Raw genomic sequence first — 288358 nt, 5'->3', positions numbered from 1 at the left:
ATGGTCTCGTCCCGATCGTGGAGCCTGAAATCCTTCTCGACGGCGATCACGGGATCGAGCGGACCTTCGAGGTGGCGCAGAAAGTCTGGGGTGAGGTCTTCTTCTACCTCGCGGAGAACAATGTGATGTTCGAAGGGATCCTCCTCAAGCCCAGCATGGTGACTCCAGGAGCCGAGTGCAAGGAGAAGGCCACACCGGAGCAGGTGGCAGAGTACACCCTCAAGCTCCTTCACAGGAGGATTCCTCCCGCCGTCCCTGGAATCATGGCAAGTCCCATCACCGGTTCGAACAATGATTGGTTGCAAACAGGGTATTAGTACTTCTCAACTCATGGTTGTAATGCATGGCAGTTCCTGTCCGGCGGGCAATCGGAGGTGGAGGCGACCTTGAACCTGAACGCCATGAACCAGGGGCCGAACCCGTGGCACGTCTCGTTCTCGTACGCGAGAGCCCTGCAGAACACCTGCCTGAAGACCTGGGGAGGACGGCCGGAGAAGGTGAAGGAAGCACAGGAGGCTCTGCTGGTGCGCGCCAAGGCTAACTCCCTCGCTCAGCTGGGGAAGTACACCGGCGAAGGCGAGTCGGAGGAATCCAAGCAAGGAATGTTCGTCAAAGGCTATACCTACTGAGCTCCGCACCATTCCCATTTCCCTACACACACACATGCAGGAATAATAGACTCCCTCTCCCTCTCTCATGCCATCTTCCTCTATATAAGCATTGACGACTTACGCTTTCCTCCTCTATAGCTATTAATAATGGCGACGACTTCCATTACGTGTATGTCTGACTAATTTGACTCAAACCCAATCTATGATCTTAATTCAAGGTTCCAGGTAATGTTCTGGGTTTGACCCATGATCTAATCAGTTTAAGCTTATTAATATTGATCAATTTAACTCAAACTCATCGTGAATTCAAAATGTCAACGGAAGGACAGAGTAAAACATTTGATGAGAAAATTAGTATTCCAACTTATATAGCTTCTTCCACTGAGCAACATCAGATCATAGTTTCCCAATCGGACAACCTAATTGGTTGACTCAGATGGTGGGTTGACTTTGCATCTGGAAAATTGGATGGGTCAAACATGTGAACAGTATTGTAACGCAAGAACTCCGAGTCCAAATTGCTCATCGATGGAGTGCTAGTAATGCATTTGAATTCGCATCGTCTGTGACATCTTCCGTGCTCATGGAATAACGGATCGACATACATCCGTTCTATATTCTGCCCACGTATACGATCGTGAAAGTTCAATGATATTCTATGATACCTACCACAAGATAATATTCTCCATGGCACACGCGATTCTGATTCTGTTGCCCGCTAAGTGGATTCTATATCATCAATGCTGATTCTAATGACAAGTTTACGCCTAAAGAGCGAGCCTATTGGAATAATTGTCTCAGCAAATTGGAGAATCGAGGAATCTCATGATGGCATGTCTCCTTTGTGGATTGGTGACCTAATGGCATTACTGACCTTTGTGTCCAAAGATTCTTGCGGGAATGCATATTGCAAAGTCTTCAGCTGTCCTTCGACTTTCGCCTATTAAACGCCACCACTAAACAAAAAATAATGAGAAATCAACACTAATTAAGTAGCTCCTGATGAAGATACGACCCAACATATATCATAGGCACTGAGAAATTGCTATCAACTCCTTCCCGTGTTAATCTCAACAGTCATCATCATCGTCGGGTATGAAAACGACAAGATTTGATGGTTAGAAGCACGTGTTCCTTTCCCTTCACAATCCCAAGATGACGACAGAGGAGTTACGCTCAAGTGTCCTTAACGCCATTTGAGCAACGGGGATCCGATTGATGCGTCATGGTGGCGACTTTCGACGGTGCAGAGCAGATGAGGCAATGCGTTCTCCCACCACCAAAAGCTCATGTTTTCTGGCCAGACAAGTGAGTCCGTTGGCCACTTAACTGCGCCTCGGTTTCGTATACGAAGAAGTCGCCCCTCGTCGCATGGCGGCCATACGCAACTCCACTTACGTGACGCTCCATGGCCACCTTTCCTCTCTCTGCCGTAGTAAAAAGGTGTTTAGCCACTTTACCTATAAATTGGAGCTCAATGGCGTGTGCCCAACGCGCTTCCCCATCCCTCCCTCGTCTCCGTCGAACACTTCGGAACTCCGACGATGTCGTCCCGTCTTAGCTCTCAAGTTCATGCAAACGCCTCGCCGGAAGTTTCCAATGACCCATGCGTGCGGATCAGCATCCCGTTGCAACCCCAGGAGCCGGAATCGACGCGAGGCGCCGATGGATCCGTGGACTACATGGCCCGGACGCAGTGGCTCCGCGCCGCCGTGCTCGGCGCCAACGACGGCCTCGTGTCGATCGCTTCCTTGATGATCGGCGTGGGCGCGGTGAACCAGAGCGCCAAGGCCATGCTCGTGTCCGGCCTCGCCGGCCTCGTCGCGGGCGCGTGCAGCATGGCCATCGGCGAGTTCGTCTCGGTGCACGCGCAGTACGACATCGAGGTGGCCGAGATGGAGAGACGACGCCAGGTGAGCGGGAGCGGGAGCGAGGAGGGGGTCCGGGGAGAGGAGAGCCTGCCGAGTCCGATGCTGGCGGCGGGGGCGTCGGCGCTGGCGTTCGCGCTGGGGGCGGTGCTGCCGCTGTTGGCGGGCGGATTCATCAGGTCATGGGGCGTCAGAGTGGGGGCGGTCTGTGCCGTGAGCAGCCTGGGCTTAGCTGGGTTTGGTGCAGCAGGAGCAGTCTTGGGTGGTGCTGTTATCTGGAAGCCTGCTCTTAGGGTTTTGGGGGGAGGATGGCTGGCCATGTTGGTCACTTACTGTGTGCTTAGAATCTTTGGGCTTCTCTTCAACATGCAGGTCTCCTCAGCTTAGAGTGGCAAGGAAAACAAGGAATGAATAATGTCTTTTGGAGAGTGAAAGCTATCCATGAAATATGACCTATAGATCTCTCTTCTCTTCATCTTCTTCTTCCCGATTAGTAATGTTTTGGTGGGGTTTAATTAGCATCATGCAGCTGCTGTCCCTTCTCTAGTGGAAGTTTGGATTTACACTGCAGAAGCTTATCTTTCCTGGCTTTGTTTAAAGATTTATATGCGCTTATGTTTCGATCAATAGTTGGCATCAAAGTTTCTTCAATAAAACTTCTTATCTTTTTATCTTCTATTCTTTCTAATATGGTATCAAAGCAGGGGGGAACTCTTTCCCGCCGGACTCACTTCTCCATCGGACTCCTCTCTCTGTTCGCTGTATAGTCGTCCGTCGTTGCCTCACTGTCAACTGTCGATCCTCAACTCCTGCTAAGAGCAAATCGCTGCAGGTTTCTCCACCAAATCACTATAGTTTCCTCCTCTACTACAGCTTTCTTTCTATTGTAGCATCACTGTAGTTACCTCCTTTGCTACAGCTTTCTCCTCTGCTGCACCTCTATTGTAACTTTCTCCTCAACTATAGCATCGCTGTAGCTTTCCCCTCTATTGTACCTCTGCTATAGCTTCCTCCTCTACTGCAGCTTACACCTCTAATGTAGCTTTCACCTCTAATGCAGTTTTCACCTCTACTGTAGCTTTCTCCTCTGCTGCACCTCTGATACAGCTTCATCCTCTACTGTAGCTACCTCCTCTATTATAGCTACATCCTCTGCTGCACCTCTACTGTAGCTTCCTCCTCTACTGTATCATCACTGTAACATCGCTGCAGCTTTCTCCTCTACTGTAGCTTCTTCCTTTACTGTAGCATTGCTATAGCTTTCTCCATTGTAGCTTTTTCCTCTGCTGCAACCACCGTCGTCACCGTCACAGTCGCCGTTGTCGTAATCGCAGCAACAACAGCGATATGCTCTTGCTTTACTCATGAAGCCTCTCGCTTATAAACTGTTTGTTTTTCATCGATCCAAATTTGAGCACCGGGGGCATGATAGTATATAAGATTTTCCTAACTATATGAGGAAATCTCTCTACTCTGTTGAGAAAAATCCTCTACTATGTTGAGGGAAATCCTCCCTCATAATCTGTATAAATAGGAGAGATTAATCACAAAGAACTTTTACAAAAAGGGAAAAAAATAAATGCAATTAGTTATATGAACATACAAATTTAAGTTGCAGATATATACTATATTCTTGTGATGAAAAACTAGGATATTATTGATGGTATTATGTTGGAGTACGAAATCTTAATTTTTTTTTTTATCAATATCATCATATCTAAGAGCTTAAGTCGTTATATAATTTTATATTCTTAATATTTTGGAGCTTAAGAGTAGAATTCTAGCACTTGATTATAGTAATTTTTTAATGTTACCAATTTATAAATGGTCATAATATAAAAACTTATTTTTTTATTTTAAGGCAGGAAAATAATTGAAAAACTGAAATGATTTTCTGTCCATGTGGGAACATAATGATTGACTAAAACATTTTCATTGTTGAACAAAGAAGTTTAATAAGATAACTGAATTAAACTATATATTGATGATCTTTTTTAAAAAAAATAAAATATATTTTTATTACATTAAATGATGCTCACATGTAGAATCAAACGTCAAACCTATCACTTTGTGCGATAATATACTAACTAATCCAAATATCTCAAACAGAGGTTATATATTTATGAGTTAAAACAATTGAAATGTGATTTCCTAACTAGATAATTCAGTGAGTAAAAAAATAATCAGTTGATCAAAATAAAAATCAGTTGACTTTTGTCTAGTCTATAGAAATCATGAATCACGTACTACTGGCTTACACTTTTAGATGCAATAATATTAATAAAAATAAATTAAGATGATATATGATAGACATAAAATAGATATATTTATGATTATTATCTGTTCACCTGATCCTTCTTCAAGGACCATAATTTCGTTTCACAAAGTCAAACGATATATTATGACACGTCTTTCTAGAAAACCACACGTTCAATGAATGTAACCCTTGATCTTCATATTCCAAAACTATCATTTCGTTTCGTGAACCATTTTGCACCGTTGACCACGAACGTATAAGCTTCCGTCTCTCCAAACAAATGGAGGCATCGAGCAAACAGATGATGGAAGTGTAAGATTATATATATATATATATACATATATATACATATATATACATATATATATGTATATATACCATTGTTTAGAAGCTTATTTAAGGTCATAAATGGATTTCTTAAATTTACATATCAAAATTCTATATATCTTTTATTTTCTTTACGAATTATTTAGGTTCACACATATAAATCTAGATCCCAAATCAGAAAACTTATTTTTACATCCTTATGATATAACTCAAAATGAGTCAATAATATCATGACAATTCTTAACGAGTTTATTTAAAAATATAAAGAAAATATCTCATTATACTTGATGTATTTTTTATTAGTAAAATATTTGATCACAAGTCTGACTTTATATTATACGATGTTTATGTAATAAACTCTTATATAGTAATTGGACAATTTGATGAATTCTCAAATACCTTTCTGGCTCATTGATTTTAATTTTTTTTTATTATATTATACTACTTTTTAGAATTATTATTTTATGAAAATAATAAGGGATCATTTTGATTCCTATATTATAATCTAATTTTTATAAATATATCACATAATAATTAGAAATGACAAATCTCCTTTTCTTTTGAGATTTTCTTAAAATTATAGATTGTGATTGTTTAAAAAATCATTAGCAGAGTTTACTATTGTTATTTTATTATTTGTATTTATCAAATTATTTAATTATTTGAGTAACAACAATATCTCAAATGATAAATGAGTAAGTAGATGAGATTTCCTAACTGTTTGAGAAAATCTCTTTGAGGGAAATCCTCTAATCTGTTGAGGAAAATTCTCCCTTCTAACCTGTATAAAAGGAAGGAGGATATGTTAATAACAATCAACTACTTCTACAACTTGTTTATCTATTTATTTTCTAACATGGTATCAGAGCTGCTCCTCCTTGGCGACAACAGTATCGTCGTGTCTTAGCCAAGAGGCCAAGCGGCCACAGTAACATGCTGCCTCAAGCGGAGTCACTGAAGAAGCACAAGATAGGGATTCAGAGCCAGTAACGAGCATCGTCTTCTCTGCTCGTCCACTTCTTCTCTTTCTTCATCGCTAGTCTTGCTTTTCTTCGCCGGTCTTGCTCCCTCTCCTATTTGTTGCCTACAGCAGACACTCTCCGTCGTCGTCACGCAAGGAGGAAAACATTCTCTCACTACCTCCTCAATAGCGGTGAACGGCGAACAACGGTGTCTTCCTCGCTTCCCGGCTAGCAGCAGTCGCAACTGCTGCATCTTTCTCTACCGCAGCAGCCTTCATTGCCGCTTCCCTCTACACAACGGCGCCTCCTTAACGGTGGTGTCCTCCTCCTCAATAGCTACGAACGACGAACGATGGTGTCTTCCTCGCTCAGTCTTCCTTGCTTAACGACGGCTGCTGCGTCTTCCTCCTTCGCTGTCGCAGTCGCTTCTCAGCCAGCAACAACCGCAACTGCTGCATCTTCCTTCCCCTACCACAACAGCTTTCGCTGTTGCTTTTCTCTATACATCTAATTGCTGCAGATTTCTCTCACTGCAGTTTCCTTGAGTAACACTGCAGATTTTCGTGGCCATTTCCCGGCGAACTGCAGTCTTGAGTACAGTTGCAGTTTTCGCAGCTATCTTCCGGCGAATTGCAGCCTCTCCAATTCGCTGCAGCAAGCAGCAATCCACAGCAGCGAACCATAGTCTACATCTAATTGCTGTAGATTTCTCTCACTGTAGTTTCCTTGAGTAACACTACAAATTTTCGCGGCCATTCCCCGGCGATCCCAGTCCAGTACCCAATCTAGCTCACAAACTGTGGTTACGTCAAGATCGTCTCATCCTCCAAGCCATTCAAGCTTCAGTTGCTGGATCTGTTGCTCCCTTGATATCTTCATATGTGACAGCTGCTGATGCATGGTCTACACTGCAAACCACCCTGGCAAATCATTCGCGTACTCGCAAGCTCAGTCTTCTATCCAAGCTTATGGTGACAAAACAAGAGGGAAGTAGTATATCTGATTATCTACAACACATCAAGGTTATCATTGATGACTTGGCCTTAATAGGTCATTCCCTATGTGACGAAGAGGTTGTCATTCATACTCTCAATGGTCTCGACACCGACTACAAGGAATTGGCTGCTGTAATTCGGGCACGCGACTCGCCAGTCTCTTTTGAAGATCTCTATGATAAGCTGATTGACTACGAGATGTACTTGAAGCGTGCGGACAAACTACCTGGATCAACTGTCACTGCTCAAGTCAGTCATAAGTCTAAATGGAAGAGCACTCGGTACTCGCCGAACATCACCCAAGGTTTGGCTAATGCGCCTCTTGATTCTGTGAGTTCCATGCAACACCCCTCTTATCCTCCTAGTCATCACTTCTCGCAAAGTGGCAACTCCAGCCATCATCCGTCTTGGCGTCCTGCCCTACCGAGCCATCAAAGACGGGTCGTTTGCCAACTGTGTGACAAAGTCGGCCACTCCGCTAAAGTTTGCCGGTCTCGTCCCCGCCTCCCTGCTCCGTCACACTGGCCTCAAGCAAATCTCCTAACTTCTCCGACACCTAGCCAGTCCAACTGGATCGTCGACTCTGGTGCCTCTTATCATCACATCACCGCTGATCTTCAGAATTTGTCTCTTCACAATCCCTATGGCGGCGATGAAGATATCATCATCGGTGATGGTAAAGGACTTCCTATAACTCATAATGGTTCCACAACGCTTAATTTTGACTCTAATACGTTTACACTCGATGATGTTTTATGTGCTCCTCATATTAAACGCAACCTCATTTCTGTTTCTCAATTTTGCAAACATAACAATACTTCCATCGAATTCTTTCCTGATTCTTTTCTTGTTAAGGACTTGAGCACGGGGGCATCATTGGTCCAAGGCCCGAATAAAGACAACATTTACGAATGGCCGTCAACCTCTCGAATAACCCAGCCCACTGTTCATTCTTCTATTGCGGCTCCAATTGATGTGTGGCATCGTCGGCTTGGTCATCCCTCGTCCTTTATTCAGCAGAAATTATTATCTCGTCACTCTCTTCCTCTTTTTAATTCCACTAATTCTATGATGCATTGTGATGCTTGTCTTAGTAATAAGAGTCATCGGTAGCCTTTTGGCTCATCTTCCATTTCCTCTTCTAAACCTTTTGAAATTATATATACTGATGTTTGGGGTCCTGCTCCAATCTTATCTTTTGATAAGTTCCGATTTTATGTTATTTTTGTAGATCACTTCTCTAAGTACACATGGATATATCATCTTTCCCATAAATCTGACGTTTCTCGCATTTTTTCTACTTTCCAGAAGTTGGTCGAAAACTATTTTCAGTCTACCATTAAGATAGTCTACTCTGATGGTGGTGGTGAATATCAAGCCCTGGCATCTCATCTCTCAGCTTGTGGCATTCAACATCTCAAGTCTCCCCCACATACTCCTCAACTAGTTGGTTCTGCCGAACGCAAACATCGGCATATAGTAGAAACTGGACTCACACTTCTACATCAAGCTTCCATGCCTTCAACTTTTTGGACAGCAGCCTTTCAAACTGCTGTCTACCTAATTAATCGAATGCCTACACCAGTTCTACAATACCGGTCCCCCTTTGACACACTATTTCACAAACCCCCTAACCTTCGTGAACTTCGAGTGTTCGGTTGTTTATGTTATCCTTGGTTACGTCCCTATGCCTCTCATAAGTTAACATCCTGATCTACTCCTTGTGTCTTTATTGGTTACTCACTTGAACATAATGCTTTCCGCTGCTATAATCTTCATACTCACAAAATCTTCATATCACGTCACGTTGTCTTTGTTGAGTCTAACTTTCCTTTCCAAACCCTTCCATATCCTGCCATACAGACCACTTCACTATCTCACTGGGGTATACCTTCGGTCTAATCGGACGAGCCTCCCATGACTTCGCCTACTTCCTCTCCTCCTGATCCACACTATATCACTCCAGTTCAACACTTGCCCGTTCCTACTCCACTCCACTCTTCCCCAATTGATGGGGCAATATGTTCCGAGATACAACCATCCTCTTTATCTCCTTCTTGCCCAAGTGCCCCTGACGTGTCTCCACTTGACCCGACTTATGCCACAGATCCTCACCCAACATCACCTCCCAATCCTGTCGTCTCTAATCATCCTATGACCACTTGCTCTAAGCATGGTATTTTTAAACCTCGTCAGGTACTTAACCTTCAAGCTATCATGAATTCCTCATCTCCCAACGTTGAACCCACCACCTTTACTCAAGCCCAAAAATCTCCACATTGGCATACTGCCATGAGTGAGGAATATAATGCCCTCCATAATTCAACGTGGGATCTCATTCCTTTCCATCCTTCACAAAACATCATCGGGTGTAAGTGGGTCTTTAGAATTAAGCGGAACCCAGATGGCTCTGTTGCCCGATATAAGGCACGCTTGGTCGCCAAAGGGTTTCATCAACGACCTGGGGTTGATTTCACTGAGACGTTTAGTCCTGTTGTTAAACCCACTACAATCCGACTCATCTTGAGTCTGGCTACCACTAAAGGCTGGCAATTATGACAATTGGATATTAATAATGCATTTCTACAGGGATCTCTATCCGAAGATGTTTTTATGCAACAACCCCCCGGTTTTACTCATCCTCAGTATCCACAGCATGTTTGCAAACTTCGGAAAGCCATTTATGGACTTCGTAAGGCTCCGAGAGCTTGGTACACTGAACTTAGCACATTTTTTATTTCTGTCGGCTTTCTTAACTCCAAATCTGACACTTCGTTATTTCTGCGACATTATCATGGAAACACAATGTATATTCTGGTATATGTGGATGATATTATTGTCACAGGCAACAATCCCATCAGCATCCAAGCGTTCATCAAACAGCTGGCAGCTCGATTCTCGCTTAAGGATCTCGGACCCTTGAGCTACTTTCTGGGCGTCGAAGCTACCTTCACATCTTCCGGTCTCCTTTTATCACAACGCAAGTACATTCAAGATTTGTTATTAAAGACAAACATGCAGGATGCAAATGCAGTTACAACCCCCATCTCTACTAGTGGTTCTCTTAAATTATCGGATGGAGGTCCTGCTACAGAACCCACTCAATACCGCCAAGTTGTTGGCTCTTTACAATACTTAGCTCTCACGCGTCCAGACATCTCATTTGCTGTCAACAAATTATCACAGTTTATGCATCAACCATCTACTCTACACTAGTCTGCGATCAAGAGACTTCTACGATATCTTAAAGGGACCTTAAATCATGGACTCTTTTTTCGTAAGCACTCTCCACTTTGTCTTCGTGCCTTTGCCGATGGTGATTGGGCAGGTAACCTTGATGATAGAACATCCACATCAGGGTATATTATCTTCCTTGGTGCTCATCCAATCAGCTGGAGTTCTAAGAAGCAAAAGACAGTTGCTCGGTCTACAACTGAAGCTAAATACCGTGCCATTGCCGCTACCACTGCAGAACTCAATTGGATCACGAATCTACTCCAGGAACTCAACATCGATTCCACCCCTACAATATATTGTGATAACATTGGAGCTACCTATCTGTGCACTAATCCGGTATTCCACTCCCGCATGAAACATATTGCTATCGATTTCCACTTTGTACGCGATCAAGTTATCCGCCGTCAACTTCGTGTTTCTCATGTTCATACGGCTGATCAATTGGCCGACTCATTTACGAAGCCTCTAGCTCGTAAACTTTTTGCATTCCATCAGTCCAAGATTGGCCTCCTTGATCGGAGCACCATCTTGCGGGGGCATGATAAGTAGATGAGATTTCCTAACTGTTTGAGGAAATGTCTCTACTCTGTTGAGGGAAATCCTCTAATCTGTTGAGGAAAATTCTCCCTTCTAACCTGTATAAAAGGAAGGAGGATATGTTAATAACAATCAACTACTTCTACAACTTGTTTATCTATTTATTTTCTAACATATATATCCCCTCAATGTCAAGATTAAATTTTGAGATTTTTACTCTTATTGATTCACTATTTTTTAGGAATCTTATATTACCAGATTCAACTATGATTATCGCAATAAGATATATATTTTTTAAAACTTTTTTGGACAAATAATAAAATATCTAGAAATAATTTTTGAATCTAATTTCTATTCATATGAATTAAAGATCCTTAACTCTATAGAACAATCCTAAATATATAAATATTTTAAGTTATATTTCCTATCAGTCCATAACTCAAAAGAAGTTAATAGAATTGACTTACTAGAAACTCTAATCAAGATATATATAATCATTCTTAGAGCTTCTCCTCACATTAATTCAGGTATAAAAGAAATGCTCCTAACAATATCCATAAGATTACGATTTCATCTTTTAGCAATCTTATTTTACCATGACAATCTAGTAAATCATACTGAAAATATATACCTTACTTTTTTAGGAATTTAACAAAAGAACTAGAATTATGATCGAGTTCATCGTAACTATCATAAGATTTATCACCCCTATAATATTTGATAATTTTGATTTTTCTTATCTAATTGTCTTTCAATTTCATTTATATACACCTAAATATGTCAATAGTTTGAGACTTTACATAAATTAATTAATTAATTAATTATATATATATATATATATATATATATATATATATATATCTCAACATATTATCTATAAAGGTGATAAAATATCTCTCAGAAATATGAAGTGACATGTAGATATAAGCATATATAATCTCAATGAATTTATAAATCTATATTTCATCCTAATATTTGATTACATGATTATTGTAAACTTAATATTCACATTAATTCCGCATAGATTATCATACATAATTCAAAGGTTATGAATCATACTAAGTTTACAACTACCAAGGGAGAAATAATATTCTAACAATTTTAGGTAAAGAACCCAAATTTTTAGAGTTGTAAGAATATAGCTTATATCATTAAGATCTATCAAATGAATCATCTATAGGCATTGGCGATAAATACTAACTATTATCACTTTTTCTTTAAGATGATTCCTTGTAACGATGAATATTTCATTATTTTTTTTAATTTTCATCTTAAAATGAATCTATATTATTGGTAACATATGTTGAAGTATCAAAATTAATCCATTAAGTATTGGAAAAGAATTTCTATAACGTTTGATTTAAAACATGCAAATATCAAATTTATACCTTTTACTTTCAAACCAAACCTTATAGTTCCTTTTCTCATCTTACTTGCCACAAAAGTAGCATTTTACTATGAAGATTTTTCTTTTATGAGTTTATACAGTATAAACTCAAGTGATGTACACTTTAACTTTCTTATATTGTTACTCATTTTTTTAGTAGTATCCAAAATATTTATGAGTTTTGTTAGGATCAAGAGCACTAAGAAGGGGGGGGGGTGAATTATTATAACAGAAAACTTTCAACGTTTAAAACTGCGTTCGTACGACAAAGCCGATTTCAGTAGAAAAGCCAATTCATAAATCACTTTAACTTGTGATTAGGCAAGAAGCAATTAAAACGAATATGTTAAAGCAGTTTGCTGTTGTGATGGAAATTAGAATGTAAGCGCAAACTAAAATACGATGTTCGTACGAGAAAAGCGATTTACGTCTAAACACGATTCGGAAAATATTGAGCTTGGAAACGCAATCATAAAAGCACAGAAGGCAGTAAGCTATGAAGGAGGTTTGCAGTAAGGATAATAAGCTCAAAGTAAATGCAAACCAGAGAGGACGAGAGTTTACAGTGGTTCGGTCAATCGTGACCTACATCCGCTCCTCCGATTCCTCTTCCGTCGAGGCCACCGGCATCCACTGATGATCTTCCTTTACTAGGCGAAGATTAACCTCCTTCTTACACCCCTCTTCTCCTTTTACTGGGTTTAGGAGACAACCCTTACAAGCACTCACTCTCCTCTCTTAAACAGAATTCTAACACTTTAAGCTAGAGGAGGAAAATTCTAGATATTGCAGTAGTGTTTTCTCTCTTTTAATCTCTCTGTGCTTGTGTATATTACCCAGGGATTGGAGGGGCATTTATAGGCTCCAAACTAGTTTGAATTTGGAGCTCAAATCTGTCATCTCTTGGAATTCCTGGGTCTGGCGGTTGCACCGCCTGGCAGAGCTCGAAGACTGAGCCTCTGGGCGGTGCCACCGCTTGTCAGGGGCGGTTGCACCGCCTGGCAGAGCTTGGAGACCAAGCTCAGGCAGTTGCACCGTTGTCAGAGGCGGTTGCACCGCCCAGTCTCGCTCGGAGACTGAGCCCTAGCGGTGCCACCGCCTGCCTGGGGCGGTTGCACCGCCCAGCTTCGCTGGGAGATCCTCTCCTGGGCGGTGCCACCTCCTACACTATTTCACCTCACTTGGTTGGGTTCCAAACTTGGCCCAAACCGGTCCGAACTTGGGCCCAATTGGTCCCTACTTGGGTTATAGGATTAACACCTAATCCTAACCCTAATTAATGTGCTAACTATGAATTTAAAGACATTTTCTAAGATATTACAAAGTCCGCAAGTCAAGACTTCTTCTAGCAAGCTTCCGACAAACTTCCGGCGGTCTTCCGATTAACTCTCGGAAACCATTCTGCGGACTCCCGGTAAGCTCCTAGACTTCACGATTTGATCTTAGCGAGTTCCAACGAGCTTCTTCGGCAAGCTCCGATCTTTCTCGACGAGCTCCGCGAACTTCCAATGAACCTTCCGGCAAGCTTCCGAAAAACCCTTCGGCAAGCTCCCAACTCATTCTCGGCTAGTTCCGGTAGCATTCCCGACGAACCTTCAGACTTCCGTCGAACTCTCGAACTCACAACGAATCCTTCACGCTTGACTCCGACACTTTGTTTCGCTTTATGTCTTCATCGTTATCATAGTTAATCCTGCACAATTAAAATAAAACTTCGATCGAGATAATTAATCCTAAGCAATTAAATAAGTTGTCCGGCATGTCATTGGTCCCTCGACGCTTTGTCCGATTCTTCGGCGCATTGTCCTCTCCTGCGGCCTATTGCCCAATCGTCTAGTTGACTCCGCAACTCCGATATCCTTGGCGCAATACTCGCTCTTCTTGGCCCGATGCCCAAGTCCATGGCCTGAAGCCTTCTGTCGATACGTCGACCGATCCATCGGACCGACGTCCAATCTTCTGACATGTTTCTCCGGCACAACATGATTTTTCCTGCTTTAATTGTCTCATCCTGATCGAAGCATCCTGTGTCACTCAAAACGTAGATTAAAACATAAACACAATTATCAATTGGTTTCATCATCAAAATACGAGATTCAATAAGTTTTTCCTACTTTATTCTTAATTCTTTCTAAATACATATACTAGTTAGCTCATTTAAATTTTACTTATCCTTAATTTTATTATAGAAAATTTTAAATGAGTCAAATTAAAAAATAATTAAGAATAAATTATATGAGAAAGTACTAAATTACATTCATGCTCAATGTTTTTTAGTTTACAACTTTATATGCTATATTGAGGATATAATCTTGAATTTCTCAAACACCGTCATTCTAAATTTTAACCAGTTCTTTCATCAAGGTGTTAGCCAATGATTTATCTGTAAATTTAAATTGATCTTTAAATATTCCAATGTGTTGATTATAGACTGTAATGAAGTCTAAATATTATTAGTAATTATTATAAAACTAAGTCTTTTAGACCTTTCTTGATCAATATCTTAATTATTTATTCTATAAAATTTTCAGTAGTTAAGTCTGGGATCATTTCAACTAATCTGGTCAAGATCTAACATGCATAATGTAAATTACATATGCTCAAGCCATTTAATCTATAAAATATAGAGACATTTATAAGAATATAATAAAAGAAGTACCATTGTGATAATATAATATTAATATTTTAAGTTCTTCAATAAATGTTGAACTATTAATATCATCTTTATTTAGGTGAAATATTGATATATCTAATATTCACAAAAAAAATTATAAAGTACTAATATCATCCTCATAGAATAGTATTGCTATCTTTGGGTATACAATCCTAGATTATAAGGATATCCAAAACACCATCATTGTACCCTATCACATAATTATTCGAAATGGATTCTTTTTTAGTATTATATAAATATATTAATCATATATGTCATTTTGAATATTATTTTTCTTAATATCATTAAAAACTAATTTTTTAATATAATTTTATAAGTTAATAATCTAGGCCAATGATTACAAAACTAATACAATAATATAAAATATAATTTAAAATATTCTATAAATAATAAAAAAAAATTTATTATAAATTATATCCCATAAGTCTACTATCGTTGGTCACTTTTATAGCTATCGATTAGATAAAACTTAGAGATATAAGTTATAAATAATATTTATAAAAAACTTTTAATCTAATTTATGTCAAAATAATTCAATAATAAAGTAATAGCTGTAATAATTATTGATTATTGATCAGCAGAAAGAAAAACTTATATGATAATTGTAATTATGATGAAAAATAAATATTATTTCATATTTTCAAATATGTATATATGAATAACCAAATAAATATCCAAGAATAATAATTAAATTTTAATTTATCACATACAAAATTTAATCAATAAGTCATATAAGAAAACTATAAAATAAAATCATAATTTATATTTTATTTATTTATTTAAATTTCACTTAGAACCCTTATACTAGTCAATCTTATTTAATTGGGCAAATCTAGAAGTGATCTAAATATCTACGTAATCAAAAATTAAAATTAATCAAATCAAAAATTAAATTTTCTTAAATTTGATTCATATTTGATTGATCGAATCTAAATCTAATTAGATAATAAAAATACTGTTATAATCAAGTTCATTCAAAGTATATGATTAAAATAAATTAAATATGTTAATTTTATAATTAGAACATAAATCAAAATTTTAAACTTCATAAAGGTAAAATTGTAATTTTGTTATAGGATATATAATGAAAATTTATAATTTCTAAAGAGCATGAATGGAAGATAAAAAAATTATGGATAAATAAAAATTTCTCCATATATGAAGGGTAAAAATATCTATTTTAAGACAAAACCCTCATTCTTTATCTTGTGATCACTGTGTGAGATGTAATCGCTGCTTGGCAGGGTGCAATTGCCACCTAGAACGTGATGCAACTACCGTGGTGCACAACCACCACCTATGCAAGGTACCATAGTTGTTGTGCGAGGCACCTCATACACGTAGCCTCTGGCATCCAATTAACGTTGACGGTTGGTAGCGGTGTTATTGCAACCATCGTTGGCAGCGGTGCTATACTGCTATAGCCCATGATTAGGCAAGTGACCAGCGGAGGCCGTTACTCTCAATAATACTGTCGCTTATAGTAAGTTATCGATAGTAGCCCATCGATCAAATACAAGAAACCTTACATTACTTGCAAGCAAGCAATATGATATACTACATAGAAAGGCATATCGACAATACCAACAAATTGTTCATGTAATGTAAATAAAAATGATTAATACATTTTCATGAGTCAAGGGTACTAATAAATAGATTTAAAGTATTTGATTTTAAAATCATAGATACCAATTATTAACATGAAAACCATAATATGCTATATTAAGCAAAAGACTTTAAGGCCAAAAATCTGAAATCAAATAATAATATATTGAAGATTACGATAAGTACTATCACGAACGGTCGTCACGCACTCGTAACAACTCCATTCAACGAACCGTTCGTCGCTCACACCTACATGTATAGCTGCTTGACAGCATGTTTTCTCTTGGTTTTGGGTCATTTTGCTTGTAAAAATGTAAGTTCGAACAAGCTGTAGTGTTACAAAGCGACCGCTCACCGAACCGAGCAAAACAGCCCAAAACAATTCCATTTTCACGTGCCGCGGGCTGATTTCTGGAATTTTTCTCCGCTCACCAAAACGTCAGCCATCTCAGCCTCTTTGAACCCCCCGGGTGGCATAGGGCTGGATGGGGCTTCGGATATATACCGGGCGTTGAACACTCTTTCGCAAGTTCGCAAGTTGCCTTGACGGGAACTTGTTGTCGCGCTCGGGACCAGGTGAGCGGCTGTTTGTGGGCTTTTAGCTATTCGTTCAACCTTCTAAAGCCCTTATTTTCCCCCTCTCCCTCTTTTCTCTTATGCTCGCAAGATGCTCGCTGAATTGCTTGTAAAGCTTCCCCTTTTCGCGAGACGTCGGGACTTGTCCGCCACTCGTTCTTTCAAACTAATCAACTTTCTCTTTTTATAGGTCCTTCGGGACCTACGAGAGGTTACAATTGGGCTGATCCTTGCGGAGCAATATCGCAAGGGTGAAGCGCAACTTAGGCAATGCAAGCTAAGTTCGCGTCTTTGGCCATAAGGGTGCCTCGCGCCTTAGGCAATTCCAGCTAAGGCTGTGACAGTACATTGTTCAAAAAATCTTTTCTCCGATTTGTGAGCGCACCATCGTCGGATCCAAGATCCATAGTGATATCGATCTGTATGGAAAACTAGACTCATCTTCTTTCTCTTCATATCATTCACAGGACTAGTATGATAGATGAATTTAGGGATAAAAAGAATATGGGAGAAGATATAGAATCTCTCATTAACTAGTTCACATGACCGGGGGATGTAAAAGAAGTTCTATAATATCTCAATCATAATTCACACATTCACATACCCGCATATCCTATATATTTATAGGCAATAACAAAGAGTTTAGAATAAGTAATTATAAGAGTTCTCTCATCAAAGTCATAACCTAATAAATCATATCATAATTGAAGTTTTTTATTAATTATTAATCATAATCAGAATTTAATCATATTCATAATATATCTTATCTAATTAGATATGATCATATAATTGAATACAATAAAAGAGTGGATAATTGTGAAAAAAATCAACTAGATTAACTAGTGGAGAATGATAAAAAGCAAGGGTGATACTTACGAAGATTGGTTAAGGAAACCTCTAAAATTACTTGAATGCTTTTATTTTTCTTTTATTATGTCTCGAGATAAGTATGACTTAATTTTCCCTTGCTACTCGGCAAACTTATAGAAAAATTATATTTATCTTCCATAAAAGACTCCACATGTAACATCTTAGTTTGTAGAAGAAGACAAAGTTGACCCAACTATATCTACATCAGTTAAACATAAAATATTTTTAAAAATATGTTTTATTATATAAAATATTCCTTCTAATCAAATTAAGGGGATCATATATATAAAGTTAATTATGATTATCGAGGTTTAATCAATTCTCACCCATCTTTAGACATTGATCTTAATACAAATCAATTCGGCATCCGATATCCAAAGACACATCGAGCAAATTCTAAAACTCGTAATGCAAGTTGGATTAGGATAACGAGGCCAAGTCAAATACTCCTAGTCTACTATTAATATATTTTTCTATCACTAACAAGTATACTTTATACAATATTTATACGAGTTCATATTATATTTTCGTGAACTCATATTTAAATTTATAATATTTTTACTTAATTATATTTTAATATGATGTTAGATTTTTAACTCATGTTTTAAGCACAAAAATGAGTAGTATAAACGGTTAGATGTGTAGATTACATCCAATAGCAAAAATATCTTTGTCCAACCTTTAAATTTACAAAAAAAAACATCTTGTATATTATTTAATATATTTTTTTATAAAAAAATTATTTATAAGCCCCAAGTATATAATTGGATTTAACCCAACAATAATTATGTAGTGGACTCTCATGTCATCTCTGTCTTTTTTTTTTCTTTTAATTTTTTGAAGATTTTTTTTTTTCTAAAAGCGATTTCTATAGAAAACCCGACATTTTGGTGATCTCTAAAATAACACCTCCCTTTTAATATGTTATATAGACTGGTCTTAATTATAGAGGCAAATGCTGTTGAAAAGCATCCTATATTTGTTTTCCAGAATGAGACCGATTCATGAGCAAATAAAAGTTTGGGTCTATTTTTCAATAAAATTATATAGTGTAATCTTATTCCAAACTATATTATCTGACAATTATCCAAAGTTACTAATAAGTATTCCTATGATAATAATAAAAAAAACGTTATGAATAGGTAAAATCAAGTTTCTTATTTTGGATAATTAAATAAGAATAGGTATGACTTCCAACAAAAATCAACATGATTAGCGTCCTGGGATTTCAGATCTCAGATATCTATATATGAACGAACCCATTCTAATTATAACAATTTTTTTATATTTATTGTCATAGGAGTACTTTTTTTTAATAACTATTTGTAGTTATTAAAATGTTTTGAATTCATATAAAGTTAAGTCATACATGAAGAAACTAATAAATAAATAAGAATAGAATAACCCCATTTAACATAGTATTATTAGATATTAAAGACTTCAAATCCTGAAATCTACCTGAACCCTAATTGTTTTGTAGATTACATTAGTGTTTTATTCTGATATCTTTTATGGTTTTTCATGGATTCAATGTAATTTTATAGCATAGTATTTGCAGCTTACTTTTTTTATAAATTCACACTTATATTATCTTGAATAATTGAACAAAAATAATCTAAGTTCAAGGATTTAATATTACCCCTACCATACTTACATGGGCTGATTTAGTGTTATTTTTCTAGATTTTATGAACATTTTATTTTGGTAATTTTTAACTTTATTTATTTATTATTATATAAAATAGTTCACATAGTTATTGAATTCATAAAAGTTCAAGTCATATACTATTACATTATTTTTTAAAAAATAAGATTAAATTATCTTGATTTCAAATCCTAATATCGATCGAGAAAATATGTAAGCAATCGATAGATTTTATAATTTTGTTATTGATATTAGAATAGATAAGAACAATTGAAGAAGCTTTATTAAAGTAGCTTTAGCTTGAATATATTAACATGTCCTTATTTCCCTCGATAGAGTAGAGAGATTTCCTCGTATAATTGAGAAAATCATATATTATTTTGATTTCGTTATCCAAATCAGTATATGATCATCTAAATGTAATCTATTTCGTAAATATGTTTGTTATTCTGTTCTATTTTCTTTTAAACCTATTGTAACGTGACAAAGGGTTCGATGTACCATCAAATCTCAATATATCAAAAGATTCTTTACAGCTTTGTTATTGTCGTATACGATACTGATTTCGCTATCCCGATCATAAGATTATTGAAATATAATCTCTTTTAGTTGGATTCGGCAATCCGTTCTATTTGCTTTTAGACCCACAGTAATGCGACGAAGGATCGGATGTGACATCAAGTCTTGTGACCCACACGCATGCAAGCACAGAATCCATCGGTCGGCGTCAGCTCCAAGGCCGGGAAGGGAGAAAGGGAAATGGCGACATCGTCGACTGTGCACAAGCAGTAGCCGTGCTTGGACGCATCGATCAAGTGGGACGATGGCCGACCCATATCCGGCAACAAGCCTCCCATTTGTCACGAAGTAAGAGTAAAGCTTTCGATTCTTAGGGAGTGGAATATGGCGAGCCTCCCATTTGTCTTCTTGCCTTCGTCACAAAGTAGGAGAACAGCTTTTGGAAGATGACCAACTTTTAGGGAGTGAAATATGGGAATCCTCCCATTTGTCACCGATAAAGGGTTAAGCCTTTGGCAGACAAAATGATCATTTTTTTTAATGACGATATATCATATCCATCATTGAAAAATAATTATCCAATAACTATTTTAATTTAAAATATTAGTCTAATTATAAACTGATCAAACTGATTATAGTTCGAGGATGGATCCATCAAATTATTAAAACCTCAAACATAGGTTTTATAGTAGTATACCAAATTCACTTACGATAATTTTTTTTTTTGAAAAATATCATCTATCATAGTTAGCAAATGATTTTCGATAGATGTTTTATACCTTTCTTATGCAATAATATATGGAGTAGGGTACCAAACTAAATTATTTTTCCGGCCTAATGCAAATATCATGTAGGGTACCATACAAGTGACTCCATTAGCACTCTAATCCATCATCATTATTATCATCTAATCAGATTGTTATGAGATGAGCAATTTTATATGGACACGAGTGACTTTTCAATCCATCACTCCCCTCTTGCCATTTATCCAATATTATGTGTGCTATAAATATTTACCTACAACCACCCTTCGCAATCAAATTAACATAGTTATTTGCCCACCTGCATGTCGATATATCACCATCACGCATGCATTCTCATCGCAGGTGACTTTGTAGCTTTTCCTCCTCCCTTATTATAAAGCGTGCAGCATGTTTTGGTTTATTTTATGTGAGAATGATTTTTATCTAAATTCGATAAACTTCTCTTTATCTTAATCTTCGTGTAGATGATATATCGGGAGTTCGACATTACGTCGAATTGATCAAGATGTCAATAATATTTTTTCTTATCAAATTAAAATAAATAAAAAATCAACTAAGCAAGATTGAATCGTAAGTAAAATTTAATAAATAAATTTGATGCTAAAACTAACTCATAGAAATATTACATAATCCTAAAATGAAAGCCTGACTTCGGTATTTATCGTTTGCTAAATAAATAGGAAGACAATAAACAAATAGTAATTTTTTTAATTATTTCAGTTGGCAAGTTATGCAAAAGAATTTTCCAGACAGATCTCCTTTTGACAATTACATATTACTATAATATTTTTATTATTTAATAGTTATAAATTTCCCTTGTATTATTCTATTATTTTTATATAAAAAATAGAATGCAATGGGAGATTTAATATTATAGAATGGGAAGATTAAAGATGATCAAAAGTCGTCCCCGTTAGCACAGACGGAACGGTTGGTGCGACGGGTGGACGGATATGCTGATAACCATCGTGCCACTTAAGGCACGATTGGAGTTGCGAACCAGAGGTGTCCATTTAGAAGGTCACCCCCGGTACGTCCAGTCGCTGCTTATTGCGTGACCCAAGCAGCTGCACGGAGCGCTCTGGTTCATTGAATCCGGACGCAACCTCGGCTATAAAGAGGACGGGACCCCAAAATCCTCCCAAAGCATTGGACACCACTCCGGCAGACCACAGCAGCTCGCCCGACGACACCTGCACAGTCGAACTCCACGGCATCCTCCCCTTTTCGGAGGAGACCCACCCCATGGCGGCGCTGGAGGTGGCGGGGCTGAGGCGGCAGAACGAGGAGCTGGAGAGGGCGGCGAGGGAGGGGAGGGAGCGGGAGGAGGCGCTGCGGGGCGAGCTGGAGCGCACCCGGGAGCGGCTGCGGGCGGTCGAGGAAGCCGAGGAGCGACTCTGCGTTGAGCTGGGGGAGCTCGAGGCCGAGGCGGTGGCGCAGGCCCGGGAGGACCTCCTCCGCATCGAGACTCTCTCCCACCAGCTCTCCGCCGCCCGTGCCCTCCTCGCCTCTGCCGGCCTCCGCCTCGATCTCCCGGCGTCCGATTGATACATCCGTCCCTGCTTGATCTCTCTGTATTCTGTATGATTACGTGAAGCTTTCTATGATTCCGATGCAAATAGCGTAACTGATTGCACCTAAGACTCTATTCTTCCTTCCTTTGGTTATTCTCGAGCTTTATCCGTCTATAAAACAAAGGAGAGAAGTTAGCGCTATTGGCACTCAAGCCCTTTGACACTCGTTAATGGTGAACTTGAGGAATAGCTTATCAGTTGTTTTTATGTTGGCAATAAAATGTATAAAGTTTGTCTGTTGAATTACTCTCTTTTTTCTATTTTTCTTTGACGATTGTTGGTCATTAAGAGTCTTGTTTTCTATTTTCATAGACTAATATCATAAGGGTGTCGTAGGATTTTAGATAATGTCATTCGAACCACTAATAATATACAAATTTATAATTAAGAATGAAAGCTAAAAAGTAAATATATAAATTTATAATATACTTGGCTCATTAATTAATTGAGGATCCAAAATCTTATTAGATAAATTTCGAAATAAGTAAATTTATGATAACTTAAAATAATGTAAAGGTGACATGGATTGAAGGAACTTAATCCCAAGTCTAAATCTAGACGCTAAGATAAAATTTCTCTTCCACGAGGCCTTGAGGTAACGTGACGATGAGTATGACTTGTTAATTTGGAGGATTGTCTAAAAGATGCAACTTTGAGAATCGTATATAGACGGTCGCATGGGTTGCATGTCCTTTAACTGACGTAACGATGAGGAAAATTACATCTTGTCGGCCATATTGTAAGACAAACGAGTGGACAAGACACCATGATTTATTATTTAGTCGGGGTTACGTGAATTATTGAACCAAATCTGTAGGTTTGTAGATGGGATCATTTGAACATTTAGATGTAAAGCGGCTTTCTTGTGGTTTCTGACTTTTGACATGTGAGGTAGGGCCTTCACCCAATGGTGAGATTTGGCGATATGATGATTTAGTATTACCATTCTATTTTATTATATGAAATGTAAAGTAATTTTAAATTATATATATATATATATATATATATATATATATATATATAAACCAACTCAAAATAAAATAATGTAATATTTTAGATTATAATAATATCCAACCTTAACAGTGAAGGAAGAAAGTGCAACATCAATCATTTAGTTGGAGAAGAAATAATATCGATGTCTCTATCTCAGCCTTCTCAAAACAGTATCGTTATCTTTTGCACCATGATTTCTTAGTAGAGTGGAGCACATACTCGTATGACCGACTTGGTTCCATCGCCAAGATAACGACGAAACCATGCTCGATGTCAAAAGATGGTGATCATATGTTTGCTCCATTGCTACAACAACCTTAGGCTCAGATGATGCTATGCTATAAGAAGATATCTGATATACCTCTTTCTTTCTTAAGAAAGTCCATTAAGGAGAACCTAAAGGTTTCCTTCTCATCCACGAGGATGAAACGACCCCCAGACGAAGTGAACATGAAGAATTATTGTGTTTGCTTTACTATGAATCTTACTCTTTTGGCTTTTATTTCAAGCTCATGAAGCTCGAACGGCATACAATATCCTTTGACTCAGCATCGAAGGGGAGTTAATAGCATCACAACGGGTCCAGTTGATTTGATCCACAGTCAGGTGCAGGAATCATACGAGTACCAGAAACTCCAAAGATCAATTTTATGAGATTCTAATACTGATCCCTTTTCATAAGAACAAGTGGAGCAACATGTTAAATCATGTTGATCGAATAGTGAAGATGAGAATATGGGAGAAAGAATTAGATCCGAACCCTTAGCGTGCATCTCACAATTGAGTGTTGACACAAGGCAACATTGAGTATTGGTGATGAGATGCAGAACTTTTGGATGGATCCAATAAAATCTTATCTAATACACAGAGTCAGTCAGCTATAGCGGCTGAACCCACTTTTTATTATTTTTAGAATTATATATATATTATATATAATATTTGTGTAAACCTTTGTGGGTTTTTTATTGATCACAAAGGTTTTACCATTTACACAAAGTTCACCAATAATTGACTTTTGGAAATGATCACAAACGCTCTACCACTAATTTAAGGTCACCAAAAGTTGACTTTGGGAAAAGAAAACATCTATAACAAATAGGAACAAAAACACATATGGATGATTTTACTTTTTATAACAAATAGGAACAAAAACACAAACTTTAAAAGTTTATATTCTAACATTTGGAGGGATGTATAATATTAAAATTTATAATGATAAATACGTTGTTTCCACACTTTGCACTCATACGTGCTACCCTAAAAAATCAACGTTTCAGCTCAAAAAAATCAATGTACATAAATATATATTCATCATGTATTTGTACTTTTGTCTATATCTTGCTTTTGACTATACTGTATTTAGATATTTTGTTATTTCACTACGGGAATATACATATAATTAAGTTATCTACATTAATCTAATAATCCTTTTTATTTTAATAAACATATATAATTGCAGAACTCATCGAATATAATCTTTTTTCATGACATCCAATACGTTCTCATGATCCCTGGACATGACAACATTTTGTATATAAACATATATATATATATATAGTCAAACCAAGTCATACTATTTCTTTCTCAGCAAACCATATGTACTCCCTCATTGGCATCAAGGGCGGGAGATGGAGGTGGCAAGGCCATTGACGAGGGCGAGCGCGTTGCTCGACAGCTGCGCCACGTACACGACGTGGCTTCTCACCATGTTCTTGACCTCGCCGTCCATGGCGCCGCCGGCGAACCCGTCGACGCAGGTGTCCTCGTCGGTGAGCGCCGCGCTCACCCACGTCTGGATGCTGTTGATCTGGTACGCCGCATTGCGCCCCGCCACGTGCCCCATGGCCGCCAGCGACTCCCGGAGCTCGTCCACCGAGTCTCCCATGGTCTCCAGGCAGTCCTTCACTGCGGCCGCCACGCGCGGCGCCATGCCCCGGCCGGCGATCGACCTCGACATTGCGGCCGAGGCGGAGCGGGCGCCGGCGAGGCTGACGGAGAGGGCGACGTCAGCGAGCTGCACGGGGCTGGTCCGGATGGTGCTGGCGTAGGACGAGAGGGAGCTGAAGCAGAGGTCCGGGTACATGGTGGCGGCACAAGAGGCTCTTATGAACTCTGTGCTCTTTGAGTCTTGAGGAGCCACTCTTGCTCCATTACAGGCTTTCAAATGGACGCTAAACAGCAGGAGGAGCACACACAGGCAGCTCAAGGAACCAGTTGTGGTGGCAGAGTTTCTGTGGCACTCCATACTTGCCTAGGGAGGAAGAGGTGATGGCGCGTGGACGGGTAGAGACTGCTGCTTTATATAGCTGAAGAGGAGACGACTGGTGCTGTTTATACAGCAGTCTTAACTGAACGAGTCGTTTCGAGAAATTGGCTTGTTCTCAACTTGTTACGGCGATGAATGTGACAGCCAAACGGAGGAGAAAGCCATGAGATGAGACCTCGCGTGCGCGGGCTTCACGCCTGGCCTCGTGCAATCGATTGACCTCGCGCGCGAGACTTGCGCCTGATGCCGGTGGAGCAGGTAGGCGATTCCCAAGCGCCTGGGCCCTGCTCGCGCGGCCTCTCGGTGGACAGCGTGCGCGAGAGCCGCACCCGGATCATGAGCACGTCTCAACTGACTCGTTGTGTAACGCAGTGTGGGTCGGCTTCGTCGACGGCTCGCTGGCTACGTTATCCATTGCCCATCACATATTAATAATTTAGGACGAGGAACCATGATTATTTTTAAAAATAATAATTAGAATAAATATTCTTATTTTATCTGACTAGAGTAAACTCATAGGATGAAGATGTCATACCTCCATACATCTGATCTCGCATTACTCACCCATAAGATGAAAAAAGAAAACTTAATTCACTGACGTATAATGCACTTATCTCTTTTTATAGGTCCAAATATAAGCATAAGATCTGATGCACACAACTGAGCTCTATTTTCTGTGACAGGATTTCCTCTGTCCCATGTTCATCGCGAGTTCCTTGGAGATAGAGGATCTCTGTCTGCCGTGTGTCGATTGCCTCGTCCACTCTAATGAGTAGAATCAGTTAATATTGCTGGTGTGCGAGAGGCCTAATTAGCAGATGGTAGTTCTCGATACTGTCTTGAGTTTTTGAGCCTGTAATTGCAGAAGCAAGATGAACTCTGACAAAATTTCCCAACCATCAAGCACAATAACTAATAGCCAAATGGTATCAGGCGCCATCTCTGAGCAGTTCATCGTTTTCTAACTTGGAAGATTTAGGCAGCAGCTCTCTCTGGAGACAGATTAAAACAACGATCTGCAGCACAACACTTTGGACCATCAACATGTCAGGCAAAAAGAGTTCATCTGGACTTCCAGCTGAGAATCTACTAAAATGGAGTCAACTTACCGATTAAAGTGCATCCCTATATCTGAGATGTTCTGGTAAAACCTATAGAACAAAATACACTTGATGAGGGGATGAATGTGAGCCAAAATGTTTCCATGGATACGCTATATCTTTTAGCGCAAGTCATGGTAGTGAAGGCGAGTTCCAGGAACACAGAGTATAACAACATTTGTCAAAAGCGATAGTGAAGATTGCCTACTAGTTAGATGGATTATAAAATGCAGAAATAAACTAAACCAAGTAACAGAAAATGCAGAAGCAGAATGAATAGGAAGAAATTGAAAGAGACTTTTAATATTACTGGAGTTGAAATTAGTTCAGGTTCCCCTTTCAGAGAATTAGTCAGAAGATGTGGACCCACAGACGTGAAACACATGAAATAGTGAACACAGAGAAAACAACTTCATAAACATTAATATGAAAATAACACAAACATCTTTAAGGCATGTGTTAGTTCAAGGCTAAGTGCCAATTTATCTAATAAAGTCAAGAACAAATTTATTGGCTCGGCAACAATAAATTATTGGAGAAAGCTACAAGATCCAAATAGGGTGTTCATTGATATCAGCCATTTATCGAATAGGTACTTCATGTAACGTGCACAGATATTGATAAGTTAGGTATCAAATTCAGTAACACAAATAATCATGCATAACAATCCAGTTATCAAGATGCAGTTGGGAACTATAATGCCACAAAAGAGGAAGCACTAAGTCGAAGTATCCAAGCAGTTGCAAAAATTATTAAAAATAAGAATGAAACGAAGATATATATATATATATATATATATATATATATATATATATATATATATATATATATATATATATATATATATATATATATATATATATATATATATATATATATATATATGATGTTGTACCCTCTATTTATACACATAACGAGAAAGGATTTTTCTCAACAGAGTAGTGATATTTTCTCATGTAGCTAGAGAAATCTCGATAGCTATCATGGAAATCTTAGCTGCTATCATGCCCCTACAAGATGGTGCTCCTGTCAAAGATGCTGACCTTGGACCGATGTGAGGAAAATAGTTTACAGGTAAGAGGTTTCGTGAGTGAGTCTACTAGTTGATCAGTCGAATATACGTGAGAAACACATAGCTGATGTTTGACAACTTATTCTCGTACGAAGTGAAAGTCGATGGCTATGTGCTTCATTCATGAGTGGAATACTTGATTGATGCATAGGTAAGTAGCTCCAACATTATTACAATATATTGTAGGAGTAGAGGTGGAGGTGATATCAAGTTCTTCGAGTAGATTCATGACCTAATTGAGTTCTACAGCAGCGGTTGCAATAGTAGGGTATTCAGCTTCAGTTGTAGATCGTGTAACTGTTTTTTACTTCTTAGAACTCCAACTGATTGGAGTAGCTCCAAGAAAGATAATATACCCTGACATGAATGTTTTGTTATCAAAGTTCTCTGCCCAATCAGCATCAACAAAGGCATGGAGATAAATGGGTGAGTGTTTACGAAAAAAAAGACCATGATTGAGGGTCCCATGAAGATATCACAATATTCTTTTAATTACAGACCAATGCATAATAGATGGTCGATGCGTGAATTATGATAATTTATTGACTGCAAATGAGATATCAAGGCGGGTGAGAGATAAGTACTGTAAGGAGCCAAGTACTTGTCAATATTGAGTTGGATTGGTGGCAAGGCTTCCATCATATAGTTTGAGTGACTCGTAAAGGAGTTATAACTGCTTTGGCATCTTGCATATTCGTCTTTGATAATAGATCTTGAATATACTTTCTTTGTGATTGGAAGAGTCCCGAAGACATGTATGTTGCTTTCACTCTCAAAAAATAACTCAAGGGTCCTAAATCTTTAAGGGAGAATCGATCTACTAAATGCTTGACGAATATCTTGATTTCCATTGGATTATTGCCCGTGACAATAATATTATCCACATATACCAGAAGATATATTATATTACCACTTTGGTGACGGAGAAATAGCGAGGTATCAGACTTGGAGTTGATGAAGCTAATTGATGTAAAAAAATGAGCCAAGTTCGGTGTACCAAGCTCGTAGAGCTTGATGAAGTCCATAAATAGTTTTTTGTAGTTTACAAACATTATCAGTGGATGAAGCCAAGAGGTTGCTGCTAGTGATATAGTGATAGGTGCCCAGCAAGCCAATCACGTGAGTGATGGCACGTGTGACTTGATACAGAATCTTTTTGCTTATTATATTTTAGCGTATATCACTTTATAATTATTACATATATATATATATATATATATATATATATATATATATATATATATATATATATTGTGATGTCGGTGGATTTGTGCAATGGGAATCGGATCGTGATGAGATCACGATAATGAGATCGATTCACCTTTAAACACATATCCTAAATAATCTCAGTCATAGGTTACTCGAGAGGGACATCGTGATAATCGGACATACTGGTGTGCTGTATACTCGTTCATATGATGGATGCAGCTGGTCTCATAGCTGCTCGTGTAGGGACACTAGGGATACAATACAGGTGCTCATTGGAGAATGAGTGTCGATAGAGGATCATCCACTCTCGGCGTCATGAGAGGAATATCCCATGTGTTCTCGCTCAGACAAATCCTTGGCCAGGGTCATTCAGGTTGAGAGAGAAAGAGTTCTCCGGGAGAATCCGATTAGAGCGAGACTCGAGTAGAAACCGTATGGGTCTGACAGCACCATGCTCGATATACGATCTCTGGGATATTAGAGGGATGAGGGACTATAGGTACACGATAACTGAGGATAGACAGGTCCAATGGATTGGATTCCCCTGTATCGTATGGGGACTACGGCGTAGTGGCCTAGTACGTCCGTAGTCGATGAGTCGAGTGAATTATTACAGAGATAATAATTCACTGAGTTAGAAGGAGTTCTGACAGGTATGACTCACGGCCAGCTCGATATTGGGCCTAGAGGATCACACACATATGGTAGGCATTGCGATGAGTAGAGGTTCGGATATGAGATATCCGACGGAGCCCTTGTCTTATTGGATGCAGATCCAATACCCACTAGGGGAGGACCCATTAGGGTTTGACAGGGGACCTCTATAAATAGGAGGGATTCAGAGCCTCATAGGCTAGAGCCTTTGCTTGCCTCTCCTATTCTCCTCTCCCTCTCCACCTCAGAGCAGGCCTGGAGTTTTGAGGAGCGTCGTCACAACCCTACTGTGTGGATCACCGCTAGAGAGGATGACGCTTGACCTCCTTCACCATCTCCTAAGGATCTGCAAGGAAACAGGGATATACGATCTCCCTAGGTAACATAATCTACTCTATACGCAGTTTTAAGTTTCGTGGATTTTGCGCACCAATTTTCGTACGACGACGAACATCTCTTTGGGAATCGGGGATTTTGTTTTCTTGTTCTTCCGCTGCGCATATGATGTTGCCCCCAAGATTTCCCAACAGTTGCTACATAAAGACATTATCAACGAGGGTTCCCTGTAAAAAAAACATTGTTAACATCGAGTTATCATAAATGCCAACCTTTTGAGATGTCAAACTCATAATAAGTCGGATTGTTGTAGGTTTAACAATGAGACTAAATGTCTTTATAAAGTCAACGCCAAGCCGTTGATGAAATTCTTTGGCCACTAGACATGCTTTATATCTGGCAATGGATCCATCTGGGTTCCGCTTAATTCGAAAAATTCACTTACACCCGATGATATTTTGTGTGGGATAAGAAAGCGACCATGTAGAATTATGGATAAGGGCATCATATTCTTCACACATTGCTTTACGCTAGTATGGAGATTTTTGGGCTTGAGTAATTATGGTAGGTTTAGTGACCTTTGACGAGGATTTTATGATAACATATAGGTCAAGGACTCGTCGTGATTTAAAGATACCACTTTTGGAGCGTGTTGTCATTGGATATCCAAAGGCTATAGGGTATGTTGTAGGTATAGGCGGTAGAGACGCACTGGCATTGGTTAAGGTACGCTGAGGGATGTCAGTGTCATTAGTCCCAAGAGAGGATAAAGATAATGGTTGTGTTTCCGAGAATAAGAGTGAGGAGCTGTTGAACCGGGAGAAGAAGAGAGTGTGGATCCAGAGGAGAAGAACTGGATGGTGTTGTGGGAGACTTGGTTGACGGGATTGACGGTGTACTCCAATGACATATATTTATGGGAGTAGCTCGAACAGCATGAGACTTAGGATTTTGAAATGGAAAGATAGTCTCTATAAAAATAATATGCCAAGATATAAAAACTTTTTGAGATTAGGGTTCATAGCATCGAAATGCATTATGTGTAAAAGAGTAACCAATAAAAATGCAAGCTTAGATTTTGGTGTTATCTTATGTGAGGTAAGGGACGAAGCCATGGATAACATAAACAGCCGAACACTTTGAGTTTATGAAGATTAGGGGATTTATGAAATAGTTTTTCAAATGATGACTCGTATTGGATGACTGAAGTGAGCATACGATTGATGAGATAAATGACAGCTTGAAATGCTATAGTCCAAAAAGTTGATGGCATGAAAGCTTGATGTAAGAGTGTGAGACCAGTTTCAACTATATGGCAATATTTGCGTTCAACAGAACCAACAAGTTGAGGAGTATATGGAGGCAACTTAAGGTGTTGTTGTATACCATAAGCAGAGAGACAGGATATGAGAGCTTGATATTTATCGCCACCATCGGAGTAAACTATTTTAATTGTAGACTGAAAGAAGTTCTCGACCAATCTTTTAAAGTTGGTAAAGATTGTTGAAACATCATATTTATGATAAAGAGATTGGGGCAAGGGCCCAAACATAAGTATAAATTACTTCAAAAGGTTTAGAGTAGGATATAGAGGATATTCCAAAAGAAAGTTTATGACTTTTATTACTTAAACAAGCATCACAATGAGTGATAATGCTATTAGATGTAAGCATAGGAAAAGAATAATGAGAGTTTTTGCTGGATAAAGGATGAAGGATGACCAGACGATGATGCCACAAATCAGTTGGAGCTACGACATACGAGTAGGCAGTGGGCTGGGTGATCTGTGAAACTGATGATCACTCGTAAATGTTATCCTTATTCTGGTCGGACCAAGGATGTCCTCATACTCAAATTCTTGACAAGAAAAAAGTTAGAAAAGAATTCAATAGAAGTATTGTTTGATTTGCATAATTGAAAAACTTTTATATATTATAAATACTCAGTAATAGTAATTCTCTCTTGTTTTGTTTGCATGAGATTTGATAGGAAACTAAACAAATTAGTACGCGAATGATTTTTCAACGTGATTTGCAATTTGCACCGAGCTTCGACAATAGTATCATGTGAAAATATGAGTAGGGCAAGGGATACAACGATTGAAACTTAAATTACTTGAAAGATAGACGATCTTAAATTTATAGTTTGGATTTGATATTAGATGCTCCTAGAATATTAAGCACTACTGATGAAATGGACAGAATTATCGACGTAACCTAATAGATCATAGTTAAAGATTAAAACATTAAACACGTCACGAATGATAGTTACAGCCAATAGATCATAGTCAATGCCGCATGCTGGTCACATCCAAATCAAGTCACTTCTCTCTCAGTGGAGGCCCCTCCTCGTCTTTGCTGCGACTGCTCCACTGTTTGGTGTTGGGAAGGGTTCACTTTCTCAAGCAGTAGATGAGCACGATGCGGTCGTGAAGACTGCAAAGAGATCTGCAGTTCTGTGAGAAGTTCACAATCACATCAATTCACTTCTCTCTCAGTGGAAGCCCCTCCTCATCTTTGCTGCTGCTGCTCCACTGTTTGATGTTAGGAAGAGTTCACTTTCCCAAGCAGTAGATGAGCAGGATACGGTAGTGAGACTGAAAGCAGATCTATGAGAGATCTGCAGTTCTGTGAGAAGGCTGGGCTTCAAGCGACGGTGACAAGGTAGGCGGCGATCACCTCCTGTAGTGCTCCACCGTCGATCTTTAGAGCAGCGATCGGTGGGAGAGGAAATCTGCAGTGTGGTAGAGGCCAGAGATCTGCAGCAATTCTCTACCGAATGGGAGATGGCTGGGCTGTGTCCGCTTGATGGCAGCCTCCTCTTGCAGGGGTGATGAATTGAGAAGAGGCACTACGGAACCAAGGTGCTGATGTTTCTACAGCGATAGCAGCGGATCAGTGATGTCCCTGTGGTCGCTCATGAAAGGGACAGCAGCAGCCGGAGAGAGGCAGCCGGATTATGCTATGCAATCAGGCGAGTGGGCCAACGCTGCGCTTGGTGCAGAGTTTTGGATGCAGAGCAGATCGCCGGAGTTATAGAGGGGTTCTGCACAGGTGATGGGAAGTCGACTCCGATAAGGGAAGTGGACTGTGATGGTGATCCTTGATGAGTCTGACGAGGTAGCGACGGGATGGTCAAGCGGTTGTGGCTGCGACCCAAGGAGAGACGGTGGAAAGTGCTGAACGGCAGCGGAAGAAGTCGCCGAGGAAGTGCCGCAGTAGTCGCAGGGAAGAAAGCGACCTCAGCAACGAGATTGATGTTGCCGGAGTTCGTTGCTTCAGATTGATGTTGCCGGAGGTGCGTCGAAGGGATCGTTTGGCTTGCCCAATTGTGAGCGGAGGCTTGTTGACTAGATCGGGCTTCACCAACGATGCTGAGGTGGAATACGATGCTGATGTTGGTTTAGATAAAACTTCTATATTGGTTATAGTGTATTTGCTAGGCTTATAATGCATTTAAATTTCCACCAAAACACTAAAGTTTATTCATAAATATTATAACTGATAAATTGAACTTATTCGCTTATGGACCAATTCATAGGATGTAACAAAACATTTGATAGAGTTTTCAAAAAATCATCTAAAATAAAATAACAAAAAAACATTTACCTGTGTTATGTAAATGGGGTGTTTTATCTTTCATTTTTAATTTTTTTAGAGAAAATAAGTTAATCACATATGCTAATCACAAATCCAACCACTAGCTAGCTAGTTTAGTACAAAAAGAGAAAAAAAAAAAGCAGTTAAATAATTGGATTTATATGAGTAAAATTAAGTGGCAAAGATAAGATTCAATGCCTTGGTTTAGCTATCAGAAACACTTTTAAAAAATATTAGGATAAAAATTTGAACTCAATTTTAGGATGAGAATTTGAACTCTATAAATTAATCCGATGTACCACTGGGTTACACATTTTTAGAATAAGGATTCAAATCCATAATCTAAAATATAAATTTGGTGGTGTAACTACTTTGCACTCTCACAAAATCAGATAACAAATTAATAATATAATTAGCTTCTCTGTGATCATTTCATTAGATTTGGAGGAAACCATAAGCTAAATATTGGGTCGGGGAAATAGTCTCAGAAATGAGAGTAGCAGCCAAATCCAATTACAAGTGCTTAAGAAACAGTGCATAAATCTAGACACAAAGAATGGTTTTGTCCTCCTCCCAGAACCCAAAACTGAAAACAAATGGGTACAGTCCAGGAACACAGACACACACAACAAAAAGGAGAAAGATAAAAGATCAAATGGATATCAACAACAAACGATTCCCTACTACTACCCACAACAACATGTGAATCAAGCAAGTCTCCCTACACACAGCTGGAATCCTTATGGCAATGTGGCAGCTGCAACCATGAGCACCATCAACACCATTACCCTGTAAACTTGATGTGTAAATGGAGCAGATGAAGTTGCCTTGTGGTGAGGAGTCTGCTCACTGAAACAAGTTCACAACGCATCCAACCATCAGCTTTTTGTAAACCAAAGTTATAAGAAGAGGAAGGAGGAGAAGAAGAAGAAGAAGAATACTTTTGATACTTCTGGAGGAGGCCACAGTAGAGGGCATTGTCAGGAACAGGCAGCTCCGTTTTGTTGGTGTCTTCTGGGTTGACCACTCTAATGTAGGTTTCCTGTCCGAGGTACCATGTATCAAGATTTTGTGCACGCACGTTCCAGATTCCAACATTGTCCAGAGAAACTAAGATTGCAGTCCATGCTCCGGGGAAAACCTGTGCATCATGTCCATTCATTTAACAGCAAACCATGTCAAAATAAGTTCTTAGTCTACAACTTTTCATGTCTTTTTTGTGAGATTGATTCATGTTAGTTATGTTAAGTTAGGGTTGGTAGATGTATTTTTTTTTAATTGAAACCTAATTACTTAGAAAATCGAATTATTAGAAGGACAAAGAATCAAGAATGGATTTTTTTAAAAAATATTGTTTGATTATTTTATAAATATCTCATGGACCTTAAGTTTCTAATGAGAAAAAAATGTTAAAAATATTTCGAGTAATCCTAGAATTATTTTTTATTAGATACAAAGAGGTTTCGGACTTAGATCTTAGTTGATTTAAATGGGATTTTTGGATGTTGTTTTATGCTAAATTCTCTTAATTATTCTTTTGGTGTCTAGATTTTCTTCCGCCGCATAGTATTTAGTACAAGAAGTTCTTTCATTTCCTGCTTATTATGCTTACTGCACTAATCAATTCAATCTATTTCTATTAATTCGAGTAGCATGATTTTTACCAATTTTTCAGTATGTTAATTGAAGATGGTGTATAATCACTGGGCAGAAAAGAAGGTTATGTTAGATTTTCCAGAGTTATTTTTCTAGTTCTCAATTTAGAGTAAAAATCTATGAATGATTGCGAAGCTAATATGATGATGACCAAGAAGAATTAACAACTATTATTAAACAAGAAACTAAATTACCTTCAAAGTGGCTAAAGATATGCAAAGCAAATAGAACAGAAGTAGAGCTTCCCAAAGAGATCCCAGCCATCTTTCTTTTTCTTCATATATATATATATATATATATATATATATATATATATATATATATATATATATATATATACACATATATATACATATAAATACATCATATCATGAAAGATACACACACACACACACATATATATATATATATATATATATATATATATATAATGGTTCGATAACATCATGAAAGATACTGTGCAATTACGTGGATGAGGTGAAGTTGCATGACAAAACCTGAGTGGAGCAGCGGGCAACACCATCGCCTTTATTATATGTTCCTCTGCTTTCCTCTGTCCACTCCCCATAGTCCATCCTGCCACAGAGCACCCTCGTTACCAAAGGAAGAGAGACGCAATACTTGAATGTGTAACCAAAACAATTTTGCTTACCCAACAACAAAAAATGCATATCCATCCACATGATATGTCTGAACTTTAGTGTCATTGTTCTGAAATATGATCTCCATGAATCCTCTGTATGTGCCATTGATCAAGGATCTTCCAACCTTTGGTGCTCCCTTGAGAGGCCTAGTGGGGAAATCAAGCGTGTAAACTCCCTTGAGTTTGTACTCATCAGCGAGCCTCAGTGGCGTTGCAGGAGGAGTGTACGAGATTCCATTAAGTGTAGCTCGGTGTGTTCCCCTGATGACAACTGGTGGCTTGTTTCTCAACACAAACACCTGAGACACATTGATCGAGCCGTATCTGAAGGAACCTTGAGGATTGGGACGCGCAGCACCGGCACTCAGATTCCACCTGGCATGTGTTCGACGAAATTCTTAGCTCGTACGGCATATTGTAAGACAACTTCGCAGTTCAGACTTTAGGCGTGCAGACAAACCTGATGGATCTTGCTTGATTCATTGAGAAGGTCTTGTCGTAGACATCATTAGGTGGATCTGGAAGAGGGCCAGAAGCTTTGCCTTTGGAGTTGGAGTAGTGAAGAATGGCAACACCGGTGACTCTGGCCCAGCGAGACTCGTTGACGAACCGAGCGCTCGCCACCATGTAGTAGTCGCTGCTTGCGTTCTGATCCATGGTGACCAAGAACGAGTAGGACTGCCCTACATGTATGTCCAAGTTGGTGTAGTTTTGTTGGACAGTGTATGAGCCTTCTGTCTCTACCAGCAGCATGTTGTGGTTCTGAATCCGGAAATTTAAGCTGGTAGAGATGCCCACATTGTGTACTCGAAACCGATATGTTTTCCCTGCTCCAGAACAATGGCATGATCATGATTATGATCATTCTTTGACGCTAACCAGAGAAGAAATCTATTACCTGGATGAACATGTACTGTCTCATAGTCAATGCCGTCAGGTACAAGTGTCTTGTTGTATCTATACGGGCCCTTCCCATTCATCAACACGCCATCAGGCATCCCGAGTTGCTTTCCGTTATCAAGGGCCTTCCTTAGATCCTACACAAAATAACAAAGCGGTGTTTCTCATAGGAGATGCTAATGCGAGGGTTATGCTGCATTTGATTCATTGAATGTACCTTGTAGTCCTTGTTGTACCAGTCTCCGATGAAAAGGGTGATGTCTCCATCGGGCTTATCGAAGGGCACTGCGATCACGTCGCGGTTATTGACTGTGAATCCTCCATAGCCGCCGGCGGCGCGTTGGAAGTTGATCGAGGGGAAGTAGAAGAAGCTGCCGATCTGATCCTTCACCTGGAACTGATACGTCCAGTTCCAACCGGAGGGGATGGGGCAGTTTGTGCCTTGCACACCATCTTGCCATGAGTTCTTGCGATGCTGGATGCCATTCCTTCAACCAAACAGCAAGAATAAGCGAACCTAACCTGAAACATGAGTCCCCAAAGTATCAGGATCGAAAACCAAGAAAGGGCTGTACCATGTCAACAGAAGAGGCTCGTCCAAATCGTTGAGAACATTCACCACCACATTCCAATTCGTGGTCACGTTGACAATGGGACCAGGAAACTGGCCATTGATCGCGATTACCTGACACCAACCGGCACAGGGAGAGGCAGACAAGTCAACAGAACTGAAGGAAATCCTAACCAAGAAATAAGCAATTTTTTCATGTGTAATGTGGACAGAGAAGGAAGTCTTGATTCCTGAAATGCTTAGTAGAAAATGGTATTTGTTGGATCACGAGTACTGTCGTCTACCTACCTTTCTTGTTTCGTCAAACAGTAGACTGTGGTCGTGTTGGATCTAAGATTCTTGACTGGGAACGCTCGAAGAGAGAAGCAAAAGAGCAGATATAAGCGGCAAGAAGAGAGAAGAGAAGACCTGCTGCTTGACGCCCAGAGGGGCGGCGGTGATGAAGGACACGTCCCAATCGAAGTAGGCGTAAGGATCTCCGGCGAAGCAGGGAGCCGCCAGTGCCGCCGCCAGTAACGCCAATGCCAGTGCCATAACTGACCGACGCTCCACCATCTTCCAGTCTCGTGAAGAGCTCAGGGAAAACAGAAAGGTGCTGAAAGACCTAGGAAAAGAAGCCTTCAGCTCTCTTTTTCTACATTAGCAGAAGAGATGGCAGAAAGAGTGGGAGTGGGGAAGGAGGAAGAAGATTAAAGCAGGTTAAAAGGTAAAAACCAAGGACCTGAAGAAGAAGAAGAAGAAGAAAGAAGGAAGAGTAGAGTCACAGTGGCAGCCGTGCGACCACCACTGCCTTTGCTCGTCGCCTTTCTCCTGCGATCAAGTTGGCCAACACCGCAGAGCGAGCACAACAGTGATTAGGCCAAGGCAACGGCGTCGAGTTGATGACGTGGCGTTATGTGGTTGGAGAGTTGGAACGGATGGTGTTGTAACTCGTGTATTCGAGCCGCCAGATCCAGCACGCTGGGGACCGGTCGAATAGATTAGCCTCGTCGGAGGACGACGACGCCAGCGAATCGCCAGTCGAAGACAGGAATCGGTGGGGGGCATAGTTGGATCGGCTGCGCCGCTCATCCACGCAACCAAGAAAGAACGTTAACGTTTCGTGCTTTAATTGGTGGATACGGTGTTTTATGCCTTTGTGGAGAGAGCAGAGCTGCGTGTTCCCAGGGAGCCACGTGCTGCTGCGAAGAGAGTCCGGCCCACCAAGTCCGTATCTAAGGGTGGTGAACAGGACGCGGTATGTTCACTGGCGGTGCGCGGACGAGCGGCGCGACGGAAATGATCGACATGCCTTTGCCGTCCATTGTCGATCGAACGGTTAACGTTTCGGAGTCCGAATCACATGTTAAACCGGCGGCTTCACCGTGTGGAGGACAACATTATGGCTTTAATGTATGTGCATGGATAAAGAAGAGACAGAGGAATGATGAAGTATGTGCCAGCATCATGTTTGAGCGATGATGTCGCTATATTTTCCTTGAGCATTAAAGGGAGACTTGTTATGATGGCTCGTGGCTAACTCTGCAGGGATGAAGCCACGAGTTGTTGGTAAAAAAGTGAGACAGATTCAACTCAAATCCAAGGTGAGAAAAAAACAAAAATGATGCACTTTCAATTTTAAGAAAATAGATCTTGAAAATAATTCTTTTTTGTTTATCTTCACCGTAATCTAGATCACCAAAATCTTATATATATATCCGTGTGTGTACTTTGATTGTTGATTATAAGATCACAAGGATAAATATGGTTTCAGTATGTAAAAAAAAGTTTATAATTTCTTTCAGAAATCAATATGGCAGAATACAAAATACAAAAAAAAAACTGATGAGATTACATCCATCTCGAATTGCTAAATATTAATTCATAGGCCAATGTATGGCATACGTACATCTTATTATGCCCAATGAATTAATTTAACTTACTTCAAAAAATATATATAAAGTAAGAATGAAATAAAATTATAGCCCCGCAGTTACGTAGCACCCTCTTCCGCAACAGCAAATTATACACACACACACACCATGCGTTCCCAACCTTCTCCACCGAGCCCATCAATTAATGGAACTGTAGACGATGGAGTTCGATGCAACTTCAGTTGTTTGAAGTGCGAATAGATGAGGCCGAATCACGCTCATAGAATGGCCTGATGAATGCCGAGTTCATCTGCCAGATCTTAACCGACGTGGCGGTGACATCGACACCGGTGGCATTGTTTAAGAGGAAGAGCCGCGCCCTGCTGAATATTGCCTTGGTTGGGTACACTCGCGATGTGATGCATGTTCTTCCTCCTTGAGCAAAGCTCTCCACGATGGAGTGATCCACCTGAAACGATCATATCACCACCATCCCAACTCATGATCATGATAAGCTTTTCAAAATGTTACAGTATTTAAACTTACGATTATCCGCAGTGATAAGATTTCACCATCCAGCACTGGAACTAAGCTTCCAGACACCCTCTTCACAAGGTCGTTTGCCTCCGACGACCTGCGTTATGGGTTTCGCAGACTTAGTGGTTGTGCAGTTCATGAATCAAAGCTAAGATACGAGAAGAGAAAGATGCGTGCATGCCTGAGCTCGTCATGGCAGAAGTGAGTGCTAAGGCTGCCGTCAGTTGCTCTTGCGACGTAGAAATACACAGCAGTCTGCTCCGACAGGTCCTCGTCGGCCAACACAAGCAAGCCGAACGGCCCGATCACCCCTCGTTGCGCGGCGCCTCTGCTGGTGCTGCAATTGTACCCAACGTCGGCGCCGATCGCACCGGCTAACGCCGCCTTGTCCACCGAGAACTCGGCCACGATGTCCAACTGCATCATTTATTAGGTCACAAACAGCACCAGTAAACAACTCCGTGGATCGACCAAGTTTAAGCTGCGTACTTGCGTGGCTTTGCCGATGTCCAGTGGAACGACTGATCCGGCGGTGATGCTGATGTTGCTGAACTCTTGGCTGCTTAACCTCAGGCTCTCCACCTCCTCCACTGGCCATTGGAGAAGGTTGCTTCCTGTTTTCTGGTCAAAGAGCACGGTCCTCGGAACGGTCTACAGAATTAACATCAAACACATGTTGAGCAAAGCACCTTATGAGGATTGATATGTGGAGCTACAGTGGAGCACATACTGCGACTGTTGTTCTCAGCCCAATCCAAGCTTCATTATCACAAAGAAAAAGCAGGTGTTCGCTTTTCTACTTTTGTTTTTTGTAGATGACATGCGACACATGCAAAAGGCTACTGCGTAAGAAGAAGACATGAAAAGTTGGAACAAGAAAAGCATGAGTAGTGATGGGGTCAAATCTAGCATCCACCGGCACGTCATGAACTTGGACTAAGACCGTTAGGTCTCCTTATGGTCGATGTTCACGGCGTCACTTCATTATCATCATATTTTTCATGTGACTTTGTAGGTGGCAGTTGGGGGTTTGTTGCTGTCCATCAATCTAATCATTATTTAAATTGATAAATATATCTTGATTTCTAAAATAATGATTCTTGAAATAAAATTATTTTGTAATAAATATTTAATATATACAGGTTTTTAGAGATAAAAATATAAAAAAAATTAATGCTCCTAGAACTACACCCTAATATTGATAGTGAAACAAAGAGCAAAAATAAACAAAGAGGATATAGAAAGATATATGAGGTTGGATCAAAGTTAATTCAATAAAATTATAATTTAATTTATGATTTTTTATTTTAAAATTTATTACATCGAATAACATATGGATTAAAATTTGAGACATATGTAATAATACATTAATCAATTTTGATGTCTTTATGAAAATTTTGATTCTTAATATAAAAAAAAATCCCTAGGTTAATCTAATTAGATAATCTGTTGTCCTCACTCTTCGTTGATTCACTGGATTGTTGCTATCATCTCCAAATCTATCATATCTGTGTTTTTAATGGGGTAGAGCCCACTTTTCTATCTTCATCTTCTTATTTCCCCACTTGTCTTCATTCAGAACAGGGATTGGGGCCAGTGAAGTAAACTTATGATCCACCGATAAGCACTCCTAGTTAAAACCCCATTTCCATACCCTCAACTTCTCTCTCTCCAAATCCAGACCTGTGGACACCACTGGCGAGGTGGCAGAACATTATCAACTGAGATGGATCTTTCATTTCGCCTGAACTTCGGGACACTGCATTCTCCTTCTATGTCTGCTCTACTGTTACTATTATTTCTCTCTCTCTCTCTCTCTCTCCCCTATGAAAGGACCATCTCATCTGCAATGCTGATTGATGTCATTGTCCTCTAACAATGCGGGCTAAATAAAAAACCACAACATTTTACTGTGTGCCTATATCTTTCAGATGCCTTCTTCTCCTTCCTTATTGTTCCAGGTGACGCAGAGGACCATTACTGTGTTTCATGCTTCAAACAGCATCTCTGTACCATCCTTCCATCCACTATCAGTTGAGATGCTAGATAAGAGAGCGTGAAGGTCGTGCGATGAGGAAAACTGGACAATCCAGTTTTCATCAGGAAAAGACGATACTTGCAAACAAGTGCCGTATGTGCATTCCATTGTTGCATTTAAGATATGTAGAGTTAGGTGATGCGTGTGAGATTATTCAACGTTTTGTAGGAAGGAAGCTATTGACTAACATCTTCCGCATCCAGTGTGGCACAGAGTGTCACATTCAGATCGATGGAACAGGACCTTCAATGCTCTATCTCTATCTGTGTGTTCTAGGATTAAATGAAGAAGGAGAAGTAAAATCTTTGGGGGTTGGGGAAGGGGAAGGGGAAGAGAGTACTGTTTGATTACCTGAAGGGAAGCCCAGCCTTTCCGGAGATCGGTGCGCTCGCTGTCCGTCTCGCCGATCCAACCCCACAGGACCCGCCGTTCCTTCACCGGGTCGTAGAACGTCTTGGAGGCGTAGTACTTGCCGTAATCGTAACGCAGTCCGATCCCCACGTCCTTCTCTGGGTCGTCCGGCACCCACGAGTTGCTTGCCGCCACGTATGTCCCGATGGCGTAGTAGTCGTGCCTGTTGTCATCCATGCTCGCCTTCAGCACGTGCTTCACCCCCGGTCCCGATGCCGCCGTCGTATCCAGCCCCACCGCCGATTCGGTCGACACCGGGTAAAAGTCCACGCACTCCCACATCCCCGTTCCGGTCACCGAGTGGAGCACGCCCGGGAGGAGCTCGTAGCTCACGAAATCCGTCGTCCGGTACACCAGCACGATCCCGGCGTGGTGCTGCGAGTCGTTCTTCGACCCGATGGCGACACGCCAGGCTGAGTCGGCGGGGACATACCAGGCCGTGGTGGGATCTCGGAAGTCCTTGAGGCCGATCCCCGACGGGGGCACGATCACCGGGTTGCACTCGGACTTGACCCAGTGGACCAGCAGCGGGTCGTCCGGATCGGCCGGGAAGGCGAGGTTCTGCACCTGCACCGACTCCATGGTCGCCCCGGTGTAGATCATGACGAGGCGGCCGTCGGGGAGGGTGGTGGCGGAGCCGGTCCAGACGCCGTTCGCGTCGTACCAGCGGTCGGGGACCATGGCAAGGGGGAGGTAGAGCCAGTGCACGAGGTCGCGCGACACGGCGTGGCCCCACGTGATGTTGCCCCACACCGCCGAGTCGGGGTTGTATTGGTAGAACAGATGGTACCATCCCTTGTAGTACGTCGGACCTGACATCACGAATCAACCATTTGGCTTCCGGCCAACACTACTCCCGAAGGATTACAATCAAACAGGTTATTATTAGCTCTCTCTGCTCTCTTACCGTCAGGATCTGATGACGAGTCACGACGAGTTGCCCACAAGAACCAATCACAACAGCAAGAGAAAACACATACGTCAGGAAAAATCTTTATGATCTGAAGAAGAAAACTATTTTGCTGTCAGGTTCATATGCGAGGACATGGCTGACCATTCATCCAATTCTTTTGAGGTTGGAAGTGGAAGGCGGTGCGCTGCCAAAGGAGCATGGAGTTGCTCCAAGGGTAGGACGGAGACGAGCGGAGCATCGCCGCCGAGGATTTCTCCGACACGCCCTCCGCCAGGCCCCTGGAGTCTCCCCGCTTCGTCCCCGAGTCTCGGTTCCCATCCAAACCGGTCCTTGACGCGCTGTTCGATCCATAAGACACGAGCGCGACGACGCACAGGATCAACACGGCCGAGCCGGCCGCAAACGAGAGCAGCTGCAAGCACTTCTTCCTCTTCGGCGAAGGAGTCGTGGCGGAATGGTCAGGGTGGAGAAGAGGGGGGTATGAGCACGGGATGGAGGACGAGGAGGAGGAGGAGAAAGACCACGACTTAAGATTCTTCACACCCATGGCATGGAAGGTGGAGGGAGGGGAAGCAGGAGGAAACGAAGGAACAGATGAATAAAGATGGGTGTAGAACGAAGAGAAGAGCTTGTGTGCACGTATTCATAATGAGAAGCCATGATAGAACCGCATTCCAAAAAATAATGCAAGGCAAGCAGAGATGGAAGGTTGGGTCGAAAGAGATTGGTTTGCAGGGAAACAAATCGAGGTAGGGAGTACGGGCTGTCTGCGTCTTCAACTCTCTACTCTCGTCAACCATTTGTGTGGTGGATGTTCTTCCAAGCGGTGATCGCATCCCACGTTTCAAGTCACGGATGATGCAAACATGGGGATTAGTTTAAGCAAAGCCAACAATAGAAGTAATCTGGTCTGCACCCTCATTTACTTCTCACCTGAATCACTTCTCCAAACCATTAATTCCACCTTCTCCAATTTTGAACTTGTGATTCTTTGCATATAGGTCAACATGTTGTTGTTTGTGCCGTAACACAAAGTTCCGCAGGTGTTGTGTACATAACTGACAACATTTAGAAGTCAAACCAATAGAAGAGTTGCTTCCAAGAAACTCACAAGTAATCATGTTTTGTACATCAAGTTCCAACATTAGGTTATGATATTTGGCTTTGTAATTACATTATCTTGGTCGAGAATTCAATAATAATAACTATAATTTTATGGAAAGAAGTCACGTGAGATCATCAAACCTCATTAAATTTTCTTGTTTGTAGTATGTGTTGTTAACTAAGTTATCTCCAACATGAAATCTTTCCTTACAACAATCTTCAGAAGTACTATAAATACTTCAAACGTAGCATCCTATTTTGAAATCTATAGAACAAATTTACAATACGATTAAATGCCTTTTCGATTCTAATTTATTTGATGTTACTTCAAGATTATCGAAATTGACTCGTATCATGAATAATTTTACGTCAATATTCTATTCTCATCCACATGTTTAGGACATTCTCCGATGCATTCGATGGAAGTTAAAATCAAATCTATCTTAATAATATGAGAGAATCCTTGTTCTTCAACATGATTAGTGTCGGCATCAATGTCATGGTTGTCTCAAGAGTTCTTGACGCGCCGGTGATCACATGATGCAAGTCAACATTAGTAACACCATGTGCTAACATAAACCCCAACACGATTCAATTATTGGCAATAATGCACCAACCAGGAAATGGACTCCGTACTAGAATACAGGGAATAGGTTCTCTCCCATAACTTTCGGCCACAGAGATCTGAGAGACTCCATGAAGAAGAGGAATGACATGACACTGAAGAACTTTGCAGCAAAGTTTCCTTCCTATGTTGTGTTGACAGCGAGAGAGAGGGTCCACGTTGTAACGTGGAGGCATGTCTTCCATGTATGCATTCAGTACAGAAAAGAGGAGAGAGGAGGAATGGGCAAGCAAGACAGGGGATTACTTGCTGCCCTTGCTGCCTCATCTCGGTGAAAGGAACCATCAGGCATTCCCTTCTCGTTGGCCACCAACAAGCCCATCTGACAGTCGTATCTCAACATGGAAAGTTAGCCCAGCGTCTATCATCCGCTGTGAGTGACAATTCATGCGAAAAGTATAAAACAGTAAAAGGGTTTCTGTATATATCTTTCCTCGTAATGCTCAGAAAACAATTTTACTTTCCCTCGCAGAATTAATATAATATATTTTCTTCAACTAGTATTCGTTGAGAAACTCATTCTTTTATCATCATAATTAGATTTTAAAAAGTATCAATGTTTATTAAAGCTTTAACTAATATTTAAATAACTGGATATAGAGTTACATTAAGATGCTTGGTATATTTTAGTTTTACTTACATTAAACTGATATTTTTATCATCATAATTAGTTTCTAGAACATATCAGTGTTAATTAAATTTTTCAATAATATTAAATGATAGCATATAGAGATCAATTAAAAGGACTTGTGGAGCCACACAGCAAATGTGTGAAGTGAATACAGCTAGGGTGGAATGGATAGGCGTATCTCTCTCTCTCTCTCTCTCTCTCTCTCTCTCTCTCTCTCTCTCTCTATATATATATATATATATATATATATATATTGATATTGGTGTTTTTTGGGACAAAGTCTTCAATGTTGCACCGATGAATTATTGAGGTCACCGGGCCCCATGCAAATCCATCTTTCGTTTATCTTGACATGTCTTTTCTAGATGAAATTGCTGACAAAAGAGACAAAACGCTTCTTTCTCCACCTAACAATCTGACGAACAACGGATGATGGCCTGCAGGAACACACATAACGTGTATCCATTGCTATTTCAACTGCTCTGCATCCACCCAAAAGACCTAATACTAATACAAAGAGCATCACATCTTGAAGACGTCTCCTCCACATCTGTCATTCAATGGTCAATGCATATCTAACTTGTCCCTGCAGTAATTTGCATCAAATTCTAGCATCACATGTTCTTCCTGCCATTGGTCGATTACTTACGCAGCCAAGTTGTCTTCTCTTGAATGTAATCAAGTTGTCTTCTCTTGAACGTAATTTTATTGGCACCATGAGTCCCTCCAAGCAGCGACTCCTGTACAATCTTCTTGCCATAAGATCATTCGTTCACGTGACGTTGGACGGAGTCAATTGATTGATCCGATCATAGCCCGTTTCATGTCCAGGAGATACTGTCGTCTTTTCCGACCTAAAAATGAGTGTCATCTTGCTATTGCACTTGTTGTTTGGAAGGAGAAGAGAAGACCCTTAGGTTTTCTGGAATTGACATCCAAATCTTTCTTATTCCAAGAATTAAAACTATCCCCCGATAATTAAGTATCGATAGAGAATTATTCACTCTTAGTGTTATGAGAGAAATATCTTATATATTCTTGCCCAGTCAAATCCATAGTTATGATCATAGATTGAGAGAAAAAGAGTTATATAGGAGAATGCAATTAGAGCAAGACTCGAGTAGAAATCGTATAAGTCTGATGGCACAATGCTTAATAACTCCTTTTCTCCTATATAATTTTAATGGATTGGATTCCCCTTATCGTTTGAGGACTGCGACCTAGTGACTATGACCTAGTAAGGATAAATAAATACATAATAATTAAGGATAGATAAATCTAATGGATTGGATTCCCCTTATCGTTTGGGGACTGCGACCTAGTGACCTAATACAATCACAATCAATGAGTCGAATGAATTATTATGGAGATAATAATTTACTAAGCCAGATTAGGCATAAAGGGTCACATGTATATGGTAGATGTTACAACGAGTAGAGATTCATATGAGATATCCGTTTGAGCCCATATTTTCTTGTATATCCAATAAAACTCATGATCTTGTGAATAAGATTTAATAAAAGTCAATAAGAGAATATTAGGTAGAGATCTACTAATCTAAGAGCTTGGGTAGTTGGATGGAGATCCAATACCTAATATGACATGATCTATTATGATTAAGTTGATAAAGAACCTCTATAAATAAGAGAAAACTAAAAGGGTCATGAACTAGACACTGTCGTCTCCTATTCTCCTCTCCCTTTTTTCTTCTCAGTCAGCAGTCCATATCTGAGACATGTGAATAGTAAGAATAGTCATCGGCCCTTATCGTAGGGATTACTATTAAAGAGAAGCACAATTGACATTCTTCTTCCTGTCTTATGGGTTCAATGTCAAAATATGCTGTCCGAATAAACCCATGCAGGTCGGCCTTCACAAGATTTATCCAAATCTTGAACCAAGGAAACACGTTAGATAAACTATATCATCCAGGACCAGTTGTTCTTGGTCATAGTTTTCTTGGATTTTATTAGGTGGCCAATGAGACATTTCAATCTGTAGGTCTTTGACCAATAGTTCACGGTCAACATCGGGACAAGCACGAAAAGCTAATGCTTTCATCTCTTATACGACGCCAACAGTTCAACGCAGAAGCCTTGGCATCAATCGTTCAATGGTCCAACATATTAGGGGACAAGAAGTAGATCAAGATACAGTAACGTGTTGGTCGATTCTATAAAGTACTATGAGAGTCCCACATCAGCAGATTCTCCAAGCATGGTAGATTTGGGATTAGCATTTGTTTGAAATCTATGGGAGAGGGACAAAGGGAAAGATCAAGATACAATAACGTGTTGGCCAATCCTGCCAAGATTTTTGAAATGTCAAGAAATCTACTCCCTATCAAGGGGATCTCTTGTCCTTAGTATTTTGTTTTTAGTTTCTTTTGTTTGACGTCTATGGGAGAGGGACAAGGAAAAGATTAAGATACAATAACATGTTGGCCAATCCTGCCAAGATTTTTGATATGTCAAGAAATGTACTCGTTGGTATCATGATTCATCGAACTAGAATAAGAAAAAAAATGTAATAATAATCTCAAAAAGGTTTTTGTATTATGACATTTGAGACCACAAGATAACTGGAAATTTTATCTCTTTATTCGTTCTTCATGTATAAAACAAAATAATAGGAAGTTTTATGTTTTTATTTGATAACTGTATTATTATTATTATTATTATTCTTTTTAGTGATAGTATGATAACAGAATTTTTTAGTGACATTATTTTTTTTGTTGGTTGTAAGGAGTAGGTTTCATGATTTATTGAACTAAAATAAGAAATATTGTAATATTAATCTCAAAAAGTTATTTGTATTATGGACACATGATATGACAGATATGTGTATTTAATAATAGTATTTTGTTACCAATGACATTATGTTGTCTTCTTGGTTGTAAGAGTAGGGATCGTATTTATTGAAAAATAAGAAAGAATTTATTGTAATAGTAATCTTAAAAAGTTTTTATATTAAAATAAAATAAGAAAATAATTATAATAATAATCTCAAAAAGTTTTTTATATTATGATATATGATTAGCAAATACATGTTTTTAATAATAATATTTTGTTTCTAGTGGCATTATTTTGTCTTCTTGGTTGTGAGAGTAAAAATATTATAGTTCAAATGACCAGGGATGTCAGAAGTGTTGTATGATCATCGGACTCTCTTAAGATTATAAGAAAAATTTTATAAGACAATCATAAAACTAACAATTTAAGTATTAGATAATTAAGAAAAAAATATATATAAAGTTTATACTATCGAGATGAGAATATTGAGATGAATGTGTGGAGTTTACTAGGAAAGATGAAAAAGAAAATTCATCAATAACTAGATATCACTTTGATAGATGATAAAATGAGAGAAAATAGTTTAAAATGATGTGGACATATGTTGAGGGTACTTCTAGATATTATAGTTAGAAGATATGAAATAATTGATATTAGTAGTAAGAAAAGTGGTTGAGAAGACTTAAATTTTTTAATAGAAACTATAAATAAAAATTTAAGTACTTTGAACTTAAATAAATAAATAACCTTTTATATATCAATGACAAAAGATCTACGTAACTAAGCTCAAATAGTTGGGCTTGTTGTTGTTATTAGTTGTAACAGTAGGGATCATGATTTATTAAAAATAAGAAAAAAAATATAATAATAATCTTAAAAATGCTTTTGTATTATAACAATATAGGTAATCTAGACATGATACTATGAATACATGTTTTTCATAATAGTATTTTATTTCTAGTGACACTATTTTTTTCTTCTTATCGTGTGAAGTAGGTATCACGATTTATTGATATAAAACAATACAAAAAATACTATTGTGAAAATAATATTAAAAAATTTATATTAAGACAGTATTTATAATCTGCATATGATACCATATATACATATATTGTTCCTAGAGTCATTAATTGTTTTTTTCTTGGTCGTAAGAAGCAGGTAAGTATCATGATTTATTGAACTAACATAAGAAAAACATACTATAATAATAATAATAATAATAATAATAATAATAATAATAATAATAATCTTAAAGAGTTTCTATAGTATGGCAGCAATAGTAATCCACATAAGATAAGATAAATACATACTTTAGGTAACAGTAATTTGGTCTTAAGTCACATCATTTTTCTTCTTGGTTATAAAAAGTAGTAGGTATGATGAATAATTGAAATAAAATAAAAATATTTAATTTATTGTAGTAACAAAATATGAAATACCTAAAAGATGGGAGATTGGTAGAGTGATGCAACCAATATTAGACTAAATCCAGCCAAACCTATAATTCCATTTGTGATACAATTGGACAATCCCAAAACAAAATTCCATGCAAAATTGAACTGCAACTTAGTCCAACCCAAAGGAACATCCAATTCCTCCCAATTGAAGGTTAATATTATCCAACTCAAGAATATATGGAATAAAAATGTATCAAGTGGCAAAACATATTTTTAAAATTCTAAATCACTCAATTTTATTCTATTCAGAACATACACTTTTTTTCTTTCTTTTTGCAAATGAAACAATTAGTAGAATGGGTTTTGAATACTGATCTAAGATAAGTGAATTAATATTTTAAATATAAAATTTATTGGATAAAATCTTGTATCCTTAATTAACATAAGTATTGCCACCAGACCATACTACTAATATTCAGGTATAACATTTTTATACTAGAATTTAAGGTATAAAAATATATATAAACATCTAAACCCTTGTAGTAGAAACAGTCACCATCTCCTCCTCTGAAAATAAAATAGAAAACTGTATACAAAGAAGATTGCTATTATATATCCTCTACTAATTTTCAATTTAGTAAAAAAATAATCAACAATAATTATATTCTGCAAGAATTAATGCCAATTTTATAGGCAATTGGATTGTGTACAAGTTGGTTCAATTTTGAGTGTGGTGACCAAACACACTTCACGTATCGCATGTTGACATACAGCTTCATTCAATACTGTTCGTCTGGGCTAATATTTTCTATATTATACGAGAGTCATACTAGAATTACTCTAACTCAATTAACTGCACAGATACTCGAATTTAAATTCAATTCAGTATATGGAACATACAGTGACATGACGATGAAAAATCCATTAACGTGGTCGATGATATGATTCATTACTGCAACAAATTATATTTTTACCTATGACTTTTTACTTATATGTTCCTATAGTTTTAACTATAACGAGATATGTTCCTATGGTTAGAAATCATGACAATAGGTATGATTTTGTAACTACACGTAAATGTTTACATGTTATTATGGTAATTCAACCACAGAAATATATGCTTTTTTCTCTATAAATAAAAATTATAGTAATAATTCATATATCATTGTGGTTCCACAACTATTCGTACCTGTAAAGGACAACCACAATAATAGTCCACATATTTCTACTATTATTCAATTACATAGGCACTTTTATCTCATGAAAGACAACCATAGCAATAGTATCCAAAATACTATGATACTACTAACTGCAATAATAGCTCATAATTCACAAAAGGAAGACAATATTCTTCCATCAGCCTTACCAATTTATATTTAAAATCATAAGACTAGTATTCAAGTACATCCAAGTTGACATACAAATTTAAACAAAGGTCATCCTTTTCTTGGTAAGTTTTAGGTAGCACAATATTAATAAATTTATAAAAATATATTTTTTAGTATTTTTTTGATAGAAATCAATGAAGCCAACTTGCTTTTCTAAATCATTATATTAAAAACACGATAAAAACTGATGTGAAAACGAAATAGTATATCTCCAACTATTATTGTCAAGAATTTTTTCAAAGGTTTCTTCTTGAACTTTGGCACTTCTCGACTATAGATGTTCTCCCAACATTTATCATCACTAACTCATAATGTTCAAGAATTAATTCAAATTTATAACGTTTGAACCATAAAAGAACTTTAATGATATTAAATATTTAATTTAATAATAATAATTTCATGTATAATGAATAAAAAACTGAAATCATTTAAATCATATTAAATAAAAAATTCATGATAATGAATTATGAATGAACGATTATATTATTATTAAATATAATATTTAATAATAATATTTATACTTTTATCAAAATTAAGTATATGCTTTTCACATATGACATATGCAAACTAACCTCTAAATTAATTAAATTTATTTGAATAAGAGATAAATAAGATTGATTTTGCATCACATGTGTAAGTCAAGTGTCACCATTGTATCGACCACGTGTCACCTACGAGTTGATCATGTGGACTGTGTTGGTTGGACTCGAATGTTCATCACACCCTTCATATAAAGATGTGGGAGTGATGATTCAGTATTGATTCATCATCCATGTGAAGTTAATGTATTGGGATAAGACCAACACGTAGCCACATAAGGATGATGTGTTAGCCACGTCATTTTTACCGTTATAGAATCCAACCTTTATTCATAATATTTCATCAACTAAAAAAGAAACAAAAATCATATCATGCGTCTACATAACAAAAAATAAAAGATACTAAAAAGCAGAACTACATAACAACTCCTTTGATGTATGAGAAATTGGCTTCTATTAGAAATATTCAATACAATAATTCCAAATATGACACAATATCAATAAGGAAAAAAAAATATTCTTAAATTGATTTTAAATACAATAGTAGCATATTATGGAAGAGGGGGCAGTTGCCTATATAATAGGGAAGAGGCTTCCTGTTGCGAGCATGCTACTGCCATCGACAGCAACACGAGAAAGAGGTCGCCTATAATAGTAGTTAGTAGAGGAAGAGGGCTTAACATTACAGTATAATATATTATAATTAATATATTATACTGTAATGTTAAGTGTATTTTCTTATAGTGTCAATCACATTTGTGCATTTTTCAATCATTAAAGTGACACAACAATTATTGAGGTGGCATGATGATCATTATCATGATCGGTACTCCAATTGGCAATGCTGTAACCCTACATCATCTTTCTCTCTCCTAATGCGAAAGTGAAGTAGAGAAGAAAAAGGGTCGATGAAATGGAATATTTGTCACTATCATCCATCAAAAAATAAACCCGCGTACTTACCATCATAATCTTGCTGTTTAGTTCCAAACAGCAAACTCCATCTTACACCTCCTCCATCCAGCCTTGAATCAGTCAATCGACGGACGGCCAGATATAAATCATAAAGATTCGTCCCTTCTCCTCACATTCATAGTTTTACCGGTCGGCGCCTCACCAGCAGCTGACACCCCTGTCGCAATACTCCACGACCGATCTGAGTTCATCCGAGGATGGCAAGCCATCAGCGGAGAGACGAGAACGGAGGGGCGGTGGCGGAGGAGGAGGAGGACGGATCGACGCCAGGATCCATCCATGGCTTCGAATCCCTCCATCGCCTGCTGGAGGCTAATCTGAAGCCCCAGATCTTCCAGGTTTGGCTCTTCCTCTGTCCCCTCTAATTGGATTCGATGATCCTTGGACGATGTCACCGAGTTGGGGAGGGCGTGATTTGTTGATCCGTCTCACGATATTTTTTGCTGGTTTAGCCAAAACAATGCAGAAATTATGTGATGTCTACCCTACAAAGTCATACTAGAATAATTTCATGCTGTCTAAATCTCGAGTAGATTCTCGTCTCCACGAAATTCTTGCATGAGATTCTGGTTAGCATTCGCTAGTAGCATCAGGGCGCGAGAGAATCCATCTGTTGAATACGAGACCTTTTCTTGTTGATGAGTTAGGAGAGAGGAACTGATCGCTTTTAACATGCGATGTGGCTGTTGCAATTGTTCTTTACGTAACAGGAAGTGAGCCGCTTGCTGCTGGGACTGAATTGTGGGCGCCATCTCGAGCGGGTTGCTTTGCCTCAGGCTGCCATCTCTCTATCTGCAGAACATGATTTTGATTTGCAGGTACAGAATGCTTTTTGATATGTCGATTTGCATGTCCTGGTTAATATATCTCTTGCTTGTTCTCTCATTTTGCTGTCTTTCTGCTTGGTTATCTTGTAAGCTGCAATTGATTACTGAAGCAAAAACCCTTTGTTTGATCATGCATATGTAGATTTTGTGCTTTGAGATAAACTAGGATTAGGTAACCATTGTGCAAATGATATCACTGGCACTGGATGCTCTGCATGTTATATGAAGTCAAGAAACTGTGACATGCTAATCATCATTACCATGTTGGAGAATAATCTTATCCTGACAGAGTTCCCTATTTCCACCTTTGTTTCTGTTGTATTCCAAGCAGCAATATATGTAACTTGTTGAAGTCTTGATGCATAACAATCGAGTTACTGGATTCTTTGCTTTGACAATATTATAGCTTTTGGGACTGAATTTGACTTGTTAGTAACCTCTGGATATCCCATCTGTTGCATTAATTTGTCAAATTTCAAGAGAACTAGCTTGGCCAAAACTTTATTTACATCTATTCTGCTATTCAATCAAAATGACAATACTCAATAGGCAGGATATACTTGGTCATACAGAAAGAAGTACATTGTTAGCGTTGACAGTAACCATTGGTCATACAGTAATGAAAAAAGGTGTTTTGTGCATTTTCAAGGGTCATATATTGCAAACGTTCCAAACTTATACGTTTACTCCACAATCATAGTATAATATATTATATTCTAGCTGTTTCTCAGTCGAGTGTTTACAAACACTATGTTGAAAGCGTGAAGACTGGTTAACAATACATTTGGTATTGTACAACCTATTATACAATGCAATTTAGATGTTTGCTCCAATTTTTTTGACTTTTAATTCTTGGAATATTTCAGCGATAGTCGGTCATTCAGATGACTGTATCCATGGCATTTACCTATCAAGTTTGTCAATTTTGTTGTATTTCATTGTAAGAGTCCTCATAACTTGTTGCCTTTATATGGTTAATTTTCTTTGTTGTTTCCAGGCCTTTTGTTTTCATGCTGATAAAGAGTTATTGAGGCAACCACGAATTGTTCGTGTTGGCCTTATCCAGAATGCGATTGGTCTTCCTACTACTGCACACTTTGTGGACCAGAAGAATGCTATTAGGCAAAAAGTGGAACCCATGATTGATGCAGCTGGAGCTTCTGGTGTCAATATCTTATGCTTACAAGTAAGTTTTGTACAGAAACTGATTGGATTAGCTTCTCCTGGCATATTTCAGATGCACCAGACCACCTTATATAATTGGACCCTATGAAGTGCCCTTGGTTATCGTCAAAACATCCATTATATCTATTGTTCATTGCATTAAATTTCTGGTTTTTCTTCTTGTTCTTGCCAAATCATAATTTTATTTTTATCTTGTCTTGCATTTTTTGAGTTGTGTCCTTTACTGCAGGAGGCATGGATGATGCCATTTTGTTTCTGCACTCGGGAGAAGAAATGGTGTGAATTTGCAGAGCCTTTTGATGGAGAATCGACTCAATTTCTTCAAGAATTTGCAAGGAAATATAACATGGTCATTGTGAATTCTATTCTTGAAAGGGATATACACCATGGGGAGACCATTTGGAATACTGCTGTTGTGATCGGAAACCATGGCAACATAATTGGCATTCATAGGAAGGTATGCGTGCCTGCTGCTATTTATCCTTGTTTGTACCATCAGCTATAAACACTTCTTTTGTGTACTTATCATTGAAATATTATCTATATTGTCATCTCTTTTGGCAGAATCACATACCGAGAGTTGGGGATTTCAATGAGAGCACATATTATATGGAAGGAAACACTGGACATCCTGTGTTTGAAACAGCTTATGGGAAGATCGCAGTAAACATCTGTTATGGAAGGCACCATCCCTTAAACTGGTTAGCATTTGGGCTAAATGGAGCTGAGATTGTCTTCAACCCTTCTGCAACTGTCGGAGAACTCAGTGAACCAATGTGGCCTATTGAGGTCTGTTCCTTAGCATTCATTTCTAGTGCTCTAATAACATTCTCTGTTGATTCAACTACATTGATGACACATTCTGTTGCAGGCTCGGAATGCTGCCATTGCAAACAGTTACTTTGTTGGGTCGATTAATCGTGTTGGCACAGAAATCTTTCCTAATCCATTTACTTCTGGTGATGGGATGCCTCAACACTCAGACTTTGGTCACTTCTATGGGTCTAGTCATTTCTCAGCACCAGATGCTTCATGCACTCCCTCCCTTTCACGCTACAGGGATGGATTAATGGTTTCAGACATGGATCTCAACCTCTGCAGACAACTGAAAGATAAATGGGGTTTCCGCATGACGGCACGATACGAATTGTATTCTGAAATGCTCGCTAAGTACCTAAAGCCGGACTTTACTCCGCAGGTCATTGTCGATCCCATGTTGCAGAAGAGAAATCCACTTTGATGAAGGAAATGGTGCGTCTGACATACTACACATAAGTTTATCATTCTTATAACCAATTGATTTATTTTCCTCCTTTGCTGTAGATTTAGGTACTTCAGGTCGATTGTTCCTGATGTTTCATTGACATGGGAAGCTGCAACAGGTATCAAATGGCACATGAATAAACATTGGCACTGAGGTTTGTGATCGATGCTGTGATTAAATTGTTTCTTTGGTGATGTTAATGGTGCTTTGTTGACTGTAAACCTGCGATAATGTGAGTAGTTAATGTTCCAACTAAAGTGCTTAGAAGTGGGACTTGACTACATGATCATGGAACAACAGAGAAATAGCATGTTGGTTTTTGAGTGCAGAGATTGGACTGTTGAAGTAGGGAATTGGCTGTTCGATTACATTTCTGTGTGCTCGCAAAGGATAAGTTGTGAAAACTTGATTCCAACATCTTATTATCTTTTTAACAGTAGTCAAACTCTCTACCAACTAGATTAGTTGGTATTTTCTTAGTAGTGAATTTGATAGATCCCTCTAAACTAATATTTTAAATATAAAAAATTATTGAATGAGATTTTTAATCCTAGCATGGTCTGTATAAAAGTTTGTCAGATGAGGTTTCGAAACTTTAACCTTTAATGAAATTATTATCTTAGGAGTAAAAATTCTTAGGATGGGGTTTTAAAACTTTAGCTTTTGATAATATTATTATCATATTAATATTTTATTTTAGGTATAAAAGTTCATTGAATTATGTTTCAAACCAATCTTTATTGAGTTTAGTGGAACTTTGTCGAGTAATGTTATCAACTCTTGTTTTTAGGTAAAAATTTATTGAAAAATAATTTGAACTCGATCTATGATAAGTGAATCTAAATGAATCTGATATATTAGATGTAAAAATTTATTGGATGGGATTTTAAGTCAATATTTGATAAGTAGCTCTGGTACAATACTATCATACTAATATTGTAGAATATTGGATAAAATTTTGAATTTTCAAGCCTTAGTAAGTGGATAAGTAACACCACTATCATAATGATATTTTATGTGTAAAATTTTTTGATAAGATTTTGAACCTTAGATATGAGCAAAAGATGCAACGTTAGCCCAACAAGCATTGACAAATGATGCCTAAATCCTAAATCCTAATGTTTGTTGATGTTCTTCTTCTCTTCTTTCGGGCCAATCTTAAATTTTGTTCCATTATGCTTGAAATCTTGAGCTAACACTAAGCCCTAAAAGTTTTACTAACCCAATCTAAGAGACGCTTCTGAAGTGAAATTTAGAACTCTATATCATGAACTTATCTATGACATTCACAAATACTTATGACATGATCTGCATTTCTCATTTACAGGTAATGGAATTCTTGAAATCCTTGGTGAGATGAAAGGAGTTGGGTGGTTATGTGATTGTTTAAAAGCATGAAGGTCATAATGACATATGGTATCTAGAGGTTATCATGTGTTAGATTCATAGTTCACCCCTTTTTAGGACTCATCATGTATAGGAATCTGTGTCTCTTTTTTCTTACATCTGTAAGTTACAGATGCTATGCTCTATATCTCTAACTTATATATGTATGAAAAATAAATCATATATATATATATATATATATATATATATATATATATATATATAACCGAGTTTTAAAGTAATATAGGTGACTTTGAACTTAAGAACCGATGACTTTGAACTCCTCGTAAGAAAATTTAAAAAATTTATAAAATAAAATTTTAAGAATAAAAACAAGCTTAAAAAGAAGTTACTAGGAAGAAAAGAAAGTATTCAATATGATATGGGATGAATCGAGTATATCCGAAGACGATGAGCAAATTAACGAAGGCGAGATGATGAACTATGCTCTAATGGCACTCAATGACGAGGTAAGTGACTCAAATGAATCCTTTTTACCTGAATTATTTGATGCATTTCATAATTTGTATGATGAGCTTAAAATAAATTTAAAAAATATTAAAAAAGGATCATGTTTCTCTCTTAAATAAATTTAAAAAATTAAAAAATGAGTATGATAATTACATGTTAACTCCTTGCACTAAATGTGAAGAGTTAAACTTAGTTAAGAATGAAAATGTATTACTAACACAAATATTAGAAAATTTTAAAATTGGTAGTAAATCATTAAACATTTGCCAATAAGGGTCATGCTCGTAGAAAGGAAGAAATTAGCTTCGTGAGTAACTACACTCAACAAAAACCAACTACTTTTGTTAAAGGATTCACATTGCATGTTACCCCCAAGGTTAAGTGTAATTTTTACAATAGATATAATCATTTTGCTTATAAATATTTATTTAAAAAGCATGACTCATATAAATTGGTTTGGTTCCTAAATGAATCATGAATGATTTAATACAAAAAATTAAGATAAATAGATCTAACCATGAGAGATCCAAAGCTAAATAAGTACCTAGAACAAACCCACCATTGTAGACATCTCTAAAATTAAAAACTATGAGCAAAAGATTATATTTTGATTGTGGATGCTAGCTTATGATCGAAGATCCGCACTTTTCAAAGCTCACAAACCGAAATAATAAAGAAAAAATCATTGGCATAGGAATTATTTATGACAAATTCAATCTTTTGATTAAAGATGTTTTGTTGTTTAATATGTTATACTATTGATCTTAATGATTTCTTTTGTGATGAAATTTGCTTTTCATTTTTAAATGATATGCATGGATTTGGCATAAAAGAATTGAGTATGCTTGTATGAAATCAATTGTGTAAATTAAAATAAAATAAAACTAAAAGGGAAAATATATTTTTCTTGAAAATTTCTCAATCTCTATCTTATCGAGTTTTGAAAAAGAGATTGATGAATCTATTTGTATCTTTTTTTTATGAATTTCTTGAAGTATAAAAATAATTTTGATGATTTGAATTTAAATGAGTTATTATCATGATCTTGATTTCTTGATATTTATAACTTGATATTTATTCTATATGAATCAAGATCTTTTATCTCCTATGTTTCTTTTTGTTATTCACTATCTAAATGAATCATATCGGTATTATTACTATTTTATCTCCTATGTTTCTTTTGATTTCTCAATTATAACTTGAGATTTTTTTTATGAATCATGATATTGATGACTTGAGAATTTTTATACATGAATCGAGATCTTTTATTATTTGTTCTCCTATGCTATTTACTATAGAGAAGTTATTATTTTTATACATGAATTTTTTTTTTATGAATCCAGTTCTCTTATTATTTGTTCCCATATAATTCTCTCTTTTTACTATAGAGGACACTTATCAAAATGAGTTTTTTTTTATATATTCATAACTTGAGATTTATTTCATAAGACTCCCTTGTATTCATGAATTATATTTCTCATCATAAATTAATTTTTCTTACTATCTTTCATGTGATGGTTTGAATATTGATGTAAAGGAAAAAGAATTACAACATTATATTATTCCCTTCTTTTTTTACCATGACAAAGGGGGAGAAAGTCTTGCTAGTTTATATATCACAAAGAAAAACAAAAATACTAGCTTGTACAATTCAATGAGAGAAAATTTACTAACTTACATATTATAAAGGAAGTAAAAATGTGTTAACTTGCACATTGCAAAGAAAAACAAAGATTGCTAGTTTAAAGAGAGAAAAAAAGGGAGTTTAGTAAAACTTCATATAATTCATGATTGAAATTATGGCATATAGATAGAGAGAGTTTAGTGAAACTTCATCATCAATTGATTATCATCATAAAATAGGGGGAGATTGTGGAATCTCAGATTTTGATGATGAAATCAATTGATGAAGTTGTAATCTAATGTGCATTTGAGTGACGCAGGACTAATCTTGATCGAGGAAAGACAATTCGATTAAAAGTAAGAAGAATCAAACGTTGGGCAGAGTAGAACATGTCATAAGATTGGACGTCGGGCCGAATGAATGCTCAAAGTGCCGGAAGGATTTGGTGCCATGAGTTCGAGCATCGGGCTGAAGGATCGGACATTATGCCAAGGAGATTGTAAGTTGCGGGAGGTCTAAATGCTGATTAGGTAATATGCCAAAGGATCGGACGAAACACCGAAGGATCGAACGAAGCGTCGAATGAACCGATGACATGTCGGACAACATAGAATTCATGCTTGTAATCGATTATGTTTAGATCGAGTTAGTTTAGGCCTAATTGAGTTAGTTTTGGGAATAATCCTACTAACTTAAATAGGAGCCAATTGGCCCTGAATAAGGTCTAAATTTCGTCTACTAGTTGGCCCATTCAGTGACTTGGAGCTAGGTTAGGCGATGGCATCGTTAGTGCTGGTAATGGAACCGCCTGAGGCTCGACCTCCTTGTTAGTGTTTGAGTGGTGGTACCATCCAATGTTAAACTAATATGCGGTGGTACCATCGGTTGTTAGTCTGGTAAGCGATGATACTGCCTAGTACTGGTAGTGGTACCACCAATATCCCGAAAATCCGAGATGAGACTATTTTGGCTCCAAATTGGAATCCATTTGGGACCTATAAATACCATACTCTTTCTTGCTTAGGTAAGTAAGAAAAAAAGAGTAAAAAGAGACTGTTATTCTGAGTTGAAAAAGTGCTAAATATCCTCCTCCTCTTGAAGTTTTGGGCTTAGGTTAAAAGAGGTATGAGGCTTATAAAGGTTATCTCATAAACCTATAAAAAGGAGAAAGAGTTGTAAGAGAATAGTTTATCATTATCTATTAAAAGAATATCGTTAGTGGACGCAAGTGGCCTCAATGGAAAAAGAATCGAGAGTGGCATATGTCGTGATGACTGAACCACTATAAAATTCAGTTTGCATTTTTTTTTTCTACTTTTCATTGTCATTAATATTGCTTTAATTGCTTATTGCACTTATTCTAAGTCAAACACACTTTCAATATTTCTAATTCACTCCTCATGATGGTTTTAATGGAATTAATGGACCATTGATTGGCCCTAAAAGCCAAATCAGGTCATCCGCAAAGAGTAAATAGCCCTCTTGTTAGTGAACTAAGCAAATTGAATGTCATTTATGCAAGAGTAACTGAGAGAACAAATAAAACCCATATCCACTCAATGAATTTTGTGAGGAAGTTCATTTTAGATATAACTTTGGATTTCCTCGTAATATGACCTGACTCATTAACAATAACAATATTGTCATAAATATTACTCCCCCCAATAAAGACAAATTACTTCTAACTAACTAGGTCATTAACAAACACTTTGATTCTATTTGTAAGAATTTTGGTGAGGAATTTATAACTTATGTTACAAAGAATGATCGAACTATGCTCATTGGTTCGGGAAATATTATATTTTTTAAAAATAAAAAATATGGAAGATTTTATTCTATTATAAGGGAAGAGTGAAACTATAATTGAAATCTTCAAAAACTCTCAGCACCGACTCTTTTATCTCCTCTCAGAAGGATTGATAAAACTCTTTGTTAAACCTATCCTGATTTAGATTTTTACCTTTTCTCATCTAACTAAGAGTAAAGGCAATTTCATGAGATGAGAATTTATAGCAAAAAAAATTAAGAGTAAAATAAGGTAAAATTGAAATGACAAGACTATCAGGCTAAAGAACACTAAAGATTAGGTATCCAGAAAGGTTAATATACCAATTTATAAATAGTTGAGGAGAAGACTTTCATTGCTCACATCTAACCTAAATAAGTTTAATAAAGTTCTTTCTATATCTAAAGTTAGCCACTCTATAGAAGAACCTATAATTCTTATTACCCTCCTCAATCCAATTAATCTTAGTTCTAACCCATCATTTTAAATTCAGTTAAAAATTAAGAGGAATTAATTTATTAGTTAGACAATAAAGATTGAAAATATCCTCAATAAAATTATTTCCCCTATCATCCTTCTCCTCAATTTAATTTTTTTTTATAAAAATATCCTTGATTTGAGATTCTATGGGAGGAGTCACTAAAAGGCCTTACACTCCTTAAGGTTATGAAATATGGTCAAAAGGGTTTGGTTAAAAGAATTATTAGGGTTAACTTCTTGAATACTTATGGTCAATTCATGAGAAATCAACCTTCAAAAAAGGGATTATTCAGTCAATATTGCTCAAACTTAAAGGAGCTCCTCCTTTGGATATCTTTTGAGAATGACTCGAACCAATATTCAGTCAACATTGGGTTATTCAGCTAGTATTGCGGAATGATTAGAAGTAATTCTGGAAGGTATTTAATTATAGTATTTTTTAAAACATCAAACTAGTAATCACTCATATACCTTATCCAATCTAGTAAGAATCAAATCTTTACCATAACACATATTACACTAAGTAAAGTAATTGCCAAAGAAATCAAGATTAATAAAACCATAGTTAAAAATAAAATTCTAAAAATCTAAAACAAAATGAGAGAGAAGGGACGGCCACCCTTCTTATCCTCAATAAAAGACACGATGTTCATATTTTAGTAAAGAATCCAAGGAACAGATGAGAAATCTAATGATAAGAGAAGATGCTTGAGTTTACATTTAGATTTTGGAATATTGATTGCATAAATTACATATAAGAGCCAAGAGTGCTTATCTTCATGTTTTATTTAGAATCTAAAGAGACTTATAAATCAAAGCCATACGGATTGTGTACCGCTTCCTTACCATTAGGATTCTCTCGATTTACCTAATGCTACTTGAAAGGTGCTTTCATAGTTTCTCCCCATCTTTCTTAAAAATTTTATCTGATCATGAGTTTTAATCAATATAAATAGATTGATATTATGAATCGAAATCACCTTACATACAAATTTCTTTACAATCCCTTTTAATATATCGTTTATAGTTCCACGTAACATAATTCATAGGGATGAGAGAGATGATGTTACGGATAAACAATCATTATGTAGTAGTTAACTAACCATAATAGAAGATGCAATGGCAGCCTAATAGGTCTTAACAAATCGAAACCCTCAATACATAGGTTATGTAACACCATTATCTTATTGATATTTTGTATATATGATTTTTTTGGATAAAGTTTTGAACCTTTAATTTTTAGTAATGGGATCTAATATGTCATCACCAAATTATTATTTTAATTATAAATTTTATTGAATAAGATTTCAAATTCTAATATTTAGTAAGTAAATTTGGTATATAATCATTAAATAATATTTTAAATATTAAAATTCATATAATGAGATTTTAACCTTTTAATATTAATAAAAAGACTAATATATTATCATCTAATTAATGTTTTAAATTGTAAACATTTATTGGAAAAAAATTTGTAATTGGATTGGGTCTGATAGCCACTCACAAAGCAATTGCTTGCTTGATATGATTTGTTAGGAATTTGATGACAAATAGGCTCATGAAATTACTCGTGTAATAACCTTTAAATGCTTGATCTGATTTCTTAAAAATTTGACGAGAAACAACCCCGTGAGGCAACTTCTGTGATACAACTTTTGCTCGTGGTTTTCGAGGTTGAGTTGCAAGCGTTAGTCCCTAAACAATGGATTCAAAATTATTTTTCATCCACAATTGATACTTCATCTTGCTGCAAGGATCTTCCAAACTATTCTTAGAAGTTTAATTGGTATTTCATCATCGTAGTATACATAAATACAAAATTTGGAGTTAAATAAGTCATTTTTCACTGATTTGTGTCCTACTCATAAGAATTTGTTTCGAAACCATCAATGGTCAATGGGGTCATAGTTGGGTCAACGGGTCAGATTACAAATTTAATAAAAAATATATATAATATAATTATATAGTCTAATTAGTTTCGATTGTGCGTGTGGCAAGAGCACAACTTTTCCCACAAGGTCCAAATAAATCCACTGAAATCTTGAAGGGGGGTTTGGTCATTTATAGATTGAAACTATACTAGTGAATTAAAGAATAATATAGTTGTAATAGAAAAAATAATAGCATCTCGAACTTATAGATATAAGAAAAAGAAGTCACGGTTTACTATAAATGAAAGAGCCTTCAGATAAATCATGAATCTAGCACATAATAACTGCTAGATATCATATGCGATGATGACCTTCATGCTCCTAAACTATCATATAATAAATATATCACATATACATATACATATACATATATCATATTTAAGAAGGTGAGGCTGTATATTTATGCATCACCATCCAACTTCTTCCATCTCACCAGAGACTTCAAGAATTTCATTACCTGTAAAACAATACAGAGCATGTCAATGGAATTTGTGAATATAATTACTGATATCGAGTAATAAATTTGACCTCAGAAGTGTCTCTTAGAGAATAGACAGCATTGGTTTCTTTCGGTATAGATGACACAAGGATACCGTACCCACGATTACTCTCCCTAAGAACCTGGTATTGAAAATTAAGAAACAAAAAATGATTGGAAATCATATTTCGACTCCATCAATTTATCTAATTTTGTTTGTAAAATTATTTCATATATATACCTCAAATGCATCCTCATCGGTTCGATCATCTCCCACATAGATCGAGAGCACATCCTCGCGATTGCTTAGACCAAGGGATTCCAGAAGGAACTCCACAGCTTTCCCCTTGTTCCAATCAATCACAGGACGGATCTCTAAGACCTACACCATAAACGATTGTCATTCTTCAACAGATTTCTAGCACCTACATCTATCTACAAGCTCATGGTTTCATGAATCAGAGTCACCTTTCGCCCATGGGTCACTCGCAAACGAGGGTAGTCCTTGAGAAGGTTGACCACACGCTGAGCAATCTCAGGCCAAACCTGGAATTACAAGGACCAATATTTTGTTAGGTCTCCTGACAAGAGGTCTCCTGACGCAGCATAACTATGATGATTTAGTTATTTACTTCCTTATTTACGAGACGATAATGTACAGAGACACAGAATTTGTTAGACTCTACTCTGGCACCAACAATGTCCTTGGTTATGTCAACGAGGGAGCTAAAAATCTGTCATCATCAGCTTCAATTGTCATTTAATAGGAACGACTCGAAGTAACAGACGATATCGATGACATACCTCATTGATCATAGGTAGAAACTCGCTAGCAGGCTGGAAGAGATGGACCTCCTTTCCCTGATATGTGTAGGTTGAATCAGTAAACAAGCAAATGATACAATTTTAGCTATAATAATTCAGAAATAGTTTAATTGATCAGGGAAAAAAAGTGTCTTATCCACTGGTAAGCCCTTTTTCAGGTGGTCAGTTTACCTTACGGTGTGGTAAAATGAAGCGTGATTGCTAGATGATAAGCAATGACATACAAAATTAGATTACAAGAAATGACTTGACAATGGGATGCCTTGGACGATAGTGTCCTCTCACCTGCTCATCAGTTGTCATAATGCAATTTGGATGGCCGCCGGTGGAATCAAACTTTCTGACTGGGCACATAATATCCATTCCATGACTACCAGAATAACACAGTCCTGTTAGCTTCACAAATTTGTACACCTGAACAAAATGAGAAATATATGGCACAGGGTGATGATTAGCAGGTCATAAACAAGAGTTGAAAGCATAAACTTCTATTATGTGCATATTATTAATCTCAGAATAAAAAAAACTATGTTCAGTATGATCATAAGAAAGATATATTACCTTCTCACGGGACCTGCCACTTATGATTGCAGTTGGGAAGCACTCAGAAGCATGTTTGACAGCAGAACGCATCTGAAACAAAGTAAATCAATCAAAATGCTGCTCATGCCAAAAAATAAAACGTAGCAGAGAAGACAATAATGTTCAATATAATTAGATGTTCCTAGAACAAGATATTCATCAAAATCTCTAATAAAATAACTAATTTACCGCATTGGACATAATAGCAAGGTCAGGGTTGTCCACAATAGGTGAAAGTGTTCCGTCGTAATCCAAAAATAAAGCTATCTTCTTGCATTTAGCAGAGCTTATAATTTGTTCGAATGATGTTAATGCCGATGGATAGCTCATCTGAAATAGAGTGAACATCATAATAGTATGCCACTTTTGTCATCTTATTAACATGAAACTTACCAGCCATGTATGATATGCCATGTCATTTTCATCAATTGCAGGCTCAGAGATGTAGTCCTTGTTCAGCTGCTTGCGAGGAGGTGATGAAGATTTCATGGCATCTAGCCAACCGTTGGCATGGACATCATCAACCTTACCCAGTATCGCTTTTCTTCTGGGTTTTGTTGAGTACAAGCCAGACGAATATGCCTGTGCCGCTGATGAATATGGTTTTATATTTGAAGGCAAGCCCAATCTCGAATTATTAAGGGGTGCAGGATCAGTAAGAACAGGGGATGAACCATTCTTCTTCAAATCCATTGGATCTAGATTAATAACTCTATAATCTAACAACGCTGGTATGCGATTAACTCAGCATTCAGTTTTTCTTTTCCTTTTCCTTTGTGTTTTTATGCATTCAACCGACCATTTTATCAATAAAAAACCACCTTTTCATTGCCTTTTTGTCACTGCAATTGTGCTTGCAGTCCATCAAGCAGATTCCTCTGAAAAACTGACCGCCAATTAGAGTGAAAAAAAGTATATTTTTCCAAGGAAAAAATCAAATCAGTGTACCTTGTCATTGCCAGAATTGAGAATCATTTATATTAGGCAACCACTCATGAGATCGTGTGAGGATAAAAAGGACCAGGCAACTGCACAAATTGGAAAATTTTAGATGAATTAAAAATGATATTGTTGCTGAGGTAAGCAGCTTCAGATATTTCTGGCTAAAAACCTTGAAACGGAACCATCACTAGGAATAGTATCACCACTAAGACACTCAATATGACAGAAAATTAGAACAAGTGGTTTCACTCAATAAAATAAGAGGAAAAAAGAATGAACAGTGTATAAAAGAATGTTGAAAATAAAATTGATAGGTTTCGTTAACTTTTCATAAACAAGCAGCCAACACCATTGTAAAAGAGATTACCCGTTCTGAGAAGGAACTAGAACCTACCAATGATATTAACATACAATATCCAAATGTGTCATCAGTAACATAGATATTCTTTTGGTCCTCGATTCATCGAAAAATAAAAGCTACCAACACGTCCTCCGTTCATCTATAAATTTGGACTAGATACTAGCAGTGTAATTGAAAAATAATGATATTACAAACTCAGCACATATAATTGTCTTAATATGTAGCATAATATCCATGTTTAAAGAAACCACGTTGAAGTAATGGACATTTGCATTAAACAAATTCTGAAACATAATCCCAATACATGAATTGCATAAAGGTGCCTCCTTATTAGATCACAAATTTAGGCCAGCCAAATTTACAGCAACATATAGACATAAATGCGTTGCCACAACTGTTAGATTCCACACCGACGACAAGAAGGCACTATATTAAATCAGTCCATTTGAACTAGTTAGGTTTCTAGAAGACAGAGGATAGCAACCGCCATTCTATGCAGAATTTACAACTGATGCAGAATTTACATGAAGCAAGATCCAAACATATTTAATAGAATGAGACTGAAGACCAGAGTACAGCAAACAAGACAAGAATGTACCGCTGAGGGAATTCATTGGTTCCGGCCAAACAGTCCCGAGCACTGTATGACAAGCTGCAGACCTACCTAGATTGTACCATTAATCAACCATAGTTGACAAACCAAAGTGCCACTATGCTACGACGTGATGCCAAATGACAACCAACAGCAACTGACAGCATCTTAGTTGCTAAGTTATGTACCACCTCATTCTTTGTTTTCATTTCCGATCTACTGAGATAGCCACGAGATTGTGACGGGACAAGTCACATTCCTTCTTTTACAACACCGTCAGAAAAGTATCTATAACTTCATGTGATTAAACATCATTCTTCACACTGGATGCAACATTTCTTACACTTATGCCGTGCAGAAGAAAAAGCCACAGTCTTATCGTACAAAAAGTAAAAGGAAGATGAAATGTGTTTGAAGCTATCTAAGTTCCTATACAGCGTCCAACACAGTAGACCATCGACCTTTGGTGTAACTCAATAGGATCTATATACACCATTGATTTATTTTCCCTTCAAGAAGATGCCATAAAGCAGATCATCCAATCACGGAACCTATGAAGTTACAGCGGAAAAGGCTACATCTTTTCATTTATTTGAAGGTCAGGTTAGATAAAGGAGGCAGCCGGGCCAAAGTGGAGACTGTGGGATCTCCACCTTTTGTTACTTTCTAAATGTTCAACCCCAAGGATACCTTGAAACAACGGGCAGCGAAGAAAATGAAAATAAACCGGAACACATGACATGCTAACTGCCACGAATGAGTCCGACGCTATGAACCTCATGCACAAAGAGAACACTCGATCCCCAAAATGTCCGACTTGAGAAAACAAACGAAATAATCTCTATGCGCCTCCTCCCGATCCGCAAAACGCGTGTAGATGACATACGACGACTTACGAACCACAAAACAAGCGATCGATTCCACGCGAACAAGGGAAGGAATAACTCGAAGATGGGAAATTTTTACCCCATAGAATATAGCTACTACACATTACAACACTTGAATGAAAAATAGAAGAAGGAAACATGACAGCAAAAGAATCAAAGCATGTCTCAGATCCAAATCTATCACGTTCGACACATCCCAACAGATCCATCAATAAACAAAACGTTGAAGGATCGACGAAGAGAAACAATACGAATCACCTGATGAAGGACAGATAACCGGGAAGATGAGCCTTTCTATTCAGTAGCAGATCATTCGACGCGTTCTTCGTAATGACTGAACAAACCCTAAACGAATCGCAGCCGAGAGAGAGAGGCGAGGAGAAGAGAGAAGAGATGCGCCGCCGGAAGCGGCGCTTTATTTATAGAGGGGGAGAGGACGGCGTGCTTAACAAGGTAACCGAACGGTTCCCGAGATGGAAAAGCCGTCTGTTTACGCCACGAGTTAAGCCACGCACGACGACGTGGTGCACATCGAGCGAGCGAGGGTGAGCGTTGGGACGCCGGGCTTCCCACCACCTTCCTGAACAACTCGTGAGATAAGTCGGATAACGGAGCGTTTCTTATTTAGGAAACAACCCAACCTCAGCTAGAATTTTATAATTCATTAAATGCATTAATTCATTACAAAATAGCAGAGAGGTGTTGGTAATTAGTTAACCCGACTTTATTAAGAAAAGTAAATACATCACTCACCTAAATTAGAGGCCTTGTGATTTGACCATCCGACGTGGTTGGTCCTCGTCCTTTTGATTGCTGTGGGCCGTATGGAGATGCCAGTTCTTTTCAGCTTTTCAGTTGTGATAAATTACTTCTTCCTCGCTGAGCCGTACCCGTCGGTATACCCGCGACATGACTAGAAGAAGAAAAGCTCGACCTCATGGCAACACCGACGTGGCCGAAACCGTGTCGCAGAACAGGTTAAAGCTGAGTGGTCGTTGCGGCGAGTGGGGCCAGCGATGAGCTACGCTCCATAACCGTCGACCACCCGCCCGCGGAGGTCCCGCGGGCACGTGGCGAGCCGGCAGGAGCGGGGCCAGGCGACCCCTGTAGCCACGTGGGATGGAAGTTGACGCGGGGCCCGGCACGCAAGGGTGGGGACCGCGGTCTCGCGTCGCTCTCCGCCGCAGCTGTTCCCCTGCCGCTGTTAGCACGTCATACGTGTCGTCCCGCGAAAGGCGCCTCGTGCAGTGGCGGCACGGTTCCCCCAATCCGGCGGGTCCCGCGTCCAGCTGGCACCGGTCCGGACCTCCGCGGTTGAAATCATGGTACAAAATGAGGTGTTAAACAATACGAGCAGGTGATTTGGTTTGACCGCAATGAAATATTGTTTATAATTTTGACCTACTCGTAAAGCGTGGAGCACGACATGGCCCAACATTGGATGCCGAAAGTTGTAGTCTTCTTCGGCTTCAAGAATTGATGCGAGTGCATCTGCACATCTCTGGGTCAAAGATCGGCATCAATTGGGATTTGAAGCTTTAGGTCAAACTATTTGTTTACAAGGCTGCACACTGTTCACGGGCCACCCGTTGTTCATCAATGCACCATACGAACTCAGCGCCGGTAAATAAATCTCTCTCTCTCTCTCTCTCTCTCTCTCTCTAGCATCGACTTGTCCCATGGTGGTTTACGCGACAAGAAACGCATATGAGACGTGAAGTGTGATTCGAGGGTTGATGGTTATACAGAGAACGAGATAGGGATACAAGACATCATACCATACATACATGTGTCTCGACAGCTCATTGTTGGCAGAATCAATTATTATTTTTCTGTTGATTTCTAGTGTTTGGGACACGATCGATAATATATCGTTCGAAATTATATTATTTAAACCAAAATAATTTGATGCTGAATCAGCTAATAACCCTCCCCGATGTTGTTTAATCCTGAATCGAGCACTGCGGGAGTAGTCAACATCGTTGCATTCATTGTAGAGAGAGAAGTGCAAGAAGCATACGTTTGCGTATAATAAGGTCAACGTCAAGGTAATGGACGAGCGGTTCTATGGGTGATGCCACACGTGTGAAATTATATCAATTAGATCAAATATGATAGCACCACTTGGAGACGAAAAAATTAATAGAAGTGGTAGAAAGTTAGGTAGCTCTATGTCCAAGTCGCCACTGTTATTTTAATGTAGCTTCATCAATTTGTGGGCCATCATCACACATGTTGTGCTGCAAAGTGAATCAAAAAATGGTTAGGGTTAATGTCAATAGAAATTGGACAACACCCGACTATTATTGCTATTCTTAATTATACTTTCAAATTTTATATAATATTTTTATAGAATTACAGTACTTTAATTCAGTAACTAAACCAAGTCATAATATTTTTTTTTTCTCTTTTACTTAATTTGAACTTTGTCTATATCTTTTTAAAGAGTTATAACTTTTATATTTGTTCTTTTCTAAGAAAGGGTGAATTATAGTGTTTCTCGTTACTGAACCAAGACGGGATAACTTTGTCCAAAAGTTTGATGAATTAAAAACCTATGATTTCATTCAAAACTATTATCATCTGTCTTCACTGAGCTCGCATTAGCTCATGTGTAGCCCACATTATTTGGATGTCAAGGTGAAACAAGTCCAAAGCAGTATAACTCGTCAATGGATGGGCAAAAAGTCAACATCCATCCCTCTCAATTCTCCAATTAATGTACATATGTATATATTTACATTAGCGATGCATGTTAAGAACCAAAACACGAGGACTAAACAAATGGCTTGTCCTTGTCACCCTCTTCCTTCACTGATACGTTCTGCGGCTGTCTCTATGCTCTCGCTGCTGTCGGTGCTATCTGTATGTCTCTTTCTGGGGAATCATAGAGAAAACTAGGGAGAAAAAGTTGAGGGGTCTCTTTCTGGGGAACTGAGCGGGTACGGGTTGGCTGATCCACGAGGACTTGTTCGGTGGGGCCTGCCTCAATGGCACTCACCGCTCTCGGCGAGTCCCACCGATACTTGCGCCGGGTATTAAAAAAGCAACAACGGACACCAGCTTTTGTACCCGTCCATGCCGCAAGTACGCCGTCGACGCACATGCAAGAATGACACGGCTTGAGTCACGACATCTATGCTTCGCTGCCGTTCCTTTATTCTGGCCTCGGAGCGTCTTCTCCATGGAACCCGCGATGATGGAGGCGAGGTGAGACTGCAAACAAGTAGAGGAGTACTTGTAAATATTTACAGTAATTGGTTGGGAAATGAATCATATATGTAAAGAAATCATGCATATTGGAATAAATAGATTCATCGTAGCTCTTCACCCGAGACAATTTTGATAGCAAAAAGGGTCTCTAAATGAAGAACTTTGCAGACGCATTTCATCGAATGGTTTGCCTAACACGCAAGAGTAAATGGTTTGCCAACCTCTCACGGTCACTGCCAACTCGGGGAGGAGTCAGCCAGCACATGCGAACAAGAAGCGCCACCGATACAAGAGTTTAGCTGTCTCACCGTGTGATATGTAGCACATCGATTAGATTATTGTCTCTGTCTGCCATGTTTACGACGCATAATTTGCATGCCAAGCTGACACAGCTCGGTTCACGGAAGAATCTATTATTATTTTTGTCTCAAGTGTGGTGATTTCTTTTCCTAACAAGGGATTAGGAGTTTAGTTAGCTCAGCTTGTAGCACTAGCAAACAAGATGAGATACAACAATTCTTACAATGAGGAGATGTCAGATCTTGGAAGACGAAAGGCTTTTGTCCTGAGAGAAAAGAAGCTGCAGTAAATCGTTGGCTTCCCTTAGGATTACAACAAACGCTAAGTTCCCATAGATAAGTTAGTAGGGGAGCATTGTATCATTATGGAAGAGGAGTAGCATGTCCTCTTTTTCCTTTTCTTTTAGTTCTGAGGAAAGCATGTCCTTCTATGTCAGCAATGGACAAAAAACGAAGTACTAAGAGCTACGTTAAGATCAGGAGTCCATGAGGCTTGTGATTGCACGTACCACTCATTGAATGTACAAACCATTAACTTTGAATGAAAAGACAAAGCAGTGGATGACATGACCTGAGAGTTACATGTGGAATCCCATCTAATATGACATGCATAACTCAAAGCTTTGTCTCCGAGCAGTACAACTAGACGAACAAATGGAAATATATAGATATGAGATGATCAATCTACTCTAAGCAGTCACCTAAATAATTGTTAGAATCGTTTGTTGTTGCACGATATTCACATAGCAACCTTCAAACTTTTAACGCGATCAACCTGTTCGACCAAATGGAGATTGGTAAAAGCTGGATCATGTGTCAGCAGTGACAACGATAGCTTGATAATTTATGGCAAAGTACAGATACGTAAACATGGTGATGCTGTTAACACTCGTGTGTTTTCACTGTCTGCTTAGAACTTGTGAGAAGCATCGGTAGTATATCTCCCATTATTCAAGCTTCATCAATCAGGTCCAACGAAGATGGCTTGTTACAGTATGAGAAAGCAGTTGTCGTTGTATCTCAACAGTGCTATTTATTTGACTGATAAAAAAAAAATGACTCTTGTATTTTTTTTTTCTCTCAGAAAAAGAGAGACGTGATGATGAAAGTGTAAGCATAAAATTAGAATCATATTATTATATGAAATAAATTTAGTGTTAAAATTTAAAATTAAATAACAATATATCTATATTAGGATGTATATCTTTTCACATCATTGTGAATATCTTTATTTAATTCTTAAAATATGTTTTGTAGTTTCATTCTTAGAAAGCAGCAATAGTGATATCAAAAGAGTATTAGATTCATCTTCTCCGTTCGTCCTATCCTTTAGAATATAGACTAAAATAAAATAAAAATAGATCAATAATCTTGATCGTATCGTACTCCCTAAGAGACTTTATCTATTTATAAATAAGAGCAAAGAGTTTAAGATAAGTGATTATAAGAGTTCTTTTTATTAAGATCATTTTCTAAGAAATCCGATCATAAGTGGACTTCCTTTTTATTAGTTGATAATCATAATCAGAATTTAATAAAAAATATAATATATCTTATCTAATTAAATAGGGCTACATAGTCTAACATTCTTTTACCTAGCCCATTAATTGATAAAATATAAAAAAATTAAAATAAATAAAATAAAATAAAATTTTATTTAAAAATATTTTTTCTTATTATGTTCTAAAATTTTTTAAAAGTATTTTATACATGACCATAAATCTTAAAACAAGTCATAAGTTTAATAAGTATAATAATATTTATTAAGTTCGATTACCAATGTGAGTTATAGCAATTGTATGTCATCGATGACATACTTCATTTCATTTACTATAACACTATTAGTCTTTCCTAATGTAATAGATAATGACCTTTATAATTTATCTTATTAAAATAATCTTATTCTTGTATTCAACTATAATATACATATACATAAATATAATCATAATATAAAAAAAACTTTAATTAAGTAAAAATATATATTAATAATAATATCCGCTTAAATATGTATTATCATATTTTTATGAGTTTCTCACTAGCTATATTCTAAAAACATATTTTTTAAATATTTTGGGCTATAAAGTTTTAGTAAATTTATCAATAAACATCAAAGTGATACTTAGATTCACAAATGATACTTATTATTTATAGACTTTTTCTATAATTACTAAATATTTTATCTCAATATACTTAGAACTACTAGAGCACTTATCATTCTAAAAAAAAAAATTATTATGGTATTATCACAAAATATTTTTAAAAGGGTGACAATTAAGTCGATTATACTAAACCCTGAGATGAAATTTCACAAACATAAAACTTGATTTATGACCTTAAAGTATTTCATAAATTTAGCTTATATTGTTGATGATTTAATAAATAATTAGTTTATACTCTTTTAAAAAAGTTTCTTCTCCAACACACGTAAATATAAATCTTGAAGTGGACTTCCTATCATTGAGGTAATTTACAAAATCAATGGATATCCTATCACTTCTATAATATCCTTCACTTTTGTAATATCCTTTATTTTTAAATTATTTATAATATTTATTATTTATTATTTTTTCAATAAGAATTTTTTTAATAATTTTTTATATTAAATAATTTTATATTAGAAGTTTAGTGCTAAGGACCTAATTATTATTAGGAAATCTGGGATAGCATCACATGCATAGTGGAAAAATAAAAAAAATCTTAGAATTTTTCATAGAAAAAGTTTCTTGTCGTCGTGTGAGGATTGGTGCGCAAAAATCCGCAAAACCGAAAACTACGTGTACGTAAAAGATATATTACCTAGGGAGAATGTATATCCTTGAAAACTTATAGATCTATGGGAGAGGATGAAGGAGGTCAACTGTACTCCTCTCTAGCGATGATCCACACGATAGACGTTGCGAAGACTTCTCAAATTGTTGCACAATCCTCTTTTCCACACGCACAATATGATTAAGAAGGGGTTGACCCTTTTTGCTGTCCACACTCCCCAAACTCGGGCTATTGGCTGAGGAGGAGAGGGAGAGAGGAGTATAGGAGGTGGTAGCCAAAAAGGGTCTAACCTATAGCACTTTTGGTTCCATCTTATTCACAAAGGTCCCTATCAACTAAACCATAATGGATCTTATCTTATTAGGTACTCTATCTCCATCAAACTACCCAAGCCTCTTAGATTAGTGAATCTCTATCCAATAAACTCTTATTAACTCTTTTTGGATCTTATCCTTAAGATCCAATAATTCAAGGGCTTATTATATATTCAATAAGATAAGGGCTCCAACGGATATCTCATATATGAACCTCTACTCGTCGCAACACCTACAATATGTATGTGACCCTCTAGGCCTAATATCAAGTTAGTCATGAGTCATACTTGTCAGAACTCTTTCTTACTTATTGAATTATTATCTGTATAATAATTCATTCAACTCATCGACTATGAACGTACTAAGCCACTATGTCATAGTCCCAAAATGATACATGAGAATCTAATCCATTGGTCTTGTCTATCTTCAGTTACCAAATATATATTCCATTATCCATCTAATATCCCAGAGATCATATACCGAGCATGGTGCTGTCAAACCCATATAGTTTTTATTCGAATCTCGCTCTAATCAGATTCTCCAAGAGAACTTTTTTTCTCTCAATCCGAATGACCCTGGCTAGATATTTATTTAACTAAGAATATATAGGATATTCTCTCATGAAAATAAAAGCGGATGATCCTCTATCGACACACAATTACTCTCGTAAGGTTGGCTGTCACTCTCGATGACCAGTTGTGCTAGATTTGAAACTTCAAAACCTAAAAGTTTGGTATCAAAGAGTGGATTACTCATATAGGACATCCTTGGTGTATCAAGTATAAGGATCAGATACACTACTGGAACGAAAGAATCGCTATCTGACAATGATATATCATCAACCATCCAACGTTATATGAGCGGATCGATTAGTGAACTAATTATCTAATGAGCACCTGTATCTCTAGTACCCCCATACGAGCAACCAGCTGCCTCCATCATATAAATGAGTATACGTCACACCAGTCTATCCAGTTATCTCGATATCCTTCTCGAGTAATCTACGATCAAGATTTTTAGGGTCTATGTTTAAAGGTAAATCGGTCTCATTATTGTGATCTCATCATGATCCGATTTTTATTATATAGATTCATATCCATTACAATATATGCAATATATAATATAAAGTAAGAAAATATCAATAATAATAATAAGCAAAAAAACTACGTAGTATGCCAAATGTGCTATCACTCACGTGATTGGCTTGTAAGGCACATATGACTAGTAATTCTAAAATTTAAAATTTAAATATAATTTATAGAAGATTCACATTAATTTAGTTAAGATTTAGTTAAACAAAAGTGAGAAAGGGGAGGGCATGTGTAGCTAACTAAATTAAGAAGTAGTGTGTCACTCATACTTGTTATATTTTTGAGACTTATGACCTGTTTAAATTGCATGCTTATCATATTTTGTGTTAGCTAAATCTAAATAATTAAAGAAGAAAAATGAGAAAATTTAACAAATTAGAATCTTGTTGTAACCTATCTTAGAAAAGTTATTGATAGAAATAATCTTTTGATTTTTTTATGAATCTATGATGATATCAGATAGTCCTTCTGTTGATTATCAGAATTCTAGAGACTATGTTAAATGTGATGCAATAATAATTTCAACAAATAAGAAATGATAAAGTAAGAACATTAAATCAGAATAGATTGGGAATAAAACAATTTAAGGAGCTAAGTTGTTCCTATTTCAATAATGAAGCTAATCCAATAGTGGTAGAATAATGAATGATAAAATGGATAATGTATTAAATTATTCTAATGATCAGAAGCTTTTTTTACCACCTTTATATTTGAAAGAGAGGTTGAATACTAGTGGAGAATAATTAAGAGAATTTTTAAAGTCATATTGAAGCCTATCACTAGGGTACTCTTAAAAAGGTTTAATAATAATTATTTTCCATATTGCATCAAAGATAAGAAAAAATAGAGTTCTTAAATATTATCTAAAGAAATTTAACATAGCACAATATGAAGCTAAATTCATTAAACTTTTCAGATTTACTACTCATATGACTAATAATGAATCTAGAAATTTAAAAAGATTTGAAAGAAGAATAAGATCAATGATAAGTCAGTCAATATCAACTTTAAAGCTCCAACCATATGTTGATATGATTGATAGAGTTACGATAATCAAAAAAGTTATTGAGGATATTTAGAATATTAGGGACAAATAATAGCAATATCAAGTTCACAAACAACAAAAATAAGAGAGAATGAATCAAAATTTGATAACAATAGGGTTAAGATATCTAAATTTGAAAAGAAAAAGCCACAACAAAAGATTCAATCATGTAGTGCTAGAGTTTTACATATTAAATTATAACTAGCATATCGATAGAAGCACAAATTACATATATATATATATATATATATATATATATATATATATATATATATATATATATATATATATATATATATATATAAGATTAGTCAAAATTAAAATTGACTAAAGCCAAAAATTGGTTAAAATTTGACTTCCCCCAAATTCAATCAAATTGACCATCTTTAAAAACTCAAAATAGATCTTTGACCAAGTTAGCATTGGTCAAGCGATCAAAAATTAAGTTGACCAACTCCAAAAATATCAAAGATCAATCGTTGCCCTAATTTTGGTCAACATAGGATTTTGACCAATCTTAGGTCAAAATTATAGGAATAGCTTGTCAAAACTTAAGGGTGAACGAAAAATAAAAAAGGTACTTGACCAATTAGATCAAAGTGTGCATATGAACAACACGCTCTTGTGCCTCTTCTTTTATAGGTTTTTTCACTATGGCCCATTATCGATTCGTTGACTACCACCATCGGATGATACACTCAATCATAAGGGCACTTGTGAACCTCTTTCTTGGATTGGTGGCATCCTTACAATTGTCGACACCATCGTCTAAGTGCCCAACCACCATCAAGCGTAGCCACTCAATGACACCAAATAGGACTATTGCCCTATTGCACAGTTATCGCACCACCGATCGTTACCTTTGCTGAGGGACCGCTTTGTCATGACATCACAATAGCTTCTCTGCTTGTCGCAGCTATCACCTACACCTACATGGATGTCTTCTACATTATAACAGTCACTTACTGTGCAGCGTTTCCAGTGCTTTCGCCAGCCACTTGCGCCACCCTCCATAGAGTCACTATATGTAGTAGCAACCTTTAACTACCTTGGTCTTGTGCACCTGAGTGCAACCACCTTCAGTCGCAATAGTGCATACGACATCTAGCAACACTACACCCCCTTGTATCTACCTATAGTAGCCACGACTTTTCATCACCACACTAAACATTATGAGACCATCACCCTCGATAATTGCCAAAACCATCATGAATCGACGCTAGCGATCGAGATTCTATGATTGTAACCGCTTACGATGCCATCGATAGTAATCCACGATACCATTTGCATGGGTAAGGAAATCTTCATCGCCCACAAGTGAATGACTAAGATTAACTAGATAAACAACAGATTAAATCATATTTCACAAGTGAAAGGCGATAATACAAATAGATCTAAACTTTTATGATATAAGGTATTTATTTTTAAAACAATATGCTACGATGCTAATTATAAGCATAAAATCATAATCATATTATTATACAAAATAAATTTAATATCATAATCTAAAATCAAATAGTAATAGAACAAGATTAGGATGCATACCTTTTAATGCCGTTTAGAATATCTTTATTTGATTCGTAAAATATACTTCATAGTTTGATATGCAAAGAGAATTAAACTTATATTCTTCTCTTTTTCTATCATTCATACAGTTGCTATGCTATGAACGATGAAATAAGAACTAAAAAAAATTGAGAATAAATAAATAATGTCAATCGTGTCTATGGTAGTCAAAAAAATCTTATTTATTTATAAGTAGAAACAAAGGATTTATGATAAGTAATCTATCGAGGAATCCGATCGTATATAAATTTTTTATTGATCGATAATCGTAATTAAACTTTAATTAAAATTATAATATATTTTTATTTAATTAAATAATCCATATAAGCTAAAAGACGACCTATAAGGATGATAACGAGCAAACGTAGAAATGGCAAGCGATCACCAGGGCATCACAGTTTCTGCTAATAGTTCTGTCCATAAGACGCTTAATTAGGATCTAACCTACAGCTTTGAAGAATTCCCATGCAAACAACATGTCCACTTCAAGTTGTCGACACATAAGTTCCCGTGAACGAGAATAGGCAGCAGTGAAATGACGTGTGGGGAACGTCCTACTTGTCATAAAGCTTTCGTTACAGTATTCTTGATGGATTATGCAGTCTCCAGTTGGAAATAATTCGCATTTAGTAAATGATACAGTACTCTGACTGGGTGATGATCGTCGTTGGAGGTTGTTTGTTACAGTTCATCTGAATGCAGTACTGCTCTGATTGAATGCGAGTCATTTTAAGATCGGAGGAGTCTCCATTATTGGCTTACTGTTCCGCCACATGATCGATGAATTAGAGATTTAATAAAATTAAGAATAAACATGTAATCTTAATAACAGATTAGAATGATAATTAAGAGAGTTATCTTATAATCTTCTAAAAAATTTATTATAATATAATTAAAATTTTATTAAATTTATAATATATTTTATTTAATTAAATACGATCACATAATCTATACACCGCAGACGACAGACTCCCTTTCACTCCCTCTTTCTGAAGCTAATCATTCTGCTAAACACGGAGACAAGATAGACATGCAGTCCTATCAGCTGCTCTATTCAATACCCATTCTGTAGCTCAACAGATGACAGGGAAGCATGGGCCATGAGGTTCCCCATCACTGAACACTGAGCTAGAGATGCCATGCAACATGTGTGTTCTCGACACGCACCATTAGGAGCAAGAAACTGAGCGTTGCATTGGCATGCAACCCAATGCATGCTTGCGCGAGTTGGTTCTTGAAGAAAGATTACATGTTCCAAAGTACTTTATATCACCTTCATGTTTGTTGTCTCATGTTATTTTATTCAGTATTTTGTTGTGCAATAGGCATTACTGATTGCCTACTGTACAGTATATTAGTATAAAATCTTTAATTATACTATATGTAATATAAAAAATATATATAATAAAATTAAAATAAAATAAAATAAGATCTAAATAATATTATGATGCGTACATTTTATTGTTGCTCAGAAGAATAAATCTTATCTGATCTACATACGCACTATCGTCGGATATGAGATATTAATATACAAAGTCGGATCTGAGATATCAATATACAAGGAGAACTAGATATTCCTTCTTGGATTGATTGAGAGAAAAACTTTAATCTCTCAGTTGCCTAGGTGTCTCTGTTTAGCCCTTAACGGTCCTGTCTATTTATAGGCGAGAACAAAGGGTTTAGGATAAGTTATTAGGAGAGTTTCTCCCATCAAAATTATCTCATAAGGAATCATAAACTTCTTTTCTATTAGTCAATAATCATAATCATAATCTAATCATAACTATAATATATCTTACTTAATTAAATGGGATCACATAATCTAATCTATGTCACTGTAATCTCAAACTTAGTTGGCCTGATTGGATCATGCATGATCTATATTCTTCTCATGATTAATCATATTGCCAAATTCTTAAGACATATAGATATATTGAATGCTTTTCTAATAGCTTAAATATAAACATGAGGAGGAGGAGGATCAGATAGAACGGAGAACGAGCGATACGAATCTAATCGGCCTCAATACGGCCCAATAAGGGTAATCCCGTCTTATGGATTATATGGGCCGCTATATGGCTGAAATTTTGAGAAGGTTCAGTCACACAAGTCGTCGAGCATTTCGCCTCTGCGGTGGGGGTCGGTCTGCAGTCAAATTGGTCGACTCTTTGCCTCTGAGGAGGTGCAAACCAACCCTTAGTCGCCGAACGAGAAAGGCCGTGGAAATTCCTTCTTGTTCCCATCTTGCCGCCGCATACTTCCCACCGTCCCCCTTGCTTTCTTCGTGGCTCCTCTTCATGGGCCAGACTCAGAGCGATGCCGCGGCCGCCGCTGCCGAAGCTGCGAGCAAGATGGAGCAGCCACCGCCGTCGATCGAACCCCCTCCATCTCCGGCCGCTTCTTCCATGGAAGCTCTGGTCGCAGGTCCTTCCTCTTCCTACTAATGTCGATCACTTTTAGCATCATTGTTCTTTTGCAAGGGTTACTTCTTTGATATTTTCCAATTGGTAGTCTCAACAATCGCAAACGCTTATCAGTACCCAGATCAGAAAAATTAATAGTGGAAGGGGTCACTTCACTTTGCTTGACACTGACAACATCTATTCGTTAATGAAATTTCGTATAGAATCATGCAAAAAAAAAAAACATCTTCTTTGTTCAGTGTGTTAGGTTCAGTTGATGGTTCTATTAAACCAGTAAACTTCTATTATCAACTTCTTAACTGTATTTTGCATGATTGTCTACTGGTTTAGTTATATGTTTGTTAATTATAACAAATATCATGTTAATCAGGCAATGAAGAAGAATCAGAATAGAACAACAACAACAAAACCAATAGTCCCAACTATTTGGAATTGGCTACATAGATTTTTTTGCCTCTACTAAGATTTGTAAAAGGTTTTTTATTTAAATTAAGAGTATTTAAATCTTTATTTATAGTTTATGTTAAAAACCTTTTCGGTTTTCCTTTATCTCTCATCATATGTTAAATATTTCACATTTTCTAACTATTATATCTGTAGGTCTACTAAGTACATGCTCATATTATCTCAAACAATTCTCTCTCAATTTATCCTATATCGAAGCGGTACATAGTTGTTCACAAATAAAAAAAAAATATATTTTTAATCTTTTCTATAATTTCACACATGCGTCTCATCATTCTCATTTCAGCAACATAAACTTTATGTACGTGTTTATCAGAATCAGAATAGTTAGAAATAAAGAGACCTATTATATATTAATTATCATGATAAATCCTGACTCTTTAGGAAGTAAAGATGTGGGATATGAGACTTCATAAATTATGAAATGGCAAATCAAATTTACATCATAGAATGGAACTCTGAGAATCCACATGAACCATTTAATTTATTAAAATTTTTAAGGTAACCTTTTTTAGGAAATAAAAAATCAATAAAACAATAATTAAAACTATATGGAGTTGAACTTATGTGCTATGATTAGACGGATGATATTTGAAATGATATCCAATTTGACAAAGATGGAATTTTAAGAGTCGTATTACTAACATTTGCAATTAACTCTATTAGGTAATAAATGTTTGTCAAAATCATGGTTAGTGCTGAAAGGAATATATAGCCATAATTTCAAAAAAGGTATATGGTGTGTATCTTTTCCTTTATCGATTTTTTGTGAGTTCTGAGAATTTCTTGGGGTATATTAACTGCAACATAAAACTGTAAGTTGGTGAAAAGGACCTGCTCAGGTTTTGAATTAGAGGTGCCAATTTTTCAGAGAGATCAGGTCAGGCTGAGATGGGTATCATGGATGCATAGTGCTAACTCAAACTCAGGACAGGTTTAATATTTCACAAGTTGGACTCAACCAATATATTTAATGAGTCAGGTTGGATCAGGCTGAGCTAGCAGACTTTTACCTTGTTCTTTAAAGAGAAATCAGGTCAATTTGGCTGCAATCTTACCATCAGGTGAATATTTGGTTGACGCAGACCCAAAGCCACCTGATAATTACTTGATCTTGACCTGATCCGACATTTCAATTACTTTAGTGATCTGAAAATGGAGAGAAATGAAGTTTTTCAAGGAAATTATCTTCTATGCCATGTCTCCTTGTATGATTTTCTTCCTACTTTTAATGAATTTCGAGAATTACTTGAGAATGGAGAAAAATATTAAAATATTAAGTAATTTTTGATATGCAGAAGCAATGGCAACTGGAGACAATGACAGTGAAGAGGTATGCTATTTCCTTTTACATCTAATATTTATTCTGAGTTTCTATTCAGAGGTTTTATTGCCTATATTTTACTGACTAGCAAGTGAATGATCCATATACGTGAAATATTCTCTTGAATGCTTCCATAGTCACTGGAAGAGAAGGCACAAAGAGCATTGAAATGTCCATGTGTTGCTGACTTGAGAAAGGGTCCCTGTGGGGTTCAGTTTTCAGAGGCATTCGTCTGTTTCATTAAGAGCACTGCAGAAGAGAAGGTGATTATTTTCTTGAACTCTGCATTCTGATTCATTTTAGTAGCTTTGGTCGCTTTTTGCCTTGGCCTTTTTCTGGTTTGTGTCCTTATAGCATTCACAGAAGGATATTGCTTCTTATTCTTGATGGAATAACTGAGGCAGGTTATGAATGCATAATGGACTTGATTTGGTTATGCAGGGATCAGACTGTGTGAATCCTTTTGTCGCCTTGCAGAACTGCATTAAGGCAAACCCTGATGCATTTACCAAGGATATTTTGGATGAAGAGAAGGAACCTGAAGAGGAGAAAGTTCAAGACTACAAGATTATACCTCCATCATGGTCCAGAGAACCGAGACCAAAGAACTGAGATGCTAAACCTCCTCACCATTTTCAAAATAACACAACCTAAACGACTGATTCATCTTTTCAGGTTTCGATAGTTCTTGCAGTTGATGATACACTTCACTTATATATTTCTGTGCATTAAAATTTACTATCTTTATTGTGGTAGCTTTGTTCAGCCTAAATTATGGAACCCAAGATCACGCAAATTCTATTTCTTGTTCAGAACTTGTTGCAATTCGTAATGGATTTTAGGAAGCTGTGATGATTAGCAGCATTTGAAGAGCAGCAACTTCTTTGAAGGTTAATAATGGTGTATAAGCTTGGCTTAAAGCGCCTTTCGAAAAGAGTATTGAATTGTTCAGAATTAGCTTGTATCTTCTCTTCAAATTACGATTCTTCTTTGACAATATGTAGTGATAAGGTATGCTTATTGAGTTATATTGTTTTTAGTGTCACAAGTAATTAATTTCATGGTGATTGAACAACAGATGCTGTCTTCAAATCTAATAGTTTGTAACTTAAATGTGAAGGATTAGTGCATATATGTTCTTTTAATAGAGGAGTGACCAGGGAAGCTAAAAAGTCATAAGCATGATTCATCCCTCTTTTTTTTTGGGAGCTATATTGACTCACAAAAGTCTTGTGCACTGGATTCATCCTTTTAATTAAAACTAAATCACTTCCGGATAAATTATGACAAGTGAATGAAAGCTAAGTGTAAATTATCATTCAAATCTCTCCTAAATTTCAAGCTTAATAATTGACAATATACCACCATAATCAAAACCATTTTTTAACCATGTTTGTAAAGCACTATGCAGTAGTCCTCATCGAGCCAACAATATATTTGGCGGATGACGTATAATTCAAGCCGTCATCCTAAAAACGCCGATGTCGACTCTCCATGCAACCGAGTAATCATCAAGAAAGGATCACTCCTACCCGTCTGTAGTGTTGCTTGAAGGCAACGAAAGAGCAACAGCACTGCGTGTTACATTCTTCATTCCCACCACGACTGTTCCCATAGGAGACACAGTCAAAACAAGAAGAGTCCAACTTCTTAGCTAACTCTGACCCTCTTTCCCCCACTGTGACATCGATGGGGTGAAGGGGGGGGTCTGTGAGTTGGTGCAACCATTCCCACCACAAAAAGAAGCCCATTGCGTTGTTGGCCAATACAAGGAAAAGAACAATTCCTTACCCATCCTAATTCCTTGATCCCTCCGCTTCCATCACGACTCCATGTCCCACCACATCGAACCTCCCTTGCCTTGCACACCTCGGCAACGCATATGTTAAGTCCGCCGAGTCTCATCCCGGCACCAAGAACGCCGCTTGCAGGTGGCATGATCCCCTCGAAGACTAGGCCACATGAATCTGATGTTGCTGCTGGTAGCTCTGCTGCTGAAGTCGGCCATGCCGGCATCCGGTGGCAGCTTCGAGGAGGAGGAGCTGTACCACAACGAGCGTAACGATCTGATCCAGCTTCGCGACTCGCTGAGCTCCGCCATGAGCCTCCACTCCAACTGGACCGGCCCTCCTTGCCACAACCACCGCAGCCGGTGGCTGGGCATCACATGCTTCAACTCCAACGTCGTCGGCCTCGCTCTCCACGGGATTCAGCTGACGGGCTCCCTTCCATCCACGGCTCTTCAGAACGTGTTGCAGCTCGCCAGCCTTAATTTCAGCGACAACGCCCTTCATGGCAATCTTCCGAGTCTGCAAGGCCTCGTTCATCTTCGCGCTGTGTCCTTCGCCGGAAACCGGTTCTCGGGATCGATTCCCGCGGAGTTCGTCGCCTTGCCGAACCTGGCTCGGCTGGAGCTCCAGGATAATGTTCTCAGTGGAGCAGTTCCGCCATTCGATCAACGCACAATGGCGGTGTTCAACGTGTCTTACAACTTCCTCGAAGGCAGCATTCCCAACACCTCGGTCATGCAGGGATTCCCCAGCACTGCGTTCGATCATAACACGCAGTTGTGTGGACGGCCATTGGCAAAGCCATGCCCCACCGCTCCTCCTCCTCCTCCTCCTCCTCCTCCTCCTTCGGTCTCCCCTGTTCCCCCCCTCGGACGTGCAGGCGGCACATTTTCTCCTCCTGCCACGTCATCGAGCAGCAAGACATTGAGACCTTGGATTCTTGTTCTGGTCGCCATTGTCACAGCCACGATTGCCTTCATGGTGATGTTTTGCTTCCTGTACTACTCGAAGAGGTATTCTAAGAAGGCCAAACAGACAGCACATGTTCCAGGTATAACACTACAACCTTCAGAGTCCAAATTCTGGTCTGTGTTCTACTTGACGGAAGAATCGATCACCGCATTGACAGAAAAGGAAGCAAAAAGCTCAGAGAGCGTAACAGAGCCAAAGAAAATCGTAAACTTGATGTTCCTGGACAAAAAGAAGGCGACCTTCGACCTCGACGATCTGCTGAGTTCTTCCGCGGAGGTGATAGGGAAGGGGCTGCTGGGGAGCACCTACAAGGCGACGCTCGGGTCGGGTGCAGTCGTCGCCGTGAAGAGGCTCAAAACCATGCATGGGATGAGCAAGAAGGAGTTTGCTCATCAGATGCAGCTGCTTGGGAAGCTGAGGCATGAGAACCTCGTGGATATCATCTCCTTCCATTACTCCAAGGAGGAGAAGCTTATTATCTATGAGTACGTCCGTGGTGGAAGCTTGTTTCAGCTTCTTCATGGTAACCACTCTTCTCCTACCTCTCGCTTAAAGAGCAGAAGCTAATCCATGGTTTTATGGTGGTAGATAACAGAGGTGAAGCAAGGGTGCCTTTGAAATGGGCTGCGCGCCTAAACATAGTGCAGGGAATAGCGAGAGGTTTAGCTTACCTCCACCAGTGCATGCCGTCTCACAGAGTTCCTCATGCAAACCTGAAGTCCTCCAATGTCCTCATCCTCCATAGAAGCATGAACTACTACTCCAAGCTCACGGATTACGGCTTCCACCATCTCCTACCTTCAAGTCACAGCCACAGGTTGGCCATTGGGAGGGCACCAGAGTTCTCTCATGGTAAGAAGCTCGCTCTCAAGGCCGACGTCTATTGCTTCGGTCTAGTACTTCTGGAGGTCATTACCGGGCATGCCGCGGGCGATGGGGAAGAAGATTTGCCGGGGTGGGTGAAGCTGGTTGTCAACAACGATTGGTCGACCGACATCCTCGACCTGGAGATAGTGGCTGAGAAGGAGAGCCATGGAGATATGCTGAAGCTGACGGAAATTGCTCTGCATTGCACGGAGTTGGAACCGGAGAGGCGGCCGACGATGAGCGATGTGGTCAGGAGAATTGACGAGATCAGAGGAACCAGCAGTGGGAGAAGATGATGCTGCATGCCATCGAAGTGCTTGCATTGCATTGCATTGTGGTCCGGAATTCGAAGTGTACTGTACTATAACAGCTTGAGTCGTTCAGATGGAGCATTATTATTCGAGGGAATAAGAGATTTACTTGCGCACGCAGTTCATTGATGTGACCTGCTTCTTGCAGTCGATCCGGGGCCGACCAAAGATGTCGTGCTTTCTTACTTTATCGCACTTATTCCAAGAGAAGTGATGAAGATGAGTAACGAGGCTTGGTAACACCTCAGTTGTGGTGCTCCAAGTTTTAGCCTCTGCTCAACAACTGTGGATTCGAGGTGTCCAACCACAACAACTCATGCGAATCATCTGTAAGTGACGTGGTTGCGGATTCGGGTTTTGACTAGCATGCCACATGACTACATGTCGATGGTGGCAATCATTATCCTGAACAAAGTTTTCATATTAGTTTGATGATTATGATAATGGTTCTTATTTGAGTATTGGCAACAACAGCTAAGAACATCTCCCTTTCAATACTATCATTCCTCGACCTCTCCTCTAACCGATGTATCAGTCATCAAAGTCTCCCATGATCAGTTGTAGAAAGGTTGCCTGCTTGTCCTACTGCCTTGCAAATAGACACTCAGAGAGGATATTTCTTACAAATTTTGAACAAATCTTACAAATGGGATATAACAGAGCAAATCTATTCCACATAAGTTTTCATAGGAAAATCTTAATCTTAAGATAAACTTTCATGTTTCATAATGCTATCCACCCAGACCAATGATCATTATCGGGTTGAGATCTCCCTCTTAGTAGTTGGTAGGCACTTTTAGGAGTGGATTGTCTATCTGGAGTTGAGATCTAGATCCATCTATCATCAAAGAGAGCTACAGGAATATATATACTCAAGATTCCCTCAATCAAGCAAGGGTGAAAGCAAGACTTAAGTAGCTCAAGGTTCCATCCATTTTGAGTAATTAAATCGAAGGCAATAGAGATAGAATTAAAGTAATCAATATTAACAAGCGTCGACCAATGGCTAATAGGTAAAGTTTGAATCCAAGGGTTATTCCAATAATGAGTCTTACGACCATCTCCTGCATATTTTTTTGAAACCAAACTGGGTGTCCATAAGAAGTTTACAAATGTTGGCCAAGTCTAAGAACAATCTTTACTTCCACCCAAATCCCAAGGATTTTTCTCCCCATACTTGATTCGTAAGATCCTCATCTAAAGCTAATCAATATTATTCAAAATTGAAGACAATCGCTTAGCACATATGGCCTTCTTAGCAATCTTAATGTCCCTTTCGTTGAAAAATCTGGAAGAGCATCGTGTGTTTAGCGGAAAAATAAAACAGAAATTAATTTTTTAAAAACAGATTTATATTAAATCATGTGCGACGATCGAGAGTGAAAAACTCGTCACATCTAAAACTATGTAAGCCATGAGATGATATCACCTAAGGGAACTTATATATCCCTGACCTACAAATCTCAATTTGTGGATGAAGGAGAACTCACGTTCTTCTCTCTAGCGACGATCCACACGGTGGATGAAGTGGCGACGCACCTCCGCTCACGACACATTCTTTCCTTACTTTTGTGCACTACCATTACATAGTAGGAGTAGTCCTTCTCACTATCCTCTCACACTAGAGAGGGGTAGTCAGCTACAGAAAAAGTAGGGGGAGGAGTTACAGAGGTGGTGGCTAAGGGGTCTAGTCTTATAACTCTTTTAGTCCCACATCATTTTTTATAGAGAGCTCTTGCTAATCCTAATGGTTCATATCCTATTGAGTATTAGATCTCCATTCAATTACCATAATATATTAGATACTGGATCTACATCCAATTATCCTTAGCTTAATGAAAATTGGATCTATATCTAATTATCCACTACAAGTTGAAATTCACTCAACTCATCGACTATAGATGTATTATGCATCAATTAGACTTATCTGTCTTCACTTACCATGTATCTAATATCTCAGAGACTATATACCAAGTATGATGCTATCAGATTTATACAGAATCTACTCAAGTCTCACTCTAATCGGATTCTCCTAGAGTTTGATCCTCTATCGACACTTAATTATTCTCGTAAAGTTGGCTACCACTCCCAATAACTAGTTGTGTTATATAATGTACCAATTTATTCGATTATCTCGATGTCTCTCTCGAGCAATCTATGACTAAAAATATTTAGGATATGTGTTTATAGGCAAATTGGTCAAATTATCATGATCTCATCATGATCTAATTCTCATTGCATAAATCGAAGGACATCACAATATATTTATCATCCAATATAAAGTATAAAAATATAATAATAATAATAATAAAGACTGTACAAAGTGTCACATGTGCCATCACTCGCGTGATTGGCTTGTAGGGCACTTGTAACTAGCAATCTCTCACTTGATCTAAAGTCAATCACCTATAAGCGTAATCCTCATCAAACCCCTATGACACTCAAAAATAATATGAGATAATAACTTTGTTAGTGGATCCACGATGTTATCTTCAGATAAAACTATTATGTGTAATCCTCATCAAACCCCTATGACACTCAAAAATAATATGAGATAATACCTTTGTTAGTGGATCCACGATGTTATCTTCAGATGAAACTATTTTCACTACTACATCACCATGGTCTACGATCTCTCTGATCAAATGGAACCTCCTCAGAATATGTTTGGACTTTTGATGAGACCTGAGTTCCTTCGTTTGAGCAACCGTCTAGAGATCTGCAGGGATTTAGGGATATATGATCACCATGGGCTACGATCTCTCTGATCAAGTGGAACCTCCTCAGAATATGTTGGACTTTTAATGAGATATAAGTTCCTTCGCTAGAGATCTGCAGGGATTCAGGGATATATAATCTCCCTAGGCCTAGAAGAGGATGAAGGAAGTCAAGCACCCTCCTCTCTAGCGGTGATCCACACAGCAGGGCTGCGATGATGCTCCTCAAAACTCCAAGCTTGTTATATGAGGAAGAGAACGAGAGGAGAATAGGAGAGGCAACCAAAAAAGACTCTAGCCTATGAACCATTGGTTCCTTACTATTTATAGAGGTTCCCTATCAACATAATCATAATGGATCCAACCCTATTGGATATTAGATCTTCATCTAACTACCCAAGCCTCTTAGATTAGTGGATCTCTATCTATTAATCTCTCATTGGCTCTTATTGGATCTCATCCATAGGATCCAATAATTCAAGGGCTTATTGGATATCCAATAAGATAGGGGCTTCGATAGATATATCATATATGAACCTCTACTCATCGCAACGCCTACCATATGTTTGTGACCCTCTAGGCTCAATATCGAGCCGGCCGTGAGTCATACCTATCAGAATTTCTTCTGACTCAGTTAATTATTATCTCCATAATAATTCACTCGACTCATCGACCGTGGACGTACTAGGTCACTACGCCGTAGTCCTCAGATGATACAAGAGAATCCAATCCATTAAACATGTCTATCCTCCGTATACTTATAGTCCCTCATCCATCTAATATCTCATAGATCATATGCTGGCATAGTGTTGTCAAACCCATATGGTTTTTGCTCGAGTCTCGCTCCAATCGGATTCTCCCGAAAAACTCTTTCTCTCTCAATCCGAATGACCCTGGCCAGAGATTTGTTTGAGCAAGAATATATGAGATATTTCTCTCATGATACCGAGAGTAGATGATCCTCTATCGATACTTAATAGTCTTCATAAGGTTGGTTACCACTTCCGATGACTGGTTGTGCTAGATCTGAAACCTTTAGACTTATAAATCTAGTATCAAAGAATAAAGTACTCATACATAATATCCTTAGTGTCTTAAGTCTAAGGACCAAATATACCACTAGGACTGCAAAATCGCTGTATGATAATAATGCATCATCAATCATTCAACATTCTGAAAGCAGATCAATCAATGAACTCATTTTCCAATGAGTACTTGCACTGTATCCTTAGTGTCCCCATACGAGCAGCTATGAGACTAGCTTCATCCATCATATGGACGTGTATACAGCATACCAGTTTGTTCAGTTATCTCGATGTCCCTCTCAAGTAACATATGATTGAGATTTTTTAGTATCTACGTTTAAAGGCGAATCAGTCTCATTTTTGTGATCTTATCACGATCTGATTCACATTGCATAGATTCATGAACATCAAAATATATTCAAATAATAGACAATATAAAGTGAATAAATATCAAATAATAATAAGTAAAAAGACTACGTGTTAAGTCACACATGTCATTATTCATATGATTGATTTGTAAGGCATCTATGACTAGCAAGAAAGTGATCCATTGAGATAGGATCTCATAGTCTTTGAGGAATTGGGTGAAATCTATACTTAAGTACTCACCTTCTCGATTTGATTGAAGAGTCATGATACTCTTTCAATTTGGGTTTCTACCTCATTCTTATATTCCTTGAATTTCTCGAAGTAATTAGACTTATACTTCATCAAGTACACATATTTATACCTAGAGAAGTCATCGGTTAATATAATGAAGTAAGAATAATTATCTATGGCTTGAGTTGATATGGGATCACATACGTCACTATGTATGAGTTATAGTAACTTAATGGCTCTCTCTCCAATTTCACATATAGCATAAAGAACTGACTTCTCTTTCTTGATAGTACTCTCAACCTCCCTCAATATATTGAGAAACTCAATGAAAGTCACTTTAAGCTCTTTCATGTTAAAATTCATAAAGAATTATGAAAAGGAATCTTGGAGGAACTTAAATATGAGATCCGGACACAAGCTATCTTCTAGAACCATTCCTAGACCTATAAACTTTTCTATCTACTCAATCATCTTAAGGACATGATTTTAAATTAATGTTCTCCTAGTTATCTTAGCACGAAAGAGATTCTTTGATATCTCATATCATTGAGTCCTTCCTTGTTCCTCAAATAATTTACGGAGATATAGGAGTATAGATCTAGCATCTATCTTTTTATGTTATCTTTGTAACTTGAGAGTCATGAAGTCTAGCATGTAATACTAAGTAAGAGTGGAGTCGTTTATATACTTGAAGTGAGTGATCTCATTCTCACTTGCCCATTCCTCGGGTGTGAGCATCATTGTGTCAAGGACATACGTGATTTTCTCCGTAATGAGAATAATTCTCAGATTACGGAGTCAATCCGTGTAGTTTAGACCAGTGAGACGATTGATATCAAATATACCATGTAAGGGATTTGAAAGTGATATTCTTCTGAAAATAATGATGTATCGAAAAGTAAATAATATGTAAATTTTAGATTTTATAAAAATAATTAAGATATAGACTTTATCTTAATCTACTCCTACTATTTTTTTACGAAACACATGACTCTCTCCAATATCCAAAATCTTTGATTTCTAACGGGGATTTAGATTCAATCGGCGTCTTAATATAATCATGAGGGACTCGACCAATCACACTAAGCCCAAATAGTATGCAACTCTTACTAATCATAACTCCTTATAATTTCTGTCCTGTTCGACCTCCGAACTATGTAGATGACTAATGGGCACACCTCTCTGTGGGTGGCATCAGGGAAGGACGACTACAAGGGTGTCATTTGTCAAGGCTGAAGCCTATATGGGATGAGCAAGGGATGGTCCCTGGGTTAGGTATCTGGAAAAAGGGAAAGAGGGAACTAGGCCATGCCACCTAGGGTTAATGCTCTTTGTCGCGACCATGCGAGCCTTCCTGAAATCATGGTTATAGGGGGTGACAAGTTGCTTGCGACAAGTGAACCAAAAAGGGGAGAAGGGGCGATGGACTTTACTATCGAGGATTGATGCACCTTACAACGAGCTCATGCGGTCTTCCTAAAGATCAAGGTGGGCAGGGGTCGGTGGATCATGCTCTTGTCGACACTTGTAGGGGAGGGGAACGGGCGCGAATTCTTCTACCCATGTCATTATTTAGGTGACGGTCCCTGACTAGATGAGTTAGTTTTTAATACTTAGTCATTACTTTCTCTATCAACGCTAAACATTGAAAAATACAAACAAAAAATAGAGTTATGAGATCAATTTTTCAAGCAAACTTAACAAAAAAAAAAAAAAAAAAAAGCACTTCATGGGTTCTTAGATTAATGAATGCAAAGAGTAAAGTTCTTTATGTGTGCTCAATGGTGGAGAAGATTCTTCCTATCCATCTTAAGCTACGGATACTTAGTAAATTCTCATGCTGTTAATAAGGCAATCATAGATCTCTGATTTCCTGATAAGAAATCGTGTCCGACTCAGTAAATGGATTGGCTGAAGAAGCTGGTAACATACATGTTCCTTTCAGAACCCTGATTGCTTTGTTGGAAACACTGCGATTTAGCTTGATCCGAAGCAGAGATAGCCCGTGCAGCGCGAATCATCAGGTGTGTGGTTCTTGATTCTTGCATGCTTGAGGACCAGTGATGACCGTCTCCTTCCCATCCATTACTGCCAGAGCTTCTGCAACTTTTGCTGCTTCCAACACCCAAACTATCCCCCGAGTCATTAAAACAGGACAAGCCATCAGGCAAACTGCTACGAACTGATGGGATCCTCTGTTATCTGGAACTTTGACGTTAATGAGACCAAGTCGACCTGATTGTTGCGTTGAACAGGAAGCGAGCGCTGCTCGTCGGAATCATGGCAGCAGTTGTAACGCTTTGGTGGCGCAGGATCGTCCTTTGCGGCCCGAGAAACGATCGTCGACGAGAAGAGAGGAGAAGTTTCACAGAGAGGAGAGCGATGGTGCCCGCCGAAAACGAGAGAATTACTCATGGCGTGGCGTCGGAAGCAAACCATGGAATGGAAAGGAAGACGGCGGACGGAGGGAAGGAGGACGACTACGTTAACTGGTCGGCTGTTCGGTCTTGCCGGGACGGCCAAGATCGGATATTGGCCGGCAACTGCTGTTAATGTCGAGAAAACCGGACCGGTCGACCAGGTGAACCGGGGATTAGACCGGCCAAATTGAGGAACGGCACGGTCGAAAGAGACGGAATGGCCGACTTGCGTCATGCTGGAGAACTGCTTGAGAAAATGTCTCAAAGAAGGGTTGACTGCCATACATACACGGTTTGGTCGTCCTGAATGCAACGTGTGGATGAGTGGCTGTTGCATAACTTTTGAGAGAAAAACTGAAGCTTTTTTTGCTTAGGATGAATGAAGTTAGCAGCATTAATCCAGCAAACTTAGGCAAGGAACTGAACTACCTCCTTGCTCGTGTCATTTGAAGCTTGGTAGGCACAGGAATGGCAGTAAACCTCGGTGTTGGCAACCCATAAATGAGAGTTAGGTGAACACCCAAAGAGGTATCTACAGGCTGCAAGTGTCGAGGAATGCAAGAAGAAGAAGAAGAAGAAGAAGAAGCACATGCAGGAAGATGTGATACCCAAAAGAAGACGTCTATTCCAAACCGGTCGATGATTCTGTCCAGGAACCTTCACAGGAAGTTGCCAAGACACATCTTTGACTCATCTGCAGTGCACAAGACAACAACATGATGATGACCTACACACAAACCCATATGCTATCGCTCATGAAACGTTACCTCCAAATTTATGGGCAACGACATCAGTTGGTGCACACGAAAGCTAATCTAGTAGCCAGCCATTAATGGAGCATCCGTACATATTCGTGCACCAGTTTGATACCTCCAAGAAATGATGCAGGATGTAGAACATGCAATGCACGTAATACAGACTTGTACAGGATAATTCTTCTCACAAGAAAGCATTTTTTGAGCATGACGATGAGCATCATGTTGCAGGGAACCGTGTGAAATCTACTATGTGTGACGTAGATGCTCATGCTTTGTCGCTGCATTTGCCTGCCGGTGGGAGGTTTAAATGCATATGCCGAACAGTATGGCCATATATTGTTGCAGTTATTGCATTCTGGTTTGCACCTGTGGAGAAAGGAGACGTCAGATCAACATGATGCATGCTTGTCGTATTGAAAGCAGCAGAAGATGACATGCACCCAAGAACAAACCACTTGTCTTGCATGCATAATGAATTTTAGTTGGAGGATTCATGCCCTAGTTTGTAGGGAAGGCTCAAGCAATTTAGATTTCATGAGTTATAAGCCAACCCATTCTTAATGACCACTTTTTCCCTGAATGACCAGCGATTATGCACGCATACTCTCAGAAGGAAGAAGAAAAAGAAAACAGCTCTATAGCAGGATTAATAGTTCTACATTCAGTTAATGAACATGTTAGATCAAAGTCCATTAGTCTGTAAGATTAAAGGAGAAGAAAGAGAGACAGTGACCTCGTACCATTTGTATTCAATTTGACGTGCTGAAGGTTGGGGGGGTTGTGAAGTTTAATGGTGAGAGGAACAAGGAGAAGAAGCTGGTTAGGGCATTAAGATGCAGATGGCCTGCCCATTACGTGTCATTCTCCTACAGTCACAGACATCTGGCTATGGATATACAGTGATGATGTCTGGATCATATCATTGCAATGGATCTTTTGATTCTTCAAACCAATGGATCTTTAAGCTTCCTAAGTTTTTTCATATATTTTTTTTCGTAAAGAGAAAGCGATGAAGATAGACTTTAATCTTACTATTTTGAATACAATGTATTAATTAAATAGCTTTAAAATTTTGGAACCCTCTATAAGTTATTTGGTGGGACAATTCTCTTTTGATAGTGTAGACAAATCTCGTGGGATTTTTTTTTTTTGTTTCCTGTAAATTTAAAACAATCTTTTTAGAACTGTTTTCCTTTTTCTATTTTGCTTGATAATTTGTGTCTTAAAATTAAATAGTATGGTTGCTAAAAGCTAAATGTAATCATAAAAAATATTTTTAAGCAAAAAACTTTATTGAGTGGGGACAAAAATAAATGAATGCTTTTGCTCTTTTGGGGTCCTAAAGGTGTGATCTTTCACTAAACAAAGGGTAGCGTCGTGTCTCAAGATGAACCTAACAAAGCAGGTTTACCCTCTTGATTACAATGACATTTGACCTAAAAGAATGGCATACATTTTATTTTTTGTTTATTGATTATGAACCATAAATGTTCTCGTCCTCGCAGGTCAATCAATGTGTTATAAATAGGGAATTGGGTCTAAAGAAAGTCCAATCATGCATGCATACCTTATCAATTGCAACTGTTCTTTGCACAATCACCTTCCTCAACCAAAAAAGGAAGTCAAATTAACGCCACAGATTTTGAATGTGACTCCTTCTGAGTTCATATATCTGGGAGTGCCTTGAGAACCTCATTCAACTAAGTTTGATTTATCGCATTAACATTGGATTGTTTCAGTTCACCGGTGCGTTTCCAAACATATTTGAAATATGAAATTTTGCTTGACAAATTTTGTTCATATCATGTTTGTCCTGAATGCTAAATCTAAAATACTTAATCTAAAATCATAAGATCGTCTTTGTATAAGTTGTGTTTAAGAATACATTTACATCTTTAATGTCCAGTTGGACAATGGAGTTTAAATGAATGTACAATTCTTGAATGCTTTGAGTGTTTAGTAAACAATAGATAAAAATTATATTTTAAATATACATTAATATAAGTATTATTTGATAAAATTATATTTCAAAAGTCCATTAAATATTTTATGATAGATTTACCCTTTTAATAATTTTAATATTTATACAAAAGTGTATACATATTTTTATTTAAATTAATGAGCAAATAAAATAAATAAATAAATAAATAAATGTACATATGTATGTAATGTTATAAAAAAATTTATATAGCCCAAATATATAATTAATAAATAAATAGCATCATATACATAAATATAAAATATTTTTTAAAAATAAATAAATAAAATATCGCTTTATAGAAAATATAAATCATATTGATTTCTCACTAAATCATTTTGACTATCTTGTAATTTTAGATAAGATCATAAAGTACTTTTAAAATTTAAAAACTTATATTAGCATCCAACAAATGCTGAGATATTAAAGCTACAAGTAACATCTTAGCATCTTTAATATAATATCTAAGTCAGATGTAATTTAAAAATAATTTATCAAATATTAATTCACGTATGAAATATTCATTGGACCCTTAATGCACAATTCAAATGTGTTCTCAAACACACCCATAATAAAAACTCTAACTTTAATTTTTCTATAAATTAAAAGTTTATTTATTTTAATTATAAATTCTTATTTATTTTAAATTTTTATTTTTATAAAATATTTTAATTTTTATAAATTTTATCTAGGCCATATAATTTTTTTGTAAAATTATAGGATTAAGATCCATTTTAGCCCTTATGAAATAACCTTTATATTTTCAAGTACATAGCATATAAACTCCTTTCATCAAGTCTGAGTTAACAAACTCAAACTTGACGATGAGAATCGTATACACATAGCCTCTCCCGCATTAACGATGAGCTCAAGAGCTTTTAGATATTACTCACCACAATGTTGCCAGCCATCGCAAATAGCACACGCTCCGATCTTCACTAGTACCACCATAACTTGTAAAGATGAAGAACAAGCAGAAGGAGCGGTTAAGCTAGTACATATAGCCCTCCCACACCTGCTCGTTCTCCCTGAATAGCTTGTTGAGTAACAAGAAGCAACGGAAGCCAAAACGATGAAGGCTATAATGACGAACAAATACGGAGAGACAAAGGTGGAAGAGGTTGGAGATAAAAATGAGAGAGAACTGGACCACCACGTCGTAGACGTAACGGATGAGGGCGTAGAAGAGGACGAAGTGGGAGGCACCACCTCTAAACTTTCATGATAAAAAACTATATATAATATATATATATATATATATATATATATATATATATATATATTCAAAACTATATATATAAATATTTATTTTTATTTTATTTATTTATTTAAATAAAAAAAATATAGTTAGTTTTGAATAAATATCTAATATTTTAGAATGATAAATTTATCATAAAATATTTAATAGACTTTTTAAAATAATCAAACACTCAAAGCATTTCAAACATCCTTTCGAACCCTTTTTCTCTGTGGATGTATATTTGAAATACAAATGTGTTTCCAAAGGCAGCTTTACTCCTCACATCGCATGGATGTTACATGACCTTCTTAATCATCAAAGGCCCTCCAAATACATTTTGGTAGCAGATGCACGACTCTGCAAAGAAAAATAAGGAACACATGAGCCTAATTGCGATTTAAGTCCCTGTTTCTTTCCAACTACCAAGTAATTGCTACCCACGCTGCTAGTATGGCAGATATGGAGGATGAAAGTTTGGGGGCAGCAACAGCATTTAATTCACCACCAGTATCCACCAAACCAGCTTTAAATGGATGAATCTACACAGGCAGCAAACCTCGAAAGGACAGATAACAATAAAAACAGTGATCATGTCCGCCACGTACCTGTGTTATCTGAATATTCTTCAGCATCACTGGATAACTCTCAGATCTCTTGAGGTAGAGGAAGATGGGAGCGTTGAGGAGATGCAATCTGCTTTACTTCCCTGACCACACCTGCAGCAAATCCAGTGGTCCTTTTGCCATGCATTTCCCAGCTCCAACCTGCCCAAAAACAAGAATTTGACATCCACATATCAGCCATGGAGATTACATTGTTTGGAGTTGGGAGATGGTGACATGCATTAAAGCTCACCGTTGTGTTAATGGTGTGTCATGGGGCTTCTTTAATGGGGGATCAGAGGCATTACTCAGTCAAACTACACATACAAATCCTTCCCAACTACTAAATCTTCCCTCCTCCTTTTAGCTGGTACCCTCCCCTTGATCCCTCCTCACTTTCCATAAGAGCAAGACCACAGCACGTGTAGCAACAACAAGCAGCTTCTTCTTGTTAGTATCACAGCATGAGAGGAGAGGAGAGGAGGAGCTCGGCGGGGCAGGTGATGGAGGATATGGAGGCCAACATGCCGTCGGGAAATGGAATAGTGGTGGGGGGGCTGAGTCCGCTCAGCGAGACGCTGTGGAGAGACAAGACCTGCACAGAGTTCATGGGGGACGTGTCGGCGAGGCTCACCTGGAAGGACCTGACGGTGACGGTGACGCTCGGCAAGGGAGAGACGCACAAGGTCTTGGAGGGCTTAACTGGGTACGCCGAGCCTGGCACGCTCACTGCACTCATGGGACCCTCCGGGTCCGGCAAGTCGACGCTCCTCGACGCGCTCGCGGGCCGCCTCGCCACCAACGCCTTCCTCTCGGGAGCAATCCTTATCAATGGCCGTAAGACGAAGCTTTCATTTGGAGCTGCGGTGAGCCTATGGAACTTCGTTCATGTCTTGTAGTAATAAGATTCAAGCAGTCTCTCTGTCTCCTCTTTCTTCTGCTACAAATCCTGTGATTGCTTCGTCCGCCTCAGGCGTATGTGACACAAGATGATAACTTGATCGGCACGCTGACGGTGAGGGAGACGATATGGTACTCGGCACGCCTCCGGCTGCCGGACAAGATGCCGAGGGAGGAGAAGCGAGCGCTGGTGGAGAGCACGATTATGGAGATGGGCCTCCAGGACTGTGCAGACACGGTGATCGGAAACTGGCATCTGCGAGGAGTAAGTGGTGGCGAGAAGAGGAGAGTCAGCATTGCTCTTGAGATCCTGATGCGACCCAGATTGCTCTTCCTCGATGAGCCTACCAGTGGCCTTGATAGGTAGGGGCTTCAACAACACTTTTGTCTGCTTCAATGGTAGTAGGATCACAGATCTCATGTGTACCCATTCTGCAGTGCTTCGGCCTTCTTTGTGACGCAAACGCTACGAGGCCTGTCGAGGGACGGTCGGACTGTTATCGCCTCCATCCATCAGCCAAGCAGCGAGGTCTTCGAGCTATTCGACTCTCTGTATTTGCTATCAGGGGGCAGAACTGTTTACTTTGGGCAAGCTTCTGAGGCATGCCAGGTGAGCTAACAGGGAGCTCTTCTCAATCCTCTTGTTTTACCATCACTACCTGCTTCAACTTTCTGCATGCTTGTAGTTCTTTGCACAAGCTGGGTTCCCTTGTCCATCTCTGAGAAACCCATCAGATCATTTCCTGAGGTGCGTAAACTCAGATTTTGACAAGGTGAAAGCTACCCTGAAGGGATCAGTCAAATTGCGTGTAAGTGTTCCTCCTCTGCTGCTCCAACTGTTGGATTCACTGTCGTATATAGTAAGCTAAGCAAACTTCTCATACGGTGCTCAGTTTGAGAGAAGTGATGATCCCTTGGAGAGAACTACTACTGCCGAAGCAATGAGAAGGCTGATTGAGTTCTACAGTCGTTCCCAATACTCTTATGCAGCCAGGCAGAAAGTGGATGAGATCTCTCGAATTGTATGTCTCATACCTGGAAATTTCTTCTATCTTGACAATATTTCCGTTCCAACTTCTTCTACCTTGTGATATGTTGCAGAAAGGCACAGTCTTGGATTCAGGGGGCAGCCAGGCAAGCTTCTTGATGCAGGCTTTGACTCTGACGAGGCGCTCATTTGTCAACATGTCGAGAGACTTTGGTTATTACTGGTTGAGGCTCCTGATTTATATTGTGGTCACCATCTGCATCGGAACTATTTACCTGAATGTCGGGACTGGATACAGTGCGATTCTGGTATTCTTCCCACCTTCTTGCTCATGGCAGATAACTTTGCCATCTGACTGGAACAGCTCCCTTGTCTGCTCCTGCGTGACCTACATCAAGAGAGTTAACAGTTAGCTGGAAGGATAGATAAATAGCTTAAGCTAATTTCCTGATTTTTCTCTCAATTTTTTTCTTGGACAGGCAAGGGGAGCATGCGCTTCTTTCGTCTTTGGCTTCGTCACATTCATGTCTATTGGAGGATTCCCATCATTTGTGGAAGATATGAAGGTTCATTTGATCTCCCTCTTTTTTGGTTATACCAAAATGAAATCTTCATCTCAGGCTGTGATTCTACAACTTGCTGTATGTCATGCAGGTTTTCCAAAGAGAGCGGCTCAACGGACATTATGGCGTGTTAGCATTTGTTATCAGCAACACACTGTCTGCAATGCCTTTTCTGATCATGATATCCTTTGCCTCTGGAACCATATGCTATTTTATGGTGAAACTTCATCCAGGTTTCATGCATTACCTGTTCTTTGTGTTGTGCCTCTACGCCAGTGTGACTGTGGTTGAGAGCTTGATGATGGCCATAGCTAGTGTCGTCCCCAATTTTCTCATGGGAATCATAATAGGAGCTGGGATTCAGGTAAGCAACACCAACACATCTAAACCTTTTCTGATGATGATGCTTCATTTATAATCTCCGAAGAACTCCATGACTGTAGGAAGCAATTGGATAACCGCTGCAAGTTATTTTCACAAAGCCAAAAGACAAAAGCCTCATTGTTTGTTATCTAGAAAAGTTGCAGTAGGATTATAAACGCTATGGTGGTTCTATTTACATACATAAGCGAGTTAATTCAATCTTCAAGTCTATACAGATACTGTAGAATTGCATTAATAGTTAGATGAGCAGCATTCTGACAGTTCAAACATAGATAGATATGCTATTGAAATAAGATGATGCTGATAAGAATAGTGATATCTTTTCCTAAAATTATCGATGTAGAATCCATATGTATCATGTAATTTCATCATAATCGGAATCAAATTTAACAAATTCACATGTGCTAAAAACTGGAAACCTGTTTAACTTACATATCCCTGCATATTGAAGTGCCATTTGGGCTTACAGTAGGAAGATTTTGACATGATGCAATGAGATGAGAACCATACCTCACAGTTGCTCCATGGAACAGGGAATTTTTATGCTAGTGTCTGGCTATTTCAGACTCCCTAATGATATTCCAAAACCATTTTGGCGCTACCCAATGACATATATCAGCTTCGATTACTGGTCACTGCAGGTAAAGAAAAAGGTTAATCAATGGTATCCAAACCTACTTGAAGGGGCTTGAGCTGATTATGTTACTCGATTGTGTGCAACAGGGCCAGTATCAAAATGACTTGAAAGGTCTTCTATTTGACAATCAGACACCAGACCTTCCAAAGATCCCTGGAGAATATGTGCTCGAGAATGTCTTCCAGATCGACGTTAGTCGCTCAAAATGGTGGGATCTATCTGTCCTCTACAGCATGGTCATAATCTACCGGATCATCTTCTTCATTATGATCAAAATCAATGAGGATGTGACCCCATGGATTAGAGGATACATTGCTAGAAGAAGGATGCAGCAGAAGACAAGTTTTGAGTGGCAACATTCTTCAGCAGACCTCACTAACAGGACACCTTCCCTCAGAGGCTATGTGGTTGAAGCAGATTCTGGTTCCAGCAGCAACAATTAGGCCATCACAAAGCTTCGCTGTGGAGTATGTAGAATACTTAAAGTGATCATATATCATGATCTCTTCAACCAACAATGGTGTGGAATCATGTTACCTACATGTTCATGGCAATACATGAAGTTATATTTTTCATCAAATATATAATAAGCAATCAAAAACTGTACTAATAATTATATAATCATAAGAACTGAAATTGGGATTTTAACTCAAACTTTAAGTTTCTGTTGGGAAACTCTAGTAGCTTCTCATAAAAAGATGGTCACACTGCTGAAAGGCAAGATCCAGGGATTAGTAAGAACACATGAAGGTGTTACTGGCAGCAGGTGATGCTCTCATCTCTTCTTAAGATGTCATAAAGGCTTCTTCTCCTTTGATGATATAGCTGTAGCTGGTTGTTTTTCTAGATATCAAGCTTTTCTTTCGTTATTCACTTGGAACGAATTGATCTCATGATAGTGCCAGCTTGAAAATTTTATGGCCATAGGATGAGTAAGGTTTTAGGATTAGTAGCTATTAAGAATATGCAACCTTAGAGGAAGAAAAGAAGATTAAAATTAGTATATTTCTCTGTTTTAGATGACAAAATTAGTAGCTTTCTTAAGATATATAATAAACAAAACTATTTAGATTTAACTATCAGAAATATTTTCAGATGGAAATATATACACATCTTGATCGAATCCTCAAAATGCGGCTGAAACAGAGAGAAGAGACAAAAAGAAACATACTTGGAAGACATCCTTTACGTCTCTCCTTTGCCTTCTCTCGGTTCTTTCCATGACATCTCTAAGAGCCCAAACTCATCCTCCTTCAAATGCGCCAAGAATTTGATCGGGCGAGGGTGGCCATCGGCAGTGATCTCCTTACCCTTCCGAGCCCCGAAGTACTGCTTAATCACCACCCCTTAGAGCCCGAACAGATCGAACTCGGGGAACATGGCGACATGGTAAAGCCTGAGGGGCACTGCAAGCCGAACTCCCTCCCCAACCATGGCCGCCGCGTCGGTAGCAACTCGCCGCTGTCCTCCTATGCGATCACAGCCTTAGGCAGCTCGCACATTAATGGGCTCAATCCTGAGGCGGCTCGCCCTTGTCATGTTTGGGTCAGCCACTTTGGTGGGCCGAACACTCCCAGATTTGGATTGGGTGTAAGATCATCTCGTGTTTGAGTGCAAGATCATCTGTTACGTAACATGGCTCTTCAAGTTCTCCAGTGCTGATGGATTGATGATTTGTGAAGCTGTTCTTACGTTCTTAGCTTCAACAAATGTCTCTATCAATCTTCTCCTCGTAATGATTAAGATGAAATCTAAAAGACATAACAGCTGTTGAAGAGAGGTGGCTTTCATTGTTCTTACATGATTCACGGATAAACTTGTGAGGAAAGCCTGTAAAGTCCCTCATAAATCCCTCTCAGCAGTACAGGATTGTGTTCACTAGTTCAATGTTAGACATATAAATCGTACTCGAATGATCATGTAAAAAAGAGAATATTCATATAATAGTCCACATTATAAAAAAAAAACTCAAACAACATATATTGAGTTTGACTCTAATTTAATAAATGTTTTTTTTATTTAATTGGTATCAATGTGACTCACACTCATCGTCATCTCGCAAACAGTGAAAGAGAAAAAAAATATGTTGAATCATAATTTGATAAATTCTTAAAAATGAGGAATAGAGATAATTGAGCCACATGAATGTTTTTCTTAAATATTCAGCATGGTCTTTAAGAACAAAGCCTATGAAGTCCCTCATGAAGCCTATCAGCAGTAATATGGTTGTGTTCTCTTGTTCAATTTTAGCTTGCATGATGACATCTAAATCCTATTCAAGTAATTAAGCCTGTGCTTGCTGTTCTTTCCAAAGCATTCAACATGGTCTTCAGGGTCATCCATAATCTTTCTGTTTGATCTGCCTCCCTATTTCTGTTCTGCATTCATGATCTTAAGCTCCAAATAGGTAGCTGGGAAGCCATGCATCTCAAACCCATCTCCCTTCACAACCTGAAGCAAGTTTCAGTAGATTGAATGCTTTCTTCATCAGAACTTACTGGCCTCCTGAACTTGTTCTTGACATTCTTCTTTTCCTTTTATCTCATTTTCTATGACTCCGTTTTCATCCATCGTCGATATCTTATCTGATGCTGTAGTAGCAGTAGGCAATAGCATGGAGCGTGACAAGCCACATGGTTCAGTAGCAAGCAGTACAGGCAGCAGTGGAGGAACAACAAGAACTAACCCTTGGTACTTCCTCTGACACTTCCACTCCACTGGCTGGATTGGACATTCATCTGCAGCTTCTTTTCAAGTTCCACCTCTGTTTCTTCATCACAGATGAACAGCTTTCCTTCATGAAAAGATTTTAGAAAGCACACAATGCCATCCAAAGAGGGAACTTCTTGGGTGGACAGATTGATGTTCGGGCCCAAACCACCACCAGCAGGTCACTGCTGCCTCTCACCAACCTATCATTAGCAACTTTTTGGAAGGCCACCAGTGGCAAGAACAACAACCTTAACACACCTGTCCTACAAGCCATAGGCCTAGGCCATGGATCATTCTGATTCCTCCTCACCTATGTCACATCACCATTTTTTTTTCCTCTCCTTTTGTAGGCATTGATCAATCATTTATGTCCAATCAATGGGCCCAGCGTCAGCTCACTCTGCCTTTGGTTTGTCTCAGGACCTTGAGTTCTTTGTGCTCTTGCTAACAACACCCATCTCATGATCATTTGTGAACAGAGTCACCACTGTCGACTACAGTTGTGTGATTGAAATGATTGGAGTTCAGAAGTGAAGACATGCATTGTGTGGATTTTGGACAGATTTGAAATGTAGTGGGGAAGATGATGAGGTAAAAGAAATGAATCCAGTCGCTCTACCTAATTCTAATGATAACAAGACAACTGAGGAGAAAAGAGAAGATGAACTCTGGATTAGGCAAATGGATCGTAAGAGGTAGCAGATGGTAAGAGTAGTAGTAATATCTGAAAACAGAGAAGTTAATTGTTGTGAGATGAAGTCTCTTTGTAATATAGATTTCCAAGCTTCATAAGGTAGCTCTTCTTTGCTCTCTGATTCTCTGATTAGTTCCCAAGAAGAGATGAAAACAGTAGCTGAAAAAGGTGGCAAAAGCCTAATTATTACACACACACATATGCCTCCAAAATAAGTGAACACTATCCTTTTAACAAAACTTTTTTTATTGATCAAAACAAATGATTTTTCTGATCAAAAGGCTAAATGAATAAACTGTATAATTATGTATGCACAGAGAAAGAATTAAAAGAAAAGAGTGTGGAAAATAAGGAAGAAAGAGTTGGAAGTGGTGATGAGGAAGCATCATAGTAGTCGCGCTAAGGCCGCTTCATTTGTCGGCCAGCGGACCATCGAAGCTCTCAAGCGTTGAAATCAGCCACTGTGGTTGCCGAGTCACCTCAATCAGTACTGCCAGGAAGACGCTGGCAGTCACTCCAAAGGATGATTATGGCCGACAGCGACCTCACTGTGGGCAAAGCTTGCGAGCGATCGGAGTGGGAACAGTTGCGGTTAGTGAAAACCACGGAGGCAAACAGTTGAAAGTACTCTCTCTTTGGATCGCAGCGCCTCAGCCTCGGCCCCCTCTTTTGTTTGCATCAGGATGGAACTTGGGATCATGATCATGCTCAACATGTAGTGTTCATGCAGCATAAATCTTGGAAAAGATCTGTGACCAATCCCATGTCCCACGCTACTGATATCCACAGCAGATTTCTGTTCTGCTTTGATGCAACCATTACAAGAAGTCAACATCTACCATTAAGAGATCAAAATGTTGAGTATAACAGTGTAAACTGTATAACAATGAACAGGAAGCAACTGAAGAACTGAATTCCATAGGACCATGTTCCTGAGACCAGCAAAGCAGTAAGATCAAATAAGTTGTATTCAAAGAAAAGGAACTTGTCAGGTGTCTTTATATCGCTTGGCTTCAAGTTGCAGGGGCCAAACGAGAAAGCTAAGCTGGTCAATCTTCTCCCTGGTGATGCTGGGTTGTGGATTAATCTGGGCCTTTCTTCTGTTGGTTAATGAAGTGTCTTTTATTGTTCTGTGATGGTTCTTTTGGTTGTTTTTTGGTTTATGGACACTACCTTCTGCTGGTGATCATGTAACTCAACTTTTCTCCTTGTCTGTGTCTTTATCATATAGATAGCCGCAAGTTGGAACTGTTCACCTTTTACTGCAATGGTGGATTTCTTTTGGCCCCCTTTGAGCGCATTGAACCAGCTATCCATACTGATTGCTATGTCCTTTTCTTCTGTTCCATCCAAGCTGGTTGAAGGTGGAGAAGATGGTATGGAGGGAGAGAGATATGAGCATCAACTTCAATAAGCTTCATCTCACAAGGTACATGCTGAATTCATCTACTTCAAAGAATATCTGTGTCACATCAAGTCAGAAATAGCTCATAATGTATATATAATTTCATTAAGATGTACTGCTAGTACAATTTCAAAACAGTCTACCTTCATTGGAGGACTGTTTAGTTCATAATTTTAACACATCAGATGGATTGATAACTAGATGTCTTACCAAAATAGAGGACATCATAATAAGTTGCACCAATTTGTTTGCACTAAGTGTTCCTCTTTACTTGGAGTTTTCTCCTTGCTAATTACTTAAAACAAGGTTGGCATGATGCTTCAGCCTGTCTGATAACTATCAGAAATCATTTCATATATTTGATTCTAAAAGGATGTTTGATCTGCACTCCATCTTTTGTACAATTAGATACATGTTGTTACCTTGATACCATTGACCATGGAGTTATCGTGACTTGGTTTGATTTCAAAGGTGCAAACTCATCGAGGGGTCTCATCGGGGGTCATGAGAGAAAATCGGAGCAGAAAGCGAATTCGATTGGCACGGTCTTGAGACATTGCTTGTTTACCGAAGATAGATTTAGTGTTATCCCTAGGTGCACCTTAGCCTCGTCGAGATCTACGCATAAGTGGTCAATGTCAGGGGATATTCTTGACTCAACCCCTTCGATGGTAAAGTCAGTTAAGAGGTGGTAGTAATAGAGATGCATATCACTTTAAGCTTTGGGATTAGCTTTTATATTTGAGCAATTAATGGAGTATGGCTGGGCTGTTGGTTCAGGAGCCCCTCGTGTCATTCAGGGGCACATTTAATATTGACAACCAGTGAACACGTCTCTCTGAAAATAACATCAAGGAAGAATGATTGTGAAAGTATCGTTTGTCAAGACAGAAGCATGTTTTGGATAAGCATGGGATTGTCCCTTATGCCAAGCATTCTAAAAGAGGAAAAAAGATAATTGGACCACGTTGCTTAGATTTAATGCCCTATGCAGGTGGACGGCCCTCCCGAAATCATGGTTGATGAGAGTGATAGGTTGCTTGTGATAGGTGACCCAAACGAAAGGAAAATTTGAGAGGATGAGCCTTGCAGCTGGGGATTAATACACCCTGCGACTAGCTCGTGCGGTCTTCCTAGAGATCGAAGTGGGTAAGGATCGAAGGATCATGCTCCTACTGACGATCGCAGGGGAGGAGTGCGTCCCAAAAGATTGTATAATATCTCAAATTACTGATAGAACATTTAGTTAAAGAAAGAATCATCCAAGAAAGAATCATTTAAAGACTAAGAAGTTGTAGAAAAACCTTGGAACATCAACAATAGTTAGATCGTTGTTGGATCTAATCCATTGACAAGTTCTTGAGGTGAATGACTCTCAGGATAAATCTTTCTTTTGGTCCAGAAACAGATCCAATCACACCCATATGGCCATATCTGAATTTGATACAAGTTGTCAGAAATAAATTGAGGATTCATATCCTATCTCCTTATTTATGGATCCGTATCCACGAAAATGGACCAGGATTGGATCGATCTTATCGGGTTATCAGGGACCATTGCCGATCCTAATGATGCCATTCATGTTGAGTCAGGATCCTCTACAGGAATCCAGTCCTCTGTAGGATGATGCTAGTTGCAGGGAGCTCTCTTCTGTGGGGACCCAAGGCATTGATCGGCAAAAGACCTCCTCTTTTCGATCCACCAACTCCCCTTGGTCTGGCTGCAAAATCGCTGCAAGCTCAAGTTGATGGTGCAGTAACTGTTGGAATAGTAACATTGAGTGCTCCTTTTGAGCTGATCGTGGAGTTCAATCCCCATTTCAGAGCAACATTCATGGTTTTAAGATGATGGCATCGACTTCAAACAGTAACAAAAATGATCTAACTGAGCAAGACAAGGAGGCACACTCACACGTTTGAACCGCTAACTCCCCTTGTTTTGGCTGTAAAATCAGTACCAGAGAGCAATGGCAAGTCACTGTAACCTCAAGTCGATGGTGCAATAATTGTTGGAACAGTAGCAAAGACTGCTCCTCTTAAACTGATCATGATGTTCAATCTCCATTTCAGACCACCATTCATGGTTCAGAGATGATTCCATTGTCTTCAAATCATTCACAGCAACAAAAATGATCCAGCTGAACAAGTCAAGGAAATGTGTACCAACCACCAGCAGCCTGTGAACCCAAAGAGTGTCAAAGATATGAAACATGAAGAGGATGGAGGATGCTGAAGCTGTCTTGGTTGGTGACAGCGATACTTGCAGCGACGCATCCCACTCCTGCAGAATCTCCCAGCTCTCTCCGTACCTTCTCCCCTAGCATCCATCCATGTGCCCGCGCTCCCCCCCCCCTCTCCTGTCCCCAGCTTCCTCACTGACTGACGTAGAACACACTGTTGCAGAAAAGGCTTCCTTTCCTCATCATCACTTGCATCGATTCGTTTAGCTCCCGGTTGAAGCACACTGTTCATGGCGATCGTTGTCACGATGAACGACAGAGTGTCCACTTTTTCTCCAGCAGTATGGATCTAAGGGATCAATCTCGCACCTGGTGTTGCTGAGCACTTGAGCTTGATGCGTGCATGTTGCATGGTGTTGTTACTCTGTTACCGTAAATGAAGCCTGCAATTCTCATGCAGTGAAGAAGAACAACAGTGAGTGAGCTCATCAATCCTCATCATTTCCAACAAAGGCAACAACACAACAACTATCACCACCATCGAGACTGTGCTGGAAGTGAGATTTACTCTGATGGTCCCTCACTGTGATTTGAAGCCAAAATCCTTGCTGGAGAGGTACGTTTCAATTGAATGGCAGGACCACAGAATGGTTAATCGGTTCATTGCATGAGAAACCCACACAGAATCGACGATGTTTTGACGATAATAACATCAAACAGGTGGCTGATGAACTGTGGGGTGATTTGAAGGGGCCTTTGAGGCAGATCATGTGGCTCCACTTTGAGATATATGATGGAACCCAGCAGAAACTACCATTCATCTGCAACTCAGTGGGAACACCTCAGCCAACAAGACGAGCATCCAAGTCTTCCTAGGTTTCCAACTATTTTTATACAGCTCTGTGCTCACAAAGTTCACCTCTGGCCTCTGTACTGCGCATATGTCGAGCTGCATGATCCATTCTTTGTACGATTAAGAGACAATTATGAGGCCTCTCCATCGACAGCTTTACCCCCTCCCCCCATATCACCTGAGGTGGTTCGGTTCATTGTCACACTGGCACAGTATGATGCACTGGTCCCATGCTTCAGAGAGATAATAATAATGCACTGGTCCACCCAAGAAATGCCCACCCAAAAAGCATGCATTACCAAGAAAAATCAACTTGGAAGAACAAGAGCGGATAAAAATGTGATTAATCCTTCCCCATCATGTGACTAAACAGAACAACATAATGGTGTTCAGACATACTAAGGATCGATAGTTGGAATTCCTATTTGATAGATTTTGCAATCTAAGACATCTTCATCTTACCATGGTTTAAGGTTGGAAGACCTCATTCAATACATTTTAAGCTGTCAACCCATAGAAACTTTGATAGTTGATGGCAAAACATTGAAGTTGAATCGTGTCTTCACTAAAAATTTGCTCCAAATTTTACCTTTTCTTACTCAACTCTTTATAAACAAATGACCAAACAATAAAATTAATATGCATGATTAACATAAGTAAAATTAATATCCACCGCACACATACTCTCTCTCTCTCTCTCTCTCTCTCATGAGCACCTTCTCCATGGCCTGCCCTTCATCCAACAGCATGCTGCTCCCTCTTCTCTGCTCATCCTTCGAGTGCTGCTGCTGCAAAAGCGAACGGTGGAGGTGGGAGGCAAAGAAAACGATGTGCCCAGTAGTGGCTGGTCCCCGGTGGTTCTCTCTTCCCAACACCAATCTGTCTTTCCTCTTTTATTATGCAGCATTGGCACCACATGAAGCACCCGTATCTGTGAGCGAGGAAACAAGAAAAGTTTGGTGTTTGATGCCAGAAACAGCTCAAACTTGTTGGTTTTTCTTAGAATGCAGTCCAGTAGCATCCAAAACTCGTCTCAAGGAACTCGAGTCTTTGGGCAAATCCCACAGACATGGGTGAAGCCAATCGAGGCATAGAGGATGGATCCAAACGGTAGTGATTCGGAGCCAATCTAGTCATAAGACTAGATTTTGATGCAGAGTGAAGAAAAATATTCATTGATAGGAAAAGTCTTCCATCCAGAAGACATACCTCAGTCTTTTATAATGGAAATTCAAGAAATTATAACAGGCTATCCTCCAAGTAGAAGGTCAGTGTGAAGCTATAACTATGCTTGAAGGGCAAAGGGCTGCTGTCAAGCAAGTTGGATTATCTACTAATATCCAGGAAGAATATGATTTAATGGCTGCCATTGAGACCACCCACTTGGCAGATGATTGATTGCATTAAAGACATATAAGTCCTTGCACTGACCTTTTGAGTCTTATCACTTTGTGGCCATACATTTATCTGCTGATTGGTTAGTAGTTCTTGTAGGACTTCCAAGTTCTTTTTTTTTTGGAAGGAAAACATGCATAAATCAGGTGATTTTTTGTACTCATGCTTTAAGTAAATAAGTTCTCCTCTTTTTAGCCTAAAACACAAAGAAGGCATTACTATCAAATTGTGGTAGTATCATGGCATAAAAAGGACACTTTCATGAATTACTGCTTTCGGTCTTGAGTTTAATCGATACTATTCTGATACGAATGAAGTCTCCACTTGTGGAGAGGAAGAAGGAAACAAAGAAGTGTTTATGTTTGTTATGCTTGCATGAGAAGAGATTTTACCTGTGCAGCTCTTGTTTTGCTCCTTCCATTTTTCCCTTCACTTGTATCAACTAGCAGAGAAGTCTTCCATTAAATGCAAGGCAGTGAGAGCTGTAGCGCCCCCACCATTACATTCCCATCCCATCCTTGTGTTTTCCATTTGTTCGAAATCTCTTATTTTTTTTTTTATCAATATCTAGTATCATTTCATATTAATGATTGATTATCTATATATATATCATATTTTTAGTATTTCTCTCACATGTGGTTTAAATAAATCTTTGATAAATCAGTGTTATTAAACGAGATATATATATAGTTTATATTATGATAAGATCATTTAATCTCACGTTGATTGAAGAGTATATAAATCAAAGACTCATAAGTTCCTCGGATCTTCCTTATCCTCAAAGGTGTTTTTTGAAACTCACATTCTCCAAAAGGATAAAACCGTTATCCCTTATCAGATTCCTCCTAAAAAGGATCTTGTTCCGAACCCAAAGCTAAGACAAAGACAAATAAATGATGATGAATTGTGATCATTTTACTGTTTTCATAAATAAGATAGAGAATTATCATAGTTTAATCATAACTTTGGCATCACATCCTATGAATTCTAATTATTTTCACTGTTAGCTCTTGCGTCTTTGTCTAAGCTTTTGTTACAAGCCTTTTGTTTGTACTCAAATAATATCCATCATATGACCTAAACTCAATATCACACCTTTTTCGACTTCAAAACATGCCAAGTAATCATCACAAATCTGTCAGCGTTTAGTCCTAAAACTGCTCCATGTAGTCGGAGACTCTGTGATATATGATTAAGATAGTTCGGCATCAGTAGTACTAACGCAATCCACGCCAAATCGATCGATGGTTGCTTTGTAGTTTTCAGATTAATAGTTTAGATGAAGAAAATGCCATTCCTTTGCACAGAGTTATCACTGTTAATCTCGCTTAGTATGCATTCAATATGAGGTTGTGCTGTCTCGGGGAATAGATGAGTGCAATAATGTGGGTGGAGAAGATGAGAAACAGAGGGGTGGCCCCCATTTCCTTTTATTTCTCTTTGTTTTTTATTTCATCTAGCGAAAATTAATAAAGAGAAATTAATTATTTCGTATACACAGTCGGAAAAGATCAGTATAATTAGTCTTGATGTGCTAAAAGTGTAAAAAGATATGAGAATATGTAAAAAAAAATAGAGATTGTAAATATTCTTCATCAATCAAAATCTGACATGTGGATCAATCGAGTTGGGACAAAAATACTCACCACTTCACCACCGATTCCTAATGAGAATATTATTCCTCATAACCTCTAATCATGATTAAGGCAACACTGATTCTTAGTAGGAATATATCTATTTTTCGCTATTGTAATGTAAATAAAGATGTCGATCTTACTGACGAAACCTCATCGGGTATCGAAAGAACTTGAGCGTCACAGAGGAATCGTCTCGAACTTCTTACACCAACGTCAACGGTCCAAGTTGAGACACTTTTGCAGCAGTAGATCGGATTAGATCAACTTTTGTATCGATTTAACGTCCACAATCGATATTAGCAGTTTTCAAGTATATATACATATATATATATATATATATATATGTATAATATAAGAAATATGTATTGAGAGGGATAGAGAAATGATGCCGATCGAGAGTTTGTGGCATGTGAGACTGTTGAGCTACTAATCACTCTACAAACAAACAAACTACTACGACTCCAACCCCATTCCTCTCTCTCTCTCTCTCTCTCTCTCTCTCCTCTGACAACAAAAACAGCAACATCATATCGCCTCGATCCCCTCTCTCTCTCTTTCTCTCTCTAATTCAATCCTGAGCCCACCGCGTCGCCCGTTACCAGAGCCGCTTGCTTGTTCGCTCGCCGCCCTTTATAGCTCCTCCGAAGCGGAACCGCTTCCGCGTCGCTGCCGTATCGCGATCTGGAATGCCGGTATGGTGAGCTATCGCGCCGTGGAGGAGCAAGAGGAAGAAGAAGAAGACGAAGAAGAGTACTACGAGTCCTTGGATCGGATCCTATCCTCGTCCTGCTCCTCCACCTCCACCTCCGCCTCCGACGACGACCTCTCCCGCCGTCCCTCTCCGGTGCCCTCCCTCGACGTTTGGACCTCCGCGCCGGCCTCCGTCGCCGAGCGCCGCCTCCTCCTCCTTCAGCGCCTCGGACTCGCCGGCGACCCTTCCCTCGCCCACCTCGTCCGCCCCGGCTTCACACCGCCGCCGGCCCCCTCCGATGCCCCTTCCACCTCCGCCGCCGGGATGGTCCGATCCAGATCCGACGGCTCCGTGGACCCCTGCTCTGTGAACAGGCCCAATCCTCCGCACCGCCCGTACCACCACCAGCATCAGAGATCGCTCAATCTGCCGGCATCCCGCAAGCCGCCTCTCTTCTCGAGATCTCGGCCCCTGTCCGCCGGGAATTTTGAGGTCTCCGACGGCGACGGCAGCAGCGTCGGCGGCGGAGACCGCCGGGAGGACGGCGACGACGGCGCGGCGTGCGACGACCCCAGGTGCTTGATCAGGAACCTCGACAACGGGAGGGAGTTCGTGGTGAAGGAATTCGGGGAGGATGGGATGTGGAACAAGTTGAGGGAGGTCGGGACTGGGCGACATCTCACGATGGACGAGTTTGAGATCTGCGTTGGTCGGTCGCCCATCGTTCAAGAACTGATGAGGCGGCAGAACGTGGAGGAGGCTGGGCAGCGTGGCGGTGGCCGAACCGATGGGTTTTCCAAGGGAGGGACGCGCTCGAAGAGGAAAGGAAGCTGGCTCAGGAGCATCAGGAATGTGGCAGGGTCTGCAATTGCTGGAGGGCATCACCAGGACCGTCGGAGTAGCGACGAAAAGGATACATCCTCCGAGAAGGGAGGGAGAAGGTCGAGCTCTGCTACCGATGATAGCCAGGACGGTTCGCATGGTCTGGACCTTCGGGTCAAGGTCTGGCAGTATGGAAAGTCCCACAAGGAGCTCACTGGTCTGTACATGAGTCAAGCGATTCAGGCACATAATGGTTCCATCTGGAGCATCAAGTTTAGCTTGGATGGGCGGTACCTGGCTAGTGCCGGAGAGGACTGTGTCATCCATGTATGGGAAGTTTCCGAGATCCATACAAAGGGGGATTTGATGAAAGTAGCTGAGGAGAATGTGAACTTTAAACCATTTGCTCTGGCGATCAGTAATTGTCCACTGGATCCAAGATCGGTGTTGTCCAGTGTTGAAGGGAGCCATTGGGATAAGAAGAGAAGAGCAAAAATCCCTGTTGGTAGGAAGTCTGTTAGCTCAGACACTGTTATGATGCCAGAGCATGTGCTAGTTTTATCAGAAAAGCCTGTATGTTCTTTCAGAGGGCATGTTGACGATGTTCTTGATCTCTCTTGGTCAAAATCACAGGTAAATCTTGTTAGCTATAATTATTCATACTTTATGAATCTATTTTCAGTTAAAAGTTAGATGCATCGATTGATTTTCAGTTTTTAAAAGTGATGGCATACTAGAGCAAAAGTTGCATTCTTATATCTCAGCAATGAGGAACTTGAATAGTGATAGAACATATGAAGAATCAGACCGTCCTTAGATATGAAATGGAACTGAACATTATCAGTAAACACGAACAAAATAAATTCTGACAATTGGTTTGTTGGCAAAAGAAACAATATTTGGACCTTCAGAAGTTTATATTTGATGGAATGGGGACATGAAAGTTGATGAAATTTCTGGAAAACAATCAAAAGTTAGATGGAATACATATATCCCTGAAGTTTTTGCAGAAAATTAGGATATTTATAGCATGTAAGATTAACCAGGACAGAATTCTAAACATCAAAGCAGCAAATAGTTGAGAGCAATAAAACCAACAAATTTCATTGATTCGTTGGGAACCAATGTGCTTTGTTTCTTTTAGCTACATAATTGTGCTAGATTTCTTCAATAGAAACTATTTTCAACCAAATGAACTAAGATTTAACATTCTGGTATATATTTCTGTATGTTAGAGATTGGATGTTTGGAATTTACATGAAAAAGGAACTACCACAATATGGTCGGCTGGTTTTGTAGCATGCAATCAGTGGCAGAAGATTATGGCCTTTTGAGTTTTATGCTGAGCCAATCATGCTCTTTCAAGACCTGCCTAAAGTCTTCCATATGTTTATACTTGGAATATTATGCTGTTATTTTCTTAATTTAATAGATGCTGGTATAGCACTATTCACTTGTTATCTTTTATTTTCTGGAACGGTGGTGGTTATGTTCACTTGCTATCTAATGTCCCATTTGGTTCAGATCTTTACCTGAGGGATGAACTGATGAACTGATGTGTTTTCTATTTTTGCTACAACGAATCATTGTGGCTGTTTTATGTTGCACCAAAAAATTCACAGGAGATTGTTCTTTCTGGGAAATTCTTTTTATGATCCTTGTTTTAATTTTATAGAAGTTTACTTCTCATTTTTGGATTATTTTTAATAGAAGCGAAAAGAAAACTCCATTTTCTGTGTCTTCTTATCAGAGAACACAGTTTTTTTTAGCAATTTAGATGTTCTTCCTTTTATTTTCAATTCACCTAAACAAACATGTATGAGTTTATCTTAGCCACTGGCCTTTTTTCCTTCTTCCATCTCTTTTACCTTTTCATTCAGTTATCCAATTCTTCATCACTTTCGTTTCTCTCCTACTTCATCTTTTTATGTTGTCTCCCAGTTCTCCTTTCCTTCCTGCTTAAAGCTCTGATAACACTTCTTTATATTGATGGCCTATGATCTGCTTCCACAGGCCTTTAACTTGATTTCAGGTTGGAAGATACTCAAGAATCAAGATGTAGTTATAATTAAGAGCATTCACACTTCCTGTAATGTTGCGAACTAGGTCAAAGACGATACTACACAGCAAACTGAACACTTCTATATAGGAACAGTTCAAAAGTTTTTTGATTGGTGATTGAAAACGATTATGAAGATCTACTACCTTTGAGTATTACTTTCTTGCAGCTCGTAGTAGTATGCTACTGGCTCAGAAGCTACTCTTGATAAACAAAAAAATAATTCCTTTTAGTTCTTGAATCATATGGAAACTTTTGCTGGCTAAATTATTCTCCTAACTGGCACAACTAGAACTATGTTGACTTTATAGTCTATCCAGAAGTTATCACTGAATTCTTGCAGACCCTACATAATTTTATATGTTGATTAGGCACATGTTTATGTTAAATGGATACAATTTAGAAGGTCATTCATTAATTTGTTTGCTTTACAGTATCTTCTTTCATCTTCGATGGACAAAACTGTTCGATTGTGGCACATGTCTAGCAATTCCTGTTTAAAAACATTCACACATAGTGACTATGGTAAGTATGAATTATTTTCCAACTTGTTTTTGGTTTCCTTTTTTTGGGTATGCTCGTTCCTGTTCTAGCTAATGTCTTAATGATTCCTCTTAAATTTGTGTTGATGCAGTGACTTGCATCCAGTTCAATCCTATTGATGATAGATACTTCATCAGTGGGTCCCTAGATGAGAAGGTCCGCATCTGGAGTATTCCAGACCGTCAAATTGTTGATTGGAATGATTTGCATGAGATGGTCACTGCTGCTTGCTATACTCCCGATGGACAGGTTTCATACTCGACACTAAATTGTGTAACTTGTTTTGAGTGTGGATCAGTTAAATCTCTTAATTTTGTAATTTTTTTTTAATTCATTGAAGGGTGCTCTAGTTGGTTCACACAAGGGAAGTTGCCACTTGTATGATACATCTGGTATGGTGCTCCCGGCATTAAGTTATCTAAGTTTCCCCTAAATGTTGTATATAATCTTGCTGATGGTCTTACAATATAAATGTCTCCTTAGACAATAAGCTTCTCCAAAAAGGTCATATTGATTTACAAAACAAGAAAAAGAAGTCCAGACACAAGAAAATTACTGGATTCCAGGTATTTTTATAAACAATCTGTCTTTTGCATTTGCAAGATATTGAGCTTCTCCATCTTTTAAGCACCATTTAAAAGATGTCAAATTTCACTGACCAGCTGTATTAACAGTTTGCTCCAGGGAGTTCATCAAAGGTGCTAGTTACATCTGCAGATTCACGAGTCCGTGTAATTGTTGATGATGAACTAGTCCACAAATTTAAAGGTAGAGATTTCCACTTTAGAAACTTAATAGAAGCATATGCTATCATAAAATAGTATTCTCTTATAGATTTTGGGGAGTGGATCATTTGTGTAGGAACATTATTGCTCTCTAGGTTTTCACCATCTTGCTTGCTTCTTAAAGCATAAGATGTTAAATTAACTAGTTTATACATTCTTGATCCCTTGTCCTTCGGGTGCATCAAAGCACACACTATTTTCATCTGTTTTCTTCTGTTATAGACAGGCATTATTCAGAGATACAATCAGTAGCAACCAAATTTAGGTTTTTTTTTAATTTTTGTAATTTGTGAATAATTGCATACCTGTTGAAATTTGTTGATTATAAGCATCAATTGTAGTAATATTATAGATCACACTGGCATTTGCTGCATTGATGAAAGATAAAGACAGCAGATACATATGAAATTCTAAAAGGAAAAGATTTTATGCAAAGAAAAGTCTACTTAATTAACTCCAATTTGACCTAGACAATATCTTGTATGCACATGGGACTTATGTGCTTGAAATTCAACAATCAAATTCAATGAGTGCACATTTTCAAGTTGGGCTACTAGGTTAAGTGACTCATTACAAATGATATTAACACATTTCCCATGGTATCATCATGTTAGTACATATTGCTGAGATGGGGTTTTCTCTTGCAACCATCATGATATTTGTCTGATTAGTCCTATGTTTGACTTCTGAAGTCTGCTTGTGAAACTTGGAGATTTGAGTAGACAAGCTTACAATAATTCCAGTTGTCTCATAGTGATGGACTTTTGGGTAAGGCTTCAGTGGCCTGTTAGTAGTAGCTTAGCTGGAGCCAGTTGGACCATATTTATTGACCATTCTTAGGGTTGTCCTGTATCATACATAATATATGGACTGGGAGTATGGTGTATACATAGTATTCTATAAAAAAGTGGAGTTTAATAAAAAAAGTTAAACGATGAATTTGGATATCTTATAATTTTGGACCATTTTGTTAAGATCCTCACAAGTTATTAGATTAATAAGTTACTCAGATCAGTACCATTATGTAGCGAAAATTAGGAATACATTTATCGCTTGATGCTGGCTTAGGTTAGGGTAAGAACGGGGAGCTATAAGGCTTTCAGGGTTAATTCTACCCCTTTAGGCAATCTATTATGATTTGCTGAACAAGCGAGGGTCAGGTAATAGAAGCATCGTTTCATCCAAGTTAGTCTGAATTAAAAGGCAGCAGCTGCAACTTAATTGGCACCTTTCTCATCTCCCTATTAATCATCCTTCAAAGCATGTTTAAGATCCTTGTTGATTGTGATGACTTGATATGTCCTATTAGCATCATGCCTATTTGTTACAAAAAACAAGAGAGATTAACTTTAAGTAAGATGAAATTTTCATACAATACTAACTTTAAGCCTTTTGCTTTTGCATGACAAATATGAACAAGCACTGGATTTATGATGTTAAAATTTTATAAATAATACTAAAACATGATTTTTTGGAAAATCTATGATTTTTGGAAAATCTACTGTAAAGGAGCTTGAGCCATTGGCTTGAAAAATATTTTGCATTCTTGGGTTGTGCAAATTGAATTTATCTTAGTTATGTCCATTAACATATCTAATAGTTCAGTTTAATCCATTAAACTTCTCATTTTAGCAGGAGCCAATAGTTGCAACTCCCGTTCAGGGCATAGTATCTTTGTAAATATGATTTAAGATGTTTGTGCATTTTAATATTTTATACTTGTTCCTTTTTCATTTAGCAAGAGGAGATAGAGAGAAGCCTCGTTTAAGGCGTAGCCTCTCGCCCTCTCCCATCTCCTTTATTCAATGAACCTTGAATTGTTTGACCTCACCAGTCACCAAGGATAATAAGAATGTCCCTATGAACTTGAACACTAGAGAAATATGCTGGAATTGGTTGGGAAAATTCTGCCATCTCCTTTGTTCTCTCTTTTTATCTCTGCTTATGAATTATATAATTCTGCAAGAATGGAAAGGATCCATACTCTCCTTCGATAATGTTGAATCCAGAATTCAATAGAAGGATCGGATCCCTAACACTAGCACAAACTTGTCATCTGAATTGCTTAAATTTAGTTGTTGCATGCATATGATTTCTTGCTTCCTGTTCATTCAAAATTGCATGACTGACAAATCTTGTCACATCATGTCAGATTTGTGTGTCTGCCTTTTTTTTTTTCCTTTTTCTAATACATCTTGTGCCATATATTAGTAGTCAACCAAGTTTTAGTCAAAATGGCCTATAGTTATCTCAATATTTTCTGGCAGTACTACCTAACCTTCTGATATTGTACAACAATAATCAGTTGTTTGTTCTTCAGGTTATTATTTGAGACTGATGCATCTCTTTCTCTCTAGGGTTTCGCAATACAAGCAGCCAAATCTCAGCCTACTGGACTACCAATGGCAAATATGTTATCTGTGCCAGTGAGGACTCTCATGTATACGTATGGAGATATGATGAAGATTCACGGCCTAGTCGAAGCAAACCTGCTGCGACTGTCACACAATCTTATGAGCATTTCCACTGCCAAGGTGTGACAATGGCTGTTCCTTGGCCAAGCTCTGGAATGGGACTAATGGTGAGAACCGACTCCAATAAACAGACTGAGCTCAATGGAGAATCTCTGGCCAATTCGCCACTGCTGGTCGAGGTCAACGGACTCCATCTTTCACCTTCTCCTGGTTCTCAGAACATTGGTTGCCAACAGAACAGCACTTCCAGTCCAAACTCCATTCACTTCAATGACAGGGTTTCAGCAACTTGGCCCGAAGAACTCATGACCAATAAGCAGAGCCCTCGAAGTAACAGTGACCTTTTCAACGGGTGCATGCCGGTGCAAAGTACATCGGCCTGGGGATTGGTGATAGTAACTGCAAGTCGATGCGGTGAAATCAGAACTTTTCAGAACTTTGGGTTTCAGTTTCAAACCTAATTTCTCGTCCATGGAAGATGGCAGAAGCTATCAAATGTTAGCAGGCTTGCGATCATCGTTACAATCACTTCCCAGGTTGATGCTGCTTTAGTTTTGTGTACAGTTTGACGGATATGTGGTGGGAGTTGTAAGATCTACAGGGACTCCATTTCGTTCTCCCCCAGTCCATTTGCGTGGTTAATTTGCAAGAAAACCAGGCCAGCAACACATGGTTCTCAGCATTGCCAGAATGCTGCTCAAATGTACAATAAAATGGAAGCCAAAGATGGTGATGCAGGGGGCTGGTTGGTCGTAATTGGTATTTTTCTCTACTTTTTTTTTTTGGTTGGATCATTTCAATTATGTTCTTAATAGAGGGTACGGTGTTGTAGTGTACCCGTCTCCCCCCCATTGTTTTATTCTGCTATATCTTGACGTAAGAAGAGAGATTAAATTTAAATGCTGCAAGAGAGTCATACATGGTTTCTGCAATTACTTATAGGAATCCCTTTTACTAGAACTTTACTGCCAGAAACATAGAATTAAAGAAAATCTTCAAGAACATTGATAATTATGTATCCTTATTGATTGTGGACTCACATGGATTGAATGAGTCATGTGCCCTACTAGAGCTTCAAGTTGATGTCACGGGTTATATTTCGTCACTAAATTGGGGTTAGTATTCGGCCGAGAGAGAAAAAGAGGTATTTCTAACCCTTGTAAGTTCAAGTATAATGAAATTTACAAGTAATATACTAATTCTCATTCTTAGATGATGATTTATCATATATTTTTTGGGCACAGGTCTATCCGATTCATTTAAACCAGATTAAGACATGTAAGTAGAAAAATAAATATCTAGAATGAATTCAAATATCTAAATGGTTTATCGGATTTTGATAAAATTATCGGGTATAGCACCCGTTGTGATTCGTACTTGGTTCAGAAGCAGTGGTCACCGGGCGGTGATCACACCCAGGATCCTCCACGTCCGCTTGATAAAACCCCTCCTCGATCCCCTTGAATCCAGTTTCGGGACACCGCCTCGTCCCTAATTCTTTCTTTGCCAAGAACGTGAAGAGGGGATTCGGAAGCACCCCCGCAGGAAGGCGATGATCGTGCGGACGTACGCCCGAAGGGCTACCCGCTACGGCGCTGGCCGCTCCTCTTCCGATCCCATCCTCCTCGAGTCTCCCGACGCCGACGACGACCCCGATTCCGCCGCCGGTGAGCTCCTCGACCTCCCCTTCTCCCAGGACAGCTCTTATGGCCGCCACGCTCCTGCCATTTCCGCATTATCCTCCCAAGATTGCTCCTCCCCTTGGTCTTTCGACCCCTTCGACGTCCACGACGAAGCCCCAGAGCTCCCCCGCGACCCGCCGAACGAATTCCACGGATCGGACGGTCCCAGGACGGTCTCGTGGGCGTCGGCGAGGGATCCGTCGGCGGAGGTGACGACGTCGACGCTGATGGAAGCGCAGGAGTTCGGGGAGATGATGGAGCACGTGGACGAGGTGAACTTCGCGCTGGATGGGCTACGGCGGGGGCAGCCAGTGAGGGTCCGGCGTGCGAGCTTGCTGTCGCTTTTGTCGACTTGCAGTACGGCCCAGCAGAGGCGGATTCTCCGGGTGCAGGGGTGAGTGAATGAGATGCTTTTTATATTTTCATCTGTTGCCCAATTAATTATTCCCCAAGAAAGTAGTTTTCGAGTTGATGGCTTGAAACTTCGTAATATAGAGTCTAACAATGACAAATAAGAGTTTCCTGACTTAGCTTCTTCTAGCAGATAGTAGTTTCTGTTTGAAGATTTTGCTCCTCGTTTATGTATCAGAGATGATTTCCTTTTATCAACTTAAATAGTCTGTCTGCAAGTTGGAATTTTGTGTACAACGATGACCAAATAAAGGGACAATCTTAAACTACCATGGAGAAATGCCAAGAAAAGACTCCCCAATGGCCAACCTTAACATTTTTTCTGTATTATAAGAAAATAAGTGCTTATTATGAAAGAATCAATAGATTCTATTCATTAATAAGTTTATATAGGCAACCGATTGACGAGAGAGAGAGAGGTGTGGGTGGGAAGATGCAGTCTTGGTTGGTTGTTGTCTAGTATGTGTTGATGTCTTGATGCAATTGGTTCATCTTGAGAGGATATCTCGCTCAGCAGGTGTCTTGGGTGCCATTTTTTCAGCGCCAAAGAAAAAGAGATAGTCGATGCACCATTCTTCTTACCCTGACAGGTTCTGTCTGTGCTAGGAGCATTGCTTGATCAGCTCAGGCTCTAAACTTGGTTCATGCATCTTTGCTGCTTCAGTTTTTTCTTATCTATTCTTCTTCTTATAATTCTTCTTCTTCTTCTCTGTTTCTTCCCTTCTTTGCACATTAGGGTGGCCTTTGAAACGCTTCTATAGCCATATTCTCATGCTCCCCATACCTATGCATGTTGGTTTCATCTACCATATGCCAGAATTACGGGCATACAAATTTGTGTTGTGTACTTAGAGAGAATGACTGTAGAAAGAGGGATGCGAGTTCTCATCCAATATTTTCTGAACATTTTAATGTACGAGCTAAAGATATTTGAAAATAAGAGAACATTCTTCTCATTCTCCCTTTTTTAGCTTATATTGATGGTCAGTATGGTGCTTTAAATTGCAGGATTTATTTGGATGGAATTAGAGCCATCTTGGAAGGCACTGATGCAAATGTTTAATTTCTTTGTTGTTTGCAAACTAATTTTGAAACGATGAGTTTATATGAGTTTAAGTATAGTAATCTTAAAACCTAGCGTCAACCAGCAAGGTAGTCAAGAGATGTAAAACTTACAAGGTGTGGAATATAAAGAGATATTCAGTAAGGTATTTTTGCAAATAGTTTTAAGATTTTAGATTGTTGTTCTTGTGCTAATGAACAATCCAATTCCAGAAATATAATAAAGGAACATTCATGCAAATAGAAACTATCTTGGAGGGCACCAGTGCTAATATCCTCTTAGAGTGGTGTGTCTATATATATGATTGCATGTGCTATATGTGTAAGCCCCAAAATTTTAATACTGTTGTTTTCCTTGTTTCATTTACTACTTAAATCTGGACTTTTGGGGCAACACTGTTGTGATATAGCTTTTGGGAAATTTCAGAAATGCTTGTATTGTTGTCTGAATTATGATGCAGTTTCCAGTATAATAACATTTACTTTGTTGGTGCCATCTGTAGTATCTGTTGACAGTATGTGTAATTTGACAAGTTAAAGTTTTTAACATCTAACAGGATGGCCAAGAGGATCATTGATGCCATATTGGGTCTGAGATTAGATGATTCTCCAAGTACAGTAGCTGCTGCTGCTCTTTTTTATGTCTTGGCAAGTGATGTAAGTTCCTTGTATATTTAAAATATTTTCTGTATTTACCATGCCTATGAGTCTTCATCTTCCATTTTAAGTGATAATATAACAAACCTTATCAATGCATTTTTCATTGGGGTTCTTTTTATTCTTTTTTATTTATGGTTCTTGTTTATCTGGCTACAAATATGCTATATGCCACTCAACAGTGTTTGTCCTAGAGATGTAGGTAAATTGAATTCCAACAAGTTCATTATTATTTATTAATTTGATCGTGGACCTTTAAATTATTTTGCTTTTCCCTTTCATGTTCAGCACCAATTATTGGAAATAAACCCTATCAGCCTATCATAGAATTAAAATTACACAAAAAAATGTCAATTTGCCTTCAGTTCATCCATCTTGTGAGTCATTTATATGTATATTTCAGTGATTCTATCCTAAAGCATAAGATATTAAGAAAATAATATATATTGTCATTGATAGTGAGATAGTGGAAACTTTTATACGGAATGTAAAAATAAATAATTTCAAGGACTGAAAGGACTATAGGCAAAAGTGGCTTGTTATATAATTTTTATCATCTTTATAATCCAACACTTGCATTTTCTTTCATTATTCTGGTTAGTGTAGAAAGTTTGAATGATCTAATGGAAAGAGTCTTTTTTAGCAAGTCACTTAAATGGTGTTTGTCACCCAATTAATAATTTATTAGTTCTTTAAAGAGGGTAGTTGTCTTCTATTGTGCAATCATATAGCAAATTGAGAAATACTTAACTATTTTCAATTTGTTCTATAATCTGGAAATTTTTGTGAGAGGTTTAGTATATGCGAAGAATGAAGATGTATACATATATTGACTTGCATCTGTGGATTACACTGGATAAATTTTCATGCCTATCCACTATGACTGAATCTTAATTTATTCATTGAAGTTTGATATTATGTGCTTCATACTCAGCATAATAGTTTGGCTGATTTACTAAAATATTTTTTTCATATTCCTTTAAGTTCTTTACCTTTTTATCAATTTGTTTCAGGTTCAAGATGATCATTTGCTGGATTCACCATCTTGTATTGGCTTTCTTCTTAAGTTATTGAATCCAACAATTCCTGAGACCACTGGGGACAAGGCATCAACTTTTGGATCTAAGCTTCTTGGAAAACATAAGACTCAAGTAGTAGATAGTACATATAAAGGATTAGATTCCACCTCAAGGGCTATCTTTTCAAAAGTTTCAGAAATCCTTATTAGCTGTAAAGAGATAAAATTAGGCACTGAGACTGCTGATAGAACAGAGAGGCCAGAGCTGAGCTCCAAATGGATAGCTTTATTGGCCATGGAGAAAGCATGCTTATCCACTGTATCATTTGAAGGTAGAGTCGGTTTTCATTCCATAAAGGCCATTTGAATTATCCAGTGTTCGCTTAGCTTTGCTACTGTTGCTTAGTCATATGCTTGATTAGGCAGATATCTTTCTAATGACCTGCTAAAAATCCTGTTATGATCTTTAATTTCTGCATGCACAACTATTCAAGTGATAGTAGTTATAAGCAAGGATTGAAATATGGTACCGTACCGGAGTTTCGACTTTTGTTCGGTACAGTATGGTACTGTATACCGAGCGGTATACCGTTCGGTGTATATATATATATATATATATATAAGTAAAAAAATCTTATATATATTTATATATATATAAATAAAAAAGAATTTTTCAGCAACGTTACCGAAAAAGGCGACGCCCCTTCGCCTTTTTTTGCAACATTGCCGAGGCGACGTCGCGTCACCTTTTTCGACAACGTTGCCGAGGTGACGCGATGTTGCCTTTTCCCGCTAGGGAGAAAGATGCTACGTCGCATATTTATATAATGTATATATATTATAATATATATATATATTATATATATTATATATATTATATATATTATATATATTATATATATTATATATATTATATATATTATATATATAATACCGCTCGGTAACGGGCGGTCCGTGTACCGGTCTGCTGACGGACCGATATGGGCGGTATTATTCAAAATTGTAATCTTTGGTTATAAGCATCCAGGAGCCTAGCTATATTATAGTGCCAAGTGTGCTCCCCTTGAAAAAGAAAAATCTCAGATTTCTATTAGGAAACCCTGGTGTACTGACACGGACTTAGCTGGTTTTGCCTAAGTCGTGCGGCACCCTTGCGCGTCCGTCCGCAAAGGTCAGCCTCCCCGAAGCCTCCCATTGTCCCTTAGGACCAACAAAAGAGAGAACGGGTTAAAGAGAACGCCTCAATCGGGATCCACAAGCAAGCATGTCCGAAAAACACTTCATAGACAATGCAAATTACAAACAGACTTTACAAGCTCTGAACAGTGGCACAACAAAGGGTAAAATGGTCCATTACAGACCGAAAAGCTCTCGCACGTGTCCACATGACACAACCTTTATTTACAAGCCTAAAGAGGCCACCAACCCAACTAAAATGGGACTTATAAGCCTTCGGCTGCCCCTCTACACGCTGTACAAGGCATGAACATGCCAACAGACACGGACAGATATAAGCATTACATCAAGCATCCTGTTTCAAAGTTTGTCCGTGACATTCTCCCCCACTTATCCCTTCGACGTCCTCGTCGAAGCCTTTGTGAACACTGCAACTCTTCGCCTTTGCTGAGTCTTCAATCTTCTGCTCCAGCTGCAATGTGCCTCCTGGCTCCCAGCTGCTGTTTTTGAGTAGTCGAATCTTTGATCCGCCATGCTACTTCAACTCACCAATGACTCTAACTCTGGTGTGGGGTTGGCTGAGTTGTGTTGATCCTTGTCGATTCTTGCGGATTCACCAAATGAAGGAAAAGACCATCTTTACTGCGCCAGTCTCTCAAAATTTCCACATGCTGCTTGAACTGGGTGGATGCTTGTTGGAGCTTTAACGAGCATCGCCTCGCAAACTTCTGAAATTTTGGGTCCTTCCTCCACAAAATCTGTTCATTGACTCTTCTTTCAGTTAGTTGTCACATCCAAGTAGGTTCGCATCACTTCCGCTTTCGATTGACATTTCGTTGGGAAATGAGGCGGACAATCTACTCTCAGTAGCACTGATCACCGTTGGTGAGGATTTGACAACTATTGTCTTCCATTATCTTCGAAGGGTCTTTGAACTTGTGCAGCGCTCCTCTGCTAGATAGATAAGAGAATTGGGGTACTCGGTTTCGCCCATTCTCTTAAGAGTTGAGAAGGCAAAAGTTACTTGACTTCGCTCGCCTCCTCGAGGTTGTACTTCATGCATCGAGCTGGTTACTGGCCTTCGCCTGCTCTTTGCTCACACTTCTGAAGCACTTGAAGTGTTTGCACTCCTTGCGTTGAGTTAGCTACTGTGATTCACCTTCTCAATGCCATCGAACTTCTGGAATGCGAGAAGTTTTCACCCCAACTTGGAGTAATTCTCTGATAGATGTGGTCGCCTCTAGGATTGTACCGTCTTCTCCATCAACCCTACCGCCTACTCCACTGAGTAGCAAAGGTACAACACCGCGTACTGCCTGCTTCGTTCCTTGGTCGTGCACTCTTGCATGACCCGAAGTCCTTCACTTACGGCTATCTTGATGAGAAACTTGTTGACACCGGTCTTACGAAGTTTCTTGGCCTCTGCCCTTCAGCCTTGTCTCGGTACTTGGAGATTGCCTCTGCATGCTCCACCTCCTCGGCCCCTTTCATGACCAAGCGCTCTCCCTCCGTGAGAGCAAGGGATCAATGACTTGTACGGAAGTCCCGCCTCTGCGGTACCATGGCGCTGCCATGCCCATGGCCCTACTATCCATCGCCTCGCATCTGTATCCCTTTTCTGCATGATCAGTAGAAATGTCTCTGTGACACTCCTCTGAGTCCACCTCCATTCTGACTGATGCTTGATTTTGGGTAGCTAAGTCCATCTGGACTCGTCGTCGTTTCCTCGCCCCTTTCGACCCCCTACTTCAACACCTCTGTGTTCTCCAAGCAGTCTGTTTGGTCGATGGAAAGACAGACTGCAACTCCTATGCATGACCTCTGCCATCGCGTTGTAGGGTTTGCACCAATTCTGTTCTCCTTAGCTTCCTTGGTAGCAATGTTCGCTTACTCGACCTTGTCCGCTGACTTGTCGGGCTCCCTTAAGCGAATATGAGCTCTGGAGCAGTCCAACTCTCCAGTTGCTTCGATCATACCTCTGTATGATCAAGTCCCTCCCATGGAACTCACTGGTACTTGCATTCGAACTTTTCCCTTGGTGGAACACAGCCCCCATATGCTGATGACCAAGGCTTTCATCCGATGCAAAATTCGATGCACGCCCGGAAGACCCGCCTCTGCGGTACCATGGCCTTCACTCCTTGAATCCATAGCCTTTCTTGCCGTCATGTTGTTCACCGAAGTAGAGCTTCCAGTAACTTCCGATCATACCTCCATATGATCTCATCCCTCATGGGACCGATTGTGTGTATCGCATTGCCACGAACTGTTCCACCACGATCCGCTACACCATGTCGCCTCCTGGTGACATCTCCATTGCATTCTGATCCTTGTGGAATAAACTCGAATTGTGAACCCTCCATGTGTGGCCTCTGCCAATATATCGCAGGGTCCCTTCCACCTTCGATTTTGTTCGCTCCTCTGGCAATCGACCTTCATCCACCCACTCCTGGGTCACACCTAGATGAAGCACCGCTCTAGGACAGTCCGTCGCCTAGTAGCTCTCGAAGTCCACCGACTTCACTGTAATCTGTGCACCATTGTCTGGATCCTGGGCCTCTGCCCCTACCAGCACAATCTTCGCTGCGCACTGCTTCCTTCATAGCAACTCAAATGGCAACACTGTGGCATATTCTTCAAGAGTACCCGCCTCTGCGTCCTTTTGCCCCGTGCTAAGGCCCTTCTGAACCCAACTTCGCCTCCGCAAATTGAGTCGCCTTAGTTCCTCCATCAAATGCTTCTCCGAGTTAAGGTGCATGTGCCGCGAAGCTCCCTTCGTCTTTGGCACCATGCAAGATGAGTCCGCTCCGTCAGAAGGAAGGACCCATGGAACAACATGATCCTACTCTTGCCTCTGCAAGAGTTCATGTCCTTGACCTCTGTCTAAGGAAAGCACTGTGCCTCTGCTCCATGTTCCAACTTCTATGCTGGCTCCCTTCATGCGGCTTGGGTACTTCGCCAAGTTACACCCAAGTTGCTCCGCTCCTCGTTTTTGCATTGAGTCGATGGTGGCCCTCGCGCCCACCATTCTACGGGTCAACCCTCCCTTGAGTTCGATCTCCACATCGACTCCAAGTGTGCCTTCATTTAAGTTGTTTTAGGTCGCTCCCCCACTTGATCTCGCAATGCATCCACCAATGCATTCTCTCGACGAGATCATGCGACAACTCCTCGCCGCTTGCTTAGTCTACCGAGCTTCGTGGAGTTGTTGTTTGTTGAGGTACTCCTCCTCAACATGTGAGGTCCGTCTCACATGGTTCTCCCTCTGGAGAGCCGGGACTTATCCCTCCTGGATAACTACCCCGTTGGAGCAACATCTCTCTTCGTTTCGGAGACCACCATCCCCTTGGACTACTCCGATCTGCTGAACAAACTGTGCATTGTTCTGCCTCCTGCAAACGCACTTGCTAGATTGCGACTCCACGTCCATACAGCCCCCGCTGCACCCCTCAAGGCCTAGCAACATGCTGAACTCATTGCACACTTCAGCCTCCTACGGACGTATCCTTCACATGCCGAAGAGAAAGTTTCAATGCTCCATAGCGCCGAGTCTCGGTCGCCTTGGGATGGCCACGAACATTCCATCGTCCGCATACAAGCCCATGCATGAGTACCAAATTCTTCGAGTTAGCAATTCCCTTCACCTCTGTGAGCTTTGCATAACTCTTTTGGTCGTTGAGTAACTCATTCCACCTTCGATGGTCTCATTCTTGCCAAGCGCCTCGCTTGCCTAGAGCACCATCAAGTATAGTTGTCAACGTTGAGCCGTAGCTCAAACTCAGCCATCCCAACCTTTGTGCGCTCCAAATTCTTCCAAGTTTGCCTGTTCTCGTGGTGCCTCTTGCGCGAAGGGTTGGCCATTCCTCAGAATGCCAATCTCAGATGCTCGCTCCTCTGAGCGACTCTTTTCCCTACATCTCCATGCCCGTTTTCCCTCAAATGGTCGCGCGTGTGCTGACTGCCCTCAACGCAGCCCCGCTAGGTCCCCTACGTTTGCATGTCAAGTGTTTCTATGAGTGCTTGTCCCGCTCTGATACCATATGACACGGACTTAGCTGGTTTTGCCTAAGTCGTGCGGCACCCTTGCGCGTCCGTCCGCAAAGGTCAGCCTCCCCGAAGCCTCCCATTGTCCCTTAGGACCAACAAAAGAGAGAACGGGTTAAGGAGAACGCCTCAATCGGGATCCACAAGCAAACATGTCCGAAAAACACTTCATAGACAATGCAAATTACAAACAGACTTTACAAGCTCTGAACAGTGGCACAACAAAGGGTAAAATGGTCCATTACAGACCGAAAAGCTCTCGCACGTGTCCACATGACACAACCTTTATTTACAAGCCTAAAGAGGCCATCAACCCAACTAAAATGGGACTTATAAGCCTTCGGCTGCCCCTCTACACGTTGTACAAGGCATGAACATGCCAACAGACATGGACAGATATAAGCATTACATCAAACATCCTGTTTCAAAGTTTGTCCGTGACAGTACGGTAAATTAATCTCTTGTAGCTAAATGCAATTTACTTTTTCATATTCATATAACAGGTTGGGCTCAACATTTGCACATCTGCTCACCAATTTTATCTGAGTGGTCTATCTGGTTATTGTTTTAGATATTGTTTTATGATTGTTTTTCATTTTCTACATACTATTGCTTAGTTTGCTCCTGACATCAAATATTTTAGATGCATCTGATATGGTGAAAATGCCTGGGGGGGACTTCAAAGAAAAGTTGAGAGAGCTTGGTGGACTTGATGCAATCTTTGATGTTCTTGCTAGCTGCCACTCCACCTTGGAGGTGAAATATAGTTTGAGTTACTTCACTAATTTTTTTATAATAAATATTTGTTGGACTCAAGGAGGAAATGTCATTTTAATAAGTGTTCATATTTAATGGTTCTCTACCATTTATTTTAATTTTTTTTTAATAGAGGTATTTTAGCTGGCATCATATTGATGGGGAAATGTGAGCATGATGATCGATGATATTGGCTCACTTACAAACATCAACTCTTTTGTGCCTCTAAACAACTTCCTTTTGGTATTGGTATAAGTTAATAATTTGTTCAAGTAAAATGCCTAACCAAGTAAAGACATTATTGCTAGGTATAATTTTGCTTATTGTGATATACATTAGTAATTTTCCTATTCAGTGTCCAAACCTGGTTGGATATAAAATGTTCCATCATTATTCTGTTGTTTCATTATTGTTAATTTCCAGCTCTATCCTTTGTTGTTTCAAGACTTTTTGAGTTTTAGACATGGGCCATTGTGATTTTCTTGTGTGGTAGTCACTGGCCACATTAAGGATGAATTAAATACGTTTCCCTCTCTTTTTATGCTATCATCTGTCTTATTGCCACTGCAGTTCCTACATGCCTAGATGACCTAAATTGCCACATTAACCTTGAAATGTCAATATTAATATTGACATGTGTTCTTTGAATTAACTTTATGCCAAGATTTCTTTTCTTTAAAAAAATCCTGCTGGAATTTTTTATCCTACTATTTTAGTTTTCTTAGGAATTCCTTGATTTTGACATGATGTTGTAGGCATGGCATAGCTCATCTTCATTCTTTCACTTAAACGATGAATCAGTGTTGCAAAGTATGCTACTTCTTTTAAAGTGTTTGAAAGTTATGGAGAATGCAACATTTCTAAGCAAGGATAATCAGGTACTGTACCATATTTTAAGTAGCCAAATTTATATACAGCCTATAGAATTTAGTATGTTGTAGCTGTATAAATTTTGATTTATTTTCAACAGAATCACTTACTTGGGATGAAACGTAAGTTGAACTCTGGTGGCCTACAATTGTCTTTTGTTGGGGTCATCATCAATGCCATCAAATTCTTTTCAGGTCTCTGGCATGTACTATCTGATCAATCATTCATCCTCAGTCTGCAATATGTTTTTGTGCATCTCACTTGAGGAAAATATCATTGTACTGGTACTTACTGATGTTGCTATTACTGTAATTTGTATTGCACTGCAGATTTTTCTTTGCTCCAGAGTAATATCAATGTTTCAAACAATGAAAAGTTAATTTCTGAAGTTCAGAGTCTTCAGGTGAAACAAAAACTGAAAGGTAAATCTCTAGAGCTATTTAATGGAACCTTCTGTGATGTAGGTTATAATTTAATACACCAGCTTTTTTCTTATGAAAGATGAGCATAAGTTATCATGTATCAATTAGATTCTTACATTCATTTTTCTTCCATTTCCTTGGATTTTGATTTGGCTCAACATCTGAATTTGATCATCATTTCTTATGTATTTGTCTCTTGGAAATATCTGGAAGGCAATTCATGTTAACTTTAGTAGTGTAGGATGTTCTTGGTCTTCCGTACGTGAAAAAATTTCTGTTACATTTTATTTGTCTTGAATTTTCTTCTAAAGAACTTGCATCTATTTAAGATGCTGTATCACCAAAATTTGGAAAAGCAGTTCTTGGATAAGGTTTGTAATATTTTATTTTAAAATTATTATGGATGTTTCTAGTGGGATTAATTTGAATTGCATTAGGATTTATCTTGTTCTCAAGCTCCATAGGCAGTGAGGTCCCTAGAAGTTATATAGTTATATTTACAGAGGATGCAAATCATTGTCACTACTGTGATTATTGTCCTGGGATACTGGTTGCTATTCATCAGTGAATAACAAGTTATCTTTTAGATATCTTATTATGTTTTTTTCCCTGCTATAATTTGTCTCGTACATTATTATTGCTCACCATTGTCAGTATATATAATCTTTTCCTATTTGGCAGATAACAACAACGAGACCTCAGATAGTCATTGTGTTGGGTGTTCTGGTGTTGACAGGGATTCTGAAGTGAAGGTCATTAAGATATGTCATAAACGTCAGAAGTCATCTTATTCTCAGTCAGAAGTGTCTCTTTCTGGTTCAGAAATGGCAACTAATTTTTCTGCCTCAGTTTCATGTGATGTAATTGATAGATCAACTGGAGACAGCTCTGCAAATGGTAACAATTTAAAAACAAAAATAAATGGTAGTGGTTCAAAAATGAATTCTCATAGGGTTTCAAATCGATGGATCTCTATAAAAACTAATGGCACAGCTGGCAGCATGTCTGAAAGACCTCATTTACCGAAATATGTTAAAGGTAATTGTAAATTGGACATGCATGATCCTTTTGCATTCAATGATGGTGAATTAGGACCTTCGAAGTGGGAATTGTTGGCAAAAAAGAAAGAAATAACTAAGGCACATGAAGGTGCTTTAGCAAGTAAAGATGTTTCAAATGGATGTGACCTCCCAATATGTACCACAGATGATGTGTTGAGTCAACTAACAAATGCAAAAAACCATGATGATTGTGCAGTGTCTCATTCATCAGGAATTGATGAAGATTCAAGCCTTGTGGGAGACTGCCTACTTACGTCAGTCAAGGTAATTCAATATTTCTGATTCTCTTGTTGCTGCTTCTGTACGTAAGCAAACATGCATCCACATTTGGCAAATGATGCACGGTACTTAATATTTCTTTTCTTATGACCCTGGAACAAGACTTCCTAGTCAAGCTATCTTAACTAGTATTAAGCAGAGTTGCCAAGGTTTGTCTGCTTAATTATTTTCATTTTTAAACAAGTTGACACAAATGTGGTCTTACTCATGTAATCTATCTTTTCATGGTATCATATGTTTCTTTTTTTGAATTTATTTCTTCCTAGCCTTTTTAGATGGTTATTTCCAGCATCACTATGCTGCGATACAAAAAAGTTCACTTCATTCACAATATAGCTTATCTCATCATTTGTCTAGGCTAATTTTCTTGGGAACCATATTGCTGTCTATTTTATCTATTTAATTTGAACTGCTAACTTCACTGGTTGTTTTGATGCAACATTTAGCACATGGAGGCCATTTGAATTCCATTTGGGTTTATAAAGAAGAGTTAGTTCGATGTCTAAGTTAGGCACTATTTTATCTTTTAAAGATTATCTCTTTTTCGTCTTTGCTCTATTTACAGTTAATATGGCTTCATGTACATCTTTTCCTTGTGCAATTGTTTAGAGCTCTTTGTTTGTTTAATTTGCAGGTTCTTATGAACTTAACAAATGACAATCCTGTAGGGTGTCAGCAAACTGCTGCTTGTGGTGGACTGCACACTATGGTTTCTTTAATAGTTAATCATTTTCCATCATTTAACTGTTTCTTCCAATCGAATGGCAAGGGGAAAGAGAATACCTCTTCTACCGACCTACACAACAATGACTGTCATCTGAACAACAGACATCTCCTTGATTATGAATTGGATTTGTTGGTAGCTTTGTTGGGTTTGCTTGTCAACCTTGTGGAGAAGGATAGTCAAAACAGGTTATTTCATAATCCTTAATCATTAAATTTATCAATATACTTTTGGAGAACAATTAATGCTTTATATGATCTGAAAGATTACTTTACCATGTTTCATGGTGTGTTGTTTGTTGCACACATGGTTCTAAATACCGGTCCATTACTAATACCAGTTCTTGGACAGATAGGTATGGTACTAGTATTGTGGGACATACCAATACTTGTCGACGAGTATGGGACTGGCCAGAGGAGGCGGAGGAGGAGAAGAAAGATGAAGAGGAGGGGGAGGAGGAGAATGCAGAGGTGAAGGAGGAGGAAGCAAAGAGAAGGAGGTGGTGATGCATACTAACAGGAGGAGGTGGCGGCGATAGAGACATGATGGAGAGGAGTAGGTGGTGATCATGCAGTAGGGAGGAGTAGGAGGCAACAGTGATGCAACAAGGAGGAGGTAGAGGATCCCAAGGAGGATCAGGAGGTGGAGGAGTGAACAAAAGAGGATGAGAGAGAGAGAAGAGAGAGGAAACAATTATGACATTGTCATTGTTAAAAAAGAAAATAATATGGTTACCAGGTGGTACTGCTCGGTATTGGACTATTAACTGCCCTGGAAGCAGTGAGCTTATGAGGTGGTATAACCCACACTAGACAAATATGAGTGGGCCTGTACCATATCACTTGGTACCATTTGTTAGGCTTACCTTCTCATACCATTTGGTATTTGTACTATTTTTATGCTGGTAAGTCCAACACAGTGAGCTTATCGGGTGGTACAGCTCATACAGCATTGATCTGAACGAAATCACTCAATACGTATCTCAGTTGGCTGTTGGACCATACCAACTGGAATAGGTGTTACTTTAAACCTTGGTTGCAGAGAAACTAACATGCATGCCCACTAGCCAATATTTCCAATTTCAAAGAAGCCTCCTAAGTGTAGTTCTTCACTGGCTCCATGGGTTGATTAAGCAGTGTTAAGCTTTTACTGGGATTCATTTATCGAGTGTTTTCTTGCTAAATTCCATCTTCCCAGCTTGATACATATACACACAATTCCTAGAGTTAGAACCTTGGAGTTGTCTTGGTTTTGATGCATAAGTACTGGAGTTGTTGCTGTTTGATCCAACATCCAGCAAAATCTGTGTAACACTCCAAGATAGTCGCAAAAGAATCATGTTGCTGTAGTTCAATGGTGACGATGCATACTCTGTCAGGTGAACTTTGTCATAACAAATAAGGGAACAGAAACAAAGAATGAAAAGGTAAAATACAAGGAACAGCAAACTAGAGCGAAGAAAAAAACAGAAACAGGAAAGAACATAAATAAGTTACCAAGAGAATTGATTGATTTGATGCATTTTGGAAACTTCTACTCATGCAAGCAAGAAGAGTTTTGTCAAAGTTGTTGATAGTCTTGAATGAAGATAACTACAACAGAATTGAGCTACAAGGTATGAATAAAGCCTGCTGAAAGATGAATTAAAGTTGGAGGAATTTTGATCTGAGATTATTTTGCCATAACAAATACAAAATTATGATATGAGAGTTGCATGGCTTGGATGAGATTTAGATGGTTGTGAAATAGTGATCGGAAATCATAATCATGATCTAGAAACCTAAATGACAAATCCTGCTGAAATCAAAATGACTAATTGGTTAAAAATTGCCTTAATTTGATGTTACAAAGGGTACATTTGATTATAATCTTTTTCATGCCAAGCTACAAGCCTTTGATTCTTCTGCAAGAGGTGCACCTGGAAGTATAAGAATAAAGAACATAGAATTACCATCATGATCCAATTGTTGTCGGAAACTCAATTCTTATGTGTGTGTGTGTGAGAGAGAGAGAGAGAGAGAGAGAGAGAGAGAGAGATCTTGGGTTGAAAGGGACTACTGTACCCAAGAAATTAATTTCCTCAGGCATGTAATTTTGCAATTTTCTTCTCTCTCTCTCTCTCTCTCTCTCTCTCTCTCTCTCTCTCTCTATATATATATATATATATATATATATATATATCCTTTTACGGTGGCCCAACCAAGGCAGGGATGTATTATGCTGGTTTGTTGAGTCATCCCACTTTTCTGTTTTAGCTCTGTTGAAAACAAGGTCAAATTGCAGGGTAGATGTTTTTTGACAGTCGCTTATAACTTGTAAGTTTTTTATCAAATTCTTTTAGAGCCTTCTCAATTTCAAGATATGCTCTATAGTCATTCATTGTTGGGAAAATGGCTTGGATTTTCTTTATAACCATGGATGCTCAATCAACTTGCAATGTCACCAAAGCCCTGTCATTTTTTACCAATACAACTTTTCTCCTGATTTTTTTTTCTCGTCTTCATAGTTTATTATTATTTTCATGCTTATTACTGCACTATTTGATCATGCTAAGCCAAATTGTTCATTGTTAGCATATTACATTAAATAGCTCCTCTGCAGATTGCATCTTGCAGCAGCTCGTGTTTCAGCAAGCCAATCAGGAAAACCAGAAAGCACAGAGACACAGAGGGATGCAATTCCTTTGTTGTGCTCCATATTTTTGTCAAATCAAGGAAATGGGGATGCTAAAGAAGAAAGAACATATATATGTGTAAGTACATGCTGCATGTAGCCTAAAGATTTTTTTTTTTTACAAAGGATAAGCGGTGAAGGCAGGATACATATCCAGAACCTTGCATTGCTTGCACCTTCAAAAATATGTCGGTTTCGAAACCTCAATCTTTGGTAAGTTGATTTGGTACACCACTTACATACCAATGTATTAGGGGTGAGGGATTGAATCTTCAACCTTTGATAAGTGAATGTGGTACACTACCACCGGACCAATGCTTTAGATGAATGCTATAGATTACCATGTAGATATGATAGTTTAATCTTAAAGATACTCTTAAAATGATAATTTAACAAAATTAGGCTTGTGGTGCAAAATAATGCTTGTTTTTGTTATAATTTTGAAACATTCATTTGGATCCTTCATGGATTCCATCCATGATCGATTATAGATTTAAAAGAAAAATGGATGTTGCAGTGCTCTTTGTAGAATTAATTATTTCTTTTTGCACCATGATTTTGCATAATATGAAGTAAGTTTGCAGCTGCATAATTCTTCATGTGCACTATACACATTTTTGGAGTAAGTTGCTTGATACATTCCATTTCACAGGAACACATGGGAAATTTTATTTCTCTTCGGTCAATAAAGACAACATTAACTATCCATTTGTGTCCTATTTCATCACTAATAACTAAAAAATGTCTTTGTTTACTTAAAATTAGGAATGTGAAACATTAAACTCAACAACAACAATAACAAAGCCATGAAGTCCCAAGTGAAGGACTGAACTCTGTGCAGCAAATAAAATGTTGAAGATAAATCTGGACCAGTGATTGAAAAAGGCGCCCGGGCGAGGTGAGGTGAGGCGAGGCTCGAGCACCTCGCTAATCTCCCAGGCGGCGCGCTTCAAACAGGCGTTGCCTGGGCGCTCGCCCGAGCCCAGGCGCTGGGCGCTTTGGGCCATCGCCTGGGTAAACCAAGGCAATCGAACCAGGATTTTAGGTCTGGTTCGGTTGGTTAGTTAGTTTAATCGAACCAACTAAATCGATATAACCCTTACTCAACCCTAACCCGCTGCCACTCCCGATCCCGATCTCGCTGCTCGCCGCTGTCGTTGCTCGCAAACGCTGCCGTTGTCGCCGCTCGCAAACGCTGCCTCTGTCGCCGCTCGCGCCTCCCGCTGCTCGTCGCTCCTGCTCCCGCTGCCGTTGCTCGCCGCTGTCGCTGCTTGCAAACGATGCCTCTGTCGCCGCTCGTGCCTCCCGCTCTCGCCGCTCTTGCTCCCGCTGTCGCTGCTCGTCGCTGTCGCTACTCGCAAACGCTGTCCCTATCGCCGCTCGCGCCTCCCGTTGCTCGTCGCTCCCACTCCCTTTCCCTTTCCCGCTGCCGTTGCTCGCCGCTCGTCGCTGCTTCCTTGTTTCTCAGTCAGTAGGCTCAGTATACATTATACTGTTAATATTAAGTTTATTTGAAATGATTAATTTTCAATATTGTTAATAGATTTTCTTAATTTAATAGCATATTTTTATTTAAAATTTTAAATAATTATATTTATTAATTATATTTTATATTTTTATATTTTAGCGCCTCGTTTTGCTCGGGCGAGCGCCTAGCGCCTTGGGCGTTTTTGGACCTTGGCGTTTTTTGGCGCCTAGCGCTTTTTAAATCATTGATCTGAACAGGAAAAATGATCTGATTATAGAATTTTATAATCTATATCGTGGTTTCTGTATAAACAGAGCTCTTTATGACACTATGGTGCTGGCTCAGTGCCCTTTTAGTTTGTTGTTTTATATATGGTTACCGATTTGGTACTCAGGCAACAAAATAAATTTAACTTTGTCATTTTGAACTTTGAGTGCTATAGAACATGAAGAGTCAACAGTACAATCACTGTTGCTTAAATTGCAAATTTAGGCAATTCAGCTTGATAAAGACAAAGAAGGATGTTACAGGTTCCCAGGTGACAGTTGTGGGAAATTTGAGTTTGCTACTGCAACTGGTTTACAATGGGAACATTCAGGAATACCATGCCAAATAACAGATCTAATTTAATTGTCACCTCAGATGTTTAAAGGATAAGTTCTAGTAAGTTGGTTGATCATATTGTATTGTGGGTACTAAGTCACCACTGAATCTAAAATTGATGATCTGTTGATAGTCTTTCATTTAAGTCTAGTGGTAACCCCTCAAAATTAACAGACATTGCTAATGTTGCTTATAATCTTATATTCCTGCTAAAGATGTACATTGATTGATGAGCCAACTGACTGAATTTCTGTAATGAGTTAACAGGATGATGAAGAGTCTTTGTTGCAAGGAGCACGTGAGGCTGAAATGATGATCATCGAAGCATATGCAGCTTTATTGCTTGCCTTTTTATCAACGGAGAGGTTTGCATAACCTTTCAGTATTATGTGATCCTTTATGGTAGTTTAATGCACTCTTCTTATTAATGGTAATTTGCTCTCGTCAGTTCCGAAGTCCGTGAAGCCATTGCCAACTGCCTTCCGAATCGGAACTTGCAAGTTCTAGTTCCTGTTTTAGAAAGATTTGTGGTAAGTTACCAAAATGTTCTTGTAATATGTACAAACTTGAGCTAAAGTCTATCAGGAGAATTAGATCCTCAATCATAACACCCTAAACTGAGTCATAGAGTCTCCAAATTGGAAATCGGCTTCCTTAAACATGAACACAACGTTTAAAATACTTGGAAGCTAATATATATACATGTATATATAAACATATATATACATATACCTACCCGTGCATGCGTGCATATATATATATATATATATATATATATATATATATATGCGACATATTTTTTGCTGTAACATTTTAGAATGAAGAATATATTTTTAATTTTGATGTTCTTCGTATTGTCATAGATCATGACAAATGGAGCTAATCCTTGATTTGGAGCTTCCTTGTTTAAATTTGAGGCTTCAGGATTAAAACCTATAATCCCCCAATAGGATTTTATCTGTGTGACTCTATACAATATATATTGGTAACTACTGTAATTCCATGTGGCATCGCTAAATGGTCTAGTTAATTGGGATAAGTGAAGCTGCATTATTAGCATGATATCTCACGCTTGATATATTGGAATCACCTGTTACATGTTATCATGCTGTTCATTATGGTCATTGTTTGACAATATAATCTACCATCTAATCTGTTATTTCTCTTCCCCTTATAGCCCCTTGATGTTGCTTTGATATTTCAATGATATTTACAGGACTTTCAAACCAGTATATCCATCTTACTCATGGACTGCCTGCAATGATTTGTGATGTGATTTAACAAATTAGGTTGTTTTTGTTTGTTTACTTTTGGGTAGCACATAATTATGCATTCAAATGGTATTGCCAGGCATTCCATCTGTCGCTAAACATGATGCCTCCAGAAACACACACAGCTGTTGTCAAAGTAATCGAGTCTTGTAAAGGACCTTATTGAAGAGATCCTGCAGTGCTGCTGGTCTCTTCTGCGCAATGTGGAAGATTTCAGTTCTCAGACAATGAGGAAGAGTCCTGGGTTAGCTTCTCTGCTTTGGGCTCTGAAGACTCTTATGGCAACTTGTATCCTTTTGTCTTATAATCTGTTCTTTTTAAATCTTTTCTTTGTTGTTTTATATGATTTTTCTCCCCACTTCATGCTGCCACGGTTGTATTATATATTTAATAAACATCACAAGATGCATTGTTATTAATGTTCCTGTCATCTGAATCAAATAGATGTAGTAAATGAGAGAAGGCTCTGTTCAAAATTTTGGTGTCTGCCACTATGGATTTGATCTGTAATGGTGAAAGCATGTGAGTGTCAGAATCAATGCAGCAGATCAGTAAAGTGAATGAACACAAAACTCCTGCCTTCTTGAATTTTATGTTGGAATTTTCTAAAGAGTTATTGAATTTTCTGAGCAGCAGATCGAAGTAGCTGATGTTTCAGGGTAATGCTAATTATGCAATCAAAATTGTCCATGTTTCCCAGGTGAATCCACTTTAAAGTTTCAATAAAATGTGCTGGTAAAAATGCCTTTCAGTAATGTCTTTTATTTATTTTCCCTTTCTTTTATTTTTCCAAAATATCAAATTAGTCTGTATTTTAATAAGAATACCTTATTGGGTGATTCTTCTAGGGATGTTATAGTTGAATAATTTTTGCCTATATATAATTAGAAAAAAATTATGAAGCGATTTTGTGAACATTTTTGCCATCTGAGTAATTTTTTAATTAGATAAATCAACATGGGATTTGAGTGTTTTTTTTTTTATTGAATGTTGCTCAAAGATGAAAACTATATTATATATTGCATTACGATTCGTAATAATAAATTAATTGACTGATTTGATCTCTCCAAACCTATAAATGTGTGAGGAGCTGGGGTTGATTGGACATCTCTCTCTCTCCTTCCTGAGCCCTCAACTCGACGCAGAGAGCAAGCTTCTTCTCAGTTTCCTGCAGCCCAATGTCTGGTCGAGAAGTTTCGCCAAGATCGCCGCTGAGTTCTTCCGGCGGCACAGTTCGGGTCCTCCACGTAAAAATCGTTGCTTCTTGACTTGGATCTTCTCTTCGATGCGTTTGGCCCGCGGGAATTAATCTCGGTGGACAACTTATTCGAGTCCCATCAAAACGCCTTCTTGCCTACCTTCGAATCACACCGGCTGCATCCTTTTCTCTGCCTCCTTGTTCTACACAAGTGCGGTGACATTTATTTCCACACCGATGCTTTAATCGTCTCAGGAACCCCACTGGAGCTCAGTCTGGGGACGCTGAGACAGAGAACTGGACTTGGCAGAACACTGCAATGACGGCATTCGACAGGAGTTATCCCCTCCACAAGTTCATCGAGGAGTTTGCACTGATGTCGACGGAAGCAAATGGGGTCAGAGGGTGAAAGGGAGGTCTGGTTATAGTTTCAGTGTTCCGCCACCATCAGCATCCTTCTGAGTCGCTGGATCAAGATAACGAGACTGCTTTTGGGGTTCCAAAACTGGAGCCTTTTGGACTAGATTTCAACAAATATTGATTAGTTTCCAGTAGAAATCGGATCATAGTATTTTCTGCAATTCCTGAAGCATCTGATGTTCAACTTTGAGAAGTACAAGCTAAGCTTCGAAACCAACTCAGTCTACAAATTGGTCGGAACATCTAAAAGACAGTAAGATCTTTCATTCATTGAATGTTCTGTTCTATAAAATTTTAGAGCACGAGTCGTGTTCACTTAATTGGTTTTAGGAATTGATACAAGGAGTCTGCAATCCCTCATAATTTATCCAGTTAATGTTAATTGGTCAAAGGCTTCATTGGTAAATTATGCATAGCACAGAGCTTCTCATTGTTAAAACATGACTAAAGTTTACCAGAATAGTTGCTCAATTTACAAGCTAGATCCAATTTTACTCTTTAGTAGTTGTTCATTCTGTTATGACGCAGTGGATTTTAGGCCTTCAATTAATTTTTGGTTTATGCAAAATGCATTTCATTTGTATGTTTATCATCAAATTGTTCTTGGAAAAATTGTGTTGAATGAAGGATAAAATTCTATGTTAAATTGAATTGAAGCAGTCTTTGCTACTGATCTTTTAATTGACATGAAATAGTGTTGTAGAGTAATCATGTTGCTTTTAAGATTAGAATAACCATAAATGATTATACTTCTGTATCTACCATAATCATAATGTACTTTGAATATTGACATCATAAAGTAAGGACAGGATTTGGTTATTGACTTCTAAAGATACTTTCATCAGAATATGCTGCAGAAATCAACCCCAACCTAGCTCAGATGTGATTCTTGAGGAAGGTGATGACAAGCTGGTTCACTTGATCAGGGAACTGCTCCTGAACAAAATGGCTTCCTTCAGGTATGTGCTTGATCTCCAGATCAGGAACAAAGTGCTTCAATGTTCCACTCCTCACATAGTTCTCCATTCCTGGAAACTTAAATGCATAGTCTTTTTCTCCCATGATCAACAACACAGGAACCTCAATTTTTGGATCAGCAATGCCTGTTCCCCTATACAATTTCCAACCAGAAGCAGAGTGGCATCGTCAGCACAATTTTAAAGGATTTCATTCATTCATTCATATGCTAACTTTGGCAGTTCACCTGTATGGCATTTGGAGAGGAAAATGAAACCCAGATTTCTCATATGGAGCAACATAGGCATTGAGATCTTCCTCAGTGAACCACTGTGGCAAAGGAGTAGATGGGTCTGCAAGGTCCGTGATCTCCTGTCCTTACTCAGCTATAGGGATTTCACACCTCGAGAATAGAATGTAGATGGTGCGAATGAGTCTCTTGACATCGAATCGACCGAAATCTGCCTCTGCTCGACCTGGTTCCTACCAAAGAACATTAGAGCAAGTACAGAGATTGTATTAGATAAATTGCCTTGATAAAGTGTGGTTTGAGAGGAGCTGCATTAAGCTAATGAATCATGGCATTACCCGCCACCGCAAGATGTAGAAGCCTTCAGGTAATGTGCTGTAGGACATGCCTTGGGACGACACAAAAGGCATTCCCAGGGTTACAACACCATGCACCCTATTTGGATGTTGCAGAGCAAAATCATATGCTGTTCTGGCGCCAAAGTTCTTTGCAACTATGAATACCTTCCAAAAGGAACATCTCCAATCATCATTGATTTGAATCCACTACTGGTCTACCAGTTCTATACTAAAATGAGCTGAAAAGAATCCAGTAGCAAGGAGAAACAACCAAAGGGACAACCTTGATCTGCTTATCGATGTGCATACGATACGAGAAGCTTTATTGCTTAAGCCAGAAAGGTACCTTGGAGATGGAGAGAAAATTGAGGATGGCAAGGAGATCAGCAACAAGGTCCTCCCAGGTGGTTTTCTCTGGCTTTGAGGGCTGGGTGGAGAGGCCATAGCTGCGGAGATCAGGAGCGATGGCCTTGAATCCTGCCTTGGCAACTGCATTCATCTGGTGCCTCCAAGAGTACCATATCTCTGGAAATCCATGGATGAAGAGCACAGCACCCAATTCCCCTACATTCAACAACACAGGAAGAGATTGATAAGAGTGAGAGTCCTATGAAAAGTGTAACAGAAGAGAAAAAAAATAGCAGTCATAGCATTCACCAACCTTTTCCTACATGAGCTATGTGAAGGCTGAGGCCTCTAGTGTCCAGATACGAGTGCTCTACCTTGTCCACCATCTTTCAGCTGTTCTTGCAGCTGTTTGCAGGGAGTTGACCTTCAACAATGTGTGTTGGATTGATCTATCTCTAATTCTCAGCAGTCACCAGCACAGAGCTCTCATGGAATCTGGAACCACTTATCTCTCATTCTTTCTGATGAGAAGAAAACAGGTGCAGACAAGTCGGTCCCCAGCAATTGAGCTTTTTCCATCTTAAACATTGGTGTTTATAGTCAAGGTTGATATGATTTTACCATGACTACTTTTTAGGATTAACAAGTGTTTTCAAGAAGAAATAACTACAGTGAGTATTCGAGACAACTAGATTTTTTTATTACAAGTTTTCAAAATTGCCAAATGACTTGAAGAAGAAAAAAAAAATTGGGTGATTGATGTTAGCATGCAGCATTCATATCTTGTCATTATAGAATTCCTGTTTGTAAACTCTGTCTGGCTCCTGCTACAATTTTATTAATAATGTTTGACTTGAAGTTAAATCAAAGTATTGATCACCTGCAGAGCCTCAGTTCATTGTCTATTTTTACTCCTACTTTCTTCTTCCTCCTAGTATTAATAATCTCCAACTAGTGAACTATTATATTTTCTTATAAATTTCTCCCCATTGCAGTGGTGAGGCTGCAGAATCACCAGCACAAGCTATTTCTACATTAATGACCAAGAAAGAATGAACAACAAAAGTTTCGGAATGTTCAAAGGTGATGGTGATAGGTTAAAGATCTCATCTTAGTTCCGCTGTTTCTTGTTGGTTCTTCCAAGATTTATAAATTCTCATGATTATAATGTGTCAAGAATATTCATATGTGATATAAAGATAGAAGACCACTATTAGATTGATACATAATTTAACAGGCTTAAACTCTCATCTAAAATTGATGTTCAATTCTACCTTGAGTTTTAAACCGTACAAATTATATATATATATATATATATATATATATATATTATAGGATTTATCTTTTAGGATAAAACATTATATATTATGAACGTACTTGAGAAGCCCTCTTACTGTGGGCTTCAAGTATTGTTATCTCTACAGTAAACACTAGTCATAAAGATCATAGTGCGTATTCCCTGGACTTAACTGTGGTCGTGGTGAGCCAAATTTGAGACATATTAATGTGAGACAACGGTGAGATGTCGACCACTTAAGTGTTGAAATGTCAATCACTTGATCCGAGGTGATGGCCACTCGGTGTCCACGTGTTAGTTAATGCCAGATGTCAACCACCTTGCCCTGAGGTGTCGACCACCTAATGTTAGTGTTCACCACATCATTATGCCCCCTCACTTAAATTGCTGAGTGCAGTGAGGTCAAGTCAAGAAATGTCGTTCGATGGGTCACCGACACCGAGGTCCTATTGGAGTCTACATGCATTTGGTCGTTTTAGCTATTTGCCCTCTTATTGTGCTTTTGGGCCGATTTGACCTTGCGCTTAGTCGAAATGTGTCATTACCCAGCAGCATGTTATTGAAATGCACTATGGGTTGATTCGTTCTTGCATGTTGTCAAAATGCCATATGGGCTGATTTGGTTTCATGCATCGTTAAGATGCATATGGATCGATTTGGCCTTGCATGCATCATCAATATGCATCATTGGCTAATTCAACCATGCTAGTTATAAGTGTCTTACAAGTCAATCATTATTTTTTATTTATTATTTATTTGATATTTTATTTTTTTATATTATATATTATATATATTATAATATTTATGAATTTGTGTAATGGAAATCGGGTCATAATGAGATCATGATAATAAGTCTAATTCGTCCTTAAACATAGAGCTTGAATAATTCCGGTCATAGGTTACCTAAGAGGTACATCGAGATAACCGGATAGATTGATGGACATCACAATATAGTTATAGGTTATTTCGATATCCCTCTCAAGTAACCTATGACCGGAATTATTTAAGATCTGTGTTTAAAGGTAAATCAGTCTCATTATCGTGATCTCATCACACAAATCTATGGACACCATAATATAAAGTGATAAAATATCAAATAATAATAATAATAAGTAAAAAGACTATGTGTAAAGTCATACGTGTCATTGATTGGTTTGCAAGACACTTATTACTAGTAATCGGTGGGAGCGATCAATTCAGAAACATAGTTTCTACAAATCATACAGAATCTTAACCTTTCTCATCGAATGATAAATTGATTATAGTTCATAGCAAATCAAGTACAAACCGGTGTTGAACAATCAATTATTGAGACTCCACAAGTTGCTGATAGTATTCTAATAGATCAAGCAGTTTAGGAATAACAACGAGCCCTTGAAGAACTAGTTGAACCACAAGTTCTTTAAGAAAACATTGGTACAATACTAAGAAGATCTACTAGAAATAAAAGATTAATAATTCCTAATGACTATGTTGTATATCTATAAGAATTTGACTATAATATTAGAGTTAAAAATGATCCTAAAACATTTTTATAGGTTATGAGATGCAAAGAGTCGGATTTGTGACATAATGCCATGAAGGAGGAGATGAATTCTATGAAGAGCAACGAAGTTTAGGATCTTATAAAGTTGCCTAATAGACAAAGGCTATTGGCTATAAATGAGTCTTTAGGACAAAGAAAGATTCGTTAGGTAATATCGAGAGATATAAGATAAGACTTATTGCAAAAGAATTTACTCAAAAAGAAAGAAATGATTATATAGAGATATTTTCTCCTCTATCATTATATCATTTTGATCTTGAGTTGCAACAAATGAATATAAACATAATATTTCTTAACGAAGATCTAGAGGCGGAGATTTATATGAAACAATTTGAAGGTTTCTCCTTTAGTGTTAGTGAGCACTTGGTTTGTAAGCTTAAAAAATCTATGTACGATTTAAAACAAGCCTCTCATTAATAGTATTTTAAATTTCATGGAGTGATTTTTCATTCGAATTTATTGAAAATCTCATGGATCAATGTATGTACTAGAAGATCAGTGAGAGTAAAATATGTTTTCTTATTTTATACATGGATAATATTTTGGTTGCAACCAACGATAAGAGTTTGCTGCATACTGTGAAACAATTCATTTATGAAAATTTTGACATAAAAGATATAGGTAAAGCATCTTATGTCATTAGCATTAAGTTCCATAAAGATAGATCTTGAGATATTTTAGATCTATTACAAAAAAACTATATCAATAAGCTTTTAGAAAAATTTCAGATGAAAAATTATTCACCAAGTGTTGCTCCCATTAAGAAAGGTGATAGGTTCAATTTGAACCAATGCCCGAAGAACGATCTTGAGAGGGAATCAATGAAAAACATACCATATGCTTCTATCGTAGGAAGTCTTATGTATGCTTAGGTTTGTTCTAGACCTGATATTGCATTTGTTGTGGGGATGCTAGATTGTTATCAGAGTAATCCAAGTATAAATCACTAGAGAGCTGCAAAGAAAGTGATGATGTATCTTCAAGGAACCAAAGATTAGCTTATATATAGACATACGAACAATCTAGATGTAATTGACTACTCAAATTCAAACTTTGTTAGTTGTGTTGATTCACATGAATTAACATCAGGGTATATTTTCATAATGACTAATAGAACTATTTTTTGGAGAAGTGTTAAGTAGACCTTAAGTGCTACTTCTACTATGGAAACTGAGTTTGTCAGACTACTTCATATGGTGTATGGTTTAAGAGTTTCATTTATGGGCTTAGAGTCATGGATTCTATTTCTAAGCCATTGAGAATTTTCTGTGATAATTTAGTTACTATCTTTATAGATAAGAATAATAAAAATAAAAGTCGAAGTAAATACATCAACATTAAGTATTTAACAATAAGAAAATATGTAAATTAAAAGAAAGTAATCATTAAGCATATTAGCATTTAATTTATGATTGCTGATCCTTTCATTAAGGCATACCATCTATGAAATTCAAGGATGTAGAGAAAATGAGACTTGGTTCCACTTTATAATTATATTAAAACTTTTATATATTGTGATGTTTTCTTATATTCATATGCAAATTAATTTGAGAAAATATATTTGTACTAGACCAAAAATAAATATAAGATTTATTTATTAAGTAATATTATCATGGTTAATTCTTAAGAAATTAAATATATTATAATACATTGATGATAATATTCACTCTCGGATGACTTATCGTTATAATTTATGTAATTTGTTTTTTAAGAAAGTTTCGATAAGATTAATTCAAGTCATTAAGTTAAAAGACCAGAATGTAACCGTTCTCATTAAATTTCACATTTATTATCATTAATTTTTTCATTTATTATGGTCTAAATGTTTCAGTTTCTTTATTCATTAGGAACATAATTATTATTATTAATTTTTTTTTCATTCAATATTATTAAAATACTTCATTAGTCCAAATATTTTAAACTTAAATTAATTATTAAATTAATTCTTCTACTATGGAAGCTGAGTTTGTCTCTTATTTTGAGACTACGTATATGGTTTAAGAGTTTCATTTCTGGGCTTAGAGTCATGAGTTCTATTTCTAAGCCATTGAGAATTTTATATGATAATTTAGTTACTATCTTTATAGATAAGAATAATAAAAGTGGAAGTCGAAGTAAATACATCAACATTAAGTATTTAACCATAAGAAAATATGTAAATTAAAAGAAAGTAATCATTAAGCATATTAGCATTGAATTTATGACCGTTGATCCTTTCACTAAAGGCATACAATCTATGAAACTCAAGGAAATAGAGAAAATGAGACTTTGTTCCACTTTATAATTATATTGAAACTTTTATATATTGTGATGTTTTCTTATATTCATGTGCATATTAATTTGAAAAAATATATTTGTACTAGACCAAAAATAAATATAAGATTTATTAATTAATTAATATTATCATGATTAATTCTTAAGAAATTAAATATATTATAATACATTGATGATAATATTCACTATCGGATGACTTATCGTTATAATTTATGTAATTTGTTTTTTAAGAAAGTTTTGATAAGATTAATTTAAGTCATTAAGTTAAAAGACCAATAGCAGAATGTAATCGTTCTCATTAAATTTTACATTTATTATCATTAATTTTTTCATTTATTATGGTCTAAATGTTTCAGTTTCTTTATTCATTAGGAACGTAATCATTATTATTAATTTTTTTCATTCAATATTATTAAAATACTTCATTAGTCCAAATATTTTAAACTTAAATTAATTATTAAATTAATTATTAATGAAAAAACATCTATATAAATAAGTTTTTAGTCTCTATGCTTAATCTCAAGTCTTAACAATTTCTTAGACCATCCAAAGCAAAAGTTCTGAATCAAGATGCATCAAAATATAAAAAGAAATTATTGTTGAGATTCTCAACAATAATGATATAATTTTCGAGTTTTCATTGTATTTCTATTATGATAATTTAGAAACACATTTTAGTCATAAATTTTCTAACAATCGAGTAATAATCTTACCAAAGAATTTAGATGGTTGAAGGTCACCCATATATCCATTGATGAGATCGGATAGACTCAGATCTAAGATCATTTTCACCTCATTTAATCTCTTCGTGTAGCTTCGTAATGATTCTCTATCCTGACGTATAACAAAAAGGACGCCATAGGTTTTCTAATCTCTTTTTAGATATCTTCCAACCTCTGGTCCATCTTGTAGAGATGGTCTCTAACATCAAGGGGAGCCCGACAAACTGTGCGACAGACTCTCAAGGCACCTTGGACTCTTACGAGGGATTCTGAGCTGGCTTGTTTTGAGGAGAGTGAGCTTCTAGAGGTGCGTCAACGGGAGGGATCGGGACTCTACCACAATGCTTGAGACCAGATCGAGCGGTGGAACTAGAGCAGGAAAGGGCGGAGTAAATGGAGCGGATGGTCGGTCCCTATTATGCTAATCGGGACGGGAAGCTGGGGAAGATGCAAGACCATACATAGTTTGGACTATCCCATTTAAAATCCACTTTGCTGAGTCAAATTGTGCAAGCTTTCAATAGGGACAGTCTCTCTCCGTGGGGGCTAGTGGAGCTTGTTGAGCGAGTGATAGTAGTATGTTGGCCACCGAAGAACATGGAAATAGTCGGCAAAAGGCTAAGGGTGGGTTCGAGCATTTGTAAGTTGGAGACTGTGGTTGGCCCGACAATTGAGCCGGGAATGCTCGGGCTGGGAGAGCTTGAGCAAACAAGTTGGAGACTGTGGGATTTGATAGATTCAGATCCTCTTGATTCAGATCCTCTTGATTCGAACATAGTGAAGACCTTCCTTTTAGAGTGCTAACTCACATTTTGATTATCTAATCTAAAAGCTAATTCAGAGTTAATCAAGATTATTTCGAATTAACCTCAAGTTAAACTATATATATATATATATATATATATATATATATATATATTCACGAGATACGGGTGGTAGACTCGGTGGTTCCACGGCCGCAGGCGGGGCAGTCGGAGGTGGGATCGCGGAAGAGGTTTGGGTAGCCGATGGAGAAGGTGGAGGCCGGCGTGGCCTGTTGTCATTGGAAGCCCATTGGCTAGTACAGGGCCTGTGGTCACGTGATTTATGTGGGTACCGGTGTGCTGGGTGTCGCAGTTAATGTGGTCCGCTGGGGCCCATCGTCGATGGCCATGGCACAAGCAAGGCATATAATAATTTCTTTTAGATGGGATAGGGTTCGGACATCGAAGGGGGAGACGAGGTGGGGGCGGAGGAGAGCTGGGGGTCGGTGGAAACCCTAAATCTTCGTCGCGGCCACAAGAGGTCGGTATCTTTCGTAATCCGTTGCCTTTCGTCAGAGGGGAAGAGGGAGGGCGGGTGAGCTGAAGGGACAATTCGTTCCTTTTCTGGAGAATCTTAGTTGTTGTGGAGATCTCCCTTTTCCTCAATTTGGAAAGGAGGGAAAATTTTGTCATTGGATTGTTCGAACTATTGGCGATGCCAGACACAGTAGCTGTTTATGTCTTCCTAAAACTGATCTGGAGGTGAAGAGGGGGGGGGGGCATCTGAAGTGACAAATTGTATCTGGATTACGATCAGGTCTCTTTTTTCGTTGATCAGATTCGTTAAGGTTTAATTGCATGGGAGGGGAAAAAGATAACCTTTGTGGTTCTTTGGACAATTTAGTGGTGCAGGACATTATGGAGATCTAGGTTGTTATTTAATCTGTGAGGACGACACTATCAATCTTAGTCTTTTTTAATTTTATAGATGAACCGGTTGAGGACGGCTGGTGGGTGATTCGAGACTTCTTTGAGATCTAAGATCTAGGCTTTTTAATGTAGATTTGTGTGGATAATTTTATTTGATAAACTTTAAAACTTTAGTTGCGCTGACTGATTAGCAAATAAATTTCTTGGATCTGGAAATCTTGTTTTTCAACTAGATTTGAGTTTTCTGAGGGAGAGGTACATCAATGTTTGGTATTTAATACCATCAAACAAGGCCTAAACACTTTTGCAGTTAGCTTTATATATAATATATTACATGCTGTATGTGTTACATTTCACATTTGTTCTAGCCTTCTTTGATGAATTTTTGGGTGAATGTTTATTCCATCTCTTTGGCTTCCTCCAGAACATACACATACAGTATTTGGTTTTATGCTGATTCTTCTCTAAGATATAAAAGGTGTTGTCGAACAAGGGGTTAATCAGAATTCTGGATTTTGTTCCTTAGATGACTTGGGACATCATTGTTGTTAATGACTGAAGTAAGGCAAAAAGCTGAAATGGTGTTTTAAAAATTGGTGAGATCATGGGCAGCAATGTACTACTAGTGTGGGGGGACCTCTCTTACGGCATACAAATTTGGTTTCTTTTCTCTTTTCTGGAAGGAAAGCATTGGTGGTTCTTTTTGGACTTATGGAGATGTCTATCGATGTGTGGTTTTGTGGTGGACAGGGAGGAAGGTGTTGTTGGTGGTGGTAGTGGTGGTGGTTTTTGTTGTGCTGGTGTAGATCGACGGCAACCATTGGCGTTGAAGAAACAGGTCTGAAGATGAGCGAAACCAGCCGTAGCCCTCCTAGGGATCGCAAGATCCGGACTGAACGGGTGTCACATCGTGATGCACCATACAGGAGGGATTTCCGCCGTGGCTCAAGGTTTCTGATAGTTTCACCTCTCAGTTTTATGTTTGCCATATCTTTTCTATGCCTAACATGACACAACCATAGTTAATGCATTTCAGATTCTTGTATATGTTGTGACACCTTTCATCATACAGCATGCTTATTATTGTGATACTCAGCATCCCATAGTGATACATAAGTTGATCATTGTCATAGACATGGTGCTTTTTTTGTTCTCCCCAAGAGGACTGTATCGTATTAATTTAGAAATTGCTATGCTTAATGTATATATCTGCTTGCCATAATAAATATCCAATGGGGCTAGGAATGTTTCTTAGTCTTTTCTGACCAAAGATGCCTAGTTTATGCTAATTCAACAGTTTGCTTCCCCGATCATCAGTAGCTTGTGTTTCATACTTTTATGATCATGTTGATGGTTTACTTGTGTATGCAAAATACCATATAAACTATTGTTGGTTGCTTTGCACAGTGTATTTCTGTGTGTACATTTTGACATCTGGTTGATATATACTTGTATAGATTATAGAACATATAATAAATAGTTTATAAGATGGTCTAAACTAAATTTGGTTTATTATTTGATGTATATGTTGGTAAGAACCATAATTTATTGTCATGACAGTTATTTGGCTCATAGTGGATTATAAGTATGTCTAAAGGAGACTGCAAATGCACCTGTTACTCAGATCATTTAGTTAAGATTAATGGTGCCAGTATTGAAATGACTGTTAGAAAAAAACATTAAAAGGGATTTGACTGGGAATATTGTCCTCAATAAAGCTCAATTTTAAGAAATTGCATCTCTATGTAGTTGATCCCTATTGTTGGGAACTATGGTCCTTTGCTGCTTCTGATGTTGCTGTGTTAGAAAAAAAAACACAGTATTTGATGGCCTTGAGCAGATTAAAGGTTTTGCTCTTACGACAGCTCAATGGCAGGAAAGGTCCTGTGCCTAATAGATAGAATAAATGGTTTTCTTTTTCCCGTTGCTTCTTTCATATATTTATTTGGTATGAACATGTTTGGTACAAGATTGTGATATCTATATGTAATGTAGTAAGTGAATGAAAGTTGAATTTAAGCAAAATATAAAAATGTGGATACAAGATATACATTATATGTTAAGTTAAAATGGTTGTTTATTATTGCTGACTAAACATTTAGTTATGCTAAATGAAATCCTGCTTGAAATGGTATGTACCTGTAGGGTGCACATGCTGTAAAATTTAGCTTATTTGCAGCTTTGCTCAGATATTTTATGCTTGGAAAAGGAACCACAAATTCAACCTATTCACGGGGACTTCCTGAGGTCCAAATTACTATCTAATGAGTCATCAATCACCAAGTTGCTTTTCTGTGTTTTATTTTCTGTTGCCGAATTTTGACTTTTAACAATAGGTTTGTAGTAATTGCAGAAAATACTATGATATATCTGTTGTACATTTTGATGTGGTAGAGCCTGTTAACTAGAAGTTAAAAGATAACTTTCACTGATATCTTAAATAAAAGCATCCTTTATTTACAGAATAATTTGACCATTATCTTCATGTTTTAGGAACCTGCACCAATATTACAAACCTCGTCTTTATATATATTTATACATTTTTTTTTTCCCTCCTCTTTCATTGCTTCAATTATTGACATTTTTTTCTCTTAATTTTCCTGTCTATCTCTGTTTTATGCTGTTGTTGCTGCCGCCCTTCTTCCTTCTCTTTAATACCTTTAACTGTCTGAATGGTAATGCATGATAGAAAATCCTCTTTCTTGAGTTCTTTAATTTTTAGAATTCTTTTCATATAGTCATACAGTTTAATGTGAAGCTTGCCCTCTCTTATGGTATTTGGCTCTGGGATATTAATTGGTGTATTGAGTCTTTGGCTTATTTTTGCATGAAAGAATACGATGGATTAATTAAATTTGGGCTTAAGATTATTGATGCATATTATTTAGGACTTTGGATTTTAGATAAGTTGATATTTTTTGTAATAAATGATCTATCAGTGGTGTAACGATGTATCCTGCTATAGATTGTTAAGACAGAAAAGGTTGCAATTTATGTAGGGGAAGGTAAATGGTTGATAAGATGATTATTGACATACAAGAAAATTTTCTGCACTGAAACTGTTCAGTTATTGCTGATATTATTTTGCTTCAGAAGAATGTAACTTTGATTAGAAAAGGTAGCAATTTATGTGAGGGAAGGTGAATGGTTGATAAGATGATTATTGACATATAAGAAAATTTTCTGCACTGAAACTGTTCAGTTATTCCTGAATATGATTTTGATTCTGAATGTAACTTTGGTTAGAGATCATTGTCACTGAACATGGAGTTGTGTCAATACGTAGAACCATTATGATGCTTCAAATGCTTGAAGCACCACTAATTGCATGATTTGCATAATGTCACATACGCAGTTCATAAGTTTCCAGGACCTCCCTATCCTTGGAACTGTGAATCAGGTTCCTAGTTTTGAGACTTAATTCATTATGCTTTTGAGTCCTGACAGGATTTTAAATTATGGATATTTACCAACTAAAGACAAATAAATCCATATCAGACATTTTATTTAGGAAAATTGAAATAACAAGATCCTTAAAGAAAAGGCAGCTCACTGCACGAGGCTCCTGCCGAGAAAAAAAGAGCATGAAAAACATTAATGAGATCGGAACTTCCTGGTCTCTTACCTCCAATGTTTTTTAAAGGCATAGCTAATAACTTGGCAAGAGCAAGATTTTTCAATTTGATATATAAAGAGAATTAACTAATTGGTTCAATAACTACCATGATCCAAAAAAATAAACTAATTAATATATGCTTCCATGTACCTTGATGAATCAATCTGATTCACACCACTCTGCCACTCCAAAACATTACATGTTCTAGGTAACTATGTTCCAAGCTATCCAATATATGTGAAGGATATCAGGGTGGGTCCTTTTTTGTAGGTAACTATGATCCATTATACAAAGTCATTGTATGTTGCTTCAAGTAATGTCATCCATTCTTCTCTTGTAGGGACATCTTTGAGTTTCCTATGCCTGTATATGTGTGTTTAGTTTACTCACTTCAGTTTTTAATCTTGTCTTTTAGTTAGAGCAGTAAAGTTGGGAGGTTCATGAGTTTGACAATCATCATGAAGTGGATTCAACAAAATACACCAACCACTGGAGGGGGGACAAAGGATTTTATTGGCTGAAACTTAAATTATAGTCGATTGAATTTGAAATTCTAGGATATGGATGTGTAGATTTAGGTCTTGCATAACTGGAATTGCTGAAGGAAAATTAAAAAATATGATCATGCTTTATGAAATTCCATCGTTGCTAAGCTGGTTCTTTTGTGAGGATTAGGAGAATACACATTTAAAAGAGTTTATGGTAGATAATGCTGGAAATATATATATTTTAATTATTAATTGGTTCTTATTGTTATATCCATTAGAATTTTGGAATAATCTCATGGAGTCATTAGAAAAACCAATATGTAATTATATAAGCTATTGGCATTGTAAGTAGTCAAAGATGATCTTATGGGTTCTCATTTTTTAAATGATTATTTAGTATGGTCTTATTCTTTTTTTCTGGATTACAGGAATGCTGATTTGTGCAAGAACTGCAAACGTCCTGGGCACTATGCAAGAGAATGCCCAAATGTGGCTGTCTGCAATAACTGTGGTCTTCCAGGGTAATAATTAAAATTTGTCATTCAATGAATTTGTCTATATGGTTCACACCAGTCACCATGTAACTTTTGTGCATCTGGCCTTGCTACTTATTGATGCTTCTATTTTCTTGATGCGAAGTGCATGATAATGAAGAAAATGCACAGTTTTCGGTCACCTTTTGTGATAAGAAAAAAGAATCTTGAGATGTTAAATGTGTATATGTGCTGCTATACAATGATCTCCTGTGCTCTCAGATACATTCTGACATGTAACATGTAGTATAATCAGCCTGTTCTTTTCATTGTTATCCTTATTAACCTAAAATAAATGATTTTTCTTGCCTCTGTTAGGCATATTGCAGCTGAGTGCACTACAATGGCATTATGCTGGAACTGCAAAGAACCTGGACATGTGGCAAGCAACTGCCCAAACGAGGGCATCTGCCACACCTGCGGCAAGGCTGGCCACCTTGCAAGGGACTGCTCAGCTCCTCATCTCCCTCCTGGTGACCTAAGACTCTGTAATAATTGCTACAAGCAGGGGCATATCGCTGCAGACTGCACAAACGAGAAAGCATGCAACAACTGCAGGAAGACTGGTCACCTAGCTCGTGACTGTCAAAACGAGCCTGTGTGTAATCTTTGCAACGTCGCAGGGCACGTGGCCAGGCAGTGTCCAAAGGCAGGAATGCTCGGTGAGAGGGGTGGCAGCATGTTTCGTGGTGGATTCCAGGATGTCATCTGCCGAAGCTGTAACCAGATTGGCCATATGAGCAGGGATTGCATGGGTCCCCTGATGATCTGCCACAACTGTGGTGGGAGGGGTCATATGGCATATGAGTGCCCATCAGGAAGATTCTTGGACCGTGGGTTTCGAAGGTTTTGAGTAACAGACAGCGAGGTTGCCAAGACGTGTTTTGCATCAGCTTTTAAACTATAGCTAATAGTAACTTGTTTGATTTGATGGAGATTAGTTGATTGGAGTTTCTTAGGTGGTAGATTATTTTGGCTTAGAACCCTATGAGATTCTCAGCTTTATAAGGTACTTTCCATTATCATTGGCTGTATACAAGTCAGTACCTTTGTCGTTGTTATTTTGCTGGAAGTAAATAGCTATCATTCTGAGCATGGAAGCTTAAGCAATGCCAGCTTGGGTACAACTGAAAGGTGTTTGTGACAGCAACATCAATGGTAAGAATAGTACCTGGTTGGATTCACCCGGGATCCAAATTGATGATACTGGATTTATGTTGTCAGATTGAAGATGCATGTGACTTGATATTGATATGGGACCAGTGGATAATTCATATATATTGTCATGTACAAGAATACCAATCTGAGGGAGAAAGCAGGTGACCAAAGAAATTGATGATAGGTGGGTGATTAGCCAAAATAAGAACCTTGTTTCCTCCTTTCTGTGTGTCTGTGTGGTTCTTTTACATGGATTATCGAAAATGTGTAGAGCCTTATCTGCTTTTGCCATTTAACTATGTTGTTTTATTTGACACATCGAGGAATGAAATGGTAGAATCCAACTTGAGTTTAATTCAATATAATCTCGAACTGGCTTTGTACTGAATCAATCACAGTGGTGTAAAACACTAATATCATAGGAGAATTAACTGAGAACATTCACAACACAGCTAATGATCTCGATTGATGAAGCAATCTCATATCAAGAACCAGCATGTCAGTTACCAACATCAGCAAAAGAAACTTTTGAGACGAAACTGTTGTCCACGCAGAGCGAAGTTTCTTACATGGCATTCATAAAAGAGAAGCTCCCATGGGCCACAGCTCTAACAAGGTTGCTTCACAAGCAGTGCACCATCAAGTAACAAAAGCATATATAGGTTGCTGCACTACCTAGGAAATTACATGGCCATTCTCCAAGACAGAGAAGCTCCCATGGGCCATAGCTCTAACAAGGTTGCTTCACAAGCAGTGCACCATCAAGTAACAAAAGCAGACATAGGTTGCTGCACTACCTAGGAAATTACATAGCAATTCTCCAAGACAGAGAAGCTCCCATGGGCCACAGCTCTAACAAGGTTGCTTCACAAGCAGTGCACCATCAAGTAACAAAAGCAGACATAGGTTGCTGCACTACCTAGGAAATTACATAGCAATTCTCCAAGACAGAGAAGCTCCCATGGGCCACAGCTCTAACAAGGTTGCTTCACAAGCAGTGCACCATCAAGTAACAAAAGCAGACATAGGTTGCTGCACTACCTAGGAAATTACATAGCAATTCTCCAAGACAGAGAAGCTCCCATGGGCCACAGCTCTAACAAGGTTGCTTCACAAGCAGTGCACCATCAAGTAACAAAAGCAGACATAGGTTGCTGCACTACCTAGGAAATTACATAGCCATTCTCCAAGACCATCTTGGTGTCGGATTCCACCGTCACGAAAGGATGTCAAAATCGCATGTGATGGGTGGAAAGAAACAACAGGTCTGCACCTAACTAGCAAAACAACATTTGTCTTACTTAACACCTAACCATTACTTACGAGGCATGAGTTCGACGGCTACTCAGATTTCTGGCCGTAGTTGATGAAACCATTAACTTCCCCATTCAGGCGACCATTTCCCTGCTGCTCCTTCAACTGTTTCAAACAAAAGAAGGATCAGTCCAAGAAGAAGAGAGGAAGAGCAGCTTATCGATTCCATTTTATCAGCTAGAACTAGAAACATAACATAATTAATGACATCATGGTACTGCAAATCGATGCAAGAAGATTGTTACTTCTTGTGGTATGCAGAATCCTGATACTGCAAAATGCAGCCTAAGAATGAAAGAAAGTACCTTTGTTAGGCATGCCTTGTGGTATCTGTATCCCTGAAATGATAAAAAGAAGGTTACAGCATGAAAACTATGTTGTTTTTTGTTTTCAGAATAATCTCATTTCAACTGTAGCCAAGATTCACCAACCTTGTCGGTCCCATATATGTAATCACAGTAGGTGAACACGGAAGCAAAGTTACTTTGGCTTTGTCCTCCAACATAGTGATGATAATCATGATACTCTGCTCCTCCATAGAAGGGGATAAACTTTGTGGGACTTAAAGGAAAGTCATATCTGTTCAGAAGGCATTGGTCAAAACACAATTATGCTGCTTCTTCATGGAAAAGGTGAGATATCTTGCTATTAACATCGCAATAAAAAATTAAGGTTAAAAATGAACTCGATGTCGACAATATGTAGGCGTACAGGTCAAATGAAATAGGTAACAATGCTGGTTAACAAATGTTCTTGAGTGCTGAATCCTGCAACAGCCGACCACTGTGTAAACCAAAAAAGACACTACACTGCAAAAGATGATTTTACTCGAGTGATCCGCTGCTTCTTCCTGTAACTGTTAAATTTTCAGCAGCACATGAGCAGAATGATGTTATATTTAAGAAGGCTAAAGTGCAGGAGGAAACTTGCAACAACCATTTGAACCAAAAAGAAAAAGAAAAGAATGTTCTTTCTGTGCCTTCAAACTTAACAAGAATCAGATTTGATCTGAGATGTTTTGCTTCATGTATCCTTTTACTCATACTAGGACAGTATTACGTTTTCAAAAATGGACAGGTATAGAGATGACACAATTCTGCCAGCAGCCATATCCTTAAGGAAACTTGTATCAGCAAGTTGAGGAATCATCATTAAACCTGTTAACCTCTCAACTAATATAACCTGCATTCACCTAACCAGCATGTATAAGTGTGATTAATTTCAGATCTCCTACTCTGTTTCTTCCATCAAAGTTTGTAGAGTGGTCGAAATGCAAAGCAAGAAAGTCTTATGTGAACTTGAAATTGTATCCTAGAGCTCTTCTTTTAGGGAAAATATGTTCAGCATGGCTAAATATTATCTATTTATAATCCCCCTACACCCTCAATTCTTTTCAAAGAACCTTTAACCTAAAATATTTACAAAGCCAATATGCCTGTTAACCTTCTATGCAGGAACTAAATTCCATAAGATCCCTTCTGAAAAAGGTAACCTCTGCAAAACCATCATCAGCACCACCACCTTGTTTTAGGCTCTTCACTTTAATTGTGGACACTAGTGCAAGCATTCCAAGCTTCAGAATCAAGAACAAGAAAGCAAGTAGTTCTATACATGCTTAGATAACTTCCTCAATTTGAGAATTTGTTGCATACGGCAAAAAAGATCAATTTATAAAAACAACGATTCTCAACTTTGGTTCTGAACTTTTTCAGCACACACCGATATATAGAGAGTACTTAAGAATCCTTATATAATTAACCACTCTACAATATCTCATCGTTTTTTGAATACTCAACCTGCAAGTTGGATATTCAAGCTCTTTAATGTTCCAGTACTTGTTTTTATAACTGATAACCTTTCACAAAAATCTCACTAAATAATCAATAACCTTATAAAATTGCTACTGTCCACAGGTAACCTTGAACATTAATTATCACAATTTTCTATTTTCCTAAGCCGCTGAGCCCTGACCTACCAATGCTTTCAGTTATTAAATGGCAGAATCCTCCATGCAGCAAGCATTCAGAAAATACCGATGAATACTCTCCAAAGTTGTGAATGGATACATAATTGTTACTTTTAACTCCAAAATGAGTTGGTTACCTGTAAATGAACAGATCGAGAATATCTTCTCTCTTCTAACTTCAAGGAGTTGACAACAACATGAGAATCCAAAATGAACCCTTGGGGACAAAGGTCATTTGTTATAAGCTAGAATACGACACACAAAAAATCCATATTGGAAACATAAGTCAACTATGGCTTCAAAAGTACAATAATATAAGTCATTCTATAAAGTGGTAAGAGGTATATATATACACATACATAAATGGTGGTATAAGAAAATGACAACTAAATTAAAGCAAAGATCAGGAAAACAATTTATACCCTCATCTGCTGTACAACCCACTTGAATCTTTTTAACTAATCATACCAAATGGATGATGACTGCAACATGCTTTAAATAATGAACAGCCAGAGCATTAACGGAACTTAAAAATAACTCAGATCTCAAACAAAAAGTCATTGAATTCACCTCCCTACATCAAACTTTTAGAAACTATAAAATCATATAATAATCATTATAAATTGGATGAAAGCCAAGTAATGATATATTATAGAAGACAAAAAGTTCGAGAAAGGGGGATGAAGGGTGATTAACGCACCCGCTGTGGGTTTCGATGGCCTCAAGCTGGCGGAGGGCGATCCAGATCCAGAAGGTGATCATGTGGCAGGGGGCGATGGCCGGCCCAACGAAGGAGGGGATCCCGAGGAGGAGAACCTCCGCCCAGTGCGCGTAGGGAGCGGCAAAGCCGATGGGCGCGGTGAATTCGTGGTGGACGTGGTGGATCTTCTCGTACCCCCACTTGCCGTGCATCAGCCGGTGGATCCAGTAGTTGCCGTAGTCTTCCACCAAGAAATACACCCCCAGCTGCGCTGCCACCTCCCACAACGACGGCAGCGGCAACCCGGTCCGTATCCCCACAAGCTGCCGCAATTTTCAACCAAAGACAACGTCAATGACCGAACCTATAAATGGAGAAAAAGAGGCTAAAGAAGCATACAGGACGAACCAGAACGATCGAAAAGACACACTTTTAACCAACCAATGCAATAAAAGACGATCTTTTCGACGAAGCAGAACATATTGACGAAAAAAGTAGGCAAAGAAGTCAAAAAAAGACCAAAAAAAGGCTTTTGATAAAGCAATGTGATAAGGAAAACAATCATTTTGAGGAGGCGGACCAAAATATCAGATGAACAGAAATGTCGAATGAAAGAACGGAATCAAGAAGTGTTTGTTCTTTTCCGGGTGGTCCTAACCCTAGCCCTGGACGACAAGGGGAAGGAATCGAGAAGGGACCTTCACGGTTGGGTAGGAGGAGAGTTGGAGCGGGCCGACGATGAAGATGAAGACGCGCATGACATCCTTGTAGCATCGGAAGAAGGAGGCGGCCGGGAGGCGGACCTTGGGCTGGAGCTTGTAGGGGGAGACGGCGGCGGGGAGGCAGAGCTCGATCAAGGTAAGCGGGAGGGGGGCGAGGCTGAAGATGACGAGCAGGAAGAGGATATTGTGGCAGTAGAGGAGGTAGTCGGGCATCCGGGCGGAATAGCGTAACCATAGAGCCTCCACGGCGGTGAGGCTCCGCCCTAGCGCCGCCTCCGCATCCTCCAACGTCGCGTACGGCAACATGTCCGGCGACAGCGGAGAAGGTAGAGAAGACAAGTCGGCGAGAGCGAGATCCGCGAGAGGGACCCCCGCCCCCGGGAATGTTGGAATTATCAGGAAAGATCGCGCTTTTAGGACCTCCGCTTCTCCTATCAAAGGGGGAGGTGGAGGTAGTGACGGTGGCGGAAAGGAGCCGGAGGTGAGGGAGGTGACGGGTTGTATATGTACCGAAATCGTGGGGAGTGGAATATCTTCAGTTGCGAGGGAGAAAGAATTACGCATCCAGCCGGACTGCGTCACCCTTGTTCTTGTCAGGGGTGACGTGGCCCATCACAAATAATTAAAACACAACAATAGTATTTTTCCACATTATTTTCATCGAAAAAAAATTGTATGTATAGTTTGAGGTGCATTTTAATATTATTGAAAAAAGAATCGACTTTACCAATTAAACAATATATTAAATATAATTATTAACCATAACGCTTACCCTTATTTGTATCCAATCTGAACTTTGAGTTGGTGAACATATAATTTCGTTTTAAAGACGAACATAATCTAATCTGAAAAAGAATAAAAGAAAGTGAAGTAGAAGATGAGCACAAAGGCAGAAGGAGAAAAGCTGCTCTACAGTGGATCTGACATAGTGTCAGAGGTGATGGAACTAATGATTCTTCAGTGAATCCCCGCACCACCTCTAAAACTTTGGATCTGACAGAGTCAGAAGTGATGGAACTAATGGTTTTTCAATGAATCCCCACCACCTCTAAAAGCTTGTGATTTGGCTACTCATTTGCTCAGCAGAGAAAACTTTGTTTGCACTCTCTGACTGATAGTTGTGACATTCTTCCCTTATGCCCTACCAATTAATTCAATTGAGAGCCATTATAGCAACTTGTGGCCATATGGCGGCATGGCTTTCCCTTAGAGAGACAAGAGAGAGAGAGAGAGAGAGCAGCTTTGTTTGTACTCATTGAAGTCGACCGTCGTATCACCCGAAAGATCTCTCAGCCTCACATGAGCTGAGCTTGTATGTATGTCAGTGCAATTTGTCTGCAAGCAGAGATGCCTCTGTGATGAGAGAGGCAAAAGAAATAGGTTGAACTGCAACTAAGAATACTCTGCTTCTACAGTGCTACTGAGGTTTCACGTTGACCAGCCCACAGAAAACCTGCCATCTGCAAGTAGTGAATGGATCGATTTTGGTAAGTAATGTCACGGATGGTGAATGAAGATTGAACTGTTAATGGATTTGGCACATGCAGATTGGCTTTTGTGTTGGGAGCACGTTGATCCTGCAATGTTAAGGATTCGTCGTCTCTCTCTCATCAGTTGATGCAAGTGGAAGTTGATCACAAGGATCATGAATGAGTAATCCTTGTCTGGTTCTGAGATAGGGAGGGCCATGGCCAGCTGTTGCTGAGAAGGTGGAACAACTGGTTTGTGCTCTCTCCTCGAGTTCTAGGCTTGACGGCAACAAAGAAAAAGGATAGATTTGTAGTAAAGCATTGGATCAAATCCTCTCATTTTCTGCATTCTTTGTGTGTTCTGTCAGCTAGATTTGTAGTAATTAGAATGGTTCTAACTTTTCCTTTGTATATAGAATTACACATATATAATTAATTCTGTTCTTAATGCTACTCCCTTGAAATGCTTGTTATTATGTTGTTGTCATTGGAAGCCAGACTTCCAAGTGTCTCGATGCTCAATAAAAGAGTTTTGTGGCATGTAGGAATCACTCCAATGAAAACATATGCATAAGCATAGTAACATGTCAACAATCATTTCTATTGAGACATTCGGATTGGTTAATATAATATTGTATAAGTGATAAGTCTCGATCAAGTCAACGTGTTGTCATGAATAAAATTATAAACAATGTGTTTGATGTAATACTTATGTATATCAATGTCTTTCGGTTTTGTTCATTCTTTACACAGCATGTGAAAGATTGACAATAGGCTTAGCAATTCCTTTTTTTTTTTTTTTTTTGATTATTGTCCTAGGTTTACACACAAAGATTATATCATATGAACACTGTGTAAATTTTGATCTATGGTAGATCATTTTGGCCCCTTTGTTTATGAAGCATGTTTATAATTTGCATTGGATGTAAAGTGTTTACTGAAATGATTACTTGTGAATCCCGAATGAGACGCTTTTTCTAACCCGTTTTCTATTTTATAAATCTTAAGGCACCATAGGATGTTTTAGGAAGACTGATTTTTACGAACGAATACACAAAGGTACCGCACGATCTAGACAAAATCAGCTAAATACGTGATAGTGTGAACATCATATACATCATTTGATGTAATGAAAATTTTTTTAATTAGAAAAAATCTCAACAACATAGAAATAGTTAAAATATAGAGAAAGAAAATAATAATAATAATAATAATAATAATAATAATAATAAAATCTCAATATGGAGCTGAGCTGGAGTCAAACACAAGCTTGAACTCAAGCTGTTTAGCATTAACAACCATCGAGCTATTGTAACAACATTGAGATCATGGCAAGCTCAAAGGCCCAGGTTTTACTCTACAATACTTGTCTTAGTGATGATGATGCACACAAATTTGTGTGAGGGCAACCCTTATTAACATTTTAACAAGCACATCATAAGTGCCATGAGTCCTCATGCATCAGAATGCATGAGAATGTGTACAGCTTTAGTTTGCTCCAGTAGTGTATTTACTATCTACTTGATCACTACAAAAGTTCAGGATGAAGTCCCGCTCCGTCCTGAAGCTCTTCCATCTATAGCTCCATCAACCTCGACATCAATTTGTGCCGTACAAGCTTGCGATGGTCACAAGAACTAACTTGACTGCTTTCCTGACTGCAGAAATCTGAACTGTTTAGGAGGTATGCAAATTTAGATGTACAAATCAGAGAAGAAGTCCAGAAACAAACCATCATTTCATGATCCCCCATAATTTCGTCGATAACATCTCCAAGAAGTTTATCTGCGCTGTTAGGAACGAGGGCTGCAAAAACCGCCGGTTGCAATCCTGAAGAGAAGCAACAGTATGTGTTGGTAGTGAAGTTAATATCTTGGATAATGTGTAAGCGTTTAATGAGCAAACTGCCTATTGAATCACAACAACCTATTCAATCAACAATAATAGAGGGATTATTTGACTACTGCAGATCTGAACCTGTTGGAACAGTGAGGGATCATTATTGATGATACTGGTGGAGAATCAAACCTAAGAAGTTCCTCCCACAAATCTAGAGATTCTAATGGTTATGCATTAACAAATTTTTAGTCCCATTAGATTGATTTCCTTCCTGGCTTTCAATTTCACCTCTGTAGCAAGAGATTGTTATTTAGCAAACCCACTAACAGTAGAAAATCAAAATGAATAGTTCTAGAGTTGAAACTGTCTGTTCTTGGTACCTGTCACAAAGATCTTTGTAACCTCATTCTTAATCTTCTTCATAGAGTGAACAAATTGTACCAAAATTTGGTGTTCACCAAATTCCGTGTTATCTATTTTGTACAAAGTTATAGTTAATTGGTTTCAGTTCTGTGCATTACAAGAACAAAATATTGAATTTTTCGAATGTTCATCTTGATCTGTGGTAAGACTACATTCCAGAAGTTGGAAATTTATTTATATTTGTTAGAGTTATCTAAAAATAGGATACAGGCAAAAGAAATTGGAACATAGAGTAGCTGGGACGTAGCAATGCATCTTTTGAAGAGATTATTTTATGCACATTCAAGGACTCGAGTCTTGATTACATACCAATTTCTGGAAATGCATCAATAAACATTATCATCTCCTCACCACTTAGTCCTGACAAAATGCATAATCTGGGTAAAGATTTCGCAATCTGCAATGGAGAGAAAAGAAGTTATAACAGAAATTCAGAAGCATTCTTTATAAAAAAAACAAATATAGTCCACACCTTTCACAAAATCGTGAAAGTAAAGTCTCTTCTTTTCAAGGGTAATCAAGAATGTTAAATCTCATACATGATGAAGAGAACATAGGACATAATGGGAACAACAATAAGACACAACATTAGATATCAAGAAATCATGTTTACCATTGGCACTTGGTATAACTGTATTCAAAAATGGGAAAGTACAAAGGCCATTTGAAAGGTAAAATACTACAATTCATTCAAAAAGATAACCTAGACATAATCATTAGGAACATAATCTCTAGGAAAATTTACAGTTTGGTAGGAAGCACCTAATATCACATTTAGTCATAAGAAACAAAAACTGAATGGAATCACAGTGCTCTTGATATATATATATATATATATATATATATATATATATATAATATATTTGTTTCCTTGTGTGTCATGTAACTTCTGAATTGTTAAAGACATATGAGAATGGCAGTATCAGATTGGTAAATAAAGTACAGAAGTAAAGGTCCAATTGTTCTCCAGGAAAGAAAACAGGTGAAATTTGGTATTGCCCATGACCTAATAGCTTCAAATAAAAACCTTATTTGATGACTTAGCACATTTGGTGCACTTATACAATATAAAAAACAAGTGCATTGAGTCTGACTGGGATGGCCAGTGGTACTATGGATGACCAAGTTGAAGCATATGTTCTAACTAAAGCAGTAAAAAGTGTATGCTTCTCTATAACACAGAGAATGGCGTGAAATAATTTACATAAATTTGGTTGACTTTCTGTATATCAAATACAAAGTTAAGTTGATAACATGTGGTTCATGAATAAATGGGAGATCACATGCCTACGTGCAAGTGGAAATGATAATAGAATGTGACGACTAATTATTGTGGGGAACATGTTCAAGTCAGAGGGACATTCTAGGAGAACAAAAATTAGTATTATATTGCCAAGAAATTATTTATGCAGAGACCAGAACATAATATTGGTCTATAACCTAATATATTAGGTGAACTGTAAACAAGTAAGCACTTTCTGATAAAGAAAGACATGGGGTTCACTTCAGTTTTAAAAAGATAATAGGTAGAGGAGTCATTATGAGTATCAAGGATGGGAGGAAAGAAGAGAGTTCCATCTAGAGTAAGAGAAGAAGCATGAGTATAAGATCTTGAACTAGCTTTTAAGTTATACTGGTGCTTAAACATTTATATTAGGCTATAAACCATTTGGTGTTCTCCCCTAAATAATTGGTGTTGTTGCTGAATGAGTAAAAATAATGAAAATGGCAAACATAAATCAATGATAAGTTGTATTACAATTTGTCAGGGAATTGACCTTAACATCTACTAAATTGATCTGTTCAGTGTGCATTGCATCCCAAACTGTCTGCTTAATCATATCCTCAGTACAATAAATAACCTGTTACAAAGAAGAAGAAACCGATATCTGGATTAGCACAATGAATCGAAAACATTAAACAGAATGTAAATCCTACTAAGCTATCAGTAAGTATAGTTACTCATATGCAGCCATTCATTTAGTGAATTTAACCTTTGTTCTAAGAGAGTAGAAACCTAATTTTGTGAACTATATTTTTATAAATTATGGTGTTGCCGGAAAGTAATATCTTCTGACTGCACTATGGATGGGAAAAGGGGTTGAACTATTGTGCTGTTATATTGTATCTTTGTGTCTGCCTGGCAGTATCTATAAATGCACTAGTTTGGTTGGATAGATGTCCCTTTATACAGCTTGATAATAAGTCCATATCAATAGGAAAATTCCCAACGAAAATATTTGTGATAATCAAGTTACAAACAAATATTCAACATATAATGGAATTTAATAATTAATATTCAAATTTGATCACTGTTTGTGGAATCTGTAGTTTTCCTTTTGTATGGACTCTTTAATTAGAAATGTTGATTTATCTTTCTCCTTGATAATTGATACAGATGAGACTCTCACATCAAGGTTTAAATGCACACTTTGATGGAAAGTAAATGGAATTTGAAAGGGATAACAGATGGCACATAAAACTTTAGTCCAAGAAGTAGTGAAGTAGCCACCTTGTATCAGTTATGGCAATAGAGATGGCTTCTTCGGTGGCATATATAGTCCTACCTAAAGTAACCTTTGTCATAACAAACATGCTTTTTAGTTGTGAAATTGGATTGCTTTACGCCAATTATGTGGTCATTTTATGACCTCGGAGACAAGGGTTCAAATCACAGAAACGACCTCTCTATATTTAGAGGTAAGGCCTACATACATTGACCCTCCCATTACATTGGTGAAAGCCTAGTGCATTGGATATGTCATTTTTTTAATTATATGGTCACTGGGCAAAGAATAATTCAACCTAACATATAAATGCACTAATGCAACAAATGAGCTCACATACATTAGCCCTTGAGAAAAGAAAGAAACAAAGAAAAGGAAAAAAGAAAAAGAAGAGTAAGAAACTGATGTTGTTCAGAATTACCTTCAAAAATTCACCATCAAGCTCTTTTAGAAGCATTTGAATCTGCATCAGAATGGAATGTAGATTATGGGCAAGTGAAGTCACCAGGTAAAGATAAATTTAGCATAGGAAAAATGGAGTAGCCTTGGGTTGAAAAAGCATAAAAAAGGAACAAGTCCTCTTTTATAAAAAGTGAAACTGAACAAGGCCTTAAGCAACCCACAAGAGCATCTTTTATAACAAGTCCTCTTTCTTGCATGATACTTGAACTCTAAAGAGAGAGCTGAGGAAGACGAATACCTTTTCCATTTCATCTTCTTCAAATCCCATAAGCAGTAAAGCCTAGACAAGGAAAAGAATCTAACCAAAGTGTTAAGATTCCAAAAACTGAGAAATTCAGTGAGGATTTTCTAATAGTAAATCAAATTTCCTGTGAATGTATGAGATAACAAAGATCTATACGAAGTCCTAACCAACAATATCAGTTAAAAAAATAATAAAAAACCTTTTCAAAACTGATCATGTTTCTTTTTAAATATTAGGGAAGAAATCTCTATCATATGCTTTTTTTGGTTCACAAAAACATGTATAAGCAAAATAATCATCAGCATGTGTTAACAAAAGAAACAGATGAATGATTTTAACATTGAAAGTGACACTATCCAAAACCAAGATAAATAGTTCCAAATAAAGTGTTAGCTTGTAGCAAAATATAACTTCCTCATGCTTCAAAAGTTTTAACCCAAGAATCCTGACACATGAAAAGCAATTATTGCACTGAGCCAAAGAAAAAGAAAAAGGAGGGGATGGAACTCTCCAATATATTTCTTTCTAAATTGAAGTCCTATTTAATTATTCATCACTGGATCTACTGGAAACTTACTGGTGGACCATAGATAGGGTCATCAGAACTTAAAGGAACAAATTTGGGGTCTTCAGCTAATTCAGTAGGAATACCTGCAATGCTGAAAAGTATCATTACAATAGATCAAGATAAATCACTAAAAAGGACATAAATGTAAAGCAATAAGCAATAGTTCCCAACAATTTAGCAGATAATAGGACAAAAAACAGCACACACTGATGATCATCTTTTTTTTACTAAGTAGTATAAAATGTAGGATTATCTTTCTCTAGGAACTTTACGCAGTTATCATCGTTCATAAATAAGCTCTATATATGTTTCATACAGTCATCATTTAGCAACCATTAGTAAATTTAACTGAAAGGCAATGATTTAAAAAACGCTAGGTGTCAAAAGGCGTCAAGGTCCAAAAACGTCCGAAGCGCTAGACGCTCGCCCGAGCGAAGAGAGACACTAAAATATAAAAATATATAATATAATTAATAAATATAATTATTTAAATAAAAAATATGCTATTAAATTAAGAAAATTGGGTACAAAATCATAATAAATAAATAAATCATAATAGCATACTTTTTTTATTTTTTAAATAAAAATATACTATTAAATAAATAAAAATTAATAGTATTAAAATTAAAATAATATATTATTAATCTAATAAATACAAATACTATTAGTAGTATACAGTTAGCAGTATACTGTTAATATACTATTAACAGTATGGTGAGAAGAGTGTGAGAAGACCGAGGCTGTTGAGGCAACGACAGCGGTAGTGGCGAGCGACGGCGAGAGCGGGAGCGGCGAGCGACAGCGAGAGTTGCGAGCGACAGCAGGAGCGGCTTCCCGCGACGAGCGACAATGGGAGCGGCGAGTGACGACAACAGCGGCGAGCAGCGATTATGATAGCGACGAGCAGTCGGTAAGCAGCGATTGTGGTAGCTGCGAGTAGCGACAGTAGCGGCGAGCAGTGACAGAGGCAGCGATAGCAGAGAGAAGCGACAGCGTTGAAAAAATTTTGGTGACAAAATAACGAGTGTTTGGGTTGGGGAAGTCGGGGAAATCGCGAGAGGGAGCCTAATATCACTGATTTAGTTGGTTTGATTGAACCAACTAAAGCACCGGAGACCAACCAGACCTAAAAATCTGGTTCGGTCGCCTGGTTTAACCCAGGCGCTCGCCCGAAGCGCCCGACGCTTGGGCTTGGGTGAGCGCCCAGGCAGCTTTCTTTAAAACGAGGCGTCTGGACATGAAGCGAGGCGGTCGGGCCGCGCCTCGCCTCACCCGAGCGCCTAGGCGAGCGCCCGAGCACCTATTGAAATCACTGCTGAAAGGCAACAACAATATTGACACTTTATCAAACCCATGCTAGATTCGAAGTTGTTGATATATTAGAATTTGAATATCAAAAGAAATGTTAGCAAAGAAGATTGTTAGCTAGATTATCAGTAATAGATAGTGTTGGTCATAGTGAGATGTGATCAAAACCACTGCAAGTATGATGGTGATGTGAGAGAAAACAGATATCATGAGTCGCACCAACCACCAAGGACTGCTATTTTGTGCTGACTGGTGGAGGCAGATTGGTGCATACCGTTGGTACCAGCAATATGTCGATATGCCAGATTTTTGGAAAAAGGCTGAAAATGGCCAGAAATTCACAAAACATCTTTTTTTAGGTTTTTTTATCCTAATTTAATTGCAATTTTATTACATTTAATTAAGAATATAGTGTATATGGAGCATAAAAAAAAGTATAAGGTTGTGATTAACCCTAAATACCCCGAATTTGGGCCCAATCATATTTAATCTTTGTAAATATGCATAAATATGCCTCTAATTATATAAAATGATAAATAAAACATAGAAAGAAGCTAAATTCCTTTAAATTGGATAGAAATTTCATTAGATCCCAAGTTTGGATCCCTCTTTTATCCAAATCAATAGCTTGATTAGCACTAATCACCTATAAGGAACTTTAGTTAGAAGCGAAGAGTAAGAAAGAGTGAGAATGAGGAGAGAAAATGAGTAAATGAGAGTGAGTGAAAGAGGGGGAAGGAGGGGACTTAAAGCCCCAATAGAGGTCCCAATGGTCAATTTGATCGTTGGGGTTAAACTTGATCGATTTAGGTTGGTATCGGTCAAATTCCGACAGATACCAACCTGTATCGACTGTTACAGAATGAGTTTCGACCATCTTGGTGAATACAACACCTGTGCTGGCTGATACTTGACCCTTTTCCCGTGCACTGTCCAAAACAAGCTGGTCTGCATATCGGTGACCGCCCGTTTCATACTGTTTCAAGTGGTACATCAAATATTGCCAACCACAAAGCGACATGTGGATCTAATGCCACTTCAGATGTGTGGTTACAACCAAAACAATTTTTCTTACAATCAACTGATCCACCATGTCATTGCCAAATCAAAATGAAATATGCCCCACATCAGTCCACATACAGAAAATCTCTCTGACAGACAAACTATTAGGGGTTTCAACTTTCAACACTATAAAGGGGACCTCCTCCAATAAAAAGGATTATTTCCTCTCTCCTCACTTTTAGCATTCTTTATCTCATGTCACGGTGACTTGAGCGTTAAAGGATCCTACTGGAAACATTCCCAATTTCCCTTCTGATTTACATGTTTAGTTTCCTCACCATGCCATGTGAGATCACCTCAGCAACCTGCCATCTGGCAGTATCCACCTTGGTGTCCAACTATGATGTGCTTCTTCCATGGTAAAGAGAATTAACTTGGTTTGTGTCTTCTAATTTGCCAATTTGGATGAATGGCAAAAAACCATTTCATCCGATGGTTAAAGAGCAATAGAGTTTTACAGAGAAAAAAATAAACTGAGTATTTTTCTAAGAAAGTGTTCTGACTTAATTTTAGAAAATAAACTGAGTGTTTTTTAACATTGCTGTTATGTTTTCCTAATAAGGTAGTTTAAACACATTTACATCATAATTCATAAAGGTCTTGGAAGTATCAGTTCTCATAGTCTCAAATGTTTTATAAAACACTCCGCTGTATAAGTTGTTTCGAGTTAAGTTAGTTCATTTTGGCCACACATTTACTCCAGCAATATGTGATGACCATACTTTCTTGGACAAGCATTTAACAGATATTTAGTGTTTCCACATATCATCCCATATTCAATTTGCTTGTTAAGTACTATGTTAGAAGTTGAAGCAATAACAACAAGACCTACCATCTTAATAACATGCGAATAACTTACAACTAATCTTCATGGCCTCTTAGCAATCGACTGCAAACGGTAGAACTGCACAACTACATATTGAAAAATCTACCTTATAACTTATTGTTCCAAAGAACCCTGAACCCTTCTCCTTCACTCTTAAAGAATAGTTTTCTTTGCAACATAATCTATTTGTCACTAGGACTCAATTAGTTTCCAATTCTGCTCATAAGTCCCAGTAGCATTGTCAAAGTAATATCCCCATCCACTGCTACTTGTGTAATACTTCAATTTGGTTCCACATCGGAAGTGGAAGAAGATTTGAGTTAATCTATAAGGACTTGATGAGTGTAATATTAGTAACTTGAGCTTAAGCATTTTATACTGTCTATCAGCAATTTCAAATCAGTTTCAAGAATTGGATCACCTTCAGAGGACGCTCCTGGTAAGTTCCTGCGCCTTCTCAAGGAGGCAGCTGAGGTGCTTACTTTTGGCAAAGAGACAAGCGAAGTGGAACCATAGGCGGAGGCGATTACAGAGGTAATGTTTTCTCGGGTATTGTAGGATCGACCGGAAGACGATGGAAACTTGAAGCTAGACACCGTAACTGTAGTAGCCATTCCCTTGCTCCTCGATCCGCAAAGGGCACGATGCCATATGGCTCTCTTATCCGTTCTTGTTGGTCCGGGCCGGGCCGGCCCGTAGCGATCATGTAAGGCCCAAACGTTGGATGTGCTCAATCCTTGAAAAACCCCACCTTTCTCTCTCCGTCCTTGGTCGGCAGTCCATATCTCCCTCGCCTCTCCAGATCTCCCTCGCCCTCCTCTATCGTCGGCGCCGTGCTTTGCTTCAATTTTCCTTTCTTACACCGCCGAGCTGCCCTCTTCCTCTGCTGTCCTGGGAACTCTAAGAGAGATGGTGGAAGAAGGAAAGGGCGAGTTGCAGAAGGACAGTGGAGAGGAAGAAACCGGTCTAAGACTCCCAACCAATCGCCATGGTAACCTCAGCAGCGCCTCCAGCGATGCTCGTCTCAAAGACTCCTTGCAAACCATTAAATCCTCCAAGAATTCTGTCAGTAAACCAAAAAAAAAAAAAAAACTCTTCTTTTTATCTTGTTCATACATGTTGTTAGATTTTGAAGTGGAAGAGATGAGATTTTACCGAACTGTAATGCCAAATCTTTGGTATCCTTTTGCAGGCTGTCGTGTACTACGGTGCTTCCTGGTATGTCATGGTTTCTTATAAGGATTGCATTTATTAAAAGGATTGCAACCTTTTGGTGTGATTTTTCTTGTCCTAATTAAATTGTAGAATTTTGTTCTTGTTCCATATTTTGTAAGTTATTGGCTATGCAGTTTTCAAGAAATTCAAATGAAGATAAAATTTATGCATAAATTAAGCAAGACTTGACTGGAAGAAGACTATACAAGTAGAACATATGAAAATGAATTATGGAATCACAAGTAAAACTGAGACAAGCCTAATGTATTATGGAATCACAAATGAAGAATCACAGAGTCGAGATAGCTGACAGTCCTAGAAACAATTTGCTAAGTGACAAGACTATCTGTGTTTAAATTGTGATGATTGCTATAACCTAGAAATAGAGGTAGCAGCATTTGAGGTTAAGATTAGAATTACACAAAGGTTATCGGATATTAGGGAGTTACAAGAAACCATTGTAATTTAACTCATGATGTAATGCCCCCAGCAGCGAAAAGTCAGGGACAGTATAACGTCACAATCCTATAGGTTTCCCCTATAGGAATGCAAGTCCATAACTAGAACAAATAACTTTAATAGTACATTTAAATACATAATTCAAACCACCCACATGACATTTTAATAGATTCAACAGATCCTTAAGAATTCAAAACATTCAAATCCAAATAACATATATACAAAATAATTTAAATGTACAATAGCTCAAAACTTAAATCATTCTTTCTTTCATATCCAAAATGAGCTACTCAAATATAAAAAATTAGAAATAATCATATGAGCAAACCACAACTCAACGAGCATTGTGATTCACATACTAGCCAAAACTTATCATAAATAAGCATTTTTTAGAATACATTAATTCTTTATACATTCAATACATACTTTTGGAATATGCATGGATACGTCAAATACTTTCGTTATGCTCATATAATTTATAAAAAATTTAAACTTTATTTGTATTTCAAAATCATAACTTATTAACATAAAATACTTAAATACTTTTCATAAAAACATACATGTATTTTAAATCACATAAAATGCTTGCAATATTTTTCGAATTAAAATATATTAAAATATATTTTCATAATGAAAGTAGAAGTATAGTTAATGTCACATATCAAAGTATGAAAAATTCTTGTGCAAAGACTATCATTAATATAAATATAGCTAAACTATATACGTCAAAACAGAAGTCATAGTAGTATCAATGACTACAACCACATTATATCCTTGTGTTAAGGTCCAGAATCATTTTTAACCCCATGGTGTAAGTAACATATATCTCCTTATGTCAGGGCCTTTAGAAGAAATTACTTTATAAACATATAACCAATGTATAACCCCCATTGTCGGGTCTAAATCATAATCATACTAACTTTTCATTTATCATTTTATGAAAAATAATATATCAATTATTTTTTTACAAAACTAAGAGTTTCAATAAACCTTTTTGTGTATCATTTCAAAACTAATGAAATCATATTTCATTTGAAACCAACAATAATCATATATTTTTCAATCCTTTTCAAATATAATATTAAACATATATTTTCACATAAATTCAGATAATATAAATCAATAAATGCATATAAAACAATAACTATTCTAATGATATGCTTTTCTAAATTTTTAATATTTAAACTTTTTGAAATACTTGTTGAATCTCAGATTTTGATGATGAAACCAATTGATAGCGTTTATGATTTGGTCTGCGTTTTGAGTAATGTAGGAAGCTTTAAATCAGATAGAGACAATTAAAGCAGAAAGAATCATGTTGGGCCAGAGAAAAACATGTCAGACGATTGGATATCGAGTCGAAGGATCGGTCGACGTATCGACAATAGGCTTCGGGCTATGGGTTTGGGCATCAGACCGAGAAGAGCAGAAATTGCGCCAAGGAAATCGGAGTTGCGGAGGTCAACTGACCGATTGGGCAATAGGCCGCAAGAGAGGACGATGCGCAGAATAATCGGACGAAGCGTCGATAAACCAATGACATGCTGGACAACACTTGATTCAAGCTTTGTAATAATTGTCTAGATCGAAGTGGGTTTTAAGCGTGCAAGATTAACTACGACAGCAAGACATAAAGCAAAATGAAGTCCCGGAGTCAAGAACGAGATTTCGTTGGGAGTTCATCTGAAGTTCTGTCGGAATTGACCGAGAAGTCCAAAAGCTTGCCAAAGAAGCTCGTCGGAACTCGCCAAGAAGATCGTCGTGAAGTCCAGGAGCTTGTCGGGAGTCCGTTAGAACATTGCCGAGAGATCGTCGGAAGTTCGTCGGAAGATCGCCGGAAGAAACCTAGACTTACGGACTTATTTAGCTTAGTGAATATCTTAGAATTCGTAGTTAGCACATAATTGGGTTGGAATTGGGCCAACTCAATTATGGGTCAATTGGACCTTTTTATGAAAAATAATAAATTATTTTTATATTTTATGAAAAATAATATATTAATTATTTTTTTACAAAACTAAGAGCTTCAATAAACCTTTTTGCATATCATTTCAAAACCTATGAAATGATATCTCATTTGAAACCAACAATAATCATATATTTTTTAATCCTTTTCAAATATAATATTGAACAGATATTTTCACATAAATTCAGATAATATAAATCAATAAATACATATAAAACAATAACTGTTCTAATGATATGCAGATTCTAAACTTGGGGTTGATCTCTTTAGGGGATCAGCCTCCTTAGAACTCTATTGGGGTTCCTCCCCCCAAGTTGCTGCTCAAAGGCTGCAAAAAAGATTCATCTATTGCTTCTGAAAAGAGGTGGAATACATGACTATTTATAGGGCTTCTAAACCCTAACTCCTAATAGGACTCTTACTTAAGACTCCTACTTCTAACCAACTCCTAATATGACTCTTACTCAAGACTCTTATTCCTTTACAACTTCTTATTCTTCTATAAGAAATAACCTCCTAACCCTAGCCGGCCACTTCACCTCTTTAATAGGGGTCGGCTTAGGTAGGTTTTACATGAATGTCCCTCTCAATTAGGAATCTCCTAGCTAGAGTCATAACAAACCCGCCCTCTTTAAATCAGTCTTGTCCTCGAGGCTGACGATTCATGAATTTTGGGAATTTGATCTTCAAGTCATCATAGTTCTCCTAAGTGGCATCTTCTGTTAGTAGGTTTGCCCATTGTATTAGCAATTCAGTAGTGGATCGTCGTCGTCGAGTCACGATCCGTCAATCAATAATGGCACTTGGCTGAGTCTGAAGTTCTCCTTGGGTAGTCATATTTGGTGGGTGGCTTTGGGCTGTCTCCAAGCATCTATTTACAACTTTCGTCTGGCCGTTGGTTTGTAGGTGATATGCCATACTCCTTTTCAATTTAGTACCCTACATATGGAATAACTTTGTCCAAAATCTGCTCGTGAAGATGTAAGTAGAATTTATCATAAGCACAATGCGTCCCTTATAGTGTAATTCTTTTGAGTCCCAATTGTAATGAGCCATGGGGCTTGGTGCTTCCTCCAATTTTTTTATAATCTTACTAGTCTCTGAATCTTCCTGTCATTCCATCTTAATATCCTTAAGAAAGTCGCTGGTTGGAAGTGAAACGACCGAAACTTCAACTTGCTCGGGTAGCTGCGAAAGCGCATCTGCAAGAACATTCTCTTTCCCCTTTTTGTAAGTTATTTCATAATCAAATCCAAGAAGTTTTATTACCCTTTTTTGCTGCTCAGGGGATGATATTTTTCGCTCCAAAAAGTACTTGAGGCTTTTATGGTCGGTTTTAATTTGAAATCGTCGGTCAATCAAGTAGGGTCTCCACCTCATTGCTGCACGCACAATGCAGTGATTTAAAAAGCGCTAGGCGCCAAAAGGCGCCAAGGTCCAAAAACGCCCGAGGCGCTAGGCGCTCGCCCAGGCGCTCGCCCGAGCGAAGCGAGGCGCTAAAATATAAAAATATATAATATAATTAATAAATATAATTATTTAAAATTTTAAATAAAAATATGCTATTAAATTAAGAAAATCTAAGATACAAAATCACAATGTCACATTAACAAAAAGTTTCAAAATTCAAAACATTAACATTTTACATCAAAGTCATTCATCATAATCAATATTATCGTCATTTTCACACAAATCATCTTCATTAAATTCGTCTTCTTCCTCTTGTTCTTCGATTCCTTCCTCTTCATCAAGATATGTTTCATTCTCTATGTCTTCAACAATAGCAGGAGCCGAGCTTGATGCTTTTGCACTCATTTTTCTCTTTGACATCTGTCTTGTATATGTTTGTAATTCTCCAGCACCTGAAGCTCTTGCCACATCTCCCCACGTCAATCTATCATCTTCAAATACAAGCTCGTCTTCAGCATCTTGCAAGTTAGCACCCATTTCTCCTATTAACCACTCATTTGAATCATCAATATCTTGCAATGAGATTGAATCAAATCTATTTTTCAAATCATGACGAGTCTTCAAAGCTTGATTATACTTTATGTAAACAAGATCGTGCAATCGTTGATGTTCTAACCGATTTCTTCTCTTCGAGTGAATCTGTCATGTCATATAATTTAAAAATATATTAATACATATATCTAAATAAATAAATTAATTAAAATAAAAATATTTAGTAATACTTACATGCTCAAAGACACTCCAGTTTCGCTCACAACCCGAAGCACTACATGTCAAACTAAGTACTTTGACAGCAAATTTCTGTAAGTTCGGGGTGGAATTTCCAAATAGACTCCACCATTCAGCTGCAAAATTTATGTTATTATTAGCAATAACATAGTAACATAATATATATGAAATTAATTATATCAAATTATTAATACCTGGAGAGGTAGTTGTCCTGGATCGAACGGCAATTGGAATTCCAAAAAAACCTTCAGCATTTTTATATAAAGATAATTCATGAATAATCTTATCTTGAACCTCAATGCTGGGAACTAATCTTGCAACACACTGATATAACCCACCCAAAACTTCTGCATCAAATCCAACAGATTTAATCTTATAAAAGAATTCAGGGTTCAAATAATATCCTGCTGCATGCAAGGGACGATGAAGTTGACAATTCCATCTTTCGTCAATGATTGTAAAAATTTTCTCATATTTTTCTTCATTTTCATTAAAAGATCTTTTAATCGTCTCCTTTGCTCTATCCATAGCCTCATAAATATATCCCATTGCAGGCTTATTTTCATTATCCACCAATCGAAGGACTCGAACAAGAGGGCCCATTACCTTTAATATATAAACTATATGATTCCAAAAGGATGGCATTAAGATGATATCAGCAGCCCTCTTGCCTTTTGCTTCTTTTGCCCATTTGCTTGTCACCCATTTCTCAGAGGTAAACATATTTCTCAGAGTATGTTTTTGACGATGCACGCTCTGTAATGTCAAGAATGAAGTAGCAAATCGGGTAACACCATGTCTCACTAATTCTTTATTCCCTGTAAATTCTCTCATCATATTCAAAGCCCCAATGTGATTATAAAGAAATCCAACAACAAAAATTGCCCTTTCTAAGGTTTTCTTGATTGCTAAGATCTTTCCAATATCTTCCAACATTAAATCAATACAATGTGCTGCACATGGAGTCCAATACAAGTGTTGTCTTTTTGATTCAAGCAATTTACCTGAGACAAAGGATAACAAAAATGATAAGACTTAAGAGTTTAACACACTTAATTGAAGATAAAATAATTAACAAAATCAAAAGATGAATATTACCAGCTAAAACATAGTTGCTTCCATTGTCGGTTATGATTTGAACGATATTTTGTTCTCCAATTTCTTCCACGAAGTTGTCAAGTAAATCATATATCTTGTCTCCAGATTTTACAAAAGATGAAGCATCTATTGACTTCACAAACATAGTCCCTAAAGAACAATTAACCATAAAATTAATTATACTCCTGCGCCTCCTATCAGTCCAAACATCTGACATAATAGAGCAACCATGTGTTGCCCATGATTCTTTATGACCCTTTAGTAAGTCATTTGTATAATTCAACTCTTTTTGCAGCAATGAAACTCGCATCTCATAATAACTTGGAGGTTTTAATCCTGCACCATATCTTCCAATAGCTTCAATCATATCCTTAAAACTGTCTAAACGAGTTGTACTAAGGGGAAGACCAGCCTGATAGAAGAAGCGAGCAATGTGCTGAATTGTTCTTCCTCTTATTTCTTTATCACAAGCATCACTTATATTTGTTTGTCTCAATTTTGAGCCTCCTGCTTGCCCTTGTTGTTTCTGGGATCCTTGAAGCATATATAGATCCATCGGTCCTTTTCTACCTTTTTTAGTACTCATAACTTCTTTTCCCTTTTTGTCGTATACTCTTTTTTCACTTGGGTTAATACTCGTAGAATAATCTTCTTCTTCATCTCTGATATGTTCAACATTGTCTTCTGGTAAATTCCCATAAGATTCATTCTTTTGTGTCTTCTTTTCATTCATATAATTCAGCAACTCTTCTTTTACCTCAGGTGGACATTTTTTGCAAGCTGCTGCATTCTTGAAATTTCCTACTAGATGTTGTTTTGCACGAAAAATACCACCTCTGGTAGTCTTATCGCAGAATATGCAAGTCACTGCATTAGGATCTTTCGGATCCTTCAAATAATTATACTTCCACGCAGGATCTTTTTTTGATATCATTGGAGACTCTATTGAGTTGCTTTCTGCACTTGCCATTTATGTTGAAACCTAACAATAATTTCAAATAAATAAAAATTAATAACATTAAAATCAAAATAATATATTATTAATCTATTAACAGAAAATTAATCATTTTAAAATTCAAATAAACTTAATATTAAGAGTATACTGAGCCTGATGAAGAAAGGAGGAAGCAGCGGCGGCGGCAGTAGCGGTGAGCGGCGGCGGCAGCAGCAGCAGCGGCGAGCGGCGGCGGCAGCAGCGGCGAGCGGCGGCGGCAGCAGCGGCGAGCGGCGGCGGCAGCAGCGGCGAGCGGCGGCGGCAGCAGCGGCGAGCGGCGGCGGCAGCAGCGGCGAGCGGCGGCGGCAGCAGCGGCGAGCGGCGGCGGCGGCAGCAGCGGCGAGCGGCGGCGGCGGCAGCAGCGGCGAGCGGCGGCAGCAGCGGCGAGCGGCGGCAGCGGCGAGCGGCGGCGGCGGCAGCAGCGGCGAGCGGCGAGCGGCGGCAGCAGCGGCGAGCGGCGAGCGGCGGCAGCAGCAGTAGCGGCGAGCGGCGGCAGCAGCAGCGGCGGCAAGCGGCGGCAGCGGCAGCGGCAGCGGGAAAGGGAAAGGGAGAGGAAGGCGCGAGCAGCGGGAAGGCTCGCGCGAGGGCTCACAGGAGGCGAGAGGGCTCGCGGGAGGCGCGAGCAGCGGAAGGGCTCGCAGGAGGCGCGAGGAGCGAGAGGGCTTGCGGGAGGCGCGAGCAGCGGGAAGGCTCGCGGGAGGCGCGAGCAGCGACACCGGCGAGCAGCGGCAGCGGGAGCAGCGTCAGCGAGCGACGAGATCGCGATCGGGATCGGGATCGGGATCGAGAGCGGCAGCGGCAGCAGGTTAGTATTGGGTTAGGGTTAGGGTTAGGGTTGGGGTTATATCGGTTTAGTTGGTTCGATTGAACCAACTAATAACCGAACCAGGACCGAACCAGACCTAAAATTCTGGTTCGGTCGCCTTGGTTTACCCAGGCGCTCGCCCGAAGCGCCCAGCGCCTGGGCTCGGGCGAGCGCCCAGGCGGCGCCTGTTTGAAGCGCGCCGCCTGGGACATTAGCGAGGCGCTCGGGCCTCGCCTCGCCTCGCCCGAGCGCCTAGGCGAGCGCCCGAGCGCCTTTTGCAATCACTGGCACAATGGCGAGCATCTCCTTATCATATGTTGACTTATTTTGATGGGAGGGAGATAATGCCTTGCTAGTGCATGTGAGTGGTCGACCATCTTGCATGAGAATGACTCCAATTCCGACTCCAGATGCGTCGGCCTCAATAATGAAGGGTCGGTTGAAATCTGGTAGTGTTAGCACCGGCGTCGTCGTCATGGCTGCCTTAAGTTTGTCGAAGGTAGCGGAGGCTCTGTCCGACCATTGGAAGACATTTTTTTCAGTAAGGAAGTAAGTGGTGCACTGATCTCTCCATAGTTTTTCACGAACTTGCAGTAGTAGCCTGTTAAACCTAGAAAGCCATGTAGCAATTTTATGTTCCTCGGGGTAAGCCAGTTTTGCATTGCTCTAATTTTAAAGGGGTCTACTACCACACCTTCCTCTGATATGATATGTCCAAGATATTTCACCTTCTTTTGAAGAAAGCAAAAAATTCATAGTGGTTGTTGTGTGTTCAAAAGGTGGTTTTCGGTATGTCTTCTTCGCATACTCGTATTTTATGATACCTGGATCGAAAGTCCAACTTTGTGAAGATTTGTGCTCCCTTAGCAACTCATCTACTACTGGAATAGGGTATTTATCCTTGATGGTTATGCCATTGAGAGCTCGGTAATCAACACATAATCGCCATATTCCATCATTCTTTCGTATGAGGAGCACCGGTTAAGAGTAGGGGCTGCAACATGACCGAGTAACTCCTGTTTTGAGCATCTCTTTTACAATCCTTTCTATTTCATCCTTCTGGAGATGTGGATACTGATATGGCTGAGCATTTGCTGGAGAGTTGCCTGGAAGAATCGTTATACAATGATCATGCCGACGGGTAATAGGTAGGTTGCGCGGTTCGTCAAATATATCTGAAAATTCAGCAAGCAAAGGAAGTAGATTTGGATCTTCAAATTTTGTTGGCTCTCCCTTAGTTTGCTGCTCAAGTTGTACCAAAAAGCCGCTGCATGCTTTATGCAAAACCTTCTCCATTTGTTGTGTTCAAATCGTCTTTACGTCGCCCTCACGTTTCCCGTGCAGTATCACCTGTTTCTCCTTACTGTAAAATTTTATAATTAGTTGTATAAAATTCCATGAAATATCACCTAATGTCATCAACCATTTAATTCTGAGTATGGCCTCATGATCATCAAGAGGGAGGAGGAAGAAATCTGCAATTATTTCTTGGTCCTACAGCAACAGTTTCACCTGCGGGCACCTATGATCACACTTCAAAATCCGTCCGTTGGCGACCTTAACGACAAACCTGCTGCAATTCTCAATAGGTAAGTTTATATGGACAGCAACCTTACTGTTTAGGAAGTTATTAGTGCTGCCTTTGTCGATGAGAACAGTGATCGGTTGTTGTTTGAGAAGGCCTCCAACTTTCATAGTTTGCGGGTTTGAGTAGCCAGCTAGTGTATGTACCGTAACTTCGGTTGGTTGTGGCTCTTCTTCTGCATCTTCTTCTTCATGTTCAAGGCTCTCTTTTGGATGTTCAATGATCTCTTCTTCTATCGGTTCAATCATAAGAAGTCCCCCTTTACTACAGCGATGCTCACGGCTCGTCACAATGCCAACATAACCCTTTCGCATATCGCTCCCGAAGCTCTTCTCTTGTTAACCTCTTTGGTGTAGGGACTTGGTCGACAGTAGGGGGGCTAAGGGCTTCAATATTACTGGTTGAGTAGCGACCCTAGTCCTCCGAGCTTCATGGTTCAATTGCTCCTCTTGATGTTGTGCGAAAGAGATGGCTGCCATAAGTGTATACGGTTGTCGCACTTTAACTTCTCCTCGGATCTCCGGCTTCAAGCTCTCAATGAAGGTCCTCAATAGCTGTTTTTGAGACCAATCATGAGTTTGATTAGATAACTTTTCAAACCTGGTTTGGTACTCTTGAATGGTAGAGGTTTGTCGGATCTTTACTAGTTGTCCGTCAATATTCTCGTAATCGGTTGGTCTGAAGCGGATCAGCAGTCCTTCTTTGAATTGTCACCATGAAAGGACTCCATAAGTATGTTCAAACCAGTCAAACCACTGTATAGCATCCCCTTCAAGATGTATAGCTGCAATTTTCACCATAGATGCATCCGCGGTTTTATGGTATCGAAAATATCACTCCGCGCGCGAGATCCAACCAATTGGGTCTCCTTCTTCCCATCTAGGGAAGTACACTCTCATGCATGGATAGTTGGGGTTGGTCATAGAGCTTCCCCTCTCTTGGAAGTCATATCTTCGGGCTTGGTGTAATTGGGCAAAGCTCTCTCCTTGATGTGAATTCTTCGGGCTTAGTAGTCGGCCCAATCTGAGTTCGGTAAAGAGCATCCGAATCTTATCCTTAATTCGCATCTCGAAGGCTTCAAATTTAGCATTGATTACCTCCTCAGATGCCATAGTATATGCCGCCAAATCTGTGATGTTAAGATCTCTCTTTTGTTGTCGAGTTAAAGGCATGTATTGGTTGAGAGAGGTGATGGTCAAAAGGGTTGGTGGATTGGTGGATGTAGGCTACGGTTTAGGATTGTTTTGTGGCTATTTTGGGTGCAGTTTGAGGGTGTGGTTTGGTGGAGTTTTAGGGTTGTGGATGAATGTTTTGGATCTGTGGTAGATGGTAGCAAAGGTTTGATAGAAATCAGTGGAAGTTACAGCAAGTATGCGCTGTCTTGTAAGAGTAGAATTGTCGTCGAAGAAACAACGGTTTCTCGACGTAATTTCCACCAAAAACTTGAGAGAATAGAGGAGGGAATTGATAGCAAAAACACAGTTTATATGACAGCAAGGATATCTAATTTAATCAAGAAAATTTCGGCAGTATAACAGCAAGGAAATGGGTGCAAGTTACGATTGCAGAATTCTCGTCGAAAAATTTCAGCGGGTTATGACGAAAATTTGCAGCAACATAAAATCGTTTTTAGAGATGAATTTTCTTAATAGATCAATCTTAGATGGAAGTCAAGATGATCTATGAAGTGTATAAGAAATTTCATTCAAAAAAGATTGCAAATAGATGGGTTAAGGCAACAATATGCGGCTGAAATTTTCTGCAGCACAGATTTTTAGATATAGCAGATTGGACGTAAAAGATCAGTGGTTTATATTGAGAATTTTTTGATGAAACCAAAGGGAAATCCACTGTTAGGAAGTGTCAAAGCTATCATAAAAAATTCGTAGAGATTTGGATAGAAACAACGTAGTATCAAGATAAAAAAAACAATGCTATGCGGCGAAAATTTTACAGTGCAGATTTTCAAGTATAGCAGATTAGATGTAAAATATCAATGGTTTATATTGAGAATTTTTTGACAAAACCAAAGGAAAATCTGCTATTAGGAAGTGTCAAAGATGTCATAAAAATTTCATAGAGATTTGGATAGAAAAAATACAGTAGCAAGATCAAACAGACAATGCTATACGGTTGGAATTCTGCAATGTATCTTTCGTCGTAGAGATGAAAACTTTATGACGAAAAGTTTATGCAGCAATATAGGAATAATTTTTTTGAGATTTTCAAATAAGGATAACTAAATTGCAGCTACAGTAAGGTAGAAAACTAGAACCTGTTGCAATTCACGGGGAGATCAAAGGATGATCCGTGGTGGTGGAGATGACGGCGAAATTTGGCAACGATCTCTTAAGCAATTATGGGAAATGCTTTGGGCGGTTGTGGAGGGTTGATGGATGGCTGTGGAAGGGCAGCGAGATGCCAAGAACGCTGCTCTGATACCAGGTGTTAGAACCCTTGCAGATTCTAAACTTGGGGTTGATCTCTTTAGTGGATCAGCCTCCTTGGAACTCTATAGGGGTTCCTCCCTCCAAGTTGCTACTCAAAGGCTGTAGAAAAGATTCATCTATTGCTTCTGAAAAGAGGTGGAATACATGACTATTTATAGGGCTTCTAAACCCTAACTCCTAATATGACTCTTACTTAAGACTCCTACTTCTAACCAACTCCTAATATGACTCATACTCAAGAATCCTATTCCTTTACAACTTCTTATTCTTCTATAAGAAATAACCTCCTAACCCTAGCCGGTCACTTCACCTCTTTAATAGGGGTCGGCTTAGGTAGGTTTTACATGAATGTCCCTCTCAATTAGGAATCTCCTAGCTAGAGTCCTAACAGATACTTCATTTTCTTTTCTTATTTTATCCACATAACCATTTTCCCTAATATAATTTTCTTGGGCTTGATCTGAATTCATCTGATATCAAATCAAATCCTCAATATATTTTCTCTAATTTCTCTTTTACTTTATTCCCTTTATTTGTTTTTTTCTCTCTTCTCTATGCCAAAGCCAATTTCCTTCTCCTCTTTTTTGTTTTTTCTTCCTTTTCTATTCTTCTCTTCCTTTCTCTCTTCTCTTCTTCTTCTTTTCTTTTTATCTTCATTCTCTCCTTTGTTCTCACAATCGAGGCCTCTCCCCATCTTTCTCTCTTCCTTTCCTCTCCTCTCCTCTCTCCTTCCTTTTCCCCTTCTCTCCTTCCCCAAGATCCTCTCTTTCTCTTTCCTTTCTCCTTCCTTCTCTTTTCCTTTGCTTGCCTCTTTCTATGTCTTTCTCACGCTTCATCTGCCTCTCTTGTACTCGTGAGAGAGGCAGTTACGAGAAGAGAGGTGATGGGAAGCGGTGGATGACGTTTTGCATTTTAGACCATGATACTTTATATATTTACAATTAGGCCCGTAGATAAAATGATGAATATTACATAATATAATATCCTTAATTTTATTCGAGGACCTAATTGTGAATAAAAAAATTACAAGGACTAAGAAGAAACATAAGAAGAAAAGAAATGGATCGGAAGAAAACAAGAAGGATAAGAAGAAAGAGGAAAGAAAAGGAAAGAGGGAGGGGATCTTGTCGGAGAACAAAGAAGGGAGAAAGGAAGAGAAGAAGAAAAAAAGAAGAAAGAGGCGAGGAAAGGAAGAAGAAGGAAAAAATAGGAAATCATGTAAGTAGAAAGAAAAGAAGAAAAGAAAGAAGAGAGATTGAAAGAGGGAAACATAGACGAAAAAAGAAGAAAGAGGAGAAGAAGGAAGAGAAGAAGAGAAAGAAAATAAGGGAGAAAGGAGAGAAAGAAAGAAAAGAAGAAGAGGAAAAAGAAAGATATGAGAGGAGAAAGAGAAGAAGAAGAAAAAAGGGAAAAAATAAAAGAAAAATTAGAGAAAAATTATTGAGAAATTTGATTTGATATCAAATAAATTCAAATCAAGCCCAAAAAATTGTGTTAGGTATGTTTTTGAATTCCATTATATTCTTATTTATCAAATTAGTATGTAGGTCTATAACTTGATTAATTGTGATGTTCTTTGATTATTTGATATTTATATTGTGAAGGAAATAAAAGAAGGGAAAATGATTATTTTGGAATAAACAAGGAAAAGGAAAGGAAAGATCAGAATATGTTTGTATCAAATATATACGATTAGAATAAGTATCTGAAGGCACCGTCTTGTCTATTTTCTAAAGTAATAATGCATGTGTTTAGAATTTGTAAATGCATATTATTTACATGAATTAGAAGTTCTTTTATTATTCAAAAGTATTGCAAAGAATTTATATGTTGACAATTTGAAAAAAACATATGATTTGAATAATTATTATTTTATAAGCATTTATTGATTTATATTGTCTGAATTTATGTGAAAATGTTTGTTAAGCATTATATTTGAAAAGGATTGAAAAAATGTTTGAATATTGTTGGTTTCAAATGATATATGGTTGTATTAGTTTTGAAATGATATACAAAAGGATTTGTTTAAACTCTTAGTTTTCTAAAAAGTAATGGTTATATTATTTTTCAATGACATAACAGTTATCTCTGGTCAGTATGGCTATGATCTGAATCCTATCATGATGGGTTATAGATTGGTTATATGTTCATAAACTAGTTTCTTCCAAGTCCTAACATAGAGAGATACATGTTATTTATACCATGGGGGTTAAACATGATTTTAAGTCTTGTCACAGGATATAAAGTGATTGTAGTCATTGATACTACTATAACTTCTATTCTGACATGTACACCTTAGTTATGTTTATGTAAATGAACCCTAAATTATATTTATATTAATAGTAGTCTTTGTGCTACAATGTTTTATGCTCTATGACATTAGCTATATTTATGCTTTAATTATGAAAATACATTGAAATGTATCTTGATTCGAAAAGTATTGTAAGCATTTTATGTAATTTGAAATGCATGTATATTGTTTTGGAAAGTATTCAAGCATTTTATGTTAACAAATTATGATTTTGAAATGTATGTAAAGTTTAAGTTTTAATAAATTATATAAGCATAAAGAAATTATTTGATATCAATGTACATTTTGAAACATGTATTGAATACATAAAGAACTTATGTGTCTTAAGTAAAATACTTATTTATGATTAGTTTTGCTAGGATGTGAGTCACGGTATTTGCTAAATTGTGGTTTGCTCATACGATTATTTTTACATTTTTCAGATTTGAGGAATAGCTCATTACAGATATGAAATAAAGAATATTAAGTTTTGGGTACTATTGTACATTCAGATTACTTTGTGTATATGTTATTTGGATTTGAATGTTATGAATTCTAAGGGAGTTATTAAGTTTATTGAGCATGTTATGAATGTCCTGTTGGTAGATTAACTTTTTATTGGATTATGTAATAGATGTATGTGGAAGTTATTTGTTCTTGTTTTGACCTTGCATTTCTATAGGGAAACCTATAGGATTACGGCGTTGTATGGTCCTCGGCTCTCCATTGGGTTGGGGGCATTACACATGATGCCACAAGATCAATGGTAATCCTAGGAAACCTTGGATGAAATCAACATAATTGGAAAATTTTTGCTCGTTAAGAAATACTCAACGTGGGGTATGGTCCTTCGTCCTTTGATGGATTTCCATACAGGAAAAATATATATCCAGTCTATATGTTGTAATAGCTACTAACCTAGGGCAAAAATTGAGGCCAAAACTTTTTTTCTTAATGCATGGCTGCAAAAAGGTCAGCATAATACATGCTATTTGTCAATATAGTTTATTTGTGTATTTCTAAATCACTTCAAAAGGAAGAGACTATATTTTGATAATATTGTTCCAAAAGATTGCACGTGACAAACCCAAACGAAATCATTTCTGTAAAGTAAAGCTGAACCTTCTAAGATGTATTCACATTTTTGAAAGAATCTGGCTACATCCTTCTTCCAATAATTGTTGTTCCCATTTCCATATAATAGATTGCTTGTAGATTCACTTCCATTACCAGCCAACTGGGGTCCTGTGTTATGTACTGTTGATGATTAATTTTTTGGTGCTTAAGATGGATAGGTTTCTCAATATGAAATAGTAAATTAAGAAATATTTTGTTCATTATGTCTTGCTACTATCATGTATCCTTTTCTCTGTTTTATCATTAGCTTATTGATGTTACATCCTAAAATATACACTTTTTTCCTACTATTTGTTAGAGATGTACATGCATGTTACATAAGGAATCACCCTAACATTCGTGTCCCCCATTTGCTTATTCACTTTTGTAGTTTCATGCCCTCTTCATACAACTTGGACGGGAGTGTGGAGAAGGTAGGTAGTGGCCACAGTCCAGATAGTTGACAGTCCAGATCTGAGACGGCCTGGCCATGTGCAGCTCATGGACAAAGATTCCATTGGTTAAGCGCCAGTACCAGTTGAAGGGTAGAAAGAGGGGAATATGACTATAGACTGAGATGGAAGAAGCATGCTTCATGTATCAAACATGGGCCACCTAGGAGTTATTGGCTAAGCACAACCAGTATCTTAGGGATGAGGTCCTGAGGATGCTTTAGCTCTCCAAATAATAAGGATGGAATGTATTGTTTAAGGTACACATGCTGAGTGATAAAATGTTGTCTTTGGACTGGGTGGTAATGCTGTTAATGAATTTATTACGCTGGTATTAATTTTGACCTTGACCAATAAACATACCATCTAGCACTGGAGCAAATAATACAGGAAAAGAGTGGAGACAACATGATGCAAATATTAAACCAACTTTTGAAATAGTACATAATCAAGACCATGGCTTGAAAATATTGTCCGGACCGGTATGTACTGTCAATATCTACCGGTCCTAGGTTGAACTGGCACATGAAGCAAGGGCTTTTACCTGGCCTGGCCCTATCTGATTCACAAATTGACACTCAGTAACCTGCATAATCTGGATGGTATTTTTGTTACAAATTAGGATTTAGGATATTTTGTGTTCCTTCTCCGTCTACACTGAAAATGGGTTTTGCTTCATGCTGCTGTCAAGCACCTGCCAGCCCTTCTGTCTGGCACTCCTCTCCCCTCCTTGGCACTGACTGGTATGTCGAGTGTTAGTACACTGGTACATATTTGGCCAAAAGGGATAAATAAGTCTAGTAGCCCAAATTTTGAATTATGATTGGGATTGATACCATAGTTCATGTGTTTACAGGCTTGGCTGCTATTTGTAATATACTCACATTGACCATGTATTGTATGTATTGTAGGTGCCGAGTATGCACCAAGATCCTTCCGGCCTTCTGTAAGCTGAGCAATGAGTTCAAAAACCTCATGTTCGTCTATGCCGATATTGATGAATGTCCTGAAACGACACAAAGCATACGCTATACACCAACTTTCCATTTTTATCGAGATGGAGAGAGAGTTGATGAGATGCTTGGTGCAGGAGAAGAGAGACTACACGACCGGCTCTGGTTACATTCTTAATCTGTCCTTGTTCATATGTGATGGTTCTTCATAGGAAAGGTGTGAATCATCCTTGTTGGTCCGCTTTGCAAAGCATGGACTACTTGATGAATGCATTGTATGAATTGAGTGAACCAATATCCAAAGCCCAAGTTGATTATGTGATCTCTGATCATGTTTCCCTTATTCCCTGTGTTTCTTATAATGATCTGTTGGTAGCACAGGGCATGTCGGTTGTTATTTCATTGCAACTGTTGCATAATGTGACTATACCAAATGTATTGGTTGATAAACCACATATTTATAATTGTTGAAACAATAAGCCAAAACTTACTGCTGCTTAACATGTTGGACTTGGATTGAGTTGGAGTTTGGAGACAACCATCTGTTTTGCGAATGATATAACTGATATTTTGGGACAATTGAGACTCTATATTACGTTAGGATGACAGTATATTTTCTGAAATATTCTTGATTCAGGCCATATCTCTTTGTTTGTACACTATAAAGAGGAGTCTCCCAAGTTTATCCATTCAAGGAAATATCTAACTTGGACTGGTCCATTTTAATTGAACCTGAATCTGACATATATATATATATATATATATATATATGTGTGTGTGTGTGTGTGTGTGTGTGTGACAATTTACCAAATAAAGTCCCTCATTATCTCACCCCTCATAATGCACTGCTCCAAATCCACAAGCAATTTGTCAAACTTACAATAGATGTTCTGAAAACTTCAGCTCTTACATTTGGCAAGAATTAAGGTCCATTTTGTCACTGTAAGATCCTTAATCTGATAAAGAACAAGGGTCTTAAGCTACAAACCAAAACAAGAATCTAATTAATCTCCGTTCCACACTGTCAATCTTTGATAAGCATATATCCCTGACAATGTGAGGCCCCTTTCCCCATTCCATATGATAAACCAAAGTAAGCATATGCAATACAAACTGGCTAGAATATTCATCTATATCTTCAAGCAGAAATCTACTTGAGTTGAATACAGTTTAAGTTATATATTCATATTAAGAGAGATTGTGCAGACCCATGCAATCAAATGGGTTTAAATATGAGCATAATGTGTGGATTTGAAGACTGCTGCTGACAGTTGAGGCAACAGGAGCAGACAGACGAGGTACTACCCACAAGAAGAATCAAATCACAAGCAAATGCGTAAAAAGAATCCAATACCATATCTGCTCAACCAAGGAACCGCCAGTCTTCTCTCATCAAACACCAGGCTAGCATGCTTCTGAGAAAAATATCATGGTGTTCTATTACAGTAGGATTGCTCAGAAGATGTAGATGATCCTGCATTGAGTCATTAACATAGAGGGTTTTTGCTAATATTGCACTCAGAATTGTAGTTCAGCAAATGCTTGATCTCCTCATAGGTATAATCCAATGGAGTTTCTACATGGCTTCCTCCTCCTGCTTGCAACAACCTGTTGGTGTCCTCGAGGCCATCATGGATGCAGTTGTCAATGCTTACCTGCGTTCCTTCACAGCCCCTTCCATCATAGGCATACTCTAACACTGTCCCATAGCTGATCTGGGTGCAGCTACCACCAGAGGAGCTGCAGCTCGGATCAGAACCAGAAGTTATCATGTTACTTCTGTCCATTTGGAGCTGATCATGGTGTAGAAGTTGCAATGACTGTGTAAGCAGTGGTGGTGGCGGTGGTGGAGGTGAAACTTTGGATATCCTGAGAGATTGTGGAGACTTCTCGAATGCCTGTGAGGGGCTCTGGCTTCGGAGTCATATTGCAGCTACCCTGTGATGGGAGTAGGTGTTCATGGTGGGCTGCTATTGATGTGGTTTCCTCTTGGAAGAAATACTACCCAAAAATTTAGATCATGGTGAGGCTGCTATTGATTTTTTAAAGAATATGTGAATGTAGCTTCACCAAAATCAAATACAAATCTAATTATACTCTTCCGATTATTATAGCTTTCGACCCAATCACTATCACTATATCTATATCTAATGAGCTTCAAACTTTTAGATGATGAATAAAACATTCTATACTTAATTATTCCTTTAATATATAATAAAATTATTAAACCAACTATAAATAATATATCAAGTCGAGTATACGTCAAATATCTTAAATATCCAACTAGACTTTTACTTTTATAATAAGTTGAATTAATATATGTAAGTTCATTTTCCTTAGTCAACTTGGTGCTATATGACACATGTGCATACAATCTTTAATGAAAAACTTTATTAGAATTTTCTTTGTATAATTTTTTTCAAAATTCGTTTATTATTTTGTATAACTTCAATACCAAGGAATAGACTCAAGTTGGTCATCTCAAACTTCTTCTTTATAAAATGTTTAAAATCCTTAATCATGGAGATATTATTACTTTATATATGCATACAAATAAAATATCAAATCAAAGTTAAATTTATTATAGAGAACATGCTCATGGGGCTTGTTTAAGCCAATAAAGAGCTCTCTTTCACTTATATATCTTACTTTTTTATTCATAAATAATAAAACCAAGGGGTTGTTAAACATATACCTATTCTTTAAGAACTCTATTAAAAAATATTGATTTGATATCTATTTATAAAAAAATTTATTTCATTTAAGCTACTAGAGAGATAATAAATATTCCTATCTCCAATCGAATAATAGGTGTGAATACTTCTTTATAATCGATCTCATATTGTTGTTTGTATCCCTTTGCAATCAACCGTGTATTTCTCCACCTCCTCTTGTATATTTCTTTTTGTTTTGAAGATCCACTTAACACCAATTGCTTGATGATCTTCTAGAAGTACCATAAGCTCCCATATATCATTTTTATTAATAACATAAATCTCCTCATTCATAACGTATCGTCATTTTTCTTTTCTATAAACTTCTTCGAATGTTAATGTATTGCAAAAAAGATAAAATAAAATAATTTATCATTGTTAGTACCAATCTTTTGAGTTACATCATATACTCCTGAATCGTTCTTGTCCTTATAATTAGACTTCTTGAATCATGTAATCTAATCGATCTAGGTGATGATCAGACAAAGACTCTTTGGTACTTGCTTATAGTAATTATATCATCCTCTTCTGAAGATATAACTTTCTTATGCAACTCATTATTTTTTCCAGTTCCAAATCTATTGTTGATCAAACTCAATATCTCATGTCATCACAAGTCTATTTATGATAAGATTGTAGAGTTTGTAACCATTAGAATTCTCAACATAACCTAACAAGATACATTTTTGACTTTTATCCTTGAGTTTTGTTCTCTATTCTTATGGTATCTTGGCAAATGCAACGCTTCCAAAAATTCTCAAATGATCAGCTCTTGATTTCTATAAGCTTTGTACTTCTTCAGGTGTAACATTACCGATTTGCTTTGTTAGAAACTTATTAAGCAAATAAACTATACAAGCAACAACATCTCCCTAAAATTATCTAGGAATTCTTCTTTATTTTAACATGCATCGAACAATATTAAGTATAGTTCTATTTTTTTTCTTTTTGAGACAACGTTTTATTGAGGTGTGTATGACATGATGAATTAACGTAAATTTCTATTATTCTATAAAAAATTTTAAATTCATTTGATATATACTCACCATCTCTATTTATTCTTAAACATTTAATCTTACAACTATTTTGTCTTTCAATCAAATTATTTAAATTTATTTAAAATTTCTTTTTTTCCTTTAATATGTAAACCTAAGTTTTTCCACGATCAACAATAAAGGTAAGAAAATACCTACTTCCTTTAAGTGATACCGGATTTGATAGGGCTACAAACATTTAAGCACTCTAGATCAAGTAAGTGTCATGCTAGTTTTGTTCTTTTAACCATGAAAGGCTTTCTTTATTGCTTGCTCACAATATAATTTATATAACTTTGTCACTATATTATACTTCTCTAGAAGTTTTAAAGCCTCAAAATTTAAGTGAGCATATCTAATATACTATAATGTAAAATTATCCTCAATATCAGGTTTTAAATAATTTGACTGATAAAAAATATATAAATATAGAGAAAACATTCTATTCTTCGTCATTTTTTCATATGTGAGATTTGCTAGTTACAGGTGCCCTATGAGCCAATCATGTGAGTGCTGACACATGTGACACGCTACACAGGTTTTTTGGTTATTATTATTATTATTATATTTTTTATTATATTTTATTTATTTGATATATTATGATGTCCTTATATATATGCAACAAAAATTGGATCCTAATGAGATCATAATAATAAGACCAATTCACCTATAAACATAAACTATAAATATTCCTGATCATATATTACTCGAGAAGGAAATCAAGATAACCGGACAGATATATGTACTATATACTCGTTCATATGATGAAAATAACTGGTTTTATAACTACTTGTGTGGGTACACTAAGAATATAGTGTAAATACTCATTGAAGAATGAATTTACTAAATAACCTACTCACGGATATTATATAGTTAATGATACCTCGACGTCATATAGTAGTTTTGTAATCCTAGTTGTGTATCTGATATTTAGACTTGAGACACCAAGGATACCCGCTATAAGTATTCCACTTTTTGATACCGAATTTATAGGTATGAAAATTTTAAATCTAACACAACCGATCGTTAAGAATAGTAATCAACTTTATAAGGATAATTTAATATCAATAATAAATCTTCCGCTGTCAATATCATAAGAGAAATTTCTGTGTTCTAGCTAGATAAATCTCTAACTTAACCATTTGATCCGATTATATTTTAGAACATAAATGTAAATGAATTGACCCGGCATGACAATACCAAATGGTTATAAGAAATAAAACAAGATAAGAACATGGCTCGTTGATAGTACGGTTGATTTAAGGACATCAGATCGGACAGGTGGTGGATGGTACGCTGCGTGAGATGGCTAGATGAGTGGTGAGTACGTAGGGATAAGGTCAGAATAAGGCCGGGCTGCATGCGGAAGCCAAGTGATAGGTTTTTTACTGGCTTTCTATTTTGCAAACGGAAAAGATCATGCCATCTAAAATATCCCGAAACAAAGAAAAAGAATGTAAAATCCACTGGCACAGGTGGTGATGTGGTCTTCGAAAGACCTAATGTTTGCACCTGAAAATTTTCAAGGACAATTCAGTCATGAGACAAATAAATAAATAGCTAGATAAATAAAGATTTCAATTTTCTAATATTTATTTTCCTTCACACAAACACACCGATTCTGTATGTCCCAACATAAGTTTTAAATTGGATGCTGATGCTCCCATAAAAAGATTGTAGCATGATCCATCAATCTTTTAACATGTTGCATAGATAATATGGCATCATTTCCGTGTTTCAGTTCTTTTTCTTTACATATACAATACACGTTCTAAGACCCAAAACAAGTTATATAGATTGGGTGCGGATGCTCCTATAATGAGATTGTTGTATGAAAGAATGAAGGAAAACTTTTGATGTTGCATCCTCTTTTTTATTTTATGCTGCATGAATCTCAGTAGAAAATGCTGGGTTTGAATCCAATGCTTTCATTGCGAGGTTGCGAGTATCTTCTCTAGAGGACTCTTGTGATATGCGAATCAGCTCCTTGATCCCTCCACTCCTTATGATCTCTAGTGTATTATCCTCTACAAAGGATCCATCATCATTCTTAGAAAAAAATGGTTAAACAAGTGTAAAATGTAAAACAATATTCTGAATGACATGTAATAAATCAAAATGGTTCATCAGCTAGAGTTCAGGCACCACATGTATGTGACAAAAGAATCTAAATCATAAAATAAATTATCTCATTAACTTCAAAAGCAACTTTAACCAGCAACAAACTCGCATTTGAAACAAGCAATGGCAATCGTGTCCATGCAAAATACATGTTAGATCATATGGTTTATAATTTTATTGAAAGTCAGTGTATAACATACCAGCACATCAAAATCATTTGATATAAGACTGCTTCATCGCAAACATTGTCAATGATCTGCTACACTATCAACTCTGCTAATTTAATTTCTTTGTATTTAATGGGTGATTGTAGCAGTTGTTTCTGGTAGATACCTTTTTATTTTATCTTTGCCTAGAGAAGAAAACTCTAATTTCTGCATGTAGTCATTTTCAAGTAAAACTCAGTCCAATTAATATGAAAACTTGGCTCAAACATCACCAAGTCCGACATCCTTATCCTTGGCCAAAGCAGTTTGATGAATTACCTGTTGTTCTATTTTTATCCTTCTGCTCAAAAAATACTTTTCCTGAATACTGTACTAGTCTAGAAAGCATTATATCATTTGGAAGTTGATAGAACAAGCTTCTTAACCTGCTGATGTATTAAAGCTCATTTAACCCAACCATAGTTCTCATCACCATCTCAATAAAACAATACAAAGCATAATTTATCAATTTTATGATATACCTAATAATGAATGAATAATATATCATAAAGACAAGATTAACGATAAAGATCAATAACATGTTATGGTGTAACAAAGTTTATTATCAAATAGATGCAAAGAGCTAAATCAAAAAATGCCACAAAGTCCACAGTTTGTTATAAAGATCATGAAGACTCTGGTATTGCAATGAAGATTAGAAAAAAAATGATTGTTCCGGTTAAAATAATGTATTATGATAGGCAAAACCAGAAACATATTTGGACATCCATCGTAGACATCCAAATGTGTATTATGATAATTTAATACAAAATGGCTCATCACTGATCTACCAAGGGCATAACAGACTGATCCTGTTATAAATGCCAAATTTTCACAAAAAAATGATAGAAAGAAAAGTTAAAACCAATGGCAACATGTAAAAATAGAAAGTGTGTGAGTTCATAGCATATGTACCATTTTGAGCTAAATGACAGAATGCAAGTTCAATATGCCGTCTTGTTGAAGCTGAAAATGTAGCAGAGCTAGTGGCCATCCAATTTAATACTCCATCTTCAATAAGAAGAGACCTTCCCTTTCTATGTCCTTTGGAACAAACAATTACAAAGACTCAATAAAAGTATCCTGGTGAAATATCGTATAAAATTCTACTTGTACTTGTGCATAGAATTAAGTCAGAAAACAGGTGTAATTACACCTTAGAGAACAAAAAGACAGTACGCTAAACTCAGGACCATAACGTTATGTCACCTTAAATGTGAAAAGAAAAATATATATTTAGAATTGTGAGATTCTGATTTTGAACACCAAGGAATGTCCCAGAACTCCAAATTTGAAGAAATGAAATTGGTCATAAAGCATACTCAAAACATTTCAAGCTACCATAATGTACTAGAACATTTTTGGTCCCTGTCATCATTATCAAGCATAGCACTTATACCATTCCTGAAAAAGAAAACATATTTTATAAACACATCTAATCAGAATGATATGTGGAAAGTAAAGCAGATTTTTGCAGTCAGTTAACCTGGTCTAAATTTCTCATGTACTTGGATCCAAGGCCACGCAAAGTTCATGTTGAATTAGAGAAACAAGAAACCATGAAAACCAACTAATGATTCCCAACTTCCTTGTCATAATATGGTCATGTAACCAATGAACCATGCACCTTAGCCATGCTGACTAAGGGCTGGCACAACACGAGATCCATAGCCTAAAAAGGACTTGTGATAGATGCATAGAAGAAGACAAAGTGCTAGTGAATAACCATGCTAAACAAGCCACACCAATCCCATGCCAATAAATGTTGTATATTCATGTAATACTGTAGCATGCCAGGAACTGAGCAGCACGAGTAGGGAACCATAAACTCAATTGTAAGTACTTTAATGAAAGGTTTCAAGTTTTGGTCCAAAAACCATACCAGTCTGAGATCAGTACACAACACATGGTGTCCCAATAAATCAGTTGACACAAACCTAAGAGAGTAAGAGAAGAGGGGAGCAGGAGGAGGACAAGTAGAAGAGGAGAGGACTGTTGACAGCAGTCAACAATTGTCCAGATTAAAAAAACGAAAAATGATTTCAAACTCACATGTGCCAGTTCCTGGTCAGTCCAGCAAGTTCTAGTCAGTATATATCGGTCAATCTATTTCTTTTAACGTTGCTACAATGTTATTTATTTAGTGGATGCAACAATGAGTTTGGTGTAATCGACCAGGAACACCTAGGATGATATCTAATCAAACTCTCACAATCGTTTAACTTTGGGCCTGTTTTACTTCAGGTTATAAAGCCTCAACATTATAAGAACCATCTCATCCAAGATAATCAGTCTTAGCTAGGTTTAATCCTTTTTAAGATAATCAGTCTTAGCTAGGTTTAATCCTTTTTAAGAAGAGGTATTACAAAGTAAATCATATCTTTCAAAGCAAAAATGCAAAAGTTAAAAAGCAAGTCATATCTTAAAATAAGCTTAAGTTGACAAGTGATCAGTAATTTCATAAAACAAGAAAGAATTATAATAACCTCGTGATTCACATTTTGCAAAATTTGCAAACCCTCGGGCAACCTGAGCTATGACATCGCTATGTCCACACTGCACCATTCCCAAAAGTGCTTTGAGACCACCATCCTTTTTCAATGTCACATGTAACTTTTCTGTCAATCAAAAGGCATGTCTTAAGCAAAATTTTGTTTTTATCTAAGAGATAGAAAGATGAATTCTTGGATATTTCAATTGCATATATAGAACACAAAAATCAGAAAAAAAGATTAAGAAATATATATAAATCCACAATTTCCAAAAGAAGCAATCTTTAGTTTAAAACATAATGTAGGGCCACACATCAGAGGTTCTATAATTATTAGCATTGGCTCGTCCTCATTATATTGTTCACTGATAGTTTTAGGAATAGTAAAATTACATCAAATGAATCACTGGTGCAGTAAACCTGTGCACCAAAAGAACACATGTTTTTTCACAAAGTGCATAAAAGATGGTTTCATAACATTACCGGAATTGGAAAAGTAACAAGGAGGTGTCAAGACCATGAAATAACACAAAATATATGCTGAACACCTTTAAAAAAAAAAGTAGTTGACTAACATGTATTTTAAACCATGTCAATTGGCTACACTAATTTGTGAAATATTTATAAACTATAAACTAAGGTATGTAATTTCATACCGTACCAGAGTTTCGACGTTCGCTCGGTACAGTACGAAATTGTATACCGAGCGGTATACCATTCGGTATACCGTTCGGTATATATAAGAATATATATATATATATATAATGAGCGGTTCGTGTACCGGTAAGCTAACGGACCAATACTCTATAAAAAGAAGTGAGAATCAGAATGAGAACACCTGCAACAAAAGTAAAGGACAAATAAGCTGCAATTGCTTGTTGCAAATTTTCAGCTTTGTTCTAGAATGCTTAATATTTGTGGCAATTGTGATGTAAGGGCAAGGCACCATATAATACATCATCTAATATTTCATAAATTCTTTCCTGAAGATAGAATATGCATCACAGGGTATGCATGAGATTAAACAAGATTTAATTTAAAAGGAAAGAGAAAATTATGATTTACCATTATGGTCATAGTACTTTATAGTGTGAAATATGATACATTTGAGTAGTTAATTTGCCACAATAAATAAAGTAATTAACAACCTAAAATAAACTCGGAACCCTAAACATTTAACAACACTGGTGATGCAAGATAACAGAAACTAACCATTCCCACATAAATTAGCAATTGCTCCAGCAATCATTCGAAGTGTTTGAGGATCTTCAGTTTTTGAAGCGATATTTGCTAGTAGCCGTGCACCTCCTTTACCCATTATTAAGCCTTGATTAGAACCTAGAAATAACAAGTAAATTCATGGAAAACATGGTTAAAAAAGAGACATCAAATTCTAATTGATATGTAAATTGATAATGATATAAGATACTCAAAATATAGATTTGTAAATGACACTCTTACTGTAATTATAGATTTAGGTTAGGCCTTCTTTCTTAGTCCTTGTAATTATATACAATACTAGCAAAAAGAATTTAATGCAGGTACCAGTACCCTATCACAAACAGTCGTCCCACACCCACAACATCTTCATCAACAAACCGTTTGTCACTTATGTTTGCTTATACCAAGGTTCGCAATACCGTACCGTACCAGAGTTTCGATCTGGGCTCGGTATCGGTACGGTACGGTATACCGCTCGGTACACCCAGGTGTATCGAGCGGTATATTCAGGCGTGCCGAGCACTGTAGCAGTGCTACAGTGATACAGTGTCGGAACGGTACATATATGGTCCGCGTACCGAAAGTCTGTCGGACCAGTACGTACCACCCGTACCGGGCGGTACGGACCGGTACTGCAAACCATGGCTTATACAATATTTGGCAGCATATTTTGTCTTGTTTTTGTAAGTTTTTGTTCATCTCAAACCCCTAAAACCACTCGGGTAGCATAGGACTAGATGGAATTTTGGGATAGTGTTGGGCCCTATTTGAATAAACAAGTTTACACACAAAGTGTGAACGTACTTGTCTTACACCTCAACACCTAGTTGAGTGACCGTTTGTGGACTTGCGAATGTTCTTTTGTCTTCTAAAGTCCTTATTTCTGTTCCACTTTTTTTCTCTCTTTACATACCAAGAGTTTGCTGAATTGTCTGTAAGCTTCCCCTTTTGCAAGACATCAAGACTTGTCCACCGCTCGTTTTATGAACTTAATCAACTTTCTTTTTTGCAAGTCCTTTGGGACCTATACGAGGTTGCTCTTAGGCTGACTCTTTATGAATGGATATCGCAAGTGTGCCCCCACAACTTAAGCAATTCTGACTAAGTCCGTGACATTTAGTATCAGAACGAGTAAGCGATTCGAGCAAACAATGGAAGTTCGCCATGGCAACGCACCATGGTGAATTGAGCAAGACTTGTTCGTTGTTCGTTTTTCTGAATTTAATCAACTTTCTTCCTTGCAGGTCCTTCGAGACTTGTACGAGGTTGCTCTTAGGCTGACTCTTTATGGATGGGTATCGCAAGGGTGTCTCATGACTTAAGCAATTCCAACTAAATCCGTGACATTTAGCATCAAAACGGGTAAGCGATTCGAGCAAATAACGAAAATTCACACTCTTGCCATGGCAAAGCAACATGGTGAATCGAGCAGGACTGCTCAAGTAGGGTCATTGCCCTAGGAAGCTATAGGTGGGTTGTAAGTGTAAACTCGCACTCAAGCTGCTAGAGCCTCTTAAGAGGAGCGCAATAGCCAAAATAGTGAGCAAGAAGTTGGCAATTCTTTACAAGCAGAGGAAGCGCAAACGAAGTGCTAACTATGGGAAAGCAAAGAATCATGAGAGGCTTGCAACAACGGAAACCCTCCTCGATGTCCTCAAAGTGAGCTTAGAGGAGCTCTATCAAGGCCAGCAAAGTTCCTTGAGGTAGAGAACTCGTAAGAGGAGGCAGAATCTCGAATTGACATAGTGGAGTCCTAAGTCAATCGATTAATGGAAGACACACAAGAGTTTGTGCAGCACTAATAAGAATTTGTGGCAGATCTAATGACAAGGAAAACTGTGTTCACGGGAGCTCTTCATGCCGGAGGGAACAACACCCCCATTGCTCCGCCACAAAACTTAAGGACAACTAAGCTACATTGTTAGGTGGTGCTAGGGACAAACAAACTTGATAATTTTATATTTGACATGGAGCAGTATTTTCAGGCAACAAGGCTTGAATCTGTAGAAACCAGAGTGTCGATCATGACCATATACTTAAATGGGGACATGAAACTCTAGTGGTGCACATGATGGGAAGAGATCCAAAAGGTCGATATCAAGTGGATACATAGGAAGACCTAAAATGGGAGTTATAAATCAATTCCTACTCGAGAACACCGGGTTCGTTGCACAAAGGAAGCTGAGACAACTCCATTAAAACACTTCCATTTGGGACTATGTGAAGCAGTTCTCAACATTGATGTTGGATATACAAAACATAAGGATAAGTTGCTGAGCTTCCTTAATGGCCTGAAACCCTGGGCACAATAGGAGTTGCATCGACAAAATGTTATCAATTTGGTCAGGACAATAGCAGTTGCAGAAAGGTTTATTGAATTTGTTTCCTTGAAGGACTTGGGAAGAAGCAACAGTCTTCAGGAAACCAACCATCTAAGTATTCCTGAGGGAAAAAGACTGCTCTTGAATAGAAGTGAAAGAGTTCCTAAAAGGGGTCGAGTTCGAAAAGCAAAGTCTCAAAAGCTGGCAGATGCTTCTTATGCAAAGGGCCACACATGGTGAGAGTACCCTTAAAAGCAAGCACTCAAATACCTTAACAGCATCAATCTATCCCCCAAAATCCTTTGGGTTGGGTTCTCACTTATATCGATTTTAGTTGGTTCGATTGAACCAACTAACCATCAGAGACCGAACCAGGACCGAATCAGACCTAAAATCCTGGTTCGGTCGCCTTGGTTAACCCAGGCGCTCGCTCGAAGCGCCCAGCGCTTGGGCTCGGGAGAGCGCCCAGGCGGCGGGCGCCTGTTTGAAGCGCACCGCCTGGGAGATTAGCGAGACGCTCGGGCCTCGCCTTGCCCAAGCGTCTTTTTAAATCACTGGGCAGTATCATGATTTCCTTTGGACGAGGCATCCGAGCATTCACAAAACTTTGACTCTCATGGAAAGGGCCTGTTATTGCCCAAAGATGAGGACTGATGTATAGGAGCATGTTCAGACGTGCCTCACATACCAACAAGATAAAGTGGAGAAAGGAAAGCTAGTGGGTCTTTGGAGCCTTTATATTAGATAGACCATTGAAGAGCATTTCCTTGGATTTCATATCAAGCTTCCTGACAACAGGGAGATTAGTGTCGATACTTGTGGTAGTCAACTGATTCTCGAAGTATGCAATGTTTCTTGTTGCTCCCCTACAATCATTAATGGAGACGGTGGCCAAGTTGATGATGAAAAATATGGTAAAGTATTGGGGAGTTCCGCATAACATTATCAATAACCAAGATGCACGATTCCTGGGACGATTTTGGATCACAAGACAAATCTACCCAACAAAGCGAAGCAAATCGAATACTTGGTGAAGTGGTGAAAATTTCCCAAAATAGAACTGGTTGGAAGCCAAAAGATGCCCTACGACATAAAGAAAAAGTCATCAAAGCCTACCAACAAGTGTCGATGAGGGCGTTGACAAATTAAGGGGGGAAGAGTGTTATCATGCGCTCACGACACCTTCGTCAACGAACCGTTCGTCACTTATGTTTGCTTATATAATTGTCTGGCAGCGTGTTTGTCTTGTTTTTGTGTATTTTTGCTTGGTTTCTGTAACCAAATGTAGCTTACAATGCTACATAGCAATCGCTTGCTAGACTGCGCAAAACTGCTCCACAATGGCCTCGTTTTTGCGTGTTGTGACCTTTTTTCTACGGGCTATGGTGCAGTGCAAAACGTCAGTCATTTCAGACCCCTAGAACCACCCGAGTGGCATAAAACTATATGGGACTTTGGGGTAGTGTTGAGCACTATTTGGATAAACAAGTTGCATGCAAAGTGTGGATGGACTTATCTTACACCCCGACACCTAGTTGAGCGACCGTTTACAAACTTGTAGCTATTCTTTTGCCTTTTTAAGTCTTTATTTTCGCTTCCTCTCTTTTCTCTCTTTGCATACCAAGTGTTTGTTGAATTGCTTATAGGCTTCCCCTTTTGCAAGACATTGAGACTTGTCCACTGCTCATTTTCTAAATTTAGCCAACTTACATTTTACAGGTCTTTCGGAACCTGTACGAGGTTGCTATTAAGCTGGCCCTTTGCGAATAGATATTGCAAGGGTGATTCACAACTCAAGTAATTCCAGCTAAGTCCGTGACAACCTAGACCAAAATCTTATTAGACCATAACCCTACTTGTTGCTACAATCTGAATAGCCTACCAAAACTATTAAAAAAAGTATTGTCTATTTAGATGTTGGTATCAACCAACATAGTCTGTACACTGGTATGTGGCCAGATAGGTGTGGTATATTTGGTACAATTGGTATACCATCATAATATTTGAAATCTTGATTGGCAAAATCTCATGAACTCAAATGCAAGTTTTAGAAATTGCAGTTCCAAAAAGATCATGAACTACTAAAACAATGATTCTTATAATCATTAACTATATATGAGTAAAAAATAGCAAGTTTTCTTCAGATATATGTTTATTGTCCACTTACTGTTCATAGCCAAGTTAGCTATAGCACCAGCAGTGACTCGATGAATATTTGCATCTTCCGATGATTCAAGAAGCAGAAGAAGAGTATCCAGGCCTCCTTCCGCAACGATCCTTTCCTGATTTACATCTGCAAAATGCAGAGGCAAGCAACTGAGATGGAAATAAAAAAAGAAAGATAATGTAGCACTAAAATGACATGTTAATAATTACATGCAATTAAAGGCAGTCGTAGTCGAAAATCCTAAATTGACTTTGAGATAACAGCTACAATAGAATCATGACTGAGGAATAAATCTTTTTACTTCCTTTTACTGCTAGAGGAACTTAAAAATCAGAATTCAGGAAAAAAAAACTTCTACTAGAAAAAGTCAGCAAAATTCAAGTTTTTATGCAAACATATCAATGACTGGAATAATCCGACATCAGCTTTCACAATCTTTAATTTAGACTAGTTGGCATCAAAGTATTAGTTCATAGAGAAACAAGAGTCGAACACTGTTGTGCATAAGCTACTGGTTGCAAGGGAAAAGAGAAGTATATAAAAACTAACATAACAATAGCTACAGTCTCGAGTTAAAACAGCTACTTCAAACAAGAGAGGGAACCATAAATCACAAAACACAGAAGCATAACATAGTTAACTTTCATTTCCTAGTCATGACTTCTACACTGGAAGCTATCATCACAATGTAATGTGCATCACTGTAGATATTAGTATAGTTCGCCTTATTGGTCCGTACCAGTATACCGACCAACTATCGGTATGGTACGTACCGAGTTGTACCAAGCTGTACTGAGCATATTAACACACGATACATTGGGGTATACCAATGTACCGCCTGTACCAGTCCCCTATCAAATTGATATGTACCATCCATACTGAACGGTACACCATGGTACGACGAGCCTTAGATGTTAGCATAAGTTTTGCTTTGTACCTGAAACCTAAATCCAATATATCATTTTTCAGCAAGAAAGATGATAAATGTGCATATACATAGAATGAATACAAATAGCACCACTAAGGAAATCCTAAAAAAATAAAAAATAGCAGCTTTTTACAATAGATGGATGTTGACCCAGTCAAATTATGCAAATATTATACAAATGATCACAAGTCTTAAGGTTCTAAACAAAGGCTATCTGCCATGTTTTTTTCAGAAGAAAGAATATCAAAAGATACATTTCATCTAGATACCCAGGATTTCATCAGGGATAATTGTGGGATAAAGTCTGGGAAGCCTTATGCAAGTCTTGCATGTTCATGTACTGTTACGATTGAAGAATTTATTCAAGAAAGATTTCTAATAGTCTATTACATATTTATTATTTCTTCATTTAGTGGTTATTAGTTATTCAATGTGTAATTATGGATATTAAGCACGTGATTCGTTAATGATGGACAAAATTTGGTGGCATATTTTGAGCAAAAATTGTGATCGCTTAAACTCTGCATAGTTTGCAATACAGAGAGAGATCTGTTGTGTAATTAAGTTTGGAAGCTAAGAAACCCAAATCTTGTGTGGTAGCAATTTTTCAGAACGAAACTCATAACTATGGATTTTGACAATTCTGAAACTAGCTGAGGACAACCGCTACCTTTTGGGTTAGTGGCATGTAACTGAAACCATGGAGTAGAAATCTGGTCTATGTCCCAGGCCAAGGTGTCATGGCTAGCTAGTGAGGCAAGTCTTCTGTTAAAATTTATCATACAGAGACAATTTATTTTGGGTTCACATGTTGTGTATCCTAATCATATGCTAGTTGTTATTTTTTGGATGCTCAAATTGGAATCCACTAATTCCATGCTTGGTCCTTTATTATGCAGTCTAGCCCTCTAAGTTATCTTCAAGAAGCTAAAGACTAATAGCATATATGTTGAAACTAGTATGAAGGTGTTTTGAAGATTCTTTTCAACAAGTCTGTTTCTTTTGCTGGTAAAATACTGGATATGATCCACAGATTAACCTTGAGTGCACTTGGGTTGAATGTCTATGCATACAAGGTTAGTGAAAGCTCCTTTTTCAAGTTGGAAAACGACAGCATTCCAAAAGAGATGGTATACTTGTACAGTCAAGCATATCTAATCACAAATGTCTGGAATTAATTGGTGAATTGATCTAATATAATTGTTATCCAAATCTCAAAAACACAGGATGCAGGATTTTACATACCTTCAGCAGCAAGATTAGCTACTACCTTTACTGCATGAATTTGCACATCCAAGTCCTCAGACTTCAATAAGGCTAATATATTTGATAGACCAACTAAAAAATGCAAATGAGTGCATGTTAGAGAAACAGTGGTGGATCAGAAAGTTCTCAATATCCAAATGTAAATCAACATTTACGGTCTTGCCTGCCTCAAATATTTTGGAGATAGTGTCCTTTTGACCAGATATGGTCTCCCTTGACCTGTTGGACTTGGGAATATTTGCAGGACCTCCAAGTGACAACGTTGATCTAGTTGTAATATCTCCCTTATATGGCCTTTTAGACTGAAAGAATCACAGTTATTGAAAAAAGGGTGATCATAACCAACATGCATGTAGAAGTTAATAAATAACCTTTTGAATAAAAAGAACCACTACCTCATACTCTGCATTGTCATCATTCAAGGCATTTTTCAATATGATAATTTCATCTTCAAGGCACCTCCTTTTCCTTTCTTCATATAGCAGTTTGTCTTTCAAAGTTTTAAGCTCTCCATTCAACAACTCCTAGAAAGAAAAAAAAATAACTCCTAAATATCCTCAAAGGGTAAAAGAATTTATCAATAAATTATAGAAATTTTTCCTCAAAAATTTCTTTCATCTCCCTTCTTTTGTAAGTGATCAAAATCTGAATATACCTACAAAGAGTTAAATGGTCATATACACTCGTAAAATTTGTTGATCCTTGCATATACTCATTTCAGGTATATAAAGACATCCGCAAGATTTTGCCTCTATATCTTGTACTTGTGAAGAACCCTTATTATAAGGACATATATGCTTCACTTCAAAAAGGGAAGAAATGCATATATAAGATATAGTATAACTTAGTTACAAATATGAGTTTATTCATTAATACTTGTTTATACTTTATACCATGTATAGAAAAAGGCTTCAAATCATCAAACACGACATTGAAGAATATCTGGAAATATGATCTAAAATTTTAAGTTAAATAAGTTCAGACCTTTTCTAGCGAGAGTTCGTTGTTCCTTGCTCTTAGGGACTGAATTGTACTTGCAGCATCTTCATTCAACTTTAAGATTTCCCTTTTAAGCTCATCAATCTCTTTCTCCTGCATCTGACATTTTGAAGTAAATGACTATATAAGAAGTTTACATTTCGGTGATTGATGCTAAGAAAATGACAACTCAATTGGTTATCTTAACACCTTGAGACTCAGAAAACAATCACAATGAAAAGGCCATAACAATGATGGAGCAGGTTCCTAAACAGAAGAGATTGTAAGTTTTGTAATAACTTGTTGCCGAGTATAACAACTCATAGTTCCTCGTTCAATGAAGATTCAGAATGAAGATATTGAGTTCAGAAAAGGGATAGCCACTAATATAGTGGGTTCAGAAGGAAATATAAGGCAAAAACAACAACAAATATCAAGTCCAAGTGCACCAGACTCATAAACCAGTTGGCAACAGTATTTAATCACGCATAGCTCTAATATGTATGTGTATAATCATAAAATTCCTAAATACGCAGTTGTCGAAGGAAAAAAGTAACTTTGGTAACAACAGTAGGATATTTAACATCTAAACCAATGATATTAGATCAAAAATTTGTAATCCTATCAAACTCACAGGCCATCTTAAGTGGGTGTGACCACATCAAAGGGCAGTATGGAAATTTCTAGGAGGTTAGTTAAGTGCTTCAAGTAAAATAACTCAAGAAGTGTGTTTTTTCAATTGTAAAGTCTCATATATGCTAGACAACCTTACCAAGAATATAATTTGGATTAAGCTGGTTAAGAGTACATTATATGATTATCTGTTTTGATCACTGAAAAAATAAATTTAACATATAAATGATTCCCTGCAGAGAGCTTCTGAATTAATCCTTGAATTAAAGGAGTCATAAGAAATCATAATGACTTCATGGTGCACAGCTAACATAGACTTGTAAGCCTTTTATGCTGCAAGGTTCATTTTCACTGACACAATCCACAAAAATACATCATCTTACTCACTGAATAGATTGTGGCATCCATTTTGGATTACCAAACACATCGTTCATAATGATCTGGGAGCAAAAGCAACTAACTTCATAGAATGTGATTTAATCGATGAAATATTCTATTATTGTTTTCATACTTTTCATCAAATAATTCAATGTTCTTCGTCCATTGTTCTTTTTGTTCAGACAGTAAGAAAGAACACATACAGCCAAGTTCAATCAAACATGAGTAGCAATATACTAGACTTTCCTAGCATTTTGCCAAAGGGATCTTTGACATCACAATAGAACTGCAGAACAAGCAGAGGACAACAATTGCAGATGTTGCAATCATGAGAAGATTCATACGATATATCCAAATTAATTCATAGCATGAAAAAGGAGAAGACTACCTGAACTGACTTTTTATTACCACTCAGATAATTCCTCATCCCAGACAACTGTTCTTCTAAATCTGCACAACGAGAGGATTCATCTTCTTGCTGTTTAATTAACTGTGCTATTTTCTTCTCATACATCTGTGTCGTCTCTGCAAGTACCTTCTGATAATTTAAATTTTCAAGCTCCTGTTGCTACTAGGGATAATACTTCAATTAGCAGAAAGACATGCAATATAGCAATTAAAAGATTTATCATACACACATCCAAATATATAGTTCTTACAGCTATAGACTGTGAACAATATAAAGCAGGGAAATCCAGGCAAATAGGCTTGATATACATTAAAAAAAATGATAAAAGAGATAATTGTCATTCAAGATGTGTAGTATGGCAGATGAAACAAATTGGTGATTAAAAGCATGGTTCGTAATTCCGTACCGTACCGGAGTATCGAGTTCAGCTCGGTACAATACGGTACGAGTATACTGAGCGGTACACTCTGGCATACCACTCAATATATAAATATATATATTAATAAAGTTCAAAAAAAATAAATAAAGGGGCGACGTCGCGTCGTTTCTTCTCCCTGTGTAGGGAGAAGAAAACCTCGAAGCCTCAGCGACGTTGCCGAGGTTTCTTCTCCCCACGCCGAGACTTCTTCTCCCTGTGTGGATTAGAAGAAGTCGTCGATGATGCCGAGGTCTCCCCGTGAAGCTTCGGCGACGTCGCCGAGGTTTCTTCTTCCCACATCGAGGCTTCTTCACCCCGCGTAGATTAGAAGAAGTCGCCGACGATGTCGAGGCCTCGTCGCCTCAGACGAGGAGGCAACATCTCATCTGCGACGTCCGGCCAGGTAGGGTGACAACAGATTGGGATCGTCAAGGGAGAGCAACGTCGGATCTCCAAGTTCTCCCTTTTCTTCCCCCTCTTCTTCTCCCTATTCTTCCTTCTCCCTCGGCTAATACCGCTTGGTAGTGGGACGATCGAAATCGACCGTCATCGATCGATTTTAGGTGGTAATGAGGCGAAAACAACCTCAATCGACAGTACCGCCCAATAGCGGGCAATCCACATACCGATCTACTAGCGAGCCAGTACGTACCGCTCGTATCATTCGAAATTAAAACCTTGATTGAAAGAAGCTGTCTGACTGGGGATCAATGTTGTTCTTTTCATCCCTACTCATGCCAAATATGCTTAAACCAGTATTTCTCCTTGAATCTGTGACTTCATTAGTACTCTCAAAATTTCTAATTTAAGAACAAAATGGTAGGATATTACTGTTCATATTGATAGTCCTGCTTTAAGGTTTCCATATTGATATATATGCAATCATTTCTAAACACCACGATATGTTTCTGATTTTAGCATAATTGATAGAAAAATTAGCCCATATTTGTAGCAACGGCTACAACATAATACATTTCCATGACCATTTGCGGGTGGTTGTCAAAACCAAAGTATGCAATACCGTACCGTACCGGTGTTTCGATGTTAGCTCGGTATGGTACGGTACCGGCGTACCGAGCGGTACACTAGGGCATACCGAACAGTACACTAGGGTTTACCGAGCGATTTCCTCTTATTGTAGCACAGGGGTAGCACTGCTACAGCATAACACTGTAGCACTGTAGCACGGTCCGTCCGATAGCAGACGGTCCGCGTACCGGTATGCCGTCGGACCGGTATATACCGCCCGTACCGAGCGATACCATTCGAAATTGCATACTATGATCAAATCAATACTTACCTTCAAACAATGTTTTTAATATTTAAGTTCCTAAAACAATTGCTTGCCCCCCGAGAACAAAGAAATCACAAGATTCCCAAATATCAAATTTATTAATTTAAAATATTTATTTTCTCTGTCCTCTTTGCTCAATAACATCGAAATAGGTATATATAATTCTATATACATATCGTGGCCTCTTGCTTAACTTGATGTTGTTTTACATTTCAAAGCAGTGACATACTTAATCGAACCACTGATTCCTACCATTTGATCAAGAAATGAGATTTAGCTAGCTACATCAATCTTATAAAACCAACATTATTAACATCATCCACAATCAGCTCAAGAATCCAGATTTGGCACAAAAATTAAGAAAATCGTTAGATAAAAATGCTATTAATGATCAATTGGAAAATAAAGCCATATTTCAAAAATATTATCTACTTATTGCACCTAAGTCAAGAAACACTCAGTTGATTCAGGAGGCAAATTGTTTTAACAAGAATCATAAGCAAACACTATATGCTTAAACCATCTATGTTTACTTCAACTGAAACAATTTCAAGCAACAAAACTCTTGCGAAGATACAAAAAGAAATCTTACACCAATATCCATCCTTCCACACAAAGAAATATATAACGTTAGCGACAATGACAACAACAACAACAAAGATCTCTCAAGGAAACTAATTAGTACCTTGGCTTGTTTTAATGATATTTCAAGATGGCCAACTTCTTGAGACAATTTATCCTTTTCGCTCTTCTGAATGTTCAATGCCTTCAATAAACTTTGGGTCTCTAATACCAAATGATTTCTTTCTTTCTCCAAATGCTGAAATCAGTCATATGAAAAAAATAAAAGCATAAAATAAAGAGCAGAAATTTTGTAAAAATGCAGGATGGCAGAGGTAAAAGTATAGCTGTTAGAAAAGTTGTGGAATAAAAATATGCTTATTATGTTAGAAAAATAAATGCATGATGCCATTTAGAAAAACATTAAATTTAATAGAAAACAGAAGTAGTTGCCAAAATAGTCAACTAATAGTTGCCTAGCCCATTGGGAGATATCACTGCCAGCAGTGTTTATCAGTATGTCAAAAGAGGGATGGATATTGAGGCTACTGACTAGTACAGTTGGAAGACCATTTGGCATCTTAAAGTAGCACTCAAAATCAAACTTTTCTTATGGAAGTTCTGTTGGAATCGCTTACCCACCTCAGCTAGATTTTCTTACATATTCCATTGTGAAACCGACCATGTTATATTTGTCAACTTGTTTCGGATTCTCACCCTTGCATCTTTTTTTACTGTCCTTTCGTCAATGTTGTTTGGAATTTGATTCAAAATCATCTGGGAGTTTACTTTAAACTGTTTAACCACTGGAAATAGGGAGCTTGGCTTGATGAAGGAACAAATATGGGTAACTCTGCATCCATGTGGATTAGATGCGGGCAGTATAGCCAGCATGCTCTGGTTCCTTTGGTTAAACAGAAAGGATCCTAAGTTTCATAACCACCATACCGAACCTTTCTCTTTGTTCAGCAAAGCTATTGCTGCCACATTTGCCTACCGCACCGTTAGTAATCTACCTGAGGGGACTTGTAACATGCCAAAATCACTTTCTTTCTCTTTTTCCTTACCACCACCTCCTTCTTCTAGCCATTCTTCACTTCCTACTTCTAACCATCCTTCACCCCCAACTTCTTTCTCCCTTTTCTGTGATGGTTCTTATGATTGCTCTAAAGGTCTTGCAGAGCAGGGTTCATCTTGACGGACTCCAAGCTAAAGATCATTGCTGCTGCTGCCAGCCATGCCAAACCTCCTCCTTCTTGGCTGAAGCCTTAGCAATTCTGCGAGGTCTTCGTTTTGCTGAAGCCGAGGGTCTCACTAATTTTAGCATCTGTACTGATGTGCTAATGTAATCAATTTTGTCTTGGAGCTCAATGTGCCCCCTTGGTCCATTAGGCTTGTTATAGAAGACATTAAAGCTCTTCTTCATAGACTTACTGTTTTGTTCTTTACACAACCCTGTAGCCTCAATTATGAGGCTCATATTCTTGCTAACATATGGGAGGTTAGAGGTCTTACTCGATTTTGGGGAGGTCATGGCTCCAATCCCATCCATACTTTTGTTGCACTGACCTACTTTAACTCTTAATAAATAGTTTTTTCCTTTTTCAAAAAATATAGCTACATACACAAAATTGTTACAACAAGAAATGAAAATTGTATTTCATAAACAAAATAAAGATATAAATGATACCTCATATTTAACAGAAATTTTCTTTTCTGTTTCAACTAAGAATGCTTCTTTCTCTTTCAATTTTTTCTCCAACTGCTCTTTCTCATTTTCTCTAAGCTTTTGCTGTCTATCGGTCTCTGATGTTAAATAGTCCACATGGTACTCAAGCTTTCTACAAAGACTCTCATAATCAACTTCCTCTTTTAGTTTGACAGCATTAACTACTTTCATTGCCTGCAGACATCATAAACTGCATAAAGAAACTCCCAAAAAATGATACATAAACCATGATAGTTATTTGAAATATATATTGCATGTGACTTCAGTAAATACACATCCAATTCTAAACAGAAGTTAAGTATTAAATAGATGGCATGCCTCCTGTGATCCGAGTCAATTTATTAATGATGTTTGAAAACTAAGAAGTACTAGCTCTTCCCAAGTGTAATTTCTTGAAGAGTGCATTAGAAAACTAGAATCAGAATGACAATTGCATGTAAGCCAACTTAATTACATCCACAACAATTGCATTTTGTTGGTGATTAAATTGAAAGGACTACGTGTAACAATACGCCATTTCCCCCTTTCTTGACTACAAGTAATGAATAACGTATATTACATAATGAATATATGACTATATGAAAATATTGAGGAAAAAAAAGGATATATAGAGCCAAGATAACAACAAGAGAGAGAGAGAGAGAGAGAGCAATCATTTTGTTCACTATCTCATACACAGTAATGCTTGATCTTTCCCTAGAAAAAAATAGAACATATCCACAAAAATCACAAATTAGTTCATAATACAATGATACATTCCAAGAAGAAAAAAGAGTATAAGATAATGTGCAAAAGCATCTACAACAGGTTCATCGAGAAAGTAGTTACATTGGTCCACAAATTTCTTCAAGCATGATATATATAACGTATTCATGTAAGAATGATAACAAAATAATATAAATGGTATCACTAAAGTTGATTCAACATATGATGATACCTTCCAAGAAGCAAAAAGAGTATCAGATAATGTACAAAAGCATCTACGACTAGTTCACTAAGAAAGTAGTTACATTGGTCCACAAATTTCTTTAAGCATGATATATATGTAAGCACAGATGCATTATATCAACATAATCATGTAAGAATGATAACAAAATAATACAAAAGGTATCACTAAAGTCGATTCAACATAATAACACTGATAGTATGTTAGGACTCTAGCTAGGAGAGTCCTAATTGAGAGGGACATTCAAGTAAAACCTACCTAAGCCGACCCCTATTAAAGAGGTGAAGAGGACGGCTAGGGTTAGGGGGTTGTTTCTTAGAGAAAAATTAGGAGTTGTAAAGGAATAGGAGTCTTGAGTAGGAGTCCTATTAGGAGTTTGTTAAAAGTAGAAGTCTTGAGTAGGAGTCCTATCAGGAGTTAGGGTTTATAAGCCCTATAAATAGCCATGTATTTCTCCTCTTTTCAAAAGCAATAGATGAATCTTTTCTGCAGCCTTTGAGTAGTAACTTGGAGGAAGGAATCCCTATAGAGTTCCAAGGAGGCTGATCCCCTAAAGAGATCAACCCCAAGTTTAGAATCTGCAAGAGTTCTATCACCTGGTATCAGAGCAGCGTTCTTGGCGTCTCGCTGCGCTTCCACAGCCATCCATCATCCCTCCACAGCCGCCCAAAGCAATTCCCACAATTGCTTAAAAGATCGTCGCCAAATTTCGCCATCATCTCCACCACCGCGGATCATCCTTTGATCTTCCTGTGAATTGCAACAGGTTCTGGTCTCCTACCTTACTGTTGCTGCAATTTAGTTATCCTTATTCGAAAATCCAAAAAAAATTGTTCCTATATTATTGCATAAACTTTTCGTCGCAAAGTTTTCATCTCTATGACGAAAGATACATTGCATAATTCTAGCCATATAGCACAGTCTGTTTGATCTTGCTACTACGTTTTTTCTGTCCAAATCTCTACGAAATTTTTATGATAGCTTTGACACTTCCTAACAGCAGATTTCCCTTTGGTTTTGTCAAAAAATTCTTAATATAAACCATTGATCTTTTACGTCTAAACTGCTATACTTGAAAATCTGCACTATAAAATTTCAACTGCATAGCACGGTTTGTTTAATCTTGCTACTACGTTTTTTCTGTCCAAATCTCTACGAAATTTTTATGACAGCTTTGACACTTCCTAACAGCAGATTTCCCTTTGGTTTTGTCAAAAAATTCTTAATATAAACCATTGATCTTTTACGTCTAAACTGCTATACTTGAAAATCTGCACTATAAAATTTCAACTGCATAGCACGGTTTGTTTAATCTTGCTACTACGTTTTTTCTGTCCAAATCTCTACGAAATTTTTATGATAGATTTGACACTTCCTACAGTGGATTTCGCTTTGGTTTCGTTGAAAATTTCTCAATATAAACCACTGATCTTTTATGTTTAATCTGCTATACTTGAAAATCTGCAGAAAATTTCAGCCACATATTATTGCCTTAATCGATCTATTTGCAATCCTTTTTTAACGAAATTTCTTATACACTTTATAGATCATCTTGGCTTCCATCTAAGATTGATTTATTGAGGAATTCATCTCTAAAAACGATTTTGTGTTGCTGCAAATTTTCGTCGCAAACCGTTGAAATTTTTCGACGTGAATTCTGCTATCGCAACTTGCACCAATTTCCTTGTTGTTATACTGCCGAAATTTTCTTGATTAAATTAGACATCCTTGCTGTCATATAAACTGAGATTTTGCTGTCAATTCCCTCCTCAAATCTCTCAAGTTTTTGGTGAAAATTTCATCGAGAAACCGTTATTTCTTCGACAACAATTCTGCTCTTACAACACAGCACATACTTGCAGCAACTTTCACTGATTTCTATCAAAACTTTGCTGTCATCTACCACAGATCCAAAACTTTCATCCACAGCCCTAAAACTCCACCAAACCACACCCTCAAACTACGCCCAAAACAGCCACAAAACAAGCCTAAACCGCAGCCTACATCCACCAATCCACCAGCCCTTTCGACCATCACTTCTCTCAACCTATACATGCCTTTAACCCGACAACAAAAGAGAGATCTTAACATCACAGATTTGGCGGCATATACTATGGCATTTGAGAAGAAAATTAATGCTAAATTCATAGCCTTCGAGGCGCAAATAAAGGATAAGATTCGGACGCTCTTTACCAAACTCAGATTGGGCCGACCACCAAGCCCGAAGAAATCACATCAAGGAGAGAGCTCTGTCCAATCGCACAAAGCCCGAAGAGATGACTTCCAAGGGAGGGGAGGCTCTATGACCGACCCCAACTATCCACGCATGAGGGTGGACTTCCCTAGATGGGAAGAAGGAGACCCGATTGGTTGGATCTCGCGCCCGGAGCGATATTTTCGGTACCACAAAACCGCGAACGCATCTATGGTGAAAATTGCAGCTATACATCTTGAAGGGGATGACATACACTGGTTTGACTGGTTTGAACACACTCATGGAGTCCTCTCATAGCGACAATTCAAAGAAGGACTGTTGATCCGCTTCAGACCAACCGATTACGAGAACATTGACGAACAACTAGCAAAGATCCGACAAACCTCCACCATTCAAGAGTACCAAACCATGTTTGAAAGGTTATCTAATCAAACTCATGATTGGTCTCAAAAACAGCTATTAGGGACCTTCATTGAGGGCTTGAAGCCGGAGATCTGAGGAGAAGTTAAAGCGCGACAACCATACACGCTTATGGCAGCCATCTCTTTCGCACGATTTCAAGAGGAGCAATTGAACCATGAAGCCCGGAGGACTAGGGTTGCTCCCCAACCAGTAATACCGAAGCCCTCAGCCCCCCCTACTATCAACAGAGTCCTTGCACCAAAAGGTTTGACAAGAGAAGAACTTCGGGAGCAATCTGCGAAGGGGTTATGTTGGAATTGCGACGAGCCGTGGAGCCGTGAGCATCGTTGTAGTAAAGGGAGACTTCTTATGATTGAACCAGTAGAAGAAGAAGTCATTGAACATCTAGAAAAGAGCCTTAAACATGAAGAAGAAGATACAGAAGAAGAGCCACAACCGACCGAAGTTACAGTACATGCACTAGCCGGCTACTCAAACCCGCAAACGATGAAAGTTGGAGGCCTTCTCAAACAACAACCGATCACTGTTCTCATCGACACGGGCAGCACTAATAACTTTTTAAACAGTAAGGTTGATGTCCGGATGGCCTTACCTATCGAGAATTGCAGCAAGTTTGACGTTAAGGTCGCTAACGAATGGATTTTGAAGTATGATCGTAGGCGCCCGCGGGTAAAACTATTGCTGCAAGACCAAGAGATAATTGCATATTTCTTCCTCCTCCCTATTGATGATCATGCGGCCATGCTCAGAATTAAATGGTTGACGACATTAGGTGATGTTTCTTGGAATTTTATGAAACTAATTATGAAATTTTACAATAAGGAGAAACAGATGATATTGCACGGGAAACGTGGGGGCGACGTAACGACGATTTGCACACAACAAATGGAGAAGATTTTGTATAAAGCATGCAGCGGCATTTTGGTACAACTTGAGTAACAAACTAAGGGAGAGCTAATAGAATTTGAAGATCCAAACCTACTTCCTTTGCTTGCTGAATTTTCAAATATATTTGACAAACCGCGCAACCTACCTCTTACCCGTCGGCATGATCATTGTATAACGATTCTTCCAAGCAAACCTCCAACAAATACTCAGTCATATCAGTATCCACATATCCAGAAGGATGAAATAGAAAGGATTGTAAAAGAGATACTCGAAACTAGAGTTATTTGGCCAAGTTGTAGCCTCTACTCTTCACCGGTGCTCCTCGTACGAAAGAAGGACAGAACATGGCGATTGTATGTTGATTACCGAGCTCTCAACGGTATAACCATCAAGAACAAATACCTTATTCCAATAGTAGATGAATTGCTAGATGAAAGAGAGCACAAATCTTCACAAAGCTAGACATTTGATCCGGGTATCATCAAATACAAGTGTGCAAAGAAGACATACCGAAAATCACCTTTTGAACACACAACGGCCACTACGAATTTTTGCTTTCTTCAACAGAAGGTGGAATATCTTGGACATACATATCAGAGGAAGGTGTGGCAGTGGACCCATCTAAAATTGGAGTAATGCAAAACTGGTCGACCTTGAGGAAAATAAAATTGCTACGTAGCTTTCTCGATTTAATAGGCTACTACCGCAAGTTCATAAAAAACGATGGAAAGATCAGTGCACTAATTACTTCCTTGCTGTACAAAGATGCTTTCCAATGGTTAAACAAAGCCACCACTGCCTTCGACAAACTTAAAGTCGTAATGACGACAACGCCCATACTAGCGCTACTCGACTTCGGCAAGACTTTCGTTATTGAAGCCGATGCCTCTGGTGTCGGAATTGGTGTTGTACTAATGCAAGATGGCCGCCCCCTCGCTTATACCAGTAAGGCATTATCTCCTTCCCATCTCAAAATGACTATTTATGACAAGGAGATGCTCGCGATTGTGCATGTGGTGGCCAAATAGAGATCGTACTTGATCGGGTGACGCTTTCAAATCAAGATCGACCATAAAAGCCTAAAATATTTCTTGGAGCAGAAGATATCTTCTCCCGAGCAACAAAAATGGGTAATAAAGCTTCTTGTATATGATTATGAAATAACTTACAAAAAGGGGAAAGAGAATATTGTTGCAGATGCGCTTTTACGGCTTCCAAAGCAAGCTGATTTTTTTGTCATTTCACTTTCAACTAGTGACTTCCTTAAGGTATTAAGAGGGAATAGCAGGAAGATCCGGAGACCAGTAAGATCATAAAAAAATTGGAGAAAGCACCGAGCTCCGTGGCTCATTACAATTGGAACTCAAAAGAATTACGCTATAAGGGACGGATTGTGCTTGTGACAAATTCTACTTGCATCTTCACGAGCAGATTTTGGACAAAATTATTTCATATATAGGGTACTAAATTGAAAAGGAGTACGACAAATCACCCACAAACCAACGATTAGACGGAAGTTGTAAATAGGTGCTTGGAGAAAACTCAAAGCCACCCACCAAATATGACTACCCAAGGAGAACTCCAAACCCAACCAAGTGTCATTATTGATCGACGGATCGTGACTCGACGACGACGACCCACTACTGAAGTGCTAATACAGTGGGCGAACCTACCAACAAAAGATGCCACTGGGAGAACTATGACTACTTGAAGATCAAATTCCCAGAATTTATGAATCGTCAGCCTCGAGGACAAGGCTGATTTGAAGAGGGCGGGTCTGTTAGGACTTTAGCTAGGAGAGTCCTAATTGAGAGGGATATTCATGTAAAACCTATCTAAGCTGACCCCTATTAAAAAAGTGAAGAGGCCGGCTAGGGTTAGGAGATTGTTTCTTAGAGAAGAATTAGGAGTTGTAAAGGAATATGAGTCTTGAGTAGGAGTCCTATTAGGAGTTAGGGTTTAGAAGCCCTATAAATAGCCATGTATTCCTCCTCTTTTCAAAAGCAATAGATGAATCTTTTCTATAGCCTTTGAGTAGCAACTTGGAGGGAGAAACCCCTATAGAGTTCCAAGGAGACCGATCTCCTAAAGAGATCAACCCCAAGTTTAGAATCTGCAAGGGTTCTATCACAGTAACCATTCATCTCCTCACATCAAGATATGATTAGCCTTCTTGAAGCTGAAACCTCTCTCTCTAAATGTGTGTGAAACTTGAAGGGTGTATCAACACGTATCTTGCTAGCATTGTTAATTCAAGATTGTCAAAAGTCAAAAGGCATGGGCAGTGAACTCTTAAAGCTTTTAGGCCATGTGCACAAGCAGGCTTCTAGGGAAAAATATCATAAAAATAATATATAAAATTTACAAGCACTTTAAACATTTTATATTTCCCAAAAATATTATATAAAATACCATATGATCTACTGCATTAACTTATCATTAGAGAAAAGATGTTCTTGATAGTCACTGGCTCATACTGAACATTTGAACAAGAATCCAAAAACTTGTTAAATCTTCACCTCGATGTTTCATTTAATGGTGTTTTAACAGGAGGTATTACTCAAATTACAAACATACATAAAATTAGAAGATAAAATAAAACCACAATAAAGAATATTGGAGCAACCAATGTAGTAATTGTTAAAAAATTCGCACTTGTTGCATTAGTCAAAATGATAAATATTTTTTTTCCTAATTTTCTAAGTCAAATCCCATCACTCCTTAGTAATAATTATTTGTAACTAGCGACTGCATAAGAGAAAAAGCAAGCCTCAGGCACCAGGCACCCAATCTGACCCAGGTGAACCACCTAGGTGCCCTAATAGTATTGCTTATAATAAGCATTTGGAAAGGCTTACTTAGGGCATCAGATGATTTCATCTTAAGTAAAAACATGGTGTGTATTTAAATAATTCATGAAGATGCTGTTTCTGTGGAGTAACATTTAACATTTTAAAAAAGGACACATTTTAATATTTGCCAAAATATACCTTCCATCCATTTATTGGAACAAGCAGAAGTTAGCCTCGATAAAACTGGATGAAAGGGTATACAATAAAGTGGAAGACGATCTTTTGTTATGTTTCTGTCATGTTAAATAAGATAATGCACTTAAAACTACATACAAAAATTGAACAAACAGTCTAGAAGGTTGAACCTGAAACTTTTAGAAGAAGACAGATAAGAACACTATCTTCCATAAATATGCATATGCTACACACAACTATAACTCTTTCCATTGTTTTTCAACAATACTAACCCTCTGTCCAAACATTATTGTACTTGCTGTTTCAGAATAGTATCGTGCTGATGGACCAACCGTAACTATGAGAGATGTCCGTGCAGTGCCTACAAATAGAGGTTAAAATAAGATCACATGTAAACTTCATTTACAAAGCAAAATGAACTCTTATAGAACAAAACAAGTAACAGCAACATTTGTCATCATTTTCATCACACAAACATCTACTGGTTCCGTTCATTATGGAAACACAATAACTAGTGAATCATAAAACATTAGGAGAGTGGTACACAAATACCAAACAGAAACAATCCAGAATGAAAAGCACAATGCGATACAGAAAGTCTCTGCCACTAAAAAGAAAAGTGCTGACATTTGATTCTAAGGGATTAAAAGAAAAAATAATAACAAATCAATTCAGAAGCAAAAGGTAGATAAAATCACCTCCAAATGAATCACGAAGCAACCTCGTGAGCTTGGACTCTCTTGTTGGTATATAAGGACTGTTCTCAGCTAGTGCATTAATGCATTTCCCCAAGGAAGTCAGCGAAAGATTAATAAATTTAGTCTCCTCAATCATGTGGCCTTCAATGCCTACAAAATTTGATTGGCATAGTGAAGAGATGTGATGTAAGCTGCTAATGACTTCTCAGAACTTTTAATTATCAGACTAATATCTCTCGAATCATAACCTGAAACATAATGGGTATAAACTAGATCATCAACCAGCATAAATGTTCAAATTAAAGTACGTAAAGGAAACTTCGATTGAGCTAATCCATCAACTCTTGACAAAGATCATTTGCAGATAAAGTACGTTACTTCATTTACCAACTTCATTCTGGATTATTTAGTTTTCTCAAATTTTGTCAACTCACAATATTTAAATTTCTAAGACTTAATGGATGCTTTATCTCAACCTTCCACTTAAGTCAAGTTTAATGCCATGCATTGATGGAATATCACATAGCAAGAGGACGCTCTCACTTCCCAATGGAGATTTTACTCATTGGAAGCCAAGCAGTTCTCCGTGCCATTATTAAGCTTACAGGGACCAATGATGCGAACCTTAATGATTTGTTTATGAGTACAGAGCCTGAAGTATGGTTCAACAATTACATTCCAAAAAGCCTGTTGATGCAACTGAAACATTTGAGAGTAGCCTTGACCAAGCTAAGGCCAAAGTTTAGTACCATGCTTAAAGCCAGTAATGCAACGTTCTCAACATTAGTGGACTTGAACAATCTAGTTCGATTTAATGGTTGTCATCAGAGTAGAGCCTGTGATTAAAGCTAAGTTCCTGATGAAATTAGAAAATATTCTGAATCATTTGGGTAAACACTTGACAGCATCACACCTTGGTAATTGCATAAAAGCCATGATTCTAGCATATGAACCCTGATCCTGCCACTAAATCATCTATATCATAATATTGCACATGAAAGAAGGAAATAATATTAAAAAAAATGTATCAATATAAGCATACCTGATTTATCTATTCTTTCTGATCCTGCAAGGTCAACAATCAGCAACTTGCTTTTCAAAAGATGTGGTAAATGGTGAGAAGATAGCTCACTATTTGTAACATTAGCCAGGGAGGAGGCATCATTTTCCTTTTTTCCTTCCAAAGATCTATTAATATGGACCTAGATACATGTCAAATAGCAAGGATAGGCAGAAGATAACTCTGATCAAATAATAATGCAAACATAGACAATTAAAAAAATTCTAACCTTGAAATAATAAAAGATGGGAGTAGAAACAAAAAATATACAACTGCAATAAATTATATTATGAAAGAAATAAAGATAAAACAGAACTAGACAACAAAAACTATTACAGGAGTTGCACCCACCACTAGTACTGCATGACTTCGAGATGATTCAGTATTTAGCTTAGTATTCGCAGCATGGCGGTTTGCTTCACCAACTTGCAACAGCTCCAAGAATTGATTAAGATCTTTTATCTGAACAATTGCAGAACCAGGCAGGGACACCTCACCAGTCTTTGGATCCTCAACTACAGGGATGTTAGTTTTCTCTGGTGCCAGCAGATCTTGTATGGTTTCTAGGTACAACTAAAGAAGAAAACAAGAATAAGGCAATCACCCTTATTATCTTTAGAAAAAATTGTATTGACTACGCTGTAACATGTAAGGAAATTCTTTCAACTGTGAGGAGTAAAATTTTCAAATAATTTAATTACACCACTAACCAAACATTCATTAAGAATTTTTTGCAAATGCTCAACACTTTCAAGGGATATAACGTTATTTCCTCATGTAGTTCAAAGGCACCCTAGTGCATGAAACACTGGCCAATTCGGCATTTGGGAACGGTCAACCAATGCAACTTAAGTGGAGAAGCAGCTATTTCCATCAGAATCATGGTCACTCAAGTTGCTTTACAATGACATACTATTCTTCAAAATTTTAAATTGTCTTCAATATAGAAAGTGTCCTTTAGATTTTAGAAGATTAAAAAAGCAGGAGTACAAACAAAAAACCATGGAGAAGTAAACAGATCGGAAAGTAAATGACAAAATCACTCCAAAATTTAATAGTTTATGTCAAAAAACAAAGTTCCCAGGTGAAGATTACATATGGTAGTTCCTCGCAGAAGAAAAAATAATACTAAAAAAATAGATTTGTAGTGTTAAATTAATAAAGATGTATACTGTCCAACAAAATTTAAATGACCAGAAGTGGTGGTACAAAAACAAACATAAATGTATACCGTCCAACAAAATTTAAATGACCAGAAGTGGTGGTACAAAAACAAACATAAATGTATACCGTCCAACAAAATTTAAATGACCAGAAGTGGTGGTACAAAAACAAACATAAATTTGTCTCCTTTTCCTCTTTACAGCTTACCAGATTTCTGCATACAGCCTTGAGGCTTTACCAGAGAGAGATTTGTGTTGAAACCATGGTTCTACATTTTGTCCAGACCGGCATGTAATGGCAGCACAGACCATTGCATGTGCCTCCCAGTATCATATATACTTGAATCTTTAAAAAAAAGTTATGCAGCACCTATCAGTGTATCGTATATCAGTACACCAGCATGTACCAGACCCATGCCGGTCCATCCAGAGCAGTAATTTAAAAAGGCACTCGGGCGCTCGCCTAGGCGCTCGGGCGAGGCGAGACGAGGCCCGAGCGCCTCGCTAATCTCCCAGGCGGCACGCTTCAAACAAGCGCCGCCTGGGCGCTCGCCCGAGCCCAAGCGCTGGGCACTTCGGGCGAGCGCCTGGGTTAACCAAGGCAACCGAACCAGACCTAACCAGGATTTTAGGTCTGGTTCGGTCCTGGTTCGATCTCTGATGGTTAGTTGGTTCAATTGAACCAACTAAAATCGATATAAGTGAGAACCCAACCCTAGCCCTCGCCGCTGCCGCTCTCGATCCCGATCTCGCTGCTCGCAAACGTTTACGTTGTCACTGCTCGCCGCTGTCGCTGCTCGCAAACGCTGCCTCTGTCGCCGCTCGCCCCTCCCACTGCTCGCCGCTCCCTTTCCCGCTCCCTTTCTTAATTTAATAGCATATTTTTATTTAAAATTTTAAATAATTATATTTATTAATTATATTATATATTTTTATATTTTAGTGCCTCGCTTCGCTCGAGCGAGCGCCTAGCGCCTCGGGTGTTTTTGGACCTTGGCGCCTAATGCTTTTTAAATCACTGATCCAGAGATCAACACAAGTCTGTTGCCCAAAACATCAAACCAATGATTGAAACCACCAAAACTGGTAATACTGGACAAAACCAAGTCAACGCTTTTGGCAGGAAGATTGGTTATTATCTGAAACTTACAATGTTTGGCTAAAAACTATATGGTCCAATATAATGAAGCAGGTAATGGAACTCATGAGTCATGAATAATATACTCTTCAACTGCATTCTACCAAGATCGAGTTTATAAAAAATGTCCTGGCCAGGAATAATGAATAAACAAGTATAATGCAACACTTATACAAAGCCTATACAAGTGCACAATGCTAAAAGAACAAGGTAGCAGAGATTCTATTTCACAAACCTGCAAGTAGGAAATCGCCATGATATCAGAGCCAGGAGATATATTAGCAAAAATATCCTCCAAAGCTCTAACCATAATACCACGTTCAGATGGGTCATCTTTCCCAAGTCGACCAACTGTGTAAGTTTTACCAGTGCCTGTTTGACCGTAAGCCATCACAGTCCCATTATACCCATCTAAAACACTCTGCAAAGGCATGTCAAAATGAAGGATGCATTGAATAAGCCCATCTAAAAGAATCTCAAAATAAATATGATAAAAATACTTTACAAGTTTCTGAACAACTATATGATATACAATTCTACACAATTCAGTTAAACAATTTCCTAAGAGATATAATCAACAGCAACGAAAAACATCCAGATTCCAAATTACTACTATAAGAAGGCATCTGAATAAGTGAATTAGAGTACCAAAAACAAAGGTTTAACAAACCATCTTCTAAGGAATATAATCAATGAAAAGCATCCAGATTTCAGATTACTAATATAAGAAGGCATCTGAACCATTTCCACTGGAGCAATTCAGTGGATTTATACTGGAGACAACATATCAATGAGTACTCTCGTGAATGCAGTGAAGTGTCGATCATGTACCAACAAACATCAACAAAAGGAAATATTTGTGGTTTTTACTGGTGAATGCAGGTCAGTGCTGGTGTGGGCTGGAGTCGTAAACATTGACGCTGAAAAAATATCAGTGCTGTTGTGGGTGCTGATTTTGGAGCGGGTGCTTTTAAAATACTCGATAGTTTTTCAACTGACCCCACTGATAGTGTTTGTGGTTTCCAATTATTAATATAAAATATTTTTTTATTGGTCTTAAGCTAAGAACAAAGTACTAGAAGTCCAGGACCACATGAAGTTGTACTGCCCCAATATTGTAAACTAAAGAAGCACCTAGAAAATTATTTGCATCAGAAAGTAACTGACACAATCTCCAGGTGCAACCAATTGTATGGTTAAAAAAGAACTGAACTGTAATATATACATAATTGAAACATATCATACATTCAATTGTATGTTGCATTCCTATTATGTCAATGTCATCATCCCATGTGCACATTTGTAAAGATATAAGTGATCAAATGTAAGGTGTATGAATTTAAATCAAATTGCACATGTTCATGCTCTGTTACACAACACAGTATTAGATGCATAAATGAACCCTGCATATGTTGGAAGAAATGCAACATCAGTTGGAAGATTATTTGCCTTCCTTATCAAACTAATATCTAGGAAAGTGGTAAAATTATAAGTGTGTCTTTAAAGGTTGAAACTGAAGGAGAATTACAGGATATTGGAACGGTGGAGCTTACACAATTATAAACATCAAAGAAGGTTGCCTCTTTTCCGCTAGTGAATGAATTGAGTCAAGAATTAGGTACTAATTGAGAAGGTTGCATTCACATAGATATCATCAGAAGATTATTTCGGCTACCAAACTACAATAAGTTATTCCTTAGTTTAAAGGCTTCAACTAATAGAACGCTGACAAAAAAATGAACATATATGTTGATTTATTAAAGGTTCAATTGCTCTGTAAAATTCAAAAGGTGCATTTTTCATACTAAAGCAAGCTTCAAAGTTTTGATCACACCAGGCTTGCCAGACAATAAGCTTATTGATACTGAACTGTACCGAGCGATAAGCCTACTGTCCAATACCAAGCTCTATCCTACTGCCCAGTATTGGAGACCTTTTCTTTCAAGAATTGATAGCTATTGATCGTTGTTCTCTCTATCTCCTCCGCCACCACTTTCTTCTTTTCCTTTGCTTCCTCTTCTTCTTCTCCTTTTCCCAACATGACTCAATAGGGGTACTAGATATTTTTTTAATAAGCCATAGGCAACTATTGATATTTGTCTTCTCTTTCTCTCCTCCCTCGTCATTGCCACCTACTATTCTCTGCCTCTTCCTTCACCACCTCTGCCTCCTCCTGTTATATTCCTTCTTCTCCTCCCCAATTCATCCTCCTCCACCAACTCATCCTCCTCTGCATTGTCACCTCCTCCTCATCGACATTGCCATCACATCCTCCTATTCACATCATCGTTGCCTACTCATGTTCTCTCTCTATATGGTCACCTAGTATTGACCAGTACTGAATGTCAGTAAACCGATTCGTATATTAATACCGTACTGGTCCAAACACTAATTGATTTCAGTAGTAGAGCAAGATTTCAATCCTTAATCCAAAGTATGATTAAACAGTGGCATTTCACAGAAGCATAAGAAGATATACAAATATATGACATAAAACTTCAAGAAATAACAAATTAAAATCAAAATCCACCACATAAGATCACTTCACAATGGTCTCAACATAATCCTAAGACAGATGCATGAGAGATGAGGAAATTGAGATAGTGCCATGTTATTACAAGAAAAAATAAAACAAAAAAATTAGATCTGTGAACACTTAGTTGTAGTTCTAATTTCTAATTGAAAATAAAATTACTGGACATGGCATAGGGCTGATGGAACACATTCTTAATTAAAGTCTAGTCAAGATTCAAAAATAGACTTGTTATGCATGTGCAAGCACATCTCCATTCCATCAAGTGAAAAAAACAATGGAATATACACAACTAACCTCCACTACAGGCTTTGCAACAGCTTCATAAACACGCCTTTGAGAAGCACTTTCTGTAAAAACCTCATCAAATCTATAGGACTCAGAACTCCAATTATTTTTTTTCAATTTAAGTCTCCTCAACTGAAAGACATCAATTAAAGAATTTAATATGATAAAAAAATCAATCTTATGATTTAATTGTTAAATCAGGAGAAATATCCACATTAGTGCACCCTAATGTAATAAAATGTCGAACCTCTGGCTGTAGCTCAACACAATCCGTAAAGTCCAGATCATTTTCCTCAGTGGTCTTAGGTCTAACTCTAACGGCTACACGTACTCTTCCAGAATCTGTAATAAAAGGAGCTGATTATCATATGACCAGACAAACTAAAAGACTATAAAAGAGTATAGTACAAAATGGACTGGCTAAATCAACAGAGATGTAAGAAAATCAAAGAAAGTTGTCAAAGATAAATTAGTAGAAAGCAAAAACATCTCCTGATTGCACTTTTGAATTGCGCTAAACAAATTTCTAACTTAATGGTACAATTTACTGGATGTAGATACATATTTTCGGGAGGGTGACAAGAACGCACACTGGTATACTAATACCATATAGGTTGGACAAGCTACCAAAACCAGTATTGCATAAAGATTTAAATCCTTTCTCTAAACTTCCTTTCCTTCCAAATACACCAAAAAAATCAAGAGAAGGAGACTGTCACAACAACATCTCTACTTTCTAGCAATGTAAAATTTCCTTCACCTCATTCAAATCTCATTGTGACAGTTCAGGGTAGGGTCATCATTGAATTAGTTGAACAAAAGGTTCCACATCTACAAAGTTAAAATGCATCAAAAAATATATATGATTAGTAGACTCAGGATTAGCTCCACAAGCAAGCAAGAGGCATATGAAATCCAACTTTTCTCAAAGAGAACCTGTTTACCAAGGAAATATGTAAAAACATTTAGAGTGTGGAAAGTGTCTCTTTCACAATATTAAATTACAATATGGACTAGCTTCAAGATTTAAAAATTCACAAAATAAAGAAACAAAAAATCTCAAGATAATGTTCTTTTAATATGAAGGGGGTCTTTTCCTATCTATTTTGTTGATAAGGAGGAGCAATACCAAATACAAAGCTTCAGCTAAAAGCCAATTCACTGAAGCAAAGTAATATCTTAATCATGAGTTCCTTCTAAAAATACCAAAGCCACAAATAGTTACTGCCTCAGAATTGAAGAGTACATGAATGGATAAATATTTTCAATAAAACTGCTGTCAAATAATTAGTCCTACAAAATCTAATGATTTGCCCATTGCTGAAGATGATCTGAAGCAATCCTTGCGGGTCTATTCTGATAAAGATTTCATCTCCAAACAAGGGAGACATGCAAGGTTTTTCTTCTTTTGAAGTTAAAAATTTTCTCTCCATAAGGTGTTTCCTCTTATTAGGAGTCTCCAGCACCAGTTACCCAACATGATGGTATAATTTAAATCTTTGACATTGATTACTCTCAAACCATTTAAGTTCTCACTTCTGCAAATAGTTGACCAATTGGCATCACTTGATGCGTCTTTCCCTTTAATGGAAACACCCTCTGAAACATATCTGCCTCTTTTGTGAGAACATAAAAGGGTAAGAGAAGGTAGAAAGAAAAAGAACTGGTAGACTTAAGAACAAAATTAATCTTGTCTCTGAAAATGTTAATGGCTAGACCAGAGAAAAATAAAAGTACCATAAGGTAATTCTTAGGCTGAATATTTGGATTTCCCATGTGGAAATGGGAGTTAGATTCTCAACATCAAGGTGACGCGAGATGGGGTTAGAAAAGGGACCAGAATTTCCAGGGCCTTTAAAGCTTTCAAATTACTTTCTAGAGTGAAGGTTCTTAATAAAATTTAAGAGCTAGAACAAATAATAGCATCAATAGAGGAGGCCTACCCTATCTCAAGTAGTCAATCCCACATAATTATCTACATTTTAGGATTTCTAAACCAAGCTTCTCGAATTGTGTCTTTCTAGATCTTTCTCCCTCTAGTATCAAGACTTCCTCTCTTGGTCTCAAAGTAGGCACTACATAATTCTAAGCAACACGAAAGGTTCCTAACCATCAGGTAACGAGTAAAACTGCTCTATAAATGCAGCCAGTCCTGCAATATACACTATCATTTATCCACAAGTTTTCATCGTCTTGAAGTATGGAACGATGTTAGCATCACCCAGAATCACACTTCTCACGGTCATGAAACAGAACCGTCCAAGAACCCAAGTAAGCAATGAAGAACAGCAATAAGAAAGAAACACAAAAAGAACAAGAGGAGGTACTCTTGTCATCATCGGAGGAGACTCTCAAGGAACGCTTGGCGGAGGACGACCTGGAGCGAGCCGGAGGGTTCCCTCCGCCGTTGCCCCTCGCGGGAGGAACCTGTCGCTCGGTGCGTAACGATCCCCGGGAGTGGGCGCTGGACGCCATCGCGGACGGCACGGGAACAACCCTAAGGTGTCGATGGCGAAACAGGGTCCGCCTCTCGGTCTTGTTCTTGATCTTGATGAAGAGGGTTTGATGGTAGGAGAAATGTCGTCGCCCTCTTCCTTGGTCATCTTGTGGGAAGTCTTATAAGGTGGGAGAGGGATTGATGGAGGGAGAAAGGGAATCGCCTGCGACACCGTCGTCGCGCGAGTTGAGGCCGGCACGATCGCTTCACCGTCGTCGCGACCGCCACAACTCGCTTCTACTCAGCTCTCTTGTTTTAAATTAGATGGAGGGAGGGACTAAACCAAAGAAAGATTATTTTGCATTCCAGCCCAAGAATTTTGTAGATTAATCTCGTATATAAGAATAGGAGAACAAAAATCTATAACCACTATTTTCGATTAAACAAGACTTATTCAATATTTTGTAATCAATGATGATTATACAATAAATAGTATATAAAACCATCTTTGTAACTATACTATTATTTTAAATTTATCAAATTGGTACTTAAAATATACTAACTTGATTGTCGAAAGAATTTTATTAGATATAATTCGACCTAAATTTTTTTTTTATAGGAAACGTGTGAAACGTGATATAATGTTTTTTAATTTCTAGTGAAATTCTCTAATCGACTGAGTTGCAACTCTCGAGGTAATGCAATAAGTTTTATATTTTGAGTCAATCATCCAAATTGATGATGTCAATAAAAAAATAAATTAAAAATAGATATAAACATATATATGAACCACTCGCACCGAGAAAGCGAAGAAGATGATAAAAGGAGCTCCATAGGGAAAATATAAAAGTAATCGAGGGATCAATCAGTAAATCTCAAAGAGTTAGTTAGGATCCAACATGCAAAATGGGAACGTTTGAGCACTCTGCATTCCCGCTTGTTGTGCGGCCACTTCGCGTGCGAGAAATAAAGCGATGAGATTATTATAAGGGGATCAGAGCCGTCGGCATTGCGATGCTATGATTCGACGTTTCGGACCGTTCAACTAGAGCGATCGTGTGAGACTAAAAGGGATCCACCGTTCGTCTCTCTTCTTCGAGCCACGAGTGTTTTGGGATCTCATGCTGCCCACTACTTAGCTGGTTAGTTGGCATTTAAACCATAACAAATTCTTGGGGATTTTATATATCTATTCTTTCAAAGTTAGACCTAACACATGTTGCTGTTACAAATTTTAGTATTATATATAAATATATATATATGCCCATCTATATTCTTAAATATTATATATATATATATATATATATATATATATATATATATATATATATATATATATCATTCGTTACAATATTTATGATAAACTTAGATCCACTGTTGTTAATCATTTATCACTAAATATCAGAAAATACCAAAAATATTAAATATCTAAAATCTCTTTACTATATTTGTCCCCTTACGTTTTCTGATATATTGAATGGGGATACTAATGTCAAATTAAATTTCGACTAAGTATGATCAATTAATGAAGACTGACTACAATGGCATATCCACAAATTTTTAAGATTTGCACAGAAATATATATATATATATATATATATATATATATATATATATATATATATATATATATAGTCATAGATTGCAACTAAAATGGTTTATGTGGCAATCGTAGGCTAAAACAAATTGGTATAATTGTTTTGATATCTGCATGTACAGTTATGTTTTGTAGTTACAAGGAGACGATACTTAGAGCTAAGAGATATACATAGAGAGAGAGAGAGAGGAAGTTGAGGAAGAGAAAAATAAAATAACAATTCAATTCAATATAATAAGTTATCCATTAACTAAGGTAGCTAATGGTAATAGAATTATCCAACAATATTTAAAACAATTCAAATTCTTCTCACAGGGTTTGACGTCCTTGTAATGTGAGAGCCTAATAATGTCTCAACATCGTACTTTAATCCTAAATGGTTCTATTTGATGACATAACTGACTTGCTAACATAATAATCTTATAATCAAACAATATAAAAAAACTTATATCCAATTTAATGACAGTAAATTCATCTAGCTCTATGAATCAATTTAATTCTTAGGAGAGGATAGAATTCCTAATCCTACTTTGGTTTACAACCTGACTAGCTGGTACAATATATGACAAATCCATCTTTTCAACATAGAAGTACAATCGCATATACACATGATTATATTAAATCAAATATTTACCAATGAACCAGTTGCTGATTAATACTGGGGGTGTGCATCTTTGTATAATGTGAGAGAGTAAGGTGAATCAAACTAAATACGTTCTTTTCATAAACCTCTGCACGATAGAAGCTCTAATAAAAATGACAACCTCCTGTAACATTTTGTCGGATAGATCAACATCACAGCAATTTCTCTGAAAGGTAAAAGTCCACACGCACCACCAAGGAATCTCCACAGGTTTTGAAATACGCTTCTGAAATGAAATTAAGTCAAATGATTTATGACTCATGAAAAGTAAGTAGAATTGAAGTAGTTGATTTGAAGAATAAAAAAAGCTTTAAAGGGGATGAATGCTCGAATAATTCTTCTTACAGTCCAACTAGAATTCTGGGGGAAAACCAGCCTTGGGGCAAAAAGTATGCAACTTATTGCAGTGGAGGCAGAAAACAAGGAGTTTTTCACGCATGTTTAAAGAGCTTCATACTAAGCCAATGCAAATATACCAAAATGATCATTACAGGTAGTGTAAGGGGAACCAGAAAGCAATAGTACCTGCTGACAACAGAGAAATGAGACATTGAGAAGAAGACAAGAAAATGTATGACAACTGTGAAATAGAGAAGGCACATAATAATCTGATTAAATGTAGATGTAGCTTTAAATTTTCAACCTACAAATTATCAGCAAATATTTTGCAATATTGTTTTGTTTACCGATGGAGATGATGGAGTCTGAATAAAACATTGTCATTCCCCAAATAGTTGGGACCTCATGGCTTTTTGTTGGTATACTTGAGATTAGCTATGGCCAGAAAATCCAGTGGACCATTGTGTTTTCTGTTTTGATCCAGATGTGTGCATGCACACCTTGCTGTTCTCAGGTGCAGGGAGGAGCTTCTGGGTGTATTAGAAACTAGAAAGCATTGCTGCTAGCTCATTAGACTATGGCCAATTTACTAAAGGCATTACAACAGCGACAAAGCAACATTTGAAAGCACTGCTGATAACTCTTGGAGAGTATCTAATTTTCCCCTAAAGAAAAAAACTATCTAATTTTCAACCAGTTGTGTACCAGAAAGCAAACTATTTTACTCGGAGCTCCAATTCTTTTGCTTCACTCTGTATTCCAATTTATGCAATAGGGGGGGAATAGTTGTCATTGATCCATATTTGTGCTGTGAATCTGTGATATGATCACAAAAGATTGATGCTGTCTGATTGTTGTTATGGTCTATGTATAACTCAAGTTCTGTCTGATTGTTGTAGTCCAATTTTTGCACTAGGGAGGGAATAGTTGTCATTGATCCATATTTGTGCTGTGAATCTGTAATATGACCACGAAAAATTGATGCTGGCTGATTGTTGTTATGGTCTATGTCTAACTTGAGTTCTGTCTGACTTTGCAAGTTTTTACATATTCTCAATGGAATTTTTAATTATTTCTAGACTTTTTCCATATGACAAGCTAAAAAGTCAATTCCAATATTTGCATGTTTTTTGGCCTTGGAAGATATACTCAACTTGTTGGGAGCTCATCAGTCATTGTATTCCTAATTGGTCAAGAATAGTCTAAATACAAATATCTATTAAAAATTAGATGGTGATATGCAATGACAAGCTGGGGACAAATACTTAGTGAAATGTCAAAAAAGCAAATACCAATATTCATCCATACCACTTTTATCTTCATATAGCAGCATCCAAAATAATTCTGATACTTGCTAAGTATTACTATTTTCTTCAAATATATGCATAAGTATATACATACATAGAATGCAAGCGAATTTATAAACCACCCAGCAATTGAAACTGTTAAATTCTCTTAAAATTCACTTTCACCCTTTAAAGACTCAATTATCATAATCTTCCTCATATGAACATTTGCAACAAGTAAAACAAACATGTCCAATGATTATAAAAGAAAAACATCCAGAGCACAAAATAAAGTGTTTATCAATCCTATTTAAGGAAGAAGTTACTAGTGATTCCAAAAATATCTGTGCCAACTCACAACTTCAAAGATAGAGATATAGATCATATTACATACAAGCATTACTGGAAACTTTATCTAAACCAATTCCATCGGCAATTATCTTAAACTCAATTTTACCACAATGGGACTGAGATATGCAACATTTACCAGTCATTTTGAATGGAAAATAATATCGGACTTCTTGATTCTGAAAGAAGCTTGGATATTATTGCAGCATAACAAAATACCACAAATGAAATGACGCCAAAAATTATACAGATCCATCCGCAGCATAAGTTTGATCTTGAAAAAGTTGGCTGCAACATTATTCTCGCTTCTCGAAGTCTTTCAATTGTTTTTATTCACTAACATGAAAGATAAAAGAACAAACATTTCAAAACTGGCAATCACAACATATAGAAGTCAGATCTCAAAATCTGGCATTCAGTTAACTCAGAAAGAAATTATGGTTATAAAGATAAGACTGAAGAAGGAGAAGAAGATAATTGTAGGTATTGAAAAAGGTATGTGCTAGCTTAAGAAAAATAATAATGGTCTACATGTCATGTATCGTGATTCAAGATCCGCCATGGGACGAAATGGTGGAAGTCTAATCGGAGTTGGAGAATTAAGCTAAGTTGCATCATTTCACCAAGATTTCAGCGGTAAAGGTAGGAAACACAGGAACGAAACGATTCCCACAACTGATTACAATGGGCGGATTAGGATCGAGCACGGACGATTCCGGCAACAAAAGATCTAAAGATAAATGCAAGGAATCGAGTTAGCAAAAGAGAAAGAGGAATTAAACGAATACGAGAGCTCACTTGCCACCGTTGTACTAGCCGAGAAGGACCCAGCAGCCGTTGTGGACCGCCATCTGCCTTCTCCGTCAATCCACGGCCGACGATAAATAACCCTAACTCCAAACCGGTAGCGCACAGCAGTAGACCTCGAGAAAGGGACGGTCGCATGGGTTGACCCCCCTGATCCAATAACGAAACACGAAGTAACCAGCGTCGTTTGCCCGAATCATAAAGCCCCAGAGATGACGGTCCGGAACAAATGGCTACACTAATCCATCGTATTGACAGAGACTAATTTATATGGTTCCACATATTTCTTGTTTTATTAAGTCAATTTTCCAAATGACATAAAATAATATAAACACTGATCACCGGGTATTATGGAGATTACATCAATAACTCGGGTCTGAAAAGAATTTAATTTAATTTGTTTTCGTAAATTTCGTGACGACGAAATTGAACTATTTCTAGAACTACAGAGATGCGGACACGTGTAAATACAACCCACCAGTATACAAGAAAATAGTAAAAACTAGAGTTCTTAATCCTCATCGAATAAATTTTAATCTAAAATAATACTAATATATCTTATTCATTTACCAAGTTAAGACTTAAAATTTTATTTTAAATCCAAAACATTAATTTGATGATAATATATCAAGAGTTGATGATTTGAATGTGGATAAAAAGGTTATAAATTCAATCTCCTCTATGCCATTTACCTTTGCCAAAACACACATTCCTTAAAATTTTCTTGTTCATTCATTATGGATGATAGAACTTAAATTAGAGACATATATTGAATGAAGAAAACAAACAACTAAGATGAAAAGGCACAAGACAATTAATGTGCAAAGACACTGTACATAAAGCAATGTGCCATTTAGACATTGACATATAGAACAGGATTACAATGAACCTATCTCTCTTCCAACTAGCTTCATGTAGTTAGCAATAAGTATATCTCATCTGTTTAAGCTGGATCTTTTCACCATCCTTTTCAGAAGTTCATCAGTTACCATTGAAGTTGCACAGTGCTTGCCTGAATAAAATTAATAGATGAATGATAAAGCACTGGTTTGCAGCTAGAGGAAGTTACAATGCAATGTGATCCATGGTTGCGAAGGCTTACCAGCAAATGATTTCAATGTGATGCCTAATTGGATCAAGGATGCTACATGGAGATCACATGTTCATATACGATGCTTGTTCTGGGAGTATAAGCAATATCACTACTGAACCCTACACACAACTCAAGTGTTCTTTTGAGCGTTCCCTTCCAACAACTTGAAGTCAGCTTGTTTAAGTTCAACATACTTTCCAAGCCTATTCAATGAACATTAAAAAATAAATAAATCTTCAATTAATAGTCAACTAATCCTTTAAGGTAACCATTTGTGATTATACATCTTTATTATTGAATATATTCATTGAGGAAAAATTCGGCTTTGTAGATCCATCTCAGTTGTTGGACATGCATTATGGAGAACATTGTCCATGCACATAGGCTCATGAAAATTTTGGACAATCTGCATTAGTGAATTACCACGTCTGCTCAATTGTCCATGCACCAAGTCTCTTAACAGTAAGACATAAAGGTGCACAAAAGCAAAATCTGCTGTTTATATTGGAGAAACATCTTTATATAGGGACATTGTGAATTGTTGGTGTCGTGTATATATAATATATATAGTGGAGATAACTAGCAACAAAAGATAGGCAAGAAAAGGAATTACCCAAGATCTGATGGGAGCCTGAATCCACCTATGCCTACTCGCTTCAACGAATAAAGCTATGATATCAAAATAGATTAAATTAGCCAACAAAGTCTAAGTGCAAACACAAAGTAGAAGAAACAAAAAGTATCAAAAAGCTTTTGGTTCAATAACCACGCCTGATGTTAAATTAAATAGCAAATCCTTATAGAATACACAAAGATGAATAGATATATGCAGCATATGTTCCCATCTATGTTTTTGTACACATATAAACACACAAATTAGTATACCATATCATAAGAGTGGGGTTTTGCTTCAGTTAGAGGTACATATTTGAATTTTAGAAATACACTTTGAACAGTACATGTATAATTTTAAACTTTGGAAGGTACATGAAATATTTGATAATTTTCAGGGTAATATATAGATTGCATAGTGTAGATGGATCGCAATTGAGCGGACATTTGCAAATAAATAGAAATTTTAAGTGGTACTGACAACATAAACTTAGTTCAATGCCCAAGTTCAATATATATTCTTATTGCAACTGATATGGTCAGAGAACTCACTATGAAAAGAGTGTACTATTAGCCAAGTTCAATGCCCAAGTTCAACATAACCAGTGTCAGTCAGCATAGATCCAACGCTGTACTATTAGCCAGAGCCTACTTAAAGCTTCTCGATATTGACAGTGCTGGCACAGTATCAATAGGATGCTACTCATTGTGCCAGAGGTGTGGCCATACATTTTGTTAGTTATAAAACGCCTGTACCTACCAGCAAAGTCTTTTCTCCACAACGTACCAGCATGTTACCAAATTGCCTCGTGCAAATGAAAATGAATTTCTAGTTGAAAGCACCACTAATTCCCTTTAGTGATGCTTTAATTAGACAAAAGTCTAAAATCTCAAAACTTGTGTCTAATTTTTTCAAAAACTCATTCTCAAATTTGTCTTTCAAATACTGATGGGAGACAGGATATTTTATGAATAGCATTCCACCATCTTAGCCAATAGACCAAAACATTCGGTGGCATTATTCCCTACAAAAAGTTCACTCTAATAATTAGTAGCAGTACTTATGAAGATAGCATTAGTAATTATTGTCCAGATGTATTTTCACTTCATATTGATACTGCATTCAATGTCTTGGGATGACCACTTGCTAGGCAATCCCCAAACAGACCTATATGTATCTGGCAGTCTACCTTGCCATTTGGTCAATTACAAGAGACAGGAACTTAAAATCCTCTCAGAAAGACCATATCTGAGATATGGACCGACTCTATAAACAGCTAACAGCTGCAATTATCGAATAAGAATTTTACTATATGCTCATAATTCAATGACAAAGGTGAAATGAAGAAGTATCTTGGGTGAAGTAGGCAACAATATACACTATGAAGGGTGGAAAGACAAACCAAACCAGTTGCCTTAGATATTAGCATATTGCTATTTACTAGAATTCCTTTTAATCTATCATGTTGTAGTAGTTGAATAAGAAAGACCAAGAGGCCAAAATCAGGTAACAGATTGCTCTTTATATGTTATTAATTACTAATAGAAACACCATCTGATGAAGCTATAACAAGAATAATCTCCAGGAATAAATTAAAATACCCATGAAGAATCACTCAAGTTTGATCTGTGCCTTGAGGACAAATGTGAAAGTTATTTCTGTGGACAAATGTCTAAATGGCTACAGAAAAATGCTCCAAAGAAACTGCAGGAGAAATACACCGATGAGCTTATGGTGATCAACAAGACAAAAGAGGCATCAAGATTTGCTAGTTAACTGACCACAGAATCAAGCAGCCAATCTTTGAAATTCAGCAACAAAAAGAAATACTCTAATTAGAAGAATGATACTTGAAAAAATGTTGATTGCAACTACGACAAGACTAGTCACAAAAGAAATAAAAAATATATAATGAAAAAACATAAAAACAAAGACAAACCTGCAATCCTGCATTTTTTACAAGTTCACGTACTTCATGATTCCTCCCATCATGAACCTGTCAAAAGTCATTACAACACACTGGTTATACTTGATGCATCAAGAATACAATTCAGATCAATACTGATGAAATAATCATAGAAAAATTATACAAAATTTAAATGCAGGTTAAAAAGGGGGGGAAAATCAAATAGTTGGTCTTTTGCCTTTTTCAAATGTATCTAAACCAATAAAGGCTGACAATCTGTGTATGATGAATATATTGTTATTTATCTATACCTTCACTAGATTGATACTAATAATGTGATAATGTTTAAAATACAACTCAACTGATACAAAGTATTATGTACCACTATTCGAAGTCTAGGCCTTGACGCATCAGGCTGATTTGCCAGTAGTTCCACAAGATCAGGAATGCAGTGGACACCTTCAACCTCGGTGCCCTCACTTAGAGCTCCGAGGTGTCGTCTATTGATCTTACCATCTACAGTTGCTATATATCTGCAATAAAAAGAGTGAGATTTAATATAATCAGGAAGGCTTTATTTGAAGAATTTAAAGCTGAAACATTAAATAACAGGAACAGAGTATCCTTGTTTGAGTATCAACTGTTATTCTGAAAAAGGATTAGCTTAATGAATAACTTGAAATAAATCTTACCCAGAAGAGATGCATAAAATAAAGCTATGTAAAGAAAATAAGAAAGCTTGGAAGAGACTTTAAAAATATTTAAGAGATTCCTAGGTCTTGTATAACAATCACATTAAATTTCAATCTTATCAAGTGGTGCACTACCATCAAACCAAAACAATGATGTACTATAATTTGTTAAGATTCGATATATATTAAGACATAAATGTTCCAATTCAAAAATATCACAATTAAGCAAACAATGAACATCTGCATTCTGCAGAAATAAGCTGCTAGGTCTGTTACTTTCATGACTTCTGAACAACAAAAATGCATCAAAAAATTTGTAACCAGAAAAGTAGTTGTATGGCACAAAAACAATTATGAAAAGGGAGAAAGAAGAAAAGCACAAAAAAAAGGTAAAATAAGGGAAGAGGTGACATGTTCAGTTAATCTGGAAGAATATCCCGACCAGTGTGTAGGGTGTCAATGTATATATGGACACTTTACCAAAGCTTCCACTAGAGCAATCATATCTCATGGTTTCTTTAACAAAGCTTCTAATAGACTATCACACCACAAAAGTTTTGGATGTTCATGCTCTATAATATAATGATCACTAAAAGGGAGCTCAACCAGCTTCAAGAGAAACACAACCAGTTCAAACATGTTTAGTATTTTGATTTCCTAAACGCTGTCCTTGACCTAAAGCATCAATTTAAAACTTCTACAAAGCAGTATTCTAAGAAATGGATGTACGAAAACTCCTTGCCATCTGCAGTTTTATATCGACTTTCTAAACAAAAAATACTGAAAGAACCACTTCCCATAAGCAGGACTAAGAATTGTTACGATGGGGACATCAGAGGTTGTTCAATGTCTATTCTGAAATTTGTGAAAATAAGCTCCATACTTACATGAGGCATGATTGCTTTTCATCAATTTTGGATACAATTAACCCCATCAAACTTATGTATCGTATAAAGCGAAATATGTAGCTTTCCATTAACAGCTTCAATGAAATAAAAATACATCATTGAGACAACTCAGTCAATCTGGCCAGGACAAACTATTGAGCTCATTGTGAATTGCAATTGATCTTTCCCTGGTTATTAGAGGCATGAACATAACCTGAACAGACACTTTTGCGATCCACTCTTCAAATATTAACTACACAATCATTTGTGGTAAATAAGATATGTATCTATGCTATCTTAAAGTGAAGCATAAATATCAAGCAAGAACATACTCTTTTCTTAATTCAGATGAGGGATGAGAAATTCTCTGAGCAAAATCACCTGAGAAGAATTAATGCAAGACAAGTTATTAGCACATAGAACTCCAAATGACTAATCATAAAAGCAACATAACAGGATAATGTCTAAGATGCCGTATTATTTGTACCATCATTAGTAACAATAATCAAGCCAGTTGTTGCAACATCCAGGCGACCAACAGTGAATAGTCGTGGCTTTGGTAGCCCTGGATTTGATTTACTCTGGAAATATGAAAAAATGTGAACCTTTACAGAAACCTACACCAATAAAAATGTAAACAGAAGGGAAAAAAAAAATCAAAGCTTCAACATTTCTTGTATAACATTACAGGCTTATTTTGTGTTAAGCATGCGTGTGAAGACTTGCATAATTTTTTTTCCAGACAAAGCATACGCTTGTATTGTCAAATGACATCATCCAAAGTCCATAATAGGAATGTCAAATGGACATACCCAGCTCTTCAAAAAATCACCAAAGAGGGAGAAAACTGATTTTGAATCCTCAGCACCTGAGCAAATATACCTGCATCTTTAAAGTATAACCTTAAATACAAAAGCACATTAAACTAAAAGGTAAGTGAGAAGGGATTATGATTCACAAATTACCAACCCTTTTGGTTTGTTAAGTGCAAAGTACATCTTAGGAGGTAGCTTCTTAGACAGGCGATTCCCATTAACATATATTGAATCCTTCGCAAGGTCAACCCGGGTCTACATATCACCAAAAATATATCCAATACATTTATGAGATTATTCTGGCAATTTTTGCCATAGGAAGAATTTCACAGAGTTTAGGCAAATTCAAAGTTAAGAGGTTATCATATGAGAAAGTTTTATTAAATACTCAAAAAACTGGGCTCACAGTTGTACCTATTAAAAAAAAAAGAAATTTTTCTATGGGAAAATGTAAAAGACAGGATAAGAAGCAACTTGTGTCTGATAAAGAAAATTGAAAAAAATTCTACAGCAATATAATATTAAGTTCAAATAAGTAATGAGAAATCACAAGCTTAAGCATGCATTTAAGAGAGTACACTACAAGTTAATGTTGTACAAAGAAACAATAAGGACAGTTTAATTATGCTAGTCAGGATGTCAAAGGACAACACTGATATGGACAACACAAAAATCAATCAAGAGAAATAAGGATACAACATATAGTAGCATCATCTCAAAAATGGTAAACAAGGATAAAAATCACTGATAGCACTACACACTGAAATTTTGCCCATTGACCCAACAAAATTTTACAAAAAGAAAAATTTGACAGTTGATGGCTATCATAGACTGCAGGCTCACAATGCTCTTAAGAAAACCTCAATCTCACATGAGTTTGCAATAGATCATGCAGCCAACTGATTCTTCAGTGCAGCCATGAACAATTTTTTATGATGGTTTAAGTCACAAGAAGGTGCAACAGATGATACGAACAAGTGATTTTTAATAATAGTTTATTAGCAGAAGTTCAGTTTTTACATCTAAAAAATATTAGCTACAAATAACTAAACGATCAGCAGCTAATGATCTAAGTCTATCTTCCACTAACTCTAACAAAAGAATAATGAAGAAAACATACCTGTGGAGAAGTACAAACTGACCCATTGACTGTCACTTTCCCTTCAAAAATCAATTTTTCGCAACTCCGCCTTGATGCCACTAAAACAGAATAAACAATTAAAGAGAAAATACACAAGATAACACCATAGATTTACCTCCGGCAGCAGCCAGGAGCTGATAATAAAGAACATTAGTTGAAGCTTTTCTCCAAATTATAGAAACAACGGGTTGGGTGATTTACCTCCAGCAGCAGCGAGGACTTTACTGAGCCGCTGCGGCTGCTCCCGAATGTTCTGATTGTAAAACCTTCTCGCGGCCTTGGAGTACTTGGGAGCCGATGTGGTCGAAACGAGAGAAGACGGAGCCGTCGCTATCGCTCCCGACGGCTTCTTCTTGTCGACCTTCTTCTTCTCCTTCTTCGCCATCTTAGCATCGGCCATGGCCTGGAGGAATCGGGCGGGAGGGGTGGACTGGAGAGTGAGCTGGCCATCCTCGCCGCGAACAATCCACGGAATGAGGATGGGGATGGGTGCGGCGGAGGGGTCCGGAGAGGAAGGGTCCGGCACTAGGGTTTTAGGAACCGCCTCCTTAAAGTCGGGTGAGGGGGCGGCGCCGAACGAGATGTTGAACTCAGTGGCGGCAGAGATGCGGCGGAGAAAGGGAAAACGGCGGAGGGTAGGTAAAGGGTGGAAGGCGGCGAACGCCATTGCAGCCGCCATCGGAGCGGTGAATGGTGAGGATGAAAGAAGATAGAGATGATACTTTTAACGTCAGGGGGTTTGTAACGGGACGGCGCCCGTTATTTGTAAGCCGTTATATTAAAATGACACGATATCGGGGACTGATCTGTTGCTTGGACATAATATGACGGGTATTTCTTTGGAATAATAGAAACCTCGTCGACGGATTATTCCGTCATTTTTAGACTTAATGCACTATTACATGACCATTGTAGCTTAAAAAAACTCTTATTATGGGTTTTTGGTGAACGACGCACACTAATTGGTTTTTACTTAAAATAGTTTTTATTACCTTAGTAAAAATATCTCTCCACCAATAACCCCAATCATTATTATTATGAAACCTTATGAAGTATTACACGTGTAATGCGTAGTAAAAAAATAAAAAGTAAAAAAAAAAATTTAAAATAAATTTATCAAGATAAACGAAAATGTAAAACTCGAAACAATAAAAATCGCGTAAAGGATACGAGACATTCCCTTAAGATCACATATTCTAGTATGTGGATAAAAGAGCTCTCACGAACTTCTCTCTAGCAGTAATCCACGTGATGGACACAACAACGACGCACCTCCTCGCGTAACGCATTCTTTCTTTATAATCACGCACCACCACGTAGTAGTAAATAAAGAGGAATCAATCCCTCTTGTTGTCCTCTCGGAAGGAGGAAGAAGAGGGGAGAAGACGAGGAGAGTGACGACTATAACGGTCTAGCTTATGATCCTTTGAGCTCCTCTCCTATTTATAGAGAGCACTTTTACTAACCTTAATAGATATGTCTTAATGAGTATTTAATCTACATCCAATTACCCCTAGCTTAATGGAAATGTTGGTTTCCTATTCAATAACCACTATAAGTTTTATTGGGTCTCACCCAATAGATCTATTAAAATAGGAACTTATTGGATATTTTATATTCAATCCTCTAGGCCCAATACCAAGCTGGTCATAAGTTGCATCTGTCAGAACTCCTTTTGACTAAATAAATTATTATCCTTATAATAATTTACTCAACTTATTAACTATGGACATACTATGCCACTACGCCATAATCCCTAAATAGTATAGAGAGATCTAATCCATTGGACTTATCTATCCTCAGTTATTATGTATCTATAGTCTATCATCTATATAATATCTCAGAGAATGTATATTGGATGTGGTATTGTTAAGCTCATACAAAATCAGATATTACTTATCTACCCTCAGTTATTACTTTCATAAGGTTGACTGTCATACTCAATGATCATCTGTACTAGATCTAAAACTTTCAAACCTATAAATCAGATATCAAAGAATGGAGTCTTCAAATAAAGCATCTTGGTATCTCAAATTTAAGGACCAGATATATAATTAGGGCTATAGACTCACTATCTGACAATAAGATATCATTAACTATCTAACATTATGTAAACAAATCATTCAATGAACTCATTCTCCAATGAGTATATAGTACATTGGTCTATCCGGTTATCTCAATGTCCTGTTGAGAAACCTCAGAGAGCATCACATGCACAACGAAAAATTAAAACAAAAGTCGTTCTCAAAACATATCTTATTGGATCATCATATGACAACCGGGAGCATAAAACTTAAAGCAATAAAGTCGTATCAATAGATTAAGATATTATCATATAGGGGAGATCATATATACCCTAAATCGCATATTTTGGTCCATGGGATAAAGGAGGTCTTGCGAACTTCTTTGTAGCGGTAATCTACATAGCGAACGCAACAATGATGCACCTCCTCGCATAGCAAGCTTTTTTCTTGTAATTGCATACCACCACGCAATAACAGTCAAGAGAAAGCTCAACCCTCTTGTTGTCCTCTAACAATAAGGATAGGCTCATAATTGAGAGAAAGATAAGGAGGAGGAGATAGGAGGCTGATAGCTATAGGGTCGATCCTATGATCATTTTGAACCCCAACTCCTATTTATAAACAACTTCCTTTATTAAATCCTAACGGATCCTTCTTAGTGGGTATCATATCCTCATCTAATAACTATTAGCTTAATGGATATTAGATCTCCATCCAATAACCACTATAAGTTTTATTGGGTCTCGCCCAATAGATCTATTAAAATAGGGTCTTATTGGATATCACATATTTAATTCTTTATTCATCATATTGTCCAGTATATGTGTGTGACCCTCTAGGCCTAATACCGAACTAGTTGTGAGTTGCACCTGTTAGAACTTCTTCTAACTGAGAACTTCTTCTAACTTAATGAATTATTATTCTTACTATGCAATAGTCCCCAAACGGTATAGGGTGATATAAAATTCATTGGACATATCTACCCTCAATTACTGTGTGTCACGCCCCCCAAAATAATATATTTGAAAGGCATAAACCTATATTAAATCAAGAATACTATAATTCATCAATAATCCAATCCAAGATCTAAACTAACATTTGAGGATACTAAAAAATATTCAAGTCAAAATTCACATCCATAAAACCAAAACCGGTGCAGTTTATAATCATACACCACATCACTCAAACGTTTATAAAAATTTTCAATCCAACTTAACAAAATATTAACCACACTATTAAATCTATAAGTCTAAGAATTTATACAATAAGAACTTTAACCTTTTATCATAAGAGTATATCATCTTAAAATTAAACTTAACATTCCAAAAATTAGAAATGTGAGAGGTCCTTTGAAGCTCTTACATGATATATCATTCCAAATTTATCGAGAACATTTCATGCAAAATATACTTATACAATAATAACATAATATAATATTATTATATTTGACTCGTATTAGTAATCGAACTTAATGCAATATTATTATATTTGTTAGACTTATTAGTTTATTTTAAAATTTAGAGCAATGTGTAAAATACTTTTCAAAACTTTCATAATACAATTAGATAAAATTATTTTTAAAATATATTTTTATTTAATTAATTTGATTTTAAATTTTTATATTTAACTAGATAAAATATATTATAGATCTAATTGAATTCATATTCTGATTATTTGTCAATAAAAAAAAGTTCATTTATGATAATATTCCTCGAAAGATTATAATAGAAGAGACTTTTCTAATTATCATCCTAGTTTTTGCTTATAAAAGGATAAAATCTTACTGGGACAAACTACTAGAAATTAAATTACAGATTTATTCTTAATCTTTCATAGATGATGTCATAAGTACCATCGATTAGTGAGTTTGCACAGTTGGTCCATTGTCGAAAGTGTAATCCTACACTTGCCTTTTCCTAGCTGACGTGGAAGACTGTGAGATAAGACCACATAGGCAGCCCGGTTAGAAGTCGTTCTATTACTAAGGACTTGGTTCAAGATGACCAGGTAGGTGATCTGGGATCTTCCTGGTTGCAAGGTTTCTCTATAGGGTTGGGTCGTCTAGGTATCCTCGAATGGAGGATAATCTTGTGGTTGCATGACTACATCCTAATAGCGGGGTCACTTCCTAATAGTCGATGTTCTTGCATGACAGGCTAGCAACAGGAGTTGTTGGCACGACCCCTCCAATGCTTAAGTCAGCGATGGGAAAAAGACAATAGTGTAAGTTATAACCTCAAGTGTCAACCCCTTCAATGCTTAAATCAGCGAAGCGAAGAAGATAACAGTGTAAGCTGTATGACTGAGTTAGTATGTAGAGAGTCCCCTCCTCAGCATGAGCTTATGGGTTCCTTTTTATACCTGATCCTTAAGCATTTTTACTAGTTGGCCTGGGATAAGATTAGGTGAATCGTCTAATCATTTTCTAATCTTGATAAAGTAGGACGGTTATTGTCAGTCATTGATGCGAGACATATCGGGATGCACTGCGGATGCCATTTTGAGACTGATGACTTAGAGCCTTATTTAGGTGTTAGTCTTTGTGGCAGATGAGTTAGCATGGAGCAAAATCATTCCTATCATTCTCCTTGCAGATTAGTATTATTATTATTTTTGAATCATGCGACGGTGTATTTATATGTGTGTGTGAAGAAAAAATATCAAGATTTGTTTAGAAATTTAAAAAAATAAGAAATAAATTTTTTATTTATCTCTCACATCAAATTCCCATTACTCTTCCTATCAATTTTTTTCCATTTAAGGTTAGATACACTTGATAAGTTACCAAAGAATAATATCTTTATTAATGATATTTATCATTAGTATTTATTTATAGGTTTTGTTAATCTTTATTATTTTGATCTAATACATAGGTAGGTAATAATCAAGAATATAATCGTTACAAAAATAAATTTTTAAAAAAGGATAGTTGTTGAAGAGGAGATTGGATAAATAAAAATAATCAATTGTCACCGCGCTATCTCTTTGATAATTTAAATCATTACATCACGAAAGAAAATAAAAAAAGAAAATAATTTTTTATTTTACAAAGGGTAAGGTAAAGGGTCAAGATGTGATTCCAATATAGAACAATATGGTAAACTGTTTTCCATATCTTTTCTTTAATCTTTAATAAGTAGATCTTAAAAAATAAAAAAGTTTCTCAATCAAGAAAATGGACAGTCATTTGGAGTTATCTAAATGAAGTCAAAAAAAGAAATTTCCAAATATGACCGGGTGGTGGGTTGGTCATTTGAACTTATCTAAATGAAAAAACAAATAAAGACTTCCAAATATGAATGGGCAGTGGGTAGGAGGGATTGGAGACTTCGTAATAATCTTCTTGCTATTAGGGCTAATCGTAAATTATCTTGTATAATTAATTATATCTTTATATTTTTAAAAATTATATTAAAATTTTTATGTTTACTAAAGTAAAACATTGAGAGCCCTATATAGAGTTAAAAAATAATTTTATAAGATTAAAAAATTTAAAAAAATTTATTGAAGTAAGAAGATTAAATATTATAAAAGATCTCAATATAATTTTTAAAAATATAATGATCAAACAATATAGATTATATTTACACTCATGTGTTTTTAATACACATGATCTTATATTCTATAATTTTTATTCTATAATTTTTACACTAATTTTTACAAATGAAAGTACACTTAAAAATAAAAAGTCTTTCAAAATAGACAAGTATACCCACTCCTGTTGAGATAGGTAACATGTTGGGTCCGTTTGGGCTGGACGAGGTTGGAGCCATTATTTTTTTTGTATGGTAGCTTCGAGTCAGTTGCCCCATAACAAAGAAAGTCTTCTCTCTCCTTCCCTCGTTTTCTATATCGTCTCGCCCTAAATCGTCAAGCTCAACATAAAAATCTCAGCTAAACAAGATCGAGAGAGCAGGTAATCACGTTCATTTTTTTTATCCTTCAATATAAATTAATTATCATAAATAATATATTATTTTTTATTTAAATTATTGACTTTTTTTTTGTCGTATAATTAAAGAAATAATTAAAAATATTTTTTCATTATATAAATAAGTTAAAATTTCAATTAATTTATTCCTAATGAGTGATGTAATTTTTAGAAAGTAAATAGTTCAAATTCTATGAATCATAAGAAATAAATATTATAATTTTATTTTTATATATAAAAATAAATTAAAAATAAAAGTTAAATTATTACTTATCTTGGAAGGAGAATTTTTCTTATATAAAGAGAGATCATTTTTCATCATTCTTCGTTGAGTCTAGAGAATTGAGAAAAGAATTCCGAGGAGAGGTTTGTTATCAATTTTTATTTATATTTTAAGTTCTTTGATATTAGAATTATTATAAATTTTATGATGCATAATAATATTTTTAATTTTTTAATTTTTTATTATTTTTAAAATAATAAAATCTGATTTAATAAGATAGATTTTAAATATTAATGTGATTGTTATCATATAATATATATAACTACTCGAGTTGTCCACGTTGAAAGTATACTTAAAAGGAGATAAAAAGTCCATTAGAATGCAAAGCTATCAGTGCATATACTTCATATATCAAGTATTATTCTTGGTAATATTTTATTATACTATTTCTTTTATATATATATATATATATATATATATATAAATATATATATATATATATATATATATATATATATATATATGTATGAATATAAATAAATGATCATGATTATCTATATATCTTTGTTGAGAGTAGGTAAAATGATTTTTTTCAGGATTAGCTGATTGTTGATGTGATAATTAAACAGTTCCTTTATTTGTTATTAGGAGATACATATCCTCACTTAGACAAGTGAGAAATATCATTTCATCTACGATTTGTAATACCATATGAATTTCCTTCAGAGAAATTTATCTTATATAATATATCTCTCCATACACTGCTAAGTGTATGTTATTTAATTATTATGTATTTAAACGAGATGTGTTGCATGTGATTGATGTCCGATTTTATTTATTACATAATAATAATAATTATTTTTAATATATAAATTTTATAATAAATTTATATTTTATTATTTTATATTAAATTATTAAAAATATTTATATATTTTTGTGAATATTAAAGATTATCTTTATTTTTTTAGGTTACTACTACCATGTAATTATTAATTAATCTTTTATATTTATTTTTAAAAATAATTTATTACTTTGTAATACATTTGAGTTTTGGGTGGAGAACTTTTTTTTTATGATCCGATATATTTTTTAATTAAAAATATTTAATAAAGTTTAAAAAAAATAAAGATTTAAAATTAAAATATTTTTATAAAATGAGAAATAATGAAATGATAATTTATTTTTTTTAAATCTCGGATGCGAAAGAGCGAGCGTCGATCGGCTAGGACGATGCAGGTCAAGTCCGGCTACGGCTCCGACGGGGTCTACCGCTCGCTCCGGGCGCACATCGCCTTCCCCGACGACCCCGACCTCTCCATGGTCCCATTTTTCTTCCGCCGGGCCGTCACGTACCCCGACCGCCTCGCCCTGGCCGACGCCGACACCGGCGCCTCCCTCTCCTTTCAGGCCCTCCGGTCCGCCGTCCTCTCCGCTGCCGCCGGCTTCTCCTCCCTCTGCGGCATCCGCAAGGGCGACGTCATCCTCATGTTCGCCCCCAACTCCCTCCACTTCCCCGTCTCCTTCCTCGCCGCCGTCTCCTTCGGTGCCATTGTCACCACCGTCAACCCGATCTACACAGGCCACGAACTCGCCAGCCAGGCCCGCGATGCCGGCGCCAAGCTCGTCGTCACCACCCCGGAGCTCTGGCCCAAGGCCGCCGCCTTGCGCCTCCCCACCGTCATCATCGGCCCCAGCGGCTCCCCCTTGTCCCCTCCCCCCGAGACCCCCGTCACCTTCTTCGACGACCTCGTCGCCAACTCCGATCCGGCGGGGTTCTCGCCGCCGCCGGTGTACCAGTCGGACGTGGCGGCGCTGCTCTACTCATCGGGGACCACCGGTACGAGCAAGGGCGTCGTGCTGACCCACCGAAACTTCATCTGCACCGCCATGATGATGACGGCGGATCAAGATTTTAGGGGGGAGGGGCAGAACACCTTCCTCTGCTTTCTGCCCATGTTCCATGCAGCCGGCCTGTCACCGATCACCTACGCCCAAATGCAGAGGGGCAACAGTATCGTGTCCATGTCCAGGTTCGACATGGAGGCGATGTTGAGGGCGATCGAGAAGTACAGGGTCACGCACTTCTATTGCGCGCCGCCGGTGATGATCGCGCTTGCTAAGCAGGGTAAGGTGACCAAGTACGATCTCAGCTCGGTGAGGCTTGTGGGTTCTGGCGCAGCGCCTTTAGGGAAGGAAGTGATGGAAATAGTCGCTAACAACTTGCCTCACGCCGACATAGTGCAGGTATCATCCGGACCTCTTTGCAAGTACTCCAATTATACTGGTGAAGTTAGATAAATTGTATTTATTTCAATTATACTGGTTCTATTATGCATTCTGAAAATTTTAAAGATATCTTATGCTATGCTTTCGAAATTTATCATAAATAAATATTTATTTAAAATAAATAAATTCTTTATATATTTAACCTATGCTTTCGAAATATGCATAAATATTAAGTACTTTCTTTATGCGTATATAATTTACAAAACATCAATTTTATATGTATTTCAAATCATGATTTTCTAACAATATCTTTTAAAGCATAATAAAATTTAAATGTATTTTCATAATGAAAGTATAAGCAGTTGCTTGTCAAGGCATAAAACATAAAACATTATAGTGCAAATACTATCATTAAATTTTCAAAATAAGCATAAATATTACTAAGGCTTCTATAGATAAATATAACTAAAATATATATGCCAAAATAGAAGTCCTAGTATTGTCAATGACTACAACCACAGTATATCTCCATGACAAGATCTAAAACTATATTTAACCCTCATAGTATAGGTAACACATCTCACCCTGTGTCTAGAAGAAACTTGTTTCTAAATAAGTACCAATGTATAATCTCTGACTAGATAACTACCATTATAATAAAAATAATATATCGATGACTTTTTTACAAAATAAGAAGTTTTAACAAATCTTTTTTTTATATCATTTCGAAGCTAATGCAATTATATATTATTTAAAATTAATAATATTCACATATTCTTCAAAGAATGGATTTTTTTATAAATTATATAATATAAATAAATAAATATTTGTAACATAGCAAGTGGTGGGAGGCGATTCAATTAAGTCCCTATAAATTTTGTATTCACAACGAGGTCCTAGAATTGAATTTTGGGATATTACATTCTGAGCTTATATAGTTAGTTTTCTCCTAGAATTGAATTGTGCTTTAATATTCACACTGAACTAATTTCTAATGCTAGAATAAGTGTTTTTTTCTGGAATAGTCCAGTAAATTGCAGTGTAAATAGTCTCACATGTGAAGAGTAGCATTCTGAATTATATAATCTGCAATTGTTGTGCACACTATTGCCATTAACAATTAACCTCAATAATGCATGCCAAAATTTCAAATTTCCACAAGCCATCCTAATTTATAATTATCATTGCTCCACATTTATATTATAAATTCCACTTGAAATGCATTAGTTGGTCGATAAGCTGATCACTGTGTACGGTACATGTTACTGTTCTAATTAATAATGAATGCTGCTGCTCTTGCTAGAATATGATAAATTTCTTTGCCTAGAATATAATGAATGAGTGGAGTATTATTATTGGTGCTTTCCATTGGAGAGAAGACAAACACAGGTACAGGAGTGACTAAATATATTTGATTGTTTGCTTTTGTGTTCCAAACAGGTATATGGTATGACAGAGACTTGTGGACTCATATCGCTAGAAATTCCTGCCCCGGGTGAGGTTCGTGATTTTGGTTCTGCTGGAACAATGGTGTCTGGAATGGAGGCTAAAGTTGTCAGTGTAGACACATTGAAGCCTCTACCACCTAATCAATTAGGCGAATTGTGCTTCCGTGGACCAAACATAATGCAAGGTAAAATCTTGTCACAGTGTAGGTAAATTCTCCTAAACTCAGCAAGAGTAAAGTTCCACAAGTTGTTGATTCAAAGTTGTCATGTTCTTTTACCTTTATGCTCTTTATCAATGATCTTTATATCTATGGAAAACCATTATCAAAATTACCTAACCATCAGGAGTTTAAATGTTACCTTACATGTAGCATGATATAGTTCTAGTTCTCCTTCAGCTCCTACTTATTCTGCAAAATGACTGCAGGTTACCTTCAAATTTTGTGACATCATTGATCATGAACTTCATTTGTTGCTATTCTTTTTTTCTTTAAAGATAATTTCAAGAGAATTTCTTTGAGAAACATATGATGGATAAGGTCTCTGTTATTTTTAACCTATGTTTTAATTTCTATTATTGTACATTGCTGCTGCTGCTGAGTGCATTGTTGCAAACTTCTTCAGGGTATATTAACAATCCACAAGCAACAAACTTGACTTTGAAAGATGGATGGTTACATACCGGCGATCTTGGCTATTTTGATGAAAAGGGACAATTGTTTGTCGTTGATCGAATTAAAGAACTCATCAAGTACAAAGGTCATCAGGTAAGCTTTTATTATCAAATTCATGTGTTGTGTCATGTTCAGTGTGCAACTGGAAACTTAGATCTGGAGTTACAGATAATTTTGTGTTTAGTAGACTAGGATGTCACTATGATCCAATTATCGGAAACGACGGCCGAGAGAATCTATTTTTGTGTTATATAGTAACAGTAGCACATAACTGTATAATAAAAGAAAGAAACTGTTTCATTTTTGGTTGCATAATATAATCTTACTTCCCTGAGGAAAATGAAAAGCATTAAGAGCCTATCCAAAAAGTTGAAGAAACTGAAGCAAATAGTAAGTACTTTGGATGCAGAAATGATTTGATGATTAGTCTCTTGCTTACTAAATGTAAACTTTGTTTATTGTTAGTTCCCTTTTATGTCAAAAACTCAGTTTTGTATTTATTTATTATTTTGATAGGTTGCACCTGCTGAACTGGAGGGATTGCTTCTTTCACATCCTGAGATATTAGATGCAGTTGTTATTCCGTAAGTCGGAAATTGTAATGCAACTTCTTTTTCAGTCTCCTCTCGGAGACAGCATCGAGCAGATTCAGATGCACTTGTGGTTAATCATTGCATTACGCGGTTTATTTCAGACTGCAAAATTCCAACAATTCTTTATGTTTCTCATTCAGGTTTCCTAACACTGAAGCTGGAGAGGTTCCGATTGCTTATGTGGTCCGATCTCCTAATAGTTCATTGACTGAAGAAGATGTCCAGAACTTCATCTCGAAACTGGTAACACTGAGTGTCTATTTTTACTTTTATTCTGTTTTCCATATACTGCAGAGTGAGTATACAATTTTTCTTTTTTTGTAAAGAAAGAATCCTACAACAATTAAAATATTCCTTTAAAAAACACCAAAAAGATTAAAAGACTTCCTTATTCTTTTAGCCCTTTTGACACCTTCCTATATGGTACATTTAATATGAATATAGCTGAAACGAACTCGGTGGCAATGGATTCCTAGTGGGGAGCTAAACTCGTTGTATTAAATGACATAAACATCTGTAGGGTCGGAAGATCTATGTGTTAATCTTGACTTAGTTGTAGGATGAGTTGTTGATCACATTATTTTACTTGCTTATGACAATCTTACTCTGTTTTAGCTATAAAATCGTTTTGTTTCATCATAAATGGTTTCAGTTGTTCTGTCACTTAAAAGATCCACCATTTATTTGTCAGCAAAGTCTAAAGCATCTCATTTCTTTCAGGAGTGTGTTAAGACTTAGAACAGGACAAATCCAAAGAACTTAGCAATCCAATTATCGTTCAAAATTTCCCTTTAATTTTTCCTTTTTTAAACCCGGTTTTCCATGTTGCAAATGTCTTTCTGAGTCATTTTTGTCTCGCATCAACAGGTTGCACCTATTAAGAGGTTGAGAAGTGTTACCTTTGTCAACTCTGTACCCAAGTCTGCCGCAGGAAAAATACTAAGAAGAGTGCTGATTGAGAAGGCAAGATCAAAGTTGTAGAGGGTGTTACTTCCCTCGTAACATTTATCCCAGGTTGGAAGTGAGAGATTTCCCAGGTTGGAAGTGAGAGATTTCCTAACTACTGGGATTTCCTAGGGCAATTTCGTTGGCTACAGATGAGATTTCCTTGGAGAAAATTTCGTTGGAGAAAAATCCTCTCTTTCATTATGTATAAATATATATTATATGACATTAATTGAGATGTGTGTTTTTTTTATCATTATAATTTCATTCTTCATTCTATCATTTTATTGTGGCATTAGAGCAGTAAGAAGAGAGGTGCAAACCTTCGCCTTCGACTAGCGACCATCATCGTTGCAGCCACATTTCCAAGTGAGATTTCGCGGCCAGTCCTCATCTTCTTCATCGCGGCAGTCTTCGCTGATCTGCCACAATAGTCTGCAGTCTTCGCTCATCTTCCCAAGGGGACGCCTGTGCCCTCAACAATCTACATGCTGGGTGGTCCGACGCTCTCCTCTACGTATACGTACAGCTACGTCACGCACAGCATCGCGTGGATCGCTGCTACGTACACGAACTCAAGCCACCGCAATCACCCACCTCTCACCTCCCACCTTCCACCTCTGTCAGTGCACCGTCATTGAACCGTTGCTCCAGACTTGATCTGCTTCAGCAACCATCGAGCAACCCTCTTTGTGGACCTGGTCGCCAGAACCCTCTCGCTAGGCACCATCGACCAGCTCCTGGCTGTCCTCGCCTCCGGCAACATCGTCCTCACTACTTCCGGTGGCATCCTGTGGTAGCGTTTTGATCTTCCTACGGACACGCTCCTGCCGGGTCACGTCTTGGTCCTGGAGAGGACCTTGTCTTGGTGCAGGCCTACCATCCCTTTCTACTATTATCGAATAATCTTTGTAGTTCTCTCCCGCTACCTCTAATCGGTGATCGGGGCAGCCACTGCATCTTGCTCCACCTTTATCTCGACAAGCAGCATTTGGAATCTTTCCATACCACTTGTTGCACCACTGCATCGTTGCCCAGATTCCTAACTGCTGATCTGCTACATAAAGATCTATAACTGTCTTACACAAAGCTAACCTTCTCCTTCAACAAAGACCTCGTTTGCCAACAACCTTCCTCAGGTGACACTGATCTGCACCACCACCACCTCTTCTTCCCTGATCATTGTTGTCGCTACAACCTTTTACCTACTTCCATATGTCCTCAATATCTATCTCTGATGCTCCAGTTATTGTTCCCGCAGGGAACCATAGTATTTTCCCACATACAAGCCTTATTTCCATCAATGCAGCAACTCTCATCCCCTTCAAATTATCCAAAGGTGGCAACTACGCATCCTGATGGCGGTGAATATCAAGCCCTCACATCCTATCTCTCATCCTGTGGCATCCAACACCTTAAGTCACCTTCACACACTCCTCAACTAGTTGGCTCTGTTGAACGTAAACATCGACATATCGTAGAAACTAGTCTCACTCTTCTACATTAAGCCTCCATGCCAACCACTTTTTGGTCTGTAGCTTTTTAAACTGCCACTTACCTTATTAATTGTATGCTCAATCCAGTCCTCCAATATCAATTATCATTTGGAAAACTATTTTCCAAATCTCATATTCTTTACAAACTCAGAATATTTGATTGTTTATATTATCCATGGCTATGTCCCTATACACCACATAAGATCACACCAAGATCCAAGCCTTGCATTTTCATAGGATATTCTCTTGAACATAATGCCTTTTGATGCTACGATCTTAAAACTCAAAAAGTCTGTCTTCTGTTATTTTTATGGAGTCTGCCTTTTATATCCTCAGAAACACAGCAACCTTCTTTACCTAGTGCCACTAATGTATCTTAGCCCAACCCAACCCATGTCAATACCTCTCCACCACTCATACCAATACCATAACCTACAGCTCTTAAACATCCAATGATAACTCACTCAAAAAGTGGTATCTTTAAACCACGTCAGGTTCTCGGCCTACATGCTCTCATACAATCCTCTCTTGAGACCAATGAACCTACCACAATCACGTAAGCTAAAAAATCTCCACACTAGTGTAAAGCCATGCCATTGGCGTAAAGCCATGCGTGAAGAATATGATGCCCTACTTCATAACTCTACATGGACTCTTGTGTCATTTCATCCTATACAAAACATCATCGGGTGTAAATGGGTCTTTTAAATTAAGCGGAACCCAGACGGGTCCGTTGCTAGATACAAAGCCCGTTTAGTTACCAAAGGGTTTCATCAACGACCTGGAGTTGACTTCACAGAAACTTTCAACCTCGTAGTTAAACCTACAACAATTCGACTTATTCTAAGTTTGACTATCTCCAGGGGCTAACACTTATGCCAATTGGACGTTAATAATGTTTTTTTACCGGAGTCTCTAACTGAAGATGTCTTTATGTAGCAACTCTCGGTTTTATTCATCACCAGTATCCGAGACATGTCTGCAAACTATAGAAAGCCATTTATTGACTCTGTCAAGCTCCAAGTGCTTGGTATACTGAACTTGGATCATTTCTGATATCAACTGGTTTTATCAACTCCAAGTCTGATACCTCTTTATTCTTACAATAACAAAATGAGAATACAATATATCTTCTAGTGTATATAGATGATATTATTGTCACAAGTAATGATACCTTAGAGATTCAGACATTTTTAAAGTAATTGGCTGATCGATTCCCCCTCAAAGATTTAGGACCCCTAAGCTACATTTTGGGAATGGAAGCAATATTTACATCCTCAGATCTCCTCGTATCACAAAGAAAGTATATTTAAGACTTATTATCAAAGATAAATATGTAGGATGCAAAAGAGGTTGTAACTCCTCTCTCTACTAGTGCATCACTCAAAATATGTGATGTCAGCATTCCTATAGACTCAACTCAATACCACCAAGAAATTGGCTCCTTACAATACTTGCTCTCACCCGTCCAGATATCTCATTTGCAATCAATAAACTATCTCAATACATGCACCAGCCTTTTGCTATGCATTGGTCTGTGATCAAACGAATTTTGCGGTATCTTAAAGGGACCCTCAATCATAGGTTTTTTCTCTGCAAACACACTCTACTTCATCTCCATGCCTTTGCTAATGCTGATTGGGCGGGAAACTTTGATGATCGTACCTCCACCTTATGATATCTCGTCTTTCTTGGGTCTAATCCAATCAGTTGGAGTTCTAAGAAGTAAAAGATAATCACCCCGTCTACGGTTGAAGCTGAATATCGTGCTATCGCTACCGTTTGCTGCTGAACTCAATTGGGTTATAAATCTCCTCAAGGAACTCAAAGCCAGCTCTACCCTTACTCATATAATATATTGTGACAATATTGAAGCTACCTACTTATGCGTCAATCCAGTGTTCCACTTACGTATGAAACACATTGCCATCGACTTTCACTTCGTGCGAGATCAAGTTGTCAGACGTCAACTTCGTATCTCTCATGTTCATATGGCTGATCAACTAGTAGACTCACCTTATAATTTCACTCTTCACTTTATTTTCTCATGAAATCAGATGAATACCATAGGTGTTAGTTTGGCAAGTCCCATAGTCCCACATCGGGAAAACTAGGCTTGTTATCTCATATTGGAACTATAAATAAGGGCTTGGGCTTTGAAGTCAGATGCACCACAAGAGGCATCATAAGAAAACCTAAGTATTTACTTTGGTTTAAGCCCACACTTAGTTAAATAGTTTGAACTTATACTCTAGGTTTTTCTTGTTTAGTATTTTCGGGTGTTTTATAGCCTAGGAACATCTTCCTAAGGCATTTGTAATAGTCCCTTTTTTATAGTAGTGATTTGCTCCTCTTTCGTCCGTGGATGTAGGTCAAAGTTAATTGACCGAACCACGTAAATATGGTGTTCTTGTCGCTTTTATTTTTCGCTTTATTGTCCTTGTTGTGTTACCAAAATTACCTTATGGTAAATTTCTTGGGGCTAGCTCTAACAAACTGGTATCAGAGCCTGGTTCTGGGATCTTTTGGCAACGATGACAATAACAAAGATTGTTGTTAAGAAATTCGATAGAAATGTCAACTTCGGCTTGTGGCAACTCAAGATGGAGGTCATTCTGGTTCAAGATGGAGTTGATTTGGTACTACAGGGAGCCGAAAGCATTCCAGATGATATATCAAAAGAAGAGCTTACGGGTATGGATAAGAAGGCCCGATCAAGCATCATTATAAATCTCTCTGACGAGGTTTTACGGGAGGTAGCTACGGAGACTACGGCTAAGAGCATGTGGGACAAGCTTAAAGCCTTGTATATGAAGAGGACAGTGGAGAATCGTCTCTTCTTGAAGTAGAGTCTGTATATGCTTCAGATGATTGAAGGTATATCTATACTATTACATCTTGATAAGTTTGATTCTTTGGTTATGGATTTGGAGAATATAGATGCAAAAATTGATGATGAGGATAAGGCTTTATTACTCTTGTGTTCTTTTCCCCAATCTTTTAAGCATTTCCGTGATACTTTGATTTATGGAAAAGAAACAGTTTCGTATCAAGAAATTAAATCTGTACTGAAATCTAAGGAGCAGATAGACAGGAATATCACTGGAGAAAGTAGAGGGAATTAGGCTGAATGTCTGGTTATTAGGGGGAGAATGGATAAAAGAGAATTTGACAGTAGTAGATCTAAATCTAGATCTAAATCCAGACATAGAAATTTGGAATGCAGATATTGTCATAAAATGGGGCACATTAAATCTGATTGCTTTAAATTAAAAAATAAATTAAAGCAAAAGGAAAAATTTGTTGAGAAAACTATTAAATCCGCTGAAGTTAGTGTAGCAACTGATGAGAATGTTGGAAATATTTTCTCTGCTATTGATGACAGGACGAGGTCTAAAAATAAATGGATTTTAGATTCGAGTTGTTCTTATCACATGTGTCCCAATAGGGATTTGTTTTCCACATATGAATCTTGTAATGGTGGAATTGTTTTAATGGGTAATAATGCTGCATGTGATGTTGTTGGTAGAGGCATAATCAAAATTAAAATGCATTATGGTATTGTGAGAACGCTCACTAATGTTAGACATGTTCCTGATTTAAAAAAGAATCTCATCTCTTTAGGCACCCTAGAGGCCCTTGGGTGTAAATACACAGCTGAATGTGGAGTTATAAAAGTTTCTAGAAGTGCTCTTGTTGTTATGAAAGCTTGTAGGTCTGGTAGCTTGTATATTCTGCAGGGAACTACTGTCATAGGTTTGGTTGCAATCTCATCATCATCATTATCTGATTCTGATATCACTAAATTATGGCATATGCGTTTGGGTCATATGAGCGAAAAATGTTTGAGTATATTGAGCAAAAGGGGTCTACTTTGTGGACAAAGTACTGGGCCACTGGATTTTTGTGAACACTGCATTTTTGGAAAGCAGAAAAGAGTCAGCTTCACTTCTCCGTCTGTTCACAAAACGAAAGGTACTCTTGATTATATTCATTCAGACCTTTGGCGTCTAGCTCATGTTCAGTCTAAGGGTGGTGCTAAGTATATGTTGACTTTCATTGACGATTATTCTAGAAAAGTTTGAGTTTATTTTTTGAAGCATAAAAATGATGTGTTTCTAACCTTTAAACAATGAAAGACTTTGATTGAGAAACAAACAGGTAAACAGATTAAGCGGCTTCGAACAAATAATGACATGGAATTTTGTGAAGATGACTTTGAAGAATTCTGCAAAAATGAAGGAATCGTTTGACATCGTACTGTTAGGATGACGCCTCAACAAAATGGTGTGGTCAAACGTATGAACATAACACTCTTAGAGAGAGTGAGGTGTATGATCTTAAATGCAGGGTTGATAAAGGACTTTTGGGCAGAGGCGATTAATATGGTCTATTACGTTGTCAACCGTGCTCCTTCTACATCACTTGACTTTAAATTCTAGAGGAAGTTTGGTCAGGTACTCCTACTGATTACTCTGATTTAAAAAATTTTGAGTGTCCATCATACATGCATGTAAATGAAGGAAAATTAGAGTCTCGAGCTAAAAAGTGCATTTTCCTTGGATATGCTTCTGGGGTGAAAGGATACATATTATGGTGTTCTGATCCCAAATCCCCAAAATTTGTAATCAGTAGATATGTTACTTTTGATGAATTGTTTATGTTATCTTCCAAAGAGGATTCTACTAGTTGTACAAATGATAGTGTGCAGAAGCAGGTGAAGCTTGAGATTGGCAGTTCTAATTCTTTTAAGTCGAACTCTTATACTCAAAGAATGCCAGTATATGGTCTCGAGTCTACTGACGCAGATGATCTAGAGGAAGAACAATATTCCATAGCCAAGGATAGACCATGGAGAGATATTCGACCACCACAAAGATATGCAAATTTGGTTGCATATGCTTTGTCTGTTGTAAAAGAGACAAGTAAAGTTGGTGAGCCTACTTCCTACTCAGATGCATTTTCTTGTGATAATTCCGCTAAGTGGTTGATTGCGATGAATGAAGAAATTGAGTCTCTCCATCGGAATAGAACTTGGGATCTTGTGAAGCCGCCTTCGGGTAAGAAAATTGTTGGATGTAAATGGGATACTATTGCTGAGGGAAAGGTCCTTGTTCAGAAAATTCATACGAAGGACAATCCAGTTGATATGCTTACGAAACCTCTTCCGGTTTACAAGTTCAAGCAGTGCTTGGACTTGGTTGGTATTCATTATTGGTGATTGCCCGTTCGGACTTTTTTGAAGAAGATGGAGCAAGTTTTGTTGGGACATGCCAAGGTGGAGATTTGTTAGTTTGACAAGTCCCATAGTCCCACATCGGGAAAACCAGACTTGTTATCTCTTATTGGAACTATAAATAAGGGCCTGGGCTTTGAAGTCAGATGCAACACAAGTGACACCACAAGAGGCACCATAAGAAAACCTAAGTATTTACTTTGGTTTAAGTCCACTCAGTTAAATAGTTTGGACTTATACTTTAGGTTTTTCTTGTTTAGTATTTTCAGGTGTTTTATGGTTTAGGAATATCTTCCTAAGGTATTTGTAATAGTCTCGATTTGCTCCTCCGAATCATTTTTCATTTTATTGTCTTTGTTGCGTTGCCAAAATTATCTTGTGGTAAATTTCCTGAGGCTAGTCGCTTTGAACTGAACTAGTTCGTGCCCTTTACTATTTCAATTTTTGATGAAAGATACTGATTAGCTTAGTCGGTATATAAGTTTCCATACGTCTACTGATAGCCTTTGGATCAAATCGTATTTGATAAAACCTCATATAACTAATTGGATTACATCCATCGTGGGGCCCAAGATTTTGAGACATTGGCGACCCTCACTCGAAACTTTGATGTCCCGAATGCATTTTAATAACAGAGATATGTTCGATGGCTGAATGAAGCCGCCCTGACACTGTCTCTCTTTTTCAGCAGAAACACTAACGCAATCCCATCGCTAAACAATGGCTGCCTCTCACCGGAAGCCGCCTCACGCCCTCCTCGTCCCCTACCCTCTCCAAGGTCACATCATCCCGGCCGTCCACCTCGCCATCAAACTCGCCTCCAGGGGTTTCGCCATCACCTTCGTCAATACCGAAGCCGTCCACCACCAGACCTGTTGCGCCGCCCGCCGCTCCGGCTCCGACCTCGGCCACGACATCTTCCCCGCCGCCCGCGCCTCCGGCCTCGACATACGCTACGAGCTCGTGAGCGACGGCCTCCCCGTTGCCTTCGACCGCTCTCTCAACCACGACCAGTTCATGTTCGCCGTTCTCCACGTCCTCTCCGCCCACGTCGAGGAGCTCATACGGAAGCTGTCGCTGCGCGCCGATCCTCCCCTCACCTGCCTCATCGCCGACACCTTCTTCGTGTGGCCTTCCACCTTGGCCAAGAAGTTTGGGATCCCCTACGTATCCTTCTGGACCGAGCCGGCGCTCATCTTCTCTCTCTACTATCACATGGATCTCCTCATCCGAAATGGCCACTTCGCTTCTCATGGTGATCGACACATCTCGATTCCTACTCGTCTACTCTTTTTATTTTTTCCTCACGATTCGTTCATGTGTTTGGTGGTAGATAACAGCAAAGACACGATAACGTACGTGCCAGGGGTGGCAGCGATCGAGCCGGCTGACCTCATGTCGTACCTGCAGGAGACGGACGTGTCGACGGTGGTGCACCAGATCATCTTCAAGGCGTTCGACGAGGCCAAGGCCGCGGACTTCGTGCTGTGCAACACGGTGCAAGAGCTGGAGTCCGACACGATCTCCGCCCTGCAGCGGGAGAAGCCGTTCTATGCTGTGGGGCCGATCTTCCCCGCGGGGTTCACCAGGAGCGCCGTGGCGACGAGCCTGTGGGCGGAATCCGACTGCTCCCAGTGGCTGGACTCCAAACCGCCGGGTTCCGTCTTGTACATCTCCTTTGGAAGCTACGCGCACATCGGTAGGCGGGACCTGGAGGAGATAGCCCACGGAGTTCTCGGAAGCACGGTCAGCTTCATATGGGTGCTCCGGTCGGACGTCGTCAGCTCCGACGAGCCCGACCCGCTGCCCGAAGACTTCGCGGAGGAGAGCCAAGGGAGGGGGGTGGTGGTGCCATGGTGCTGCCAGGTCGAGCTGCTGAAGCACCGGTCGATCGGCGGTTTCCTCACCCACTGCGGCTGGAACTCGATCTTGGAGAGCATTTGGTGCGGGGTTCCGCTGCTCTGCTTCCCCCTCCTCACCGATCAGTTCACGAATCGGAAACTGGTGGTCAATGACTGGAGGATCGGACTCGACCTAGGACGGACGAACAAGGTGAACAGAGAGGAAGTAAGCAAGAGAATCGAGATCTTGATGGAAGGAGAAGCAGGGAATGAGGCCAGGAAGAACATAAGGGAGGTCAGGAGAGCCCTCGAGATTGCACTCACTCCCGAGGGTTCGTCACATAAGAACTTGGATCAGTTCATCGCGGATCTAACGAAGTATGGTGAGCAGATCAATGGAGTGTGAGAAGCGTAGTAAATGGTAGATTACGTAGCACATATAAATATGTTGTAGAATATATATATATATATATATATATATATATATATATATATATATATATATATATATATATATATATATATATATATATATATATATATATATATATATATATATATATATATATATATATATATATATATATATATATATATATATATATATGGCTGATAGAGTTGCACGTTGTTCTTGAATGGCTCATGTAATCTAATTATAAGATCAAATATACCAAGTACTCTCCTTTATATTACTAGTGTATGGGATCATTTCTCCTCTCTTCGAGCAAGTTCACAACAAGTGGTATCACAGCAGTTAATTTTCAGCACTTTCCAGATTCCAAAAGCAACATGGTGTGGCCATCGACCTTGGGAGTGAGTGGATTCATGTTGTGATTGATGGGTTAGAGGTTGTCAACATAAGGGAAAGCTAAATGTTATTAACCTCATATTCTACGAGAAAGTTGACCAACTTGAAGAGAGCCATCCCCAAATTCTATCCAGATGTAGTTATGTGTCCAAAACAATCATTCTCATGGAAGGATGTGATGTGCGGAAAACCCATTCCCGGACAGGTGCATAAGACACAAATCCGGGTTGGGTGACTGTGATGAATGTCAAGAAAATAATTCGATATACTGAAAAAAGGACTATGGGAATGATCAATGTATATTGGAAAAAATTGAGAGAGGGCAATATATATATATATATATATATATATATATATATATATAGAGAGAGAGAGAGAGAGAGAGAGAGAGAGGCTTTTCATAAATAATCATCATATTATTTCATTCTTCATCTTGCATTATGCAAATGCTCGCTGGTCCTACCAGGACTAAACATCCAGTGACAACCCTGAAAATGACACCACTTCTCCAAGAATCAATCAATGCATCTCTCTCTCGCTCTGGCTCTCGCTCTCCGTGAATGAGTGATGAGAGGCATCAGGAAGAAGAAGCCGTGACCTCTAAATCGACTTGAAAGGAAGTCTGTCGCTACCATTGGTCGAACTTGATAGGAAGAGAGGATGGAGTTATCAAATAGAGGAAGATTATGACAAGCTTTAATCTTCTATATTTCTCTTAAGAAAAATATTTTTACAATTTCAAAAACTCTCTTATCCTCATGACCTATGAGGTTTATATAGTTCCCAAAGATACATTATATTAATTATATTTAAGATGAATCATTCGCTTTTAAGAAATTTTTTCAAGAACCAATAACCAATTTGACTTATTCTTTTATAAACTTTTAATCCATTTTTTTTTCTTGATGTAATGATTCTATGACTTGATGTAAACCTCTTTATAATACTTAACAAATTTAATTCCAATAGGTCTCATCATCATCAGAGCGCTAAGATTTCTAATATACCAATGCTCCTAATTTTTCTACCACCAGCTTGGTAGCTCCTGTGAAGTTTTCTTAAACCCAGCCAACGAAATAATTAAGGGATGGATGAAGAAGTCATCTGCAGACCACAGAAAAGCTTCAGTTGTGGAGTTTCTTGTAGCATCTCTTGCATGATCTCGAAGAAAAAAAATACCAAGCTCAGGTCACGTTCAGGTGGCAGAGTTTTCACGTCTCGCCAAAACCACAGGACATGTCAATAAAGTTGAGGTCGACCGATCGATGTATGTTGGTGTCTACCAGAAGTAGAACTTTCAAGCACTGAATTGATATTTCGATGCGCAATAATGTGGCAGTGAGATCATGTTTAGGCACTTTGGTGTATTAGTGCTTCATCTGTCTTTGAATTAGAAATGGTTGACCTGACCATGTTCATTATCTCATTTGAAACTTGGAGAGATTCTTTCGGCCCATCTCATATCTTCAAGGGTAAAACTCTTCTGAGATCGAGGGATTAGTACTTAGCAAGACTTGATTCTTGAGTTAGTAAAGAGCTCAAGAATTTAGTCTTATGATTTCAGAAGTCTATGCATATGTAGAGAAGCACTTACAAGTCCTAGAATGAGGTATCAGTGGAGAATATTTTCTTTTGGATATTATATTGATATGGTGACTATGCTAATTAGGCTCTCATAATTCACTAGGCTATATATGTTGGCCCTCTATTGGTGCTCATGGTTTGATTGGATACCATGTGTCAAGTTCTAATTGACTATCAATTCTAACATATTAACTTGCTTTGTGAATGTATATATATATATATATATATATATATATATATAGGGAGGAGAATTGGTAAGGTCAACAGTTTGACTCTTGTTAAAGCAGCGTCTAATACACATAATCTAATACTTGAATGGAACGAGATGTTGTTGTGCATTCAGAATCGGTCCAGTTAATTAAGCTGAACCGAATTAATAAAGAATATATTATTAAATATAATAATATAAAAATGAATTATAAGTTCTACTGGAAATTACTAGAAAAATATTTTGGAAGGCATAGAAATGTAGATTCCAAGTCCTAAATTTTAAAATAATATTATCTATACCAAAATTTAAAATATTTTTATTTCAAAAATTTTAAAAATTAGAGAAAATATTTTGGAAGACATTATATCATATATTTCAAATATCATTTTGAGTTATCAAAATAGTATGGAGCTTTTTTTTTCCCCCAAAATGTTTATCTATCTTATTTTATGGTCATTTTAATAATTTAAAGTATTATTCTAAGTTGACACTATAAAATATTTGAAATTCAGGTTTTAAATATATCAAAATTATCTTTTTTATATTTTACTAAATATGCCTAATAAAAAAATTGATTTACAATTAATCGACCAGACTTTAACTAAACCAAACCCGAGGAAAAGCCGCCCATTTTTTGAGGGATAAAATTGAAGAAATAATAAGAAAAAAAACAAAAAAAACTCCAATTATTTTTTTTTTCTGGAAATTTACCGAATAATATTTCTTATATTTATGAGAAATTAATGAAGTTTAGTCTGCAACCGAGGAGGAGCCCAACGTGTCCAATGATTTGGGTATCGGAATCATCTCCAACCTGTGGACGTCCTCTTTGGGATAAAAAGTGAAAGCAAAGTAAGTAAAACTCACAATGTTATCTATCATCTGCAGTCGAGTTTTCATGTAAAGAGGAGCTCATCGCCTCCTTTATTGCCAGCAGTTTGATCATGTTGTCTGCCACAAGCAAGAATAAAGCATTCACATGCCGGCGACCACAGCTACGTACTTCCCACTCCCCTCCATTGCTTTCACCTCTCCACATTATTATTATTGATTGGAATAAAAACTTCCTCTTCCACTATTATTTTCTTACCATCTAATAATCCATTTGAATACCAAAAAGTCTAAAATATTTTCAACTAATTATTTATAAATTAAAAATATTACGAGTCCTTCGTATATTTGTTTAACGATCTGAGATTTGACTAATGAAAATGAATCGAATTGATGTCGAATCTGATTCCGATAAACATACGTTAGATTGGAGGAGCAACAGGTGATGGTGTCAGGCGAAACATCTCCCATGTCGGCAGCATGTGACGCCCCAGTGGTTTAGCTTTGTGTCATTTGATTCCTTCGAGCTCTAATGTATATCTTCCTGCTCCCGAGCAGATCAGTAGAGAGGGAGAGGGAGAGAGAGAGAGAGAGAGAGAGAGAGAGAGAGGTGAGTGCTATGTGCACGCGTGGGTGGGAAGACCGAGGAGGTACTGACCCACCTGTGGCAGTGGATCCACGTGCGATGTGAGAGATGGTGGGGAACTCTGTCCTCCGGCCTCCGGCCTCCGGCAACTCTGAGAGAGAGAGAGAGAGAGAGAGAGAGAGAGAGGGGACCATTATGTATGTATGTATCAGAGTCGTCAGCCCCCACCCACACGTGCTCGTCTGCTGGTCTCCACCATTTCTGAGCTCATCAAAAATTTGGAGGCCCCATCACCCCTTTACTCGTACGTCAACGAATCCGAGATCGCGTCGCCATGGCAGCACTGTGGCGATCCGATCCGCTGCTCGTTGCATAACGTTGCAGCGTCTGGCACATCGGTACATGTTGATGCGATCCGTCTTCAACTTCATTGAATGAGAAGGAAAAGAGAAGCTGAATCCCAGACTCCCCCCCAACTGCTGCAGTAAGCTTTAGGAGAGACGCTTCTGTGCATGTTGCAGGATCCAACTTTTCACCTGTGATTCGTTTCCACCCTCATTGAATGAGGACTTCAGCTGCAAACCCATTGAAGATGTGCATGAAGACCTGCGATCGAATCCCTCCAACATTTTACCCAGGGGAAGGAACCTTTAACAGTGGAGACAGGTCGAGATCTTGATCCGTCAAACCTCTAGATGATGATCTAACACCAAAAATAGTCGGGTAGATCGAGCAGAGATAGAGGACCAGATCTGGAATCCTTGGCACAAGTCAAGAAGACAAATGGATAGGATCATGAGTTGCAGACATCACGTTTTATGAGATCAGATGTTGTGCTTGGCATTCTTGGCTTCACGGCAGTATCAAAAATTTCTTTGTATAAGGACAAAGAAACTAGTAGTCTTTCCGTTTGGAGAGACCAAGTATTGGCTGAGGGTGAAGAACACAAGCATCAAACAACATGAAATATGTCCCAAAACACAAACTCCCACTTGCTGAAGAAATGGAAGAGAAAAATCCCACCAAACACATCCAAACCAGTGCTCAAACAGTTGTTTAGGGGAAACGAGAAGGGACAGCAACCTCAAAAAGAAACAAGGATGATGAGCGAAATACTAATACTAAGCAAGATACGCATGGCAAGTCACAAGAAAAGATGAATACACTAACATTGTCTCATGATGTATAGAGATATATATGTCCAATATGTTTATGAGAGGACCTGCATGTCATGTGAGCAAAGCTGGTGCACAGATCAAGTAGTACATAGACTATCGAGTTTCTCCGCGCTCTCTCCAGCACATCAGCATCATGATGCATCGCCGAAGGATGTAGAACCTGGCCTTCTGCTCTTTGGCCTGCAGCCGACACCGCCGGCCGAAGGATCGGCAAGGCAAGCTCTCTTCCTCCTTGGCCATTACAGCCTCTCCTGCTTCCGCCAGCTTCTCCTCCTCCTCGGTCTATCTGTAACTTGAGCTCAGAAGAGTCGAGGGAGACGAGCAAGACGACGACTCTATTTTGTAGCTCCTACTGTTTGCTACTCTTTTTGGATTTTAGATGTCATACCTTAAATTATGACTCGGTAGCTTCTTTATCATGCTGCTGCTGCTGGTGGGAGTCCTCTGCATGATTACGCGCTCTCTCTCTCTCTCCATCTGCCGTACTGTTCAGAGCTTGTAAGAGGGGAGTAAATGGGAAGGTGGTACTCCTTTCATCACATCCTGACTCATTAATCCAGAAAGTGGAAGCCCAAATGATGAGCTCGGCCCTTGTTCAAGGCCTGCTTCTGCTGTTGTCCCTTGAGCTTGGACTACAACCTCGGTGTCCCAGTCCGACCAAACAAGCAAACGAAACCTAATCCACCACCTGCGAGTTCTTTTGCAGACTCGATCTACCACTCCAGCTATGGACGAAGCTAACAGGGATGCAGATCCGTGACATAGGTCAAGCTCCCCACCGACGCGTACGTGTTGGCGAAAGGAGTGATCACAAGTGGCAGCTGCGAGGTTGAAAGCTCGAAGCAGTACTCCACAGCAAAACCAGGACGTGAATGGTGTGGAGGATCACGGTGAGACGACGGCCACCACACGTAAACTTGGAGCGGCTACTGCGGCAGTACGATAACATATCTCGTGACTCTCGCAATCATCCATTGCTCCCAAAGGTAGGAAATGCCCAAAGCTGGTGCCTCCTCTTCCCTGCTCCCACTTGCAAATCAACACCAGTACAACGATAATTGCAGGCAAGAAAGCAAATTGGCACCACTACAAGTGAAGCACTGTCTGTGGTCCAGGCCAAAGACCCAGATCTTGCAGCTCTGCGTGACCCAATCTCAAAGCACAAGAATTCGCTACAGCAGCTAGCAGATGGTGGTGCTTTGGGTTGTGGGTTCCAGAGTTGTGCCTCATAGCATCGTTTCCCTTCTCCATCAACCCAAAAGCATATACACGAGTTGCGCTTATAGGGACGAGTCACTGGCTGTACGATCCTGGATCTTTCTGTAACAACATGCAACGGCCATTCATGGCTTGTTGCGATCCTGTGGACATGTCCAAAGCTCCCTATTAATGCTTGTTTTGCACATCACGGCTGACGCAACAAATAGTGCAACTAGCAAATGTGGATGGCCTTTCTTTCACCACCTGGAGCGAGCATGAGTACAATGTGAATTGAGCAAACCCTAATCTAAGTTCAGGATTCAAAAAGGAGAGGGAGGGAAAAGAGAGAACAGGACGGCTCTCTTATCAACCCCTGATCACCTTCATGACTTGCCATGCGCCTCCTCCTCCTCCTCCTCCTTATCCACCAGCCTTCATCTTATCCTTGCTACAATACAGATTAATAGCCCCAGGAAAAGATGAAGCCAGTGCCACATTTCACCACTAATTGAAAGATTCCCTCAAGTTCATCTTCATCCTCAATTTCTGTAAACAGACTGGAATTAAAGATGATATGAGCTTTGTCCCCTTTGCAGAAGTTTCCTTAGAGTCTATTCAAGAGATTCTTCGCGATGCATTAGTTCATCTCTCTGGCTTTCGGTTAACTCGAACCTTTGGCAGGAGATAAAGGAATGGATACGTGAATGGATCAAACAGCCAGGCTCTTCATTCAAAGAGGTGTTTGGTTGCATCTCACACCATGTGGTCGATATATATGAATGAGCTAACCGAGAGGCATCCATGTATAGCATCTACCACGGTCAGATTACAAAATATGAAGCCTCAAGCTACGGAGCACAGCAGAGGACAACTCGATCAAGATCAATCTGATTACAACCTATGCAGCAGAAGCTCACAAGCCTTGCCTTTCGAATCCGCAGTCACTTTTGATATCTTCTTCCTATGGCTCACTTGGCTTCCTTGCTCTCCTGCATAGTGACCATCACATCCTGTTGTTAAATCCTTGGATCCCATGCTGCACCACCCTTTCGACATCTCAACTTTTAGTGCCTTTAGTTTGGGACTTCAGCAAACCACAATCCCATTATGTTTTCTGGTACACTTGTCAACAAAACCTGCGCAGACTTTTGCAGCAAAGTCTCCATGCAAACATCATGATGATGATAAAAGTGCTGTTGAATGTTCATCGTGTGGGTCCCGCAAAACTTTTTTTTTTTATAATGACGGTACAATAAATAGGAATAAATTGTTATAATAAGTTTGCGCAAGCCATTTTATTTTATTAAAATCTCAACTTAAGCATGGAGTATGAGTTTGATAGGATTAAACGAGTCTAATATCATTAATTGGGGTGCTTTGAGCTATATAATTTCAAGAGTTCATAAAAATAATTACTGTAATTATTGATGTGAGAAAACTGATATTTGAAATATACATCTAAACTAAAGTGGGAAAACTAGTCTTGAAAGTGATATTTTGGATATCAAGAAAAGAGAGTAGACAATTTAAAAAAAGGGTGAATTTTTGAAGAACCCTAAAGTTTAGAAATTTTTGGCCTTAAGTTTAAAAAATTTTCACACACCTTTTTTTTTTAAAATCTAAAAATGATCATCCTACCGCTATCGGTCAATGAGTCCCCATAGAAAAAAATTTGAGAGATAGTTTGGATTTTTTTTTAATTAAAGATATTGTTTGAAAAAATAAAATAAGAATACCATTCAGAAAATACCTAAAATATGATGATTTTCTAGGAAAATTATCACACGTCTTATATTCCAAACACTCACTCATGTGAGAGCACATCACCCATGCAATGTTGCAGGGTTGATTAGGATCAGCTATGTAGGCATTATTCTTCCTGTGCACAGCCATGCATACAGGTAAAATATAAATATAAATTTATGTATCCCTTCACATTATTGACTATTATAATTTTCTTCTAAATTTGACTTTACTATATATATGTTACATAGAAAATATTTTAATTAATCCATTTTAGTGAGGATAAAAATTTCAACTGAGTTTAATATATTTTCAAAATAACTGTATATATCCCTCCATGATTAGTAATTTTCATATTTACGTTTCTAAATTTATATTTAGGAATAAAAATCAAAATAATTTATAAAAGTGACAGATAAAAAATCAGTTATCTAAAATATTTATTTTTAAATTATTATTAACAATGATTAGTAGTGATTAACTCAAATTTATTGGCCGGACGTTAATGGATCACACACACACACACATATAATATTTGAATTAATATGTAGATATAAATATGTTAAATTAAAATTTGGACACACACACACACACATATATATATATATATATATATATATATATATATATATAATATTTGAATTAATATGTAGATATAAATATGTTAAATTAAAATTTGGACAGCCTAATATGCTGTATTGGACGGTTGAGAGGAATGGATCAAAATAGGAGTAAGAGATAGCGCAGGCACGTGGACATGGACGTGGGCGGGTTCCGTTGAGAGGAGATGATGGCGATGGCGATACCATCGTACCCGCGACATGAACCCACAGCTAAGCATCTCCCCGTCACATCTTTCTTTGCTCAACCTCATTTCCGGCCTCTTTCTTTAGTTACACTCCGCTCCTACCTGACCTTTAATTCGATGATAAAACCGGGTCCCAGATTTTTCACCATTTGTGACGCAGGTAGAACAAACAGGCGAACCAGTGTTGGGTGGCAAAGTTATCTCTCATTTTTATTATCTTCCGTTCCTGTGATGATAAAACCCACTCCCCAGAGGTAAAAGCTAAACCACATAGGCTTCTCTCTCTCTGTCTCTCTCTCTCTCTCTCTCTCGCTCTGTGTTTCGGCTTCCTCCATCTGCTCTTGGATTGGGTTTCAGGTTGTGTGAGTCCAAATTCGATCATGTTGTAATCTTCTTCCTGCTTTGGCCTGCAACATATGGTTTCCTTTTATATGTGAAGCTCTCTTTTTAGACCGACTCCCTTCTGACTGAGCAAAACGGAAGATGGATATGATTCAACAGAACCAAATTTCTCGTCTTCTTCTCCGTTCTCGTCGTCTATGACGACGTTTCGGGTAGCATGACTGTTGGAGTTCATGTAGATGGATATCGAGGTTTTTAGCTGTGGTGCTCGATCGCTGTTGCAGATCCTGCTTACTTCTTTCTTCTGTTCTTTTCTTGGGTTCATTTTGATCCAAATCTAGATGCCGTTCGGACATTGCTGTCCTCTCCACACACTCACAAACCTCTCTCTCTCCTCCTACAATGCCTTCTTTGTTGGGTCTGCCACCCTGCTCATTGTCTCTTTCATCCGTGCTTTCTTCTAAAAATCTTTGGTGGTTTATCACAGTCGATGTTTGCGGGTGTAGCATCATCAAGATTCACATGAGTCGAGCGGCCGCGTTACGATTGCAAGTGAGAATCTTGATGATGCTGCATCGGCGATAAGCGACTAATGGCAAGCAAAATGCCGAGGCTGGATGCTGCGATCCACTCGTTGGAGTACGGTAACACGACAGGCCATGAATTATTTTGCTTGTTCTTTACTGCCAGTTTTGGTCTTAATGTACTGTTCTAAGATCTTCATTATCTTTTCCGACAATGATGGGTTAGTATGCAAAAAAAAAACAAATTGCCTGAGATTGATCTCGAGGTCATGTTCAGGTTTTCTTTTGCTTCACTTTTACATGCAAGCATTGCTACATATTAGTCCTCACAGATGTTAATTTTCAGCCTTACAGTCTGGAAGAGATGGCAGGACATATTGCAGTAAGCATACGATCAAAAACCTTTTTGTTGTATGGCTTTTCTTTTGACATCCAACAACATATTCTCTAACACCTCACCACATAATTTACAAATAAACTTTATGCGGAAATAAATTGTCTTCAGATCAATCAAGAAATTTGGATTCGCATCGGATAAGTTTGCAGCAATTTCACTAACATGAAGATTTTAGTTGTTATTTGGTATGTTTGGTGTGGTTGTAAGAACTTAAAGAGTATAAAGCTTTTGAGTTTCTTTGTAAGACCAAATTCTACTGATTTCATGGAGTAAGACTTACTGTTCAAGTTTTTGTTCTTAGAAATCTAAAAGAGTTTGTCTGATCTTGTTTTACACTGCTTTCATGCTCCTTGTGATATCTCCAGTAGTTCCATGTCATAGTATTAAGATGATTTTTGAGTCGATACCGAACAGCGTTTCTTGAGGTATGACATCCCACTGCTCTTAAATATGAGTCAAAAACATACATAGTGATATCCTTTTTTTGGAGCAAAATCTATGTTATCCATCAAATTTCTTGACCTGCCATTCATAAGATGTGTTGATCACATCGTTAAATTCAGATAGGTTACAAGCATCTTAAACTCCTTTAATAAGCTTGATTTAGATATAACACTTGTCGTATCTCTTCTCTCTAAAAGCAAGCGATGCAAGCATAGAATTTTTGTCAGCAAACCGCCATTGGAGATGCCTGAATTGTAGTGAGTACAACTTTAAAGGCACAGACTGATGTTTAAAACCATTATCATGCAGGTGGACCTGCTTTTGGATACATCTTGCAAGTGGTTAGCTTCAGTGAGGACAGTTCACAGAGACATCATTGACTGAAATGTCTGCAAATTGACCCCTTTCCTGATCACTTATCAGAAATGTACCAGGCTCTCACATGCTAATTAGTAGATCAGCATCTATACGACACCCATCCCGTAAGGTATTCAGTCCATCCTCTCCACACAAACTCACTCTACATACTCTAATGTCTTCCTTCATACACTCTTTCTCTCAAATTCACATGACGTCTGCAGCATGCTGCATGCAGGTACACCTGCAATAAATACACAGGTACAAGCACCTCTGAAACAGTAGGTGTTCTTGCATCTCATAGCAAATAGCAATAGGAACAATGGCTTGGCATGGCTTTCCTCATGTTTCCATAAATGTTGTGTTGAGAAAAAGATATCGATACAGTCGTCTGAATTAATGTGCATAAATAAATATGATTCCAAGTACAGAATCTGTAGATTATGTGCTGAACTTTTCTGGATTATGTACTTGGATTGTTGTTATGATTATAATCTGTTGATGAACATGAATGTGAGGATCATAGTTCAATGTGCTGAACCTGTTGTAAGTGTTGGACATGGAATTCTATTCCAAACTAGCACTTCCTTATCAGGAAGATCCATCCTTTAGAATTCAAGCAAACTTGATGCAATTTACTGGGAGTTATGATCAGTTTGAATGTTTCCTAAAACCAATGTGACTGTTTATTAATATACAACAGTATCTCAAGTTTGGAGCAATTACATTATTTTCAGTATCTCAAGAGTGGACCAAACATACCTAATAATAAGATAATTACATTATTTTTAATAAAATCTAATGATTGATCGAAACTTCAGTGGATAGTATCCAGTTTTGCCAATCTTCTACAGCAAGTGTCTTAGGTTCTTTGTATTGTAGTTAAAAAAGACGAAATTAAAGAATAAGATAGCTATGCTATTCTAATAAACCTTTATAATTGATCAAAACTTCATTGAGTAGAGTAATATCCAATTGTGTGCATCTTATGGAAAGAGCAGCCTTTGTAGTAAGAAGTCGATAATATGAGAACCGTATAGGTTCATAGAAACCTTATAATTGCCCCTTAAAGTTGGTGGCTGGCCTATTGATGGTATCAAGTCGAACCGGTTCGGAACCTCTCAACCACAGCTGAAGGTGGAAATCTAGTCCACCTATTATTTTATATGGATATTTTGATTATTATACTGCTCTTCTTTGATTGAATTCTTTGGTTTGTACGTCTCAACCCTCCTCGCATGCTTCGCGCGACGTGACGAGCTGCAGAGCTGTCATGCATGTCTCTCGAGGTGGCCGATTGAAACGCCATGGTCGCTATTAGCTTGCATGCTGCAGCCACATGGCAGTCTCCTATTGGTAAAAAAAAAACCCTACGTAAATCCTTATTCTCAGTTATTTCACATAATTCACAACAAAGTTTCTTTGTTCCATTCATTCTTCTGATTTTTCGCCAATTTTGTGCGCGTGTTGGAGGATTAAACCCCCATTATATTTTGGATGATTTTTTAATAAGCATAAGCACGAGGGCCGAGGAAATATGCTTTATAGGATTTTATTAATATTTGTTTAGTTTTAATCAGAGGATTAATCTATATTCCTTCTTCGATTAAGATGAAGTGGGATGCTAACTCGATGATAAAAAGAAAATTACTTATTTATATTTGATCTCTGAATAAGTGTTAAGTGTTTGTTTGCTTGCTAAAATGACTTAACTTAAAATCCGATCAGTATTTCAAAATAAATATTTCGAATTATTGTTTTTAATATTATTATTGCTTATTGTTCATGATTGATTCATCTGTAAGTTTATAATCTGATTAGAATTTTGAAATCTGTATTTTTTTTTTATCTAAACCACTGTGATCAGATTTAAAAAAAATAAAAATATTTTATCTCATCTTCTTATTCGTGTGTGTGTGTGTATATATATATATATATATATATATATATATATATATATATATATATATATATATATAAGACTATATTTGTAGATTTTTAAAAAGAAGATTAGGATTGATGGTATAATTAAAAAATATAAGACTATACTTATAGCTTAAGGTTTTGGATAAAATGTTGGCACCGATTATTTTGACACAAATTACTATCATTCGTGTTTTGGTTGTTTTTGTTTTCATCTATAAATTCTTAGTTTGTCAAATTGATGTGAAGATTATCTTTATTCATAGATATCTATAAGAATAGATTTGTATAGAGTAATCTGAAGATTTTATAGTGCTTCGACAAAAAGAAAAAATTGTGCAAGCTATTTTATTCCTTGTACATACTCAAACAAGTACTTACGCAATAATTTGATTTTTTTTTTCTCTCGAAAAATTATAACTCAAGAAAAGTTATAATTTATTCTGAATAATTTGATTTTTTTTATGGATATAATTTAAGAGTGTTGAACCACATAGATCTTAAAATTATTATTATTATTTATATTTATATATAATTATTAATCATTTAAAATATTTTTATCATTAACATGTTCTCTCCCCACCACTATTATCTAGTTCTTCAATGCCACACTTAGATCACGAGACTTCTTCCTACAGTTGGTCCAGCCACTGGAGACTTGTGGCTTGGAATTAGCTATAACAATTGCCTTTGTTGTCACATCATTGCAGCATGCAGCATTTTGCATGGCACACACCTTCTCACTTTAACCCAATCCAGAGCTCACAAAACAATCCAAATCATGTAAGAACAAGGAAACACTATAATAAAAATGTCAATTTTAATTGTCAATGAATTTGACTTGACGTGACATGCATTGTAAAGAGAACTTGATTTTCATTTTTTTTAAATAATTCTCTCTTATCAAAATCTCAATTTGGATTTTAACCATTTAGCTTGATTAAAAATTTTATAAAATAATTCAATAAAAGAAAGGATTGGGTCTAAATCATCCAAATGTATAAACTGGCTTGAATACAAGTTTGATTTAATATTTTTTTTATTTATTCTTTTTTTTTTAATTATTATGTTTATTTTAATTTTTTTTAATATCTAAAACATTGATCAAATAGTAATATCCCATGTTCCTTTATTGAGAATTCGAAATCTCATTCGATATATTTGATTATATCAGTTAGTTTAACTGATAAAGACTTTGATAATTTATTACATGGTTCTAAATTTCAATCTCACCTTAATCACTTTATTTTTTGAAAAAAACATCTCGTTATATGAGGTTTTAACAAAATTTATACTAGAGTATGTCCAACAAAATCCTTTTGCAGACTAATATAAAATATTTTATATGAGAAATAAAAATAAAGCATGCCTATGTTGTTCTTATTTGTGCATGCCTTATTAAGGATGACAAAAATTAGATCAAATCCTATAAGATCAATGAACCAATAGAAATTTAGTAATGATGTAAGGGAATAAAAACAAAAGTGACAAAAGAAAATTAAAAATTAAAAATAAATATTTTAAATTAAAAATTCAAATTTGAAAAGAAATTTTTTAATTAAAAAAACTAAATATTGATTTTAAATATACAAATAGACCAATGTTTTATGATGCGATTGTTTGCATCTTCAAGTAGATCGATCACATCCGGTGGAAGACAACTCTGAGGTTAGATCACATCTAACGAGAACAACCATTGGTACCTTTGACTCATTGCAAATTGTGGTTTCGAGTTCATCATTACAGATTTATTAAGATTCATTAGTCCATTCCATTGCAGCCAACGATATTAGTATGTCCCCAACTTCTACCTGACAGTCCCTCAAAAATCAAGCATCAATTTAATCCAAAAATATTTAAGTTGCTATATTATAAACCAATCCAATATATATATATATATATATATATAAGCCGACTATTTCATTTTTTAGCAATATATAAATTTTCTAAAATAAATCATGCATAAATTTTTATTTATTTTCCATCATCAATATAAAGGGATATCATATATTATAAGGATTTAACATCTCTCTCTTAATTATTTAATCGAGTTAAATTGATTAAATTCTATTTCACCCTATAAATAGGGTTATGTAACTTAGAATAAAGATCAATAATTTTTTTTTATTCTCCTGACACTTTTAATATAGTAGGACTAATTATAAATTATTTATTTAATTAATTATTTTTAATATTTTAGTATTTATATTTTAAAAATTTATAAAATAAAATATTTAATCTCGTTTCTTCTCTCACGTCATCTATCTCCTTAACAAAAATATCGTAAATACTCAGTGATAAATGAAAGTTAAGTAGAGTCAATATATAATCAGTTATAAATCATACGATATTTTCATAAGATTTATCACTGATGATGAAAATAATTAATTATTAGATAATATGTAATTAGCCCAATATAATATCATAATCTTTATTCCTCCTACTGCGGGGTTTCAACCGTTTACTGTCTCACGCGGCGCTCCTCCTCATCAGACTCGGATTCGTCTGCTTCCGCTACGCCGCATCACCGATCAACGATATGATTTCACCCATCGCTGCCGATCCGATCTCCAGATCTGATTGCGCCGAGACTCTGCCTTGGACCACCGACTCGCTGCTGGAAGATCTCGGCACCCTCACTGCTGGCAGATCTCCCCATCGCTGCCTTTGTTCACGCCGGACTTCCCCTGTTTCGCTGGTCTGCTCGGCAGCCTGTTCTCTTCGCCGTCAACCAAATCGCAGATTCATTCACCGCAGCCATCTCCTGTTCTTTTGGCCAACGACCAAATCGTAGCCAACTCGTTCCGCCACCGTCGTTGTTGGGGATGGAGGAGCAAGGAGAAACAGAAAACTGATGTAGTATTAAAAACAGGAGAATTGATAAGACACTTACAAGATACCAAATGTACACAGATTCACTACGGTCCTATTTATAGGACCTAATGATAATCACCCTATAACTACTAGATCATGAGGTGGTTAATGAAATCATCTTATAACTACTGGATCATGATTGAAGTGGTTATTGAAATCATCATGTAACCACTAGATCATAGATCATGATAACAATCTAGATAGATAACTATGAATCAAATCTCAACACTCCCCCTTGATTCATAGTTGCATACACCAATTTGCGACCCGCAACTTGTTCATCCGTTCCACAATACTTCATTATGATGGCTCCACTTGCCTGAAGTACTCTTTCGATCATCTAAAGCTCCTGCACAATCACTATTAGTGAAACCAAATAATTTGCATTTAAATTTTGTTTTGAACACCCATTTTAATCCAATCACTTTCTTTTCTTTCGGTAGATCCATTAGCCCCCAAGTTTCATTCTTCTCAATTGACTTGATTTCCTCCTTCATTGCTTTTCTTCATTCCTCTTTTTTAACTGCTTCCTCAAAAGTTGTCGGATCTGAAATAAACAAAGCAAATGTTGAGTGTCAGTGATCTGAAATTTCTTGGAGGGGTTTCATCTGAGGAATCCGAATTCGAACTGCTATTGGGTGAGGCTGACGATGAATTTGTTGGAGCAGGATCTGTCACTTGATTCTGCGAAGTGTCTAGTTCTGCTGGAATCTGCATTTGTGTTTCACCTTTATTGGTCTTCCAATTCTAACTTGCCCTTTCATCAAACATAACGTTTCTGTTAATAATAACTTTGTTACTAACAGGGTTATATAATCGATATGCTTTAGATTGTAAAGAATAACCAATTAAAATGCATTTATCTGATTTTTCATCAAGCTTGTGATGATTTTGTGAATTCACCAAAGCATAAGCAATACAACAAAAAATTCTTAGATGTCTAACACTTGGTTTCATACCATACCAAGCCTCAAAAGGAGTTCGATTCATAACAGCCTTAGTTGGTGAAATATTCAACAAATAAACTGTTGTTGCAACTGCTTCTGCCCAAAACTGATTTGGAAGATGTTTTCCTTTAAGCCAACTTCTTGCCATTTCAACGATAGTCCGATTCTTACGCTCAACTCTGATTCTTACGCTCAACTACACAATTTTGCTCCGGTGTATATGGTGCTGTCAATTCTCTGTGGATACAATTTTCTTCACAAAAAAAACTAAACTCATTAGATAAAAATTCACCACCTCTATCTGTCCGAAGTGTCTTTATATATCTACCACTTTGTCTTTCTACAAGTGCCTTGAATTTTCGAAAATTATCAAATGTTTCAGTTTTCAATTTCAAAAAATATACCCAACTCATGCGACTATAATCATCTATAAACAATAAAAAATATTGACTTCCACCAAATGATTTTGTATTCATAGGTCCACATAAGTCAGCATGAACTAATTCAAGATAATTAGATGCTCTCCATGCTTTTCCAATAGGAAATGATTTTCTACTTTGTTTGCCATAAATACATCCTTCACATACATCAAGTGTATTAATCTTAGGCAATCCAAAAATCATTCCTTTTTGGCTTAACAACCTTAAACCTTTAATGTTAAGGTGTCCATATCTTAAATGTCATAAACTAGACTCATTCTTTTGAGTTGTGATAAGCACATGCCTTTCAATATTTGACACATCAAGTGGAAACATCTTGTTTTGTGTCATGCAAACATTTACTATAATCAAACCAGATTTCTTATCTCTAATAGTGCATGAACCATCATCAAATATTACTGAATATCCATCATTTACTAATTGTCCAACACTCAACAAATTATGTGATAAAGTAGGAACAAAGAAAACATTATCAAGGTATTTTACTTTCCCTTGATTTGTCTTCACCTCAATTGTTCCTTTCCCTTCCACTTGGATTTGCTTATTATCTCCAAGTCTAACATTCAACTTGTGAGTCTCATCAATATCTCTAAATATTGATTTTATGCCTGACATATGATTAGAACATCCACTATCCAAAAACCAAATATCATTTGAGATGTTATGAATTTGTGAATGAGTCATAAACAACTTACTACTTTCTTCATTTTTCTCCACATAGCTTGCTTGCTTTTCTCTTTTCCAGCAATCTGCCTTCATGTGACCAAACTTTTTACAATAGTGACATTGAATTCCACTTTTGTAATTTTGATCAAAATTTGATTGCTCTTGTTCATCAAAGTGTCCTCTTTCATTTCCATTTCCTCTACCACGAAATCCTCAAATGTCACGTCCTCTTCCTATTGATTTTTTTTCTTCTTTTGAAATAGAAGACTCTCCCTTAGCCTGAAATGTTTTTTCTTCACTTTTTTCAAGTGACCTGTTCAACCTTACTTCATGTGCTTGTAAGGAACTCATTAGTTCATCAAATGAATAAGTAGATAAATCTTTTGATTCCTCAATTGTGGCAACAACATGATCAAATTTCGGAGTTAAGCTTCTCAAAACTTTTGCAACAATTATATGATCAGGAAGATGTTCACCATAAGTTTTCATTTGACTAACAATTTCAGTCACTCGAGAAAGAAAATCTTGCACCGATTCATTACTTTTCATGAACAAAATTTCAAACTCACGACGGAGGGTTTGAAGTTTTACCGTAATCACCCTTGATGAGCCTTGAAATTCATTTTGAAGTATCAACCAAGCTTGCTTTGAGGTTGTCGCTGCTGCAATTCTTGAGAAGATCGTCTCATGTATAGCTTGTTGAATGAAGAACAATGCCTTTGAATCCTTCTTTCTATTCTCCCTCAGCCTGATTTCGTCATCTGGATCTGCATATCCATTCTCTATTAAGTCCCAAAGATCTTGAGACTTAAATAGAGTCTTCATCTTGATACTCCAAAATTCATAACTTTTGCCCGAAAAGATTGGCATAAGGGGTTGAGACATGGAATTACCGTTAAAAGCCATAATGCCCAGTTCAGATTGAAACCTAGCTCTGATACCACAAATGTTGGGGATGGAGGAGCAAGGAGAAACAGAATACTACGATACGAGTAAAAAGAATCCTTTCGACTCAAGAAAACTAATATAGTATTAAAAACAGGAGAATTGATAAGACACTTAAAAGATATCAAATGCACACAGATTCTCTATCTTTCTCTGCTTGCTATCTCAATCTCTCAATCTCTATCTCTATACCTTGCTACATGAATTACGGTCCTATTTATAGGACCTAACAATCACCCTATAACTACTAGATCATGAGGTGGTTAATGAAATGTAATCATTAGATCATGATAACAATCTAGATAGATAACTATGAATCAAATCTCAACCGTCGTCACGGGAAGAACCCTGATCTCGCTTCCGCGTGGAGTTCACTCGGCGCTGCTCCTTCGTCGTCCATCGGCGATCGCTAGGCCCCAAGAAATATTGCACCGGTAAGCTTCTCGGCTGCTGCTTTCCCTCCCCTGAGCTCCTCTCATGCGGCCTCGTCCGTTGGTTTCGATGTTGGGTGATCGCACAATCCTGTGACCCTTGCTCGCTCTGAGGCTGGGCCAAGTGCGTTGGGGTTGAAGTGTTCCTATTCTCCTCGGTCTGCCACTTGCTGCAAAAGTGAATTCGACACAACCTGCTTGCAAAGAGGTTCAATCTCTGTCAAGACGTCAAAGGACCATCAGCACATGTACAGCATGGGGCCATGCTCAATATGACAGGAGCACTGAGCATGGAACTCCGTGTGTGTAGGTCTCCCACTGGATCAGCTGCATCAATTTTGGTGTAATTGATCTCCTCCTTCGAGCGGGCTCCCTTTTCTTCTTCACCGCAAAAATTGTCGAGCCTTACCGTTGCTGCTGTTAGTGGGGAAGCCACTTCTCACTCCTTTTGGAAAGCACCGTGGCGGATTCAATTTTAGTGGATATAACAAGCCATTAGAAGATCTTGAACAAACAATAAAGAATCTTCGAAGAGGAATTAAAAAATGTCTAATTCAATCATTTGGAAAGTAAAGAAGAAGAGTATGAAAGAAATGTATTCATTATTTACCCTCAAATACCTATTTATAGATATTTTTTTCAAAATGCACGATCTTTGAAAAATAACTACCAAAATAACTACAAAAGAAACCACATTTTCAAATAAAACTTTTGAAAAGAATTTTTTTTCTTTTTAATTTGAACAATTTATAATAATCCCTCACTTGTTGAAATTTAAAATTTTCTCCAAGTGGTTAAATAATATTTATGAATAAAGTAATATATCTTTTGATTTGAATATTACCTTAGTGTAAGCATCATAAAGTGAAGTCGAAATCTCAAATAACATAAAAGCTTTGAATTTATTATTCCTAATGACAATACTAGTGATACCACACACATAAATACAACATCCTTGTATTCCTCATAAAATCTCGCTCAACCCTAATATGACCTTGGGCTTATGAGAGAATACTCCAACTCTCAATCGAAATGGCACAACTTCAAAGTACTGAACCACTCCACGTGTAAAGTTCTTACCCTTTGAACTCTTCGTTACTCATTTCATAATAATATTGAGTAGGGTTGCTATCATTAATGGATTTTTTATTTAAGGAGTTTTAGCCCCCATCCATTTTAATGTTGATCTTACAATTTCTCTTGTAAGAGGTTTGGTGAATGAATCAGCCAAATTCTTAGTTGTTTTCACAAATTTAAGTGAAATAATCCCACTCTTGATTAATTTCTTCACATAATCATGTCTAAGACTTATATGTCTTGACTTTTCATTATATATTTTACTAGATGCACGAGTTAAAGTGGCTTGACTATCACAAAGTATAGAAATTGAATTCATACTCTTAGAAGTCAATGAAATTTTTAATAGAAAGTCCCTTAACCATTCAGCCTCCTTTCTTACATCTGTTAGAGTAACAAATTCTGATTTCATAGTTGAGTGAGTTATACATGTTTGTTTCTTGCTCTTCTAAGAAACAACGCCACTCCTAAGGTGAACACCCAACTAGTAGTGGATTTGTTATCTTCAAAACTCGATATCCAACTTGCCTCAGTATATTCTTCTAAAATAGCAAAAAATTTTGAGTATTGTAGGCCATAATCTTTGGTTTATTTAAGGTACCCAAGAACTCTTTCAATAGCTTTCAAATGCTCTACATTTGGATTGCTAGTAAATCTACTCAATTTACTAACTACAAATGCTATATCAGGTCTTATGCACTACGTTGCATACATAAGACTTCTATAGCACTTGAATATTTTAATTGAGTCACTGTTCTTCCAAAATTCTTGACTAATTTGATACTTGGGTTAAACGTGGTATTTGCTTCTTTAATTTTTAAGTGACTGAATTTCTCTAGTACTTTCTCTATGTAATGAGTTTGACTTGAAACATATCCTCCACTATTTCTTTTTACCTTGATAAGTAGTATAGTATCAACTTGCTAAAGATCTTTTATCTTAAATGTTAAAGATAGAAACCTCTTTGTTTCTACGATATCTTTCATGTAGTTGCTCACTATTAGCATATCATCAACATAAAGGCAAACTATCACCATATAGTCATCATAAGTTTTGAGATAAACACATTTATCTATAATATTATGAACAAATCCATTAGAAAGATTTATTACATCAAATTTCTCATGCCACTGTTTTGGAGCCTGCTTTAAACCATACAATGACTTAATAAGTTTACATACTTTATGTTCATTTCCCGGTAGAACAAAACCTTCGAGTTGTTCCATATATACCTCCTCATCGAGGTCTTCATTTAGAAATACCGTTTTGACATCCAATTGATGAATATAAAGATTAAAAATTGATGCTAAAGCAAAAATAATTCTAATAGATGTGATCCTAGCCACAGGAGCATATGTGTCAAAATAATCTATTCCTTCCTTTTATCGAAATCCTTTAGCAATTAACCTTGCTTTGAACATTTGGAGAGTACCGTTTGTATGATACTTCTTACAAAATACCCATTTACAACTGATAGGTTTAGAGGTAAAAGGTAAATCGACAAGTTCCCAAGTGTGGTTTGACATAATAGAATCCATCTCATCATTAATAGCATCTTTCCAAAAAGCAACATCACGAGAGACTTCTTTAAACGTTTTAGGATCATCTTCCACTTGAAAAACAAGTGGAATTATTTTTAAGACTCTCTCGTTAGTTCCTTCTACAAGGTAAAAAGAAATACTTTGAGAATCAATCTCATTCAATCTTAATGTTTTTGCTTTTTGTACACTAGTGCTCCTTCTTAATTCTTAAGATTGCTTTTGAACCTTTTGTGAAGTTGATTGATATCCAATCAAAGGAATATTAGGTTGCTCACCAACCTTTTGAGATGTTTCCACTGGTGACTTTTCACTAGTTGGAGGATGAACGTTATTACTTGAAATCATTAAATGTTCAAAAAACTCAACATCTCGAGATTCTATTATGATATTAGATTTCAAATTAAGAAGTCTATATGCTTTGCTATTTGAGGCATAGCCTATAAATGCACATTTGATTCCTCTAGGTTCCAAATTTATCTTTTGAGGATCATTATTATTATAATATGTAAGACACCCTTACACTTTAAAATAGCCAATGTTAGGTTGTCTTCCTTTCCATAACTCAGAGATCTTATTCTTTTTAAAGGGAATTCTATTTAAAATATGACATGCAGCTAATAAAGCTTCTCCCTATAAATTATAAGATAATTTAGCATGCAACAATATAGCATTAATCATCTTTAGATAAGTTCTATTTTTTCTTTTTGCTAATCCATTTTGCTCAGGTATTCTTGGTGCTGAACATTCATGAATTATGCCATGTTATTCATAAAACAAGTTAAATTCATTAGGAAAGTATTCTCCTCCTCTATCACTTCTTAAAGCTTTAATTTTCTTCCATAATTGATTTTCAACTTATGCTTTATATGCCTTAAAAGCATTAAAAGTATCATTTTTATGTTTCAATAAGTACACATATGTGAATATAGACATATCATATATGAAAGTAATGAAATATCTATTATCTCCTCTCGTTAATATGCTATTTAATTCACATATATCATAATATATTAAGTCCAATAAATTAGTATATCTTTCAACACTTTTTGAAGGGTTTCTTCATCATATTTGATTTAATACAAATTTTACATTTATTATGATCATCAAAATGATAATTTATTAAGTCACACTTAACCATTCTTCTAATGGTGCTAGTTCTAATATGTGCTAATCTATAATACCATAATGAATAAGAATCAACAATATAAATAGAATAAACATCTTTATTAAATTTAGAATCATTGTTAACAATAGATAATTTAACCATTCCCTCAGCGAAATAGCCTTTTCCAACAAAAGTTTCATTACGGGATAGAATTAACTTCCCAGATTCAAATACAGATTTAATTCCAAGTTTGCCAAGGAGATTCCCACTCACTAAATTTTTACTTATCTATGGTATATGAAGAACATTAGTAAGAGTACCTTTCTTAACCAAAGTGAAAATGAGTTCCACATTTCCCTTGACAATCACCTTAGAACGAACTTCATTTCACAATTGAATCTCTTGCCCTTCTGTGACTTCTTTGTAAATCTTAAAGAGTGTCTTATCATAACAAACATGGATGGTAGTACAAGTATCATACCACCAACTAGAAACCTTGCCAAATATGACATTCACTTCACTCATAGTAACGATTATATTATAATCTCCCTCAACGGAGTTGACTTTCGGTTTCTGACATTTCTTAAATCTATAATCCTAGCAAAATGACTAAGTTTTCCACAAACAAAACAACCTCCACTCTTTGGCTTCTTAAATTTTCTTTGATCCCTTTTGGGCCAAAATGATTCTCTTTGTTTTGCTTGCCTTTGTTAGAATTCTTAGGCTGATTCACAGTATTTGTTTTTATATTGCAAAAAGAGTTTTCACTCTTGTCTCTCATCCTCGATTCGAAGATATTTTTGAATTTGCTCCAAAGTGATATCCTTGGAGTCATGCAAAATCTTCTTCCTATACCCTTTCCAAGATAAAGGTAACTTAGCTATTATAGCCCCTATTTGAAAAGGTTTAGGAAGTTCGATTTTTTCAGTCTTCAATTGATTAATAATGACCTGCAACTCATGCACTTGTACCAAGATAGGCTTGTCATTCACAACTTATAATCAAAATATTTAGAAATTAAAAATTTCTTTGTACCTTCCTCCTCGGCATGATACTTGAATTCCAAAGCATTCCAAATTATTTTTGCAGATAGTTCCATCGTATAAAGATCATAAAGTCGATCCGAAAGAGCATTGAGAATGTGTCCTCTACACATGACTTCATCGATGTTATCATCGGTTGGATAAAAAATTGGTTGAAGATTTAGATCAAGCACATAGAAGATCTTCAAAGCAGTCAACATGAACTTCATATTGTCTTGCCAACGGGTAAAATTCGTTCCATCAAAACGATCCAAACGAAGTGTCATTTGGAAAAAGTCTAGAGCCTATTTTAGTTTAATTTATGAGAATCAGAGATAGGTGAGAACTCCTATTGAGAATGAAATTTTATCATTTAACATCATAAATGATTCACCACTAAAAAAAGACTTGTGCAGAGCTTACATACTCTCAACGTATGATCGCATATTGAGTCAACCACTTGTTGGTGGTTTAGCGATAGATATACATTTGTCTTAATGATGAATAGCTTTGCCAAGGATGACTTTTTTTCTCTTTTCAAATAGATAGAAAAGAGATCTCATTATGATAGGACTGTTGGCTTGGTCCTTTCCCCGGGGACCTAAGCCAAGTAGCATTTGCGAAGGCATGATCCAAATGAACCTAAATCTAAATCCCACCAATCTTATTATTATACCATGTGAATTTAAGACTTATAAAACCAAGACCTAAAAATCCAACATTATTAATGAAATCTTTCAAATGTTTAATAGAATGAGAAAAATAATAGTTACAACCACAAGTCTATCAAATGGATGCAACATAATTAAATCAATAGTAGCGAGAACAAAGAAATTTTCGATTGACAGCGCAGACACTAGCATAAACCAACGTGAAAATCCATGGATTAGAATCTCAAAATTGAATAATTGTCTAAAGAAATTATCAGTGACAAGATAGAACCAAGACTTGAAAACATAAAATATTCTAAGCTAAAGCTAAACCTCTAGTTGCACCCACAACAAGGAAAGCAAAACATTTCTAGTCTGTCCTTTTTGCCCCTAGGATCGATAAGAAAGTGCTAGACTAGTTCTCTCTATTTAGCTCAATGAGAAGATAGAAAAAAGTTAGTAAGTAAGAAAAAAAAACTAAGGCAGAGCTCCCAACTCTAACTCAACAAAGGAAAATCATCTTCCTTCGTACTAGGAGGAATAATCATTTGATAATACTATAAGAAAAAAAATCAGTCACAAATAAAGATGAATGAGAATTATTTACATAGGAATAAAGAGCCAAGAGGAAAGGGTTAGCTTGAGCCTTACCTCAGAAGAAGAAAAGTATCGAAAGATACCAAACCTTGTAAGAGGGAAGGGGGGGTGCTAATTATTGACTCTTTAGAGTTTTGTGTGTTTACTCTACTTTAAATTTATAGTCTAGTAAGGGGCTTGGAGGATAAGGGTTCTGTTATTAAGTCTGGTCATCAATTTTTAGCCTTCATTTGTTAGGCACAATTCAAGAAACTCATAAATCAATCTTAGAAAGCAATTGAACAATAGTGATACTAATAAACGGTTGAAAAACACTATGTGAACATCAAACCGAGAGATCCTATAGGCATTTTCTCATCTATAAAAAATAGTAAAGTTCACTGATGAAGCTATCAAATCTTGAGCCTAAACCACCTTAGACGCTCTAACCCTCTCAACGCTCTTTATTTCAAATACGATATATACGTATTTCCATATCTTGATTTGGTTGGCTCTCTATTCTTTAATAGAATAGTTTGTCTTCAAGAAGAATTATGTTAGCAATCAGTATATCTGCTTCCCTGGCTTGGCACATTCATACAAGAAGTCAAAGAATATACTGAGGAATCGAGAGAAAGCAAAATATACTTATTAATCAACTTTAGTAAATAGGTTATCTAATAAAAAAATATATCTATTGTTATTGAACACTATAGCCAATCTCTTATAAGGGCTAAGAAAGTTATCTTATAGCTCGATTCGGAAGCCATAGATGTTCTTTCCTTATATGACTGATTTGACATCCATAGGGAATGGATGATCTAAGTACTAAGAGGCATTGCCCTTCTTCACTCACCATGAAGATATTTTGTGTATTACATCATTATCTATTGGCATAATGAAGTAAAGCATCTCTACGTATGAATATTGTCCATTCAGTGTATTCTTCACATATTAATTACTAAGTATATT

General features: G+C 37.5%; 22 protein-coding genes and 3 long non-coding RNA genes across 35 annotated transcripts in view; 13 read left to right on the top strand and 12 right to left on the bottom strand.

Moving 5' to 3' along the window:
* The window catches only part of LOC135674299 (fructose-bisphosphate aldolase 1, chloroplastic-like), a 1802-nt gene extending 1025 nt beyond the window's left edge, over positions 1-777 (top strand). Inside the window, exons 5-6 of the mRNA XM_065184013.1 lie at positions 1-266; positions 351-777. The exon at positions 1-266 is cut by the window's left edge and continues 4 nt beyond it. Coding sequence (XP_065040085.1) covers positions 1-266; positions 351-629 — 545 coding nt within the window. The 3' untranslated portion in view covers positions 630-777. The remainder of the gene's footprint in view (positions 267-350) is intronic.
* A 1351-nt stretch (positions 778-2128) lies between these two features.
* On the top strand, positions 2129-2866 carry LOC135675095 (vacuolar iron transporter homolog 2-like). Its single transcript, XM_065185366.1, has one exon. The coding sequence runs from the start codon at positions 2156-2158 to the stop codon at positions 2864-2866; it is 711 nt and encodes a 236-aa protein (XP_065041438.1). The 5' UTR covers positions 2129-2155.
* Positions 2867-21969: 19103 nt separating this feature from the next.
* LOC103985720 (protein RESPONSE TO LOW SULFUR 2) lies at positions 21970-22653 on the top strand. Its single transcript, XM_009403519.3, has one exon. The coding sequence runs from the start codon at positions 22079-22081 to the stop codon at positions 22379-22381; it is 303 nt and encodes a 100-aa protein (XP_009401794.2). The 5' UTR covers positions 21970-22078; the 3' UTR covers positions 22382-22653.
* A 2287-nt stretch (positions 22654-24940) lies between these two features.
* On the bottom strand, positions 24941-25689 carry LOC103985722 (pectinesterase inhibitor 7-like). Its single transcript, XM_009403520.3, has one exon. It carries the CDS (start codon positions 25643-25645, stop codon positions 25016-25018), a length of 630 nt encoding a protein of 209 aa, XP_009401795.2. The 5' UTR covers positions 25646-25689; the 3' UTR covers positions 24941-25015.
* An 8426-nt stretch (positions 25690-34115) lies between these two features.
* On the bottom strand, positions 34116-38147 carry LOC135674298 (monocopper oxidase-like protein SKU5). The gene is made up of 10 exons (XM_065184012.1): positions 38128-38147; positions 37815-38001; positions 37411-37520; positions 37053-37323; positions 36834-36972; positions 36396-36762; positions 35945-36310; positions 35790-35868; positions 34578-34777; positions 34116-34485 (listed from the first exon to the last, which is right to left on the bottom strand). The coding sequence occupies exons 2-10, from the start codon at positions 37959-37961 to the stop codon at positions 34377-34379; spliced, it is 1788 nt and encodes a 595-aa protein (XP_065040084.1). The 5' UTR covers positions 37962-38001; positions 38128-38147; the 3' UTR covers positions 34116-34376.
* Positions 38148-39163: 1016 nt separating this feature from the next.
* LOC135674297 (beta-fructofuranosidase 1-like) lies at positions 39164-43705 on the bottom strand. Its single transcript, XM_065184011.1, has 7 exons — positions 43300-43705; positions 43153-43161; positions 42186-43057; positions 40286-40447; positions 39978-40213; positions 39806-39893; positions 39164-39728 (listed from the first exon to the last, which is right to left on the bottom strand). The coding sequence occupies exons 1-7, from the start codon at positions 43703-43705 to the stop codon at positions 39498-39500; spliced, it is 2004 nt and encodes a 667-aa protein (XP_065040083.1). The 3' UTR covers positions 39164-39497.
* A 9019-nt stretch (positions 43706-52724) lies between these two features.
* LOC135674295 (beta-ureidopropionase-like) lies at positions 52725-56324 on the top strand. Its single transcript, XM_065184007.1, has 7 exons — positions 52725-52947; positions 53320-53427; positions 54434-54622; positions 54851-55078; positions 55186-55410; positions 55493-55872; positions 55945-56324. The coding sequence occupies exons 1-6, from the start codon at positions 52807-52809 to the stop codon at positions 55859-55861; spliced, it is 1260 nt and encodes a 419-aa protein (XP_065040079.1). The 5' UTR covers positions 52725-52806; the 3' UTR covers positions 55862-55872; positions 55945-56324.
* A 7449-nt stretch (positions 56325-63773) lies between these two features.
* Positions 63774-68681, bottom strand: LOC135674296 (probable trehalose-phosphate phosphatase 2). Of its 3 annotated transcripts, XM_065184008.1 has the most exons (12): positions 68489-68661; positions 66397-66476; positions 65842-66326; positions 65638-65778; positions 65428-65499; positions 65152-65280; positions 64846-64902; positions 64674-64775; positions 64510-64587; positions 64283-64423; positions 64092-64184; positions 63774-64020 (listed from the first exon to the last, which is right to left on the bottom strand). In XM_065184008.1, exons 3-12 carry the CDS (start codon positions 66139-66141, stop codon positions 63964-63966), a joined length of 1170 nt encoding a protein of 389 aa, XP_065040080.1. In that variant the 5' UTR covers positions 66142-66326; positions 66397-66476; positions 68489-68661; the 3' UTR covers positions 63774-63963. The 3 variants fall into 3 exon arrangements, with proteins under 3 accessions (XP_065040080.1, XP_065040082.1, XP_065040081.1); XM_065184010.1 differs by lacking the exon at positions 65638-65778 and having other exon boundaries at positions 68489-68681; XM_065184009.1 differs by lacking the exon at positions 64674-64775 and having other exon boundaries at positions 68489-68663.
* Positions 68682-80624: 11943 nt separating this feature from the next.
* LOC135674294 (mitochondrial intermembrane space import and assembly protein 40 homolog) lies at positions 80625-83816 on the top strand. 4 transcript variants are annotated; one of them, XR_010513580.1, is made up of 5 exons: positions 80625-80951; positions 82714-82748; positions 82877-83002; positions 83181-83414; positions 83553-83816. XR_010513580.1 is itself a non-coding variant. In XM_065184006.1 (4 exons), exons 1-4 carry the CDS (start codon positions 80825-80827, stop codon positions 83349-83351), a joined length of 459 nt encoding a protein of 152 aa, XP_065040078.1. In that variant the 5' UTR covers positions 80625-80824; the 3' UTR covers positions 83352-83816. The 4 variants fall into 4 exon arrangements, 1 of the variants encoding a protein (XP_065040078.1); XR_010513581.1 differs by having other exon boundaries at positions 83506-83816; XR_010513579.1 differs by having other exon boundaries at positions 83496-83816.
* A 777-nt stretch (positions 83817-84593) lies between these two features.
* Positions 84594-86808, top strand: LOC135674293 (probable leucine-rich repeat receptor-like protein kinase At1g68400). The gene is made up of 3 exons (XM_065184005.1): positions 84594-85580; positions 85659-86024; positions 86090-86808. Exons 1-3 carry the CDS (start codon positions 84701-84703, stop codon positions 86662-86664), a joined length of 1821 nt encoding a protein of 606 aa, XP_065040077.1. The 5' UTR covers positions 84594-84700; the 3' UTR covers positions 86665-86808.
* A 10784-nt stretch (positions 86809-97592) lies between these two features.
* On the bottom strand, positions 97593-98410 carry LOC135674292 (uncharacterized). Of its 2 annotated transcripts, XR_010513578.1 has the most exons (4): positions 98273-98410; positions 98023-98181; positions 97859-97956; positions 97593-97774 (listed from the first exon to the last, which is right to left on the bottom strand). It is a non-coding gene; the product is annotated as an uncharacterized LOC135674292 (long non-coding RNA). The 2 variants fall into 2 exon arrangements; XR_010513576.1 differs by having other exon boundaries at positions 97859-98181.
* On the top strand, positions 98342-102071 carry LOC135674290 (ABC transporter G family member 11-like). The gene is made up of 10 exons (XM_065184004.1): positions 98342-98885; positions 98993-99282; positions 99358-99529; positions 99606-99728; positions 99813-99941; positions 100021-100215; positions 100387-100473; positions 100562-100834; positions 101388-101495; positions 101578-102071. Exons 1-10 carry the CDS (start codon positions 98484-98486, stop codon positions 101932-101934), a joined length of 2136 nt encoding a protein of 711 aa, XP_065040076.1. The 5' UTR covers positions 98342-98483; the 3' UTR covers positions 101935-102071.
* LOC135674291 (uncharacterized) lies at positions 101792-103117 on the bottom strand. The gene is made up of 2 exons (XR_010513575.1): positions 102663-103117; positions 101792-102028 (listed from the first exon to the last, which is right to left on the bottom strand). It is a non-coding gene; the product is annotated as an uncharacterized LOC135674291 (long non-coding RNA).
* A 9723-nt stretch (positions 103118-112840) lies between these two features.
* LOC135674289 (uncharacterized) lies at positions 112841-120700 on the top strand. Its single transcript, XM_065184003.1, has 7 exons — positions 112841-114512; positions 116373-116463; positions 116573-116730; positions 116822-116873; positions 116965-117047; positions 117156-117249; positions 119624-120700. Exons 1-7 carry the CDS (start codon positions 113061-113063, stop codon positions 120199-120201), a joined length of 2508 nt encoding a protein of 835 aa, XP_065040075.1. The 5' UTR covers positions 112841-113060; the 3' UTR covers positions 120202-120700.
* A 488-nt stretch (positions 120701-121188) lies between these two features.
* LOC135584403 (wings apart-like protein 2) lies at positions 121189-140336 on the top strand. The gene is made up of 13 exons (XM_065184002.1): positions 121189-121816; positions 123453-123552; positions 124566-124902; positions 130434-130546; positions 131302-131424; positions 131517-131610; positions 131746-131838; positions 132520-133163; positions 133813-134090; positions 136504-136654; positions 138914-139011; positions 139095-139176; positions 139997-140336. The coding sequence occupies exons 1-13, from the start codon at positions 121293-121295 to the stop codon at positions 140081-140083; spliced, it is 2724 nt and encodes a 907-aa protein (XP_065040074.1). The 5' UTR covers positions 121189-121292; the 3' UTR covers positions 140084-140336.
* A 10114-nt stretch (positions 140337-150450) lies between these two features.
* LOC103985733 (zinc finger protein GIS2) lies at positions 150451-156672 on the top strand. 2 transcript variants are annotated; one of them, XM_009403536.3, is made up of 4 exons: positions 150451-150551; positions 151691-151890; positions 155473-155565; positions 155896-156672. In XM_009403536.3, exons 2-4 carry the CDS (start codon positions 151787-151789, stop codon positions 156428-156430), a joined length of 732 nt encoding a protein of 243 aa, XP_009401811.2. In that variant the 5' UTR covers positions 150451-150551; positions 151691-151786; the 3' UTR covers positions 156431-156672. The 2 variants fall into 2 exon arrangements, with proteins under 2 accessions (XP_009401811.2, XP_009401812.2); XM_009403537.3 differs by having other exon boundaries at positions 150480-150551; positions 151365-151890.
* A 566-nt stretch (positions 156673-157238) lies between these two features.
* LOC135674287 (very-long-chain aldehyde decarbonylase GL1-10-like) lies at positions 157239-162016 on the bottom strand. Of its 2 annotated transcripts, none has more exons than XM_065183999.1 (5): positions 161414-162016; positions 160716-161038; positions 158481-158628; positions 158355-158387; positions 157239-158154 (listed from the first exon to the last, which is right to left on the bottom strand). In XM_065183999.1, exons 1-5 carry the CDS (start codon positions 161999-162001, stop codon positions 158077-158079), a joined length of 1170 nt encoding a protein of 389 aa, XP_065040071.1. In that variant the 5' UTR covers positions 162002-162016; the 3' UTR covers positions 157239-158076. The 2 variants fall into 2 exon arrangements, with proteins under 2 accessions (XP_065040071.1, XP_065040073.1); XM_065184001.1 differs by having other exon boundaries at positions 161519-162016.
* Positions 162017-164300: 2284 nt separating this feature from the next.
* On the bottom strand, positions 164301-172773 carry LOC135674286 (uncharacterized). Its single transcript, XM_065183998.1, has 8 exons — positions 172567-172773; positions 168959-169032; positions 168376-168417; positions 168097-168138; positions 166947-167030; positions 165478-165565; positions 164639-164736; positions 164301-164564 (listed from the first exon to the last, which is right to left on the bottom strand). The coding sequence occupies exons 1-8, from the start codon at positions 172757-172759 to the stop codon at positions 164544-164546; spliced, it is 642 nt and encodes a 213-aa protein (XP_065040070.1). The 5' UTR covers positions 172760-172773; the 3' UTR covers positions 164301-164543.
* Positions 172774-172918: 145 nt separating this feature from the next.
* LOC135674285 (thioredoxin-like 3-3) lies at positions 172919-190070 on the top strand. The gene is made up of 3 exons (XM_065183997.1): positions 172919-173210; positions 173338-173363; positions 189686-190070. The coding sequence occupies exons 1-3, from the start codon at positions 173055-173057 to the stop codon at positions 189903-189905; spliced, it is 402 nt and encodes a 133-aa protein (XP_065040069.1). The 5' UTR covers positions 172919-173054; the 3' UTR covers positions 189906-190070.
* Positions 177034-180288, bottom strand: LOC135674283 (uncharacterized). Its single transcript, XM_065183996.1, has 4 exons — positions 179083-180288; positions 178179-178988; positions 177982-178100; positions 177034-177894 (listed from the first exon to the last, which is right to left on the bottom strand). Exons 1-4 carry the CDS (start codon positions 180050-180052, stop codon positions 177439-177441), a joined length of 2355 nt encoding a protein of 784 aa, XP_065040068.1. The 5' UTR covers positions 180053-180288; the 3' UTR covers positions 177034-177438.
* A 5011-nt stretch (positions 190071-195081) lies between the features above and the next one.
* LOC135674282 (kinesin-like protein KIN-UA) lies at positions 195082-229633 on the bottom strand. The gene is made up of 20 exons (XM_065183995.1): positions 229263-229633; positions 227183-227277; positions 226945-227067; positions 224350-224535; positions 222165-222386; positions 221796-221955; positions 220754-220903; positions 220328-220416; positions 212558-212770; positions 210992-211126; positions 208574-208753; positions 207181-207294; positions 206592-206720; positions 206360-206498; positions 206176-206268; positions 204003-204128; positions 199506-199631; positions 198289-198420; positions 196718-196846; positions 195082-195502 (listed from the first exon to the last, which is right to left on the bottom strand). Exons 1-20 carry the CDS (start codon positions 229408-229410, stop codon positions 195354-195356), a joined length of 2838 nt encoding a protein of 945 aa, XP_065040067.1. The 5' UTR covers positions 229411-229633; the 3' UTR covers positions 195082-195353.
* A 5550-nt stretch (positions 229634-235183) lies between these two features.
* Positions 235184-242232, bottom strand: LOC135584377 (putative ribosomal large subunit pseudouridine synthase SVR1, chloroplastic). 3 transcript variants are annotated; one of them, XM_065183993.1, is made up of 11 exons: positions 241741-242232; positions 241519-241598; positions 240553-240653; positions 240396-240465; positions 240071-240164; positions 239916-239964; positions 238387-238537; positions 238038-238094; positions 236099-236154; positions 235495-235688; positions 235184-235404 (listed from the first exon to the last, which is right to left on the bottom strand). In XM_065183993.1, exons 1-10 carry the CDS (start codon positions 242216-242218, stop codon positions 235616-235618), a joined length of 1209 nt encoding a protein of 402 aa, XP_065040065.1. In that variant the 5' UTR covers positions 242219-242232; the 3' UTR covers positions 235184-235404; positions 235495-235615. The 3 variants fall into 3 exon arrangements, with proteins under 3 accessions (XP_065040065.1, XP_018681490.2, XP_065040066.1); XM_018825945.2 differs by lacking the exon at positions 235495-235688; XM_065183994.1 differs by lacking the exons at positions 235184-235404; positions 235495-235688 and having other exon boundaries at positions 236095-236154.
* A 6715-nt stretch (positions 242233-248947) lies between these two features.
* Positions 248948-253726, top strand: LOC103985739 (4-coumarate--CoA ligase-like 1). The gene is made up of 6 exons (XM_009403546.3): positions 248948-249961; positions 251384-251576; positions 252016-252158; positions 252582-252649; positions 252799-252901; positions 253526-253726. Exons 1-6 carry the CDS (start codon positions 248948-248950, stop codon positions 253637-253639), a joined length of 1635 nt encoding a protein of 544 aa, XP_009401821.2. The 3' UTR covers positions 253640-253726.
* Positions 253727-260961: 7235 nt separating this feature from the next.
* Positions 260962-262635, top strand: LOC135675093 (UDP-glycosyltransferase 86A1-like). Its single transcript, XM_065185365.1, has 2 exons — positions 260962-261590; positions 261669-262635. The coding sequence occupies exons 1-2, from the start codon at positions 261056-261058 to the stop codon at positions 262580-262582; spliced, it is 1449 nt and encodes a 482-aa protein (XP_065041437.1). The 5' UTR covers positions 260962-261055; the 3' UTR covers positions 262583-262635.
* A 4602-nt stretch (positions 262636-267237) lies between these two features.
* Positions 267238-268497, bottom strand: LOC103985742 (uncharacterized). Its single transcript, XR_001978018.2, has 2 exons — positions 267763-268497; positions 267238-267660 (listed from the first exon to the last, which is right to left on the bottom strand). It is a non-coding gene; the product is annotated as an uncharacterized LOC103985742 (long non-coding RNA).
* Positions 268498-288358: the final 19861 nt, after the last annotated feature.

Source organism: Musa acuminata, chromosome BXJ1-5 (assembly GCF_036884655.1).
Source record: "Musa acuminata AAA Group cultivar baxijiao chromosome BXJ1-5, Cavendish_Baxijiao_AAA, whole genome shotgun sequence".
Lineage (NCBI taxonomy): Eukaryota > Viridiplantae > Streptophyta > Magnoliopsida > Zingiberales > Musaceae > Musa > Musa acuminata.
This window is presented reverse-complemented; position numbering and strand designations above follow the sequence as displayed.

Coding starts and splice junctions, on each gene's coding strand:
- LOC135675093 (XM_065185365.1), top strand. CDS start 261,056: ATGGCTGCCTCTCACCGGAAGCCGCCTCACGCCCTCCTCGTCCCCTAC. Junction 261,591..261,668: donor TGGCCACTTCGCTTCTCATG/GTGATCGACACA, acceptor GTTTGGTGGTAG/ATAACAGCAAAGACACGATA.
- LOC135674287 (XM_065183999.1), bottom strand. CDS start 162,001: ATGCGTAATTCTTTCTCCCTCGCAACTGAAGATATTCCACTCCCCACG. Junction 158,629..160,715: donor GCCATCGAAACCCACAGCGG/GTGCGTTAATCA, acceptor CCTTCTGAACAG/ATATGACTTTCCTTTAAGTC. Junction 158,155..158,354: donor ACAAGGCATGCCTAACAAAG/GTACTTTCTTTC, acceptor TGTTTGAAACAG/TTGAAGGAGCAGCAGGGAAA.
- LOC135584377 (XM_065183993.1), bottom strand. CDS start 242,218: ATGGCGGCTGCAATGGCGTTCGCCGCCTTCCACCCTTTACCTACCCTC. Junction 239,965..240,070: donor GATTATTGTTACTAATGATG/GTACAAATAATA, acceptor AATTCTTCTCAG/GTGATTTTGCTCAGAGAATT. Junction 238,095..238,386: donor GGCCTAGACTTCGAATAGTG/GTACATAATACT, acceptor GACTTTTGACAG/GTTCATGATGGGAGGAATCA.
- LOC135674282 (XM_065183995.1), bottom strand. CDS start 229,410: ATGGCGTCCAGCGCCCACTCCCGGGGATCGTTACGCACCGAGCGACAG. Junction 208,754..210,991: donor TATCATTAAAACAAGCCAAG/GTACTAATTAGT, acceptor TATCCCTAGTAG/CAACAGGAGCTTGAAAATTT. Junction 206,269..206,359: donor CTCCAAAATATTTGAGGCAG/GCAAGACCGTAA, acceptor TGCATTTTTTAG/TTGGTCTATCAAATATATTA.
- LOC135674296 (XM_065184008.1), bottom strand. CDS start 66,141: ATGGATTTGAAGAAGAATGGTTCATCCCCTGTTCTTACTGATCCTGCA. Junction 65,500..65,637: donor TTGCTATTATGTCCAATGCG/GTAAATTAGTTA, acceptor ACTTTGTTTCAG/ATGCGTTCTGCTGTCAAACA. Junction 64,903..65,151: donor TTATGACAACTGATGAGCAG/GTGAGAGGACAC, acceptor TACACATATCAG/GGAAAGGAGGTCCATCTCTT.
- LOC135674283 (XM_065183996.1), bottom strand. CDS start 180,052: ATGGCAAGTGCAGAAAGCAACTCAATAGAGTCTCCAATGATATCAAAA. Junction 178,989..179,082: donor AAGCAACTATGTTTTAGCTG/GTAATATTCATC, acceptor CCTTTGTCTCAG/GTAAATTGCTTGAATCAAAA. Junction 177,895..177,981: donor ACTGGAGTGTCTTTGAGCAT/GTAAGTATTACT, acceptor ATGACATGACAG/ATTCACTCGAAGAGAAGAAA.
- LOC135674290 (XM_065184004.1), top strand. CDS start 98,484: ATGAGAGGAGAGGAGAGGAGGAGCTCGGCGGGGCAGGTGATGGAGGAT. Junction 98,886..98,992: donor AGCTTTCATTTGGAGCTGCG/GTGAGCCTATGG, acceptor CGTCCGCCTCAG/GCGTATGTGACACAAGATGA. Junction 100,835..101,387: donor TAATAGGAGCTGGGATTCAG/GTAAGCAACACC, acceptor TCCATGGAACAG/GGAATTTTTATGCTAGTGTC.
- LOC103985739 (XM_009403546.3), top strand. CDS start 248,948: ATGCAGGTCAAGTCCGGCTACGGCTCCGACGGGGTCTACCGCTCGCTC. Junction 249,962..251,383: donor CTCACGCCGACATAGTGCAG/GTATCATCCGGA, acceptor TGTTCCAAACAG/GTATATGGTATGACAGAGAC. Junction 252,902..253,525: donor AGAACTTCATCTCGAAACTG/GTAACACTGAGT, acceptor TCGCATCAACAG/GTTGCACCTATTAAGAGGTT.
- LOC135674289 (XM_065184003.1), top strand. CDS start 113,061: ATGGTGAGCTATCGCGCCGTGGAGGAGCAAGAGGAAGAAGAAGAAGAC. Junction 116,731..116,821: donor GCTATACTCCCGATGGACAG/GTTTCATACTCG, acceptor AATTCATTGAAG/GGTGCTCTAGTTGGTTCACA. Junction 117,048..117,155: donor AGAAAATTACTGGATTCCAG/GTATTTTTATAA, acceptor CTGTATTAACAG/TTTGCTCCAGGGAGTTCATC.
- LOC135674294 (XM_065184006.1), top strand. CDS start 80,825: ATGGGCCAGACTCAGAGCGATGCCGCGGCCGCCGCTGCCGAAGCTGCG. Junction 80,952..82,713: donor CATGGAAGCTCTGGTCGCAG/GTCCTTCCTCTT, acceptor TTTGATATGCAG/AAGCAATGGCAACTGGAGAC. Junction 82,749..82,876: donor GAGACAATGACAGTGAAGAG/GTATGCTATTTC, acceptor ATGCTTCCATAG/TCACTGGAAGAGAAGGCACA.
- LOC135674298 (XM_065184012.1), bottom strand. CDS start 37,961: ATGGTGGAGCGTCGGTCAGTTATGGCACTGGCATTGGCGTTACTGGCG. Junction 36,311..36,395: donor AATCAAGCAAGATCCATCAG/GTTTGTCTGCAC, acceptor AACACATGCCAG/GTGGAATCTGAGTGCCGGTG. Junction 34,486..34,577: donor CTCCTCCAGAAGTATCAAAA/GTATTCTTCTTC, acceptor AACTTGTTTCAG/TGAGCAGACTCCTCACCACA.
- LOC135674295 (XM_065184007.1), top strand. CDS start 52,807: ATGGCAAGCCATCAGCGGAGAGACGAGAACGGAGGGGCGGTGGCGGAG. Junction 53,428..54,433: donor AACATGATTTTGATTTGCAG/GTACAGAATGCT, acceptor TGTTGTTTCCAG/GCCTTTTGTTTTCATGCTGA. Junction 54,623..54,850: donor TCAATATCTTATGCTTACAA/GTAAGTTTTGTA, acceptor CCTTTACTGCAG/GAGGCATGGATGATGCCATT.
- LOC135674285 (XM_065183997.1), top strand. CDS start 173,055: ATGGTGGAAGAAGGAAAGGGCGAGTTGCAGAAGGACAGTGGAGAGGAA. Junction 173,211..173,337: donor TTAAATCCTCCAAGAATTCT/GTCAGTAAACCA, acceptor ATCCTTTTGCAG/GCTGTCGTGTACTACGGTGC. Junction 173,364..189,685: donor GTGTACTACGGTGCTTCCTG/GTATGTCATGGT, acceptor TATGTATTGTAG/GTGCCGAGTATGCACCAAGA.
- LOC135675095 (XM_065185366.1), top strand. CDS start 2,156: ATGTCGTCCCGTCTTAGCTCTCAAGTTCATGCAAACGCCTCGCCGGAA.
- LOC135584403 (XM_065184002.1), top strand. CDS start 121,293: ATGATCGTGCGGACGTACGCCCGAAGGGCTACCCGCTACGGCGCTGGC. Junction 124,903..130,433: donor ATCCACTGTATCATTTGAAG/GTAGAGTCGGTT, acceptor CAAATATTTTAG/ATGCATCTGATATGGTGAAA. Junction 131,839..132,519: donor GGTGAAACAAAAACTGAAAG/GTAAATCTCTAG, acceptor CCTATTTGGCAG/ATAACAACAACGAGACCTCA.
- LOC103985733 (XM_009403536.3), top strand. CDS start 151,787: ATGAGCGAAACCAGCCGTAGCCCTCCTAGGGATCGCAAGATCCGGACT. Junction 151,891..155,472: donor GATTTCCGCCGTGGCTCAAG/GTTTCTGATAGT, acceptor TCTGGATTACAG/GAATGCTGATTTGTGCAAGA. Junction 155,566..155,895: donor AATAACTGTGGTCTTCCAGG/GTAATAATTAAA, acceptor TGCCTCTGTTAG/GCATATTGCAGCTGAGTGCA.
- LOC135674297 (XM_065184011.1), bottom strand. CDS start 43,705: ATGGGTGTGAAGAATCTTAAGTCGTGGTCTTTCTCCTCCTCCTCCTCG. Junction 40,214..40,285: donor ACATCGGCAAAGCCACGCAA/GTACGCAGCTTA, acceptor TAAATGATGCAG/TTGGACATCGTGGCCGAGTT. Junction 39,729..39,805: donor TCTTATCACTGCGGATAATC/GTAAGTTTAAAT, acceptor TGATCGTTTCAG/GTGGATCACTCCATCGTGGA.
- LOC135674286 (XM_065183998.1), bottom strand. CDS start 172,759: ATGGCTACTACAGTTACGGTGTCTAGCTTCAAGTTTCCATCGTCTTCC. Junction 164,737..165,477: donor TGATGCATTTCCAGAAATTG/GTATGTAATCAA, acceptor GCTTCTCTTCAG/GATTGCAACCGGCGGTTTTT. Junction 164,565..164,638: donor TGGGGGATCATGAAATGATG/GTTTGTTTCTGG, acceptor AGATTTCTGCAG/TCAGGAAAGCAGTCAAGTTA.
- LOC135674293 (XM_065184005.1), top strand. CDS start 84,701: ATGAATCTGATGTTGCTGCTGGTAGCTCTGCTGCTGAAGTCGGCCATG. Junction 85,581..85,658: donor ACAGACAGCACATGTTCCAG/GTATAACACTAC, acceptor CCGCATTGACAG/AAAAGGAAGCAAAAAGCTCA. Junction 86,025..86,089: donor CTTGTTTCAGCTTCTTCATG/GTAACCACTCTT, acceptor TTATGGTGGTAG/ATAACAGAGGTGAAGCAAGG.
- LOC103985722 (XM_009403520.3), bottom strand. CDS start 25,645: ATGGAGTGCCACAGAAACTCTGCCACCACAACTGGTTCCTTGAGCTGC.
- LOC103985720 (XM_009403519.3), top strand. CDS start 22,079: ATGGCGGCGCTGGAGGTGGCGGGGCTGAGGCGGCAGAACGAGGAGCTG.